Source organism: Pogona vitticeps, chromosome 4, assembly GCF_051106095.1.
Source record: "Pogona vitticeps strain Pit_001003342236 chromosome 4, PviZW2.1, whole genome shotgun sequence".
In the NCBI taxonomy this organism is placed as follows: Eukaryota; Metazoa; Chordata; class Lepidosauria; order Squamata; family Agamidae; genus Pogona; species Pogona vitticeps.
The window spans coordinates 185,101,616-185,341,030 of record NC_135786.1 but is presented as its reverse complement, the minus strand read 5'-3'; the positions used below and the strand labels follow the sequence as shown (position 1 = coordinate 185,341,030).

General features: G+C 39.8%; 1 protein-coding gene across 13 annotated transcripts; it reads right to left on the bottom strand.

Annotated features, from left to right (window-relative positions):
• Positions 1–877: 877 nt before the first annotated feature.
• GREB1L (GREB1 like retinoic acid receptor coactivator) lies at positions 878–192,059 on the bottom strand. Of its 13 annotated transcripts, none has more exons than XM_072998833.2 (35): positions 191,916–192,059; positions 165,465–165,511; positions 120,974–121,063; positions 105,141–105,312; positions 104,808–105,005; positions 92,407–92,583; positions 87,654–87,830; positions 85,610–85,732; positions 79,073–79,207; positions 77,532–77,669; positions 73,213–73,332; positions 67,597–67,734; positions 63,222–63,407; positions 59,015–59,341; positions 55,483–55,611; positions 53,934–54,068; positions 51,144–51,341; positions 49,045–49,225; positions 47,555–47,747; positions 45,565–45,701; positions 42,127–42,466; positions 38,835–38,950; positions 36,399–36,643; positions 33,784–34,343; positions 29,290–29,392; positions 27,685–27,840; positions 27,405–27,544; positions 25,693–25,854; positions 22,344–22,548; positions 19,585–19,750; positions 17,795–18,022; positions 16,153–16,294; positions 10,634–10,834; positions 8,588–8,726; positions 878–6,957 (listed from the first exon to the last, which is right to left on the bottom strand). In XM_072998833.2, the coding sequence occupies exons 4-35, from the start codon at positions 105,307–105,309 to the stop codon at positions 6,794–6,796; spliced, it is 5,928 nt and encodes a 1,975-aa protein (XP_072854934.2). In that variant the 5' UTR covers positions 105,310–105,312; positions 120,974–121,063; positions 165,465–165,511; positions 191,916–192,059; the 3' UTR covers positions 878–6,793. The 13 variants fall into 13 exon arrangements, with proteins under 13 accessions (XP_072854934.2, XP_072854939.2, XP_072854942.2 ...); XM_072998838.2 differs by having other exon boundaries at positions 105,153–105,312; XM_072998841.2 differs by lacking the exons at positions 79,073–79,207; positions 85,610–85,732.
• Between the last annotated feature and the right edge of the window lie 47,356 nt (positions 192,060–239,415).

The following is a 239,415-nucleotide window of genomic DNA, read 5'->3' as shown; positions in this document are numbered from 1 at the left end:
TTAATTTTTTTGCTATGTGAACTGTTAATCTAGCAATTTAACTCTTACCTTTAAACTTACGTGAAGATGATCTTGTAAGGAAGTTGGGTGGATAAGTAACTCAAAGACGGGCTTGCTCCTGAAACAGCTGTGGCAGTTGCTGTTTTCATTCGGTGCCTGCCATGGCAAGTGAAGTATACTTTTAGACTGAGGGAGGCCTATCTCTAAGACAAGGTGGGAACTTTCAGATCTTGTTTGACTTCAATTCTGATCACTCCTTATTATGGCTACGCTGGCTAGGCCTTATAGGAGTCACAGTTTAGCAATATTTGGGGGCTAATATATTCTCCATTCCTGATTCCTGATATTTTTACGCCTCAGTTCTGTAACCATGAGATAAGAAAACTGAAGTACAGAAGTTGCCACTTTTTAGTATTAGATTCTCCTATGTGAACGAAGTGGAAAAAAAGCATTAGATGGTGAAATCTAAGTCTCTTTTAATATAGTAATGAGTCTCTTTTAATGGAGTCTCTTTTATTATAGTAATGAAGATTATACTGTTTATTCTCCAGAATCATGCCACTGTTTTTGGACAACCAGTACTATGTAATAATAGGCCAGTGTCGTTAGAGGTTTTGAATCAGTAATCAATTGTGCTTTGTTGGCTAGCACTGTGGGACAGCATAGCGACTCTGTGCAACTAGCAACCAGATCAAACTGTAGAACAAACCACTTACCTTTAAAAAATTGAAAGTACAGTATATGCTGGTAGTTTAGAAGAAACACTTAGAACTGGGTTTAGTAATGGAGAAGGAAGCTTTAAAAAGTACTGCTGTTTCACCAAGCCTAGGTTCACTATAGAAATACTTTGCACAGTGTTAAAAAGAAGGACAGACTCTTTTATGGTAATACAACATTCACTGAATTTAATGAAAGAACATTATAAACATACTATAGCCACAAGAGCAGAGAACTTCAGTTCAAACAATAAAATTTGAGGTAGACTGACTAGTGAAGCTAAATTCACCAAGTTTTGGTTAAGAGAATTTACACCAAGGGCTGCTTCAAATCTGATGAGCTTCCTACATAAGGGGGTGTGGTAGGCAAGGAAATGAGCAGTGGCTAGGTCAACATATACAAAGGTTGAAAATGTTTGTCTAGTTACATATAAAAGTTGTAGCTCATTTCACATGTAACACAGTGGCTTAAATCTGATGCTGCACCATCACTGCAGTGCCAGCGTGATACAACTTTCTCCCCTACTTCTGCACCCTCAATTCCACCTGAAGGCTGGCTGGAGGGGGTTCCACAGCCTTGCAGAGCAGGTTCTTTGGGGCTGCACAGAGGCAGCTGTGAGGATGGGAGAAGTCGTTTCCCTTGGATTTGGGCTGTTGTTATCAGATGGTTAAGTTCCTCTTAACCAGAGTTACCAGTGTAGGAAATTGGTCAAATGTGAAGCAGTCCTGAGAAAGCAACATTTAATCCCTTTTCAGAGATTGCACAAAGCAACTGCATAAATTACAGAAATATCTGAGTGATTTATTCAGAATTACAAATTACATTCAGTATAACCTGTGACCTATCATCCATTTGTTTTAACAGGTCTACAGGTAAAGTAATGCTGGCCTATTGAATCCATTCATGTCACTCTTTTATTGGCAAGGTTGGTAACCAGAACAACAATGTGGTAGCCTTTGGTAATTTGTTCTTATCAGTCCCATAGATCATCACAAGAGCTTGTATTGTGGTACATGAAAATTTATGAGGACATTTTGAAAAGAGGTTTCAGCTCGCTGTGCTTTAGTGACATTGTTTTGAATAACCAGTTGTCCTTATCGAATAACAAGACAGTATTTAGGATCTTTTCACACAACCACACAAAACATTTTAGTCATAATGTGTCCAAGAATGATTTTTAAAAAGTTGTATTCCTTCACAAGCTTCCCAACAAGGAGTGCACTGTTAAATTTTTTAACAAAAACCATGTCTACAAAGTGGTACATCAAGTAAGGAAAAGTCTCAAGAAAAAAGTACATTTTTTTCTAAGTACTTTCTAAACAAAACAAAAAATCTTGTTACAGAATATATAGTGCTTGCTCAGGAACTTCAATATCTGGACACAAATTCTCCCACACACATGGCCCCAGATCCCCCCACTGTGTGAAAAGACCCTCAGTCTTCAAGTCTTAGATTACATATAATTTTGTACCTCTTTACCAAGGGTCTAAGTATGTAATTCTCAGCACCTGGTATTTTAAGAATTTAGTGCAAAATATCAAATATACAAAGAAAAGTTTGAAAACTTTATATTTGCAAAATTTGCAATAAAATGGCAACAATTTGGGAAACTCACAAATTAATGTTATGCAGGTATTAAACCAGAATGTTAAACACAGTGTTATCCCTAGACTATCTGTATTCATCATGCCAAATCATAATCTGCATAGTAAATATATCAGCTTTACAGTGTAGCTAATTGTAGCTTTTAAATGAGCATCTACCTCTGACATTTAAAGATGGAAATTGAAATGTAAGGCAGATTTTGTATGGGTACAAGCAATTCAAAATAATCTATATTGATTGTTTTCTTGAAATTTGCTACTAGTATGTAAAGCTATAATGAAACTAATAGGTTGGGAAGCTATTGTTATCTTTTTCCAACTTCCATCAATATATTATGTTTTCCATTATTTGTAAGCAGCTCTTTCCCAAGGTAAAAATGTTACATGAATTGACATTTTGTTCTAATGCCATTTTAGCAGATGCTTCTTAATTTTGTTGCAGGTACACGGTTTGTGTTTAAATCATAATACCCAATGCGTATTATTTTAATCATCTTCTAAAACAGGCTGTTCTTTTAAAATATTTTGTGACAGGAGAAAGTGTACAAATGTGTAAAAGAAGAACTATTAATGTAATAAGCTTTAAAAGTGAAATATGGTAGGAAAAAATCTGGTGATGAGCAGCAAAGGGGGAGTGAATTATACTATATCAGTGTTTACTGCAGTATGAAGATCAGATTGTACTAGACTTACACTCTCAGCATATTTCACAACATAAAGAACTGGTGCAAAACGTTCATTCTAAAACAATTCACTCCCTATTTAAAATCATTTGAACACGCCTCTCTAATTCAAATAAACAAAAAGCATGGTATGCTGTGCTTGCATGTGAAAGAGTTCTCCTGGGCTCAGTAGATGTTTGTTTCCCTCATTTCAGCCACTGAGATAAGCATATATGCAGGACGCTTGCTTGGGTGACTACTGCAGAGGAAGGAGGCTGTCACATACTTCACATTCTCCTTCTTTCTGCCATTCAAGTTTTCCCCCTGCAGCATTGATAGTTTGACATAACAGAGATGCCAGGTCACATAGTAATGTCTGAAGTGCTCACTGACCTTAGATTTATTTTTGCTCCTTCACGCTGCCAACAGATGTACTTTTGTTGGGTGCACAGAGCAAACTATACACAGAAGCAGATCATGGTTGGAGCAGAGATGTCTCCCTGCTATGACTGTAGGTGTTGACTGTATGTGTCCGTATATACACAAAACAAAACAAAAAAGATTTGTGGCACCTTCAGACTAAGAGATTTAATGTAACGTGAGCTTTTATGGATTATAATATTTACTTATTTATTTTATTTATAAAGCTTATAAACCATCTGATTTAGTGAAATCACTATTCGGGGAGGTTTACATAATCTAGACATACCATACAACCATAATCCATTTCTTCAGATCCATGGAGTGCAATATTTAGGCCACAAAATTATATATGACCAGGGCTAGCCAGGTCTGTAATTTCTTACTGGCATATAATGCTGTTAACAGTTATGTGCCTCTAGACATAAAGCCAATTTGAATATCACAGATTTTTCTGAGGTTATCTACTAGACTATTAGGTAAGATAGAAAGGTTACACTAAACTATACGTTCAGACCCCTGTGGAACACCATAAATTTGACGTCCCATTACAAGAATTGTTGGGCCTACCCCATTTCCCCGAAAATAAGACCTAACCTGAAAATAAGCCCTAGTGTGATTTTTCAAGATGCTCGTAATATAAGTCCTACCCCCAAAATAAGCCCTAGTTAAGTGAAACCCCGTCCTCCACCATTGTGAAGCAACCAGATGATGATGACATTACTGTATTTGAATAAATATAAATTGTTGTACATGAAGAAAATAAAACATCCCCTGAAAATAAGTCCTAATACGTTTTTGGAGCAAAAATTAATATAATCTTATTTTCGGGAAAACACGGTATTTAAGAAAGTTTTAAAGTATATATATGAATACTTTGTCTCATAATATAGAATCAGAATTTACATCTTTATTCCATAAGGATTCCATGGAAGTCCAATACATTTTAAATTAAAATTATCATTACAGAGCTTTTTTAAAAAAAACACTTTAACAAATCAAAAAAATCCAATTTAAAAGTTAATCTTTTTTAAATTTTTGAGATAAAATCCTTTTTTGTTTGAAAAGTTGAAGTGTTTTAGCATTTTCTGTATATTACCATTTCTGATGTCAGGTTTATGACCTTTTATTTTGTACAGAGAATGTCCTATCTGCTCTACGTAAAATGCAGAGGGGCACTGCTGGCTGTAAAGCAAAGTGTGTTGCTTATAAACCACCCCATAGTGCTTTAAGGCACTCTCTGGGCAGTTTACAATGAATTATGCAGGCTACACATTGCCCCCGCTTCACCCAGCAAGTTGGGTACTCAATTTATTGAGTTCAGATGAATCAAAGGTTGAGACAGCCTTCAGCTGGCTACATGAGATGTACAGTATTTCAAATCATGAGCAGAGTCTTGGCTGCAGTACTCCCGTTTAACCACAGCACCATAAGGCTCCTGATACATAACACATTAGAAACTGAATATGTAAATAGGCCCTATTTGCTGTGGGTGACATGGCTGGGGCCTAGGTTTATATCAGGCTCTTGTTCCTCTGTATCTATGTTGTGGGTGAATAATTTGTAAACTTGGGGAGGGGTGCTGTCTGTAGGCACAGACTTCCCACTGTAAGATTACAAGAGGAATGATACTGTGACCTAAGTATTATACTCCACATGTCTGTAGAAATGGGTGGTAATCCACAGAATATCACACTAAAATACATGTGCTAGTCTGTCATTTATCTAGAAGACTTCTGTTTGTTTGTTTGTTTCCATATGCATGCTAAAAGAGACTAACAAGGCTACCTTGTTGAAAGAAGCTATTAAGAGCCCACTCTGCACACAGATCCAGCCTAAGGCCAGAAGCCTTCTGAGAAAGACTGAGCACGTAAGGGCAAGTACACTATGGTTTGCACCCTCTGACGTGTGACTAACCTCACAGCCAGTGTAAGATTAGGTGTGTGGAGGCAATCTCCTGGACAGGATGCTTATGAGAGTGCCCCTCCTTTCAGCATTCCCTCAATAGGATTGTAGTCCTAAGTATTCACAATATACTGGCCAACATTTCCAAGTGTGTTTTAAGACCTTTATTTAAGAGAACACAGTTTCTGTTGTTGGTCCCAGCTCAGTTGAAAGTGATTTTTTAGCTTCTGGCTTGCTTCAGCCATAACTATGTCATGATGTATTGAACCCATTATTACTGTTTAATTGACTGTTTATTATTTGTGGAATTATATATCATAGAAAAATGAAGGTGGAAGGGGGAGTCTTAAGGCCATTGAGTCCAATCTCTGCTCAAAATATTCCAGGTAAAAGAATAAAACCAGCCTTCTTCCTCCCAAGGACTACAGAAAGTTCAAGCAAGTAAGATGACCATGGGAAAACAAAGGGGGAAGGGATGGACAGGAAGAGAGCTACAAGTTGCTTAGTCATTTTGAAATAATATCAGAGAGCGCTAAGGACAGAAGTAACTTTCATGTAGTTTTGTTGCACTGAGCAGACAATATGCACACACTTGGGCTGGCTGACCAGATGCTTTTCAAACTACAATCAAGGATGATCCATATTCAGAAACATGTTTCTGCATACAGCTTATCTTTCTGGATCCTCTTCCATACATAACTGCTGGGGTGAGGGGAGGGGAAAATTATGTCCTGTTGAGGTGATCTCCTCTGTCAATGTCTAAGGATCCCTGGATTCACACCAACAGGTACCCCGAAGAGTGGAATAACAGTTGTCAAACAAACTTGCATCTGCATACAATGCCTGCCATACATTCATTGGTTTGTTCAGGCTTATGTAGTAAACTTTTAAAATTTGTGGAAATTTTGCCAGAACTGTTCCAATACATATAAAATTACAAACCTTAAGCTAACACTGCACAGAAAGTGAACAAAGATTACTCTTTTAAACACAAATATCTATGTTACTTTGCAGTTTCAAACCCCTGAGTATACCGTACCAAAAGTACAGATATGAAGAGAAACAGACCGCGTTCCTCAACATATTATCTTCAAATGATTCCACGTTCTTTGTGTAAATCTTGTGTAACACTTTCAAGTTGTCAGAGGCTGAAAGTCAATTTAATTTCCCCTCTTTAGCGTAGCACAAAAGGGATTAAGTGAACACCTACTAAAATGCTGTTCTCCATATCCAGGGTCACAGCAGGGATGGCATTACCTTAGCTTCTGCAATGGTGACCCATGAAGAATTAACTTGAGTCAATACTCCTTCAGTCGCAGAACAGATAAGCATGTAGGGACTGAGCTAGAAATTTGGGATATCCTTTGCGTAGTGAACGCAGGTATTGGTTGCACTTTACTCCACAGTGATTGTACTTTAAATGAAAAGAAGGGGAAAAAACATGACCAGTCTTGCTAGTTCTTTTCCTTTCATATTTTCTCAAGCTTATATATGACGTCCGGTAAGAAAATACAGGGGCTTATCTTCACTACTGTTAGCAGTTTGAAATTCATCTCTCAGACGAAACTGCCACGCATCTTCCAGCTCTAAACGAACTATAGTTTGACGCAAGGAGCTCCTATCTTGGCAGATCACACAGAGAGTTGCACCTTGGGTTAAAAAATAAAATTCAGTTTATATTAATGTTCAACTTCCAGGTAATTTATTTTCTGAGATTTCTTTCTGCATTTTGGAAATATTACCAAATGTTTAGGAAAATAACTATTACTCCTATTTCAACTGAATATAACCTCTGGGTTTCTCCTGAATATAAAAACTGGATTTCTCCAGATTCACATTATTTTGTACGTAGCACTTCACATCTGAAAAGCTGCTGAGACCAGATTTCCATTACCATCCTTCAGAAAACAGTTTCCATGTTTTTTTTCCTTCTGTGGAAACCAGTCTATGCATACTGATGGGAGGAAGGGCACATCATATCAGAGGATGGCTCATGACAGACCGGGGATCTTTTGTTGTTAGGACCAGACATTCCCCCATGGCTAAACTGTTGGTGGCTGCATGCTGCAATCAGTGGGGCGACCCTTGTTTTCTGCCACTGCTTTGTCACTCTCTCGTTCTGAAACTGGGGCTTCCATGTTTGGTGTGTAAGGTAGAGCACCTCTTTCCTGGTAATCTCAAAAACATAGTAGGCTGCCAAAGATGAGTCAGATCACTGATAACAATATGAATTACTTAGATCTGTAGACCCGCAAGAGATCCCAGAGAACCCAAATCTGTCTATCATCAGAGGGTAAGACACAGTAAAGCCTGAACAATGTGCACTTGCTTTTCCAGCTGCAACCATAATGAAATTCCAAGCTTTAAATCGGGTGTCCAACCTTTCACCTTCCCTGGGCCACATTAGAAGATGAAAATTTGGTTTGGGCCGCATGGGGGGCCAGCCCTAGCCGTCCTCCGCAGCCCCGCTCCAAGCACGCTTACTGGCAGCTGTGATCTCAGACAGCAGAGGCTGCCAGCTTCGACTCTGGCGGCTTTATGGGGCCGGGAGGTGGTCCACCTATTGACAGGGACGGCGCAATGCAGTCACGCAGCCCCCCTGTCCCCTCCCCTCCCACTCTTTCCTTCCTTCCCACTCCCCCCACTCTACTGTTGTGACATGCCCCAGCCACATTCTGGCCACAATCGCCGGCAGTGTAACTTGAAACTTTGGAATTTCTTTAAAAATAAAAAATTGCACTGGGCTGCATTACAAGCTGACCTGGGCTGCATGCGGCCCTCGGGCTGCAGGTTGGACATGCCTGCTTTAAATAGTAATACAGCATGGAAAAAATATATTGTGTCAGCTCAAGGAAACAAAAAGGCAGTATTTTCCCTTGTGTTACGCATTCTATATTCCATACAGAAAGCCCCTCTTTAAATCATGCATTCAGAAAGTATGGGGCAATACAACACTTTATCCACCCTTATTTATAACTACACAACCTAGTTACTACCTTGTTATTAAGGAACATTTAACATACAGCCAAGAAAGAGATGGCTGTGCTTAAGATGTATAGGTGCTACTATCTGGATGGATCTGGTTTGCAAACCCTGTGCTACCAGCTTTAAGGTACCAGTTATCATGGCTTGCAGCTTGAAAGTGCCCTGAGGAAATAAGACGTGTAGGTCACCTTCCACAGCACTGTGACAGCTGCTTTTTAATGAAATGGTATTTTGTATATAGTGCCAATGCAAGCCTAACCTGCTGTACTAAGAAACCAACAGAAATTACATTACCTTTCAGGAACTTGAACTTCTTCAGAAAATCTGCTCCTACGAATGAGTCACAAAGATACAAGAGAAGTCCACTGAAAAGCACGCCTTCACAGTTGACATTAACAGAATGAGGCCGTGAACTGACATAGCAAAGAGCTACCTGAATCAGAAGAGAGGGCAAAAGTTATATACAGCCAAATATTTCTTGAAAAGTTTATGTTCTAAACTAAACAGACAGGTCATCACTACACCAGTGGTGGGAACTCCAAGCATTCTTCAAATCTCACTAGGAACGGAAACATTTCCTGAACAAACTGAAGTTATTGCCCCCGAAGTATAAAAAGTCAACTTAAGAAAAGCCACAGGAAAACTTCTTAAAGTTGTTATTTAATAACATGCAGGGAGGCACTGGAAAAAAATGAAATAAATGCATCATCATCATTACATTGAGAAAAATTATCTACACCTATTCAATCTTGTTTCAGATGTAGTTATGGCATAGAAATCACTGTCCTGGTGGATAATCTGTGTTAAGAGTATATCCCTCATAATTTTGTTAAGACTTCTAAGTGGCTTTCAGTACAGTATGGTATCCTTCAATGTCTATCTGGGATCAGACTGGGAGCTTAGGTTTTGCAAACCTTTACGCTTTCCTGGAAGGGCACTCTTAGAAAATATTAGAGAATTTCTGTTCACTGTCCCTGACTTTGGCCTGTGGGGTTCCTTAAGGTTCAGTCATCTCCCCTCTCCACCTTTTTAATGCATACATAACACCACAGGGAAAGGTTGTTCAGAGTTTTGCCTTTCAGTGGCATCAAATCACCCAATTCTACCTCTCTTTCCCATTTAGCTTGAAGGAGGCTAAACTAATATCTGATGTCAATAACAAAATGGATGAGGATGAGCAAACTGATGCATAACCCAGGGAAGACAGAGGTGATCCTGGTCAATCAGAAAAGAGATCAGGGAATAAAAAATCAGCCCTGAAAATGCAGATTTGCAACTTGGGTATTCTGATGGATTCATCCCTGTGCCCAGATGCCCAAGTGCCAGAGGTGGGCAGGAGGGGTTTTCACAGCTAAAGCTAGTGTTCCATTTGCACCTGTTCTTTAAGATGTCTGATCTATGAGTAAGCATGCCTTGCATCCTTCTTGGGTTACTGTCTCAGGCTGTACATGGGTCTGCCTTTGAAGAGTGGAAATGTCACTTGGTGCAAGACTCTGCAGCTAGGCTGTTAGTCACAGTCGTTTACAGGGAAGACATAACTCCCATTACATCACCTCCAATGGCTACTGGTCTGTTTCTGAACTCAGTTCAAAGTGTTAGTTAGGACCTATGAACCACTATACCGTTTGGGTCCAGGCCATCTGAAGGGCCTTGTATCCCCATATGAGCCTCCCCAGTTTAGGATTTTCGAAGACACATTCTCTTGATCCCATCACTTCACAGACACATTTTGTGGAGTTTCAAGAGGACCCTTCCATGGGAGCCTACTTCCTGTCCCTCCACCAACAGACAAAAGTCCTTCAGTCAAGTTTTTGCCTCCCAGCTGGACTTCAGAAGTTTTTAAACAGATGGTGCTGAGATTTCTTCCTTTAAACTTTTTTATATATTTATCTTGTCTTGCTGTTTTTGTTCTGAATTTGTTATAATTTTTCAATGTTAGATGTTTCAAAGAATTTTAAATATTTTCAATTATGCATGTTTCCTGCCCCCAACCCCCATTTTGTAAGTTGCCTTGGCTCTCTGAATTGTGTGAGATGTAATATATATATATATCTGTCTCTGTAATATATAAATAATTTTTGACTCTCAGTGAGCCCAAGGTGGTATTAACATACCTAAATAGCAAAATAAAAAAGAGTAGAGGAAGAACATTTATCAGTAGCTTTAATTTTAAGTTTCATGGGACCCCGCATACAACAATTAGAAATAGCATGTTGGTTCTATAGGATCGTAAACTAATACTAACACCTCAAACATTTTCCCCACCCCAGCCCAAGACACATGCAAGCATGCTTGCACACACAAACACTGATATTATTTGTAAGGCTTGTAGATACTTACCTGAGGTCCAATGTTCAGATAGCAGTCAACTGCCAAAATGGGGTTCTTGAAATTATGGATAGCCTTTGGGAATAGTTTGTATGTAGCATGTTGAAGGAACTTTTCTAAGAGAAACTGAGCAGGAGCTGCCAAGAGTGTATGCTCACTGTCTGGAGCACAGACATACTGAAGAGGCATTATTGGAGTCAAGGACTCTGATATCTATTAAGGAAAAAATGGTGTTTCAGCAAAATGAAGCATTCTGAGCGCCAAAAAACTATAGGATGCAATGAACACTACACCATCACCTTGAAATCCTGTGCACAATGGCAACAAGTAAGAAAAGCCAGAAAAGACTGCATAGCAACAGAAGCTATTTTAATTTTCTGCAATGCTCCAGACACCACTGCAGCTCTCCAGCACTATCAATGGGACACAGTAAAGATTTTAGTCTTATTTATCAGGCAGGTTTATTATTAAAGGTTTTTCTTTCTTCAGTTTTGTGTTCCATGACCATAGTGGAATGTGTAATGATTCAGAAATGTTGGCTGCCAGCAGTAACTTGCTAGGTGAATGGAGTGGAATACTGTATCATATATTTTTTTTCATACAGAAAGTTGGGCACAATATGATTTAAATTATGTTGTAAACAGGCTTGTTAGTATTTATTTTAAGGAGCAGAGGGCTGTGGGTTGGGGAGGTTCCATCAAGTTTTGCAAAGTTGCTATTCAATCCTTTTCTGACTTTCTACAAACATCTTTTATTTCTGTGCTCCTTTCGGTGGACTCCCAAATATCCCAGGGATTACTGCCATATTATTGATGAAAGAACACCTGCATTCCTTTGGGAAATGGTTTTACTCAAATAATCTGTACATCTATATAAGCTGCAGGTAGCTTTTGCCACCATTCAGATTTTTCTAGATCTTGTCAGGCATCAACATTACAGAACAGTTGCACCATCACATTATCTTTAAAAAAAAAAAACAATTTTTGCACCCAATTGTTTTCTTAAGTATTCCTTGTCCTTGTTCTGGAGCCACTTTGGTCCAGCACAAGGTTGGGGGGGGGGAGGTGGGAGGCTGCATATCTGAGCTTGCCTGATGGCATTTGCCTTCATCAATAGTATTAATATATCCCCACTCAATGGCGACTGGTGTTTCACAGGGAGAATGTAGCTGACTTTTTGCCTGTGACCCGTCTCCAGAAGAAACACTCTTGTGAGGCTTAAGGCCCATATTGAAATGCTGTGCATAAGCAGGTTGCTGTTCATTATTCACAGCCAGTTACTAAAACTGGTGACTCCTAACCTGGGGACAAGACACTGTTGGCGACCACCTGCTTTGGATCAGATGTTGCCAGTGGTTTTCTGTAAAGGTTTTCCTTCCTTTAGTCTTTGGGGATCCTTCTGCTACCCACAAGGCAGAGTCAGGGCAGCACATGGTTGATGACAATGCTTCCTCACCATGTCACAGTGCTTTCTTTGGCCTATTTTCTTCTTAACGGGCACAGTCCCACCACAGACTGCACTCCTGTACCCTGCTAGTACTGCTGTCTCAGCTGAAGACAGCTCAAGAATTCTATACATCATCACTGTTTCCCTATAAATCTCTGGGCTGTTCTGCTATCCACCACCCGCAAAACTAGCCAGTAGTTGAAGTTTAGTAGTAGTAGTATTTATTTATATTTATTTATTTAAAATATTTTACCCCATCTTTCTCCTTAAAAGGACCCAAGGTGGTGTACAACAATTAAAAGACAATACTGACAAGCTAAAAACAATTAGTATACAAATACTAAAAAAGAATTAAACAAGTATTACATTAAAAATGGTCAATGAAATCAATACTAGAATTATATTTAAAAACAAGAGTAAAACCAATCCATTAAAAAAAAAGACATTAGTCTATTACTAAAGCAGATACCCCTTCACGGATTGCTGCCTTGTTGCGGCGAAGGGGCTTGAGTAATTCAGAGAAACTATGGGCTATGCAGTGCAGGGACACCCAAGATGGACAGGTCATAGTTCTGGCTAAATGCGATCCACCTGGAGCAGGAAATGGCAAGCCACTCTAGTATCTTTGCCAAGAAAACGCCATGGACAGAAACAAAAGGCTAAAAGATATGGCACTGGTAGATGGGACCCTCAGGTCGGAAGGTGTCCAACATGCTACTGAGGAAGAGCGGAGGACAAGTAGCTCCAGAGCTAATGAAATGGTTGGGCTAAAGCCAAAAGGACGCTGAGCTGCGGATGTGCCTGAAAGTGAAAGGAAAGTCCGATGCTGAAAAGAAAAATAATGCATAGGGACCTGGAATGTAAGATCTATGAAGCTTGGTAAACTGGATGTGGTCAAACAGGAGATAGCAAGAATAAACACTGACATCCTGGGCATCAGTGAACTAAAATGGACAGGAATGGGCAAATTCAATTCAGATGATTATCATATCTACTATTGTGAGCAAGAATCTCGTAGAAGAAATGGAGTAGCCCTCATAGTCAACAAAGAGTTGGAAAAGCTGTACTGGGATACAATGTCAAAAATGACAGAATGATTTCAATAAGAATCCAAGGCAGAGATTTCAACATCACAGTCATCCACGTTTATGCACCAACCACCAATGCTGAAGAAGCTGAAATTGATCAATTCTATGAAGACTTACAACACCTTCTAGAACTGACACCACAGAAAGATGTTCTTCTCATTATAGGGGCCTGGAATGCTAAAGTAGGGAGTCAAGAGATAAAAGGAACAACAGGTAAGTTTGGCCTTGGAGTTCAAAACGAAGCAGGGCAAAGGCTAATAGAGTTTTGTCAAGAGAACAGCTGGTCATCACAAACACTCTTTTCCAACAACACAAGAGGCGACTCTATACATGGACATCACCAGATGGGTAATACAGAAATCAGATTGATTATATTCTCTGCAGCCAAAGATGGAGAAGCTCTATACAGTCAGCAAAAACAAGACCTGGAGCTGATTGTGGCTCTGATCATCAACTTCTTATAGCAAAACTCAAGCTTAAATTGAAGAAAGTAGGAAAAACCACAGGGCTAGTCAGGTATAATCTAAACCAAATGAATACAGAGTGGAAGTGAAGAACAGATTTAAGGAACTAGATTTGGTGGACAGAGTGCCTGAAGAACTATGGATGGAGGCTCGGAACATTGTACAGGAGGCAGCAACAAAAACCGTCCCAAAGAAGAGGAAATGCAAGAAAGCAAAGTGGCAGTTCAACGAGGCCTTACAAATAGCAGAAAAGAGAAGGGAAACAAAATGCAAGGGAGATAGGGAAAGTTACAGAAAATGGAATGCAGACTTCTAAAGAATAGCAAGGAGAGACAAGAGGGCCTTCTTAAATGAACAGTGCAAACAAATAAAGGAAAATAATAGAAAGGGAAAAACCAGATATCTGTTCAAGAAAATTTGAGATGTTAAAAGATGGACATAATAAGGATGTGCAAAGATGGACATGATAAGGGGGAAATGGTAGGGTACTAACAGAAGCAGAAGGCATCAAGAAGAGGTGGCAAAAATACGCACAGGAAATATACCAGAAAGATCAGGCTGTCCTGGACAACCCAGATAATGTGGTTGCTGACCTTGAGCAAGACATCCTGGAGAGTGAAGTGAAGTGGGCCTCAGAAAGCTTGTCTAACAACAAGGACAGTGGAAGTGATGGCATTCCAGTGGAGCTATTTAAAATCTTAAAAGATAACATAGTTATGGTGTTACACTCAATATGCCAGCAAGTTTGGAAAACTCAACAGTGGCCGGAGGATTGGAAAAGATCAGTCTACATCCCAGTCCCAAAGAAGGGCAGTGCCAAAGAATGTTCCAACTACCGTACAAGTGCATTCATTTCACACGCTAGCAAGGTTATGCTCAAAATCCTACAAAGTAGGCTTCAGCAGTATGTGGACCGAGAACTCCCAGAAGTACAAGCTGGATTTCGAAGGGGTAGAGGAACTAGAGACCAAACTGCTAACATGTGATGGATTATGGAGAAAGTCGGAGAGATCCAGAAAGACATCTACTTCTGCTTCATTGACTACACTAAAGCCTTTGACTGTGTGGACCACAGCAAACTATGGGAAGTTCTTAAAGAAATGGGAGTGCCTGACCGCCTTATCTTTCTCCTGAGAAATCTATATGTGGAACAGGAAGCAACAGTTAGAACTGGATATGGAACAACTGATTGGTTCAAAATTGGGAAAGGAGTACGATAAGGCTGTATATTGTCCCCCTGATTATTCAACTTATATGCAGAATACATCATGCAAAAGGCTGGACTGGATGAATCTCAAACCGGAATTAAGATTGCCGGAAGAAATATCAACAACCTCAGATATGCAGAGGATACTACTCTGAAAGTGGGGAATTAATCTCATAATGAAGGTGAAAGAGGAGAGTGCAAAAAATGGTCTGAAGCTCAACATCAAAAAAACTAAGATCATGGCTGCTGGTCCCATCACCTCCTGACAAATAGAAGGGGAAGATATGGAGGTAGTGACAGACTTTACTTTCCTGGGCTCCCTGATCACTGCAGATGGTGACAGAAGCCATGAAATTAAAAGACGTCTGCTTCTTGGCAGGAAAGTGATGACAAACCTAGACAGCATCTTAAAAAGCAGAGACATCACCTTGCTGACAAAGATCTGCATAGTCAAAGCTATGGTTTTTCCTGTCGTGATGTATGGAAGTGAGAGCTGGACCACAAAGAAGGGTGACTGCTGAAGAATTGATGCTTTTGAATTGTAGTGCTAGAGGAGACTCTTGAGAGTCCCCTGGACTGCAAGGAGAACAAACCTATCCATTTTGCAGGAAATCAACTCTGAGTGCTCACTGGAAGGACAGATCCTGAAGCTGAGGCTCCAATACTTTGACCATCTCATGAGAAGAGAAGACTCCCTGGAAAAGACCCTGATGTTGGGAAAATGTGAAGGCAAGAAGAGAAGGGGACGACAGAGGATGAGATGGTTGGACAGTGTCATCGAAGCTACCAACATGAATTTGACCCAGCTCCGGGAGGCAGTGGAAGACAGGAGGGCCTGGAGTGCTTTGATCCATGGGGTCATGAAGAGTCAGACACGACTTACCGACTAGAACAACAAAGGAGATATATTTACATACCATATTTATGTAAAAGTGTATGTATGTGTCTATATATGCTTGCATCTATCATTCTGTCAAAACTAACAGACAACTTCGCCACTAGCAGCCAAAATCTACATTTGTACCTAGATGTATAAAAAGTGTCTCGGTTTACTCAGAATTAAAATGACTGATTTTAGTTACTGTAATTCATTTTTTTACATTTTCCCCAAATTTCTTGAGCTTATTTTTAGAAGGCTCCTAGTTTCCAGAATAGTATCTCATATAGCAGTTAATTGAGCTCACTTTTACAAATCTTTTTCCTTCATCAGTGACATCACAAAGAAGAAAGGGAAAAAAAACCCAACATTGTTGGTGATGAAAATGAATATGTATATATGTTTAGTTTACTTGTTTGTTGTCAACACTGTTCAAAAATAGCACTCACCATGATTTTAGGCTTAATATCAAAGTCCTTTTGACCTCCAACCTGGATGTGTTTTTTCATGAGGCTGAAGTTGTTAAAGCAACAGATAAGCAGGCCACTACTGTTTGTTCTCAGGTTAAAATCTACATCTTCACAGAAATACCTAAATGATTAGACATAGATTCATATGTGTTTATTAAAGGCAATGATCTCTGCTGAGGCCATCAATATGTGAGCAGTGGCAGGATAGTGGGCAAGCATAGACCTTCCATTGCTCAGTTATGAATGGCCACAGCATGTCCTTATGTTAATTTCTCTTAAAAGTAACATTACAGATTCTGAGCTGCAGAGCTGAGTGAGAAACCCACACACACAGAGAAAGAGAGATTGAGAGAGAATAACTCAATGATGGGCATAATGGTAAGCTGCTCTCCCCAAATAACACACACACTTCTTTAAAGCCCTAAACCAGGGATCAGCAGCATGTAGTCGTCTAAAGGCCAGATGCACTCCCCTAAGTTTAGTACATTTTGTTGAGAAAAAAATGGCTCTGGTAGAATGGGCACCCAAAACAAGAGAAACACAGTAGTGTAATAAAAACAAAAACAAAAGAAAAGCCCATGCAATCAAAATAAATACATATTTCCCATAGTAACTCAGTTTTCTTAAGGTGCTTTATCAGTCTAACGGTATAAGTATTGCCCAAGTTTCAATTAATGCAAAATTCATTTATTGAAACAAATCCACAAGGAAGCCAAGAGGTCTTTCAAGGAAGTGTTCAGTTTACACAGCCCATTTCTTTTATGTGCAAGACTTAATGCCTTCAAAGTAGGTGGGACAACCATTGTCAAAGAAAAATTTACCAAGACCTGGCCAATACTCATTCTGATATAATGGGGGCAATTCTGCCATGTTTTCTGTGGAGGGGAGAGCAGCCCTCTTAGGCCCTCCACTTTTTAAAAGAAGAAATGAGGGGAAGGCTACTAAAAGATGCTGTGGAGCTTTTTTTCAATTTAAACAAGTACCTTCTGCTTTACAAACTGGGCACACAGGTGTAAAAAGAGAGGTGGAAAGATCACATGCTAGTTACAAAATTTTGCATGTACATTGTGTACACCCAATAAGATTCTGGCCATTTGTATCAATTCACTGTTTGAACTACTGAAGAGCAACAATCTCAAAACTAATTCTCCTGTCTTTTTAGTGCTTATTGGTTTATTAGTTAACCTCCTCCTTATTTAAAAAGGGACGTGGTGGCGCTGTGGGCTAAACCGCAGAAGCCTGTGCTGCAGGGTCAGAAGACCAAGCAGTCGTAAGATCGAATCCACGCAACGGAGTGAGCACCCGTCGCTTGTCCCAGCTCCCGCCAACCTAGCGGTTCGAAAGCATGCAAATGCAAGTAGATCAATAGGGACCACCTTGGTGGGAAGGTAACAGCGTTCCGTGTCTAAGTCGCACTGGCCATGTGACCACAGAAGATTGTCTTCAGACAAAACGCTGGCTCCATGGCTTGGAAACGGGGATGAGCACCGCCTCCTAGAGTCGAACACGACTGGACAAAAATTGTCAAGGGGAACCTTTACCTTTTTTTTCCTTATTTAAAAACTACTGATAGTTTATATCTCCACATTCAAAGCGATGGTAATGATTTGCATGAACCTACCTGTTTAGGTCATATTGCACATTTTGGGTCAGATCTATGTTGAGCATTATGAAGTCATGGATGTGGCACCTGGAAAAGGGGGTTTTGGGTGGTCTGGAATTTAGCCTACTGTTCCATTTCTGAATGCCCAAAATTGCATAATGGACAATTTTTGGTGTGGCTTCAATGTGCTGCAGAACAGTCTTCAGAGACACATTTTTACTGGTCGAACCTTGATCCATGGACTCGCTGCAAGAGACAAAAGGGTTTTATTGCACTACATCACACCAACACTCAAAAGTATGATGAAGAGACCTGACTGTACTGAGGCTTCTCCATGTACATAACATACATACTGAAAGCTAGGTGAGTAAGTGACAGGACTCCTAGAAAAGACTCCAGTTCCTAATGCTTTTTGAAAACTTGATTAGAAGGTGGATAAGTGTTATAATGGTATGGCGAGTGAAATCTTGGACTTGGATCAAAGAAATCCATGAGAAGGGGAAATTCCTCCTACTGTGAAAAATACTGTTCATCTCTTTGTTTATTTGTGGCCCCCGATAACCTTCTTTTGCTAAAAAAAACGGCTTGAGCTTTGCCAGTCAGACGAAGAAAGACCATAGCACCAGGCTTAAATGGCTAATTTTTTGAGAAGGTGCTCTTTGTAACAGCTTCCCTAAGCCATTTGGGGGCAGATCTTGGCAATAAATGGTTTTTATATAGCAGCTCTATATTTTTAATTTATTCAATTTATTTATTAAAAATATTTTTACCCTGCCTTTCTCCTCGAGAAAGAGATTTACAATAATAAGTAATATGAAAAAAGGAACAAACCCTTGCTCTTCCTCTCCCTGTCTGCTCTCTGAGATATAAGGCATACTCTCTCAGAGAACACACTACTCTCTAAGCAAGTGTTAATTTAAAAAAACCAAATTCTACTTAGTCAGAAGGGAAACAGCTAGCCAAAGTTGTGCCAAATCAACACTCTTCATGGACCAGAGAGAAGGAAACTGCTTAGACCTATCACCTCCCTGGTCTAATTTTGTGCACCAGATAGAGCAAGTTAGGATCTGATGCAACCCAACTCCCCCATTTAAGCTGCTTGTTAGTTTTGCTTGGCAGAGCCTTCTCTACTGGCAGATCTCTAAGATCAGCTGGCACACACAGGTTCTGCTTGTATCAGTGCATTTTTAGCTGTTGAAGGAAATTTCTGTTGGAAAGAATCCTGAATTTATTCCTCCCCTCCCCCATCTTTGCCTGTTTATATTAATTTATTTCACAAATAATGGCAATCATTTCACAAAATTATAGTTTGAAGCAAAATATTTTTGCAGCTTTTCAAACAGAAAAACATACTAGTGAACTCGATGGACTCATAAAATATTGTGTGTTGTAATTTTTAAACCATCATTAGTTTTTTAAGGAGAAAGAGACATGACAATTTTGATTTATGGCTGAATAGTACTGAATACATCTAAAATTATTCTTAACATGATTTTCCTTTTGTCTGGTTCATTATCAAGAACCAAACATATTAAAAGGGTGCAGAGCAGTATTTGAAATCAGTTTGCCAAAACAACAAATCAGTCTCCTTAATGCATTACCCAACTGAAGGAAGCTTCAGTTGGGGTAGTCAGGCTATGCCATGGTCTCTTCCCAATATCACGTGACAACTAGCCCTGACATCCACATGGAACATGTGGATGTAAGAATCCCCTTTAAGTCGATAACATGACAATGGATACTGCTGAATATTGATCCTGAACTCAGTGACAGGGCGCAGTCTCTGTATTTTTAAATATTAGGCTTACCTGGACTGTTCTTGAACACCATGACTGTTCCATAAAACACAAGAATCATCCATGACAACAATAAATGGCCAGACACATTGACGCTTGACTCCTAGTTCCTCCAGCCGATTTCTCTCCAGTTCTAAGTTATGATAAGAAAGCTCCTTAATAAGGAATCTGGCAGCACCTGAAAACAGACAGTGCAGAATTTTCTAGGTATGACTGAGAGAAAGAGAGTGAGACCTCTAAATATCACCAATTTTTTTAAATACAGTATAAATATTGACATCTAAAAGGCACGAATCAAATGGAAGTATTCTGCATGATAGAATCCAAAGAAATATAGATACCAAAGCGAGAATGACTTGTACTCTGGCAAGCTGTCCAATGAATATTGGCTGCAAAATCAATCATTTTGCTTAAACCACCCTTAGAAGCCGTTGTCCAACAGAAGTTCTTTAAAAAATTATTTAGAATCCTGTTTCTGAGCCCCTACCCATCATCATAATTACAGTGCATTAACCACACCTGGATTAGGGATGTGACCCTTATTGCTTCTTGTGCTTGAAGTCCCAGCAGTGAGCTTTGCAGGATGAGACTGGGAGACTTCCCTTCATCACATTCCTTATCTGGATATTCACAATGAGTAAAGCTTCCACTAGAGGTATCTCTTGAAATGGTTGAGTGGAAGCTTAGTTTCGCCTTCTTAGGTTGTGGTGCATGAACATTCAGCCCCAGCATTTGGAGCCACACTTTTACCTATTAGTTGGGCTCATTTCTTGCATTCTGTTAAAACTGATTTGGGTAGTTTCTTACTTTGGCTTTCAAAATACGAAAATAATTTAAACACTTGAAAGCGAGATGGAAATTGAAGAATCTGATTAAGATGTGTGTTCCTTTTGTGTGGGATTTGAGGTAAGAGTAAAAAAATCGGGTACCAGCTGACTCACAAACCAAAACCAAACTACGTACATGGTCTTTGGAAAGAAAACTCGGGTGTTAAAGTCAACTAACATTTTATAGCCCTGTTGAACTGGAGCTACTTTTATGTCTGAAATATTCTGTAAAGCTGAACATTAAAATATCTTATTTTTAGTGTAGTGGTTCATGAAAGAGTGATAAAATGAAATGATAAGATGAAAGAAGCCCAGATTTTCATTCTTAAATTCCTAAAATCCTGACAAATAGCACTTTGCACAATTTTTGATGAGACTAATAAGGCAAGGAACTAGTTAAATAATATATATTTTGAGTAAACTTAAACTTGATATATTTTACTGAATTTGCATATCCCCTTAGCCATGCTGTTTCTCAGCCTATACTACCTCACAGGGTTGTAGTTTGAAAATAAAAGTGCAGGAGAATAAAGAGCTATATGCACCACCTGTACGTCTTGTGAAAAAGTAGCATATAAATGTAAGAAAATTAACCAGTATTCTCAGAACCTCATGATATGTTGTACAGTATTTCCAAGTTCTATTTACTTTGTATTTTATTTACTATAAAATAGTAATAATAATTACATGCCGTCATGATGATTCAAACTACTGTAATGTCTATCCTTTCCAGGATATTGTAGGTATAAAGTAGTCAGAAGTGGTTTACCATTTCTTTGTTCTAGGGGTGCCTTTGGACTGTGCAGCTTTCCCAAAACCCATCTTTTAATAAACAAAACAGTTTTATAAATAGGACCGGAAGCACAGGTAGCGGTCAATACACTTTCTTATATTTAATATCACAAAACTGTAGGGTTTCAGAAAACTATACCTTTTTGCACTTATTTTTTCCCATTAATGAACTAAAGGACGGGTTAACCAGCCAACCAAGTAAAGACTGCAGTCCTATTTCCTACCAAGTTATTATAATCTTGTTATTAACTGCTGGGATGACCAACAGTCAGGCACAAAGCACCAGATGTGAACAAGTATTTACTGTATTGCAAATACCAAAATATTCAGAACATGAACAGCATACGCAACACAAACTATAATCAGAGATGTATATGTGAACTAACAGAGATAACACAGGTGAGAGGCATTAACCTTAGTGTACCGGAATGGGATGTTTTAGTCCTTTGAACCACATTTTGTTGCAGAATCCACACAGACGTAGACCTGCAATCTAGACATTCTAAGATACTGTCACCTAAAGAACAATGACCTGACTTTCAGCCCCATGCCATGAACAGGTTTCCCAAAAATACTGTATCTGTCCAGCCACCAAATCTTTTTGTCACTGGGATATTTTTTTTCCATCTGAACAGATGGAGCATATTAGGACAAAGACACACATCATACCTTTTTTCAATGAAGCATAATGGTGTGAAGCAAAAGAGATATAGTTTACTTATCAGCAGGTAGCCCACATTCTCGACAGGGGCAGGTATGTACTGGAATTCTCAGTGAATTCAAGAAATACAGGCAGAATGCATTAAACTAAAACTCTAGCTACAGCATTAATACTCAGTACATTGGAATTTCAATGTTGTCACAACATTCCCTAGAAGTTACTCCAGTCAATAAAAACAAACCAAAACAAAACTGGTGCATGAGGCTTAAAACACCACAAAGAGCCAAATTTACCACTATCTATGTCTCTAATCTGAATTTAGGACTTCATTAGTTTTCACTCTACATAATTCTGTTCATATGTCACCAACTGACTCAGCTTAACTAGGTTAATGCTAAACTTTCTTTATGCAAATGATTGTTCCTACCTTATACCCCTTCCTGACTTGGAAAAAGTAAAAGAGAAAATCTCTCTCCTGTTGCCTTACGTACCGACTCCAGCATTGTTGAACATGCCTGGCAAAACCAGCATGATATGGTTGGGCCAATATTTGCGATAAAGTGGCATTTCATATTCCTTGACCACGAGAAGATGAAGATGGTTGATGCCTTCCATAGCATGGTAAAGGTTCAAGAGGCCATGCTCATGGCGCCCACTTGACGGAGTAAAAATAGGACTCTTTACTGCATTCATATTCTGTGGGAAGGACAACCAAAATGATTATTTTCTATATACTGTATGTATATGTATATACAGTGGTGCCCCACTTGATGATTACGCCGCTCCACGACAAATCCGCTTTACTGATGTTTCAAAGGGCGATTTTCACTTCAAGACCATCGGTTCCTTGCTTCGGGAACCGATTCCTCGCATTACGACAATCTAAAAACAGCTGATTGTCGGGTTTCAAAATGGCCACCCGCTGTGCAAAATGGCTCCCCACTGTGTTTAGGACGGATTCCTCGCTTAACAGACACCGGAAAATGGCCACCCTATGGAGGATCTTCGCTGGACGATGAGGTATTTTGCCCATTAGAATGCATTAACTGGTTTTTAATGCATTCTTTTACTTTCACTTGACAACGATTTCGTTGTACAGCGATTTTGCTGGAACAGATTATCGTCGTCAAGTGAGACACCACTGTATCAGATATGTTATATAAACACACCATCCTTGTCTCTAGTTTGATATACTCTGCTATCCTGTAGGGCAGTGGTCTCCAACCTTGGGCCTCCAGATGTTCTTGGACTTCAACTCCCAGAAATCCTGGCCAGCAGAGGTGGTGGTGAAGGCTTCTGGGAGCTGTAGTCCAAGAACATCTGGAGGCCCAAGGTTGGGGACCACTGCTGTAGGGAACATGTATTTGTATACCACAGAGTGCTAAGGATTCTATCAAGTATTGGTTTCTTCACAATTCTCACCTTTTATCCCCTTCCCTTATAAATCATGATGGCATCAACTGACTCCTGTTTTGGAGGAAGTGCTGATGGGTCATTCATCAGGAACAAAAGACTATTAAGGCTGAATAAAATGTGTCTCCTTCCCCTAGCTTCAGAGGCTATAACGTTAGGGAAGGAGGTAATTCTGCTCCCATTTCAACTTATGTTCTGGTTTGCAACCAAGTAACTGTGTAGACCAGTGGTCCCCAACCTTGGGCCTCCAGATGTTCTTGGACTTCAACTCCCAGAAATCCTGGCCAGCAGAGGTGGTGGTGAAGGCTTCTGGGAGTTGTAACCCAAAAACATCTGGAGGCCCAAGATTGGGGACCACTGCTGTAGACTGAAGAAATCCATAGGAGCAGGTAAAAGAACAGCAGTTAACAGCTTTCGGAGTGCAGGCAGAGGAACATAATTAAATACAGTGGTGCCTCGCATTGCGATGTTAATTTGTTCCAGTGAAATCGCTGTAGAACGAAAACATTGTAAAGCGAAATTTAAAAGCCCATAGAAACACATTAAAACCTGTTTAATGCGTTCCGATGGGCTTAAAACTCACCGTCCAGCGAAGATCCTCCATAGGGCGGCCATTTTCGCTGCCTGTCTTGCAAGGAATCTGTCCCTAAACACAGCGGGGACCCATTTTATTTACCCGGTGGCCATTTTGAATGCGCCGATCAGCTGTTGGAAAATCATTGTTTTGCGAAGAATCGGTTCCCAAAGCAGGGAACCAATCATCGCAAAGTGAAATTCCCCCATAGGAAACATTGTTTTGCGATTGCAAAAGCAATCGCAAAAAGTTCATCGTAATGCGATTTCGTCGTTAAACGAAGCGATCGTAATGCAAGGCACCACTGTACAGCCTTTCATACCAATAGTTACCGAATTTCTGAGAATAGTCAGAAACAATAGCAAGAAGTTACCTGTCGCTGATGCCTTAAGCCAAGAATGTTATCTAAGGAATTGGTTCCATAATGGCTACAACAATCAAAAGTTCTGGGCTGTCTTTAAAACTATGACATATATTACAGCATGAAATTTCACGGGATACAGTTCACTCCATTAGTTGCATGAAGTGTTACCTTGAGTAATAGGCATACACATATTAAATAAAGATAGCTATGTTGATCCATCAAGAATAAAACAAAATCCAAAATCCACAGGCAAACTATATGAGGACCAATTACAATTGCACAACAGAGAAATTTTAGTTTTTCTGTTTTCATACTACTGTAGAAGTATAAATGTTTCTAATACAGTCGCTGACCTGTTGGGTTCATAAATAGTATATATACTGGGGTTTGTTCTATAATACATAATTTATGCTAGGGGTGGTATTGTAGGCAGTGAGGTTAAAAGGAATTGATGCCGACAGTCTTCTCAGTGACAATTACACTACTGACATTAGCCAATTGTTCTGAGTTCCACAGCATCCTCAACCATAATTCAGTTAAGGGTGGATTCAAAATGCCATTATATACATCCTCCTTATTAGTAACTTTCCAAACTTTGCTATTTTATTATTATTATTATTTATTGTATTTATACCCCACCTATCTAGTCATTTCGACCACTCTAGGCGGCTAGATGTATACTTTGATCTGTTTCAAGAAAGAAAAGTACAATTGTCCTATTTTAAGACAATGTTATTTTTTAGCAACTGGGGCATCTAGTTATATACCAATACCCATTTTGGGGGTTCTTGCTCATTGGGTTGTAGTTCAACTATTTGGATACACCAGTCAGTCAGTGGTTCAGTACAGGTATCGTACTAGATTATCCAGACCATGGTTTGAAAAAGTAGAATCACTGTAGATTTATCTCATCTTTTGCCCCTCAACTTTACCAGGCCTCCAAAGCATGGATTTCTTCTTCCCCTTCCTCTTTTGCACACCTATAATGTGTATTATTAGTCACAGTAAGCAAAAATATGGTGAGAAATGACCTGCAAACTGTGATTACAAGCTGCAATCACAGTTTCCAGAGTCTACATGTGTAAGATAGGAAGCACAGCGAACTGCTGTTGGAATAGTTTGTGAAAAAATATGCAACAAAAAGTCCTTACAGCGAGCAAAGATAGAACCATATGAGCACTTCCTGTAGCATATAGTAATCATTATAGTTCTAACCATATGGAGACACCAGCCAGCATCTTGCTGAGCTTTTGCTGAGTGGAAAGCCTTGCTTAGTATGCTAACACAGGATTGCACCCCTTGTATAGCACTGTCACTGCGCAACTAGAGGAGGGCAGGCTGCCAGCGATTTTCCAACATTAAAGGCTCCCTTCTGATCCTGAGGCTCCCAAAGGCTTCTCCAGAGCAAAAGGGATCCCTAGGGAGCTTGGCAACCTAAAGGGGAGGTTAGGAGATTTGAATTGATTTTTTTGAAACAGATGCCACTCACCTTATCAGACACAAGAGGAAGACGCATACTTTCCAAATGCTTGCCCTGCTTGCTGAAGACAAAATAGCTCTCTTTGGATTTCGGGATTATAAAATGAAGCTGAATTTCTTCTCCCAACATCGATGATGAGAATGTAAATGCATGTAGGGTGGAGTCAGGCATCTGCATACAAAGGAGAGAAAGAAACTGTGACCTTCTAAAGAGACCACATGCTAACATGAGCACACAGTATTTCTGCTTTTATAAGCCTGCTGAAAGGATATGGTGCCTGCATCCCATGGTTGAAATCCTATTCCCTTTTTACCTAGTGTGAGACAGAAGGCGAGAGGGATACCCCACTCGCTGGAGAGCTGTCCCTCCTCCACAATGAGGATAAGGAGTCAAGACCCCAGCCAGCACCAGAACCTACGGAGAGACTTCAGCAAGGGACAAAAACAGAGGAACTGAGTGAAGAGATACAGGAAATAACAATGGAGGAGATTCAGGAGGAAAAAGCGGGAGAGAAGAGGAAAAAGAGGGTGGATTTTGAGGCAGGAATAGGGAAGGTAAAAGGGAAGGAAAAGCAGTAGCCGCCAGGCTAGAAATGGGTGTGGATGAAGGAGCCCTGGACAGGATCATGGGATAGGCTAAAAGTGCCTAAGGAGGAGGCTGATTATAGAAGGAGAAGAGAGATTCCACCCAGACCCTCGTATTGGGGAAAAGCTGAGGCAAGAGAGTGGAGGAGAAGGCAGAGAGAGGAGAAAGAGAGAGAGTAGAGTGAGAAAGGAAAGAAAGACTAGAATGGAGAACAAGAGAGATAAGGAGGAAGAGTTGCAGGGAGGACCCTGGGAGAATCGAGACCCTGAGAGGCAAATCCTGTGGAATGATGACCAGGATGTCAAGAAGGTTCGAAGGTTGGAAGGTTCAACAGGGCAGACCCTAAGAGACTGAGTCCCTTCAGATTTACCAGGACCATTGAACACTAGTCCTGGAAATCCGTTCCTGTTCAAAGGTTGGAAACCCCTTCAAGACCCGTTGGCAGAAGGAGAAAAGCCTCAAGATTATATTATGGACACTTGTTTATTGTTAAATGCGCCAATAAATCTTTCACCTGTTTTGAAGGAACAAAAATCTGCTGATTTCTTTGAGTCAAACATGGAGCCAAAAGCTGAACCCTTACATCTAGAAGTAAGCCCCATACTACCAGTGGTGATTTTCAAAATTAAAGAATTCTCCCTCATCCTGCCGCCCTCAATGGCTTCCACAAGAGATCCCACGGGAGCCTCAGGACCTTTGGGGGAAATTGAAAGTTCTTTCTTTCTGAAAAATTTCCACAGCTGATTATGTTGTCAGCCTTATGTGCATAAGGCACAGAAGAGGATTTCAACCACTGGGACTTACTTTCAAGTAGATTTGCATAGATTATGATATTAGACTCATAGCATTACAGAACTAGAAGTAGCCGTGACAGATTAAATGATAGTATTCATCACTACACTGTTGGTTTTAATGTTGTGGCTGATCAGTGTATATTGATATTGTACCACTAACTGCTAGCATCCCCATAGAATCTGGGGTTTTGTGGTTTAATGAGAGCATTAAGATATTTTCTGCTAGAGATCTATCTATCTGAGAGATATCTAGCTCCTCTGGAATAATCACAGATTTCCCCCACCCACCCCCCAAAAATGCTAGTTAAATCTGTTAGGCACTGATATGGCCTCTATGCATACCGGTGCTGAAGGATTTATGTCCATATATTGATGGCACTGTTCACAGTGATGGAAAGTATTGTAAGCTGCATATTTTGTCAGCATCATAGACACAGTTTCCCGTTTTCTGGGTTCCTCAGCTTTGATGTCTTTGCTTGGTTCTACAATGGCAATGAAGGAAAGCAGACAAATAATGCCTTGTTGATTATTGAAATGACAATAGTAACGTGATAGTTCTGTTGCTTTCTATGGTATTTTGAAAACCCAGGAGGCAGAAACAGTAAAACTGGTTTTCACTTACCTTGCTTTATTTTTTGCAGTTGCTCAGTATAAATTGGGCTCATAAGGGTGTATTTAGGATCATGTACTCTGAGGTCAAAAATCATTTTACTGATGATTTCAACATCAGGCCACTGATCAGTGCTAGACTGGGCAATTTTGTTGTCCTCTGTATGACCTACAAAAGTAAAATTCATCAATTACTAATTAAATTCGAATTTAATCAGCATTTACTGTACAATTTATTTGTTGTTTTCTCTTATAAAAATTCATGCATAACTTTCAGTAATTTTTACAACTACACCAAATGAGAAATGATTTGCTTAAGACTACAGCCAAGATCCTATTCCACATTTGCATGTAATAAATTTCCATTCAAGAAGTTGTGCTGAATCACAACAGTGTACAATGGGCACTGCAAGGCTGAGATCCCCATTGTACAATCCCAGTTAAGAATGCTAGGAATTGCACTTGCGAACACTCGAAGAAAGGATATCTGCTGTGCAAATCTTTACATGCTTAAGAAACATTTGCTCAAATTCATTTTGAGATTAGTATCACAGGAAATAAAAAGTATAACCCCATGTGCAACAGGAATTGTATAGTAATGATACAATAGGATCCTGGTCTACAAGATTAGGACGAATAAAAATGAGAAATTATACATACATAATCATAATGATCATAGTAATTATTATTTATAAACTATTTATTTATAAACAATTATTATTAAGTCACTGTCTTATGTCTGTGTATGCCTGCTTGACGGATTACACAGCTTTCAATTGAGACTAAACAAATTCATGAAGAATGCAAAATTACACTTCAGTGACACTGTGGATTCTCTATTGTATCTGTACAGCAGATCTAAAGTGTTTTTATGAGAGCACTCTACTACAGTTCCAATTGATTGTGGCTGGTCACATTTAGTCCCAGAATAAAAGGTTTCCCTTGACATTTAGTCCAGTCGTGTCCAACTTTAGGGTGCAGAGCTCATCCCTGTTTCCAAGCCACAGAGCCAGTGTTTGTCCGAAGACAGTTTCTGTGGTCACGTGGCCAGCGTGACTAGACATGGAACACCATTACCTTCCCACCGAAGTGGTACCTATTTATCTACTGGCATTTTACATGCTTTCAAACTGCTAGGTTGAAAGGAGTAAAACAGGCTTACAAATTTACATTTCCAGACTACATTGAAAAAGCTTTTCCTTAAAAAGTTTTTCGTCTACCTAAAGGAATCATCTTTACAAATCCAGTTTCTAGCTGGATCAATACCTCCTGAGATTTTATTTTATTTTCAAAGATAAATAAAAAAATTAAAGACTTCAGACTTGGAGTTTCTGACAAATGAACTTCCCACTGGAACTGCCATACCCCTAAGCTCTACCAGACATTATAAAGCCCATAACAAAAATAAATTGTGCCTACTGCAGGTTCGAAAAAGGTACAGGAAGGCATGGGGAAAAACACTCATCCTCACAGCATTAACCTCTGGATGATGGGAAAAATACTGAAATTTTCAGCGACAAATTGGGAGCTAGCTTCCACAAGGGCAAATTCCCTATCTGGACATGCCCTTTGACAGAGAGAACTGACCCTTAGAAATGAGAACTGGTCCTTTACTTACCAATATTAATCTCTTCTTCATCATATACATCCACCTCCAACAATCTGATCAACATGCGAAAAAGAATTCGTAGGAACTGCAAATAAGAGCCAGTTTTCCCAACCTAAATTCAGACCAAAGGAGGGGGGGAAAAACCACACCCTTTCAGAAGCATAGTACATATTGCAATACAAAAAAAAAAAATTGTACCTGCTCTATAAGATCACTTACAAGTGGAGGAAGATAAAACTTCCATGTGAAGATTCTGTACTTTCATGGAAATGAGAGTAAGAACCACAACCTGCAAATTATGAAGAATGCCAATGGCCACCTACAAATCACCAGCACCATTCAAGATTCACTTGGGGGCTATCTCCCCTTCCCCCTGACTTGTGGTTCACACTAAAGGTATACAGAGCTGGGCTTCGTGCTACCACTCCCACATCTGAATGGGTCACAACTTCATTTTAAGCCATTAAGGTTTGCCTTTTTCACCCTCCTCACACGTGATTTCACTTTTCTTATTGGGAGGAGTTTAGAATAGCTGTCTACCGCTTGTCTTTTTCCTGTTTTCTCTGAGCTAGAAGTAGGGAAGTAATTCTCTTAGAGATAATCCTCACTGTGTTGTGTAATACACACCCATCGGACATAGCTGCCTATATTTCCTCATTTGCTGGAAGTGGTGTTTTTCACAGAGATCCAGAAATTCATAATAGCCGCCCCAAGTGGTAGAATATGCCAGATGGGTGGGATATAAATCAAATAAATCAAATGAATGAATGAATGAATGAATGAATGAATGAATGAATGAATGAATGAATGAATTACAGCCAGAGACGAGGATCGGGTTCAAATACCTCCAAAATAGAAAGTTAAGTCTGGTCTGTCAGCCCTTGTTCAGTCACAGACCAGGTAGGAGGCAACACCCTTCAGCTCATTTTAACACAGAAAATTCATTCACATCAACAGAAAACATTTGATTTTTCATTCAGTCATGTGAATAATTTTAATTTAAATCCGTTTCTCTTCCTTTTTAAATTCAAAGAAAGAATGATTCTCAAAAGAGAGGAAAAGAGAGAAAAACAATGCTTTGGTAAACATAAGTAAACACAAGGGGTGATCTCCATTCTTTGATTCCTTAAAGAGAAAAAAAAATCCCTCTGCTTGTGTAAGGGGGCTGGTCCATTAAGCAAAAGAAGCCTTCCTTCCTCCAAATACAGATCAACTGCATTCTGCCAGAAATTTGATGTGCTGATGCTTACATTTCCTTTCGGCTCAGTGATGTACTGTATGCACTAGAGACACAGTTTATTTATTTATTTATTTATTTATTTATTTATTTGATTTGATTTTTACCCCGCCCCTCTAGACAACGTCTACTTGGGGCGGCTTACATCAGTTAAAACAAGTTAAAAAACATATAAAATGCATTTATACTAATTAGTTCTAAACAAAAGGTTTCCAAGATGGTGGTATACAAAACAAAAGAAAGAAAGAAAGAAAGAAAGAAAGAAAGAAAGAAAGAAAGAAAGAAAGAAAGAAAGAAAGAAAGATAGAGAAAAAGATAGAGAAAAAGAAAAGGAAAATCACTTAATTGACTGGGGGGTAGGCCTGTTTAAACAACCAAGTTTTTAATTGGCTTTTGAAAACCCTCAGCGAGGGTGCCAGCTGGATTTCAGTGGGGAGTGTGTTCCACAGCCGAGGGGCGACCGCCGAGAACGCCCGGTTTCTAGTTTTCTCCTTCTGGGCCTCTCTCGGCGTCAGGCCCCTCAGCCGTCCCTGCTGGCTATGTCGGGTGATCTGGGTAGATCTGGGTGGGAGGAGGCGATCTGCCAAATATTAAGGTCCCAACAGAGAGTGAGGTGGCTAGAAGGGTTGTGCTAGTGTTTATTAGGAGCGGACGTTCAGGTACTGGAAGTGTACATTAATGTGCCTATATTTTGAGAGAACTGATATGTCGTTTAAATTCCCTTGCATTTTCAGAATATAGCTCCAACCACAAAACATTGTTTTAAATCAAAGGAATCTAAAGACATCAGTACACAGAAAAGAACATCATTCTTTACCAAACAAGCTAGTGTAAGAGAATGTTAAAAGGACTGCATAAGTAAACACACCAACAGCCAGCAATGTAACACCTCTGACTAATTGTACAAAGCAGACCAATCAGTTCTAGCTGAGCCTTAAAGGAAATCACATCTACTCACAAAGGAGAGGGGGCTGCCATTTCAGACTATCTCTTAAAGAGACAGGTCCTGCATACCTGAAGGTGTTATTCCTAAGTCTCTCCACCCCCACAGGGTGCTGATACATTCATTAAAGTTTTCCTCCAGGATTAGAAAAGTTCCATCAAAATACAAAAACAAAACAAAACCCTAATCTGATACAAAAAGGGAGATAAAAAATCCACAGTTTTCACCCCATAGCTGGCACTCTACATTGCCCACATGATTAAAAAGCACAGGAAAGAAAGCGGCAAGAATGAGAGGTAGAACTGCAGTAGCATTGAGCAACAGCAATATTTTTAAAAAGTTTCCAGAGATGGGAATGGATGAGGCACAATCTTTTTTTTTGGCACACTAGATTAGCAAGGCTTAGAGAGGCAAACGAGTGAAGACCAAGGCACTAGGGTTGCAGAGGAGAGAACTCAAATGGCAGCTATTTTTCCCACTGTCCTGCCTCCCTCACTGCTGCTGTAGCCAGCTCGAATGGCTTCTAATACAACGGAGGGAAAAAGTATAGATGGGGGGGGGGGGGGAGAGAGACTCTGGACTGATTGTGATGGACTTGTACATCATGTAATCAACAGAAAAGAATGTGAACTAGACCATCCCAGTCCCGGAGCACTTCCACATTATTTGTCAATGTAGCTGCACCCACTGTCTGGGCACCGGAGGCAGGATGAATATACTTAAAAACTTTGATCTGCTCTGTGTAGGGAATGCATAAAAGGCCAGGAACACACAGAATGCAGTGTTCTTTAATTCTCTGAAGAGGAGTTCCCAATGGCTTCAGAGCCCCTGTCTAGCCATTGGAAAGTGATGCTCTCCACCTAGGGTATGGGGCAATGAAACAGTTTTCCAATTTTGAGTGGACAGCTGGTGAAGGGTTGAAAGGGCCCCAGAAATGGGAGGAAGGTGTTAAAATCTTCCTCTGTTTTCAGTCATATCTGACTTTATATTTACAAATAAACACTTAACACGGATGTTATGGAGATGTTATTAAATCTTCATCAAGCTCTTCTTATTCAAAAAGAGGCAAAATTCTGTAGCACTACACTTGGACTTCCCACGACTGGAGCCTTGGAGAGAAATGGGTATCTGATGTCAACAAGCATGAAGATATGACTGCAGAACGCTGCTTTCAGCTGTCATGGTTCTCAGCAGCAATGCAAGTAATAACATTAATCCCACAGTATTTCACAAGATTGAAAATCCACTTTTGGGGGACTTGCAGCTCCTAGAATTCCATAGTACTGCCAGTAACCACAATTGCTATGGAGTTCTAGGATTTTAAAAATAATTTAAATAATAATAATTTCCTCAATCTCTGTGTATTTAATTGGCACCAAGTATGATGAATTGACAGCAAAATGTGGGCAGTGTGATCATTGCCAAAGTCTTTCCCACCCACACATGATTTTCAGAGTAGGACTAAAATCCAGCTGGCAGGTCACGGAGACCAAAGGAAGGAGATCAGAAAGGAAACCCACTTGGAGCTGTGCTTTTGCACCATATAAGTCACAACAGCAAGTTGGAATTTATGGGTTATAAAGTGGTCCCTGTATGTCTCCGTTTAGGACATGCATGATTCTCGACAATCTGGTTCTAAAAGACGGCTGCAGTCTTTATTTATTGTTCTTATTTGCAAGATAGCTTGCCTTTCTCCTGATAAGGGGACTCAAGGCAGCTCACACTATTAAAATAATAAAATTAACATAATTAAAACACAACAAATTACAGTGGTGCCCCGCATAGCGACGATAATCCGTGCAGCAAAAGTCGTCGTTATACGGATTCGTTGCTATGCGGATTTTAAAAGCCCATAGGAATGCATTGAAACCCCTTCAATGTGTTCCTATGGGCTTAAAACTTACCTTTTAAGCGAAAATCCTCCATACGGCAGCCATTTTGGGCACCCGGTAAGCGAGGAATCCGTCCCTGTTTTACCCGGCGGCCATTTTGGAAGTGCCGATCAGCTGGGGAAAAATCGTTATGCAATAATCGGTAAGCGAAACAGCTTACCGATCATCACAAAGCGATTTCCCCCATAGAAAACATTGTTATGTGATCGCAAAAGCGATCGCAAAAACATCGTCGTTATGCGGATTCATCGTTAAACGGGGCGCCCGTTATGCGAGGCACCACTGTATATATTAGAAGACAATTATAGTACTGATTAAAATACATTAAATGATTTAAAACTTTAGAAACAAACAAACAACTAAAAATGGTGTTCAGGGACTCAAGTTATGACAGTTTGTTAAAGCCATTATTTATTGACCATTCTTTTTACCTGTGGAGGTCCTGTCAGAAGCAATCGTCGTGGGTGAAAGCCTCTGGTACCACTAGCAGTTTCATTGTGGTTATTGTGGTCCGCATGGTGTAACCGTGCTGAAGTCCACTGCCTGTAGTACAATGACTGCTCTTCACTAGTCGTATCTTTATGCATCAAAGGCCTTAAAGAACTCACCCAAGACACATCGGCATGAGGCAAGAGAGAAGAAGAAGAGAAAGGCGGGTGCCCACTTTTCTGTGAGCCAAGGAGGCAATAGGCAGCTTTAGACAGGATCACAATTCGAGGTAAGGCCACATGCAAATTCTTGTGTTCTTTCACAGACTGGCTAGACCACTGGAATGTCTGGCTGACAGAAGGGGAGGCTGCTGACAATTTTGAAGTGGTACTGCTTGCTATCTGGTTGCCTAAAGAGTCACATTCTTGTTTCAAGTTCTCTGTAGCAGCAAAGCCTTCATCGACCGAGCTATTGGCCACATTTTGGAAATTTAGGGATGATGGCGGCTTCTGGGACTTGTCAGCGGTACTGGAAGAGCTCACACCATTTTCTGCTATGGAACCTGAATGCAAAGAACAGACACAAACTGAACAACTTTCAGCAAATTACCATACCAAATGGCACCATCCATTTTCTGGAATGAGGTTTTACACCACAAATGGATATTTGTCCATTCAATCCATGCTGTGAGCCTCTGATAGGTCCCCAGACCCGACACTTGAAAGATTTGAGAGCAAACAGATAGCTAGTCAAGACATTCCTCTCTAAAATGTTATTGACAAGCAGAATCTTAACATATAAAAAAGCGAAGTGTGCTGCTTATATAAAGCCCCATAGTGTGCAAAGCACTCTCTGGGCAGTTTAGAATTTAATTACCGTATGCAGGCTACACACTGCCTCACATCCCCAGTTCTCAATTCACTAATTCGCCTGCCTGCCCGCCCGCCCGCCCGGTTACCTGCCGCCGGCGCTGGAGCACAGCCCTCGCCCCCCCCCCAGCTGCCTCCACAGCTGCTCGGCAATCCACCATACCCAGCCAGCCCACGTGGAGCCCAGAAAGGCAGCGCCACCCGCCGAGCCAGGCAGGGGCGAGCAGCACCAGAGCACATCGATGGGAAGGTGAACGCCTGGACTGTGTGTGTTCAAAGTCCCTTTCGGGGACTCCAACTCCCACACTCCCCAGCCTTGAACTTATGACCCTTGGGGGAGGGGAGGCTGGCTCATTTGTTTTTGCCCAGCACCACTTTCCCCCTGCCTGTGCCAGAGCCTTGTTTGGGCATCCATATTAGCAAGGTTGCCTCTGAGCCTTTGTAGAGTGCAAGCGGCTGGTGGATCCTGCAGCCAGGCCGGGGTGGGTTTGGGTACAATTGGCTGTTTAAATAATGTTTTTTGGTATTTTGAAAAAAAAAGCCTCCATTGAATTTATTTTTATTTTTTAACATGACTGTTTCTTGGTCAGTTCACTAAGAGACATTTATTGGCAGCTATTGTAATAAAATTGTATTGATTGCAGGTTTAATCCAGAACAATTCAAAGGAAACATTCAATACGTTTTCCTCTGTCCTCTTTTTTATCTATGTCCTCCTTTTGGTACCCATGTATCTGGCAGCCCTACTCATGGCACAGTAATTACATGCAGTCACATACATCATTACATCTCTGTGCTTTAAAAAAAACCCTGCTCCTGAACATTCCCGTCCAGCATGCTCTTTTAACGGGCTGGTCAAGGTGCAAATTACATGACAGGATTTTGGTCTGAAGAACTTGAAAGAGAAAATGACAAGTTTCTTTAAAAAAGTAATATTTTGCTTTATAAGCGATCTGAAAGTGGCTTTCAAATATTTATTTCATCAGGAGTAAATAGGATACCACTACAGCTCTGAAACTGAGGCTCCAGTACTTTGGCCATCTTATGAGAAGGGAAGACTCCCTGGAAAAGACCCTGATGTTGGGAAAGTATGAAGGCAGGAGGAGAAGGGGATGACAGAGGATGGGATGGATGGACAGTGTTATCGAAGCTACCAACATGAATTTGACCAAACTCCAGGAGGCAGTGGAAGACAGGAGAGCCTGGCGTGCTCTGGTCCATGGGGTCACGAAGAGTCGGACATGACTTAACGACTAAACAACAACAGCTTTTTCAAGTTGCAGATACCAAATTTATCAAAATCATAACAAAAATATGCCAACAAATGTGGAAAAACAAAATGGCTCACAGTCTGGAAATATTCAGTTTATATTCCAGTCCCAGAGAATATAGATGCCAAAGATTGCTGTAATTACAGGGCCACTGCTTTTGTGAAGTCACCAAACCTCACTGCATACCTTCAATTTCAAGCTTGAAGTCAACAGTCAGGATCATTTTCTTACTTGCAGCAACTTTCTTTCCTTCTCCCCCTAATTCCCTCCACCCTCCAGCTCTATATTCCCATTCTCAATCTTTTCTTTTCTCTTCCACACCACATTAAAAACTGCATTGCCTCTTGGATTCCCAGTGGTTTAAAAGCTGACTCTTCAGCACCTCCTGAAAACTCAAAGTCTATGATGAACAGCGTGTGCTGACAAGGACAACACTGAAAATACAGAACAAAACAAAACAAAACAAAAACCAGTCAACCTGAAGTTCCGGTCACAGCACTGCTGTTACTCTGGGGTCTCTCCAAGTCAATCAACAGCTCCTCAGCATCGTTCTCACTGACGCCGGCCTTCTCTTGCTCCTTCCCACTAAGGTCAAGGGCCACAATAGGTCCTCGGATTGCTTCCTTTGAAACATAACAGCATGCCAGGCCTACTTCTTGTTCTAAGGCAGTGCGAGTTAAATAGCTTGAGTCTATTAGCCGAAGATCACAGTATTTCAAAGACCTGGAAGTCAATAAATAAAGATATTTTTTGGTGGAGAAAAACTGCACTATATTACTTATCTGTGCTGTTCTTACGAAGGTATAATGAGATGGTATAGGTCATTTTGTCTGAACCCGAAAGGGGACATCAATGGGTGTAAGAGGTAACCATGTGGATTTCTCTGTTTACTGGCAAATCTTATTCCCTTATGTTTCTCTCCTTCTAAATTTTATCTGGATTTCTGATCCCAGAATGCTGGGTCTTGTTTCCACAATGGCACTGAAACATTTCTAAGACATTATTATCTGTTTCTTGTTGCTTTTTTTTTAAACTTTGGGACTCTGTTCTGACCCCTTGCACATGTTCAGTTTTGCTACACTTCTCAGTACATGCCTTTTCTTTTTTTATCAGTGAGCTTTGGCACATGTGTGATTAAATCATGATGCAAAAAAAAATTACTGCTGTGATTACATCAGGACTCGCTCTTGTGTTATGGCTTAATGTGCATCATTAAATTAGGGCATAAAAGTGGATGCGGATGTGATTATACTGCCCTATTGAGACTGAGGCTGTGATTTATGTAGAAGGACCCTTTTTCCGAACCTGAGGAGGGGAGCCAGATATCTGATCAAAGGCTACCCTGTTAGCTTACTCTGTCTAATGTTCTAAGTCAGGCTAGAGAGGATGTCAAGTTCTGTTCATTTCTGCTTCGGTCCGATGAAGGAGAAACACTAGATAATGAATTCAAGCAATTTAGTGCAACCTTGCTGGAAGAGAGAATTTCTCCAGACATTATGATGTGTTTGTCTCAAGTCTGACTCTTTGGTCTCTTTCTGAATTTCAAGCAAGCATTTATTTTAGCACCACTGGCCTCACACTCTGTTATCAAACGAGGGGGGGAAATAAGTATATGCAATGCTAACAGGACCTATTTAGTCTTAAGCAATGGGTTACTTGGTCACCTTCTGTCACTGGAGGTGATTCAATCACTGTATACATCATCCAACATTCCTCTTCCTCTGATCCTGCCACCAAAGTAAGTGGTGCCTGGAAAGAGGGACGTTTCTGTGCTGGCACTCTTTTTATGCAATGCCTTCCTCAAAAGATGTGCCAAAACCCATTCTAGTGCCTGGCAAAGACATTCCTATTGTCAGGCTTTAAACAGCAACTACATGAGGGATTCACTGGCTTTTCTAAACTTTACATCCTTATACTCTGATTTGCTGATTTTATTTACTTTGTTCTACCGTGTTTCCCCGAAAATAAGACAGGGTCTTATATTAATTTTTGCTCAAAAATGCATTTCAGGGGATATTTTATTTTTTTCATGTACAACAATCTACATTTATTCAAATACACTCATGTCATCTTATTTTTAGGAAAACAGGGTAATATTTTATTTGCATGGTTCCACAGAATCATAATACTCTGCTATTTTCCTATAACACCTCTGCAATCAATCAGTTGAATTACTTTTCATATAGTTTTACAAATATATTTGTGTCTTTTTTTTCCAAACATGGGGCAGCATTATAAATGGGCCATTCCACATTAACTGATTGTCACTTAAAATAAGAACCTGGAAATTATCATAAATTTTAAGAAGTTTTAAAAACAATACTGGGACTGTGGATCACCTGCACTGACAAATACATCGGGATTAGCTCCACAATTAGTACAGGGTATTTTTCAGTGATCACACAATGCAAAGGCCAATGTGAATCAGCCCAGTCCTTTGTGCCTCCAATTCAGATTTCCCCACCACCACCAATGGAGGCGTCTACTTTTTTAAAACCAGAATGATTTCCCTGTATGATTGTTTGTTTTGTTCTACAAAAGAATGGGGTCATGACTCAGAATGGTGTGACTGTGACATATTAAGCTGAGATATGGTGTTTTGGAACAGTGGGAATACACACATCCATGATCTTTGTCCTAAAAAAAAAAACCTACTAAATTTGATGGTAGATCACCTTATCAGCACATTGATACATTAGTTTAGCACTAGATCACCCCAGCACAGAAAAAAAGATGAGGAAGAAGCAACAGGGACCACCAAGGGGGCAGTATCAAAGAATTGCAGGCTGTGGGTACATATCAAGCACTATTGGATTGAGGGCCAATGTAGACACTGGCACGGAAACAATCCAGGGTCTTCACGTGATGACCTAAACTGAATACAACTGTAGTTGCTCTCCAACTCTGATCATACCTGGGGAATGTTTCTCCTAACGGATCCTTGCCAGTTAGAACCACAATACAAGGCAGACCTTCCAAATCTTGGTAAGTATGAGGAAACCAATCCTCTCGCTCATCTCCTCTCCATGCCTGTGAGAAATGAACAACAAGAAAACTTGGAATAATTTTTTTTTCATTGTTATCTTACACACATTCTTTGTGCTAAAACTGTCATTCTTTAGGTACTCGAGTCATGTAATCTCTGAACACAGGGGGTTCTGTTTTTTTATTTCTCTCCCCTCTTCCTGCAGATTTGGCTCTCATGACACTCCAGGGCTATTCAATGGGAAGACATGCTTCCACTTGGAAGAATTACCTTTTAAGAAAGTGGAAGCATAGCAGCTCCTTACATTCATTGCACAGGTTACCTTGACAAAGAGGAAGTTACCCAATCTCTCCATCACTTTAAGTATCATTGTTGAAGAAGGAAGGTGTGAGGATATGTTTCACATAACCAAAGCCAAACTAAAATGGAAGGACTGCAACAACAGCTGAACAAAATTGTGTGAAAGCAAATAAGCAAGTGTTCTGTCATAAATTGGGGAGGACTGAGGCTATGCATGTGCCCTGCCCAACACATCCCCAATCCACTCACAAGCCACTCAAACCTTTGCTTACAAGTTATTTACAAGGTATTTTGTTGCTAAATGACAAGATGGCACCCTCATCCATTCCATGTATAGAAAATAGCTGGACTGACAAGCTAATATTACTTCAGCTCTAGCAACGGGAGAGTGGGCTGCAATATAGCTGAGGCATCAGGCTAAAATAGGTAGCTCAGGCCAAACTGTGTGGAAAAGGGAACAGGCAAGAATTCCAAGAACAATATGTAGGAGGCTACCACTTCTGCCCCCCTACCCAACATCCTACCTGATGTTAATGCTTCATTTTGTCTAATGATAGGGCTGGCCCTACTTTAGACTAAGCGAATCCTTAGATTTACCTGAGTAAAACTGTCTCACTTGAGCTGTAATCCTGTAATCCCACATATACGGTAGGGCAACCTATTGAGCTCAATGAAATTTCTTCTGAGTGGCTATCCACTGTTAATCGAAATAATGCTACCAAGGGATATCCAAAAGAAATTGCTTAGAAACCAGTCATTTACCTTCATAGAGGTCCCTTGGTGCCCTCTAAGAAGTGTGGCAGGCAATTTTGCCATGACCCAATGCCTCCAAGAATCTTGTGTTTCTTGCCACTAAAGGGCACAGGGGAGCTTCTTCTGTAAACAAGTTTGGGGGTGGAGGAGTGCAAGAGGAGAAGCAGCCCTCCAGGATTCCAGACCTCTGGAAGTTGCCTGCCCCTCTTGTAACACCCAACAAATTTTGCTAAGGCACAAAAGTTAAATTTCATCACTGTAGTAAAGAAGGGACTATATGCTGAAACCAGCTGAAGCAAAGAACAACCAGTGATACGGCCATTAAAACAAGAGATCTCAGCACACATATCAATAATAATGTCCTGTTTGGGGAATATTTAACTTAACAAAATCGAACATCGAACATCGAAATCAAAATCAAACATCGAAGAAGAAGCTTTCAGTGACAGTTTCCTTTCTTACTATTTACTCTTCTCCCTCAGACTGATTCATTCTCTCTCTCCCTACCCACTCCCTTATACAAATGCTATGTGTCATGAGTCATTTCTCCTTTCAGAAGAAGAGGACAGAAATCGAATACTTAAGAGCGGATCAGTGAGTCAATTTCAAGTTCTGCTTTTCATAAGTTTCTAGTGTAAAAAGATCTATGACTAATTCTTTTATCAGGACTGGGGGCAGAGTCACCTCTTCTGTTAGGAATCTATTTCCCTGCCTCACTGGGCCAGCCGCCTGTGTTCTGCACCTCAGCTGGAGTGGAAGCAAAACAAATGGGAACGTGCACTTGTAAACTCAAAACAGTTCTCTACACATCAGGAGATTGCAAATGTATATTATTATACTCAATGTACTCAGTTTGACTGCATTAAGAAAATTATAATAATACGAAAGGTATATATGGGCTCTGACATGATTTCAGGTACAACCTTCTATGTCGCTTGAGACTGAGATAAGGTAATAAATAGGGGGTTTGGCTTGGTAACTCATATAAACACTCAGTTGCAGTTTGTTACTCTTCAGGGACCCTGAAAGCACTTTTTTCACTGGTCATAAAGTATCAGTACTTTGTGGAACTGTTCCCATCCTTTCTATTTATTACATTATTTATGAACTCTGGTGTGATTCCTTGGTGCAGGACTTATTTTCAGCATACAGTGGACCCTCTACTTATGGAATTAATCCGTATTGGAATGGTGGCTGCAGGTCAAAAAGTCTGTAGGTCGAGGCTCCATTGACCTACAATGCACTGAAAACCGATTAATCCTGTAACCAGCCGTTTTTATACTGTTTTTGTTCCATTTTGTTTTTTTCTGGTCTGTAGGTCAATTCTCTGGCTGCAAGTTGAACCTAAATTTTGCAGCCAGAGAAGTCTGTAACTTGAAGAGTCTATAAGTCGAGTCGTCTGTAAGTCGAGGGTACTCTGTAATGCATCATGTTGCTATTCTTTCTGAATACACAACCTGTGTGAATGTTCTATTGTACTAAGAGGCTGATCAAACAGAAGGTTGCCTGAAATAATTACTATTGCACCTGTTCTTCCAAGAATACAAATTAGCATTTTACTCCCAGTAAAGACTAAAGTGTATGATCTCGAAAAATGGGTTTGCGACTTGATTTTTATACTTATTAGGTAATGCCCTAATTCTGTGGCTATAACTCCGCAAAGAAAAATCTCTGACTGGGTCAAAGTTAACAATCTTTCTCTTCCCACATTATTTCTTCATGGGTTCCAATAGTAAACTTTCACCTGCACAGTTGTGCAAGCTACACTGTGCAACATCTTTGGTGTTTTGCTATCTCAGTACACTTGCAAGACAATGCAGCAGCTCCCATCTCAAGGATGTTGGCACCTGTCACGTGTACGTGTGTACAAACAATGATCATTTCAGCAGGCAACATCTACTTCACTTAGTGCACTGCTACAAAAAAATCTTTTTGATTACTTTAACTAATGGACATAGTAATGATGTTGTATGAATTAATGAGGTCCAATTCTACATATTTCCTATGCTCATCCTCCATAAGAAGTGTAAGCTGGAGAATTACCATGCTTGCATGTAAACTCACACAATCTATGTAAACTGGCTCTCAGAATCCCTCAAAATGCTAGTAGATGTAGTTCAAAAAAGGAACCTTGTCAATAAGCACAAATAAACAGTATTCAACTAACCTTTAACCTCTTCACAAAGTGCTTGGCAACAGTAATTTCTGAAGCTGGGTTCCCCAAAATGATCTCAAAACGATACTGGAGGCCAAGTTTATCACGTGCTTCCTGCAACCTCTCTTTTGCCAGCATTGCCAGCTGCACAGAAGGAATCCTAATAACCAGCATGTGGCCACGGCCGTTTTTATCCTTGCCAGGTGCAGTGATGATATCATCCATAATACTGAGAGTCTCAGGTGTGCTGTGGTCTCTGAGTGAGGCCATAGTGGTAAGAGCCATCAGTGCTTCCAAATACTGCTGAATAAGGAGATAGCAGCGAATCACCATACTGTGCAGCCGAGGATACCTTGGAACGAAGACATTTCTGTTTCAGTCAGCGAAACCAGTACATGGTGATTTGAAATCAGGTCTACATAACAGGTATCACAGAAAGGAAAGAAGAATTTATGCTATATGTAGTCTGAAAATCCCACAAGTACAGAGCCATAACTAGGGTGAACAAACTAGGAATCTGACCCCAAAATTTGCTGTTGGAAGCATGCCAACAATTACCAAAAGTGCTAGTTATGGCCACACATATTGTTCAGTCTAAATAGGTAACAGAAGTATAGATAATAATTATATGCCACCAAGTCATTTTCAGCTTATGGTGATGCTTTCCAGAGTTTTCTAAGCATGGAGAAGTACTTTACCATTCCCTTCTTCTGGGGATATTCTGTGACTCTGTAGCTTGCCCAAGGCTACACAATCTGCCCCTTCTCCCAGGAGGCACAAGTGGGGAATCAAACTCCTGACTAGTGGTGATTCCATAGCCAGATACCTAGCTCAGTGACCTATCCATCTAGCCAGAAATGAAAATAGGATCTGTTAACTGTATCTAACAATACAATCCAGGTTTACTGACAACTAAGTCTGACTATGTTCAGCGGGACATATTCCTTACTGTTTACAGGATGTTAGGTTAAATCTGGCATGTACACTCCCGGAGAATAGGTACAGAGTAGAACAAAGGGATGTGGTGGTGCTGCAGGCTAAACCGCAGAAGCCTCTGCTGCAGGGTCAGAAGACCAGCAGTCATAAGTTCGAATCCACGCGACGGAATGAGCGCCCGTTGCTTTGTCCCAGCTCCTTGCCAACCTAGCCGTTCGAAAGCATGCAAATGCGAGTAGATAAATAGATACCACCTCGGTGGGAAGGTAAAACGGCATTCCCTAGTCACGCTGGCCACGTGACCACGGAAACTGTCTACGGACAAACGCTGGCTCTACGGCTTGAAAATGGGATGAGCACCTCCCCCTAGAGTCGGACACGACTGGACTAAAATGTCAAGGGGAACCTTTACATTTTACTAGAACAAAGTTTGCAGGATGCTCACAGAAGTATATGAAAGCTGAATTAGAGCAATCTTTTCCTTAATTAAGAGTGGCTGATTCAATAAAAGAAGGCATCGTGTTGAGTTTACAAGACCAGAGCAGAGCATTTTAGAGCTCACTAATTCAGTGTTATAAATTGGAAGCAACCTGATGGCATAGAACAAGAACAATAATTAAAACTATAATGTAAGCATTCTCTTGAGCAGCTGCCACCAAATTAACCAGAGGAATGTGAGAGACAACATAAAACACACCACTGTGAGTGGGAAGGAGAACCAGCATGTTATCACATCATTGTGTGTCAGCGTTAGCCTCCATAAGAACTGGCAGTTGGAATATACTTTCGCTCATTCAATGCAGAGTAATTGTGTGCAAACCAATCACTGTGAAAATTGCAGTTATCACATCCAATGTGAGTGTTTTAGCCAAGAATGTACTTCATAGAGTAGCATTTTGTTTAGAAATCTCGACAAATCTGAAACTTGCTAAATGTGTTTGCTCTTTTATGGTTTTCTGCTTTGCTATAAAGGGATGTTTTCATTTATTACTTGCTATGTTGAGGACAATCTCTAGGCCTGAAGATGTGGGCCATAAATGCATTTATCAACACATAGTTAAAAAATTTGCAGTGACTTTATTGTTCAGTATGAGCCAGGGCTCTAGAAGCAATTACCCTTTTGCCTGTCTCTGGCCTAGCTGTTATTTGCAAATGGGCACCTGGGCTGGACCTCTTAAGGCTGTAGACTGGGAAAGGGTCTCCTGTTGCTGAATGCTTCTCTATCCAAACTTTCCATTCATATAGAAAACTAAAAAGTAAAGAGCCAGGTTCCAGCTTGGCTTTCTCCCCATGAGATTAGATTTGTATCTTTTAGGGATAAGAACTTAAGAAAGGCCATAACAGATCAGACTAAAGGCCTGTCTAATCTAACATCATGTTGCCACAACAGCCATCCAGCTGCACAGGGGAATCCCATAAGCAGGACACAGATACAGTGGTACCTTCCTGTTCTTCCTCCCCTGCAACAGGCAGGAGATACAGTTCCAGCTTGGCTTTCTCCCCATGAGATTAGATTTGTATCTTTTAGGGATCAGAACTTAAGAAAGGCCATAACAGATCAGACTAAAGGCCTGTCTAATCTAACATCATGTTGCCACAACAGCCATCCAGCTGCACAGGGGAATCCCATAAGCAGGACACAGATACAGTGGTACCTTCCTGTTCTTCCTCCCCTGCAACAGGCAGGAGATACAGTCTTAAGAGAATACACAGCCATTATAACTAGTAGGCGACGTGGTGGCGCTGCGGGCTAAACCGCAGAAGCCTGTGCTGCAGGGTCAGAAGACCAGCAGTCGTAAGATCGAATCCACGCGACAGAGTGAGCTCCCGTCACTTGTCCCAGCTCCCGCCAACCTAGCGTTTCGAAAGCATGCAAATGCAAGTAGATAAATAGGGACCACCTCGGTGGGAAGGTAACAGCGTTCCATGTCTAAGTCGCACTGGCCATGTGACCACGGAAGATTGTCTTCAGACAAAACGCTGGCTCTATGGCTTGGAAACGGGGATGAGCACCGCCCCCTAGAGTCGAACACGACTGGACAAAAATTGTCAAGGGGAACCTTTACCTGTTTATAACTAGTAGGCACGGGTACACCCATCTCCCAAGGACCGTTTCAAAGAGGATTCAAAGACCTCTAGTCTGGGACCAGGTTATTTGTAAGGCCAGCTACATCCATATGAAACTGCTGGAGCTTCAGTATCTGTGTCAGAGGTGCTGCTTGTTATGCCACTTTTAAGAGCAGTTAAATTGGTGAGTGTTTAAGGCCTTTTGCTCCAGCCATCGCTGGAATATGGCCTCCAAGAAATTATCTGAAAGGGAATTCCAGCTTTCAGCTGCAACAGATTCCCCAGTGTTACAGTATACTGAGCATATACTATGGCACATGTAATGAGGAAAAAATCTTTAATACAAAAATATCATATTTGGAATTCCAGAGACCTTCCTGTGGCTTTCTAGCCATCCATACTCATGACCCTGACTAATGCTAAATACCCTGGTCCCCAAGGATTTACCTCTCTAAGAGTGTATTCACCATTTTTTCAAAGGTTTCGTCACATCTCAGAAGCGGGCTTGTGATTCCCCACTGCAGGGATTTGCTGTATTCATTCAGACCAAAATAGAATTTTTCATCTTGGCTTAGTTCTTCCTGCTTCAAACAGAGATATTAACAACAAATAATTATTTTATACTTATATCTGTATCTCAAACATTGGCATATTTTCCCCCTCTCCCTTTAAAATGAAGATCACTATACTGTATTATTGTATCTTATTAATGCTTTTTTCAACATTAATATTAAATACATTTGTTTAAACCACATTTTATTATCCTTAGATTCTATACCTGAGTCATCTTTTCTAGCAAGACTATCATGATTGCAGATAAAGTATTACATAATAATCTACTCCACCATTCCTATAGTAGGCAGGTGTACTACTACAATGTACTCTACATGTATAGCCACCTTTGGAGATAATCTAGAATTAATTCAAACTACTGGTGTGCTCACCTTTAAAATGCCATGCTTAGCTAATGATGAAGGTACCTGAACAACTATCATATACTGTACAACTTCATCCAGTGGAAATCTTCTCCAGGTGTCCCCATGGTTACAATTCAAGTGGTGACAACCAGGAAGAGAAATCTTACAGTGATTGCACCCAGTCTGAGTGACCTCCCCAAGGAGGCATGCCTATCATTCCACTTTGATATCATACCAGTGGTAAGAGGTAATATTCCTGAGATTTTGTTCACATTGCAAATTTTCAAAAATCTGCAGTTCTTGTAAGGTAGTGTGAGCTTTTATTGATTAGATTTTTTTACAGTTTTAGAAGAAAAGATTTACAGAACTGGAAAAATGGAAGGGATCCCATGGAGCATCAAGTCCATCTTCCAGCTAATGCAGGAGTCCACAGTTAAAACGTTTATCAGAGACAGCCATCCAACCTCTGTTTTAAGTTCACCAACATATTAGAGTCCACCAATTTCCAAAGTACGAGTCTGTTCCTCTATTAAGCAGCTCTTGCTGTGAGGAAGTTCTTCCTAACATTTAGTCAGAATCTGCTTTCTCATCATTAAGATCCACTGGCTCAGGTCCTACTCACTAGAGCAGGAACAAACATGCTTAATCCATCTTCTATGTGACAGATCTTCTTATATCTGAAGATCAGATAACCTTTCACTGTTTCCCAAGTTAATCATACCCAACCATCTCAACCAGTTCTCATACAGGTTGGTTTCTGGACACTTTGTCATGTTATTTGCATATGTTCAGCTTTATATTCTTCTTGAACAATGATGTCCAAAATGAGACACAGTATTCCCAATGGTACTATTAACTCTCTTTATCTGGACACTATTCTCTTGTTGATGCAACTTATAATTTCATTAGTTTTTCTTTCTTTCTTGGACACCGTACCAGTTTGTCAACTCACATTTAGCCTGTGATCTACTAATCCCCCTTGATTCTTTTTCCACATCCTGCTATCAAGCCAGGTGTCACTCATCCTATATTTTTGCATTTAATTTTTCCTCATAAAATCCTACCCTCTGAATCTTGCTGCCTGTCTATTCAATTCCTGGTTCTCTATCTGTTGAGGTCATCTTGTACGCTGATCCTGCCTTCTGAGGTATTAGCTATCCTTGTCACTTTGGCGTCACTTGCAGATCTGCTGAGCATTGCTCTGTTCCTTCACCTAACTCAATTATAAAACTAGACAAGTGAAAAGTACAGCACAAATTTCTGAGAATAAGTAAAGTTGGCACCATTATTGAACAATTTCTGAGCCTATTTACAGCAGAGGAAGCAACTGGCAGTTGCCAAGTTGTGTCCTGTACAGAACATGATATGGATCCTCCCCCTTCTGGGTCAGTATCTGAATTCATCTGTAAACTTAACTACATCAGCAGGAAAAAAAATTACATCTAGAGACAGAAAATGTTAAAACAAGCAGGTAAACACTTCTGACCACTGTATGGCATTTACAACACTCAGACTCTTACCATGTTGCCAAACTGTATCCAGTGCACCTCATTGGCAGAGCTGATTCTGGACTGCTGAGTTTGAAGAGTATAAGGGAAAGAACTCACTTGAAGGACAAGGAGATTGAAAGCTTCAAGAACCTCTCTGCAGTTTATCACTCTATCTGCAAGTCCGTTGCTGGGCTCTCCATGGGACACAGAGTTTGAGAAGCTACTACCAAAAAAGAGAAAACCTGCAGTTTTTCCTGGCCTTTTTTAATTTATATTTTCACATTCTCTAGATCAAAGTTGAAAGGATTAAAATAATAACTAAAGAAGTCACTTAGTTCACAAAGAAACAAGAAACAGAAAAACAGTGTGTAACTTCACAGATCAAGGAATGATGGCTTAATGTTCCCCATCCACCCTGCCTTAGGGAAAGCAGCAAAAGTAGTTTCCATCCGAACTCTGGTGTTGTTGCTCTTAGAAATTGTATGGAGAGTGTTTGTGTTGCTTTTAGCTATACTGTGCACTAGGCAATCACAGAATAACTGAGTTCGAAGGGGCTTATAAGGCCATCAAATCCAATCTCCTACTCAGTGCAGGGATCCAGATCAAAGTATATCTGACAAATGGCTGTTCAATTTTCTCTTGAACACCTCCAGCACTGGAGCGCTCACCACCTCCCAAGGTAATTGGTTCCATTGTCATACTGCTCTAACAATTAGGAATTTTTTCCTGATATCATTACTTCGTTTCCTAATTTTACAGAGTTTTCAAGTGTTTGAGAAGGCACTGCATAAAATAAAAATCAAAAGTGGAGGCTTCCATGTGGGGAAATTAAAGAATGTGCTCCATCAATTGGTTCATGTAACAACCTTGGTGCCCATCATCAGCATCCCAGAACTATCAGCTCTAGGATCCAGTATCTCAGTGCAGTCAGAAATGAAAAGGCATCAGACAAAGCAAATGAAACATACTATTTGAAATGAGCAGGCTGCTCATAGAAAACTCTAGTGAAGTGAAGAAAAAGAATGGTTATAAAAGTAAACCAATGGATCTAGCAAGTTGCTCATGATATGCAATATGGCATACAACTATGCAATATTTTGCAACCTTCACTCAGCATCTTTTTGGAGTATGTCATAAGAAAGCACTTGATTGTTTTCTAATACAAGTAGGAGTGACACCCTACCTGCATATCAATAGCAAATCTTTTTGTTTATGATCAAGATTTTTGGCAATATTAATGCCGTATCTCCAGAAATATTGGCCATGTGTTTATTACAAGAACCATGGAAATAAATACAAGCTACTGAAGATCTTTCTAAACATAAAACATGCAGATTTAGGAACACAAATGGACATTATAGCCACAGCTGCTCATTTTTTAACACAAGTAATTGTGTCTCTAAAACATGTCTGGCAAATATACTTCGTACTGTGATGCACTGACCAGAAAAAGACTTTTTATTCTTTATATAGTCATGAAGTATGTTTAAGGTTGTTTTACTTTACTTTAAAAGAATTACCTTGTGAAGTCCACATGGGCATTGTCATGTACCAACACAAAGAGTGTGTATGGATTCTGCTTCACCCGCCTCATGAAAACTTCAAATTTGGTTTGAATTTCATTGTCTAGCCGCACCACATATTTTTCAGCTTTCTGGTAAGCTGTTCCATTTTCTTCAAGGCCCAAGTCTACAAGAACACCTAAGGGAAGAAATGATGGGGCAGAGGCCTATTTTTATCCAAAAATAGGAAACACTAAGGGACTTTTTAAAAAAACAAAACAAAACAAATTGGTATATTCGCGAAGGCTTTCATGGCCGGGATCTAATGGTTGTTCTGGGTTTTTCGGGCTCTTTGACCATGTTCTGAAGGTTGTTCTTCCTAATGTTTCGCCAGTCTCTGTGGCCGGCATCTTCAGAGCACAGAGTGTTGTCCTCTGAAAATGCTGGCCACAGAGACTGGCGAAATGTTAGGAAGAACAACCTTCAGAACACGGCCGAAGAGCCCGAAAAACCCAGAACAACCAAAACAAATTAGATTAATAGCTGAGATCCTGTTGCTTAGTATAGTAAATTGCAACCAGAGTAGGGCCACAGAATCAACGGAGCTTCAGAGGAACGGGCTCATCAAATCCCCACATATTCAATGGCTGAATCCACTTGTCATTCACTATGCTAAGCAACAGGATTTTAACCAGAATATGATAGATTTAGAGAACTAAATGTTAGCTGAGCTATCAAGCTTGCTTAATTGGAGTCCCTCTCACGCTTTCTTTTTTGCTTTCTCCCAATTGTTTGTAAACACACACACACACACACACACACACACAAAAGGATATAGACCTTTCTTGCAACGCAATTTTTTTCTTTTCCTCACTGGCAACGATGGCAAGGAGATTTTGATAAGAAATCTTGCACTAGTAAGAATAATGTTTTGTCCAAATAGAATGGAATAAAATAAATAATTTTATAAACCCAGTTTGAGGAAAATTGCCTGAGTTCTGTGTAACCTTTCCTGGGTTTTGCACAGCACTGTTCTGGAAATTGTACAAATTACCCAACTTTGGAAAACCTCTTAATTAACATTTTGAAGTCCTAGTAGGGTTTTCTTCCATTTGGCATATTTTTTTAATAATCAGCTGTGCTTCCTGTGTATATATGTCTGGATTGTGTCTCAAAGCGAAAGGCCAAGAGTGATATTTGACAGAAATTATACAGGGATCTTGAGAGTGGAAAGAGACCTCTTTCACTTTCAGTTTTGGGATGAGGAATCTCACAGGGCTTTAAAATTTCTTTTGGAGGTGTCTGCTCTTGAGAGAGTTTAAATTGACAAGAATGAGCAATTTAGTGAGCATTCTTTTCATCTCTCATATACATCCTACATCCCAGTAGAGGAAAGGGCTGACAACAATGTGTGTTTGCACACACAATCTCCTCAGTTTTTTAATTCCAAAACATCTCATGATCAGCTTTAAAATGTGAAATCTCCAATCTCAAACCAACAGAAAAGGATTAAGTGGGATGTCCAGTAGTCAGAGCTTTCGTTTCCCATGAGTAGTATCCCAAACCTTCCCAGGAATAAGGTTGCTGAACAGTGAATAAATATTTAGCACTATTTATTTATTTATTTATTTATTTATTGGACTTATATACCGCCCCATAGCGCTACAAGCACTCTCCGGGCGGTTTACAATTTTTTAATTATACAGGCTACACATTGCCCCCCCAGCAAGCTGGGTACTCATTTTACCGACCTCGGAAGGATGGAAGGCTGAGTCAACCTTGAGCCGGCTACCTGGGATTTGAACCCCAGGTCATGAGCACAGTTTTATATAAAGACATAGAACCCATTTTGTTTTGGTGAAGAACTGAAACTAACTTGCCATATAGTTTTGATTTTTCTAAGACGGAAAATACACAACCCAAGTCTCATATTCATTTACATGAGTACAGTTGCAAATGATGTTAAATACTAAAATCTTCTGCATGTAGATTGGACCTTTGCTTGTTTAATAAATACAAAACTCCATTAATTCAATGGAAACATATATACATATCTTGCTGGATTTAATATATGCCTCCACCCCACTCCACCCCCACCCCACCAATCTGTTTCCTACCTGATTGTCGAATCCGTTGAAGGGTTTGTTGGACCAGCACTTCTGAACGGGGGACCACCACAATGAAATCTACTTTGCTGAAATGGCCCAGATCTAGGCTTTGGTTTCCACTGTCTGCTATGGCACACACTTGTGACAAGAGCTTTCTGGCAATTGTGAGCTGTGGCTGATAAATTTGGAAGGTTTCACTGTCCAAATCTATGAGAAAGAAGAGTCATAGTTCACAGACATTTGAGTGTGTGTGCCCACAACTCTTATACAATAAGGTTATGTCCATACAACTCACTGTTGACAATAACATTATTCCTGTTGAACAGGCAGAAGCCACGGAAAAGGATTTCAGCCATTCTAAGCCATTCTGGATCTAAAGATTGGGAAGAAGCCTTGTTTATGGAAGGTTTGTACAAATAAGGTGATTTTAACTTTAGGTCAAATTCACTGACTACAATGATGAGTGTCTATCATTTCTTAGGTTGAGGGTTAGATACTATTTGTCCGTCTTTGCTGAGTGTCATTCTATTAATTTTTCACTGAAGCATCTTCTCACTTTGGTTGACTTCTACTTGCTCTTCAAATTTTTTGTCTGCTTCTTGAAGATTAATCATGGATCAGCAAAAAAAAACAATTAATTTTTATTATGCCTAGAACATTTATATCACAGCATTGGAAAATGAAACACACACTGCCTGTTGGTTGTTGTGGGTTTTTCGGGCTCTTTGGCCGTGTTCTGAAGGTTGTTCTTCCTAACGTTTTCCCAGTCTCTGTGGCCGGCATCTTCAGAGGACAGCACTCTGTGCTCTGACCACAGAGACTGGCGAAACGTTAGGAAGAACAACCTTCAGAACAGAGCCAAAGAGCCCGAAAAACCCAGAACAACCATTAGATCCCGGCCGTGAAAGCCTTCACGAATACACACTTCCTGTTACTTGCAACTCTATCAGTATATGAATGTATGGCATAACGATGAAAACTTTGTACAGATTTTTTTTTTAGATTTTTACAAATTTATCAACTTATTAAAAACAGACACTCAAAGAAAATAAAATTTTAGGTTTAGAAATATATCTCTTGTATATTTCAAGAGGAGCCTCATGGCATGAGGATTAAACTGTTGTACTGCAGCCAAAACTACTCATGACCCAGGTTGAGTCTCAGTTAGTCAGCTCAAGGTTCACTCAGCCTTCCATCCTTTTGAGGTCAATAAACTGAGTTCCCAGCTTGATGAGGAGTGGGGGTGGGAGCAATGTGTACCCCGAATAATTAAATTATAAACCACCTAGATAGCGATTCCTTTAAACGCTATGGAGCAGTATATGAGCAGTACACTTTTCCTTTGTGTAAAAAGTACATTTGTATCTAAAATTAATTAGGATCAACGGAATTCAGTGTGTACAATGAAAGACAAAAAACAACTACTTTGAAAAAACAATTGATGAAAAAAACTTGTTCTGCTACACCAGGTCCCACACAAAGTTAAGGAGAGCTCCAGTTCTCCTTGTTTCTTATTTTCAGAGGGGAAATGATGTGTGGCAAAACAATAACCCACTCATCCCAACTGTAGTCCCAATCTATTCATGAGACTCATAGAGCTCCCTTTCGTTACAAAGAAAAGTAGCAGATCCCAATGCCATTTTAGCAAGCATGCTTAGTGTGACATAATTTGGTCCAACTGCAGCTATAATAATGGGTGGGGCACACTACCTGCAGGCCAAAAATGTAAGATAGACTCAAAATTTCCGTAAGGATTTTACTGAATTTAGGGCTGGAGTCTCACAGAAAGCAACCCTTCAAGGGTTTTTAAATATATATATATATATATAATGAAATGCATTACATTTTCAGATTGCTTTCCACAAAACCCACTACTTTCAAATATGGTTATTTTTTTCTACATTCAAGAATATGTTTTTCTGACTAAAGAAAGGTGTGACAATATAAGCCTTTATTCTAAAAATAGTGCTGGTGTATAATTTTGAAAATATTACTCTGTTCCTCCAGTATGTTTAAAGAGAAATTCATATATATGTAAGATTTTAAGCTTTTCCAGTTGTTGTCACACAGAACTACCACAGCTTTGACAGCAAAATTCTAAAAGTAATTGGGCTTTTCCCACCTCCCAAGTTCATAAGACATTTTTTCTGACGAGCAGCTTGGGAGTGGCGTATGCCTCACCCCCGCCCAAAGTTTCTGGTGGGTGCAACCCTACTCTGGCTATGAGTTCCATACAAAAAACAAGAAACAAACAAAAACCCTAAGATTATTATGAAGTACAGCCTCTTTTGGTTATATTATTTTGTAATCAGTAGCCTAGAATGCACTCATGTGCAAAACTTCTGATTTCTTCCATGTTTACACAATTTGTGATTTTGTAAACAACTTAAGGTGAAGAAAAACATTTATCAGCTTTACTCACTTTGACTCCATTGACAGAGTAAAATTTTCCTCAGCATCACTGAGCCCAATGCTTCCCTCAACCAGCAAATTCAGTGTAAACCTATCAGCCAGATTATGTAACTGTGGAACTACAGCAACACTAGTTGCAAAATACAGTCTCTCTTTATCACATTCTTGTATGAGGGGTGAGCAACATATACCTATCCAGAGGTTGCTGGATTACAGCTTTCATTGTCCCTCTTCACTGGCTATTCTGGCATAGCCTGATGGAAGTTGAAAAACACACACAGAAGGCCACAAGTGGACCATCCTGTCTTCTATTATGTGATTCCAAGGCATCAGCTAAAATGTGGCTTTTGACATAAACCAATTCGAATTGAGAGAGTCAACCCTTACCCAATTCCTGGGAGGAAACCATGGCAGCCGCTTCTTGAGATGACACACATTCATTAACATCTCCATTGAATGGGATTACAACATTATCTCCTCGTCTCTGCTGCATTGTCTCTAGCAACTTGTCCAATTCATCACCTAGTAAAGAATATACCTTTAGAATGTAAGTGCCTTTAGAACATATCCCTTTCAAAATTTAATGAGAAATATGAAAAAGGAAGACCACGCCATACTTAATCTCCATCCACTACAAAAACCAGCTCTGATAATTGAATGCTTAACATAAAGTTGACCAGAGAAGTCCTAACTGTTCCTTTTGTGCCAGAGGCTATAAATCCTTAAAGAGGTAAGAAAAAAGAAAAAAAAGTAGTGTTGCTTTCTTCTGCTCCTTCCTGGAGAGAGCTTCCACAAATGATTCTGGGCGACTGTTGGTTCCCCCACACCAGCAAGCTATCTTGCTATATTAAGAATATGTTTTTCTGACTAGTGTTAAGACATGAGCCTGTATCTTACCTTACAGGAGGTAAGATACAGGCTCATGTCTTAACACTAAGGATACTTCTTACATCCACAAGAAACTGCTGAAGGAGGTTATCCAAACGTATGGAATAATGTATTATAAGACTGCCAATATCACCTACCTCTATTTCCCCTTGTCATTGGATCTCTAATGGACTTGATGGGGATTTGCTGGTTGCTGAAGAAACATTTCAGCTTGCTTGTACTGTATGATTCTTCAACACAAGCTTCACAGAGAGCTGTCCAGAGTGCTACATTCTTTGAGTTGACCTTGACTGACCAGAACCTGACCTTTGCTTTGATTGATGTTGCCTTATCAAAATGTAAATTTGAACATGATTGATGTTGTCTTGATAGAACTTGTTTAGCAACTCCTGCTACAGCTAGAGCCTTGTATAGCTTGAGACTGCTGCCTGGGACTCAACATTCATTCAAGAGGCAAGTAAAGGCACTTTTATTGAGCTATTCAGGATATGCCTTGAAGGTGCTGTATTGTCATTTCTGCGCCTTTTCTTTTTTTATTATTATTCATAAACCATTCTATAATATTACATAATCTTTCAAGAAAACTGGTGATCTTTCTATACCACCTTGTGTCACAATGTGACATAGAAATGTAGTTAGTAAGCAAAACATCACATTACAGATTTTCTTCAGTCTAGAAAGAACCAATGATGGATATATATACCAAAATTGGAGGGGGAGCCCCCACTGCACAAAATAAGCACTGAGAGAACAAAAAAAGACATGATTTCAAGCAGAAGAGACAGAATACATTTCCTTCCTTACTCTTTCTGATGTTACCCCATCTACATCTGTATTGTACACAGAGCAAACTTGAGACAGTTTTCTGGTTTCTCAAAACCACAATTGATTTATCTTTCAAAAAATGCCTAGCAACGTATCTCAAGATAACATGAAAGCGGCTGTACATTTAGTCAGGAGGTCATTTGCTTGGTCTTTATTTTGATGTGTGAAAACAGTCAGATTTATATCTCAGAAGACTTTAAATCAGAATCTTATATTCACTTACCTAAAGATGTGTTTTTGAAATGTGATGCCAAGAAACTAACTTTCCCAGTAATAAGCTCATAACTGATCTCCTTTAAAAACTCACTGGTGGTAAGCATGCTCTCTGCCAATGCTCTCGACTGATACTGACCTAAAAAAAAAAGGATGAAGAAAAATCACAGGACATCATTCAATATAAAGATTTGTGTTTTGGCCCTGTTTTTTTTTTAAATAAGCTGAAGAGAGACCAAGTGAGGGGAATTTTAAAACATAACTTAAAATATAGTATTGCTTCTGATGTATAATCAGTTTACAGTATAAGTAATACAAGTTTTAGCTTGCAAGGTAGAGTTGCAATTGTGTGGTATTTGATGCAATAATTGTGTAGCCCCATGTTAGCTTACCCACAAATTATGCATTTATTTATAAATAAGTTCATTTTATGAAAAGATGTAAAATCCCTAGAAATGGGGGTAGCGAGCCAAGAAATTCATATATCATACTAAGATTAGAATCCTGTATATATTTGTTTGAAAAATGCTCCATAGAAATCAGTGGGGATTATGACATTTATAGAAGTGCATTTCTGAAAAAAAATTTAAACTTATATCCACAATGTAAGCACAGTAATACTGGTTGAAATATGTAGTCAGTTGAAAAAAAAGGTTGTGTTTGCTTTCTAACTTGTATGAACAGCAGGACCATGTAAGCAGGAAGAGTTCAAGAGTGTTGCGCGTCTCTTGTGAGAGAGTCTGCATACTTGCAAGGGCAGTACTGGAGGAGTTCTGCAAATGTAAGGTGGATGATAGGGCACTAGCCTCCAAAGGCTTTCCCAGGATGAATAGGATCACAAAGAAGCCTTGGGACATGGGGTCTAGGGATCAGAAACTTTTAATTATCAATGGAGGCTGTGGCCGATGTTGTAATCAATGAAGGACTTCAGCCAATAGGTTAAAACAGATTAATTATTCTGTGAGCAGGTCCTTTCGCATCATTTGCCTGCTATTCCTCAAAGCCAGGTTGACCTGTGAGTGTTCCTCTAGTTAAAAGAAGTCATGAAGAGCGAGGGGTGACATATGCTCCCAAAGGTCAGGGATCACAAGTAAACATGGAACAGTAACTGTATGAAGAGCTAAAAATTGCCTCCATTAAAACGTTTCTTCTTCAAAATACAGTGGGGTCTTGACTTGAGAACTTAATCCGCATTGGAAGGTGGTTCTCAAGTCAAAAAGTTCTCAGGTCAAATCTGCATTTCCCATAGGAATGCATTGAAAACCATTTGATCCGTATCTGCTCTTTTCCGTCCATAGAAACTAATGGGAAGCTGCTATTCTGCCTTCGACCACTAGAGGGGGATATTTTGTTTCTTTTTTTCTTAGGTCAAGAAAGGTTCAGGGAAGGCAGGGAAAATACAGTCCAGGCAGGACAGTACCAGGCAGTCCGAAGACTGTCTCCCAATCCACTCTCTAAACGCTGGGAGGAGTGAGGAAGCAGACAGGCACCCTTTTCACTGGCCAACAGTTAACTGAAAGTTCACATTTTGCCCTTTCCCTGCCTCCCACGTGGTTTTTTTTTCAGTTCTTAACTCAAATTTAAGTATGTAAGTCAAGTCAATATTTTCCTATGAGAGCGGTTCTTAAGTCAAAATGTTCTTAACTCGAGCCGTTCTTAAGTCAAGACCCCACTGTATACAAATTATTTCCCAAAACTGACATTTCTCATAAATTGGAAAATTATGAGATTTTGTGCCCCAAATTCCATTTTAAATAAAGGAATAAATTATAAACAAATAATTTTCATCTGCATCAGAGCCAAACTAAAGCCAAACAACCAATTTTGGTTTATTTTTCGTCTAGCATAAATTAAAAGAGAAATCTTCCACAGAACTGGACACAGCACTTAAGTTCTTGTATTCTGCCATCAGGCAACTTTCACACATACCCAGCACACAGACTGGCACGGTTCTGGCACAACTGGTGTGAAACAAACAAACAATACAAACAAAAATTAAACACCTTGCAGATGCTACCAAGAAATAGTAGTTACCACTAAGTGCCTACCATTCCCCACCATTATGTGCAAATGTTCTGAAGCAACAGTATGGCCAGGCTCGTGCTGAAAGTAGGGAATGGTGTCTGCTGGCTTGAAGCCACAAAGGTGAGCTCTGCTACTGGCAAGGGCAAGTTTCTCCCATAATTAAAGAGTCACCAGTGCACCTCTTGCTTTTTCCAGCTGTCAATGGGAGGAAAAATGGAGGGTCATTTTAACCCCTACCATGTTCTTGACCATCTTCAAGGTAGACATATTTCCTGGCTAATGTGAAACAGCCCAGGTAACACTGTTATGCAATGTCCCATTTTCCAAGATCATCAGAGAACGGGCTGTGTGCTTGCTCCCCAATGGTCGTGTGTCCAGAATTCCACCACACATTTCCACTGCAACTAAAATTATGTCAGGGAATTCTGTAGCATATTTAGTCCTTTGTTCAGGATGAACCACTGCCCAAAGAGATTATTAAAAGAGAATACCTCACAGAACCTCTGAGTGTCTTCTGGATAAGAAAAATTGGAAGACTTTATGGAATGCATGATATACAGTATTGGACAATTTCTTCTTGCAGAGAGAATATATTGTCCTAAATATATTGAGGTTGACAAAAACTGTTTAAAATGTGGCTCTAGTAAAGAACATTTATATGGACAAGAATATTGCATTGTACAAACAGTAAAGTCTTTGTCGTGTTCTACTAATAAGCTTCCACTCCACTCAATTGCCAAATGAGCTTTTATACCAGTTGTTTAAAAACTGATCCAGCAACTTTAGGAAAGGTGGGCTGATCCTAAACAGGAAATGCAAAGATAAACCCAAGGTGTATGTGTACAACCCTAGAGTCTGTGATTAAGATAAAGTTAAGATGTCACCCAAGATCACAGGAAAAATACAAAGAAATACAAATAGTTTAACCTTAATATTTGAAAGGAAATGCAAAAGGAGTACTGACATATAGATGTTTAATAAGTACTCTGTTGTTATTTGTGAATCCAGTGCTAATATTGTGACTGCATCTTATATCAAGACTAGAGATGGGGGTATTCGTATATGAATACGAATATCCCTGCACAGGTGGTATTAATGAGGGTCCAGCCCCATGGAGCCGGATGGATCACTCACCAATCCACCGTGGACGCGGATGGCGCAATTCTACGAATGGCTCCGCAGCACATGATCCACTCGCCACTCCTGGCAGGAGGTGTGAGGACAAGACTTGCTACAAGGTCAAAGAGTGGCGAGCAGATTGCACACTGTGGAGCCATTTGTAGAATCGTGTCTTCCACGTTTGCAGCAGATCGGTGAGTGGACCATCCGGACCCATAGGGCTGGACCCTCGTTAACGCCACCTGTGCAGGGATGTTGGTATTCATATACGAATACCCCCATCTCTAATCAAGACATCAAACAAGTCCATCCAATTTCACCTATGGAAGTTGGGCCAGTACAACTTATCAGCTTATTTATATTTGGTCTGTAACAGTCTACAGAGAAAAAGTACCCACCTAGAACCATGACACAGAACTCATTTCCTCTTATCTTCGATGTGCAGATGGTGACAACATAATCTGGCAGCCTCTGCGGGCACTTCATTTCACTCAGAGATCGCAGCGTTTCTGAAATGCCTTCAGCTAGAGAATTCTGAGTGATCACCACATGCACCATGTCCTGGGAGACGCTGGCAATTAATCTGGCAAGCCATGGGAGTTGAGCTGGCGACAAAGAGATGCACTGTGCGCTCATTTGTAAGGTCTGCTCTCTTAGAGCAAATTCCTGCATAGCCTTCAGCATGATCTGTTCAAATTCTTCCCTGAGAGGTATTTTATCAGGACCTGCAATTTTAGTAAAACAAAGACTAAATATGTCATCGAAAGCTTCTTCCCTCAGATCAACTTACTCTGTTACCAGGTAAGTGTATTGTCAAAATAATTACAAACTACAAGACTCAGGATATGGTGTTAGTTGCAGTGAATTTCCTTAGTTTAAAAGAAAGAAAAGAAACCACATATGTGTAGATCTGGCCACTAAAAGAGGAAAGAAACCTTTGGAGATAAGAACTGGCCAGAAGAGATTAGGCAGAAAGAAGATGGTAATGTGGGGATTAGAACATGTGGCTTGGTTTATTTATGAGAATGCAGTGGGAGCAGTTCCCTCTGCAAGCACCTTTTCACACTGTGATCCTGGCACTGCAACTAGCATGCTGGCCTTTGGACTAGTAAAGCCACTCCTTAAATATTTCACTTACAGTATTTTGGAAGCCCTATTAGAATTGCTATAACTTGTTTCCAACTTGATGACATATAACACACCACCGGATTTTATGCATGTACCAGATTTACCCAAAACTGCACTTTTGATACATACAACAGAGGGGTTTTACCCACTAACTTTATATCATATTGACTTTTTGTTGTTGTTGTTCTAATCTGTGGCGTTGCAAAAGACTTATGTAAAATTTCAGTTCACTTTAGACAAATCAAACAGTTAATTAGCTTCAGAGACGATTAATTTTGGCAATTGCCAGTTGCTGTTCCCAGAATATCACAGCAGGCATTTACTAGCAGGTTACGAGAAAAATTGTCAACTGCTAATACATTATGTTTAAATAACAAATAGCATGAAGATTTACTTCTTTCACAGAACATGGTGAGATTACCAAACATAGAAGCTATCTGCTTCCTGCGTTTTAAGAAACCTGAACACAAGTTTCAGCTCTGTCCTATTGATATCAGCAAGACTTAAAATTGCTTATCTTGGCTGGAGCATGTTCTGTTACATAGGAAATATCTTTCCTACAAGGGTTACTAAAACTCTTACTAGAACAAAGTATTATTTTGGCTGGGCTGCCAATGTGTGTTTTTCCCCATGCTGTTCCACCCAAATAGTTGCAGGAGGAGATAATATGAAGCTTCACACTGGGGAAAAAAAGGATAAGAGTCTGCCAAAAAAATCCATTATTGTATATGCAGAGTTTCTAACACTTATTGATAAAAACCATAAATATTGGTAGAGAGGAATAGAAGGTACCTAAACAGGACCAAGGACAACATTGGCTCTTAGATGCTGAAGAGCACAACAAGCTGGAGATGCAGCTGGTACAACACAAATAACATCAAAAACAGCAAGATCAGTCAATTCTTGTTGTGGAAACAGCTAACTAAGAGATTTTGCTCATGAAAACACTGAAAGGCAAAACACATATTATATACAAGGGCATGTTTAAAAAAAGCCTGAAGGTTTTTGTTTCTTTGCCTTTTAACTGAAAAGAAGCCCTAGGGGCTCCCATTTTGACCAGGTAGCACAGGTGGTGTTTAATTTGTCAACATAGTGAAGTGGCTGCCTTCTTAAGCCACTTCACAATATATGAAATTGACAGAGGAAGTTGCTGGACCAAAGAGGGCTGCTTGAAGTGATTTGCCATTTAGATGCAAGGATCACACCGAATGGCATATCGGGCCTCTACCTGACTTTATACAACCCTGTTTAGCCCGCCCAGGTCACTCTTAATGAGCTCATATAGATAAGCCCAAAGTGAGCTGATGAGAAAAAAAAAAAACACATTTACTCAACTTGTTAAACTTTGATCACAGAATATGACTTTTTTTTCACATTACAGTAAAACGCTGGTATAGAAAGAATCCCATAGGGACTAAAAGAAAATTTAAAAAATATAGGGTCAAAGCAATTCTAGAACAAGTGTTCTGACATTTATTTCCATACCACCACTGTTTTGGGCTAGTACAGTGGAGCCTCAGCTTATGAACATCCCTAAGTATGACCAATTTGAATTAAGACCAGCTCCGGCCGCAAAATTTTGCTTCTACTTGCAACCGGAGCTCCCACTTATGAACAGAAAAAAGGCAGGAAAAAAGGTGGGAAATTCAAATTTCTAACTGTAGGTGGTGATGAAGCGGCTTCTTTGTAGCTCTTTCACCCCAGCAGTTAGAGTGTGTGTGTCAGAGGAGGCTTGGGACCGCCTCCTTCTGTTTCTGAGTGTGCATGTGTTTGCAGGGAGGCTTCGGGCTACCTTGTAAGGTAAGGTGCTGTTTTCTGCTTTTTATAAACTGTTCCGGGTGTTTTTGCAGCATTGTTTTGAACTGGGGGTGGTGGTTATGTTTCTGTGCTGTGATGGGTCTTAGGGGATGTTTGTTTTTTGGTTCCCCCCCCCATTTGCGATGGGTCTTGGGGTTTTTGTTGCTTTTTGGAGTGTTTTTTCTTTGGGGGTTTACTTGTTTTTTTGGTTCCCACCCATTTCCAATAGATCTTGGGGGGGTTGGTTGTTTTTTTGGGGTTCCCCATTTCTGATGGGTCTTGGGGGGTCTCCGTGGCCCAGTCCTGCGAAGGCCATGGACCAGCAGCAGGCCATGAACCGGGGGTTGGGGACCCCTGGGCTAGGAGATCACATTTTCTCCATTCCAATGTTTGGTAATAGCACCTTGGTTTTAAACCTTTGCCCAAAAGATAAGACTGCAAAGTGCAAACCTGAGGGTTAGAGTAAAATCTCAAGTGAACTGAGAGAGCATGTTGCAGATGGTTGAAAACTCTCCAGCACACTCTTACAAGAAATATGGCAAAGGGGTTGTACAAAGTCTAAAACATTCACTGGAAAATAACTAAACCTACTAGCAGAAAAAAATAGCCTGTGATTAAAAAAGTGAAATCCTTAATAATTAAAAGGAATTGAGATCTTTGCCTCTGGAACTATGCAAATTAGCTAGCTTTGTATAGGATTGGTCTTCAGCACGTAAGCAGAGGATTCTTCTGAAGACTGATTTTACAAAGTCTGCCCCAGTCATTGTGATATTAATGTGCTTTCAGCTCCAATGGGCCTTCTGGAACATCTGTTTCTGACGTCTACTAAACTAACTTTGCCCCAGCTTTAGACTTTTGTGTGGAAACAGTAACCATTTTAATCAAAATCACTTTAATTTGGAGCACATTTCTTTCAACAAGGAGAATTTAAATAATATGGCTTTGCAACTCCAGGTGACATAAAATGTTTCCCAGGAAAGAAACTCTTTTAAGACATTTGGTGGAAATTCTTAGTCACTTCCAAATATGATCCTAAGTAATGAAAGCTAGTGGGGACAAGGTGGCCGTGGTGCATGTGGTCGTGAAACATTATCGCATGCTATTCAATTTACAACACAGTTCAAGAGCCTTTCAGGTCTCTAACATTAACCATTAATACTTTTTAAAAAATAGTTTAGCCATAATAAAGAGAGTTGTCTCTAATCACCAAGGAATGGTGGTGCTTTTCCAATGATAAGTGAAGCAACTACCAGGTAATCAGAGGTTCATTCTCATCCTAGTAGATATTTATTCTTCAAGGAGTAAGGAGTATGTGCTTCCCCGAGTGACTGTTTTCCTGTCTGTCAGCATTACTTTAGGGAGAAAAGGAAGTGCTATGATGTTACCTAGGACAGAAGAATGGCAAGAGGAACAGAACCACTGCCTTGACGAGGGTCTCTGTCACTGAAGATTAGATTGTAAAGGTAAAACTAGATCCCGAACTCAAAGGTGAGACAGTATCCCATAAATGCTGGTAACTGAGGGCAGAGTTATAGACATCTTGATATCCAGCATCAGGTACAGAAGATGACACGATTTACTACATAAAAATGAAGTCCAGAGGGCATAACATGAGCAAATAGCAGTGATTTGTAGAAAATACTATTTACATATTTTAAAAGCTATTCATCTTTGTCTTACCTAGACGGACAAGATATTGTATTGTTAAAATAACCATGTTCTCCACAGTTAGCAACTGACTTCCAGATAGTCCAAAATTATCCAAATCCTTGCTTTCCAGCTGAGGAATCTTGTAGCAGTTCAGCAGCAATGGACTTACTACAATGTCTCCAACGTTCCCATAGAAATAGGGTAAAGTGCCATAACCTTCAAAGAAAAACAATACAAATACTCATCAAACACCTGTGAATTTTTTTTGCAAACAGACATACATTCTAATCAATATTATTAGCCGGCATCCAACAGCTAATTTGCACCTGCATAAGCAAAATGCCATTAAGCCACTGTGGAAAATTGTCACTGATTAACAACATGCTGATAACATAATAGCATTTCAACATGTCAGTACATACCACCTTAAAAGTGAAATGGGAAGTTGCTTATAATCTGGTAGATGAAACTAGAGGGCAAACTCATATGGAAAAAGGCACTGAATGCTATTTGTTTTGACCTGAAAAGCAGTTTTGAGGAGGTGTAATTGTGAGTGATGGGGAAAAGACTCTTAAGCCTTTCTCAGCTATGTCTGTTTTCTGCTTGATGTAATTTGTTCCTCCATGGTTCCAGATTCAGAGATTTACCCCTTATCTCAAACTGGGGAGATGTTAGTTTGGTTCACATTTTGATACAAACTGAGACAGACAACAAACGGTTCAGATCATAACACATTGCAATCTATGATAGATATGCAGATTATATTTTATGATAGATAAATCAATCTATCCATTTATGATAGAGATACGGACAGGATGTGGTGATGGCATCTGGCCTAGATGTCTTGAAAAGGGGATTGGACAGATTTCTGGAGGAAAAGTCCATCACAGGTTACAAGCCATGATGGGGATGTATAATCTCCAGACTTAAAAGGAAGGTACCTCAAAATACCAGATGCAGGGGAAGGGTATCAGGAGACAGGTATCTAGTTCTCTCATGCGCTCCCAAAGGCATCTGGTGGGGCCACTGTGAGATACAGGAAGGTGGACTAGAAGGGCCCTTGGCCTGATCCAGCAGGGCTCGTCTTATGTTCTTATGAGTTACAAATTAAGTGGAATTCATATATTAGCCTGTTTGCTACAGAGACATTAGGAGAATGGTGAGAGACTTGGCTTACTGTCCGCAAACAGTCTATGATTGGGCAAAAGTCACGATTATATTTCATTGATTAATGGTGCACAGAATAACACTGGTACTAAATGTAAAGATATTATTTTAAAATTTCAAATAAATATTTGTAGACATACACACATATTCGTCATTCAGGGGTCAGAATATCTTGCTACTTTATTCATACCTCAACTTCAAACAAAAAATTACACTTGTTTTCAACGTAACAGCATTTTTTTAGACAGCAAGGAGGACTGTAGTGAGTGGCAGAGCACATGCTTTGCAGAGAGACAATAATCTGGCTATCAGAAAGCACTTTTCTGTGTTGCTACACAACACTTGGTTCCCTACTTTCTGGGTTTTAGGAAACGTGTAAAATCTGTATTATTTGAAGAGGCCTTCAGAAACATCCTACACCTTTGATATCCTAATGAATCCATGAACTACAGTGGGGTCTTGACTTGAGAACTTAATCCGTATTGGAAGGCGGTTCTCAACTCAAAAAGTTCTCAGGTCAAATCTGCATTTCCCATAGGAATGCATTGAAAACCATTTGATCCGTATCTGCTCTTTTCCGTCCATAGAAACTAATGGGAAGCTGCTATTCCGCCTTCGACCACTAGAGGGGGATATTTTGTTTCTTTTTTTCTTAGGTCAAGAAAGGTTCAGGGAAGGCAGGGAAAATACAGTCCAGGCAGTACAGTACCAGGCAGTCCGAAGACTGTCTCCCAATCCACTCTCTAAACGCTGAGAGGAGTGAGGAAGCAGACAGGCACCCTTTTCACTGGCCAACAGTCAACTGAAAGTTCAAATTTTGCACTTTCCCTGCCTCCCACGTGGTTTTTTTTCAGTTCTTAACTCAAATCTAAGTATGTAAGTCAAGTCAATATTTTCCTATGAGAGTGGTTCTTAAGTCAAAATGTTCTTAACTCGAGCCATTCTTAAGTCAAGACCCCACTGTAGATGTTGATTTTGATTCACTGTTGCCTCTGGGCTCATTTTTTTGGAGGGGGGGCTTGTAATTTTTTAAAATCTCATTACTTATGTCTTTATATGTTGGGGGGGGGTAGTTATGTGTTTTATTGCTGCTAGCCACCCAGAGTAGTACTTGGTCACTAGATGGGTTGGATAGACATGTGATTAAATAAATAAATAAATAAATAAATAAATAAATAAATAAATAAATAAATAAATAAATAAATAAATAAATAAATAAATAAATTTCTTTAAAGTGTGTTTGCTGTGAAAGATTTCGGAGTTCTTTACTGGTCATTATTTTAGACATGAGATGCTTCTGATAATTATACACCAGATGGAAACAGCATAGAGTTGAATTCAACGCTGAAATAGGAATAGCTAGAGAGCCTGTTAGGTTGTATCCACATCAATATTCTTCTTTTTCTAGTGCCTTTTGCACTCCCAGTATATTTCTATAGTTCTCCTTGCACGTCTGCACCAAGCATAACTAAGTCCACAGGAACAGCTTATAAACAGGTGTTGTAGTGTGTCAGTGTGGGCTTGGTCCATGAAACCATCACTAGCAAAAAACAAGCTTCTGGTCTGATTATTTATTTCAAAAGCAAACAGGGAGCCATGGAGCATGCCAACACCCCCACCTTCGACCTGTAGGAATTAAACTCACAAGAAGTGAGAACAAGATAATAATAAGGTTTTGCCTCTGAAAAAGCATTCATTCAAGCTTAAGAACAGTTCATGCCATTTCAAAGGTCAGATCTGCATGGGCAACAACTAAGCAGTGTTCCTCTGGACACATGGCCTGGAACTCTGCAAGGAAAGCTCGTAACAAGGTACAGTACTCCCTTAAGGTTTGGGATGCATACACCAGCTGTTCCTGGGACATATTACCAGGGCAAAAAACAGCTGATGTTGACATATTTTAAGGTGCTCCTTGACTGAAACCTCAAGTGAAAGACCAAGCATAAATCTGGACAGTTGCAACTCACAGCTGCAATTTAAAATACTGAAAATAAAGGCAATTAATGTTACCACTACTAGTTTACAATGACTTTAAGCAAATCATATTCAGATCATATTTAAACATATTTCTTTCTTTCTGCAGTGAGGAAGTGGTAAGTTGCAAGGCAGTAAGAGAGTTTTTTTACCTTCTTCACTCAAGAAATAATAACACAACAGATCCCAAGTCTAGCTATTAACTGTTTATGTTTACATTTAACACAATATCCCATGACATAGAGTTAAAAGATTATATTCAAGTATGCTTTAGCACCAGAAGGCTCACCACCAGTGATGGATCACTCACAGAAAACATGAATACAATGAAGTTGGGAGTAATTGAAATATGCATCAGGGACAGAGCTGTATATAATAACTAGGTGCTGTTGAGTTGATTCAGATGTATAGCAATCCCTTCCAAAATTTCCTAAGTACAGAATCCACAGAAGTGATTTACCATTCCCTTCTGAGGTACCTCTGGAACCATGTGGCTTACTGAGGGCTACAGAAGCTGGCTCTTCTCCCAGGAGGCACCACGGGGAATTGAACTATCAACCACTTGCTCTCACTGAGTCATCCAGCCAGGTGTGACAGAATGATTTCCAGTAATATAATCACAGCTCTCCAAGGTACTGAAGACACGAAAGTGCATTATCTTTCTGAAGACAAAATGGTTCCATTTCCTTGTTTGTTCTTTACCATTTAGCATATAAAGAATAGAGAGGGCAGAGTGAAATTAAATATAAAATATAAGATTTGTGTTGGCCAGTTCAAAGTTTTGAGCTCCCTGTTAAGACACAACGCTGCCTTCAAATTTCCCAAACTTTCACTTTTTAAAGCACAATTCTGGTGCCAAGGACAAACTTTTCCAACTGTGGATAAAAGCTTATTTCCTTTCATTCTTACTGAAGGACCAATATGACCTACACATGACCTCTTTTAGATTAGGCTTCAGCAAGAGATTCCTAATGATCAACATTCAGCAATTAATGTGAAATGTCCCCGAGATGCCTTTAGTAACACATTTTGATTGATTCACCCTTACATTCCAGCCACTCTTCACCACTCTGGGAACCATAAAGGAGCTGACTGAGAATCTGGAGTAAACAGCATTTTAAACCATCTACTAACCTTGTTTGAAGCATGTGAAAGACTAGTGCAAGGATTCAGGACTAATCAGCTGGGGTGAGGTGGGAGGAAGCACACTGCTAAACTAACACAGCATATTTGCAAACAGGTTTAATTCATATTACAAACTCACCAATCAGAATCACAGGTCTGATTCCTGAGTTATTCAACAGATTTTCAGGAACGATTACAGTCTCCCCTGCAGGGATGGGCTGAGGCTGTAAAATTCCAGTTAGCATCGATTGAGGAACTGGGACTGACAAAAGAGGCTCTATAAAAATACAGAAGAAGGGGAAAAAAACTCCTGTTACCAAAAGGCTCACACTGTGATTTGGCCCTACGAACAATGTAAATGAAAATAAACCCTCTCCCACTCCGGGTGATCATTAAACACAATAAAATTCAAAATATGCCTGCATTTCCTTTTGTCACTGTAATGAATTTAAAGAAACAACCAAATATTCTTGCTTAACTCCTCCCTGTAAAACAAATGACCTTTTAGAAAACAGCAATGCTATTGTTTGTAGCTGAGAGAGAAAGAGGAAATTAAAGAGAAAGGGTTACATATTGGCCTTCCTGCAAGGCCAGGTGTGAGGCAAGAGGTGTTCGGAAAGACCAGGGCACCTTTCAGTGCTACCTGCCAACACAAAGAAGAATGGAAGTACACACCAACCCGAGACCTGTGGTATGCAGATCAGAAAGCCAAACAGAGGTTGCCATTTCAAAGCCTCGTTGAATGTTGCTTCAAACTTCACATAGCTCTGAAGCTGCAAACATTACTCTAAGTGTTTGACACAAGGGAGCCAAAGCCTTTTCAGACCTCAATATAACCCAACTATATATAATCCTTATTTTGCATGTTAATTGCAAAGCTTCATTAATGATTTGTAGGAATTTGAAGAAACCCAGGAACAAAATAGAATTGTGAAGCTGCAGAAATCGTTTTTTCATATAGGTTTTTTTTAAAAAAATCACAATAAAAAGGAGATTTTATTTCATTTTGTTCAAAATGTTAGCTTCTTCCAGCCTCCAAGACAATGAAGGCTACAATCCAAAGTGAGCCAAGTGAAATACGAAAGTCACTTTGAGGCTGAAAGATGTTTTTCTATCTCCTTTACAAAGGAAAAATAAAATTATGAGCATTGGGTATGCCCATATAGAACATCTTTAGACATGCAGGTCTCAAAGTATAAATGCATTTTTATCTTCACAGGTATTTGCACTGTGTTCTAAACTTTAAATTTGTTTTAAGAGGCAGATGTTTTGCGATTTATAATAATTTCACATTATCATAAGGAAAACTTTCTATGAGGGCATGCATACAGATATACTGTACAAATACAAATACACTTTTTGGATCTGCTAAACTATGCATGCCTTTAACCAGTGCCATCTTAAAAGAAAACTTAAACCATCCCCGTACAAAGTGTCTAACATTTTCTGATGTTGGAAATATTAATGTAAAATTATCTATCTATCTATCTATCTATCTATCTATCTATCTATCTATCTATCTATCTATCTATCTATCTATCTATCTATCTATCTATCTATCTATCTATCTATCTATCTATCTATCTATCTATCTATCTATTTATTTTATATCCCACCTATCTGGTCGGTTAAGAGATTTCAGTTTGAAAGCATGCAAGGCAAGTGCTTTTTGCTGCCACACAAATCAGGAAAATTTGAACAAGGAAGCAAAGTCCACACAATATTAGGTGCCATGATACCAGATGAATAGTGAATAACTGCATTTGAATATGTCAGATAGGAAAATTCAGGAATACTGTACGAGAGGTTTTATGCAATGTTCCAAGTAGCACTGCAATCCTGTACATATGTGTCTCAGAGGAAGTCCCAATGCACTTAATGGGACTTATTTCTGAATAAAAAGTGTATAGGATTTGATTGTAACAAAGAACTTTTTGTGAAAGAGACTGCTGACATGAGGAAATGCACCACTATTAAGGCATTTAAGCTAAATAGTGTTTGATGTATGAAGGCATTTAGTTTTACCAACAGAATGAAAACCATTTATCATTACTATGCAGAGGTGAATTCATCTTTTTTAAACTCTAGATTGAGCCTGGGCATTTGATAAAGTACAGAAGTGGCAAAATAACATTTTTAATGCCCTGGAGTAAAAAGGATGCTGACATAGAGACAGCTAAATTACTGGTGGGATTGCTAACTTACCCAACTCTGTCACTACATTTGTGAGCACTTCTGAAAACATTTAAGAAAGGTTTCAGCACTTGTAGTACTACTAGCTATGACATGTCCTCTAAAGATGTCACAATAGCTGTGGTTCACAACCTTGGGTCCCCAGATGTTTGGATTACAACTTCCAGAAATCTTGGCCAGCACCGCTAGTGATGGATGCTTCTGGGAGTTTTAGTTCAAGAACATCTGGGGACCCAAGGTTGGGAACCAGTGCTCTACAGTATAGTGACTACTATGTTGGCAGATTCAGACTGATGAGATTCATATCCCATCCACCCCTTAACAAGCCAAGAGGACTGACATTTGGTCATTAAATAATAATGCCCAGCCTAACCTATGCCACAGGGCTCCTGTGAGTATAAAAGGCCAAGGAATGAAGGAGAACCATGCAGGCTGCCTTGAGGGGGGGGGGGATTCTTAGAGGGGATTCTGGGTTTAATTTTTGTTTTATATATTGTTTAATTGTATTGTTTATTTTATTTTATTTTTTATTTTAAGGTTATTTTACTTTATTTTTATTTTACTGTATGTTATTTTGGTTTGTTGTATCTATTTCATTTTTTCTTTTCACTTCATTGTTAATTGTCTTATGCACCCTTTTCTTGAATTATATGCGCTTTAAACTATTTAATTTGATTATTGTTAATTGTTTCACTTAATACTATTCTGTTATATATGTCTGGTACCTTTGGCTATACTTTCATATCACATTATTGCTCAACTGCATTAATTTGGTGTCTTCTCTGGGCTTTTTCCCTTGCTGTTTGTTATGGAGTGGAAGGCCTGCCCTCCCAGCGAGGAGCTATTGAACATCCGGGTGATTACGGGTAGAGGGAGATATGGCAGTGGCAGAGCCCCTACTGGTGTTAGAAGAACGGTGAACAGATGTTTGAAAGCTGTACACCATTCTGGGACTCTGACCAACCATCAGTATCGAGGTAGCCAGACCAGCCAACCCTCCACCCTAAAATTGTTGCTATTGAATACCATGTCTGTATCCAATAATTTCCAGATTATTTATGATCTTATTCTGAAAGAGGATGCAGACTTGGCGTGCATAACTGAAACCTGGATCAGTAGAGAAGGGGGTCCACCCCTGATCCTCACCTGTCCTCCCGGTTATGCTGTCCAGCACCAGGGTAGACTGGAGGGACAGGGGGAGTAGCCATTGTATATAAAAACACTCTGGAGGTTACTAGGCGCTCTGCGGTGATGAAGCTGGGTTTGGAGGCCCTCCATGTGTCAATAGGGGCCAGGGATGGTATTGGGATTTTGCTGGGTTACCAAGCTCCCCGCAACCCATCCATCTCCTTACCAGAGCTGGCGGACTTTGTCTCCACGGGCACTGTTGGAATCCCCGAGGCTTTTGGTCTTGGGTGATTTCAACATCCATGTGGAGGCTGTGACATCTAGTCCAGCTCTTAAGTTCTTGGAAACCATGGCTTCCTTGAACATGTCCCAACATGTTAACAGCCCCACCCATGTGGGTGGTCATATGCTTGACCTGGTTTTCTCCACCAACTGGAGTGAGTGTGGTCTGATGGTGACTGACCTTGTGTGGGCTCCCTTGCCATGGTTGGATCACCACCTAACAAAATGTAACCTCTCAGTGGCTCTCCCACCTCACAGGGAGCAACGACACACTTTAATAGTCCACCCGTGAAGGCTACTGGATCCTATAGGATTCCAGGATTCCATGAGAGGGATTCCGGTTGATATGGCTGGTGCTCCTGTCAAGGCTCTGGTAGAAGGCTGGTTTACAGTCACCACCAGGGCTGTAGACATGATCGCTCCTAAACGCCCTCTCCAATGCAGAGCTCAGCCTCTGTCCTGGTTTAATCAGAAACTACAAGCGATGAAGCAAACTAGGGGAAGGCAAGTGGAGACAGAGCCTGACAGATTATAATAGGGAAGCTGTCAGGGTTGTGACTAATCTTTACTTTGCTAAGATAAGGGCTGCTAGTTGAGCTCACTTTGCTGATCAGATAAGCGAGGCTTCAAATCAACATGAGGAACTTTTCCGTATAGTCCACGACCTATCTGCAATTGGTCTAAGTGATGGACCTCCTTCTAGTATCTCACCCGACAAATTTTCAGCATTTTTAAAATCTAAAGTGGAGGCCATCCGAGGATCGAGCAGAGAAGTCCAGCACTCCGCCTTGCCCAGTGACTCTTGATTTCTTTCAGCCTGTGACACCTAATATCGTGGACAAAGCACTAGACCACTGTCAGGCCACCACCTCATCTCTTGACCCTTGCCCGGCCTGGCTAATCAAAGCAGCCAGGCCCATAACAACTGATGACACTCAGCTCTACATCTCCTTTTTTCCAACCACAGTGGATGCTGTTCTGTTCCTTCAGGGCTGTTTGGAGTCTGTACTGCAATGGATGCAGGAAAATGGGCTGAGGCTGAACCCGGACAAGACAGAGGTCCTGAAGGTGGGTGGCCCCACCATCAGCGGTTTGGGAAACTCTCTCTCTTTTGGGGGGTGACTCTCACTGCAAAGAGTGAGGTTCACAGCTTGGGGATACATTGGGACCCGGCGCTCACCATGGAAACTTGGGTGGCATCAGTGGTCTGCTCTGCCTATTTCCATCTTTGGTGGATAGCCCAACTGCATCCCTATCTTGATGTTGGGGCACTCACCACTCTGGTCCACATGCTCATAATCTCAAGGTTAGACCACTGTAATGCACTCTGTCTAGGGCTACCTTTGAGATTGATGCGGAAGCTTCAAATGGTGCAGAACTGAGCGGCCAGACTCCTCAGTGGGGAGAGGAAACACCAATATATCACTCCCACGCTGGCCGCCTTGCATTGGCTGCCCATTCACATTCACGTTGATTTCAAAGTTTTAATGATTACATACAAAGCCCTAAACGATTTAGGACCTTGATACTTGGCGGAACGCCTCCTTCCACCTAGATCTACTTGTATCACTCGATCTAGCCAGGAGGGGCGACTGAGGAGCCTAATACCGAGGGAGGTCCGGAAAGAAAAAACTAGACACTGGGCCTTCTCGATAGTGGCTCCCTCTCTTTGGAACAAACTCCCCTCCGAGATCCGTTTGGCCCCCTCGCTGGGCATTTTCAAAAACCAACTTAAGACCTGGTTATTAAGACAGGCCTTCCCTCCGGGCACTACTTAATTTACTATTTTTCCCCTCCATCTTGAACTATTGTTAATTATCGCAAATCATTGTAAAATTGTTATTATATCAATTGTTTTTACTTTGTATGTTGTAGACAATGTCTAGATGGGTGGCATATAAGCTTAATAAATAAATAAATAAATAAATAAATAAATAAATAAATAAATAAATAAATAAATAAATAAATAAATAAATAAATAAATTGAGCTCCATGTGAGAAAAAATGTGGAGTATAAATATCTAACAAAGAAACAATAAATAATAAATAATAACAGAAGGTGGGATATAAATGTAACACATAAAAATAACACAACAGCCAGACAAAGTGAAGCAATAGCAAGAAATTGTGCTGGTTGAATACTGAATCTTGCCTGCTCTTGGAAGAGGCCGGATGGCAGGAACAGGCACAACTAAACCAGGAGGAGGGACTGGTGATCCAGGAGACCATCCCCGGTGTCGCTTCTTTGGTGGGCCAGAACTGGACATAGACGCTAGCGGAAATAAAATGAACACACAAAAGGGGAAAAATGAAAATACGAGAATTTGCTGCAACATGGCACAGTTGTCTGTTCATTTCATTTCATTTTTTTCTTCTAGTTTAGAGAGAAACCAGACAAATTTGCAACTGGATCTTAGTGTAAACCATTTGTCCAGTTACAGTGAGCTCTTGTGCTAGGTCCACTTTGTGTTCCTACAGGAGTGTATAAGACTTGCAATTAGAGAAAACTCATAACAAGTCTGAGGAAAAAAAAGACAGTTTCTTCATTGCTACATAAAGGACATGCTATCAGTGCAAATATTTTTACTCAGCTTATATAACCAGATCTTAAAGTGAAAGTGTATCTAACGCATATACCTACTGATGTTTATAGATAATTGCTTCTGTGTGGAATTCCACAAGAGCTTTGATGAGCACTGATAGTTCCCACACTTTTTTGAGTTTGATCTGAAGTCCCAACCATCTTGCATAACTAGTATACAAGGAGCCATCCAAGATACAGGTTAGTATTGAAGATTGTTTAAATAATTTGTATGGCATTTCAGGCCACAGTTCACAATAGGGAATTCTGAAGTGCCAAATAAGCTCTGTGAATCTTTGTTCCATGCTAACAAACAGTCCCCTTCATGGATTGCTGCCTTGTCATGACGAAGGGGCTTGAGTAACTCAGTGAAGCTATGGGCTATGCCGTGCAGGGCCACCCAAGACAAGACGGACAGGTCATAGTGGAGAGTTCCGACTAAACACAATCCACCTGGAGCAGGAACTGGCAAGCCACTCCAGTATCTTTGCCAAGAAAGCCCCATGAACAGAAACAAAAGGCTAAAAGATATGACGCTGATAGATGGGACCCTCAGGTCGGAAGGCGTCCAACATTCTACTGAGGAAGAGCGGAGGACAAGTACAGGTAGCTCCAGAGCTAATGAACTGGTTGGGCCAAAGCCGAAAGGACACTCAGCTGTGGACGTGCCTGGAAGTGAAAGGAAAGTCCGATGCTGCCAAGAAAAATACTACATAGGAACCTGGAATGTAAGATTTACGAACCTTGGTAAGCTGCAGGTGGTCAAACAGGAGATGGCAAGAATAAACATTGACATCCTGGGCATCAGTGAACTAAAATGGACAGGAATGGGCGAATTCAATTCAGATGAGTATCATATCTACTCTTGTGGGCAAGAAGCCCATAGAAAGAATGGAGTAGCCCTCATTGTCAACAAAAGAGTGGGAAAAGCTGTAATGGGATAAAATCTCAAAAATGATAGAATGATGTCAATACGAATCCAAGGCAGACCTTTCATCATCACAATAATCCAACTTTATGCACCAACCACCAGTGCTGAGGAGACTGAAATTGACCAATTCTATGAAGACTTACAACAACTTCTAAAACTGACACCAAAGAAAGATGTTCGTCTCATTCTAGGGGATTGGAATGCTAAAGTAAGGAGTCAAGAGATAAAAGGAACAACAGGAAAGCTTGTCCTTGGAGTTCAGAACGAAGCAGGGCAAAGGCTAATAGAGCTTTGTCAAGAGAACAAGCTGGTCATCACAAACACTCTTACAATAACATAAGAGGAGACTCTACACATGGAAATCACCAGATGGGCAATACTGTAATCAGATTGACTATATTCTCTGCAGCCAAAGATGGAGAAGCTCTATACAGTCAGCAAAAACAAGACCTGGAGCTGATTGTGGCTCTGATCATCAGCTTCTCATAGCAAAATTCAAGCTTAAACTGAAGAGCGTAGGGAAAACCACTGGGCTAGTCAGGTATAATCTAAACCAAATCCCTTATGAATACACAGTGGAAGTGAAGAACAGATTTAAGGAACTTGATTTGGTGAAGAGTGCATGAAGAACTTTGGATAGAGGCTCGTAACATTGCACAGGGGGCAGCAACAAAAAACATCCCAAAGAAATGGAAATGCAAGAAAGCAAAGTGGCTGTCCAATGAGGCCTTACAAATAGCAGAGAAGAGAATGGAAACAAAATGCAAGGGAGATAAGGAAAGTTACAGAAAATTGAATGCAGACTTCCAAAGAATAGCAAGGAGAGGCAAGAGGGCCTTCTTAAATGAACAATGCAAAGAAATAGAGGAAAATAATAGAAAAGGAAAAACCAGAGATCTGTTCAGGAAAATCGGAGATATTAAAGGAACATTTTGTGCAGAGAGGAACATGATAAAGGACAAAAATGGTAGGGACCTCACAGAAGCAGAAGACATCAAGAAGAGGTGGCAAGAATATACAGAGGAATTATATCAGAAAGATTTGGATATCCTGGACAACCCAGACAATGTAGCTGCTGACCTTGAGCCAGACATCCTGGAGAGTGAAGTGAAGTGGGCTTTAGAAATCATGGCTAACAACAAGGCCAGTGGAGGTGATGGCATCCCAGTGGAACTATTTAAAATCTTAAAAGATGACGCTGTTAAAGTGCTACATTCAATATGCCAGCAAGTTTGGAAAATGCAATAGTGGCCAGAGAACTGGAAAAGCTCAGTCTACATCCCAATCCCAAAAAAGGGCAATGCCAAAGAATGCTCCAACTACCGTACAATTGCACTCATTTCCCACGCTGGCAAGGTTATGCTCAAAATCCTCCAAGTTAGGCTTCAGCAGTATATGGACTGAGAACTCCCAGAAGTACAAGCTGGATTTCAAAGTGGCAGAGGAATTAGGGACCACATTGCTAATATGCGCTGGATTATGGAGAAAGCCAGAGAGTTCCAGAAAAACACCTACTTCTGCTTCATTGACTATGCAAAAGCCTTTGACTGTGTGGACCACAGCAAACTATGGCAAGTCCTTAAAGAAATGGGAGTGTCTGATCACCTTATCTACCTCCCGAGAAACCTATATGTGGGACGGGAAGCAACAGTTAGAACTGGATATGGAAACACTGACTTGTTCAAAATTTGGAAAGGAATACGACAAGGCTGTATATTGTCCCCCTGCTTATTTAACTTATATGCAGAATACATCATGCGAAATGCCAGACTGGAGGAATCCCAAGCCAGAATTAAGATTGCCGGAAGAAATATCAACAACCTCCGATATGCAGATGATAACACTCTGATGGCAGAAAGTAAGGAGGAATTAAGGAATCTTGTAATGAGGGTGAAAGAGGAGAGTGCAAAAAACGGTCTGAAGCTCAACATCAAAAACACTAAGATCATGGCCATTGGTCCCATCACCTCCTGACGAACAGAAGGGGGAAGATATGGAGTCAGTGACAGATTTCACTTTCTTGGGCTCCATGATCACTGCAGATGGTGACAGCAGCCTCGAAATTAAAGGACGCCTGCTTCTTGGGAGGAAAGCGATGACAAACCTCGATAGCATCTTAAAAAGCAGAGACCACCTTGCCAACAAAAGTCTGAATAGTCAAAGCTATGGTTTTCCCTGTAGCGATGTACGGAAGTGAGAGCTGGACCATAAAGAAAGCTGACCACCGAAGAATTGATGCTTTTGAATTGTGGTGCTCGAGGAGGCTCTTGAGTCCCCTGGACTGCGAAGAGAACAAACCTATCTATTCTAAAGGAAATCAACCCTGAGTGCTCACTGGAAGGACAGATCCTGAAGCTGAGGCTCCAATACTTTGGCCATCTCATGAGAAGAGAAGACTCCCTGGAAAAGCCCCTGATGTTGAGAAAGTGTGAAGGCAAGAGGAGAAGGGGATGACAGAGGATGAGATGGTTGGACAGTGTCATCGAAGCGACCAACATGAATTTAACCCAACTCCAGGAGGCAGTGGAAGACAGGAGGACCTGGCATGCTCTGGTCCATGGGGTCATGAAGAGTCAGACACGACTAAACGACTAAACAACAACAACAAATAGTACCTAATAGAAAGATACTGTCTTTTATTTCCTGTAGTATTAGATTATACAGTTTATAAGGGTATGACAAAAAGAATTACCAGGTTTTTCATATACAGACTGGGATACATGGCATGGATGCATGAATACACAGCATTACAAGCAGTGAAGTAAACAATACAGCTGATACACCACGCAATCTCATTTTCCCCGACATCATTGTTTTATAGTTCATCCCCATATGCTACAGTACTCTTATTTATTCAGAAACTCTACTGATTGGAAGATGTTGATGAATGGTGGAGTACTGAGACTCTGTTGAAACTTAATAGCGACAAACAGAGAGTGCTCTTTAGAATACACCTTACCTTGCTCTCCTGCTACACAGCTAGGCCCAGGAGACATTGAGTGAGGGATAGGGCGGGCAACTGTAGAGCTCAGCAGATTAGTCCTTCCTCCACTACTGTTTCCACTAGCAACGTCAGAGGCACGGAGAGACAGGGCAGCTGAGTGCAACAAAATATAAGCAGTTTTTAAGTGACTGTTGGGAAGTGAACAAGTAGACTGTGGAATAAAAAAAGGTTACGGTGAGATGTTACAGCAACGTATGTAAAAACTGAAATCCCATTCATCCAAACGTTGTAGAGAGATTCTCTTTTTCTACCCTAAGCTATAAAGTGGGAACAGATAAATAGAAACCATCAGAGAGAGCAGGAAGGAAATGGAGGAGAACCTTTCTCACTTTTTACTATGTGTGCAATTATCTGTCATGTGCAGTTGTTATTTCTTAATATTTAGGCAACAGGTTATTCACTATTGCACTATGTAGAAGACCCATTTCCATGAATAAGCAGTCTCTGACTTACGTAGCTACACTCCACGTTTCCCTGACAGGATGCTACCCTTTGGGTCTAATCCAGGACATTTTTTACTTTTAGTCTTTTCAATGCCCTCTCTTGAGACTTCCAAAGAATTCTATGGGGCAAAAGGGAACGCTACCAAGCCTTGGAACCCAAATGTGGGGAATAGAAAGCTTTTAATTGGTTTAAATTATTTCCAGCACCTGGATATGGTTTATGATGTCATAATTACACCAAAAGGATTTTGCCCATTATGTTCATGGGCATAGTACTCAGATATAAATTTGGATATATGAATCAATCTAGGTCCCCATAAGAATAGTTACTATATTATCTCTGGTTGTATCAGAGGATTTGGACAAGAGCAAGATTTGGTGGCTGGGGCAACTCTAATCTCTCAATCTCTCTCTGCTTGTTTGTTTGTTTGTTTGTTTATTCATTTTTATTTTTTTCCTGTTCAACATGAAATTCTAGTTTAATTTCAGAATAGGTTACATAGCACATTATATACAGAAATATTCACATGATGAAAATTAGAGACATTGTGGGGTAGTGGTGAAAATGTCATGTTACACCTTGGAAACAGGCAGGTTCAAATCCCCAAAAGCCATGAAATTCACTAGCTAGGATGACAGAGCTGTTGTGAAGATAAAATGGGAGTGGGGAGTGGAGGACAGAAGGTAACTGTTTACACTGTCTTGAGCTACTTGGAGAACTGGTAGGGTTGTGGGGTATAGATGAAATAAAATCATAATTCTCTCATTTAAACTAGCATGATTGTTTTTGAAATTATTGTTCAGGTAGATGAAATGCCTTAGAAATTTCTTGTGAGGAGCAATATTATATTGATCTCACAAAACATTTGCAGTTTCCTTTATTTACCTTTATTTTATTTTTCTAGAAGGAAAATTATACAGCAAATAAATTTTTGGTTTGAGATAATTAATGTCTACATTTACAACTCTGAGTAAATGCAAATTAACCATTTTTTCTCAGACACTCAAATAGGTTTCTACTGGCCCTTCTGAACTCCCGGGAAGACACATTACCTGTTGCAAATGTGTTTCCTACAAGTTGCACAGGCAAAGCCATTGGTTTCACTATGTTCTTATTCCGAGACAAATCTTGAATTCCACTTAAATAAACAGCAGAGGAAGATTGTGCTTGACTGAATACCGAGGAGTCTGTCAAAAAAATTGTTGTAACTAACTACTTGGCAAAATCTGCAATTGATCTTTGAATTTTCCTTTGGTACTACATACATTTCCCCCTTAAAAACAATTACAGATTCCATAACTATGTGAAATATTATCATGATGTTGCTTATGTATTTTCTACATTCATAGCATTCATGAACTTCGATACTGATTTTAAAATGGCTTAAATTCTAAAACAATTTAGTGATGAATATTATCATTTAATCTATCCAGGCTACTTCCAGACAGGGAGTTGCACAATGTCATGAATCGTGCAATGTCAAAATCTATACACGTATACTTAAAAGTAATGGCTGATAGTCGGTTCTGTGCCTCATGCACGTAAGGCTGACAACTTAATCTGTTGGGGAAATTTTTCAGAAAGAAACAATTTTCAATTCCCACAAAGGTCCTGAGGCTTCCATATGATCTATCTTGTCACGTAGAAGCCACTGAGGGCTGCAGAATGTGGGGAGGGGGTTCTTTGAGTCCTAAAAAACACCACTGGTAGGCAAACATCTAGGAAAACAGGTGTAGGATTTCAACCTAAACTTCTACATATAAGGTGCAGGCACAATATTCTTTCAGCAGATTTGTAAAACAGAAATAAACAGATCTTCCAATAGAATCATCATAATAAAATACATTAAAACCAAAATCAAAACTGATAGATTTCTGATACCCAGGTCCTACTTAATTGTAGCACACTCCATAAACCTAATAGTAATACAAATAGGTTCATCCCTAACAGACAGACAAAAAACTCGGAGTTGGGATGTCTTGCCCCAAATGAAGAAGGGGGGCAGATGTTGGCAGTTTTGGTAACAAAGGTGTGCACATGTATCTCTCTCTACTTTTGTATCATTGAATTTCTGTTGCCTTTCCAAACTCCACTTGACCAGAAACAACTGTTGGCTAGACAGTCCTAGTGAGGTCTGAATTCTGTCGTCACCCGGCATAAGCACAAAATGTTTTATTTGCTGCAATCAAAGGAGACAGATAAACAACAGATAAAACAAGTCCAAATCAGGAGAGTACACAAGATTTTAATTAGTGTTTGCTAGGCTAGCAGCTTAGGTCAGCCCAGTTATTTCACGAGACTGGAGAAAATGTACGTTCCATTAAGTGCATCATACCTCTTCAATGCCAGAACGGGCGGTGTTTTGTTTAGCTAGCTCTTACTGCTGCCAAGACCGTTAAAGGTTAGGGTATTCTTGTGTATTTGTGTAGCATACTAATTGTTGCCCCTAATAACTGCTGCTTCTTAGTGCCTTTCAACTGCTTAAGATCATCAAGCTCAGAATCTCTAATTTGGAACTGAGATAAGAGCAAAGACATCCTCATAGTTATACTGGGCTTTGAAAAAGCCTAGCGACCACAGCAATTTGCTACATCTGTAAGCATGCTGCTCATTCTCTGCATCTCCACAGTGAAAACTGAAGTAAAGGGATCGGGCTTGTCATTTTGGCACTGTTCCTTTAAGGCCGCGATGGAGAACCTATGGCATGCGTGCCACAGCTGGCACGCAGAGCCCTCTCTGCGGGCACGTGAGCCATAAGTCGCTGGATTGCTACCCCCAGCAACCAAACCTGAGGAGGAGGTTGCAGCCACAGTGCTAGCACCCCAAGAGGTAGTGGGCCAGGATCCAGAACAGCTGGCGGGGGATGGGCATGATTAGAGGCAGATCCAGAGTGGGGTCTAGAGGCACCTCTGTGCCCGGGATTCCCCCTTCCACTGCCGCTGCCACTTCTGCCACCACCCCCTGCCCGCTGGTTTGTTTGTTTGTTTTTTCCAGTTTGGGCACTCGGGGCCCAAAAAGGTTAACCATCACAGCTCTAAGGCAATGGTCCACGTCCCCAGGTATTCTTGGACTAAAACTCCTGGATGCCTTCATTGCTAGCTGTGCTGGCCAGAGTTTCTGGGTTAGTTGTAGTCCAAGAACACCTGGGAATCCAAAGTTGAGAACCACTGCTCTAAGCACTGAGAGAAATCTTGAAAAGAGGGCAAGTACAGGAAGGACTCCTAACCAAAGGACTTGCTCTGATTTCCCACAAAGCTTGAAAGGTGAAGCATCGGATCGGGGATAAGGCATAACATCCTAGAGGAGGAACAGCGTGTGGGTGAGCAATAGTTTTGGGTTGGTATCACTGATATAGTGTATGAATTCTGGCAATACCCCATACTGCTCAATTTGCTCATTTGTTTCAAGTTTTGTCTTTTGTGGTTTCTTTGGAGCCCCTTTTATCCTTCCAGTTCCTTCTGTGGCCAGATGCATTTCCAAGAAATTGCACCCTCAGGAATGTATACTTGTGGCTCAATGGGTGTCCTGCCTGCAACAGGTAAAATGAGACACATCCATTTTAATTATGAAAGCCCAGAATGCTCAGGTTAAGCGGGAATATTTGTTTGTTTGTTTGTTTATTTATTTCCCACAGGAAATGGTTTCCAGAAATTTGTTCATCTTGGCAACCTCCTCTGGACACATTTCATTTTGTTGATATCCTTCTTGAACTGAGATCCTCAGAAATGAACACAGTGTTCTACATGAGGTCTGAGCAAAGTTGAACAGCCTAAAATTATTTCTTTTGGTGACTGCATCAGAGTGTTGATTCATGTTTAGCCTGTTATCTACAAAGACCCCTAGATCCTTCTACACACACTACTGTCAGCATGCCATTTGCCAAGAGACCTGAAGGGCACCAAGTTGGCGAAAGCTGAACTAGAACCTATGGGATTCATACCTAGTCTGATAAATAAAGTAAGAGGGAGGTTACAGAGGTTTCTATGTCCTACATGGGAGCTTCCCTTTCTCTGTAATTAAAAGAAACAAAATATATTCTGAAAAATAATTAGATGAATAAATTATACAAATTAAGGCACTTTTTCTTACAATTTGCAAAATATGTCTGGCTTGTCTGACACAGAAAATCAATACAGAATTCATATGGTGCAGAATTTTGCTTTTCCTTAGCAGACTACATAGTCCTGGCTAATGTACCGAACGTATGTATACAGTATAAGGTTTCTTTAATCCAAAAGTTACATATAACATTAGATCAAGTTTCCCCTTTAAGTTGCTGATATCCCAACATGTCTAAAACTGGAAAATATGTTATTTATGGATAAATAAATCTGAAAAAGGGAAACAGCCCACGCTTGTTTTAGATCACACTAGTAAAAACAGCCAATGAGAAACAGCAGAAAGCAAAAGGAAGGTCATTACTAAACAGATTCACCACACGGTCTCACCACATGGAGAGAACTAAGAACCAGTAAAGTGAGGCAGTGGGTTTATGGGTCTGAGAAAAACGAAAGGGTTTGTCAGCCTTTGGAGAATGGACATTATAACTCTTACCACATTTGCCACAAGAATGATTGGGGTTCAAAATATTAAAGTCTTAAAGTATTAAATTGTTTTGGAATGTTTTGTTTGAAAGTATTTAAATTAGACACTCTTTAGGGCAATTTTATTGATTGTACATCATCCTGGCATATAGGACACATTAGAAATATTTGAATTAATTACATAATACCTAGAATTAATTCACTTGTGGGACTCTTAAAACACCGAGTCATAATATGGCAAACATCTATACCAAAGATGCGCAACCACCATAAGTGCCAAAAAGCAGCAGGTCAGGAACTGCATGCTGGCAGCCATTGTGGCTGGAGACCACAGCTGGCAGGGGCTTGGCTGACAGTGCACAAGGCCTGGGATCCCTTCATTTCTCACACTGTATTTTATTTTTATTTTATTTGAATACAAAGCTGTTTCTCACTCACTCACAAACATGCACAAATATGTATGCCCCCTCATTCACGGGCTCTCTCTCCTTCTCCCCCAATATCTGCACAGAAAGAGAGAGAGAGGGGCTCTCTCTTACTTTTTTACAGGTCAACCCTACTCCCCTTTAGCCCATCTTTCTCCACAGCGAGGCTAGTGAACCAGATTTTGTCCTCCTCTTGAAAAGAATGGAGCTGTTACTGAGAGGCTCTTCAAGTAGTCTCCAGCAGTGACATATGACTCATCCCTGCATCCTGGAGTCCTGCTCCAGTGGGAAAGTAGCCTCAAAGAAGAAGCAGATGTATCTTTTAGCTACCATATCTCCAAAGATAGTTTGTAAAGTAGGACTATTTCTACAAAAACAATAAAGAGTCTCCATGACACCTTGAAGAAGCAGAGTTAAATCCAAGTTTTAGGTCCAACTAGAATAGACCCACTTGTAAGTCAACAATGATGCAAGTTCCACTGATTCAATGAGCCTACTCTAATTTTAATTAACAGCTGTATTTTGCAAGTTTATTTGGGCAGAAGCTTTTACGGATTTTCTAATCCACAAAACTTTGTGCTATAATAGACCAGTTATTCTCTAAGTTGTTACATGGCTCTTTTTGTGTGTGTTTGTTGGTGGATTCTGATCTGAGCAGATGGCATGATAGCAGATAGCATATATCCCATCACTAACTTTCTAGGATTAAGAAGTTTTCTAAAATTGCACTTCGAATTAAAAACTACAGAACAATTAGTATATTTACTTGTGTGTGTTCCCAATTTATTTTAGGGGGAAAAGTGGCAGGCAGATGAGTTAAAGAATATAAATATAACATAACACATCCTCAAATTTGTCTCTGATTCCAATTTATTAGACAGAATTTGAACATGATGATGACACTGTGATAGCATCCAAAGCTTGCAATTTGAGGAGGATGTAAAAATGTTTTAGCAACTACGATCTGGCAAGTAAATAATGACAGGGAAGAGCAAACCAAAGGAAAACCAAGATAAGTTGATAAAGAAAAAGTAGAACACACAGGTAGATTTACTGACTTGGGAAATGTAACCTAAGACGTATGATTCCCACTGTTTCGAACTACGTCTAACCACAGAGAAACTACTAGTGGCTACAAAGAGATCAAGTAGCTTTTGGCACCCCAGAAAAGCACGTGTACTGACATTTGGCATTTGATATTTTTGCTTCTTGTTCTCTATTTAAAACAAGACAGGCAGTTACAATGCTATCCATTTTAATGTAAACAGTGGCCATTTTGACACAGACAGATATTGAGTTGTCTCAGAGAAGATGGATAACATTCTAAACTAGTATGTATTGGTGTGACAGCATAGCAGGTTTTCAAATGACACAGAAAGATGAAGAATGTTGTTATATTAAACAGAGCACAAACATGCACACACATACACACACATTTAATTTTATTTAGTCAATTGAATCACATTATGAGCTGCAGGGAATGTACTTTTCATCGCCCTTAATCCTGCTGCCAACTACGCATACTTATGTTGGGTGGGAAAAATTTGATCCCAGAACTTCTGGTAGATGGACATATATGATTCCTTAGTCTACAGTCTCAACAGTTAAAGCAGTATTACATTAGTTGTGTGTATCTTGGTTCCCTTGAAAAATCAATGGCAATTTATATGAATGCAGACATTTATTTAGCAACAATAATACAAATACAATAATATTTTCCTGAATTGGCCTTTCGTCATTGTTGTTTAGTCGTTTAGTCGTGTCTGACTCTTCGTGACCCCATGGACCAGAGCACGCCAGGCCCTCCTGTCTTCCACTGCCTGAACTGGCCTTTAGGTAATGTCCAAATTATAATCAAGAATCTACTAAGTGCTGCTGTACAGCCTTGGCCCTTTGGGGGCATTCTCACTATTCATGATTACAATGGCTAGAAAGGAAAACAGGATTTACTTACTAGGCCTTCCTCAACCTCTGAACACCAATCAACCCTAATGCCACATATTGCAGGGCAAATTCTGAAGCTGGGAGCTTGACCTATGTTTGTATGCCGGCCATACAGGATTTTGTGTTATGCAGAGAGCCTACACACAAAAAAGTATCCATTTCAGACTTTTCTCTTGCCACATGGATTGGGCCAGCAAACACAAGGCAACAAATGCTCCAATCCTAGAAGTGCAGCTCAACCTTCTTCTGAGGGAAGAAGGCCTCAACTCACACATATATCCAAAATATCTGTTGTGGATCTTGTTCACAAACAACACTTAATTTATTTAGTAATTAATATAATGCTAGACCATGTCTAGCTAGGTTATCTCTTTGGCTGTCAGCATTCCTTCCACATATGAAGCAGAGTCATTTTCCAGAATCCTGTAGGTGTTTGTTTAAGGTTTACATAACTTGTTGAAGTCAACTGTGGCTAATTGATGGAGTGGTGGGATCAGTCTTGGATGCTTATCTGCTCACATGCCTGATTGTGCAACTGAGAGACCCCCTTGGGGTGGAAAAAATTCAGCACAATTAGCCACAGCAAGTTTTGTGAACATTATGCAAACCCTGATAGGATTCCAGCCACTATTGCATAAATCTCACCTCTAGGACACAATTAACTCTCAAGGCCTACCTGTCTGGGTGAACACTGGCTTGTATCCATTAGCTGTTCCACTCTCAGGGGTCATGGATGGAGAAGCTGAAGAACTAGGTTTAGCAGAATGGCTAGCAGTAGAAGATTGCCTGCTTCTACATTCTGCAAGTGAAGTAGCTACAGTACATATGAAGGCAGCCAGACTTGACAGTGAGACAATTTAGCATTGACAAATGTTAATTAATCACATTTCCAAAAGCTCAAAAGCACATCCATTTTAAGACTGTATATTAAACAACAAAACTCATTCAACAACGACAATCTTAGACTTTTGTCAAATGAAGTTTCTTTTCAGTTAAGAAATCCTCTATACTTGCAATAAATATGAACCTGCTTTGCTAGGGAAAAATTAAAGAGTGACTTCACACAAAAGAGCTTACTGGAAAATATAATTAATGCAAAAGCAGGAAAGGAAGGAGCACGGCAAGAGCTGCAAGGGCTCTTGCGCAACCTCAGTATTATACACAGTAAAACACTTCACACATTGTACTAAGGAACTACACAGGCACAGCTGCACTATACAAGGTTTTGCACAAGTCACATGTGGACACCAATGGAGAGGATAAGGACATGGCAACACTAAGTACTATCACATCCACAGGTCATGAACATGCTAGCTAGATAATGCCTTTTATGAACTTCAAAACAGACAGTGGTTTTAACTTTTAATCTCCTCCATTAGGAAAACCAAACAGCAGGAGCAACATAAAAATGATTTCTTAGCAAAAGGCAGCATAAATATCCAAACACCAATTGTCGCATATTCTTAAAACACAACATTTGGCCTCAGGCTCTCTTGATCTTTGTATTAAATTTTACCAAACTTTTCATTTCCATTGTTTTTACAGATCTCTTCCTGTCTCTTTAGTAAGGGGGAACATGTACTTGAGTGTTGACTGGAGGAAATCTAAGCTGTAGTTAACCATAAACAACAATTGAATGGTTTGGAACTAACCCTTCCCCGACCTCTCGAGTAACCTTAGCTCATCTGGCTGTTGTCAGGTTGAGGGAATAAACCGTGTGTGGTGGTGCCTTCAGCTCCTTTGTTGGAAGAGTGAGATTAAAGTGTAATGTATTAAATGTTTTCAAATAGGCAGGTTTTGGTGTTTATTTTGTTTATTACAAAGCTCTGCTATTTTGAAATAAGTTGTAAATCCTACCTGAGCCGGAAGTTCTAATATCTATTTAATACAGTGGTGCCTTGCATAACGAGCGCACCGTTTAACGATGAATCCGCATAGCGATGCGGATTTTGTGATCGCTAATGCGATCGCATACCGATGTTTGAATAGGGCAAAAATCGCTTTGCGATGATTGGTAAGCGTTTTGCTTACCGATCTTCGCATTGCGATGTTGGGGGAACAGCTGATCGGTGGTTCCAAAATGGCCGTTGGAACACCCAAAATGGCCGCGTGCAGCGTTTTCGCGCCCTGCCCTCGCTTACCGAGGGCGCGAAAATGGCGGCCGAATGGGGAAACTTCGCTCAACGGTGAGTTTGGGCCCCGTTGGGCTTTTCCGTTCCATTTAGCAATGTTTCCCCATAGCGAAGGTTAATCCGGAACGGATTAACCTCGCTATGCGGGGCACCATTGTACATCCATTCACTATATGCTCATCAACTCTTCTATGTTTCTAGTAGCTCTTCACTGATATGGGTGAGCATACAGTTCATACAGGGACACCAAGCTTCTAAGTAAAGCTTTTAGGCGTATAACTAAAATGTAAAGTGTGGATCTAATAAGTAAGATTCTGAATGTGTGCTGTCACTTGTTATGCTTCTTAGTGGAACAAGATCAGCTGCAATTCTTATTTAGCATAGACTTCGCAGCAAATCTTGCTTTGCTGTCATGTGATGAGTAGAATGGTCCTTCAATTAACTAAACACAGATCTTTAAAACTATATGCCATGTCTTGCTGTCATCAGAAGACTCCCCGTCTTGTAAAAAGCTACTTGAAAACATGCATTTACTATTTAACCAAGTCAAATTTAACATTCTCTAATACTTAACAGGATACTTGTTACCTTTCCAGCATATAAGGGGTCCCTTTGTCAGCACACCTTGAGAGCTTCTTACTAGGTAGTACTTTAAGTGCTTCTGCTTCTTTGGCTGAGTGGTGAGTTTCAGGTTAATGTGGTTGGAAAATTCAGTGAAATATCGAAATCCTCTTTCTCCACAGCCTACACAATTTCCAGAAAAGCCTAAGAGTGAGGAAAATAACAAATTATTCTTTCCTGACTAAGCTTTGAAACAAACCATTTAACTTCTGTTAAATGTTCTTCTCTTACAATTTATGTTCTAGTCACCTCTGTGGCACATACTGTACTAACATATGCTCAATTACACAAGGATATCCTGAAATACAATGGGTCTGAGACATAAAACATCACTATTACTCAAGTATCACTTACTTTCATTCCACTAGTTCCTGTAATTGCTGACCCACAGATGAAATATAAATCTCAGTCTAGACTTCTGATTAAACTCACATTTGTAACATCTCCCATTTTAGGAAACCAACAGGCCCATAGAACACAGACCAGAACACAGATGCTGGTGGGTTTCCATCAATGTAATGCAACGCTCAACAAAGAAAAAGTTCTCCATTCCTGTTCCAGAATGGAATTCAAAGAGGATAAATGGTCAAAATTGAAAATGTTACTAAAATGTTAGGAAAAATCAATATAAAGATGCTCAAGACATCTTTCATCATCATTCTTTTCTAGGACTAGAATGAATGCAAGGATTATATATCTCCCCCAAACTTGCATGTTTTTTAGTCCTCAGTTAATACTGCTTCTGTTTTCCTTCATTTTCAGAGCTTTTTTTCTTATTAAACCTTTTATATGGGAAAAGAATTTGAAGTTGTCAGAAGAAATGACAGAAAGGAAGACAAAAATATTCTCTGTCCAACAGAATTCCCTCATGTAAAAAAAAATCTATGTCATCACAGAGGTTTTTCCTCTTACAGGAGTTTCACATAGAGCATAAATAAATAAATATTTGAGACAAAGCACTTAGTACTGAAACAAACGTTGAAAGCTCATCACTCTAAAGAGTACTGTAATCTCTTCCGAACATAAAAGACCTTGGAAGAAAGGTCATAAGGTCAAACTAGTTTTGCAAGGTGGCTAAATTACATCTTTAATTGGGCTTCACTGGATACAGCTAAAGCTATATGTTTTCTTTGATCCACTTAGTCCCATTTCCCACTGATTTCCAAAGCATGATGACAGACAACATCTGAAAGACAGTAGGCATGGTGCAACTAAGCCATATCCTACCCATCTCCCTTAATGTTTATAGTCTCTAGTTAGGTAATTTGTTAAGCATAAAGATACCTACAGCAAATGGCAGTTGTTGTTTGAACACTGAAATGTTACCTCCCCCCCTTCTCCCCCACCCGACCAGTGGCCATGCTGGAATTCTGGAAGTTGTAATCTGAAAAAGTAACTATTCCAAACTGCAGTTTTAGTTGTCTAATCAATAGGTCACATTTATTTTCATAATGCTAGCAGAGACAAAGCTACATACAATGATAATGATTTGCTTATTTATTTATTTTATTAGATTTTTATCCCACCCTTCTAGACTATGTGTACTCAGAGTGGCTCACAATAAAATTATTCATAAAACAATTAAAAACATGAATTAAATCGACAATGTTAATATCAAGATGGAAAATAGAACAAAAGATCAAGTAAAAGTAAGAGTTAAGTCTTGACAGGACGGAAGGCCTGCCTAAAGAGCCAAGTCTAATGACAAGTGTATTCAACAAAGCTCTTATTTTAAGAATAGTTTTTTAGACTTTCAATAATATTATCTATTTGTTTGAAGTGGAAGAAAACAATCTGTTCCTGCAAGAGTCAAATTTTTGTAGCAGAATGTATCAGCCCACACAGTTTCAATGTTTTAAAAACTATTTAACATATTGTTGCACTGCATTGTTAAAAATACTGGCACCACATACTGCTTTAAGTACTGTACGTTAAGTTGAAAGGCTAGAAGTGACATTATGCCAAAGAACCCTTCCCAGTTTACCGCATAAACATTGTGTCTCCTGAAAGGAATCTTACAGAAACCTTTAAATAGAAGTTGTTGAAACTAGATAGTAAAATTACAACCAGTTCATTAAACAGATATTTGGTTTAGAGAGTGTTTTTAACATATAAAGCAAGTCTTACAGAAAAGGAAGCTTGCAAATAAAATTATTACAGAAAAAGACTACTTTAAAGAATTTATATACAGACAGCAACCAAGCTTTGCTTTGTACTCAGTTGAAGATATCAGTACAAACTGATATCTATCTGTAAATAGAGTTCTTACTAGGTAAGAATTGTGACCGAATTTCATGCTGAATAGTAATGATCTAACATATCACAAGCAAATTCCTTATATTCATGAAATGGTCCATTTATTGTTTCCCCTCCCATACCCTCACTAAATTAGTATGCTTAATCACCCAAGTTACCCCAAATTTCTAAATACCATTCACTGGCAGGTTTAGGGTAATGTTTTCCTATATTATACTGATGAGAAATTGTACTGAAGTTGACAGGTGGATCAATGTACCATTCCCTGAATCCCAAGAAGAGAACATCTGGCCCCAGGCCTAATTTAGCCCATGGGAGGACACTTCTCATCTTCCGAAAACCAAACCAGACAGTGGCCATGGAGGTACGGTTGGAATGCGACTCTTATTTCTGATCTCTGATTAAAGGTAAGAGTGGGATTCCACTGCACTCATCTTGCTTCATATCCAAACCAACCATCGTATGATCAAGGAAAGCTGATGTTCTGTAAATATTACCTTTGTAATATAATGTAGAACTTAAAATATGAATTATTAGTCCATAAAGTAAGAAACCCAAATGTTCGGATACAAAAAAAATAGGATTTATTTACTCTCTTTCATCCTTGCTTTCAAGCCTTTGAGACTTTTGACCACAGTTTCTGTTACAAAAACTAGATGTTGATTTTTTTTTCTAATGACAAATGGGTTTATAAAGCTTCTAAAACCCCACTGGCCAGGCATAAGAAGGCAGCAGATCGTTCAGTCCTGCTATTCATCTTTCAAATATTTACATTTATATAAGGAACCTTCGGCATCATTAACTGGCAGACTCACAAAGTCAGTGAGGGTATCAAAATAGGTAATAAATTCTGAAAACACATTGCTTTTATGTTCTTTCTCAAAACTTGTGATGTGAAATGTCTTATAGGAACAGCCAGCACTTGACTATGAAGCAAGCCAAGGCACTGGATGGATGGAATGTGGGGTGGTGAAGATTCAGAGCCAGCCTTAGATAACCTAATAAAGGGGGATTTGGAACTTGTATGTGGAACTTGTCCCTTTGCGTGTTCTAACCAATCTAAAAATAGTAGGTAGAAAACAGCAGTGGAATTCAGGAGACCAACAGAGCAGCAGTATTTTCTTTTCTCCTTAGGGGCTCTGAAAGGTCTCTCAAGTATTCAGGAGAAGTACTATACAGTTTTTTGGGGATCTCTGTTGCCTGTCAAAAGTACCATCTGCCAGCAGGATGGCATGTTTCTGACATGACCATGTAAGGAAAGAAAACTCCACCTTTTACATTGCAAACACAACTGCTGTTTACACATCTATATATCTCAGAGAAGGGAGACAGAGAACAGGCAGATTCTCTAAAATTTATATTTTCTGGAAAGGAATTCCCAGAATCTTTCAGCCGGCATCACCATGCTGATCATGGGCTTCTGTGAATTGAAGTCTAAAAAAAGAAAACTTCTCCAATCTCTGAGCATTCATGTATTAACAGTGCAAGAGTTAAAAGGGCGCTGGAACTAGTTTATAAAATTATTACATGTCAATTAAAGACATGGCTTAATCTTCATGGCTGTATTAAAATCTATGCATACACCAAAGGGAGGCAGCCTTTGAGCATCTAGGGGCTACTTTAACATCTTGCCTTTTTTTTCTCCCAGAAGATTTCATATATTTGCTACTTTAAAAATATTATTACTTTTTTTTAAACTTTCATTAGATTTTTTACCCCGCCCCCCTAGACAAAGTCTACTCGGGGCGGCTTACATATGTGATTAAAAACTATGAGAGAGGATGTTCAGACCCAAATAATCCTCTTTTACAAATAGGAAGTAATGGGTGTTTTGTCCCCCTCCAATTGTTGGAGGAGTCTGGGAGTCACACAGGGCCCCTTGGTGGTTATGTATCACACCGATGGCCCACACTCTGCTCATCCCCAGTGTATAAAGCATAAAAATATAAAGCATAAAGATACAGCTTAAGGAGCTTCAGCAGTTGAAGTTGACTATTTCTGGAAAGGAACTTGCAGCAATTAGACTGTTAAATGAAAAAAAAACTAATAATACCTATAAGACCTCAGCTTATGTGCACATTCTGCTAATGGTTACAGCGCTGTAACCATAACTAAAGGGTATGATTTACGAGGTCTATTCCAGCTTGGACAATATTACCAAATATTGGTTTTGCTTAAGAGTAGACAATAAAAAATAAAGAGCTTTTAAATGAATTTAAACATATTCCAGTGAATAATCCAGGCACTCAGTTGGCTTTGCATAATATTTATCCAAGCACTGTACCAGAGATTTGAAAATTAACTCTTTATTTTTACCCTAATTCCCCCACACATACACATCTATATCTATGCTGGCTGGGAGAGTCTTGAGAATTGTAGTTCAAAAAGGAACTTTTCCAAGCTCTGCTTCAAACATTGTAAACTGCTCACGGTACAAGGGAAGAATTCAAGAAAATCCATTTACCTAAAAGTGCATTTTTTCCATGGTCATCTGGCAAAAACCTCTTGTCAACAGCACAGACTAGAATGTGCTCAGGAAGATTTGGAGACTTGGCTCCCACCAACAGGAAGCCTGCTGGGATATCAATCTGTTCCATACACAGCGATACTAACCGCAAATCTTTGCCTGCTTGACAAAAACCTGAAAAAAATAATGAAACATATGAAACATCTATGAGTGATTTACTATGAGTGATTTACTGTTCCTTGTTCTTCTTAGAACTCAGGAGAATACTGGTCATCAACCTAGGCCTACTATTTTTTTTCTCTTCCCTCATAAAACAATTGCCTGTACTAGTTCAATGTTTTATCAATCCCGGAAGCACACATAGACAAAAGGCACAAGGCAAATTGGTAATATATAAAACAATGTAATGTAGTATAGTACACACACACACACACACACACACAAGCTATCCGTTTGTGTGATGTTCTGCTACAATGAAAGACATCAGCAGAAATCAGTACATCTTTTACTGTACACATGAAACAATTTTATTTTAATCTATTTTTACAATGAACCTGTGAAAATAATCTCACAGCGATGGCAGAAACAGAGCAGTGCAAATAGGAAGAGTATCGTATTTTTCGCACCATAAGACGCACTTTCCCCCCACAAAACAGGGGGGGTGGAAAGTCTGTGCGTCTTATGGAGCGAAGAAAACATATTTTCCTGTTTTCTTCTCCTAAAAAAATGGTGCGTCTTATGGAAAGGTGTGTCTTATGGAGTGAAAAATACGGTATTTGCTCTTCTTTTTTTCCCTTCCTCTAACTGGCCTATATTTTTCTTTGTCTTGATCCACATAAAACCATATTTAGACCTTTGGATTCCAAAGCATGGACACAAAGCAGAGACGGGCACCTAACCACACCACAACCAACCCCAGGTTTGGCTGAATGCAGTTACGATGGTCTGCACAACTGGGAAACCAAGTTGTGCAGAATGCCCGCTAGTGTAGACAATGGTAATCACATTCAGCCAAAGAGTCATGGCTCTAATTAGTCCTTCCCCATCACCATGAGGAGATAATTGGGGATGGGGAGCAGGGCCAAAGAAGATGTCCCGAACTCCTCTCTAAGCTTTGGAATTTGAACACCTGAGCAAAGCATAAGAAAAAAATGCACAACAAAGCAATCTTCCACATTGCTATAACTAGGAACAGCTCATGAAGGGAAAAAGGAGGAGAATGACAGAGCCCAAATCAGGGAGAAGACTTTGCAGCTCTAAACATGCGCAACCTATGGATTTGACTATACATGTAAATATAAATACAGATATAAATAAAGGATTATGGCCACAAAATACAAAAGCTGTAACCACAGGAACAAATCAAAGTGTGTTGAGCTTAGATCTTTATCAGGACAGATCCTTAAACCATGCCTCTTCAGAAGTGCTGGGGATAAGGCTTCCACTATTCTAACCAGCGTGCCAATTAACACTTCTCCATTTCTCTTTCAGCCAGCCCTTTCCTCTACAAAGGCCTTGTAGTGGTCCAGGCACTAGAGTAGCTGTGTCAGGTTTTGTGTTTAATAGTAACAATTGCAGGGCCCCTTCCAGTTCTGCTGTTCTAAGATGATGATGACGACGATGACATCACCAGCCGAGCCACGTGAGGTAGTAGCCTCACTGTGGATTTCCCATCAGAAGCACATATGCATAGTTAAGGGTCCATATCTGTAAATGAACATGCAGCAGGACCCCTGTATCTGTGGGATCAGTATCTGCAATTTCATTTAGCCACGATTTAAAAATATTTGTTAAAAATCCAGAAAAACTATTTTCGCAGTATTAACAGAACCAGCCATTAGAGGGAACCAGAGACTGTGCTATGAATACTTAGTAGTTAAGACTACATAGCATGGGCTCTGGAGTCCTCTAGTGGCCAGTTGTGCTGACGTATGTGAAAAAAAATATGCTTTTTTTCTTTTTGCCATGCTATATATATAGCATGGGGATTGTTTCCAAGCCCCCCATGGATACTAAAACCCGCAAATAATATACATCCATTGTGGGCTTGGAAACAATCCCCAGTGGATATGGGGGTCCTACTGTATATTGTAGTGACTACAGTGGACCCTTGACTTACAGACGGCTCGACTTACAGACTTTTCGAGTTACAGACTCCTCTGGCTGCAAAATTTAGATTCGACTTGCAGCCGGAGAATCGACTTACAGACCAGAAAAAACCCAAAATGGAACAAAAATAGAATAAAAACCGCCGGTTATGGGAGTAATCGGTTTTCAATGCATTGTAGGTCAATGGAGTTTCGACCTACAGACTTTTCGACTTGCAGACACCATTCCAATACGGATTAATTCCGTAAGTAGAGGGTCCACTGTATAAGGATGAGATATTGCATTTCAAAATTTACTTCCATTGTGTGGGCCTATTTGCATCCCACACTTTAAAGAATTATGTGGGAAGGAAACTAGGCCCATGTCCAACTCTAAATCCTAACTGGAAGGGAAGATAGAACAAGATTAAGTACTGGAGATGCATGATATGGCTGGGGAAGAGAGAGCTCATCCAGTCTCTTTGGGATCAGACCATGGAATGTCAGTGGGATTCTCTCCTTTTTTTAGTGGAAAAGGGGAGCAAAGAGAAGGGTTTATTTTACATACCTCAGATTATGCAAAGAATCATGTCAGTCTGGGTGCCCTGTGCATCTGAACATGGGGCACCCACTTTCCTGATCATGGCTGTGCTAATTATTAATACGTTCCAATCATTAATGTTCAGATCTCATGATCTTTGTGTCTGGGGCAGGAAGTCCTGTTAGCTTTTGCTGAATTCTAAAAATTCTCTTGAGGAATCAAGAAAGCATTTAGGCTTCTATCCAGTCCCAGCAAATTGCACATCACTTTGACAGGTGACAGTAGGCATGAATTCTCCTATCCCTCAATAGATGTAGATCCAGAGGGAAACTTTTATCTGGCATAAAGGAAGTTTCTTTACACAAGTGTGGCCTCCTCTGTTCCTTTCTGGAGAGAGACCAAAAAGAGAGGAGAGCAAGAGCTGCAGAGAAAAAGAGGGAAATGAACCCCTTTCTTTTCCTTCTCCAGAAGAGCCTGGTTACCCAATATTTGGCAAAAGAGTTAGTGAAAGAGTGGAGGTTTGTAGGCTTTTTTCCAAAACTAGCAACTGCAATTTTTTTTCTCAATTGTTTATTTTCTGCAAAGTGGAGATGCCACTACTGATACCTGCAAGTCATCTTGCAAAGACCGTTTTCCTTCCAGAGGAAGAAATCAAGGCTCCTACTGTGCAGACACCTACTTGTTGTTAGTATTTATTGTTTCATGTTTTTTTATGACTTGTGCATTGCCATGAAGAAGTTTTTGATGGGCCAGAGACATTTACATCTAAAATATAACAAAATATGAAGAGAGACACACATATGTAAATACTGAGCAAATTATCTGACTCATGCATTGTGGGGCTAACTTGGGCACAGCAGTTAGCACCAGGGGTCTACAAGGAACCAGGTCGCTGCCACAGGCACCTAGAGATCAGGGAAGTAATGCTACAACTTGATACAGAAACAGCATGAAGGTCTCAACTGCTACCATCCTTATTCCACAAGATTGTGGTGAGGCATTATTAACTCTTTCAAGGTCAACATTATGCAGAAGGCATTACGAAAGCAATCTGGCCTGTGGGGATAATATAGTATTTAACATGAACTGTCTAAGCCTGTGTATAAAAAGCTGAAGATCTGAAAATCAGGGTAGCTGTCTATACACTGCTGCTCCCCCAAAGAAATAATTAAATAATCTACAGATAATGCAATAGAATATTTCACCACAGTGAAGAAGACCGTACCTGAGGACCTGTGTGTTTACAGCATGCTACCTACAGTGGAACCTCGACTTACGAATGTCCCTACCTACGAACATTTCGACCTATGAACCACTCTGTTTGCAAAATTTTGCTTCAACTTGCGAACAGAGCTTTGACTTACGAACACAAAAAGGCAGGGGGAAAGGGCGGGAAATTTGAATTTACTGTACTAATTGTTGGTGGCAAAGAGGCTGCTTCTTTGTAGCTCTTTTGCCCAGTGATTGCCCAGCACCGGGAGGCTTGAGCTGGCCGGGTTTCTTCGGCCACTCGCCCCCAGCCACAGAGGAGACAGTGATCGCCCAGCACTGGGAGGCTTGAGCTGGCCAGGTTTCTTCGGCTGCTCACCTCCCAGCCCGCCTCCTGCTTGCTCCTCGCCGCCCTCCGCTGTTTGAATTTCCCACCATCGGCCCACAGAGGGTGGCGCAGAGCAAGTGGAAGGCGAGCTGGGAGGTGAGCGGCCGAAGAAACCCGGCCAGGCTCAAGCCTCCCAGCAGCAGCAGTCACAGCAGCAGTGGAAGCCTGGGAGGCTGAGGACACTTTGGACGGGTAAGGTGCTCCTTTTTACTTTTAAAAAAGTTGTTCTGGATGGTTTTTAGAAGGTGGGTTTGGCCTGGTGGGGTTATGTTTCTGTGCTGTTGTTTTGTTTTGTTTTCGATTATTATAATTTTTTTTTGCAGACCCAGCGTGGGACTTGCTCTGTTTATTTTTATTTTTATTTTTGGTAGGTTTTTTTTTGAAATGTTGGAATGGATTAATGCCATTCCCATGCATTTCAATGAGAAATGGTGCTTCGAATTACGAACATTTCGACTTACGAACACCATTCCAATACAGATTAAGTTCGTAAATCAAGGTACCACTGTATTAATGGACAACTTCTTAACTCAGCTCTCCCTTCTCATGGGATCTTTAAAGAGGACTTAAGCCGCTTCAAATAGAGAAAAACTGAACACAGATAGCCTATTGAAAACACCCAGTCAATCGGGAGTATTACTTAATTTACTTCATCTCTAGTGCCTATTGTTCATTAGGTGCTTGCATGAATAGCCACACATACACCTGTCCATATTTTATTACATACTTAGGACATGCAAATTACATGTTCATCAACAATGTAAACTATAATGATGCAAGACTGTAGAAATGTATTCAATTTTAAGGGAAAGCAGACTCAAACATATATATTTTGGCATTTAAAAATTAATATTATTTCATCATTTTCAGTCATGAAGGACTTTGAAAAAATTATTATTAAGAATAAAACTATCTGCGATATATAATTATATAATATATATCCACAACAACAATAAAATATTACTGTCATTTTTACCAATGTGAATGGTAATATCTGAAATGTAAACAGAGAGGGTAAGTAGATTTACCACATCTTGCTGCTTTATTCATCTCCAAAATATATTCACTACTTTATAGTCAAAACAAATTGGCCAAATGAAAAACTCAGGATTTAGAAATGTTCTCAGTACTCTGGACATATTTACTGAAATTATCACAGCATTTTTCAATATATTTGAATGAATTACAAAAAGAAAGCAAAAAGAACACTGGTGCTTCAAAGACAAATCAATTTGTTTTAGTACAAGCATTGGTTGATATAATCCACTCCGTTGCGGTCTGGTTTTTATACATAAAAAGAGATGAACACAAATTTTTAGAATGGATCGCTTTTGTAACGGGATCATTGTTTTTTAGATAAGGGTGGGAAACTTTTGAAGAAAAGAAGCAAAAGTAAAAGTAATAATGTTCAATTGAAATGCTATTTGTTTATTTGAACTGTTTCTACTCTACTTCTTAGCCCCCCCCAAAAAAAACCACCCCAAAATATATTCTTATCTTTAATTTGCAATCTTTATCTCATTTCTTTTTCCATAGCTGAAGCTTAAAGTCTGGTCTTTGGACTTCCCTGTAAAGTTAGGGAATATCAAAAGCACAGCATTCAATTAGATCCTTAAGAGTTAAATATTGAACTATTCCAAGCTAGGCAGCCTAGTCATTCTAGCTGACTTTAGCAATTAGCTGTTATTGTTTCAATGCAGAGCAAAGTGTTATTTTCCCAATGAACACACAGAGTGTATTTTTACTTCCACTATTGTCTCAGTTAAAACAGTTAAGTGTTTGGGACTGGGATTTGGTGTTAGCTCAAAGAGAAATAATTAAGGAATGCAAATCTACTCAGAAGAAAAAAAATATCTTCCATTTGCTTCCAAAGAAATGCAAACAGTGTTCCCAGGAGCCATTCATTAGACTCATTCCTGGTGCCTTTGGCCCTGCAAATCATTATTAGAGGTTTAAGTGCATGCTGGTTTTCCAAAGTGAATCAACATATCCTGAAGCTTGCACAAAAGTGATCTCAAAATTATATCAAAACCCTTATTCAGAGGGCAACACTTTATTAGTAATAGCAACTTCATCAAGGCAAGCCAAAATATCACACACAAAAATATCATTTCAAATATTATTTATAGCTTGGCTGTGGATTCTTTTCCCTCATGCAAAGATCTGCTTGTAATCTCACATTTTTGTATTCAGAGGTTTGCAAAGGAAAGCAAAACACAGAAATATTTTTCAGACTTAAATCTTTGCTTAATAGCTTCCTTTTAACTGGCCTTTGACAAAATACATAGATACAAGTTATAAAAGTAGAATTCTCCTCCTCAAATGCAACGAATATCAGTAGTTTCGCCTACTGGCTCCAATTTGGAGAAAGTCATGTTTACCACCATCTGATATTTACTATACTGAGGAATCCTCTCAGTCTCATCTCCTGTTCATCATGACCTACAGATTCCTGTGGTACTTATGTGCTGTTTTAGGCTAACATCCCCAGAGCCCAACCTGGACTAGACAAATTTGCTGATTCTAATTCAAGTTTTAGAGTTTTGAATCAGACTTCAATGGAATTAACTGTATATATAGTAGCCACATTAGATATATATTACCCTTTGTACACTTTAAGTGACTCCTAGCAAATATGGAAAGTAAAGATTTATAACTTGCATCTCGGCAATATTATATTATATTATATTATATTATATTATATTATATTATATTATATTATATTATATCCATCATCAACAGCCACGCTCTCTAGTACTCAAAGTTCTTGCATTGTCCCACTTAGTTCACAATGACCTGAAATACAAATATTCTTACAACTGTTCATGGAGTGAAGTAGTTTGTTTGTTTGTTTGGTTTTTATAGTGCCCATCTGTTTGCCAAGACCACTCTTTTTAGTATTAAAAGTAGTGTTTTTAATACTATTGATCACTTGTTTCAAGGGGTCAAATGTCTTTTACTGATCTTTGATTCACTGGAAAACTACTTTCCATTCAACCACACAGCTCAATTTGCTAATTTCTTAAATATTACCAAAACAAATACAGAAGATTTTAAGGTTCAGTGGAATGTTATTTTAAAAAATTATGGATCCCACAAATAAAAGTGCTATAGGAAATAAAACTGAACATTAGAGTGGCATTTTTAATTTACCTGGGATGTGCAAAGTGTTGAAAGAACAAACAGCTCTTCTGTCTTACTAAGAAACATAAGGATTTTTGAAGCAAACCAATTCCATTTGTATTCCATAACCATCTCTCATTACATAAAACATGGATGGCTAAAAAGAAAGAGTTTGGCCAACACAGCTGTGAAAACACAAACAAAAGTACTGATGCTGTGTAAAGCAAAGATTGTCTTTTGGTCCCTCCTTCACTCTTCTCTTCTGAGTAGCAACAATTAACATCTCCTCTGTGGGGTACAGACCTGGCATTGTGCTGCTTTAAGATAAGGAATCTGCATAAGAAATTGCCTACCACAATTTACATAAGAATTGCTGTTCCCAGTCAGTTCCACTTGGATCTTCACAGTAAATGATCAGGTATTAAGTATCTGACTATCTAATTGCCTCTGAGAATAAGGTTTGATCTCTCACAGTGCAGAAAAAAATGGACAGTTTACAACCAAACAACAAGACTAGCCTTCTTTGTTTTCCCCAAATTTCCTGAATGTGCTTTTAAACACACCACTGATGACTAGAAGAGCTATGAGAAACTAAAGGAAGGCATGGAGTTTGTTCTTTAAAAAAAAAAAAACAACAACTAGCATTTGCCCACACTTAGTGGCCAAACTGACTTGCACTGAAACAATCCTGGAAAGCCAAAAAATAAAACAGGAATACAAGGTGGCAATAGTCATTCAATATGCCTTTCTCTAGTAACATAAAGAACCTTCAATATATCCCATTAAAGCCTGTCTCTCAAATAATTTTCTAATTTTAATATTAATTTTGGCTGGAAAAAAATTCCAACAGCAGCCTACATGGAAGAATAAACTTCACCACCAGTTCATAATGAAGCAGTCATGAGTTCTAGTACTCTTCACCCATAATGCTGAGGAGCAGGAAAACAGGTCACTTTTAATTTGAGGAACACTTGTGGTACACCTAAGGTTGGGAGATGGGAAGGCAAAGGCTAACTAGTTCAACTACTGCTGATAAAAGCCTTCAGGAAGAGTATTGGGCTTCATCCAACTCTGGATTTCTGCTCACACAAGAGCAAAATCCAGCCAGGGCAGGAGAGGCTAAACCTGCTCCCCAGGAGAAGCCCTTGACCACCTCAAAAGCCAGTTTCAGAGGGATAGGAATCTATTCAGTAGCAGACAGCTACTAAAACTGTTAAAAAAGGGAAAATGAGAAAGCTCTGACCTGCGCAAGCTTCGTGCTATATATAACCCATTATTTTTGATGTATTACTTATCAACGATTATTATAATCACTTTGTTTAATTATGAATCAAATGCTTACAGTCTATTACCTGCTAAAACAGACATTCAAATTATTACTTCCTTTTGAATGGTTCTTATCTTAATTTCAGGACACAATATAAGATTAATAAGAAAGGGAAGACCAGTAAAAGGTATATATGGGGCATTTCAAACATATTGAACTCATTTGAGGCTGTAGCCCCCCTACTCTTGAGGCAGCCAAGCTGCTGAAGCTCAGCAGATTGGACTTTGTTCAGTGAATGGCAGACTGCTTTGGAACCCCATACGGTACTATCTTGAGTTCTGTAAAAGAACTCTGAGGCATGTCTACATAAAACAAGAGTGGCAGTCGTGATCAAACCCGAAGAATGCTTTGAAACATACTTCTTGGTTTAAATTCTAATGATGTAGATGTGAAAGAGAAGAATTCACTGAGTGTATTAGGCAGAGGTGTACAACCTACAATTTACACCCAGCTTCCTGAGGCCTAACCACTGACCTTCAAAGCTGACTACTGTGGCCAAATTCCCATTTCCCCAAAGCATGCAGGATCATTGCTTCCATACCACAAATGGAGGCACAGAAGCAACAATCCAGATCACAGTCACTGGGGAGACACTGAGATTTTAAAAGCTTTGCTCCTTATTAGGCTAAAGATAAATCCTGCCTTGAGCTACTATAGAGCAGTGGTTCTTAACCTTTGTTACTCAGGTGTTTTTGAACTGCAACTCCCAGAAACCTCAGCCAGCAGAGCTGATGGTGAAGGCTTCTGGGAGTTGCAATCCAAGAATATCTGAGTAACAAAGGTTAAGAAGCAGTGCTATAGAGCAGTGGTCCCCAACGTTGGGCCTCCAGATGTTCTTGGACTACAACTCCCAGAAGCCTTCAGCACTACCTCTGCTGGCCAGGATTTCTGGGAGTTGAAGTCCAAGAACATCTGGAGGACCAAGGTTGATGATCACTGCTATAGAGGATGTATACACAGCCAAAACATAAAAAGTCCTACCCAGGAGAGACCCAAGTATCACTGAAGCTGATCACAATGTAAAAAGAAACCACTGTCCTCCTGAAGAGACTGCCCCAAATATTCACTAATATTAATGGATCTGACCTCTGTTAATACAGTATCTCTTCTGTCCTTTCACTGCCTGTTCTTTTTTTAATTTCGAAAACAAAAATAAATACAAAAATACAAAATACTTACTAATACAACCTAATCACAGTGCTCCCCCATATCCACAGGACCCTTTGGAACAATACTTTTAATACGAACTTCGTTTCCAAAATTGTATTGATTGTTGTTTAGAGGCTTTCCCCTTTCCTTTCACTAATACAAATTCAACAAATCTACCCCAAATAGCATAAAAATATTTGAACTTATTTCCCCTCTTTTCATCTTAAGTTCAGTAGTCAATTTATCATTTAATGCAATATGCCATACTTCATTATAACAATCTTCTAATTGAATATCATTTTTATCTTTCCAGAATCTAGCTATTAATATTCTAGCACTTCTCATAAAATTTGAAATCAATTCATTGACATCAAAGAATGATATGTTATTTTTATGGAATTGATCTCAGTATTAACTATCTTTGGAATTAAATCTTGAGATGTGAATATAAAATCTATTCTGGAGTAACTACTATATACTGCTAAAAATATCTTCTTTCATCACCTTTCATTATCCACCAAATATCCTTCAAATGATTATTTTTACCTTCTTGCTCAATATTGTGTTTCTTTGAAGAACATCATTCCGGTCATTAAAAGCTTTACAACGATCAAAAACAGCTGATCGTCGGGTTTTCAAAATGGCCACCGGGTGCTTAAAATGGCTCCCCGCTGTGCTTAGGGATGGATTCCTCGCTATACAGGCAGCGAAAATGGCCACCGTATGGAGGATCTTTGCTGGACTGTGAGTTTTTACCCCATTGGAATGCACTGAATGGGTTTCAATGCGTTTCAATGGGGTTTTTAATTTCACTTTATGATGTTTTCGCTTAACGGCGATTTTCCTGGAACGGATTATCGTCGTTAAGCGAGGCACCACTGTATTTTACCCCTAACAACCCTCTGAACATTTATCTTTTTTCCCACCCCACCATATTCCCCTGCCATAACTACTAGCGAGGGCACAGGGTGGGGGGGACACCACCACCGTCCGGCGGAAGTGCAACCAGAACCTCCCCTCTGCTCTTTTGATTAAATTTTCGCATTTCTTCTTAATATTTGATAACACTGAAGCCCCCTTCAAGGGGGCTTCAAGGGGGCTGCCTGTTCTTTCTTATTTATAAAAGATCTTTGAAGCAGAAATGGCCATGGCTGCGGAAGCTCTGAAATATACTGTGTTTTTTTCTACGTGTTATTGGAATTTTTCACTGCCTTATGCTTCCAAGAAGACAAGCCAGTTTGTAATTCAAGGAATATGTTTAAACATTTATGCCTTTTGTTTTAAAGATCTGTCTAAACTTTTGCCAGAGGAGCGCACTAGACAGAAGGCACACAATGTTTTTTTCTCCTTCAAGATATATACTTGAATGGTTCAGTTCAACTCACAAGCGAACTTTCACATCTTGAAGCAACTGTCTAAAACATTTGGAAGAAATATTTATTTGTAAAATAAATGTATAAACACATTGCTTTGCTTTTTCTGTGCTGCTAAAAGAGTGAAAACAATTTCTAAAAACTTTAAGGATTGGTACAAATTTTATATTCTGAAAATATGACCATGAAATATATTATTAGTCAAAATGAAGGGAGAAAAGTGAATTACAGTATATCTATCTTCCTATTCAGCCATAAATACTTTGTAAAATGCTCTCCAGGAATACAGTGGGGTCTTGACTTGAGAACTTAATCCGTATTGGAAGGCGGTTCTCAAGTCAAAAAGTCTGTAAGTCAAGTCTCCATTGACCTACAGTGCATGGAAAACCGATTAATCCCGTAACAGGCCGTTTTTGTTCCATTTTGGTTTTTTTCTGGTCTGTAAGTCAATTCTCAGGCTGCAAGTCAAACCTAAATTTTGCAGCCAGAGAAGTCTGTAACTCAAAAAGTCTGTAAGTCAAGCCGTCTGTAAGTCAAGGGTCCACTGTACAACCATTTGAGCTGTTTGCTGTATGGCTTATTTCCCAAATTTGAATTACAGGAACAATCAGACCATGATCTTACATGCATTTTGCACAAAAGGAAATTTACTAAGACTGAATTTGCAGCTATAGTACTACTGAGTGTGAGGTGATTATTATTATTATTATTATTATTATTATTATTATTATTATTATTATTATTATTATTATTATTATTATTATTATTATTATTATTATTATTATTATTATTATTATTATTATTATTACTATTACTATTATTACTATTATTATTATTATTATTACATTTATACCCCGCCTATCTGGCCCACCGGACCACTCTGTTAATATTACAAAGAGTCTTGTGGTTTCTTGAAAAGTAGCAAAATTACAGTATTATCTAAGCCCTCACTTATCTGGCAGCACACCTCGCTGAAAACAGTGAGGCTTACCCCTGAGTAGATATACAATATATAGGACTGCACTGTTGACTATTACAGCTCCGTAAGGGTTTGATGTTTTTGCTATAACTGACTAACAAGGCTATTCTACTGGCTACATTAACATTGTCACAACCATATGTATATTTTAGTTTCTTTTTTACCCACAGCTTTCATGAAAGGTATAATAATTTAATAAAGTTAAGGAAAGCTTAAACCAACCATCAGTAGTGCAAGACCCTTCTGGGGCAGGTTTTTGTGCGTATGGGATTGGTGGACTATTGGAATCAGACATATCTTCCTCATCATCATCTTCATCCATTTCATTCATTGTTTGGCTACTGGAAAAATCCAAGCTTCCATTCTGTGTGTAACGATGCATCAGTTCTTTGTCTAAATCTTCTACTTTTGGTTTCACATCTAAAGTACATTATGAGAAGACAACATACCCACATGTAAGTGTTAGTGGAAACAGAAAACTGTATTCCCCCCACCCCCATGAAAGCTATACAACAGTTTTTCTAACATAAAAAGGATGATTAAACTATGCCATACTTGCGTGGTTACCTTCCGGCGAAATAGGTGGCTGATCAGGGTCAAGATAGAGCTGGGAGAAAATAGGCCTAGGAACAACTGTATTGCATCTTAGAGAGGCCTCAATTGAGTTGTGAAGGGCTTCTTCAAAACGGGCAGATTTCAGTTGCCCTGCATATGAATTCCCCATGGTCTAAGAAAACAAATGTAAAGAGATTAAGGGTTAAATACGTAGGTACACATCCCTTCGCTATGAGACACAAGCTGTGAGGAATGAACAAGCAACTTTGCATACCACACACATGAAGCATAAAAATACCAGTAATGGCAAAGAAAACCATAAAAATCATGTCTTGGAAAAGCACAGTTTGTCCTTGCTTTGATTTAAGCTTGTTGGGCTGCTTTTATATTAATGGAATTCTTCACTGTCATTGCAGAAGTGCTTTAATATAACTGTTTTTATATTTCTGTCCCTTTAAAAAGTTTTTAAAAATTAAAAGACTATTTCCAATTCAGGTTCTACAAAGGAAGCATTTAACACTGACAAAGGCACTGCTTATAGAAATGAAAAATCGAAGTTAAGTAAGGAAAACACCATATATTTGGGGAGCTTTCCTTTTTTTTATTGCTCATCTTTACTACTTCATGGGAATTTGATAGAAACTCGTGTTTTGACTGGACTGGATGCACACTAAATCCAAAGTGCCACAGAAATGACAGTGAAATAGAGATTAAACAGATGTTATGTCTAGAGAAGTATAAACCATGAGGTCTCACTCAAATAGAGATGGGATATTCGTATTTGTATCACTGGGGATACAAATATGAATATTAATACTACAAGTGCCTGAGGAAACTGGACTCTCCCCACAGAACTGGCCAGGCCACTTACCACACACTGTACACTGACATCGTTTGCATGGAGCCAATTGCGGAAATAGCCGGTGATTCCCCACATAGCCAACCACTCTGATGAGGAGGCGGAATGATGAGTCTCCCCACTTAGCTGCTGAGCGGTCGGCTATGCAGGAAGGTGGGGAAGCACCGGCTTGGCTACTTCCGCAACTGGCACAACACAAACAACAACAGTTGCGCACGCTGCACAGCGAGCAGTAAATGGACCTGCCAGTTCTGGGGGGAGAGTCCGTTTTCTCCAGGTACCTATGGTGCCAATATTTGTATTCCTATTTCATGTCCAGGGATACAAATTTGAATATCCCACATGTCCACTTAAAGTTTCCCAGTTACTATCTCTATTCTCTTTTTAGCTCTTGGCTCTTTTCCTCAGAAACAAACCAGACAGCAGTCAATAGGAGAAAACGGCAAACAGGAAGCTGCATTATAGCAAATGTGGCCATTGGTCTCTTTCGCTCAATATTGTCCAATATGACCACAAGCAATTTTGCATAGGTTCAGACAAAAATCGTTCCAAGCCCAACTTGGTTGATACCAACAGGGATGGACAGAGTTTGGAAATTTTTGGACTATAGCTCCCATGCTGACTAGGGGATTCTTGGAGCTGTAGTCTGAAAAAGTACCATTTCTGAGCTGGGTGAGAACATGTGCAGAGCATTCAGAAACAGAAGGCTGTCCTTCCATAAAGAGAAGGTGACAGAGCAGCAGGGTTGGATCACGGTCTGAGTATACACTGTATAAACATGTACTTCGCTTTTAACTCTCTTAAATCTAAGATAAGTTAAACAATGAAATATGATTTTGCTCAGGGCTCCTGATCACTCTCCAATAGCCTTTTCCACACTCCCCAGAGAGCCAATCTTCAGGAATCTTGGGTGTCCTCTAGGCTGAAGTACTTGGCTAAAATGGTAGGATGACCTTAAAAGCCACTGGAGATATAGCACATCCTTTCATGCCTTGCCAGCGTTATAAACAGCACCATCTTGTCTTGACTACTTGAGTTAGGATTTAGCTTAAGAGCACCAGTTCAACCATAACCTGCTCTTGTCTTAGCTCTTATCTACCTGACCATCATTTACCTTTGTCAAAATCAGATTCGACTGGAATCTGTTCCACAACCAGGCCTGATAAAAACACACAAAGAATTGTCAGCACACTCTGCTGATACCCAGCATTTTGCACCCCTGAAGAATAAAAACTACAGTGGTGCCTCGCATAGCGACGTTAATCTGTGCAGCAAAAATTGCTGCTAAGCGATTTCGTCGCTGTGCGATTTTAAAAAGCCCATAGAAACGCATTAAAACCTGTTTAATGTGTTCCTATGGGCTTAAAACTCACCTTAAAGCGAAGATCCTCCATACGGTGGCCATTTTTGCTGACTCTTATGCGAGGAATCGGCGCGAAAACACAGCAGGTGGCCATTTTTTACCCGGTGGCCATTTTGGAACTGCCGATCAGCTGTTTAAAAATCATCGCTTTGTGATGATCAGTAAGCGAAACAGGGAATCGATCATCGCAAAGCGATAAAATCACTTAGGAAACATCGCAATGCGATCGCTTTTGCGATCGCAAAAAGTTAAGCGCTATGCGGTTTCGTCGCTAAACGGAGCGCCTGTTAAAGTGAGGCACCACTGTAGTTAATTAATTATATATACAGAGTTTTATTTGACAGTAGCCTAAAGGATATATTTCAAAGTCAGTTTCACAAAACAAATAACATTGAATAGGTAAAAAGAAAAAAACAGCCCTTTCCTATGTGGCAAGATTGCCGAATGATGAAAAAGCTTAAAGAAACTGGAAAAATGCACTGAACCCAAATATGGAGAGACAAAGTCTTGGGGTGCTGAGAATTAATTACACTTGGAAAATGGCCCAGCACATTCTGGCCCAAGCAATCTGTGGCTTTCTTCGGAGGCAGTAATTAAGCAAAGTATAATAAAGATCTTTTTCTGTCTGGTTTCCAGTTCCACTAAACTACCGTTGAACTGCAATTAAGATAGTCTTTTTCTCTCTCTCTGACTGACTAGATAGACACGAAACATCACTTAATAGGTGGTTAATTTTCATTTTATTTATGTGCTTCAGTACAGCTTTTAATTAACTGGCCAAAACCCTACTGTATGCATAAGGGGGATTTGTACAAGTGGTTTTCACAATATTCAGACTATCTATCAGATATCCAGCTGCGTAACTGAGTGCACAACCTGGGTGTGTCTGAGGGCATAACAACCAGCCATAATGGTCATGCAAAGCAGTTACAGTATGTGACTGCAGCTATGACTGCGGCTGCTGTGTTTTAATATTAAAACTTTGTGGGATCCTACCTGTATCCATTAATTAATCTTCTTAAGAGCTGCCTTGAAACCAAGTTTTATAGCAAAGATTATTATAAACTAAACTCAAATAAATATTTTTAAATTGATTTAAGCTTACAACAACAACAACAACAACAACAACAACAACTGTGTGCTATCAAGTCAATTCTGACTCAGGGTGACCCTTTCCAGGGTTTTCTAAGTAGAGAGTACACAAAAGTGGCTTGCCATTCCCTTCTTCCGGAGGTGCCCTGGGACTGTGCAGCTTGCCTAAGGCCACACAGGCTGGCTCTTTTAATCCTAAACAAATATCTGTGGAAGTATATACCACTAAACTCACTGAGTTGAAAACTAAATGATTGAAACTAAATGATTACTCTGCACATTAGACATAAAGACCTGTTCACATGTTATACTCACACACTGAGTGAACACAGGGAGATGTCTGATTGGACCAGTGTTCTCAGTCCTGCTCTTTTACATGTGTCCACTAAAACATATGTGGCATTAACAGGGGAACAACTGTGGCAGTACCAAATCAAAAAGGTAAACATCCCCAAAGAAAGAGCCAAAGATAAAGGATATGTATCATATTTCATGTTCATAATGGGCTCATCTCCATTTTTTTTTAACCTACAAAAACTGAACTTTTTCTACATGAAGATGCCAGAGATTATACACGGGTCTTTCTTTTCTACCATTAACCCATGGTCCTGCCCCTGCCTCATAGCCCTGTTGACTTGACTCAAGTGATTTCCCAAAGGTTCACAGTACAACCCATCCAAGTTATAGGGGAGTACATAAAGTAGATACTTGGTTCCTTTCTGGATAGGTTATTTCTTTTCATTGTGAATTTGAACTCTAAATGATTATGTATGATATTGTTCTAGACAGTCTGTATTTTTTTTATCATCTGCACTTTGGACTTTTGGCTGAAAGTCAAAACTGTGTTAGGGAGAGTGACTTTTAAAGAAATGAAATATGGCAACAGTTTTTTTACTCTTGATATCCAACTGAGAGTGTAAAATTTAAGTTATGATATTTTTTAAAATAATGCTATTTGTTATTTTATTTAAAACAATATTGCAAAAGTTGAAGACGAAGACAACAATTAACTAAATCTTTTAGTTGCATAACACTCACAGTAACACAAGTATCAGATATTTTTCTTCTGATTTTGCCTTTCATTCTTAGCTCTTTCATTCTTAAATTCTGTCTAAACCACTCATTTTTACCATAGAACCAATGGCTATGAAAAAGTCACAGATGTGAAATATGAGCATTAAATAAATATTAAAGTGTTATACTATGTAATAAAAAACTGACATAATTATTTTAAAAAGAGTTTATTTGTCCTTTTTACTAGGATATATTTTTCTTCACTATTTCAGAGTAAAAACATTTAACTTGAACTTGTAATATAAAATTAAGTACAGTATATGATTTTGAGCATATTTGTTTTGAAATTAATCTTCAGGAGCTGAGTTGTCCAAAAAGATGTCAAAGGAGGACATAAATCGCTTTATATGATGTAGGTAGTCAAGATCTATTGAACAGGATAAACTCATAAGGAATCTGAAAGGGGAAAACAATCTCTTAGATTAGCATGCTAACTAACAAGCTACTTACAAAAAGCTGCACCATATGTCACTCTTTGCATCAAGTCAGTTAATACAACACCTTCCTGACAATGTAAGCTTCTATATTACACAGATTCCCCTTTTATTTTAATTCTATTTTACAAAAACACTACCGTTTCTCCAAAAATAAGACCTAACCTGAAAATAAGCCTGTTTTTTTCAGGATGCTCGTAATATAAGCACCACCCCAAAAATAAGCTCCAGTTAAGTGAAACCCGACCCTCCACCATTGTGCAGCAACCAGAAGATGACATGACCGTGTTTGGATAAATGTAGGTTGTTGTACATGAAAAAAATAAAATAAAACATCCCCTGATAATAAGCTCTAATGCTTTTTGGAGCAAAAATTAATATAAGACCCTGTCTTATTTTTGGGGGAACACAGTAGTTCTCATTGATTTTCAAAAACCTGTGTTGACTGTTCAACTAAGTTAACCTGCGAATTCTGTCTTCCAAAACTATACAGTTGGTCTTTTAAACATTTAGGAATACTAGGACTGAACAGGCCTCTCTAAATACAGTAACTATTAATTCAAAATTTAATTAGACGGTTTGTGAAGTTCAGTAGAAATCCACAACGGTTCACTAAAAATGTTTTAATTTTGATACAGCAGATCCATCATTCAGATTTGTAATGGAATGTTTTTTAACTTTTAAACTAAGAGACAGTGACTGAAAGTGACAAAATCCTGTTGATTCATGTACCAAATTGCATTAGAGTAGCCACATGGGAAATTTAGTGAATCAGTACCACCTTTTTCCATTCATTGAAATGGATGTACTCTGTGACTTTCTAAGCTAGAGCAACACACAGTTAGAGTAAGCCCAGTTGAATCAATGGAACTATCAAAGGGGTCAACTCAACAAATCTCCATTGATTCAATGGACCTACTTTAATGTGGCAACAGGATGCTGACAGATCCTACAGTAAGTGCGGTTTCACATCCAAAAGGATGTAGTTTTCATATGTCCACACAATGATAGCTTTGCATGACAACATTCATTAAAAAGAAAGAAATGAAATATGCTAATTTTCATACTGGAGGTTAGAAATGTTACTATTTTTATTAGCTGAGAGATTCTGGGAGCTGTTGTTCAAAAGTGGTGATGTGTCCAAGCCCTGGTCTATACTACTCAGGAGTGGATGAAAACAAAAAACACCAGCAGACCCCTTGCGTTCTTCTACTGCATGAGCATCTTGATATGCTTGGAAATAAGAATATATGTACAAGATGCAAGTTAACCATACCAAGAGCATTTTCTGTACTAGACACAACAGAAATTTCTAGAATAGTGAATTAGAATCTATTTACAGCTCCTATAATTTAAATGCAAAAAGGAAAACAATTCAAGAATATTAAAGTTGAATTTCCCCAGCAAAGGCTCTGCCAGTATAAGTCTCAACAATTCATCACTTAAAAGGCTGAGACCTGTTGAATTAACCTGGAATTTATATGTAATTTCATCAAATTAGAAATATACTGATTAAAAAAGTCACAAATACAGAAAGTCAAAAAGAGCTGAATACTGACACATTTACTCTTTAGTAAATTGTTGTCATGAATCACTCCCATCAAGTTCCAGTCCAACGGTTAAGAGACATCCAGAAGGTTTCATGAAGCAGTCCACAAACAATAGCAATCAGTAATAACAGTTGCTTCCTGCACTGATTTAGCACAGGAGCCAAACCTATGTGGGGCTGTGGTGATTAGCCATCATGTTCAGCTGCACTCCCTAGCTGATTCCCTTCAACACTTACAGCCTGATCTCAGCTAAGCCCTCAACTGAACCACCACACTACCTCAGGTCCAAAGATAGTCTCTCCTTGAACTCCCCCCCCCCTTTTAAGGACTCCTGGGCCCAGTTTGTGGCACCTTTTTCTGTAGACGTAAGCTCCACCTCATCTCCACTTGCTGCAGTCTGTGTTTCTCCTTCCGCTACAGCTGAGCTGGCAAGGGAGGGTCAATTTCAGAGTCAGAACCCAGGTTCAGTGCAGGCAGTCTTCTATCCCCCTGAGTCCACCATGGCCTGCGCCTTAATAACTGCTTGTCCATGAACTGAGAGGATAATTGGCCCTATCAGATGTTGGGAGACAGTGGCCTGAGTGTGCTGGACACCACAGAACGGAATCTTCCTTCGTCCGTTGGGTCCACCAAGGTTGAGGGGCGGCTTTTTCCCATGTTCATCTGGGCTGGCCTTTTAGCTGAACAGGTATGCACGAAATGCCTATGCTGTCCACAATACAAACACAGCCCCAACTGCTGCTGCTGCTTTCCTTCTAGCAACAGGCAAGGATGAGCCCCACCCAGCTGCATGGGTTCCTCAGAGGGGAGAGGGCTGACAACATTAGGCACTCCCTGAAGCAATGGTTTGGGGGTAGGCACCTCCTGGCCTGTTCTAGACCTAAAGTGGCTCCTTGTGGACTCCAAGCTGCCCTCAATCCTAAGACAGAGATGAATACGTTTTTGCAGTGTTGAGAGGCCTGTCCACATAGGCCAAAGTATCCAAGATTTCCTTCGAAAGACCTTCCTGGAAGTGATTCAAGAAGGCTGCCTCATTCCACACCAGGTCCTGCTGGAGCACGCAAAAGTCTGTTATATATCCTCCCAGGGGCCTCTCAACCTGTTGCAGCCTACGAATTTTGCGGTTAACATTAGTAGCACATACTAAATCCTCCAACATGTCCTTTAGGCTCCTGATAAAGTCTTGTAGGTTATTCAGTACCGGGCTATTCTCAAGAAGCAAATCAGTGACCCATTTGGCTGCCTGGCCTGTCAAACTGATAAGAAATCCAACTTTCATGTTTTCATCAGGAAAACCATCTGCTCTCAGTCTCATACAAAGCTGGCTTTGAGCCAAAAACACTGGTAGTTATTCTACCAAGCCATTAAATTTATCTGGTGTAGCTATGGGACATTTTGATTTCACCACTGGGGCTGGAGCTGCAGCCCCCATTTGCAACTGCTGTACAGCTGCAGCCAGCTGATTTATCTGTCCTTCTACCTGTAAATTTGCTTGAGTTAATTGCTCCGTAATGAAACAACTCACTGTTTTCCTTTTGCAAGGCAGGAAGCAAGCTGTCCTGAATCACTCCCGTTCAAGGTCCAGTCCGATGGTCAAGAGACATCCAGAAGGTTTCACAAAGCAGTCCACAAACAATAGCAACCAAAAACAAAAACTGCTTCCTGCACTGATTTAGCACAGGAGCCAAACCTATATGGGGCTGTGGTGATTAGTCATTGCTTTCAGCTCCCTGGCTGATTCCCTTCAGGACTTACAGCCTGGTCTCAGCTACACCCTCAGCTGAACCACCACACTTGTCTCCTACTCAGATTCCTTTAAAAACACACACACACACACACACACTTTTACCATTTATGAAAAACATATCTATTATATATAACACCCACATGGGCCTACTATAAATAATAACACCTGCTTTGCTATTCCAGTCAAATTAAAGCCCCATTAATTATTAGAATTAATGGGACATTAATTCAACTGGAATGGCTATACATGAAGTATATTCGTTGCATTAAGTTGTTTTTGTTTATAATCCATTGCAAGCAACACAGTGTCAATAGAGAGGAACCAGATCAGGTCAATGGCTATTTTTCATCACCTTCTCTCTTCTTCCTCCCTCCTTCGTGAAATGAAATACTGGCAAGCAGCCCAGTCCTAAGAAAGGCTGTTTCAACAAATAAACATGTAGAATAGGGTGTATAATTTGATACCAATTTAGCACCACAAGCATGCAAGCCGGCACAAATGTTTAGGATTTGTTCTACACGCCGCCATCAACATCTAATCTAGTTTACCACTTTGTATAGGTCACATCTTCACAGTATCTCCTCCGTGTCTAGCCGCTTACATCAGCACTGGCTAGCCACCACAAATCATCCAACCAGGTGGAGAGTTTCTGTGTCAACAACAGATCTGGTTTTGATCTAGAAGTTTTATCAAGGACCTAAAGGAACTGTTGCAAGACAGCCTAAATACTAAGAACAATGCCCTGGAGCAGTTGTTACAAGCAGTGAAAAAATGAGGCATAATGTACAGAGTAATACTAAAGTTTAGTATTTGCCATAAAAATTGGTTATGGATATTATATTATTTAGCATTAAGAAAGCATTATGGAATGCCACAGGAGGTATTGTTTTCAAAACAGTAAAATGAAAATAATTGGTGTAGTTAGTTTATTGAAAATGGTAGAGTCCTAATAGCAAAGTACCCTCTAACTTCCAGCTCCGCTGGGCGTGGCTTCGCCTTGCATGCACAAGTGACTCCGCCCCCAGGAGGCAGGGGTCCATCACGACCAGAACCTAACGTGATTGCTCTGCGGAGGGGGAAGACGGTTGCGCAGAGGCAAGAAGAGGTGTGTACATGTGTGCGCATGCCCAGCTTAGAGGCAAACTTGCTTACTAGACCATTGTTTCACAAGCTTGGGTAATGTCATTGTTCTTGGACTGCAGCTCCCAGAAGCCTTCACCACCAGCTGTGCTGGCTGGGATGTCTGGGAGTTGCAATCCAAGAACACCTGGGTTATCCAAGGCTAGGAACACTGTAATAGACCATTTACTGATAACTGCTCCCCAATTTGTTTACTGGGAAAATGCACTTCTGCTTTTTATTATATGTAACAAATGCCAGGATCCTAATAGGATTTTACTCAGGAGTAAGTGAAATCACGTAAGTTGTAGTGGCAACTGCAACTAATAAATGAGGTGCCAGTGGTATGTCTGGCATCTTATTGCTTAGCTGCAATGCACCACTGTAATTTAATGCAATCACACTTACTCCAGAATAAAATCCCAACAAAATTCTGACCATAGGATATGCAATATATAATATATTGGCTTACTGTCTGAATCTTTGAAGCAACACACATATAGCCAGAAAACAATTCAAGCAAAATAACTGGCTTACCATCAGTGAGCAGATGAGCAAATAACATCTTTAGGACTAAAAGCATAGCTCTAATAGGAAGTATCAGTTATAATACTGTGAACTACTACATAACTTCACAGTAAGGTTAAGGTTGTCCTGCCTAGTAACTGTACAGAAATATAGCAACTCATTAGAGCCCAGTACAACTTACAAATAATACTACAGTATATAATGTATTTTTCGGTCCATAAGACACACTTTTCCCCCAAAAAAAGTCAGGGGGGGGAAGTGTATGCATCTTATGGAGTGAAATGGCCACCTTCAGGGACCTCTGAAGCTTCCCAAGCCTCAAAAGTGGCAATTTCACCCACTCTGGCCCTGCGGGGGGGGGGGCAGGGTGAGCCTCCAAAGGGTCCTAGGGTGTGTTCCAGGACCCTTTGGAGGCTCACCCTGCCCCCTCGCGGGGCCAAAGGGAACAAAATTGCCACTTTCAGGGACTCTTCTGAAGCTTCCCAAGCCTCAAGAGTCTGAAGGTGGCAATTTTGCCCCCCCTGGCCCTGCGGGGGGGGGGGCAGGCTGAGCCTCCAAAGGGTCCTAGGGTGTGTTCCCGGACCCTTTGGAGGCTCACCCAGCCACCCCGGGGTCGGGGGGAATCGCCACCTTCAGGGACTCTTTTGATTTGCCCCCTCCTCTGGCCCCCGGTGGGGCTGGGTGAGCCTCCAAAGGGTCTTAGGGTGTCTTCCATAAGACTGACCTCTCCATAAGACTCACCAAATTTTTAGAAGAAAAGAGGAAAAAAATAATCTGGGAATTTCGGCCTGCTGGGCCAACAGTGGTGAGGGTGGGGGAAGCCTCCAAAGGTCCAAGAGTGCCTTCCAGGACCCTTCCAATCTTAATTCCAGGACCCTGGAAGGCAGTCTCGGACCCTTTGGAGGCTTCCCCCACCCTCACCCCTGCTCTCCCAGCAGGCAAAAATTCCCAGATTATTTTTTTCCTGTTTTCTTCTCCTAAACATTTGGTGCGTTTTATGGAGAGGTGTGTCTTATGGAGCGAAAAATACGGTAGCTATATGAGTCTAATGACCAACTGCTTTAAAGTCATCCCTATATATTATGCACCCTTCCTTGCAACACATCTTTATTGTAAACACTGAAGCATGGACTTCTGATCATCTAGATTTCCATCAGGCAACAAGATCTGATTCAAATGTGGAATGAGATCACCCTCATAAAATCAAATTCACCTACTTGATTGTAAAAGTTTGCTTCTTTTGCTTTCCTTCAGGTTCAACAATGATAAGTATTTGTTGCATGTGTCTCTATTAAACGCAGCTTACACCTATTTTAAACCTCATAACACATTTGTTGTATAACTCCATTTATGAAACTCTTAGGGACTTATTCTCACTAGCCAGGATGGCTGGCTGACCCAATACTAAGTCAGCTGAGGCAGTGTTGAAGCCAAACCTTTCCCAGATTAGGGATGCTGTAATTTATTTAGGACTGTCCGGATCCTGGCCTCACTTTGTGCTTGCATAGTGGCTGAGAGTATACGGACCTTTTTCGGCAAGGTGATGTCTCTGCTTTTTAAGATGCTGTTGAGGTTTGTTATCGTTTTCTTCCCCAGAAGCAGGTGTCTTTTAATTTTGTGGCTGCTGTCTCCATCTGCAGTGATCATGGAGCCCAAGAATCTGACACTGCCTCGATATCTTCTTCTATTTGCCAGGAGGTGATGGAACCAGTGGCCACGATGTTAGTTTTTTTGATGTTGAGCTTCAGACCATTATTTGTGCTCTCCTCTTTCACACTCATTAAGAGGTTCTTTAATTCCTCCTTACTTTCTGCCATCAGAGTGGTATCATCTGCATATCGGAGGTTGTTGATATTTCTTCCGGCAATCTTAATTCCAATTTGGGATTCATCCAGTCCAACCTTTCACATGATGTATTCTGCATATAAGTTAAATAAACTGGGGGACAATATACAGCCTTGTCGTACTCCTTTCCCAATTTTGAACCAATCTGTTGTTCCATATCCAGTTCTAACTTTTGCTTCCTTTTCCATGTATAGGTTTCTCAGGAGATAGAGAAGGTGGTCAGGCACTCCCATTTCTTTTAGAACTTGCCATAGTTTGTTGTGGTCCACACAGTCAAAGGTTTTGCATAGTCAATGAAGCAGAAGTAGATGTTTTTCTGGAACTCTCTGGCTTTCTCCATTATCCTGCCTTATTAGTCAGTCATAAACATCTAACCCACAAATCAGATTTCAGCATGTATTATAAATGAGAATGTCTGCTTTGCATGTTAAATCCTTGCTGTAATTTAGCACATATTGACCACATATATGGTATTCGCACAATCCTGCCTTACTGTTGTGAATTGTAGCAAAGTCCGAAAGACTGAGACTCCACTGCCATTGCCAAAGGGTTGTGGCTACCATCATCTCCATGGACTGGCAGTTGCCCTGGCAACTGATCTAGCACTGTGATTAATGAATGATCATTAAACAGAAGGCCTGATTCTGATTATAGACAAAGGACACTAGGCTGAATGGGCCAATAACCTGATCTGATATAAAACTAGACATTTGTTTAAGGGAAAGGACTTTTTAACATTTCTGAACAAAGGATAATGGCTTGTTGTTGCTGCTGAGTCATTAAGTCATGTCTAACTCTTCGTGACCCCATGGAGCAGAGCACTCCAGGCCCTCCTGTCTTCCACTGCCTGCCAGAGTTTGGTCAAATTCATGTTGGCAGCTTCGATGACACTGTCCAACCATCTCGATAATGGCTTAATCCTCCCTAAACCCCCCTCTTTTTTCCTATCTAAACACAGAGTGTTCCCTCCCTCTTCTCCCCCCCTCTAACTCTAACATGTTCAACAGTTTTAAATGGAAGAACAAAGCATTTAGTGACTAAGCAGCAATACTCTGAGGAAATCACACATTATTTTCCTTTTCTACATGTACTCCAATAAAGCACAGTCCAGTCCGAGTGGAGAATGCTTAAGTCCCTTTTATGTCAGGGAGGAAAGGCAACCCTTGTCTCAACTCCCATCAGTTGACTGTCAAGTGCTGAAACTGGGCAGAAGAGCGTCCTGAATCTTATTAGGAAGGCTGAAGGGCGGGGGTGCAGGGAAGCATGTGAAAACAGCTTGGAAAGGAAGAGTAAGTGCTTAGTGAGTCTTTTCTGTAATTGTGCTTTCCAGTCGTTCATTGACTACCAACACTAAAAACATTTGGTAAGAATTATCCTTTCATTTAAACAAAAGGAATTATCCTTTAATTTAAGCATTCCTTAGATAAATCAGCACCTTTTTTTGCCACCATGCTCATAAAACCTTTCCACAATACAGATTCCAAAAGAACACTTTAAGGTTTTAGGATGCCACTTCTTTTACTAAGTAACAAAATACACCCCATGGTGTCTCCCTGACCTGACTCAGCTGTCCTCTGACCTTTCGAATTGTTGTAACCTAACTTCAGGGGCCACAGAACTGTGCCTTCCATATCAAAAAGGCTAATGTTGCTTCCTCCTAGCACCTGGTGAAACAAAATGCAAGGAGCTCCCCCCCCACACACACTCTAACTTCTACACTGCGCCAGATGTTTCCATCTAAAATCTCCCTGAAAGCTGATTCGGTGCCTGTGTGGCAACCAAAAAGCAACAATTAGGACCTGAAGGATGGCAATGACCCTCTTGTTCTATCGGGCCTGAATGCTCTGTTGGGCCCCTAACCCAAAGGATACAACAGGTCATAAAAGCGGAATAGATCTTTTGCCTCCTGGAAATACTGGGGTATTTAAATACAACATGAAACAAAGGGAGGCCAATGTTCCTTATAAAGTAAGTCAAACCTTTTTAACTGACCCGTAACAACGAAAAGGGGAAGGGGTCACTTCCCACCTCCAGCCTTACAGGTTATTTGCTCTGCTCTTACTGAAATCATGCACATGCCACACTTTCCCTTTCAGCTTCTTATACTGGAGTTTCCATAAATGATTACATATTTAATAGTCTGACAAGAAAGTACAAAGCTATTGTGTTTTCATTAATGGACAGAAATTAACCACATCAGACTGTTTGTAACAAAGTACCTGAACATCTGAACGGATGTCGCTAGAGGCCTGCCCCATCATGCAGTCTCACCCACACAAGTCTTCCAGGATTTACCTTCTACTCAGAGCATGGAAACGTAGTTTTTTTTTTTAACTACAGCTCCAACACTGCCCTGTCTAGCGTGGTCACTGATTACGCTGGCTGGGAGATGCTAGGACTAAAATAGTGGTTCCCTAAACTCTGCCTTCCCTAAGATTTGAAAAAAAAATTGAAGCTCAATCATTCTTTGTCTAAATAATACTTTTGTTTTCAAATGGCAAACTACCCATTTACAGCTTTCAAATGCAACAATAAACTGTGATGCTTTATTTAAAACAAAAACTCTTAACTTCTAAAGGAGTATCCTCCAATATCTTAACAGACTAGATATGGTTGAATAACTGAAATTCAATCTAGGCAAGATCAAAGAGCTCTTGTTTGAAAGGCCTCCTGGACCAGCCTTTTCTAGATGCTCCATTTGAAAGGAGAGGTTCTTCCATCTTAGATCTAACATGGCAATCAGTTTCTCAGGTGGTACCAGCGACTAGGAATGTTTTTGCCCGCCTTTGATTGGTGCAACAATGGTGTCCAATTTGGAGGTAAAAAAAGACCTGCCCATAACCTCACAGGATTTGGCTATAGCAAGACTAAACTAATGCAGTGTGACCTCCATAGGGCCTCCTCTAAATACAGTCTGGAAATTGAAGACAGGGTAGAAGATGGCGGCTAAAGTGTTGACCACGTCTTACTAGAGCCTCTGCCTCTTCCAGCAGATTAACTGCAAACCTCTGGGTGTTGTTCTGAGTTCCGGTTTTCAACTTTAAATTGCTTAAAATTCACACACCCAACATACACACACCCTGTGTGAATCTGCCTGCACACTGACATTATTCTTACAGGGTCCCATCTAAGGCATAGTTATCAGGAACGCATCATATTGAGAAATAATTTTTAGTTGTGGCATCAATTGGTGTTATTTCAGAAGTTTTCTAATATTTTAGGGGTGTAATATTCCCCTCTGCTGAAATCATTTTACTTAGGCAGAACTAATTTTTTTTTCTGCTGGCCTCTTCTTCTGTGATAATTTATTGCTGTCACTTATTTTTAATGTATAATTTTTATTGCTTTTAAATGCTTTGAAATGTTTTTTAAATATGGAAATATTAACTTTTCTGAAATTGTTAAGTTATGGGATGGAATACAAATATTATAAATGAATGAATGAATGAATGAATGAATGAATGAATGAATGAATAATGTTCTCAGTAATGAAATGAATGAATGAATGATTGAATAATGCTTCTAATAATGCAATTAATAATATTAAGATAAACAGTGCCTAAAACAAATGGATACTACAGATACTGTTTATACCTAACCTTGGCATTATGCATGCCTATAAATAAACAGGATTCATTTTAATTGTCATTTGTCTAGCAGTCTTGAAACATTAAATAAAAATATGCAACATATACCTCCCACAAAAAACAGCTTTTCTTTTAGTTAATTTAATACTGTTTCAAGAAGTGCTAAATCCAATGATTAATCCCAAATAGAGGAGCTCTCCTGAATTAATGGCACTCTTTAAGTCAACAGTTATCGGTATGTAAGCCCCATTGATTCAGTTAGTCTGCTCTAGCTGGAACTAACAACTAGGTCTGTACCAAAGGGTTCTGTTGATTCCACCCACCCCTCTCCACATTCAAAGCTTGCAACGGTTTGTAAGAACAATTAACACTCTCATCCAGTGATGAGCTGTGCCATATGAAATGACTATGAATGGAAAGTGACTTTATAAGGTTATAAAATGTATACACATATCACGGACTGATGGCAATGGTAATTTCTGATACCTACGAGAGACAAAACATGTGTAACTGATATAAAAAATTCAGTTCAGCAGAAAACGTCTGAGGAAAACTATCAGAGAATGACACAAAATACCTGTTATGATAAATGCGTAATCACGCTTGCTGCATTTTGAATAGATAAAGAACACTACCTTCTCGTATTTTCAGCCTTTTTTAAATGCAGTCATGATTGTTCGAAGTTATTCTGCCATTTGATCCAGATTGCTGAAAGCTTTAAAGATCTGCAAAATAATAAAGTGGTTAAAAATAACTGAGGAGGATGTAGTAATCATTATAGAGAGCAACACATCTCTAAAGCCTCACCAAAACTCCATATAACAGAACCACTTAGGGGCTTCTCGAAACTTCATTTGTGATAATAATACATCCAAGCTGCAGTCCTATCCACACTTCAAGTGACCACACTGTACTGAATAGGACTTACTGTTGAGTAAACAGGCATAAGTTTATAATGCAGAGTTCCTTGTGGCTATCAGATGGGTGCTCCTTTGTTTCACTCTAGACTAACACAGGGAGCAGTTTTATCCAAAAGCCCCAAATCTAAGGGTAATAGAATATATATCTGTCAAATTCCCCACAAAGATCAAAATGTTTTATTCTCCATATTTGCCATGCAGTGTTTGAACAAGAGTGACACTGATATTCACAAGTGTAATAGTAATAATAATAGTTTGAGAGCTAAAAACAGCTTTCTAATAGGTCTTTATAAATTTGGCATTTACTTGTGACTATTAATTTTATTTTAAAAATTCAGTTTATTAAGAAAACTAAAATGTTATGCTGCTAGCGTATCTGGATCCAGGTACATATTAGGAAATGTAAAATATTCAAATTTATAAAGACTTAAGTTTTAGTACATCCAAGAAATATGTCAGACAGTACACCTGCATATGTAGATCAGATTTGAAATATAATAGTTTTGTTGCAGTGTTATTTACAATGAAAAAGTTGTCACTAAATTAAATAATTCCACAAAAAACATCCAAGATCAAAGAGCATCTGCTTGAAAGGCCTCCTGGTAAAGACCTGAAACAGTTGTGACATTGTATTATTTAATCACATTGCGGGGAACTCTGGATTTTATTTGGGGAGAGGCAGACCCTAAAACAGTTAGCAAACATGACAAGAACTGTGCCTGAGAATGAAACTTTTAGTATAATGAACAAATATATCAGTTCTTTTTACAATGCCTGAAATTCAATGGTAACTCACAACTAGATTTGGCCCATTGAATCAATGGAACTTATGGCGGAGTTGACTCACCAAATCCCTCCTGATTCAATGAGTATACTCCAGTTGCAACTTACTACTGGATTTTCATCGCTGTCTGCTTTCATAAACTATATTGCTGTAGTTCCAGGAGTAACTCATCTGTGGTGTCCATATTTGCCTTAAATGGGAAGGAATCAAACAGCCATTCATGTAGTTACTTAAAAATGACTACATGGGTGGTTTCAACCACATGGAGAAGCAATTTTCTGTTCAAGAATAGAGTGTGCCAAGTTTACCAAGCTGTCTGAGGGCCTGGAACAGCATGGGAAAGCCTTGCTTACTTTGCGGTCAGACTCCACATAACTAGCTTTAATGTGGCCTGAGCCACTGAAGTTTAGTGACTAAACAAAGGAGTCTATCACCCCACACAGTAAGTGGCCATGTAATTCTGCTGCCCCTTCCATACCACCCCCTTCAGATTTGTGACATTTGAGTATGTCTAAATTGAGCATTACACAGCCATAATCTCCAAGACCCAACCACATTCCCTCCTACAGGAAGCTTTTGTCTTTTGAAGTATTTGCTGGCACCGGAACATGACCTTGAAATGGCAGCTCCATTAATCCAAGTTTTAACTGTTTTCTGGATGGTTTTCCTTTCCCTCACAAACTGTATCCTATAAACAGAAAGCTTTAAATTGCAGGCATCCCATTTATAACCATGCCAACACTGAGGAACTGGAATGAGAAGACTGATCTCTGACTATTTCCCATCACTTCATGGAATTCTTGCCTCTCAAAGCAGGAGAGATGTCCATCATGGTAACAAAGAATCGAGCCTGTCAGGGATGAACCCTGCCAAACTTCCTTTATTCTTCCAATTTGAATCTCTCTCTGTCTCTCAGCCGTATCACTACCAAATTTTTATCAAACTCTAAAGATTTTAATCGTTATTATTTTTGAAACTTCACAATCTATTCCAACAGCACCAAGGCTGAAATTGCCGTTTTGGAGGCCACGTGCTGAACATTTCACCTGCTAGTAATGACATCTTTGTATTTTCTTCTAATTACGCTCAAAGCTAAGACCTTTGGCCCTGGGCCACAGACCTCTATTCAGGCTGCACACATTCTCTTAAGCACCCTGATCCTTTGTTGTCATTCTCAGTCTTTCATCTATTATTTACATCCATTCAGGAGGGAGCTACTCTACCATTTGTGAACCTCTAAAGCTTATAATCATCTTAATTTCTTTGCCTTTCCACTCCTGATTCACAGCAAGCAAATTGATAAAATCATTTTTCAAGCCAACAGTTTGACTTCTGACAAGTTTCTAAAGCTTGGGAGCCCTCTTGAAAGTGTTTACTGAGGGGAGGGGGAGAGTGAGGGAGAATACTTTGCTCTTGGTAGAAAACTTGGCAGCTTTAAAAAAAATCGTTTTCATTCATTAAGAGAAGTCAAACACAATTAGCTGAACTAAGAAAAGGTGAAGTTACATTTTGCTTTGAAACAATGGAAAATGAGTTAAAGATGTTTACAACTTAAAGGCTTTGATTTCTGCCGAATTAATGAGCTAATGACATAATCAGATACAATTCTGTTAAACTAAACAGCATGCAATCAAATACATTTTTTTAAAATGGAAAAAGAAAACCATGCTCCAATTTTGCAATCAGAGAGCTGCATAAAATTGGCTTATTTACACTCATTTTCAACAGGCTCTGTAATACATCTCAAATATACATCCTACTCACAGAACACAAAATCTAAAATTACGTACTCTAGCAATAGTACCAAAAATTATCCCCCAGATGCAGACAAAATCACAATTGTTCTTTGCAAGGCTGACAGTTCCAGTGACAACAAAATGCAATTTTTTTAAAAAAAGGACAAACTTCTTTTTTTTTTTTTACCATCACGCCAGACAATCAGATCTGATTTTTATATCCACAAAGAAATTTAGAGATTCAAACAGGACAGTGTATGGTTCATCCTGGTGATTTCTTCTTGTACTGCCTGCCTTTCTAACACAATGTCCTGGTTGTTGTCTGCCTCCTCTGAAAGCTTCCAGCCTCCTCATCTTTCCTTATTTTCACCATTTGCTTCCACTAGCAACTCACTTGAGACTCATCCATCTTACAATTCCTCAAGTGACAGATGCTCTTAGAAAATGACCATTCTGCTGAGTGAACAAAAGATAACATCACCTCTAGGAACTCAATAGAGAAATACGACAGCAGCCTTAACACAGTTTCTTTCTGAAGGCTGCTGTAAACCTCTCACAAGTGAAAAAAGAAAACAAATGCAAAACAGTGTAATTTTTTACAACAAAAATCAAGGCAGAAAGCAGAATGTTGAAAAACACATCCTAGTAAAGTGAATCAGGATTGTCTCATTTTAAAAACAAGTCTGTTCCACAGCAATTATTCTTACAGAGTAATAGAATCAAGGACAATAAGTTCTATTTAGGGATACTTCACAGGAACAGAAAGTACATTGGTCTAAATGCAATTAATATTGGGTTGGATCCAAATTTATTCATACTTAGAGCTATCCCACTGAATTTATGTCTACTTTTATTAAATCATGTCCAATCCTATTTATGCTATACTTTCCAACATCCCATTTTTCATACTGCAAATTAAACTTGTATCATTCAAAAACTAAACTGAGTAGTGGAGACCAAACCTACATTTAAAAAGGCAGTTTCAAAAACTGTGATAGAGTTTCATTTCTTTTTGTAAACTCTAGATATTCTAATATTACACACAGCACCTTACAACACAGGGTGACAAAAACCTCATTTTGAACTGAAGAGGTTTCGTAATACAGGAGGTAGCAGTAATATGTACAATTACAGAAACTAGGATACCATAACCTTTAAATATAATTTTCTCCTGATTAAGAATTAACTACATCCACATCATAGTTTGCCTGACTTGGAACTGATTTGAGTTCTGTATACACTTGAGTACAATAGTAGTTTGTTTTTCAAACACTGGAAGTTACAATTGCAAATTCAGACCTTGCATGTTCATTTTGGCTTTTATTTGTTTTGCTGATAGGTTAAATGTAATTAGTTATTACACAAGGTAGAACCTGGACAGTTAAAAAAATACAGGAGGGGAAAAATGAGAAGGATGCTGTGGTGAGCAATAAATCACTTTTGTAACAAAGGAAGGTCATATTAACATCCCCCAGCAACAAACTAATGAGATATCACATATGGAAAGAGTCAGTTCTCTCCACCGAATGGGAAGCTGTGGACTCAAAACGTCTCCCTCCTTTTTTTTTTCTGGAACAGATTTTTTTTAGTTGTTCATAATGACAAAATCTGCTTTTATACAAAGATGCAAAACAACCTTTGCTACAAAAGAGGAATATTTATTTCTCAGAACAAAGCAAAAGAAATATTGTTGCTCTGAATGAAAGGGCAAATCAATTCATCCAAGTGTTAGTATCAATTGTACATTTGCACAGGTCCAACAAGCATTTCGTCATCATAACGTATCCAGTGAAGTTCATGAATTGTCTATACATTTGAAAATAACAGTCCTGACCAAGTAGCAATTTACTGGCCTTGTCCAGACATAAAACTCAAACTGTTGTCTGAATGCTCAGATATTGTCAGACTGTAACTCTCAGGACTCCTGGCCATGATGGCTGGAGCTTTTGGGAACCCTGAGTCCACCTTTCTGATATGGAGACTTTGGGAACTACTGCTCACCCAAGGTTTAACATACAGGCAGAAGCTGTAACAACATCTTGGGCAAGTGGTTCTCAACCTTGGATCCCCAGATGTTCTTGAACAAAAATTCCCAGAAGCCTTAATCAGTAGTTGTGCTGGCCAGGATTTCTGGGAGATGTAATCCAAAAACATCTGGAGACCCAAGGTAGGGAACCACTGCCTTGGGCTAATTCATCTCTTCTCCAAAACAGCTGTGAGAGTCTGCAGGTTTTCACATCTGGCTTATATTAACTGCAGGTTGCTGTGATTGTGATGTCTAAAGGTAAGTAAATAAACTAGGGCTCCTCTTGTTCACTTAAAAAAGCCAATTGCAAACCAAAGCTTATGAAGCTGGTTAGTTTAAACAAACTGTAGTTTGGGTTCAGATGTATTTCTAAGCTATGCTTTATTCATTCAAATAAAAGTGAGTTTTTAACATCTTCCTTGAAACTGTGCCAGAGGAAAAGAGAGAAGGCAATTAATTGGCAGCCTATGGCTTGCTGTTGTTAATTCTTACAGCAGATAACCCACTACTGTAACACTATGAACATTTAATATTGCATCCAAATGCAACCAAACTTTTCAATATCACTTGCAGAGAAACTCTGATTTCCCTTCTTCCATATGGTTGAAGTGCATCAGTTGGGGGTTGACACAGATTTGGAGTGCATGAAATCATAACAAAATACAAGAATTCTTTCAGCAAAGATGAAAAAAATTCATTTCAGAAAGACCAGCAGATAGTTGGGTTTAAATATGATCTGCTAAGCACCATTAATGGAGCTTGTTCTGTTTATGCCAGTAAAACAGATTAGTAAATTCTGTCTTCTTACCAATCAGATTTTTTTTCAGTCCTCTTTCCAAATCTTCCTATACAGCACAAATATATGTTTATACTTCGGAAGAACTATAGGGACTGATGTTAGAAATATAAACAAAGCCTTAGGTTGATTGATTTACTCCAGCAACAGAAGTCTTTAAAAGAGTAAGCAGTCACTTGACAAATAATTTGATGTGATTGGTTGTGAGTGCAAAGCAAAGCAATCCTAAGTGTGTTTACTCAGATGTACATCCTGCTGGTTTGACTCAATTGTACCTTCTGCTTTCAGGTAGTGACAGCAGAGATGGGAAGTAAATTTTTAGACAACAGCTGCTAGAATATTCCAGCCATGCCTTTCTGGGACCTGTAGTCTAAAAAAGTAACTTTCCAAGCTTTGATACCTAGCTAGAGAGTACATAGGCTTGTCAAAGATCCATCATTATCTTTTCCAATGGTAGAAACCCTTCAGGTTATTCCATGTGATAGAGTCTGAGTGATAAACAATAATATCAGTAGTGATTCATCTAGGTTATGCCTCCTTCTCCAGGGGTAGATGAAGCAGACTTGAACGCACAGCAGAATTTATCATACAAGAGAATCTCTCTGTCAATCAGAATAAGGGATACCCTGAAAAGAAGAAACAATACTTTTGACCAAATATGCAAGCTTGGTGAGATGATTTTAAGAAATACTTAAAATGTATATGTAGTCTTACGCACCTTATATGAAAGCAAGTTCCTGTGGTGACATGGGTGTGAATCTCATGTGAGTATGAGCAGGCTGAATGTTTTAGAATACATACGGGCCGAAATCCAATTGCTTGTCCCAACAAGAGTAGATCAATGGGATCAATTGCTGAATGTAAGTCAGCATTGCTTAATCAATTGCTGAATGGTAATTATGTAAATCCCATTGATTTGGGGACAGTACTCCGGTTGGGAACTGCAATTGGATTTAGGCCACACTGCTCAGTTATATTTTCATTTTTTTTCTACGAATAGTTGCACCAACTAAAATGTCTCTTTCCAACCCACATATGCAGATGCTATAACCCAAAGACCAGGGGTCTCTGAAGTACTCACAGGCCAAGCAAAGGCTGCCTCATTCTCTCCAATATCAAGGAACACTCTTTAGAAGCAGCGTATTTATGACCAATTCTATGAGAGTGAAGAGGATGACTTAGGCCATGCCTGTGCCTTTGAGACTCTGAATCAAGATGAACATTTGCCACAATTCACTTAACTTGTAGGAAGGATAAATACAGGAACTTTCCTCAGTATCACAGAAATATAAACAATTTTACACTTGATATCCTTCAGTTATACCTCAGAATTCTGTTGTTGATAACATTGTATTACATTTGCCACAGGATATGTGAATATATTTAAAGAAAAGATGGATACTGAACAATTTCCACTGTGACACTGAAGTACACAGAAAGGGTGGTCCGACATATTTCTTTCTAATACAGCAAGCTTTTATCTCCATAAGCTGCTGACACTGGAGCATGACCTTGAAATGACAACTCCATGAAGCCATCTCTTGTTTTGTACATTAAAAAAAACACACCTCATTAAATTAAATATTTTTAAACACAATAGGATCAATATGAATGCAAGAAAAAGTACACCCCTGGCAAGCTCTTATTGCATGATTGATCAAAAACAAACAAAAAAAAAAAAAAACCCAACAGCTTTCCAGATCACAACTAGTGCCAAAAAAAAATCTGCCGAGAAAAAAAAATCCATCAAAATGAAACTCTTAAACCCTTCACGAACTTATTTGCACTTCAAAAACTCCTTAAGACCCTTCAGCTAAACCCCAGGGTTTAAAACACTGCAAAAATACAAGAGGGGGTGGCTGTCATTTATCTTCCTTTTGGCCTGGTCAGAGCTGTAAAGTCTGCCAACTCTTTTTTTTAAAAAGTCATAGTTTGACCCATTTTGTTTTAAAGAAAACTACCAGACTCAGTTCTTGCACAATCTGCCCCTTTAAATTAATTTATAATTAAGAGCTCTTTGTAAACTGAAATACTGCCAACTAGCTAGTAAAACCCACAAAATTATAACTGCGAAATATGTGGGTGTCCATAAACATGTAAGAGGTACATATAACAGAGGTTGCCATGTCCTATACATTAAATGAAATCCACAATTAAAAGCTGTTTCTATAGGGAAATGTTCGTCTGCAACTGAAATCCACAAAATTACAATTATGAAATCTCTCTTTCTCTCTCGCACACTCTCTGTCATTTATACAGAATATATTAACAGAGGCTTGCCAGATCCTTAATATTCTATTATTCCCACTGTATAATTTAGAAATATGTTAGTTTAAATTAATTTATATATAAGAACAACATGTTGTACACCACTGCCTCTCATAGCCTATGTACAGAAAGCATTTTAAACTTCTGCAGTTTTAAGACTCATAGATTAATCCAAGGAAAATGGGCTTTTCATGGGTCACAGGGACCTTCTTAAGCTGTTATCAGGGCACTATGACTCTATTTATATATTCTACTCTCTTCCATCCTGATACATCCTGTAACTGGATTTATCACAGTGCTTTTTTAGGGCAAAACATATATAGCCATGTCTGTTTGAACAAAATATAGCTCTAGTGAATAATTATGCTGCCAGTAAGTTTCTGGACAGTCAAATAACAGAGGCTTATAAATCTCTATTCATATTGATCAGTCCCTCTTTGACCAATTGAACTTACTCCTGGATAAGAGTGCACAGAATTGCAAACTCATTATATGACCCAACCAACCCACAGGCTTGAAATAGAAATCAATGCATTGTTAAAAAGTGCAAGTACTTTAGGTATGGTAAGAAGAGAAACCTGAGGTCTAATTTTGCCCATTATGTTCCCTGAATGTTCTGAATGGCTGTTCTCTAACCTTCTGCCTTTTCTTTGGATAAACCAAAGGGAAAAAAGCAATTAAAGGATGTCTTCTAAAAATTATCCTAAACCTGGACTGCCAAATTCATATTATTTTAAAATGATAACACTCCATAACTTATGTCATTTCAGAAAGCCACAACCTACAAACACTTATAATTCAGAAGGCAGGTTGCATGTCCCCATTGTATAAAATATCTGGCTTTCTTATTAAACAAAGCAATCCTAAATCTCTATGTAGAAACATGAAGATATGTGCTCTAAAAATTACCTGCAATTTAGTGCTACAGAATATTCACTAAGTTCACTGGAAGAAGATCAAGGTGTAGATATAATTAATAAATACACCTGTTATACAAACATATTCCAAGAGCCTTTGAAGAAAATAACGAGTCCGTACCCTACAATACAGTTTACTTGCACATATGCTACATTCTGAAGTTCATCTATGGCACTAGTTTCTGGAGAACATGTCCATGAAGAATTTCAAAAGGGAGCACAAAACTGCAAGATGTAGCAGTCATCCTGCATGGGATAGTTGTTTTCTTTCTGCTATTTACTTGAAATAAAAGCCCCCCCCCCATCTATTTTGTTGGATTCAAAGATGGTCAGTTGGATCCAAGAAGCTTCCAGGGTCTGCATTTGGTCATTTGTGGTCATCCTCACTTTGACCTATTTTAGGTGTAGGGAAGTGAGGGACTTTCAATTCCAGTTTTGATTAAAAAATATCCCATGGACCTAAAACAGGCTGGGAGAATGTGAAAATGACCAATAAGTCACACTTTGTCCACTAGACAGGAATGGTTGGGAGGGATGGGAGTGTTCGTATTTCCACTTGGTTTGGGTTCTTATATTTATCAGAGCTGCTTGCACTGTTCATAGACTTGGACTGAGAATGTCTTGAAATTGCATGAGTACAGGCAACGTGTAAAAAAGTGGATGCTGTGCCCAGATATGTGTAAATTCCATCAATTCCTTACAGGTTGCATTTTCCCAACTACTTTGGGTAGAAGACAGTATTCCTCTCTTCAGTCGCATCTCATAATTATTATCCAATGCAATTTCCCTGCATCATGGCCCCTACAAATTCTTCCATAATACTGCACACAAATATACAGTATTGTTAACATTTCCTAAAAGTAACTAAAAAAATAAGAAGCTGTTTTGGGTAGCTGTTACACATATTGCTGTGACACAATGAACCCTCAACCACTCCACAAAATCCATTTGTTGTTCAGCAGTCTCCAGACCACCCTCTGGCAAAGCACCCAAAGTACAAGGAACTTAATCCATTGATCCAGTGCCACTGACTAAAAATCACTGTTTTCTATGGTCACTAATGTGTTCTAAATATTTAAATTTAGTTTTAATTCAACCAGAGTGTGGAGAAATCCACATATAGCATTTCCATTTTTTTTCAAAATGAAGGCAGAAAACAAAAAGACTCCAACCCCACCCACAATCACCCTAGGGATTCACTAGCAACTAGGGTGGGCAGGCCCTAATCTAATTCCCTAATAAAAGCTTGTGACAACCTGCAGAGACCGGAGTGCAAATCACATTAGTGGGAGACACCAGATGACCAAAGAAAGTGCTCAAGGCCTGGTAAAACTGGTAAACAAAAGGCAACATTCCACATAAATACCAAGCTAGAGTCAGCATCCTGTGATGCCTGGATCTGATAATGCAGAAACAGATTAGAGGCTGCCGACAAAAGAATAAAATAAAGAACAAAAGGGTCATTTTGACACATCAAGAAAGGATCTTAATTAAGCCAACGTACATTCACTTGGCCGTTACAAAAACTATTCCTACGCAGCTTTGTTGGGGGGGGGCAATGAAACCGTGATGATGACCCATAGACTAGACAAGCTACTGAAGGTGACACTTTCTCTACTACATCTAATCTACCAGGCAAATTGGTCCTTTTCTCTGGGAAACATTTGTGACATTTTAAAGACCTATAATGAGTTTAAGGTTTGTTGACCAACATGTTGAAAATTATTGTCTAACTTTAATGGATCAGTTTGGTAAGGAGATACTTCACATCACTAAAAAGAAAACTGGTTTCTTCTCATGCACCAATTTGTTATGTAAATTAAGTTTCCCTTCAGTACACCAAGAACAAAACGTAAACCTATCAGTGCAGTGAAATCAAACATGCTTAACTGTGCCATAATTAAGTTGTAATCCTAGATGTACTTGTGTGTATGTGTTCTGTGTTGTCAAGTTGGAACCAACTTATAGTGACCCTAATAGGGCTTTCACAGTAAATTAGATATTTAAAGAGTGATTTCACCAATTCCACTTCTGCAGTGAGTTTCCATGGCCAAGTGGGGATTCAAACCCTGTTCTCCAGAGTCATTGTCCATCACTTTACACCTTACACAATATTAGGTGTGTAGCATTGTAGGGAAGCTGCTTGCCCGTATCGTACTGAAGAGGCTCCAGGTGCTTGCAGACAGAGTCTATCCAGAATCACAGTGTGGATTTCGAGCTAATAGATCCACCACTGAAATGGTATTCTCCCTCATACAGTTGCAGGAGAAATGCAGGGAACAACAACAACCCACTCTTTGTAGCCTTCATAGATCTCACAAAGGCCTTCCCAAGATTGGATGTCCACCTCGACTCCTTAACATCATCAGGACTTTTCATGAGGGAATGAAAGGCACTGTAGTTTTTGATGGCTCAACATCAGATCCCTTTGTCATGCGAAGTGGAGTGAAACAGGGCTGTGTCCTCGCACCAACCCTGTTTGGGATCTTTTTTGCTGTCATGCTGAATCACACATTTGGAACTGCAACAGAAGGTGTCTATCACTGGACTAGATCAGACAGAAAGCTCTTTAATCTCTCTAGATTGAGAGCGAAGACCAAAATCCATCTGAAATGCATGCGGGACTTCCTCTTCACCGATGATGCAGCCAGTGTCACCCACTCTGTTGAAGACCTCCAACAACTCATGAATCATTTTAGCAAGGCCTGCCAAGACTTTGGACTGACAATCAGCCTGAAGAAAACACAAGTCATGGGCCAAGACGTGGACTCACCTCCCTCTATTACCGTCTCCGCACAAGAATTGGAGGTTGTTCATGACTTTGTGTACTTTGGCTCAACAATCTCTGACACTCCCTCCCTAGATGTCGAGCTGGATAAACGCATTGGCAAAGCAGCTACCATGTAGAGAGTATGGCTCAATAAGAAGCTGATGACATATACCAAGATCCAGGTCTATAGATCCTGTGTCCTGAGCACACTCCTGTACTGCAGTGAGTCCTGGACCCTTTGTGCATGACAGGAGAGGAAGCTGAACACCTTCCATATACGTTGCCTCCAACGCATTTTTGATATCACCTGGCAGGACAAAGTTCCAAATAGAGTAGTCCTGGAACAAGCTGGAATTTTTAGCATGTATGCATTACTGAAACAGCGTCGTCTACATTGGCTTGGGCATGTCGTGAGAATGGCTGATGGTTGGATTCCAAAAGATCTCCTGTATGGAAATTAGTGCAGGGAAATCACCCCAGAGGGAGACCACAACTGTGATACAAGGACATCTGCAAGCAAGATCTGAAGGCCTTAGGAATGGACCTCAACAGATGGGGAACCCTGACATTTGAGCGTTCAGCCTGGAGGCAGGCGGTGCATCACGGCCTCTCCCAATTTGAAGAGACCCTTGTCCAGCAGGCCGAGGCAAAGAGGCAGTCACGAAGCAACAAAATCAGGGAACTGGACAGAGGACAGATTGCATTTGTCTTCAGTGTGGATGGGATTGTCACTCTCGAATTGGCCTTCTCAGCCACACTAGATGCTGTTCCAGGTCCTCCATACAGAGCACATTACCATAGTCTTTCAAGACTGTAGGATGCCTAAATAACTAACATTAGTGTACTCACCTGAGAGTAAATCCCCCTGAAAATGTTGGCACTTCGAGTTATTATGCCTAAAATTGCACAGTGAAAGAAGTATTCAAGCAATCTCATTTGTCAGCTATGAACATCAGTTTAGTTAGACAGCAGCACAAGAAATTTTCAGTATCTTTTAGATGTCTGATACTTTGTCAAAATTAATAGCAATAGCAGCAGAGTCTAATCTGGAAAAGTCTGTTACACGTGAATTTCGTTCTGCAAGTGGGTATAACAGAACTTCTGAGTTTACCAGCCTTTACTCTACCACAACTCAGTATAATTCAAAATCCTTTGAACAAAAAGCACAGGTAGTATCTCTGCATGGTATCTCCACTGTAGGATTTGCTATAACAACTCCCAACACCTGAAAAAGAATGACTTGACTTTCCCAAACAGGACCCTGTGCAATGCAACATGCATATACATGAACCATAGCCTTGCCCCAGTCTCTTAAGTGTGATGACATCTGCAGAAGTCATAACAGTGATGTGATGTATTTTGCTAAAACTCTCTACTAGCCACATGGCTAAGCTTTGAGAGATCACCCCATCAGGCACTTGAAGGTGCACTTGTTGGGCTATCTAAAAATGCACGAGACTCCTAGATATCAAATAGTCACGTGTGTCTCCTGATTGTACAGTACAGATATACCAGCACTGACAGGGTAGTTTTAATTATTTTACCATGTCAGTTACCTGAAAATTCTCAGACACACACTAAAAGTGTAAAATCTATAGAAATACAAAATCCCGTGATATTTTTTAAAAATAATAGAAACTGTTCTTTCATTTGTTCATTTGTCTCTTCTCTCTAGTTTCACTTGGGAGATTCTGAGGAGCAACCCAAACTTATTTCCATACCTGGCAGAGCCTAGTTTTAATGTCTGCAGTCTGCTCCTACCTTTGATTTTAAGAGTGAGACCAGAGGCCGACTCTGTGGTTTCAGCATAAGCTCTTTCTCCTCTTCCCTTCTATTTTGGATTTCGTTTAACATCTTACTTACTCAACAGTTCTGTAGAAGTCAGAAGCTCTCACAATATGCCCTGACTTGTGATCTGGTTTAATGAAAAATATTACCCTAACTTGTTTATTTATTTGTCTTACATGTCACCATTCTCCCAGAACTGGAATTTTATGTCAAGATTATTTATAATAGAATGTATAATCCTATATTCCACCTCTTGACATACTGTCCATTGTTTTGATTTCTGCAGAACCTAGAATGTCTCATTCTGTTTGACTAAAAAAAAGGAGGGCTTTAACTTTGACGGTACATCCTGTCTACTCTGGAAAAATTTCCTCAGAGTTCTATCCAGCTTACTTACAGAACTTTGAATATAAGACTGAAGTGTCCATCCTAGAATTGTTTACCTGGAAGTAAACCCTACTAAACACAACAGGATTTATTTCTAAGTCAGCATACATAAGCTTGCTCTTTATTTTCTTAATAAGGAATCCACACCTTTAAAGATGGTATACTTGTATAGGTTCCCAGTCTCTTAAATGAATTGTAGACAAACATTTTTTAAAGGCAGGAAAGTTCTCTGTCCATTTGATTGACTCTTCTCACTATAGAACTATTACGGAAAAATGAGCATATGTTCAAAATTGTTGTTTAATCATAGTACATTACAGCTAGAATTGTTGCTTAATCACAGCATGCTACAAATACACTTTTTAAAAAAACCTCTTCTCAGTAACATAGTTCAAGGTTTCTTAATACAGACAACACAACAGTACTTTGTCTCAACACAGACAGAACTGCTACAGCTCAGCTCAGCCAAACTTTTAGGACAGCTTCCCCCCAACCTGCTGCCCTTCATGTATTTTAATCTTAAATTCCCATTAGCCCCAACCAGCTCAGGCAAGAAGTCAGGAATTGTGGAACCTAGCAAACGTAAGTCATTTCAAGGCTTGAAACCGAAGCCACACCAAAGTTGGGAGATGCAATCACATGATGGTATTCAAAAGATTCCTGAGATGCCATAGATAAAACATTGAGGCTTTGTGAGACTGTTCTTACACCAGCACCAACCCCTTCATCTGGTAACTGCCAAGACAATGCAAGAGTTCAGACAATGCAGGAATACAAATCAATGGATACTACCAAACCTTGCAGCAAGAATGCCAGGTAGTTGTCTAAATTTATCTTAAATGAATGCTCCAACTCTGGAGGCATTCAAGAGAAATTTTGACAACCACCTGGCAGATATTCTTTGATTTGTATTCCTGCACTGAGCAGGAGCTTGGACTTGATGGCCTTATAGACCCCTTCCAACTGCATGATTCTATGAGAGTTCATCTTACTTATTTTGAGCTCAAAGGAAGTCAAAGCAAATGTTCCTCCACCACCATCATCATTTTATAGGCTACCTTTCTCCTGATTAAAGGGGGGGGGTCATTAACCTAAATCCAATGCTTCCTGGGAAATAGAAGGGGAAGATATGGAGGCAGTGACAGATTTTATTTTCTTGGGCTCCATGATCACTGCAGATGGAGACAGCAGCCACGAAATTAAAAGATCCCTGCTTCTTGGGAGGAAAGCAATGACAAACCTTGACAGCATCTTAAAAAGCAGAGACCTCACCTTGCCAACAAAAGTCCAAATAGTCAAAGCTATGGTTTTTCCTGTAGTGATGTATGGAAGTGAGAGCTGGACCATAAAGAAAGCTGACTGCCGAAGAACTGATGCCTTTGAATTGTGGTGCTGACGGAGACTCTTGAGAGTCCCCTGGACTGCAAGGAGAACAAACCTATCAATTCTAAAGGAAATCAAACCTGAGTGCTCACTGGAAGGACAGATCCTGAAGCTGAGGCTCCAGTACTTTGGCCATCTCATGAGAAGAGAGGACTCCTTGGAAAAGACCTTGATGTTGGGAAAGTGTGAAGGCAAGAGGAGAATGACAGAGGATGAGATGGTTGGACAGTGTCATCAAAGCAACCAACATGAATTTGACACAACTCAAGGAGGCAGTGGTAGATAGGAGGGCCTGGCGTGGGGGTCACGAAGAGTCGGACATGACTACACACACAATGCTACCAAATCTTGCAGCAAGAATTATTTATACGGAGAACTGAAGAAGAATACCGTATTTTTTGCACCATAAGACACACTTTTTTCCCCTACAAAAGGTGGGTAGAAAGTCTGTGCGTCTTATGGTGCGAAGGTGGTGACTTCGCCCCCACTGGCCCCATGGGGGGGAGCGTCGCAAGGGTCCGAGGGAGCCTTCCAGGACCCTTGCAATGCTCCCCCACCCCCCCACGGGGCCAGCGCAGGCGAAATAGCCAGCTTCCTGGTGGGGGAAACGTTGCAAGGGTCCTGGAAGCTCACTCAGACCCTTGCGACGCTCCTCCCACCAGCAAAATCGCCAGGTTCTGGGAGTGTGTGGAGGCTTGGGGAGCCTCCAAACACTCCCAGAAGCTGGCGATTTTACCCCCCCTGGCCCCGTGGGGGGGTGAAGGTAGCGTGGCAAGGGTCCAAGGGAGCCTCCCAGGACCCTTGCCAGGCTGCCCCCACCTCCCCACGGGGCCAGCCCTGGCGAAATCGCCAGGTTCTGGGAGTGTTTGGAGGTTTGGGGAGCCTCCAAACACTCCCAGAAGCTGGCGATTTTACCCCCCCTGGCCCCGTGGGGGGGGTGGGGGTAGCGTGGCAAGGGTCCAAGGGAGCCTCCCAGGACCCTTGCCAGGCTGCCCCCACCTCCCCACGGGGCCAGCCCTGGCGAAATCGCCAGGTTCTGGGAGTGTTTGGAGGCTCCCCAAGCCTCCAAACACTCCCAGAAGCTGGCGATTTTACCCCCCCTGGCCCCGTGGGGGGGGTGGGGGTAGCATGGCAAGGGTCCAAGGGAGCCTCCCAGGACTCTTGCCAGGCTGTCCCCACCTCCCCACGGGGCCAGCCCTGGCGAAATCGCCAGGTTCTGGGAGTGTTTGGAGGCTCCCCAAGCCTCCAAACACTCCCAGAAGCTGGCGATTTTACCCCCCCTGGCCCCATGGGGGGGGTAGCGTGGCAAGGGTCCAAGGGAGCCTCCCAGGACCCTTGCCAGGCTGCCCCCACCCCCCCACGGGGCCAGCCCTGGCGAAATCGCCAGCTCCCAGGACCTTTTGAGAGGCTGGAAAGCTTCTCAAAAGGTCCTGGAAGGTCGCTATTTCGCCCATGCTGGCCCCTTGGGGGGTGGGAGTAGCGTGGCAAGGGTCTGGAAGGCCCCCTCAGACTCTTGCCACGCTACCCCCCCCACAGGGCCAGCGCAGGTGAAATCGCCAGCTCCCAGGACCTTTTGAGAGGCTGGAAAGCTTCTCAAAAGGTCCTGGAAGGTCGCTATTTCGCCCATGCTGGCCCCGTGGGTGGGAGTAGCGTGGCAAGGGTCTGGAAGGCCCCCTCGGACCCTTGCCACGCTACCCCCACCCCCCCACGGGTCCAGGGGGGCAAAATCGCCACCTTCTGGGGCTCTTTTGAAGCTTCCCAAGCCTTAAAAGAGCCCAGAAGGTGGCGATTTTGCCCCCTCTGACCCTCGGGGGGGGCAGGGTGATTCTCTAAAGGGTCCTGGAACACACTCTAGGACCCTTTGGAGGCTCACCCTGCCCCCCCACCAGGTTAGAGGGGGCGAAATTGCCACCTTCTGGGGCTCTTCTGAAGCTTTCCAAACCTCAAAAGAGCCCCAGAAGGTGGTGATTTTGCCCCCTCTGGCATTCAGGGGGTCTGGGTGAGCCTCCAAAGGGTCCTAGGTTGTGTTCCATAAGACAGACCTCTCCATAAGGCTCACCAATTTTTAGGAGAAGAAAACAGATTTTTTTCCTGTTTTCTTCTCCTAAAAATTTGGTGCCTCCTATGGAGAGGTGCGTCTTATGGAGCGAAAAATACGGTAATTCTCACCTAATAACACAGGAAACAGGAATGTATCTTTAACTCAAGGAGAATACTATATAGCCAAGCTTGTAGTCTGCTTTAATTTCACAACCATGAATGGCTCTCAGATGCGGCTACATTTCCTCAGACTAGAAATCTGTCATCACAATCACTGAAACATTGCTACTATTCAGAGTACAATAATACATTAACTTCTCAGACTGTTGGCCTGCCTGGGTCTCTACGTTGCTGCATACTTTTTCTAGGGCATAATTAAAGGAGGGCAAACTAAGATCCACCATAGACTCCGCAAGCATGGTTTGTGCAACATACTGTATAAAAACCTAAAACAAGGGAAACACCTTTATTAAACTGCTAAAATTACCAAAACAAGTAAGATTTAAAGTCCTACAGTTCTCTCTGACAGACTGGTGAGGTGAGCCTAGTATTCAAAGGGACAGACGCACAAAGACCAGTATCCATATTGAACTTCTGCTGATCAGAAAGTTCCAGCAGTGTAGTAATTCAAGACTGTGCTGTTTGCACATGTGTTGTGGTTGCACAGGCGAAAGACATGAGTTTTCTCATTACTCGTGCATTGATAACACATGCACAAATGGAACAATCCTGCAGAACATTCTGCTTAGCATCAGCTCAGCAGGATGCTGGCTAACACACTTAGAATCACCAACCATACGATAATAAAGCAGAGTTCTAGCTTATATTTTTAGAGTTAAATCTCAGAAATTATTTACTTCAAGCTATAGAATAAGTTACCTTACAGATCTACAATTTCATCAGTGTGGATAGTCTGTTCATTGGTGCAGATCGCAATTATTTCATGCTGTCTTTGTGTTTAGATTTTCAGTGGTCAATTTGTCCCCCGATGGCCAGCCAGATTAGGCAAAGAAAAAAAAATTACAAACAAAGGCAATATATAAAAAGTATCTGGAAAATGGCTGAAAGTTTAAATGTTATGTTGGCCTAGTCTCTAGCAACTCTGTTTAGAACTTGGAAAATTTAAAAAAAAATACTACACAGCTAATTGTTGAGATAGGAGGGGGAATTCTGGGAACTGTAGTCTAAAAATGTGCCCTTTCTAAGCTCTGACTTACGAATGTGAGAACTGGCAGCAGTCAAAGCCAGGTGTGGTTCTGAACAGCAACTCTGCTGCACAACTGTATGGCGATCCTGAAAGAATGCCTTTCCACATTAGGCTGCACTGGGCAGTTATTGGGAGGGAGAAAGTCGAAGTCCTGTACATTGGTTGCTTTACTAAGACTTGGCTGCTTTTGTCCTTGCCTTTTCAGGGTGAGACAGCAGGTGATTGTTATGCTTGCTATATCCAGCCAATGTTTACTGCCTCACTAGACTTGGACAGCTGGCCCTGACCCTAGCTGTTGACACAGTAAAAGCAGCCAGTGGGCTGCAGACAGCTGGCACTCAGGAATTATAGGAGGTCTAGCAAGGAAAGAAAGCCTGAGCAAGTGCTATCCCAGATGCCTCAAACTTGATTTATGAAAGAGCGCTACCTCCTGAGTCAATTACTGCTGATCTTTTCCTGTGCCTCACCGTGGTTTCCCAATCACCCATTGTGCAAACATGGCCTATCATGCCCACTTTGACACACAAATGTTTTAATTATGATACTTAGTTTTAAGGTATTCTTCAGGAGTCCTGTTCAAAGGTTGTTAGCGACTGAAAGCTAAATAAGGTCTCTTTTAAAATGGAATTGTTCGATTGATTTTAATCAGACTTTCACAAATTACGTTGTGACAAATGCAAGCTAAGAGTCCCAGATATTTTGTTTACTGATTCCAGATAAATTGATAGGATGCTTGGTTCCTATGTAGTCTAAGACTCCCAGATCACTAGAAATGAGTTTAATGAAACATACTCCAGTCTCCTGAAGTAGGCCACGATATACAATCCCATTTTGTTATTTCATTTCATTTCATTTTTTTTAACCAAGATTTCAACATTAGTTAGAAATCAGGAATTCTATGCACAGGTATCCAAAAATACAAAAAAGTCTGAAATAGAACTCTTTTTCTAAGGTAGTCTAAATTCAGTATATTGGTCATCCTTCTGTGAATGCAAGGACTTCTGGCGTTTGGATCCACAACAGCCATTCTGCTGCTGGCACAGGGGACAGGGAATCCTTACCATTTCCCTCCTCCCCCTGCACTGTCTAGTTCTGCTCCTCTAAGGAAATGCTCTGGGGGTTGGAGGAGGAGGCTCTGCAAAGGAAGTAGGGAACTTTTTCCCAGTTTGGGAACGCAAGCCCAAAAAGGTTCGCCAACACTGTACTAGTGGGACCATAAAATGGCTAGCTCTAAAGATTGTCATCCAGACTAGATTGTCATGCCCCAGCCTTGCATTAAATCTGTTTCTGACAGCATCAAGAAAGTTTTAATGATGGTGGAAGAAGTTGATGAAATTAGTAAAATCTTTAATTCCTGAAGCCATATGTCACGCCTCCAACCCCCTTTTTTCATGCCTCTTGGCTAGTGCAGTTTTCCTATTGTTTCTTTCTCAATCTGTTTTTTGCACCTAGTCTTTCCAGCAAGGAAACTCGTTAACGCAAACAAAAAACTCATTTTTTGGCACTGTTTGGGGAAGTGAGGCAAAATGCAGAATTGTCCAGGTATTGACCTCTGTGAGTACATTACTCTTCCCCTTCAAGAGACATACATGCACAAAGCTAGCACTATTCATTATTGCACTCTATTTCACAGCAATGTGGGAAAATGCCAGCATACTACCAATTACATTTCCACCACAGTTAGTTTAACCTTTGAAACATAGCAGTCAATGGATGGACCACTAAGTGAGGTCAGCACAACCTTGTCTACACTTTTTCTTTGCTCAGAAAGCAGCAGTATGTTCAGAATCCCTATGAATTCAAAAGGTACCCCATATATCACAGACAATAGTCATTTTTGCTGTAAGACACAGCACAGAGTCATCTTCGCAAGACACAGAGCCTGGGGAACTCTGCACTTCAACTCCAAGCGCACACACATAGAGACTAAAAAAGGGGACTTTGTCCAACTCTGAAAGGATGCGTACATGGTAGGGTTCTGTCCCATTTTAAATGGACAATCTAATACTCACTGAGACTCAGACACAGTTTATTGAAATGACACACTTCCATCTTTATTTTTAAAAAATCAGATGATTTTCTTCAGCCATGATTTTCAGAGAGAAAAATCTTGGTACGGGGCAGACATCCTTGCTTATATAATTCTAGAGTACCGCAGATTTGGCACAGTATTCAGGGTAATTGCACCTCAGTTCCATCAGTTGACTAAGTCCAAGAACATAAATACACACAATTTTTATTGACTTGTTATTTATTACAGTTCTATAAATTGTCATGTCCTTCAATACACACATATATACATGCAATATACAATAAAATTATAAATTCATAGAAAATACAACAACCACCAAAAATAAGATATGACAGTTTGTGCCTTAATTCATTCAGCCTGCTATACATCATGGAAGGAGATTTCTCTGCTCCACTCCACACCCAAAATATAAAGATTGGAGACAAGCCCCACTTCCCACTGCCATTCCTGCAACCCCGTACCTCGATTTTTCAATTAACAAAGATGTAACTACATTACAGTTGTAGCTTAACTCCCTTTGTGATGCTTTTTGTTAATTTTATAGTTACAAGGAAGTAACTAGTGGTGAAAGAGGAATCGGTAAGGTAAGGTTCCCGTTGACAATTGTCAATCATGTCCGACTCTAGGGGTCGGTGCTCATCCCCATTTCCAAGCCACAGAATCAGTGTTTGTCTGTAGACAGTTTCTGTGGTCACAAGACCAGCGTGACTAGACATGGAACGCCGTTGCCTTCCCACCGTAGTGGTACCTATTTATCTACTCGCATTTTTAACATGCTTTTGAACTGCTAGGTTGGCAGGAGCTGGGACAAACGACGGGAGCTCACTCTGTTGTGTGGATTTGAACCGCTGGTCTTTCAATCTTGCAACCCAGGGACTTTTGCAGTTTAACCCTCAGCACCACCACATCCTTTAATGCCCTTAATGGACACTGAGGTAGTTAATGAGGTAGATGAGACAAAAGAGTAATTTGTACCAAGACCTTGAAACAGTCAGGATTTTAAACAAACTAACAAACAAAAGGTAACCATGTTAGTGAGTTACACAATGTATAAAAAAGCACAAACAAATAAAAATCAAAAGTGCTATAGCACATTTAACGCTGTATTTATTACATTTTTATCCTACCATTCCAATAAAATATTGCACTCAAGGCAGCTAACAGCCAGAATTTTAATCAATCAAATGATCAGAATACTCAAACGTATTCCAATCCTAACAATAACACAACTGAAAAGGCTACTTTGACATTTGTTGTTTTCCAACCCTTCCTTAAAGGAGTGAGAGTGGGAACAAAGTGAAACTCTTAGGAGAGTGTGTTCCACAACTTGCTTACAACATAGGAGAAAACCTATCCTACATGCCCCCAAGCCTGTACAGGTGTGGAGATTCTCAGGAGGGCTTCTCTGAAAGCATTAACTAGACAGGTTCATAATGAGGTAGATGGTTCCTTAAACAGACAAGCCCTAAGCCGTTTAGGGCTTTAAAATTTAAAACCAAGACTCTAAACTGGCTGCAGAAAGAAACTTGCAACCCAGCGCATGTCTTTCCATTTCTGGGTAATACAATTACATGTACCATGCACTAGTCAGTACCTCAGCTGCCACTTGTTTTACTAACTGATTCAAGGACACACCAGGTAAAGACACCGTAGTGTGACAGTCAAGATGCAATGTGAAGTGATTGCTACCAAGTTAGATATCACGACACATACTCAAATCTAAAAGTGAACCACTCACTCTACCAGCTCTGCCTGCAGGTTCAAGCATCCACGGCTTCTGAAACACAGTGAGAGGGTTCTACGTTCATCACAAAAGTCTATTTTTAAAGTTTGACGACTAATTGTCTTATGCAACTTAAAACCAGAAGGGCAAAAGGCACTATCCGCGTTCACAGTGCTACACAGAATGACAAACACTCATCTGGCCACTTAGACCAGCACTTATTCTGACTAGCTGCAAGTCTACAGGGTTTCAGGTATTGGTCTTCCACATCCACAAAGGGGAAATGCCAGGGATTCAAATTAAAGCCCTCCATCTGCAACACTTACGCTCATCCACTGCATTCTGGCCCTTCTCTGAACTTTTGCACAATTTTGCGGGCTTGAGGACTCAAAGGACCACATTCATTTGCCTTTCCTCAACCCCAGGTTTCAGAGCTTGTGACAGAAAATAGCGTATTGTTAGAAACTTACTTTACAGCAGAATATGGGAGGGGGAAGGAAAGGAAGCATCCAGCAGAAGATCATGTAGGTGCTCACTAGAGTTTCCCAGAATTGTAGTTCCAAAATGTATTGTTTCCAATACATTTGAAATATTTCCAAATATTTCCAAATGTTCACATTAAAGTCCTAGTAAAGGGAATATGGAAAAATCAACTGATCCTCATTTACAAATGTTGAAAGGGGGGAACATAGTACCATTTATCTTACTCCTCTTAATTGTAATTGTGTATACAGGGGTTGTGGTGGAATGAAATTGCTAAAGAAATAAACATTTATGCATACTTAAAATTTGCTGTTTTCAAAGGCCATTAATTCTGCAAGTACATTTTAGTAACCATTTTTAGACTTCTCAACAGCACAAAATGAACTTGCTTTAAAACAATGAGACCTGTAGAACTAGAGTGCAAAGAGAAAGATCCCAAATAGCATGCAACAACAACAGTGTAAGATTAAATAACGGTATCAAGGTCTCCTTTGTATGTTTCTGAAGGGTTTACACTGAATACATGTTGTTGAGTGTTCCCATTAAGTGGGAAATGTGCACTTGGAAACAGACGCAACGTTCTTGGGATGAACAGTGCAGGGAGTACCTTCACGCTCTTCACAACTGGCAGGAGGTGAGCATGAAGTCAGCTCAACACAAACAATTTCTTGTCATTTTCTGAAAAGGACTGGCAGTTCAGCTATTCCGTTATTTTTGATAACAAAAATGTTCAAATAACTAGTACATTCAAAATATAAAACTATGAAGCCTAGGATTGCTACATACTCTTGATCTTTCTTTTTTTTCAATACCTGGACTAGTTACAAACTACTTACTTACTTTATTCCAGATTATACAGTAGAATGCTACCCGGCTAAAGTCAAGCTTTTTCCATTACTGATTTTGCTTGCTGCCTCTTTTTTTCAATCCCAGCTTGAAGACTCATATGGACAACCCTGATGCAATATTTTACAAGGGTATCCTTCCAATATTATGGAGTCACACCCACCCTCCTTAAAGAGTACTGTTAATACTTTCTTCTTCTCGGTACTATGAAGACTCAAGGCCCGAGCTATACCTTGAGCAGCCAGTGTTAAAAAGTGCTTCTTGGAACCAGGTTCAAAGTTTAAAAAACCTTTGAAAAAATCCTTGATTGATCCAAACAATTTGATTGATACAGAGTTTTGGAAACTGAGTTTTGGACTTACAAGAAGAATAAAATCTAATGGCAGGTTGAAGCTGTTCACAACCATGCAGTGATAGGATGATGTTCTGAGACCCAGAACACCGTTCAAGCACTATGTAGTTATGGATAGCTTTGAAATAACTTTACAGCCATTATTCCCAACAGTACCTTTCCAGCAAGGTAACAAAGTCAGATCTTCTAAATCTTTGCAAACTCTGCCCTTTCAAAGATCAGAAGGATGACATACTGGTTCATCAAAGTGGAGGAAATGCTGTTATGCAGCATGAGCACAATTACTCTTTGGCACCCTTAACAAAGAAGTTCATTGAGGAAAGAGTCTTCTGATTTCCTCTCAGGATAGGAGACTGTTTTGATCCATCATTCCCACTTCCTGTCCTCCTCTTGGCAACTATCAACATCAGCAGATCTGCCTATCAGCTGTGACAGCAGGAGGGGAAGGCCTAAATGATCGATGAGGCATCAGTCCTCTTCTATTGCTATTTAAGTGTAAGGCTCTATTGTTAGAAACTTACTTTACAGCAGTTAAACAAATATAATAGTTGCCAAATCAACCATTGTGCTCCCAGGGTCAGGCTAAAAGCACTGAGAGGAGGTTAGCTAATCACACAAAGTCAGATCTTAAATCCAGTTGAGGTTTATTGACAGGGTACTTTGAGCCCATCCATGTTAGGAGAGGATTATACATTTATTTAAGTGTTGCAGTGTAAATGCAGACATACATTTTATATAGATAACTAGTTATTATAAATTTTCACTTGAACACCAAACCTTATATCTTATCACTTTTCAAAACCCCTACCCAAATAAAACAGCACTCTACCACAATGTTCCCTCTAACTGTACAGGTACTCAGTACTGCACCAGGCACATGCAGCCAAGGCAGTGTTTATGCCCATTTGCTTCCAACCCCACATGCACAGGGCAGAATCCCCATGCAGCACTCCGGAAAATTAGAGTAAATGTTGCTTCACCATTTGGTTAACTGATAATCTAATGTACACCATCCTGTGATGTATCACTCCTTTCTCCATCCAATGTACTCTGGCCTGAAGAATGTCACCTTTTTCTATCTTCCTTGTGCTAACTAATACTGATATGAAGCCACAAGAGAAACAGTCCATGGATTCAGAATACTGTGCAACTGGTATGTTGACAACATTTGGCAAATTTCCTTTCTACCTCTAGAGCGGCAAGTGAGGTTCTGAACTAATGTAGGAAATCAGTTATATATTAGATGGTAATTAATAAACTAAAGTTTAATCCAAACAAGAAAAGGAACGATTGACTTCAGCTCAACTTATAGAAATATACACTCTAATATGGTTGGCTTTGAAAAATGTTCGGAAGTTTCAGTGGCCTCAAACAGCAGTTTTCAGAGCATGTAAGATAAGCATTCAATGTGCTTTTTAGAGCTAAATGGTATGACATCAGGGAATCTCCAGGGCTGCCCACTCAATCAGGTGGTCATCTGAGATCCAAACCCATACTCCCACTGGGTCTAAGAAGTGTCAGGTGGAACAGATCCTTCTAAAAGAAGCCCCACAGAATGTCACTTTTAAAATGGAATCCATTCTCGCTTGCTCTGAGAACGTCAAGAAAAGAGATACAAGATCTGCAATTACTGATTGCCATTTCCTACTGTTATTAGCTTTGTATTACTGCTGGGCTATCCTGCTAACTTTTAATACTGTATTATTTGCCCTGGCCACTGTTAAATATTCTGCAGATTAGCCTTCTTCCAGAATTAAAAAAGGCAGACCAAAGAAACTTGAAAATTAATGGATGGAAAGGTGGGAAATAAACATTTTTAAGTTAAATTTTATTTATTGGACATTTGATGGATGGACAGATGGCTTCCATGAAGCACACACAGAAGCATAAGCAACATAAGTGAGATATAAATCTTTATTCTTTTGTACATGTATAAGCAAGAAAACAGAAACATGTTACATTTGTTCCTCCTTTCTGAACCAAACCATTGATACTCAGAGAAGAACTGAGGCTGCATGTACATAATATTCCCAAACAGCAGAGGGGAGAAAGGGTTGCATTTCAGTTCTCAGTGACCTGTTTCCACACAAGGCTAGACTGGAGTCTTTGGAGAGCATACCAGCACACCAGGAACAGCAATGAAAGGTTATAGCAGCCTAGATATTCTTTTGTTGAGGCTGCCAAGAAAAGCACCCCCACGTAAGATAAGAGAACTGTCTGAACTTTTCAAGTTTATCTGTACCACTGTAACCTTGACTGTTTAGTTTTGGACTTGCATCATGAAAATATTTGCTCACTCTGTTTGCTGGTGAATGTTCTCGAGGTTACACTTCTCCAAGAACTGAAAAGGCAAACTAAAAAACCCCAGCATAAATGCCAGATGAACCAGGCTGCCTATACCACCTATTCCCCACTGAAATGCTCTGCGTTCTTAGGCAGAGCATCCCTGTGAAAATCAGGACTGCAGGTGGGTAATCTTATATGGCCACTGGAGGCCTTCAAGACTTTTCTCTTGCACAAGGTATTGTACAAGAACCTGGAGTCTTGTACTACTCTTTCATGCATGGGTGGCATGCCTTGAATTGTGTCACTACACACTCCATGCATAGTTGTGTCAAGTTTACTCTAAGAATTATGACTGGAATGACACTAAGAACTGCACTATTCCTGGCATGATAGGAAAGGCCACTCAGCCTATCCTTCATTTCCAACCACCAATATTTTAAGTTAGTTATGAAATAATTTTCCAGGAATAAGGACACTTGACAATGACTGAATTAAATCATCAAAAGCTAGAATCTTATTGTTGTTTTAGTAAGGTGAACATAATTTGCCACTGTTAATTGCAGCTAGCTGAGGTGGTGTCCAGGTTCATCTTGGTTGTGACCAGGCTTCAAAATGTGAAATTCAGAATGTATAGAAAGCTAAAATAATTAAGCAGGGCATAGAAAAAGCACCCCTGGAAATGTACATTGTGCTTTAAAAATGAGGTTTGAAAATCAGTTCACTAAAAGTCATTGCAAAACAATTAGCTCCAGTCAAGCCTGGGAGCAAGTTCACTGTACAATAACATTGCCTTTCATACCTGACAATAATTAGCAGTCGAATGTGAGATAAACAAATGATTAAAAAGCTGTGAGTGTAAATACAGGAGAGAATTGAAAGTGTATGGGAATAAATAGAATGGCAATGTGTTGACATGACACATGGTGTTTACAGATGTAATCTGTACAGGTCTGTGATTTGCTCTTCCTTAGTTTCACAGCTCCTCTAATTAACACCCATTGAAATTCACAGGCTCCGTAACAGTCAAAATAATAATGCCATCATGGTGGCAGTTTTCCAGATTCTTACCTATAAGTGTTTTTATTTACAGGAATTATAAGAGCAATAGAAATGTTTATTATAAATTTTCTGACTGTATATTCAAGATTCTGTTGGTTGCAGATCCTACAAAAGTCAGTTGTTTACTGTTTGAAGGGAAATATATACAGGAAGAGAGAAATACAGGAAGGTAGGACACATAAAGTAACACAAACAAGCCAAGGCAACGCAACACAGCACATCACACACTGGATACCAATAACACAGACATCAAATATTTTATCTTTACCAGATGGGATTGGAAGTTTCTAAGAACCTTTCACATTTTGAGCATTTTTTGCAGAAATAATGCTTTAAAAATGGAAGTAGCTTTTGTGTAAAATTCTTTGGTTTTGCACAAAGGCTCTTGTGGCTTGTGTAAAACAGAACATGTGTAAATTCATTAGACCATAACTTCAAAATGTCTATCCTACCAAGCACTAATGGCATATAACCCCACACTCCCTTTCTATTCAGATGCCAAATCATATGATTTAGTATATCATACTAGCCATACAATATCTACATACACAAATTCTTGTTCAAACTCCACAGAAATCATGGGAAACTGTGGGGTAGAATCCACACAGCACAAAGGCATGCAAATTCCATACATGAAATAGCTCTGTTTATCTCCAGACATCTTCCTACATCTCATATATATATTAATGGTAAGTGCAGAATTTGCTACAGCAACTAAGGCCAATCTTCAAATATTATCACTATCACAGTAGACATTTAGAAGTAATGTCCAGTAAAATGGCTAGCAAACTGCCAGAAAGAGGAAACAAAATGGCTGGATTCAAGACACAAACCAGTATCTGCCTAATTTGGATTATACTGTATTCAGAATTAGGAATGAGAGGCAGCAAGCAAGTAAAGAGTTAAATATCTTCCTCTCAGAAATAAACAGTGCCCCTCCCCAGCTCTCAGAAGAATGGTGGCAGGGCTTTGAAGATTGCTAGAGGTACACTTAGTTCTGTTCTCACTTGAAGAAGAAAAAAGCAATAAAGCACTGCCCTATCTGCAGTTTGAATCAAGGCCACTGAAGTTCACAGCTATTCCACACTGCTGGTTTACACTGAAAGTGTGACTGTTCATATCTTAAAGAAAAAGTATTATCAGCCCACAAGAATTCCAGGCCAACCACAGCAATTCTTCAAAAGAAATTACAGACTCCACTTTCACTATACATTGTCACTATACTATACTATCAACTCTCAGGCATTTGCAGCCTCCAAAACACTTCACACAGGAGAAACACTCTTTTGGAGTGAAGAAATCTCAGATACTCTTTCAACAACAGAGAGCCTTACCTTAAAGGGTAGTCTATTCAGGAGCTATACAGCCTCACATATACCATTACTTTTTTCTCTAAGTTGTTTCCTATTTCTTGTTAACAGATTAGCATCACTTCAAGAATGTACAAGATCATTTCCTTATGTCTGTTCAGGTAGTCAGACAAATATGGAGTATAAAAGAAAGCTCAATATCATTCACCCGTATGATATTGGGGGCCAGTAAGAGTCACTTTAGCAATCTAAATGCCACCTTATGAGAAGTCATATTTCATGACTCACTTGATTGCTACGTTCATTTAATTAATGTCCTTCATCTAAGGGGAGGGTTTCTATAACATGTCATATTTTTTCCTGAAACCTATGTTTAAACTTATGGGTGGATTTGAACATGTTTATGAGTAACCTGGTGAGAAAGGCCAAGAGAAAATGTGAAATCATCAAAATTCTCCCCCTATATGACACATGCATTGCTTTTCCCCAAAAGAATTGAAAGTAAGAGTAACATAACTTCATCAGAATAATTAACACATGGTGTGCTAAGGAAAAATAATGTACTCTGAGTAAGTAACTAAATAATTAAAAGCTCCTACAAAAACAACTAAACTGTGGTGAAGGTAACTCTGTCTCTGCATGCCTTTTCCCATCAATTTAGGTGGTACATCCACAAACATCCCAAGAACTGAAGGGTTAGGGTATGTTCAGGTGTGTGTTCCATTTTAAAATACATTAGAGGGAAAAGAACACCATGCTTTAATTATTGGAGGTTTAGGTAACATGTCTCTGTCTCAAACGAGATAAAAACATAGGCATCTCCATTTTGACAAATGCAAGAAGTGTGCTGGAAACAAACAAATTGAAAAATAAATATGCAACATTTGCCCTATTAAGATGTACTTTGTAAGCCTTTGTCCCCTTAACAGGATTTTCTCCTCTACAATATAATGTTGGTTCAAACAAAGGCTCGTTGAGGCTCCGCAATTACTGCCAACACTGAAGTTTGGATCTGTCTCCCAACTAACATTATATGAAAAGCTGAGACAGCAAGTACAGTAGCTGCCTGCCTGAAGCTGAAACCCATTATCCACCTACCTGGAAGGAAGCTGCACCAAATGGATATATTTCTGGATAGATGCACGCAAGACAACCTTTCCAGGAAATGAATTGATGTGAACCTCTCCTTCAAATGTCTTGAAGGGAACTGGTTTCACCTACGTGAGTTTAGCAACCCAACCTGTTCCTCAACCTGGCATGACTTTCAACGTGGAAGGTGAGGTTAGAAAGCACAGGGTGCCAACGCAATCAAGGCTCTCAACTAGTGCTAAAAGAAAGTCGGACCCATGACCAGAGTTCTTTTTATAACATGGGATGCCCTTGGAGGACATGAATGGATGGAGGGGAAGCAGTTTTTACTGATTCTCACAGCCCCTCACCAAATTAGTTTTGAAGAAGCCTCAAAACTGGAGGATGAGATGTTGTGAATTGCAGAAGCAGACAATCAGCAATCATCATCTCTTCCCTCCCACTTATAGAGACTTGAGCTGAATAGAAAAGAGTGAACAGAAGGGACTTCCTCAAGCCAAGCCAGGAAATATTTCTGAAAAGTGTATCTACACAAATAGCTTTCCAATATTCACCTTTGCATATTTATACAGCGGGGTCTTGAGTTACGAACGGCCCGAGGTACGAACTTTTTGAGTTACGTACTTCTCTGTCCTCAAAAATCCATTTTGACTTGCGGACAGAGAATTGAGGTACGAACCCAAAAGTTTAAAAAAAAAAGCGGGAAAGCACCTGGAGCCGGGTGGCGGCGGCGCGGCGAGAGGCAGCGGCGCTGCTCCTGATCCGGGATTGGGGCACCTCGGGGCTTTCCGGCCACCAGAATTCCAGCCCGGCCGGGGCCTCTGCCTGTCCTGGGTGGGCCCCGCTGAGCCGAGCTCCGGTGGCAAAAGGCAGCGGCAAGGCCAGCAGAGGAGCCTCCCAGCGCCCCGGTGAGCCCGCGTGGGAGGGTGGGAGCGAGTTCGCAGGGATGGCACTGGCGCTGGGAGGGCTCCACGCCGGGGAACAAGGCGGGCGTGGGCGGTGGGTGATGGGAACAGGGGCTGGGGAAGGAGAGCGAGGAGGGCGAGTGCGGCGCGGTTGGGTGGGCGATGGCTGCCTGAATGAAGGGAAGCCGGCTGGGGCTGTAAACGGAGGCCGGGCGGGGAGGGAGGGAGCGCCGCGGGGGCCGGCTGCCTGTTCTACCTTCCTGGGCTGGGGCTGTAAACGGAGGCCGGGCGGGGAGGGAGGGAGCGCCGCGGGGAGCCTTGATGGCCGGGCACCGTGTGCCGCTGCTGCTCCCATCTCCACCCGGCCCATTCCCCCGGAGCTCGGAGGAAATGGCTGGGCTGCCTGTTTCGCCTTCCTGGGATTAGAAAATATCCCCCTCTAGTGGCAGAAGGCGGAACAGCAGCTTCCCATTACTTTCTATGGACGGTACAGAGCAGATACGGATTACAATGGTTTTCAATGCATTCCTATGTGAATGCAGATTTTGACCTACGAACGTTTTGACTTGCGAACCACCTTCCAATACGGATTAAGTTTGCAAGTCAAGACCCCACTGTATTATACTTACATAGATGCAGAAATACAATATCATGATAGTTCACATGTTGTGTCAACCAGTTATTCTTCTTCAGTGCATGCTCTTCTCACCATCACAGATATTTACAAAAGTTCTTATCGTCAAGGGCTACATCCAGCACTGCTCAAGTGTGGATTTCAAGGAGTAAGTTTCAATCAAATACCTACAGACTGAAATGATCGATAGGCATTTTTATTCAGATTCACTTTGGTAGTGAAAGCTGATTCAACTGTTTCCAGGAGATTTCTCTCTTTCATGTTCCAATCTAATCATTTACTGCTTGTGTTCTCGAAGGCTTTCACGGCTGGGATCTGATGGTTGTTGTGGGTTTTTTGGGCTCTTTGGCCGTGTTCTGAAGGTTGTTCTTCCTGACGTTTCGCCAGTCTCTACGGTCTCTGTGGCCTCTGAGTTCCTATTCCAGTCCTCTGAAGATGCTGGCCACAGAGACTGGTGAAATGTCAGGAAGAACAACCTTCAGAACATGGCCAAAACCCCACAACAACCATTTACTGCTTGCTTTTCCATTATTGCTTATAGCGATTAATACTCTTCCTAACACAGCACATTTTTAAGACACAGAAGAACACAACAACACCCCAATGTGAGACTGCTCAAAATTTTACTCTGCTCTATACCATGATGTAGTAATTTTTAAGAGGTAGGTATGTTAGTCTGTGCTAGCATATCAAGCAAAAAAGAAAAGAAAAAGAAAAAATAATAGAAAAAAAACATTGTGGCACTTTAAAGACTAACTGCTACATAGCCTGGGATTAATTTAGCCATTCATCATTGTCACTGTTCACAGAACAATGCCATTAAACCATCCAGTGGTTTGTATGCTATTTCCTTACTATATACCAGTGCCACCTCACAATCCACAATAATGATTAGAGATACTCATTACTATATTGTTCCTGCTCCTTATCTATAGCCTGGGATTAATTTAGCCACCCACCATTGTCATTGTTCCTGAGAGGAGAACTGAGTATCAACAAGGGTTTTAAAAGTCATTGCCAGGTCAGCAACTTGTGCCCAAACACAATCTTTGATTTGGGGCCATGTATAAATATAAAAATATTTGCCACATAGTTCCCCACTCTTATGTCTGAGGACTTGTCCATGAAACCCTACTTTAAAATGGAGCAGTTAGTCTTTAAGGTTGCACAACATTTTTGTCTTAATTTTTTCCTTTTGATTTTGCCTGATACACCTTGATGCAGGAATCACTCCAAAAGTGGGCAAAATGACCTTGACTGCTGGGAGTGTTAAGGAAGTAAGAGCAGGACTGTTCTCCCCACAACTAATCTAAACCACAACTAATTGGGCTTTTTGCCACACTGCAAGCTGCTCCTTACCCCTTTATAATATGTGTAGACCAAATACAGGTGTTCAGAGTGGCAATCGTAGTAATCAGGGTCCTACCAAATACTGGGAGGGTGATTTCTTAACCTGTACACCAGTGGTTCCCAACCTTGTATAACCCAGGTATTCTTGGACTGCAAATCCCAGAAGCCCCAGCCAACACAGCTAGTGGTAAAGGCTTCTGGGAACTGCAGTCCAAGAACACCTGGGTTGCCCAAGGTTGGGAACCATTGCTCTAGACAATCCCTCTGTTATGTTAGCCTGGCACCAAACTACCACTGCATCCTGCTTTCTTTGCATGCATCTAGAAAGTCACTACACTTCCCTGCCACTCTCCTATGCAGCTGCTACCACACAGTTACAATGACATGGAGAAAACAAAGTAGAGGGGCTCCCATGCCAATCCACTGCAGAGCATCTTCAGAGAAGCAACCTTATGTGGACTAAGTATGTCCAACATGGTATGCTCCTGGTTTCAGTCATTTCTTACACGGTTTGAAAATACTGATTCTTCAGATTACACCTCCCAAGAATCCCAATGGCCATGCTGGCTGATTCCGATGAACACTATCACTCAAGTGTGGCAGCTGAAAAAAGCTGGGTAAATATATGAATCACACTGGGTAAGATTTGTTTTCCCATCCAGCTGCATGCTTAGGACACAAATGCTGGATGCACAACACTTAAATCTCATTTAGCACTATGTGCACAAGTCAAAATGCAAAGACTTGATTACCCATAGGGTCCCTTCCAGCTCTGCAGTTCTAAGATTATGATGATTATGGTGACATAGACTCAAAAGTCCTTTTCCTTTCCCCCCCTTTTTTTCCTCCCTCATGATCAACAGGAAAAGTACCGTAAGCCTGTGTGACATTCTACTTTAGCACATTCTTAGTCTATCCTGGCATCTGAGACACAAATTTGGATCCATTGTGGAAAGAATGCAAGAACCCAATGGCTGGCAGAGACCCCTTCCTTCTTACAGATACAGTGCTAAAATTACAGTATAGCTTTCTGTCCTATGTGAATGCTGCCTATTGTGGAGATATATATTTTTGTGTCTCAGCTGGCCTATTGCCTCAAGGAAAAATGCATGCAGAATCAGAGTCCATGAATTTTCCAAAGAACACAAGAACTTTATAGATGTGAAGGCCTAAAGGATTTGCTCATGTATTCTTTACCATAGGGGGGGATTAAAGCTAAGGAATCTTTTAAGTACATTACAATTAAACAGGAAATAGCAAAGTCATAATCAGTAACCTTAGCTCTTTTTGAAGTTCAAAGAAGTTGAATGATAGCCTACTGAGTTAAAACAATATCACACCTTTACAGAGGAGTGACTGATGACAGAAAAATCATTAAACTGCCATACTGTTGTACAGTGAAAATTCAGAAACAAATTAAACTTTATGACTAGAATAAAGTAGCCATAATTCATTTTAGATGCATCTCACTTCTGGAAATGTATCCATTGTAACAGTGACATCAAAGGAGCATCTTAGAAGTGAAAACATTTGTGTCATCTTCCTTCGTCAGAAGCCAACTGTTAAGGTATTTTAAACTCACCAGTGTGTTAGTATGAACAACATTCTGCCGAGCAATGTCACAGAGCATTAAAAAGATTTTTTTGGGGGGGGGGGGAAGAATTAATGAAGCATCAAGAAGAAGGCTTTATGAAAAAATAGAGGTGATGGGCCAACAAATTGCAAACACAAAGATGTGTCTTGCTGTTTGGTTTTATGGTTTGCTTACTATATAATGTCAGAGAAACAATAAGTACACTTTCACAATATTAAAGAAAGATACAAGAACTATTGCTATGTAATGAACAGCTACACAATTACTTACAAATAATGTTAACAATATGTTTCACCTAGCAGTACAAACTGCAGTGAATTTGCAGAAACAAGAGAACTGGAGATCTTAAAAATATTTACTATGTAGTTTAAAAATTTAGTAAAAAAAATCATTTTATGAAATCTGTTTGAAACCACAGACGAAATTAATAACGGATGAAATCCTATTTTGTAGCTATGTATACTTAACTTGACATTACTGTACACCCACAGTAGCTACAATAGTACCCACACAAAACTGCTACCCACAAAGCTCTTCCACTGGCACACTGCTCAATCAATCATGACAGGAACCACATGACCAGCTATGTAATTGAACTGCACAATCTGCATGGCTTGTGTGCAACAATCAGCAAAGTTATGTTTTTGTAACTTTACATTACACAATGACTAACTCAATTCTGGCCACTGCATTTCAGAATCTTCATATTTCAGTTCCAGACCCGAATTCCTGAATTGTTAAAATAAAGTTGTCATTTCACACAGAGAATGAGACAAGCAGATCAAATGTCATTATTTTAAGTGCCTTCTATTTATCTCTTCTTCCATCCGTGGTCTAAGATGGCTACTGACAGTGGAGCAAAGGTCTTCCAAATAAAAGAATAGGAGAAAATCAAGGACAGTGTGGGCTGATGACAGGTATGAAAAGAAAACTAAGATGTAAAGAAGATAAATTTATTGCTTACCCTGCTATAGAAAAGAAAGTAACTTCACAGCCTACAGAAATTATGTGAACTTCAAAATCAACTCCATGTTTATCTCCATTTCTTCTGCTCACTTCTTCTTGGGCAAAAGGATGGGAAATCAATGAGGAAGCATCATTCAAAGTGACCCATTTATCCTGCACCCAAAAGAGTAAGTGCCCCATAAACTGCAGTGATCCGTTTCCAATTAGCAGCACACAACAGAAGGCAACATCATCTGCATTAACAATTTTTACAGCCGCTATACATAAAAAAGGAAAGTAGAGGAAATTACTTATTTCTTTTACTGCTATAAAACATCTTAAAAGCAAGACTTCAACAAAGCACTTTGACTATTTGGTGCATACACAAGAAAAACTGTTTTCTCTCTCTTTTACTTTAACATCTTAAAATGAAGACTTTAACACAGAGACTTTAAGTTTAGCCCCAGTGTAAAAGATAAACACCACCATGCATTTTAAAAAAGGCTGAGTTTGCAGCAACAATAATAAAAGAAAAAAAGACTTAAGAGGAAAATGTGTACAGAAAAACTCCGAAAGCTCACAAAGAATAAACCTTCAGAGTTCATCTTGCTCATGGAACACCAGAACACATTACACAGAAATCATACTGGCTTGTGTAATTTTTCTAATCCAAGAAGAAGAAAGCCTAGGACTTTAGCCCTGTTGTGTAATATATTCTGGTGTATATGGAGGAGAAAGGGGCATATAGGGGAAGAACTAGACAACACCCACAGATTTAACTCTCTGATGAGGAGCAGAATAGCATGAGATAGATGAGTGGCAGGAAAGAATTCAGGCAAGCTTTGCTCACAGAACAGCTCTGAGGCATTACATTAAAAGATTGCAGATTTGTGGCCATTGTCTGGCAGCTTCATTACAAGCATTTTAAAAATCTGTCACAGAACAATGTACTGGTGAGGGCTAGAGAACAATGTTCACTAGCTCGAGGCTAAGGCTCTTCATAGCATCAGTACATGAGCAAATGGCTACATACCAAGTCAGACCACTAGTCTACCTGACTCAATATTGCCTGCTCCATCCGCTGACCACCCAAGTGCCTTCCGAATTTTTGGGACTTCAGCTCCCACTGTCTCTGATCATGCTGGCCAGGCTTTGAAGAGCTCTAATCCAAAACATCTGGAAGGCCCACAAGTGCCTGGTCATGGAGACAGAAGAGACTGAACTTGTGACCCTTTCCAAACTATGTGCTCTACCATCATTGCACAGCCTGTCCCCCTGGTACTCTCCTGAAACCTCCCTTACATGGAACTATTCAAAGATGGTACTGGCTCCTGAAATGCGAGATGTGTTGCCAGGCTTTCAACCTTATTCTGTCAACCAAGCATGAGCAGCAAACTCTTCTCTGTCCATGTGGCCAAGGAAATGTTGAACAAAGACGAAAAAGGAATCTACAAACCCTCTTGTTTTCCATTAAATTAAGTCCTCATTACTGCATGGAAATATGTGTTGTTACTGTTGCTGCTGTTTTCCAGACTGAACCCAGCTTCCTTGCCTGAATGGATAAAGATCCTCCCTCAATGTATACATCTTCGACGATTTCTCTGGAGTCAAGGTCCCAGTAGATCTGAAGGTACCTAGTCTCTCATGGTCTGCCCCGTTGAGCCTTCCAACAAGGGCACGGTCTCATCGTCCCAGTCATCATTCCATAGGATCCGTCTCTCAGGGTCTCGGTTCTCCCAAGGTCCTCCCTGTAATTCCATCTCCTCATCTTCCTTACTCTCCATTCTAATCTTTCTCTCCTTTCTCTCTCAACTCTCTCTTTCTCCTCTCTCACTCTCTTGCCTTGGCTTCTCCCCAATAAGGTGGTCTAAGTGGAATTTCCTTTCTCCTTCTATAATCCGCATTCTCCTTGGGTATTCTCAACTTCTCCCATAATCCTGTCCAGGGATCCTCCATCCACACCCATTCCCAACCAGGCAGTAACTATTCCTCTCTTCTTTTTACCTCCCTCGTTCCTGTCTCAAACTCCACCCTCTTTTTCCTTTCCTTTCCCGCCTTTTCCTCCTGAACCTCACCCATCGTCACTTTCTGTATCTCTTCTGTCAGCTCCTCTATTTCTGTCTCTGGCTGAGGTTTCAGTATTGGCTCCGGTGCGGGCTTGGGTCTCACTTCCTTTTTCTTACTGTTGAGGAGGGATGGCTCTCTGGTGAGTGGAGTATCCCTCTCGCCTTCTGTCTCACAAACAGTTACACAGAAATCTTTAAGAAAGCTTAGTCATTGTATTGGTGACTGGTACCTTCTAGGGTTGTGCTATATGTTTTTTTTTTTTTTTTTTTTGGACTTAAACTCTCAAAATTCTCCAAGAATTTCCCAGGCAGACCCTGGAGAATTTCAGCCCAAAAACCCATACCTGCACATGCCTTCACTTTAGTAATCTATACAAGGTCAGCACCTCAGAGGCTGTATAGGATTCTACGCTCTTTTCCTTCTCTAATGCTTCCTGGGAGGAAGCTGCTACAGTGCTTCCCGGGCATAGTAGTCTTGCTGCCCTTTAAGCTGTATAAAAATGCCTCCCCAAGAGCTATCATGCTAAGACAGCACTGCAGGTCGAAGCAAGACCAATGTTATACAGCCTCAAAGGCCTCGACCTTGTGGGTGAAATGAAGGTGCCTGCAGATATGGGTATGTGGGCTGTAATTCCCAGAGTTCTGTCTGAGGAATTCTAGGAGAATTCTAGTAATTGAAGTAAAAGGGGAAAAAGAAAAGAATGGCAGCATCTTAGCAACTTCTGGGTTACATAAAAAGTAAAACTGTGTACAGAATTTATCCACAAGCACTGAATTTATCCCTCAAGATGCAATGGGTCAGCTGGATATGGAGCTTGGAAATGTTACTCCTTTTCTTTTCTTTTCTTTTCTTTTCTTTTCTTTTTTCTTTATTATAACTCCCAGAATCCCCTAACCAGAATGTACAATGAACATAGCGACTGGGGGACTCTGGGTGATACAGTCCAAAAAATTAACATTTCCCTGTTCTCACTAGATGCCAGCATATTTAATACAAATCAGTAAGACTACCTGTCAGATTCTTCAACCATGGACCATATGCTTATTTGTTCTTGCAATTCACATGTCCTTAGTAATCCACAAGAACACTGTACATGGTGGCAATAATCCGAGTAAACAGAAGGGGACTCAAGCTACTTAAAGGAGGAGTGGGCAGATATCAGACTTCAGTGATGTAATCTGTTTTTTCTCCCACAAGTCCAAGGTCCACCATGCAATGCAAATGTGAACTAGTAGCACAGATGAGCAGATCACTTAATGTGTTCATATACAACAGGGTGCCTATGGGCACATATTCAGCCCAGGAATTTGTGGCTAGTACTGTAACCAAGCCCATGAGATTTTTTCATACACAAACCCATTTCTAATTTCCCCTCTAGTGTTCCTTTCCAGCAACCTATCATAAATTGTTTACTCATTCTTTAAAAGCTTGCATTTATCACTGAGGACACTCCAAAACAATGTAAAACAACAACAGCAATGTTCCTTAAGAACAATAAAAATACCATTTTAAAAACAGTGTTGATGTTAGAAGTCAAAAACAACTGTGAAATCCAGCTGTAAAATGGCTTCTAGACCCTAAAGGCAATAGAAACAAATAATACAATCTTGACTACCTGCCAAAAGCTTATCATGGACAAAGCCAGCCAAACATCCCTTGGGAAGGTGCATTACAATCAAGTTGTCTTGCTTACTCACCAACCTAATTGGCATACATAATACGGGCGCCACCAAATATCTCAAATTCCATACAGGCTCACACAAGAGGAAGTAGTCTTCCAGGGACTCTGGCCCCAAGCAGTTTACAGCTCCTTAGGTCAAAACCAGAACTCTGAATTGAGCTTGGGAGCAAATCAGAGCCAGTACAGTTTGTTTAAGACTAATAATATGCAACCTCTTAAGTAGATACTAGACAACAGTCTTGTTGCTGCATTTTCTACAATCTGTAGTTTCCAAACTCATTTCAAGGGCAACTCCATATTACTCACACTTAAGTGTTTGAAAATTAGGAGTCAGAACATGTTAATGGTCCACTGCACATCTCTGAGAGAGCTGCCAGTATCTGTAGGTCCATGTGTCTGTGACTGAGAGGATGACAGACTCTTTATATTACATCAAATTCACATCACTGTTCAAAACACATTTGCCTGGAGCAAATGACAATGACAATTAAACTCGCACATCAGATTATGAAAATTCAAACTTGTTTATTACAGGGTCCCACCCCCCACCTCAAAATACTATATTTCCTTTATCTGTTCCACACAGTGGTCTCCCATACCTTCCATAGGACTCCTCTATACAAGAAGGATATTATGGCTTTGTTGATCACAGAAAATGCAGCAAGGAACACTAACTGCCAGAAGCAAATTTTTTCAAGTGTATTGAATAATTCGAGGGCGCAACTTCAAAGCACACCAAGAAGCTACCAGAGTATTTCATTTAGAGGTGGTGACCCTGCCGAGTGCCCTCTCTTCCTTTGCATATCACCATATATTTTCCTTGTTTATAAGCCATACATGGGCAGCTCCTACGCACTTGTCTCGTTTTCATAATTTATTTCAAGCTACCTGTCCCAAAAAGTTGATCAACTCACAGTTCTTTGACATCTCATTGTCTTTCCAGAATTAGCAAAACACTCAACTGAAGAGGGCTAAGGAAAAGTAGCAATTCCGTAGCATCAACATTGAGATTACCTAGCACAGAACTTGAGACGTTAGTACATGAAGTGGAATCTTGCCTATGAATGCTAACACCACAATAAATGTATTGTGGTGTTACCTTTGAAATATATTAGAACTGTCATTGTTTTTTCAGCTCTACATGATACCACTCATGAAAGAAAGAAAAAAATAACAAGGAAGCATAAGATAGGAATAGCCCATCGTCCCTAATAATTTACTACAAACTCAGTGAATAGTTTAGGGACAATGGAAAACCACTGAGCAATCCCAAATGAGATTAACAAGAAAGATATTGCAATATCTTTGAATGCTGCATTTCATCCTTTCCCAGAATAAAAGAAAAGCTGAACTATGCAAGGTCCATTCCAAAACAAGGTCTATGCACAGATTTAATTTGGTCTATTTTTCTTAACGCATGTTTATGCTCATTTAGAGGTGGCAGGGCTTAGTCTTCTTATCAACAGGAAAGCTGACCTTGATAATGAGTTTTGATGGCCACTATTTGATTTTCTTTAAAAGTCCCAGATGTTCCATGTGGGATGTTACAGGGAATGGCTATTCTTGTAGTGGTTATGAGTTTATTTTCTTAGAATGCCCCATGTGTTATTCAAGAGTATTCTGCAAGGAAAAGGGAATTACCAATGGAAAGTTTACATCCCAAAATGATATAATGCCTAGAACATTTTGAGTAAGGAAAACTAGGAACTGCCACCCAAATTAATCTGCTACCAAAAGTGGTTCCAAAAATATATAGAGAAGTAATGTTGCAGAGAAGAAGAAGAAGAAAACACACACACACATGCCCTTCAGTTAGAAGTTTGCAAACAAGGAATTTCATTGAACATCAGGATGTTTATGAGATTATTCTAAAAGTGTGAAGTAGGTGGGGAGACATACACATAAAATATACAGAAAGCTACTGTCAGTCAGAGAAATAATCCCAGTTTGTCCCAGAAATATGTGGATAAGCATAACCAAGTTAGGATAGGATCTCCATATAATTCTTCTTCTTAAGAACCCCTAGTGTACAGGTGCACTAAATATACACATGTGAAATATATAAAGAAAAGACTAGAATCAGTACATTTTTATCCATGGGAAGGTTTGGAATGTTTACAGGAAAGTCCTTCATTTGGATGGAGGGGATACTTAGTGCAAACCTCAAGATTCAACTCCAGTAATAAGCTGAACATACATACACATTTGCCTCAGAAAATATTCCCATTAGCAGAGCCCAGTACACAGACATTAGGCCCAAATCAGGAGAAAGGGCCATTAACTGTGATGGTTAAGCATTGTCTTAGAGCCCGCCTCCCATCAATTCATGTCAAAATGAGACTTAATCCTCCTATCCCCTCAAATTGACTATTAAGGGTAGAGATTTCCACTGCACCTTTCACAAGATGACCACACATCCATTCATTTTATTTTAAACATACATTAATATATTTCTCCTTTGAACAGCAAACATTACTTCTTTGTTTCCATAAACTGGGAATTACACTGCATATTGGGAGAAAACTGAAGAAAGACATTTTGAGCATACATGATACTTTCTGAAAGTAAAATAAAATGAAAAGAACAGTTCTGTACCTGCTATCTACAAAAAGAGTCTTGTGGACTGCAGTCTACTTAATCAAACATACTGGCCTGTGAAAGCGTATCCCAAATGTTATAATGTAGTCTTTAATAAGCCACAAGACTCTTTCATTGTTCCTACTGCAACAGAATCATATAGCAACTCCTTGAATTTTCTGCCAGTAAACAGAACATTAAAGAATTGGGTCCAATCAGATTGCCAGCACCAAAAGTATTTGCTCTTCCAACAGTGGTGAACATCAAGAATTTCAACTTATGAAAGAGATGTCAGATATGATACTGAGGATCTAGTTTAAATGGCAGCTCATGTATTTCACATGAGAAAATAAGGCTATTCCCAACTGCTAGATCCTTCTAAGAATACTGTACGAAAAAGATCAGAAGATAAAAATGTAATGGGTCTAGAGATGCCTCTTGAGTAAATGCCAGCAAAAAAGATCATGAAAGCAAAGACATTACTTAGGGAGCCAGATGATACCAGAAGAGCCATTAGAATTCCACACAAATCCCACTTCTGGCCACTGCAGAAATACCGCCTTCTTTCCAAAGAGATGTGAATCTTTATATCAAGAACCTTCATGTGTCTGAATTGCCTGCTGCTACAAACCATCTCAGATGGAATATGAGCAAATGTATTTGTAGCAAAACAATAGAGAATTGTTTGTACCAGACCTTTAGAAGCACTGGGAAGACTGTGATCTTTCCTGATGCCCTGCCCCTTCCTCTTCTAACACCTGAGGCTGGGACGCCTCCCATCATTTAATAAAATATTTATGAGCCATCCTCAAGATCAGAAACAGCATCTAAACATAAAAATCGCTACATTCCTTCATAATTTGGCGTATAAAAGGCAACTGCTAAGCACTAACCATCTTCAGGCCATCAAGGCAGAAAATGAGATCTTAATGTATGTTTAGACAATGACAAGTTCACAAATTAAACCTAGGTTCACAAATTAAACCTAGCATTTTAAATTCTACACAGAAGGCTGAAGGAGGTTAGTGAATATAGTAGTCCACTGACATAACAATGCTGTCAAAACCCCACTTTCATACAATTGTAGTCCCACTTTCCCTTTATAGGCCTGGCCTCAGTTTATACCCCCTCACTACAGAAGCTGTAACATGTAATATCTTATCAAGTGAAAATTCCAATCTCAAAAAGTTCTCAGGGGACATATTCCACAATTGGACAGGGCTGGAGGCAGATCCAAAATAAAATTCTTGCTCATTTAAAGCTTCCTCAGAAGGAAGCATTATAAGTCTATGCATATCTACTGTGATAGAAAGAGAACTCATTAATTCATTTTCAGCTAGCACATGAAATACCAAGCCTCCCTTGCTGGAATCCACCCTCTACAGCTCTACTGGAAAGTATGTGGGACAAGGAGTAAATACAACAAGATGAAGTAAGGAGAACTACCTGAAGGGGTTGAACCAGTGACCTTATGCATACCATGTACCTGCCCACTTGCATCTGATTGGAAATCCAAACCATTACCTGAAGGCAAATACTGTAACCCTCAATGGATCAGGGTATCTGATCTTTGCATGCAGCAATCTGTTGGCTGGATGATATACTCAGTACACAGAAATAAGTAAATCCTCCTCACACACATACCTCAATGTTTAGTTGCAATACTTTTATAATATTAGTGGTATTGAATTATGATCCATAGACTGTAAGGACTGTCTATGTATACAAAAAAAAATCACCTGTTATCATTATTATTATAGCTGTTGTAACAACGACAGTAGTTCCTATGCAATTAAAACTGTTCACCCCAAATTTTATCCCTAAATATATTGATTTTAGACAGAATGATACTGTTTCTATTTCCTAATGTAATGCTATACAGTATCTATGAAGACATGGTGAATTTTATTTTAATTTATTTAAAATTACTTAATCAAACATACCCACCCTGCAACCTGCAATTCTCTGCAAGCATATAAAGGGATTAAATTGTTAGCTAACACAGAATATTGCAACATAAGCATTTAAAATGTAATACTTCTCCACACTGATTGCTTCCAGTAAGAATTTAAAAAAAAGCAAGATGAAAAAGAGATAATGTGAAAATGTAGCATGGTTGATAAAAGGGAACATGCCCGTTTCATTATGGTTATTTCCATCTTATTCCATTTTTTTCTGTTTGAGTCCTCAGTTCAAAAGGCAATATACAAATTGCCCTAATTTGAAAATAGCAACAATAAGTGTAGGAAATACTTAACAGTGAACATATATAAAACCTCTAAAAACCAGTTACCTTAGTAACCATGAGAACGTAGAATAAAAATGCACAGACAGAACACCATTTCAGATTCTGCAGGGTTGAGTCTGAAATACAGTCAGTTTCATGAGCTTTTTGTTTTTCTCAGCAGGTCCTTGAGCTTTGAAAGCAAGCCTGAGTGACAGCTAAAAAACAACATTCTAACCCTATTCTTGATTACCTACACCAAGTAGAACTGCTTTCTCTAACATGAACTTCCAAGGGAAACCACAATGTGCAAACCCATGGGTTAAACTCACAAATGCAAAATCATAATCAATAATATAACAAAGTGCTCCTAATGGAACAAACAAAATGACATCCCTTCCTGCTCCACCGCCAGTCAGAAAACTGGAGGTGGAGCAAAGACTTTTTTGCTCTCTTCTGACAACTCTTATTATCTCTTATTATCAGTCAATAATTTTTTTTTAAATGAAGCCTTGTCACATCCCGAAGCAATTATGTTTTATCACCATTTTAGAAACTCAGAAGTAGAGGCTCAGATAGGTTTGGGGGGCTTTACAACGTCAGTAGGAGAAATTTGTAAACCAACCTTGGAAAAGTTACTTTTTGAACCCCTACTGGCTGTGGAAATCAGAGCATTGTAGTCCCAAAAAGTAACGTTTCCAAGGTCTGTGTAGCTTGTTGTTGTTTAGTCATTGTGTCTGACTCTTCGTGACCGCATGGACCAGAGCACACCAAACCCTCCTATCTTCCACTGCCTCCTGGAGTTTGGTCAAAATCATTTTGGTAGCTTCAGTGACACTGTCCAACCATCTCATCCTCTGTCGTCCCTTTCTCCTCTTGCCTTCACATCTCTGTAGCTACTTAGTGGTTATTTTTCATGCAACAATTTCAAATAAAGTGTTACATACCAGAAGTCATGAGACAACACATCTTGCAACTTCCACGTTTAAGACACCTTTAAAATAAAAGAAAAAGTTACTTCAGAACAACATCTTCTTAGGTATGGATGTATCTCATGCAATTACAAGCAAAAAATATTATACAGCATTTTTGAAACTTCACCACATGTCAGGGATATATGTTTCACAAAGATCTCTATTTTTGCCTCCAAATATAACTATTGCAAAGAAATGTAAGAGTAACCATGTGCTGTCAAGTCAGTTCTGACTTCTGACACTTTCGAAAGATTTCTCAGATGCAGAGTACTTAGAAATCGTTTACCATTACCCTCTTCTGGGGGGCATCCTGGGACTGTACAGCTTGCCCAAGGCTACACAGGGTGGCTCTTCCCCTAGAAGGCATAGTAGGGAATCGAACTCTCAGCCTCTAGCTCTGCAGCCAGATGCCTAAACCACTGAGCTATCCAGACAGCTGCAAATTAATGTGGACATGTATTAGCTACTTTTATATTCTGTTTCTGGCATACAACTTATTTGTTTTTGTTTGTTTTTTTAAGATCCATAAATATTGCTGTAACTACATAAGGAACCAACCAACTGATTGAATTCTGTTTCTTCTTGGAGCAAAATCCTCTTGGGGATCGCAGAAGATAACATTTCCAGAGATATAGGAATTCTGCAGAACCTTCAGCTTGTAACTGTGCAAGCCATAGATCAACCTCTTACAAGAAATAGGCCTTTCTCATGGACAAACCGGTAGAAAATATCCACTTACACCAAAAGCAAAAGAGAAAGCACATGCAAAATGCAACATTACGTGTGCAAGTAAAAATAAACACATCACAGGATTTTGTTCTTAGTGTCTTATCAATGGAGTAGCATAAAAAGCAGGTATGATGCTTGTAGCAACTAGATGTGACATTAAAGTCTGGAAGTCCAATACTGTTCTCTTCTTGGTTAGTAAAAAAACACAGAAAATTACTATGAGAAAACAGAACATTACCAAATTAATAAATCTGGAGCTATTGCCAATGCTAGATGTTGGCCGCACTGCTGCCCCTGACCTGGAGTACCACTGAAAACAGTTCCAAATGACTGGGGAAACCTTTGGAACTGAACTCAGGCAACTTCACAGAATACGGGGCAGGATGAAAAAGAAAGTTAACCATCACATTTGATTTAGCTCTCCATTAGCATACAAGCATGACAAAGATTTAAAATGTCCAAAATATTTACATTATTGAAATAATTGTTTTGGTGAGTTAGAGATAACACAACATTCTTACTTTCTCCTTAAAACATAAATGTTATGACTAGAGACTGGGGCATTTGTATTTTTATATGAATACAAAAATCTCCCCACAGGTCGAAATAACGCCCATGGGGCCGGACTGTCCACTCACCATTCCGCCACTGACACCAGCTCGATGGAGCTGGTCCGCAATGGATTAGTCACTCCTGGCAGAAGCCGGGATGACAAGCCTCTCTATTTCCACCTGTGGGGGGATATTCGTATACAAATACCCCCATGTCCAGTTATGTCATTTTAAGATCATGTATAGTTTATCGTGTTTGATAGATGCAGAACATCACAATTCTGTACTGTCTATGGATCAGCTAAAATATGGGAAGCAGAAAAAATTATGCCTATGAAGAACTGTGTGCCCTGTCCAACATATACACAATGCCAAAGAATGTGCAGATGTGAAGAAAAGTTCTGTTCTAGCAGAGACCCCTCAATTGCTTACTTGATGATTCCTCAGATGGCTCCATCTCTGAAGCTAAGGTGGTCTGGATGCAGCCATTGCTTCACAGACATTGCTATGAAATTACCGGAGTAAGAGCGGTGACCTGAAAAGTCTATGCCTGGTATTATCATTTGTTGTCTTGGCTGATGGGAGTTGCAGTCAAAACATTTAGAAAATCAAAGATTCCCTACTTCTGGACTACGCAGTAACTGATAGCTTAAGTTAGCATAAGGGCAAACGAACTTCCACAGTCATTTCAATACCGCTTATCTAAATTGTGCACTTAGCGCATTAACTGTTCCCCAAGACCAAAGCCATTCACATGCAGGAGCTATTTGTATTCATGCAAACTTGGTAGAATTTAAAATCAAGACCTCAGATCTGTAAATAAAGCCTTTTGCAGTTTGGCTGCCTTTTTAAAAATGTGTTTGTGGATAAATGACCCACTTCTTTTCTTCTTCTTCTTCTTGCTCTTCTACTGGGGGCTTAATATCATGGCCATTCGGTCTTTGGCTCTTAGATATAAATAATAATGTTGTGTCACATCCAAATCAGACTCATAAATTATTCAACCAGTTCTCCATCTTTCTAAATTTCTTTTCCTCTTTATTTTACTCTAAATGATGAGTTGCAACATGCACCTACCTTCCCTTTCTCATTATATGACTGAAGTTTTGTAGGTATTTTGCATTTTATGTGTTTTATCATTTCTTGCATTTTACTCATTCACCTTACTACTTCATCACCCTCCCAATCCAAGAAATTATTGACATCCTGTGATAAATCTACATTTCAAATGCTTCTGTCTTTTTTACAGTTGCCTATGTTAACATTAAAAATTTCACCCCGTACAGTATAACTGAGATAATGCATTAAACAAGTAACCATCTATTAATGAGTACACTGAATTTTTAAAATGAAACACTGATTATGTTTAACGTGTTCCAGTTTTTATTCTTCTTGAAACATGCATATTAAAATGACAAAGTGACTTTTTCTAAAAGGGTTACCAATGGTTCTCTTTTTCTTTAAAAAAAAAACACCACAACAGAACTAAAATACAATCACACTTGTTCCATTAGAAGTATTATCTCCTGTAATTCTGAAGTGTTTGTTTATTACTATCAGTGGTGTTAGAATACAGCAACCTAGTGTGAGCTACTGAGGTGGGGGGCATGAAGGGAGATACCACCAGTGTTATTTGGGAATGTATATGGGCCCTAAAGAGAACCAATTGTTTGAGACAGACAAAAGCCAATTGAATAGGAAGCCAAGCAACTCAAGACAGATGGTCACTGATTCAGGTTTCACCCCCTCCCCTCAACAAAAATAAGCTTAAGAGGCATTTTCTGTTACTAAGCAACAAGCCAAAGAAGGCATAAGTCTTTTACTGCATGTTATTTCCCCTGCTTCTTTTTGATTTCATCTAAGAAAACAATGTCTTTTTCTCAAATAGTGAGTTTTACAAGAAGGACTTCACTCAGCTAAGAATGTCCTTAACAAAAGCTGGTTTTTTAAATGTTTAAACCACCAGAGCAAAGGAACTAAAGTTGCTAGCCTAAAAATATGTGTATTCCAGGCTTGGAACACTTAACTGAATAATTAAAGTCATATTCTCTAGATTTATTACAAGCATGGGGCTAGAATCTATTTTTATTTTTTTCTTATTTTTCATCAAAGAAAGCAACAACTACAATACACTGCTCATTTGCCATATACGAGAATGCCTGGATTCACACATGCCTGTAACATATAAAAAGTTCAAGTCCACCACCACCCCTTACACCCCTTATATTCTTCAGTGGTTTGACTCCAGCTCAAACTCAATTGCACACTGTCACTGGAAAAAAAAGAAGAAAAGGAAGGCCCTCAGCAATACAAAGCAACAAATATATGGCTTGTTTTTGGTTCACAAAAACTGTCATGGCATTTCTGCACACAAAACTAGAACTTCCTCCCCTACAAATGTGTCAGTAGGAATGTTGCTAGCCTAAGGTAATATATATATATATATATACACAGATGTAAATTAACACAGAAACTCAGTCTATGACAGTGAAATACACCAAAAGACTTTGAAACTGCAGGTAGCTAAGAGAGTACAACAGAACCATGTGAGATTATAAGACACAGTAATTAAGAGAAGTCAAGTTAACAAAGACTTCTTGCTGACTGAACACCTCTGAGAGAAAGATCAGGCCATTCTCTCATGCCTCTTACTAAAATTCTGTCAACTGTATTTGTGCTTGAGCTCCAAGACATGAAAAGGGAGATTAGTATTTCTTTGCAGCCTACACATTTCAATTTATTTCAAGATAAACCAAATGGTTCCAAAATCTCTGCAAGCTACTAGAATTTCCTGTTTAGAAATGATACCAACATAAACTTCCTAAACTAAAAACTGGTACTGAGAGAGAGAGAGAAAATGGAGGATGAGACTAGAACAGGGAAGAAGGGAAGAAAGGAGTGTTGTTGTTTTAACCCTTCGGCTCAATGCAGATTAGGATCAAGAAAGAAAAAAACAGGTTTTCTTGACCCTGTTTTATACAAGTAGGTAACCAAAGATGTAGCTACAAAGAGACATGGTTAAAATTAGCCACTTAACTGAGCTGCAATAAAAAAAGATTTACAGTTGTGGTCATTACCCAAAAAATGTGATAGAAAGATACTGGGCTCTCCGCACAGTAGCTAATAATCTGTAGGCCCCTTCATATGCCACTTACATTCTTAAGCTTTTTTCACAAGGGATGACAGAAGTTTTTGCATGACCTGTTTTGCCCATTTGAACTCTGTATGGACATTCGCTGCATGCAACAGGGTAGGTGTTTGTGTGGACGTGTTTTAATAGCCACCTTTTGCTTTCCAGTTCACATTAGCAACATTTGCACATTCCAGACTAAAAGGTGTCAAGATCACTAGACAAAGAGAAAATGAACCCTAGAATACAAAACATATGGTCAAATAAAAAAAGGAGAGAAAGGAAAGCAGTGTCAGCATGTGGTCTGAAAACACCTCGCCTGTTTGCCAACTATCGGTGCCACACCTTACATAGTCCTTTTTCAGACTGGCTTTCCCTGAGTGACTGGCTGCCTGAAAGGTTGTTTTTTTAAAAAATCAATTGTTGCACCTTATTGTGTTTTGGTGCTGCTTATGTGTTTTGTGTGGGATTTGAGCCTTTTTTCGTTTTTTGTATGTTCACTGTTGTTAACTTTAATATTGTCTTTTAATGATGTAAGCTACCTAGGGTCCTTTTAAGGAGAAAGGAAAGGTAACAATATTTTAAATAAATAAAATAAATGTATAAAACTTTGGAAATACTGTATAAACAAACGTTTTCTCTCTAGTTGAGGACTTTTGTTTTGTTTGTTTGCTGGTTATTACTCTGCACTTACTGTATTTTGTTACATGCTTATGTGATCCATGATTCTACATTTGCTTTCTGTGATTTTAAATATTTGTAATCTGCAGTTTTAAGTGTGCTTTGATGTAGATCGTTGTCCTCGGCTCCTGTAATAAAGGGCTGAAAATAATTCCGCCTTCTCCCTGCTATCGCTACTAATAAAAATAATACTAACAATGAGAACAGCAGCAATAAGTTGCGTTTACAAATGGTTTCCCAGGCATCTGCCAAAAACTGCCTGATTGGGCTCCTCAGCACCATACTTCGTGAACTATAATTTCTGATAGTACATGAGGGGTTTTGCTCATGTACTGTACCATCAAACATTCCAAGAGTTTGCTAACAAAGAAGGCCCAAATCTGGAATACATAACAGTGGGAAGCAAATAACAGCTACTAATACTAAACTCAACCTAAAGCCTTGGCTTAGAGCTCCGCCGCCATACACTTAAGCATCATCCGAAAAGAAAAACAATGTGACCAGGAGAATAGGGCACACCCTTCCACTGCAATGCCACTGCCACTTAAAGAATGATGGAGTTCCTGTTTTGTTTTAATGGAAGATTTAAGGACGGGAAATGCACACAGACATTCCCCTACACATACTAGTCCATGCTAGGAGTGGGGAGAAAGAAACCAATTCAAGCATTTCCTTAATATTTGGGAAAGAATCATACTTCAGCACATAGTTTTTAAAAAGCAATGTGTAGAGCAATTCTCATCTATGATTTCATCTACAACTGAGATGTAGTCTCCAGCATTGCTATATGAGACCTGTGGTTTCTTTCGGCCTCTGGTGAGCCCTAAGAAAGAACCTCTCCCCCCCCCCCCCCCGCAAGGTTAATGCAGATGGCTGTTCCTACTGTCTTTGTCTGAAAAGAAGAGGGCTCTCCAGCTGATCTCCCTCCCAGTGATTTTGCCAGAGGTCATGTGTGGATACTTGCTATCAGTCGCTCACTCAAAGTCCCATTTTCCAACTTGCAGGATTTTGCTGGATTGCAGATCCCCAAAGCTTGAAATGCCTGGCCACCTTTTTGGACTTCCATGCTTTTTCTTCCTTTCTCAGTTGTTCACTCCCTAGCTTGGTGAAGGGGTCCATGGAACTTGAGAAACAGCATATTTTTCACATGAATGCTGAGCCTAATGAAAATACTATTCATATGTGGAGAATAATGAAGATTATGATGATGATTATCTTCATCATGATGACATTTGCATCTCAGCTTTTCTCCAGGTACCTCCAGACACCATTCACAGCACTCCTCATAAGGGCCTTCCCTGCTCAAGGGTCAGGCATAAAGCTGCCCCCCTCCTTTCTATTAAAACATCCAGACAAATGTTGGGGGAGGGTGGAGTGACTATCCAGGTTATCCAAGGTTATCCAGTGAAACTGGCAGCTGAGTGGACATCTAAACCAGTTCTGGCATTACACTAACTTTTTTTTTGCTTCATAGCAATGCACTGTTTGAAATACACAATGCTATTAACCTTCATAAAACACCACATGTTCTCCATGCCTCTGTACAGATATTGAAAAGCAACAACACCACCCAGTCCCTACAGCAGGAAAGGGCAACTTCTAGAGGTGCACACATGACACCTCAGAAGGATGACCTGTGCCCTTCCCGCCCATCAAACACTTCTCATTCACAGTTTAAAAAAACTCAACTAAAATGTCCTCTCATGCTCACCACTAGTAACATATGTATGTATGTGTTTTAAAGTTCCATGAGTGCAGTAGGTAGGAGTGGTCGAGTCCAAAAAAATGCATGCAGCCCTTCAGCTGACTTTGCCATCCCTCCCTAACAGGGACAATATAAAAGGAAAAAGGGAAGAGGAAAGAACTGGAAAATAAGCAAATTTAGGCACAACTTTTTCATAAAAAGAAGACAGGGAGAATGATGAGATGGAACAGCTACTGAGGCGAGGAGACAACTTTAGAAGATAAGCCAAAGGTCAGAAGCATGCCCACTGAGTAGGCTGTTTTTTCTCATGTCCAGTATTTTTTCTCATGCAGACACATATTAACAACATGGATGGGAAGACAGTTTACATTGGGCACCATGAAGAGAACGGCAGCTGTTTCGACAATCCAAAGCATAGCACATTTCCCATAGTGGGTTCTTCTTAGATCTGGTTAATTATACTGCCTTAAGACCAAGAGCTGCCTTGGAAGAAACATTAATTAATTAACATTAACATTAATTAATCAATTACACATTAATTGCCCACTCAAACCAACTTAAAGGATAAACCCAGCCTTATCCACCAAAGGAAAATTGTTGCACATTGGTAAAAAAGATTTCCAAATATGATTTGCAGCGTTGTTGTGAGCACTTTTGAGAGCATTGTTGTGCTCTCTGGGCTTATAAAACCAACAAGATATATGTCTAGATACACACCTAACAGATTTACTCCAGGCTCAGAAGGAAGTCTGGAAGGGAGGGGTTGCATAATCCAAAGGATACCGCCTTATCCTAGCCAGAATGAAGTTTACCATTGAGTTAGTAAAGTATACTTTGTGTATATTGGCTAGCCTTCATCAGAAATTATTAACCAAGGCCACTCTTTCATGAGTTGACAGCTATTAATGGACCACTATGCTTCCACACAGCATACAGTCTGCATGATAAAACTCCATACATACTTTCACTAACAGTCAGAACAATGTACTTGGCTGGGCTAGCGCAACCAACATATTAAGCATCTCAGAATGACAATTTACTGGGAATTACTAAGTAGGCTTCCAAGCCTCATATCATCTTACAATTCTGTTCCTCAACACTATGCTCACTAAGCATATAGTCATCAACCAACACAGACTTGTGGCAGTTGTTCAAACTGCAACTCATGGGGGGGGGTGTCTTAAATTAAAGTCTTTAAAAAAAAACATGGTTGGTATAACCCTTATTTCAGAGATATTTTACAGTGAAAAGGTAACCCAACCACTGGTTAACTCTTTCCACAGGTTTAGAAACCTATGCATCACTCGGGAAAAGCAATCACATACAGTATTAAAAACTACTGCATGAGAAGACCCATTATGAATACATCAAATTTCATAAGTATCATATATTTTTTGTATTCTATCTTTCTGCAGTACTTCAAGATTGCTGTCAGCTTTATGAAGACACCTACCAACAAAGCAATAAAAACTGATCAAGCACTGCTGACACAAAAGTAATACTTATACCAACAACAACAAAAAAGAAGACAAGTTCAACGTGCACTAAACAGGGCTGAAAACATATATTTAAACAAAGCAACAGACTCTTCACTTCTTACTGAAAAGCAAAAATGGGAACAGACCAGCTACGTAAATTTCCAAAGAGTTCCAAAGAAAGGTACTGGCATGGAGAAGGCCCTCCACACACTGCTTCTCAGCTGGATGGGGCAGGAAGCTGCTGATTACAGTAGGTGGGAAAGTTTGTAAGGAAAGAGGAGATATTGTGGATACAATGAATACACTGAAAGAGCATTGGGGAGTGTCTCTTTTCCTGAGCCCACTGTAATTTGTCATGGGGCTGAAGTGGGTGGTAAGTGGGGCTGAAGATCCAGATGGACCAGACTGCCCCTCTACTCCCCTACTCCTCCACTCCCTGTCTTACTTCCTTTACTTTTTCCTTCCTACCTAGCAGGCTGCTAGGCATAGGACACATGCTTTTTGCCCTAGCTATGCATACTGATTTAGGACTCTGAAGGCTATAATGAGCATTTTTTAACTGAACTCAGACACAGAACTCTACATTGGTTAGGTCCATAGAAATATACAATACAAACTATGACTAAGAATTTGTGCTGTATTGTAGCACAGTTCCATAAATTCTAAGAAATGAAAGGGTGAAGCTATTCAAACCAAGACAGATATGCAAACTTCAGGTGTACACACACAAAAATCTTAGCTACCGAATGATGGTGATTGCTACAACTCTTTTCTTCCCTCCTGATTCCTGACCAGTACAATAGGTTTATTATTCCAACCTATCAAGTCCACATTCTTACCTAGGCACCTGGTAACTGTCTTGTTTTCTATGCATCATATGACAATTCATAAGGAAATCCAGAACGCTACATTTATTCCCATACTAACCACCCAGATCACCAAGGTGTCTTCTTGTTTCAACTGAAAGACAGTTGGTACCTGACTGACGCTTGACCTTTCAGGCTTGCTCTGTCAGCTTCATCTCTCTTTACTTCGCCCCTGCCCTGCACAGAAAGAGAACGTTCTGCCAGTCTCATAAAATATTTTATTACATTTCGTCTCAGTGCCTGGAGAAATCATATTGACCTCCCACCTCTTTTGCCAAGTTCCTCGTTTTAATTTGGTTTTTCTTTTTGCAGACTTCTAGGTCTGGATAAGATTCACATCCTATCTGGCCTTTTAAAGTTTGATCATACCATGAAAGCAAAGCAAAACACTGCACTGCCATCAATGCAAAAAGACAAAAACAAAACAAAACTTGGCCTTAACTGAAAGGACATGCGATGTTTGTCAATGAAACATCTTTCAGTTCTGTGGATAAAAGGCTCTAGCATTTGAGAGCTCCAAGAAGTCTCCTAGAAGATGTACAGACTTTCAAGCAGGATTCCATCAAGTTCTGCAAATATTAACAGCTTCTCTTGTCAGGTATGTTGGACAAAACAAACAAACAAACAAAACAAAACAAAGGAGACAAAGACGTTGTGGCACCTTAAAGACTAAATGCCATATTTTAATGTGAGCTTTCGTGGACAAGTCTCACTTCTTCAGACCTTTCTTGTCGAGTAGTTCAGGATCCCCTTCATTATTATTAATTAACCTATAGAATTAATGCATAGGTTGCTTCTACTTTTTATATTATTAAATTAAAATTATAATGACTTCTTGCAGATGTTCCTGAACCAGGAAAAAATGCTGAAAACAACAGAACTAAGTAATGGAAAGCTTTTGCACTGAGGGAGATTTAGTTGAGTGATTTGCCTGCTTCTGAAGATGCTCCTCTTTAGATATGGCTAAAAGGAGTCTATGTATGCTGGTGGCCTGCTTGAATATATTGAGCAGCTTTAGAAGTGCCCAGTTTAGATGGATTTTTCTGAATGCAACCCGTTCAGTTTTTAAAGCATGGTTCAGGATAGTGACCCCATTTTTTAACCTTCTGTGCTCCCAAACAGCACTGAGGGAAGTGTTACCTTTGCTCAATTTTCAGGACCTCTCATCAGCTTTCAAAATAACTAACCACTATATCCTTCCAGGCAGCCCAAAGTGGACTGAAGCATAAGGCACGGCTCCTATCTACTGTACTGGGGCAGGAACATGCCACTTGTGAATGGCTGCCCTCCTCTAAACTCAACAATGCCTCCAGTGTTCTTCAACATCTAGATACCACCATGGAAAAGATTATTTTATCATTTCAGTCATGGAGGGGCAACCCATGACCCACAGGCTGCATGTGGCTCACCAAAATGGTTTTGAACCCTGCCATTTGCCAAAACCTGGCAGCAAATTGATGACAGCCACTAAAGCCAACTATGGGTTTTCTGTGGTTTGCCACCAAAAGTTAGCAGTTTGGAAAACTCCGTTAAAACAAGCATTTCCTACCCAGTTTAATGGTTTGTTGGTTTTTCCTCCTGGCTGGCTGATGAAATCTGGTATTGTCATTTGCTTTCCTATTTTAACACCACAGCAGGGAAGGTAGTCCACAGTGTGTCTTGGGGATGAAATTTGCTCGTGAGTCTACTGACATTAACTACTCCCAAATCATGGTGCTGGAGTGGACTCTTCAGAGTCCTCTGGTCTGCAAGAAGAACAAACCTACCTATTCTGAAGGAAATCAACCCTGAGGGCTCACTGGAAGGACAGATCCTGAAGCTGAGGCTTCAATACTTTGGCCATCTCATGAGAAGAGAAGACTCCCTGAAAAAGACCCTGGTGTTGGCAAAGTCTGAAGGCAAGAGGAGAAGGGGACAACAGAGGACGAGATGGTTGGACAGTGTCATCGAAGCAGCCAATATGAATTTGACCATACTCTGGGAGGCAGTGGAAGGCAGGAGGGCCTGGCGTGCTCTGGTCCATAGGGTCACTAAACAACAACAACAACAACTCCCAAATTTAATGCTGGTCATCATCAACATGTTAACAACGCCACCTGTTTTTCATTTTCATCAAATCCTGAAGCAGCAGTGCTGTCCATACATTTATGGCTAAACAAGGGCTAACACTTCAGCAGTATGAGACAGCAGTGAGATTGGTGAGCCAACAGAATTTACCTCTCCTAGATGGAAGTATGTATGTATGTATGTATGTATGTATGTATGTATGTATGTATGTATGTATGTATGTATGTATGTATGTATGTATGTATGTATGTATGTATGTATGTATGTATGTATGTATTTATTTATTTATTTATTTATTTATTTATTTATTTATTTATTTATTTATTTATTTATTTTTCTCTGTGTTTCTCTTTAAAGGACCCACAACAGCTTACAGTACTAAAAACAAAGGGTATTAAAAGCTGAAAAAATAAGTTATTAAGTTACACTCCCTCTGAAGGATAAAGTGCATAGCCCAAAGCTTCTGCTGGAGATGGCTTCCCTATAGGATTCCCAGTTGGCCAATCCATACCTTTCACCAATTTAGATTAGTGAGTTAGCTGATTATTCTTGTTTTCACCAACGGAGATCTTACTTCAATTATCCATTATTTTGGCCCCTTAGAAGTCCTCTCTGGCTGGTTGCCTATGAAAATGGCCCAGCTGCTGGTAGTTCACACTGATGCTGCCCACCTCAACAGGAAGCTATGAGTCCTTTTCTGTTCCAAATGTGTAGCTGCTGTTGCCTTTTCTAAAGTCTTGGGATAATTCAGGTCATTCATATCTAACCCTCATCCGCTCAGATGGGACATTTCAGTCTTCCAGAGTCATATTTTGTTGTAGAACTAGACCTGCAAGATAACAATTTTACAACGTTGTGAACAACTGAGTCAGAAACAATGTCCCTGAGCTTCAGCCACTTGCCACGTGCAGTTTTTTGGACTTGTTTTGTGGAGGAAAAAAATCATGGGGACAAAACGCATCTGCCCACAATTTACTGTCCTTTGCATTTGGGCCCCCACTTTTTTTGTCCCAGTCAATTTAATATATTGGGACAAAAATGTCCCGTGCCATTTTGGGGGCAAGCCATGAGGCCAAGAAGTGGTCAGAAGATTGTCCCCCATGGGAGGAAGGGCAGAATTTTCAGTGGGTTCAGTGGGAAATACAAAACCAATGAAATTTACCCTAAACCTCTTTCACTGACTTCCTTTGAGGTCAGAAAATCTTAGAACTCCTTCAACGCAAGATTTAAAAAACAAAAATCCATTAAACCTCCTTTACATTCTATAGCAGACAGAAAAAATTTGGCCCTCCAGATTTTTTTTGGCCTACAACCCCCATGAGTCCTATCTAGCGTGACTAAAAGTAAGGGGTTCTTGGAATTGAAGCCCAAGACACATATGGAAGGACATATGGAAGCCCCTATCCTGATCTGGGGCTTTTGTCCACTCTGACAGTTCCCTTGTCTATTTCCATCTCTGCTCCTTGAGCTACATATAAGGGGGAAGTGCTCCATGCTGTTGTTTTTCACAGAGGTCTTCAAGGTCACACCATCTTTGTCAGAGAGGTCATTCCCTGCAGTTTGGCCACTTATCTCTCACTGTTTCAGCAGCTAATCGAACCTTGCCTCTTCTGGAAGGCTGTTCATATCAACTGAACATGATCTGATTTGATTGAAAGCTATTATATATTTCTAAGGAAATTTTAAAGGTTGGCTCTCAAATATTCTTGTGACTTCCATAAGGATTGCAAGTTGCTTTTCACTTGGTAGACTTACTGCTTTCAACAGAAAAAATGCTGATAGACATGCTATAGAAATGAACGAAACAATCTTGCAGTTGAAAACGCACTTTGCAAACCCATCAATACGTCTTAGACACCTTCATGTGATTTCTACAGCAGCAGCTTACTTATCCCTGCCATGTGCACTAACTTGATTTATGTGTAACAAATATTGTGGCAGGGGAAGGATTAAGATGTTTCTATATATTCTCCCCTCAAATCTCATCACTGGATCATTTTACTTTCCTTCATTTGCTCTTTTCTTATGTCCTTAACAGCAGGAGGCAGCTTGCCACCCACCTATCTCAGTGCCATACAGTGTAATCTAATTCTCCTGATAAGCAGCTGTTCTGTTTTCTAACATTATAAAGAGTTACTCAGAATTCAGCATTTTCACTGAGAAATTATGACGGCCAATCTCAGAACTGAGGAAAGAGGGAAAGACAGTTAACGAAGGCTGCAATCTTATGGATATTTACTTAGAAATAAGTGCCATTCTAGTTAAAGGGATTTGTTTCTATGAAAGACAGCTTATGATCAGCTAACTCATATTTCAGATATACTGGGATACTACTGTATAGCTCTTCCTAGCTCACAGTAAATAGCTAAGAATTAACTCTGTCAAGAACCAAGAACAGGCTGATACTTTGTATTGTTGTGTTTGTTGTTTTAAACTGACAGCAACTGCTTCAAGATTTGTGCAGTTGAGAAGCAGTACAAAAATGATTCTAACAATAACTCCAAAGGGAGACAGCATGGATCACATAGGATACTTCTCACCACCTCCATAGTTTATCAGCTAGGTTGATTCAAAGATAAAATCTAATATTTAAGGAAGTGTTACCTATGTATCAGAACCCCTCCTCTCGGAACTCAAACCATAATCAAAAGCAGATAATAGAAAGAACCGTTCTACCCTAGAAATATTTCCAGCAGTCCAGCTCATGCTGACATAATGGAGACAACAAAAACAAGACAGACTTTTTATACAATACCCATTAGCCCCGACCAGTATAGCCAATGGTGGCCGATGATGAGGGCTGCAATACAACATCTGCAGGGCTTGTATGTTGGTTGGAAATAGGCTCTGGGTGCAAGGGATTATTACATGGACTATTTTTCTTATGACTTGAAGAGTGGCCATCCTGTATAGAGAGTCTTCATTAAACTGGCAAGTGCTACTGGCACTGACTGGTTGTAGCAGGACAGCCCTTCACACTTCAGAGGTTGAAGCTATTATCCACGCGGGGAACTATAACGCCTAATTTAATTTCAAGGCTTGGAAACAGTTACATCTTTGGCTACAACTCCAAGAATCTCCCAGCCAGAGGATTAGAAGTGACCAGGGATGGAGATCCTGACCAAGCTAATTGAGGAATTCTAGTTTTAGTTTTTTTAAAAAAACTTTCCAAGAACGGAAACATAATTGTATTGGCCTACAGACTGGCTCTTTTGTGGCAGTTTCTATTAGCACAGTTGTCAGGAACATTCCCAATTATTTTACCAAGTATTTTAAAGTTTAAAAAAAGTACAATTTAAATTATCTTTTGAACACCAGCCCCTCTATGTTTATTCTGCTTTCAAGGTCAGGCAGAATTCAGTACAATCCTGTGTTGATACAGCTGCTGAGCATGGCAGAGAAGTTGTCAGTGCATCTATACCACATAGTCACAACAGTAGGACACCACTATTTTTCATGGCTTGATTTACAGGATCCAAGCATCTGTAATCTGGCAAGGGACTCAGAATTGTCTGAATTCAGAATTCATAGGTATGTAGGTACACTTCTTAGCAGAGAACTATTAAGTGCCTCTACAAATTACAAGATTCTACAGGATGGGGCTTTGTCAGTAAAGGTTGTATCAAACTCCTGTAACTGTGTAGTGTAGATACCCTCCATAAAGGCAGAAGAACTCCACTGCCACAAGGTTTACCTGTTTCCATAGAGAAGCACCCAAACGTTAAGATCCGAAGCTAAGCTCCACTGGATGAGAGGCAAGTGAACAGAGAGACATGAAGACAACGCTACAGCTCTGGAACACCTTCACACAGGACATTAATTTAATTTAATTTAATTTAATTTAATTTAATTGCATCTTCAAATCCTCATTGTCTCTTCAGTTCTGACTTACGATGACTCTTTTCAGTGTTTTCTAGTTAAGAGTACTCAGAAGTGGGTTCCCACTCCCTTCTTCTAGGGGCATCCTGGGACTGTGCAGCTTGCCTAAGGCCTCACAAAATGGCTCTTCTTGGAGGCACAGTGGGGGACTCAAACTCCCAGCATCTGGTTCCGCAGCCAGATGCCTAACTCACTGAGCTATCCAGCCAGTGAACAGAGAGACATGAGACAGAGAGAGACACCTCCCAAGGCATTTTTGGTCTGGTAGTTTCTTGGGAGAGACCCTGTATGGAGCATAACAGACAGAGAGACCACCAGATGCATAATGCCTTGCCGTTTCCATAGTACTTGGCCCCATTCAACCATTTCCTCTATCTTCATTATATCTGCAAGAAGCCAGTATTTCTCAGCTGAAAGTGATTACAGATATCTGAAAGACTGTGCTTTTTTGTTTCCTTTACTAGAGCCTCCAGAAGTTTGACTGGGAGAATTTCTGCAGACTTCTAGAGGCTGTAGTCCATTAATTTTGAAAACTGCATGCCTAATGTCACTTTCTGTTGAGGAAAACAGCTGTCTCACAGCTGCTTTATCTTTTTACCTATTACCTTCATATTTTCAGCACCTGCTTTCTTACTGTTGTTTGGCATCAGCACCCAGGCTGGTCTAAATCAGTGGTTCTTAACCTTTGTTACTTGGATGTTTTTGAACTGCAACTCCCAGAAACCCCAGCCAGCATAGCTGATGGTGAAGGCTTCTGGGAGTTGCAGTCCAAAAACATCTGAGTAACAAAGGTTAGGAACCAGTGATCTAAATGACACTGGGTTTATGATTACAGATTCATGAGCAGCTGGTTTGCAAGACTGTTCTTGAGGAAGAAGACAAGAATAATCCTCAGGACAGGAGATTATAAGACTCTTGTGCTTATTTGGCTCTCTTCGGGTCCAGAAAGGAAAGAATAAATGGGTCCCCTACCTGCAAATGGTTCTTGTCCTCTCCCTCACAAACACTGCCCTCCCCTGAAGGTTTAGGGTTAATGAAGAATAAGAAATAGGAAAGAATATATTAAGACACAAACAGACAGAAGATCTCTGTTAGCTACCCTGCTCCTGGTGCTACCACTGACATGTCAGGTGGCATCAGGAGCATTGATGGAGGCTTTTTAGTGGCATGGACCCAATGACGATACACTCTCCAGGGACACTCAATTGGCATAGACTCTGATTACTGTCAGATGGACAACACCTAGCACTATCCATCAAAAAGCAACACAGATAATTTTAATGGATTCTATATATAATTAGTTGTAATTCTGGCCCACCTTCCATGGTGGCATACGGAGTTCTCTTTCCCACTTTATCTTCATAGCAGTCTCTGAGAAATATCCATCTGAGAAAGAGCAAACTGGCCAGGATCACCCAAGGAAACCCATGACTCATCTGAGACTAGAATCTGAATCTCCTGTATCCCAGTCTAAAATGTTCCCAAACGTTTTCAACTCATAGCTCCCTTGACTTACTGGCCACTGGCTGTGGCTCCCCCACAGGGTGGAGAAGGGGGGAAGCCCAGCTTCGGAAGCACTTCTGAGGATTCTGCGGTGCTCCTGGCTGGGTTTGGCAGTGACCCAGCCCATCATGGCACTCAAGTTTGGGAACCACTACACTGTTTGTTAGCTACTTTGGAAGCTTTCTCTAAATAAAACATTTGAATCATTTTACCAGAAAACCTAGACAAAGGAAAAACATCATTCCATTATCATCTTCAGTTCTGAGAGCAAAATAGAGAGATAACATCAAAAGTCTTGATTATGCTTCAGTTGAGTTTGTGGGAAGATAATTGGATATGAATAGCAACTGGAAGCTACCTCTGAAAAGACGGGCTCATGAGCTTTCGTGTAACAAAGAGGTTTCTTTGCTGTATTTCATTTATTTTAAAGTATACCAACTCTGGTGGTGGCTTTCTTCAAAATTTGCTAAATCTAAATTGTTCCCTACTAAATCTATTTATATGCAGAATATTCTACTGATTTCAGTTAGCCTGTGGGGGGGGGGGAAGAGATTTCTTTTTGACCATGTTGTGTAGATCAAACAGATTTCAGGCTCAAATAGTCCAGCAGAAACTAAAGGAGTTCCAAAGCTCAAGGCTGAAAATGCTCAGCCAATCAGTTCTCTAAGAGCACCATATGCTAATAGGAAAGCTTTGGTTGTCCTTAACATACAAGGGAAAGAAGAAGAAAAAGTTGCCAAGAGTCACAATCAATCACAGGGAACTTGTGGAGGAAAGCAGAGACCAAATTCCTGAATCACACTCAGAAACCAATGTTCCGCTCTTCAAAGAACTGGTAGAATGTGTTCTTGGTCACAAGCCGTGCCAAGTAGTGTAGATAGACAGATGGATTTTGCTCTAAGACACAAAACGTTCTCTTCAAAATGTATCCAGCTAGAATAACCAGCTATCAAAATGATTTTTGCAGCAGCTTTCCTGCTGTCAATTCCAAGGGTGGGGACAATAGTGGATCCATTCAGTGTGAAAAGCTGGGGCCAAACAGAATAGACCTAAGAATGCACATGAAAGGAATAAAGCACTGCCGAGCACCTTCACGTAGGGCTCTCACAAATGGACCACATGCAGCTAAAAAGTAAGCCCATTTCAAAGATGGAAAGCTGCCTTCTATTACTCCCATGCCTTTTAATGATACACCTACAAGCAGCACCTGCAGCAAGATGTGGCAATATTTCCTGAGACAGGTATCTACCTTTTCAGAGTTCCCAGCAGCCAGCCAAACCATTCCCTTCTTAGCTCACTATTCCACACTCTTTGTATTTTTCATTTTTTTTTTAATTTTGCCTTTTCCAGCTGACACTCAACATTCTGTAACTACTGAATATGCTCGGTGCTCCTTAGGTTTTTATCTGTGTCCCTGTCACATACACCCACTGAAGTTTTGCATGGCATTAAGTTACATAGATCTTTGTCAAAATTGCCCCCATCTGAAGTATGAACCAAAGCCGCCACCTCTGCATGTCCCTGGACTGTTCCCATCCTGACTTCCCAGACTTATTCACAGACAAAGAAATAGGACCTCCACCTGAAGAAAGCGCTGGGAGGCTTTGTTCTGCCAATACCACCAGTATTCAGCAGGATATAGAGCAAGGAGCCACTGGATGTGAAGAAGCTACATTTCTGAGGTGCTGGCAAATAAACTAGGAGAAAATGGAGGCAGTAAGGGCCACAATCCCTGTCTTTCTGACAAGGCAAAGACACAAGGCATAAAAGGAAATCAGCCACCCTAAACAAAAGAAGTTTTTAAAGGCAGAGAACCATGGAAAAGAAAACTAAGGGAGCATAAGACTATCAAATCCAAACTGAAGAGAGTTCCTGAAACATTAAGATAGGGATGAATAATTTTTGAGAGCTCAGGAGTCATTTTTGCCCCTTCTCCCCAAAACGGGGACACCTCCAAGACTGATGGTGTGATCGTCTATTTAAATGTGATTTCAGCTCCTACCTCACCTGTGTTAAACTACAAAAGCCCCCACGCCCTTTTTAGAAACCAGAAACCTCTGGATGGAATGTTCCAGGAGTTGTAGTCCAATATACAGAACATATGCAATACATTTCATTAATGTTTCTTCTGCTTACATTTATAGAAATGCAATGTAATCTGAACATGTCACTCAATCCATATTCAAACACCTAAATTCATGTACAGTGGGGTCTTGACTTGAGAACTTAATCCGTATCGGAAGGCGGTTCTCAAGTCAAAAGTCTGTAAGTCAAGTCTCCATTGACCTACAGGGCATTGAAAACCGATTAATTGCGTAACAGGCCGTTTTTGTTCCATTTTGGTTTTTTTCTGGTCTGTAAGTCAAATCTCAGTCTGCGAGTCAAACCTGAATTTTGCGGCCAGAGAAGTCTGTAACTCAAAAAGTCTGTAAGTCAAGCCGTCTGTAAGTCAAGGGTCCACTGTACATAGCTGTCTGACTTTTTCCCCTCAGTTCAGGTTTCATTTGCTCAAAGTTTTTAGATTACCCTCCTCCCGAACAGCACATTCTCCATATTCTCAGATAAAATGCATTTTATAATTTCTTCTGTTCTGTTGGGCTGGCAAACAGTTCCAAGAACACCTAATGCAACAAAAATCAAAATGCAAACCATTTACTCCAAATGCCTGCATTAAACCCTTTTGTCTCACTGACTTCCATGCTATGATGACCAATGTTCCCTCTCAGCTGTGTGCATGCGCAGAGCTCCGCTGGGGCTGTGCACTAGCAGCCACTTCTCTCCCCCACTTGGTTCCCATTTCGGCTGGAGTCCTGCACCCCATGCGCATACGGGACGAGGCCCCTGCACAGCAAGGCCGAAAATTAGAGGGAACGTTTGGGGTGAGATTCCCACACAACCAGGGCCAAAAATTAGAGGGGACATAGGGGACGTTGGTGATGTCCCAATGACGTCCAGGCAGAACTGATTTATGTAACCTGATATCATCCGATAGGATATCAGAAGAAAGACTTATGAACTGTTCACCTATGAACTGTTCACCTACCCTTTAAGATTGCAGTTGTCCATCAAGTTACTGTACTGTACTTCTTATCCAGTCAAGTACAAAACCCCAGTGTCAGTGACACAGAATAACAGTTCATCATACAGTACATGCATAAGCAAAACCTAATTCATTCTAATTTTATAATTTAGTTTCACTTAGAGATTGACAATGTTACTATTCAGGACTATAACGTGATTCACAAAACCTCCAACCAGCATGACCACTGACCCTTCTGGCTGGGGAATTCTGCAAACTGTAGTCCAAAAAACTAACTTTGCTAAGCTCTGTTTTTATTACTACATCTAGTTCATTTCCTGGAGCCTGCATTTTAATGCAAATAAACATATATAATGGTATTTATTATCCTGAGAGCCTTAGGGTGTATCCAGACAGTCTGGTTTGCCCTTAAAAGGTTCTTATTTTCAAGTATGATTTAATTTATCTCTCACGTGAGTGATCTTTCCCTTCACACTAGAGACACTGATAAGGGTTCCCAAAGATCTTTAGATCACAAGCAGGTTTACTTGGTATACTCATTTTTAAGTTCACCTAGTCTCTAAGCATGTGGTTGAGAGCATATTCTACTGAATTCCAAGAAACTACTAACAACTGTTTATAACTGGGAGTATTAAGCAACAATCCACCATTTGTATCCTAGCTTTCAGGTATGCCTCAAGGGTGCTAATAAAATCACATAATGCTAAGTCCAATGTTAGTTTTACCTAGAGTAGCTCCACCAAAATGAATGAGACTTGTTAACCACAACTAACTCAATTTCAATAAATCTACCTTAGGTTGTTTTCAATGGGTCTACTTCATTTCAGCGTGTCTACTGTATGTAGGACTGTGGAACTTGCAAGGGTCCCACTGGACAGGATGATGAGTTGCCCACCTTGACAAGGCAGGAGGCTACCTTCCACACCCACAACTCCCTTGTGGATTGGGGTGACAATGGCAAGGAGGCAGGAGATGTCCTCAAGGCCACAGGTGTAGCCATGGCAGGACTCTTACTTAAGGAGGAGTAGGAACCGGTAGAGGAGGAATGCTTGGTGGATGCTGTGGAGTGGGAGGCTTGTGAGGTGCAGATGGTGCAGCCAACCAGGTCCTGGTCTACGGAGAGTTGGGAGGTGATCCACCAGGGCAAGCCCAACATGAGGGACTGAGTGGACTTACTAGTACCCTGAGGAGGCAATCCGAGTATGCCAGGATGAGGCACAACAACAGGAAACTCACCAAGGGGAAAACTAAAGATGGGCCTGGCAATGCCAGAGGAAATGCCAAGGGCAACCAGTCCCATCCAAGTCCCAGCACCCAACCTAGCCAGAGGGAGGCACTCAGTGCAGCACCACCATGCCTTCCACCCCCACAGCCACGGCTAGGTCATCCAGGTTCACCTGGACTTTGGAAGGTCTTCTCCCGGGAGCTACCAGTTCTATGGTCAGGGCAATGCCACTGGTGGAACTAGTGGCCTGGCTGGAGGGGAGTATAATCACACACCTACAGGGGCAGCTAACTGCCTGTATCCAGCACCCTGTTGTGACCCTCCTTGCCTAGCCCACCTGCATGGAACCCTCAAACTGGTCGATGGGAAAGGACTATAATCTTCCCCATGAAGACCATTAGTTGCCAAACTGCTAAAGACCCGGAGCGGCATTAACTCTCTGGTGCCAGCTGGCACTAGTTCAGTGGGGGCCCATTGGCCTGTTAAGTTTGTGTTGTACTCAATAAAGAGCCTAGTTCTTCAGCAACTTATCATATTGTGATGGAGGGGGGACTCGAAGGCTGCTCTTTATTTTATTTATTTATTTATTATTCGATTTCTACCCCACCCCTCTAGACAGAGTCTACTTGGGGCAGCTTATAAAGAAGAATAAAACATTATAAAATACAATCAAATAAAATAATCAAGTATCTATAAATCAATCACATAATTAAATCTGCAGATCAGAAGATCAAGATGGGAGAAAGCTAAAGAAAAAAGAAAATCAGGTGTTGACTGGAGGGAAGGCCTACCTGAAGAGCCAGGTCTTTAAATGCTCTCAAGGACTAACAGTGAATTGAACCCATAAAAATGAAAGAAGGAAAGCTATTTCAGGAAAAAAAACACAAGTAAAACCACAGCTAAAATTGAAGTCAATGAGGTGACATTGGAAGGGAAAGATTTCCATCAGGTGGACTTTCCAAGTGGCCACTCCCACCTTCTGGCACTCCTTACTCAAAGAGGCTAGACGGCTGCCCCTTGTTATCCTCTGTGTCGCAGGCAAATATCTTTTATTCATGTGGATTTTTGGCAAACAACCTATTGAGGAGGACCAGTTTTTTACTTTTTTTAATAGTTATGTTTCATTATGTGTTTAATTAATTTGGCCATACTCCCTGGAGAACAAAAAGAGGTAACAGTACGAATAATATGAATAAAATAATAAGATAACCAATGTGCAGTAATTATTAAAACATTAAGACTGGGATATGGGAGATCCAAATTCAAGCCCCCACTCAGCCGTGAAACTCACTGACTGGCCCTGAGTCAGTCACATTCTCTGAGCCTGGCATGCCTCATAAAGGTTGCTGTAAAGATTAAGGTGGGTTGTAGCTAACCATACGCATTGCCTTGCACTCACTAGGGAAAAGGTGATATGTACTGTAAATGTAATCAATACAGCTCAAACTAACAGGAGAGAATGCCTAGCAAGGAGTGTGTTGCTTTTCTATGATGATGGTGATTGTGATGATGATGAAGATACCTCCAAATGCCAGATGCAGGGGAGGGGTATAAGGGGACAGCTATCTACAGTATTTGTCTCGTGCACTCCCAGAGGCATCTGGTGGGGCCGCTGTGAGATACAGGAAGCTGGACTAGAAGGGCCCTTGGCCTGATCCAGCAGGGCTCTTCTTATGTTCTTATGATGATGACAGGCTGCCAAGTCAATTCTGACTTAAACAATCCTTTTCAAAATGATTTACTATTCCCTTATTCCGGGGTGCATCCTGGGACTGTGCAGCTTGCCCAAGATCACACAGGCTGTCTCTTCTGGGATGTACAGTGGGGAAGTGAACTCCCAGCCTCCGCCTCCACAGCTAGATATCTCACACACTGAGGTATCTATCAGCAGCCTAAATGCTAAAGACTGAATAGGTATCTGAAGAAGTGCTGTCCAGATCATCAGGTAAACTGCCCATGATGGTCTGACAGCTAGCTAGACCTATCAGGTGTCAAAGGTAGAGCATTCAGCTTGGTTCTCCACCAATCAGGAGGCTAACAGTCTCAAACAGTGTAAAATATATCTGACCATGACAAAGGAATTGCTACAAGTCCCCACACACATAATCATCACCTAGTGCAGGAAACATACACGGAGTGTGTTTGTTGTCTGCCACATCTGACAGTCTGGATGAGCCAGTGGGATGTATTGGCTAAGTCTTCAACTGGGATATAGACGTTCTAGTCCCTACTCAGCCATGATGCTCACTGGATGACCTTGCACCCATCAGTGGCTCACTCTGGCCTACCTAACAGAGTTGTGAGAATAAAATGGGGAGAAGGACAGCATGTACACAATCTTGAATTCATTGAAAGGTAGGATAGGAATGTAACAAATAATCAAGGTAGGATAGGAATGTAACAAATACATAATCAAATAGATTGATACATCCTGTGCCATGAATACATACATGGCGGCCATAAGGTCTTCTCAGAAATGTGTCAGTGTGGTTACTGATATCCCACAAAACCAATATCTTAGGGATCCCTTTCCTCTAGACCAAGTGGTTCTTAACCTTTGTTACTTGGATGCTTTTGTACTGCAACTCCCAAAAACCCCAGTCAGGACAGCTAGTGGTGAAGGCTTCTGGGAGTTGCAGTCCAAAGCTCCTGAGTAATCCAAGGTTAAGAACCAGTGCTCTAGACCAGTGGTCTCTAACCTTGGGCCTCCAGATGTTCTTGGACTACATCTCCCAGAAGCCTTCACCACCACCTCTGCTGGCCAGGATTTCTGGGAGTTGAAGTCCAAGAACATCTGGAAGCCCAAGGTTGGGGACCACTGCTCTAGATTATCTCTATCACCTCAGATAAGGATACAGTTTGGGACAATGAAAAAAGTTGATACCTCTCATATCAACAGACCTGGTCTCCATAACACATGCCTGGCCTAGACTATCTCATTCAGATTGGATGACAGCTGCATAGATGGCAATTGTTTTCAAACATCCTGATCAGCCATTCAATAACACTCAATCAGATGGTTTGCTAACAAGATAACAGGCACTCCCCCTTCCTTCTCCTCAAATCTACTCATTATTCACTGAAGCACAAATCTGCCTGTAAAAAAATCAAAACAAGAACAAAAAACACCTTCAAGGTGTTTTAAAAAGCAGATTTAAAAAAAAAGATTGCAAATTTCAGCTATTTAAAAAGAATAGCAAACATTTGCATCCATTCATATTGATGCAGTGACCTTGGTGGCATTGATCATTGATGATGAGAATGATGGATGTAATAATATAAACTAGTGATTTTTCTTTCTCAGTGAGTTTTATGGAGTTGATTATTTCTCGGTTGCCTTACCTTGTCTCTACTTTTGGGGAGTAGGTTTTAAGGATTCTTGGTTGCCAGGAAAAAAAAATAGAGGAGGAAACGTGAAAGAGGCTTTAGCTTTCTTGTAAACTAAAAGGACAGGTACACAAAGAAAATAAAAACAAAAGAGGCACCCTCCTTGAAAAGAACCTGAAACAAACTACAAAAAATTTCACCATCCACATCCCTAAAATTAGAAAACTCACACAAACATAGGCAGAAGCAGGCAAACAAGCACTCCCATATACAAAGGATTTATGCCTTAAGCAATGAGGTAGGTAGGAATGAGATGGTTGGATGGAGCCTAAGGTAGGGCTGAACTTGCCCTAATCATGGATGAGCCACCGCCACTTAGAGCACTGGTTCTTAACCTTGGGTTACTCAGGAGTTTTGGACTGCAACTCCCAGAAGCCTTCACCAACTGTGCTGGCTGGGGTTTCTGGGAGTTGCAGTTCAAAAACATCCGAGTAACAAAGGTTAAGAACCACTGACTTAGAGCACAATCCAATGCACAGTTACTTGGAAGCAAGTCTCATTGTGAAAAGTGGGCCCTACTCCCAGACACGACCATACTAACTTTGCATCCATTTTTTTCTCTCTCGTCAGTAAATCAAGTTAAAAAGCTGCAGAGCCAAGATTAAAAAGTAGCTCTCTTCTACCTTTTACACTTGGAAGCTCCCCTAAACCAAGTAGAACTTACTTCCAAGTAAAAAAATCTGTAAGCTTTTTCAGTTGAAAGCATTCTCAGGGCAGTACTCTTAACCTTGCAATCCTGTTCTAGAGCCATATGCAAGCAAAGGGGCAACCCTACTGGGGACACACACTTAATCAGAGTCAGGCCCAGCACTTGACTTCTCAAAAGTTCTTCTGAACTTTGAAGAGCTCCTTTATGAGCCAAGCTGTGGAAAGACTGTCCTGCAGGCACACTGATTTCAGTAGGATTTGTGGAATGGGAATGTGTGTGTGTGTCTCTCTGAGCCACCTCCTTGTGGGTAGGGACATTCTAGAAATGTTCAGGAGCCATTCCTTAGAGCCGAAGAAACACTACTTCCTAACAATTAGCCTCCAAAGAACAGGGCTTGGATACTTTTAAAAACATCTTCACAGTGACATCAGGTTTTCATCAGTTTTAAAACCCAACAGTAAGTGTCAGGAAGAATCTAGTTCGGTAAAATAAACACAGCCTCCTTCACGTGTTCCTAAGGATGCATATCTGCCGCGGGGGGGGGGGGAAGAACCCCTTGATATTGTGAATACCACCCCCACCCCTTCAGGAACAAACCAAAATTCAAAGCACTTTAACAGCAGGGGGGCGCTCTCAAGAATCTTTTCTGCGGACTCCTTTTATTTATCTTTTTTTTTTTCCGCCCCTTTATCTCGCCTCAGAGGGAAGCGCCTGTCATCCCCAACTGTCATCACAGCTGCGCCTCCACAAATGATCCCCAAACGTTGATTTCCCCGCAACACAGCAATCTCTCCAGAGCGCAGTCGGGCAAGTACATCCAAAGAAACGCCAGCCGGTTCACCCGTGGTTTTTCCATACACTTCCTCCCGAAAAGAAACGGGGCTTAAGACATCAGCCCGCGATCTGGCGCTGACAGGGCTAAGGGCCGGGGGGGGGGGCTCTCCAGGAAGCCTCCTACGGGCAGAGGGGGTCGGCCTAACAAGTTTTTGTGCGCGCGTTTTGGGAGCAGCCCGGGGTTCCAGGCCAGGCGAGGCGAGGCGAAGCCAGACTGGGCAAGGCAGTCTTCGGCTGTTCGTGAATCTGACACCCGCACGCCGCTTCCTTCGGAGGGAAACCAAGGCTAGGGTCAGGCCAAGATCTCCTGGTTAGATGCCTCCCCTCCACCCTACTTTTGCAATATCCTTTCTCTCCAACTGAGTTAGAGCTCGACCTCCCTCCTTCCCTCTCTGTCCGCACCAGCACGGGACCCCACGAATAATGCAGTCGGACCGAGACCAGCGACGTCTCCTGGGAATGACCAAGCGCAACCCCGATCCTCTTCGAGGGTTCCTGCCTGAAAACAGAGCCGGCCTGAGGGCAAGCCTCGAAACCCACCTCCCCCGACGCCCCCCCTCCCCGCGCGCGCTTCCCTTCCCCGCTACCGCTCCTGCCCTACCATCGCCCGCTTGTGAAGTGTCTTCCTCTCCCCGCCACGACCTCCGGGCCGAGCAAGGCAAGCGAAGGCCGCGCTGCAGCCCAAAAGCCGGCTCCTTACCGTGCAAAAGGAGTTGAGGCGCTCTCGCCCCCTGGCCGGAGCCTTCCTCTGCCCGGGCGGCAGCCGCCCGCGCCCGCGCCCTCCCCCTGCGCTGAAGGCACAGCTGCTCCGCGAAACTCCGCAGGCGAGCGCCGCTCCTTCCCCTGCGCGCCGTTCGGGTTTCTGGGGCTGGAGGAGGAGGAGGAGGAGGAGGAGCGGTGGCCGAGGCGAGGGGTGGAGACCGAGAGATTGGCTGCCCGGGGGCCGCCCCCTTCGCGCTGACCACGGGGCGAGGGGGGGGGGCCGCGAGGCGAGCGAGCGAGCAAGTAGGGGCTTCGGAAGCGCACGTTCTCGTCGATTCGGATTAACTGCTGCGCTCTCTGCTTTGGGGAAAGGGGGACCCTGCGTTTAAAGGGAGCGAAGACAGCGGTTCGTCTGCCCGTGCACTCTCTTCTAAGACCGTGACGGAGTGTAACGGGGCGAGTAAACAATTACTTTCGTGGGAGTAGTTCAACAGGCTTCCCGTGGCCTCAGTCGGATTTAGTGGCCATTAAGACCGCACCGGTTGGCAGCCTTTCATGAAGTCTCAGATTGGGGGGGTGCGGGGGAATCACCAGCCCCAGATTGCGCAGCCCCCCCCCCGTTCCCCGCCTCCGGTCTGGTCACGAGCTGCCAGGGAAGGTTAGTCAGACTCCAGGCGCGCGCGAGGTGGGTTCACAAAAGTGCAACCTTGTACTCTGGAATATGTTATCGCTCCAAGACCCAGTCCTGATAATTGCAATTTAGGTTCGAATATCTACTTCGACCTTAGCCATGCTTGACCTGATGGTGAATTTGATGTTGTAAATAAAGACCTTTCGAGAACGAGATTTGTTTGTTTTGCTTCCCTCTCAGGAATGTCAGGCGATTGGGGAGAGAATAGTTCCTGTGTGCCAGCAGGGAATGTGAGCTCAGGCATGTTTCCTCGGGAGCAAGGGAGCTCCTCTCGCACTTATGTGATTTCCGCGCCTGAGTAGGAATTCCAGAGGCGGACCCCCCCGCCACCACCACTTCTATGTTATATCAAGCTGCAGAGAGCTTGGGGCTTTTGAGACACGAAGAAACAAATCGAAGGAGACTCCAGAAGGGAGTGCTTTTGAGATTTAGAAACAACAGAAATAAAGAATGCACAGTTCGTTGCTCTCCAAAATCAGCAGCTACCTGGTGCAGCCACCTGTTTTGTTCTGCGTAACAGTAGAGTTAGCTCTACTTCCACCGAGCTGTGGAGTTTTTACTCCTAATGAGCGTTATTAATATCGCCACCCCTGGGAGGCCAAAATCGGTGCCAGGATTGTTGCGTGGGATCTGTGAGTGAGGGGAGGGGAGAGTGGGAGAGAAGAGGTTTGATGGGAAAGGAGAGGTAGGGGCTCATTTGAAGTTGAAAAAGAAAAGGGAAGAATGTGAGAGCTGGGCATTTGGTCAGTTGGACCACCCACCTCATCTCCATCCCTCCCCCTGCTCGTCCTTCAGAAAGGGAATGCCTGCAGCCTTGGAGATTGAGATATCAAGAGCTTAACCAGCAGCAATCTCTTGCCTTGTTTCTCTCCTTGGGCCTGACAGCTACATCCTTAGCCCTTTCTTGTGACAGAGCTACATCTTTGCTGGCCTTCACGTGGGAGGTGCGGGGGGGGGGGGAGGTACAGAGACAAAGTCAGAAAATCTTCAGATAGCTGAGGCTTATCCATTCTGTCCTCGAAGTTCAGGTGCCACTGTGAACAACAGATAGGGTTATGACAAGCTTCTGAAGGATATTTGGCGGAAACTCTTTTTTATTTTCCACTGGCAAGGAAAATGTTGTATAATCCCAATTTATTTTGACATTTTTCCTTCTCAGAAAACTGACCACTTATTGCAAAACTAACAGCTGTGGAGGTATTCCGTGTAGGCAAGTGGAGCTGCTGGCTGTTCTCTGAGGCACGTATGCAGCTTCTTATAACACAAAAGAGAAACATGATGAAACAGATACATAAGGAATTTACTCCCATCACTTACTCGGCTGAGCTTGGCCCCACTTGAGTCTAATTGGCCTACTCTAGTTGTGACTTACTTTAGTGCAATAAGTCACAACTAGAATAAGCCCACTTGAATCAATAGAACTTGTGGAGTTGTCTCATTAACTCCCCACTAATCAGTGAGCCTACCCCAGGGCAACGTACTCTGCTGAACAACAGGATTGCAGCCAATGCTTCTGAGGTGACATGAAATAATAGAATTGTACTCCAATGATCGATTGGTGCCGGCTTAGTTGATATTAACAGTACTTTCTGTGTTTATATTTCTGTTCTGATATGCCTAATACATGTGAGGAAATGATATTTTGACAATGGATTTGCACTGAAGGAAGGACAAGGAAGTATTGTAGTTTAAGTCTTCCTTCCGGAATGCTTAGTGTGTGGAGCTTTGGGAGCACCTACAAGCATTGATTTGGGTTCCTGCATTGAGCGGGGGGGGGGGGCTGGACTTGATGGCCTTATAGCCCCCTTCAGCTCTATGATTCTGTGAACAGTGTGGTACAGTAGATTGAGTGATGGATTAGGGCTCAGGAGACCTGAGTTTAAATCCCAGCTCAGCCATGAAAATTCACATGTACGTGTGTAACTGGTAAAACCACTCCTTAAATGACTCACTTACTTTGAAAACATATCAGAGACCCTATGAGTCAGATGTGACTTGATGGCTCATAGCAACAGCAACCACCATCCACTCCAGGAGAACCAGAGAGATCTCTGACACCGTTCTTAATGAGAAACTAGTAGAAGGCTTCAAATACTAGCCAAATATTCTCTAAATCAGGAGTCTCAAACTCATTTTACCTGGGGGCCGCTGGAGACAGAGTCCGGGTGAGGCTGGGCCACATCAGATTTTTCCGCCAAGTGGAGCAAGAGCCCAAGGAAGCCGCCAAAGAGTTTCCTTAAACCGGCTGGGGCTCCAAGGAGGAGGAAGCACCTCTACGTGCTGAGGTGGCCACTGGCCGAGCGGGTGCTGAGAGAGAAAGAGAGCCAGAGGCCCTGGAAGAGGTGGCGGTGGCAGCTGCTGTTGAAAGTGGTCTTTGAGGACAGGTTGGGAGCAAGCTTCACTCTCAGGCATCGCACGGCGGTGGCTCGGGCGCTCGGGGAAAAGGGTTGGCAGTGTGCCTCATTCGCTGGCTCTCCCCCAAGACAGCGCCTCTTGCACTCTCCATCTGGAACTGCAGCCTGCCAGCCTGACTCTTGACAGCAGAGGACGCATAGGCGCTTTGGGGGGGCAGGCAAGGCGGGGGCCACAAACTATCATCTGGCGGGCCACAAATGGTCCCTAGGCCGCATGTTTGAGACCCCTGCTCTAAATTGTTTGGGTGGAAGGATTAACCAGCAAATTTGGTATGTTCAGCTCCATCAGTGTTGCTTCAGACTGGTCCCTATAACTGTAGAAGAGATCTGGACATCCTATTACAGTATGTAGTATAGAAATTAATATATACACCGCAGGACATATTTTTGCATAGATGTATTTGTAAGTGTAGTTTGTTAAATTAATTTGAAGTTTTCCCTTACGATAATGAGCTTGTTTGCAACTCCCATAGCTAAACTAGACTCTCTTGGGCTCTGTTCTAATACAGTATAGCTGTTTCTCACAACGCCCCACATGCACACCTCCTGGCCAGCTCCTCTGACTCTAGGCTTCTTTCCTCAAGCAGCAACTGAGAGGAAGAGCAGTCCATATGCTCAACTCAGTTTCAAAGGCAAGGACCAGGTATGAACTGAGACTGGGAGAAAGGATGGAGATTCATTGTGTTTAAGCTAGAAGTGCTCCTGGGATAACCTTACTTAAATACTGTTTTCCCAGCCAGTGAGAAAGACAGCTATCCACCACTCTATACAATCATGCCATATTACTTTGAAGAGAAATAAGACACAAACCAAGCTAAAATATCTTGGTTTTCATTAAAAAAAAACTCCACTGGTATAGAGCACATTTCATCACATGAGCATTGCGGCACAGAAAATGTGTAAGTTTTGCACAGAACATGCCATATGTTGTGGTTCTTCAACAACTTCAGCAGTGTTTCCACAGAGTTTGCCCTATGAGCAAAGTTTGAGGAGTAGCCAAAATAAATGACAAGAGGAGGGGAAGTATCCGTATCGCTGCTTCACTGATGAAAGATTGAGCTATAGATGTTAGCAGACTTTGCTGAAGGTCAAAAAAACAGAGAGCTTCTGAATTTTGTTCTAGTGTCATGATCATGTCTATTTTTGAAAGGTATTGTGTCTGAGATGGCTAAAATAGGAAATTCTGACAAGTATACACTTAACAAAACTGCAGTATCCATCAAGTTCTTTGGTTTCAGAATCCTAGACCACGACTACACAGAAAAGAAAGAGACTCAGGAGATAAGGCTCTCAGTGAGATGAAAGCTGAGAGAAGGTTTCTTACAAGGTGTGTTGACATTCTTTCTTTATCTCTCCTCCCACTGACTCACTCTCCCAGCAAGCCTAAGTTGTGTAACTGACACACAATTTCTGTTGATAGTTTACTTCCACTATACAACTGCTCTGTGGAGTTCATTTTTAAAGGCTAGACAAAATATTGCTTCTTTATTATGAGGGAAATGCAATTGCTGCATGGACATTTTTGCTTTTCCGTAAAGGTTTGGTGTCATACATGTGTGCACAAACATCTTCACACATTTGTGATCACGCACTTGAAGATCCTGACTCAGATATGCATAGAGACGTATCTTATACACCAAAAGAAAAATCAATGTGTTTCTGGACAGATATGGGGTGGCATGAATTGTAAAATATTGTAACCTAGTCCTGAAGGGGAGGGTGGCACTGGGTGGAGGGAAAATGTAAAGGGTGATATTGTACAATAATAGTGAATTGAACGACTGTACAGTATTGTATTTAAGTCAGAATATGTATTGTCTTTTTTTCTGTTTGTTAAACAAAAAAAGAAGTACTGTACTGTATCTTATGCCCTCCCTTTACATGGAAATGTAAGAATATATGGAGCAACCACAATTACTGTGTGATGGGTAGAGCTAGTTGTAAGTATCATAACAAGAACATCTATTTCTCTATGGTCAAGAGAGACAGTTGTGCCATTCAAGGAGAGAGAAGTGCAACAGAGTGTTGATTACTCCCGAACTGTTGCCCAATTCAAACAGCCTGAGTGCCCTTGAGAACAGACCTCCTGAATAACAAGTCAGTGAATGGAAAACAGCAGCTACTGGAGTCTGAGTCTCTGTGTATGCACTTTTATCATGGAGATATGGTTGGATGAGACAAAAGAGAATTGAAACTCTAACCTGGGCCCTCTTGGGGGACAGGGAGATACTAGTAAGTCATGATTCCATCTTCCTGAGCAGGTGCCGCGTTCCACCATCTTGCATTTTTTGTGCATCTATCTGAAGGTGGATCTGTGCAACTGGGATTGTATTGGTGTACTGCCCATCCCTAAAGCCCATTAGCCTTTCTTCTTGAGTCTCCAGGGTGGTCTGAGGAGTGGTGCTGAAGTCCCCTTAGCTTAGTGTGCTGAGGAAGTCCAATACCCATACTGAGGCTGCTCAGTTGGGAGTAGCTCAGAACTTCATGGCCTCTATTGCAACCTTGGGTCTATGTCAAGTGGGTTTCCTTTCTTTTTTCTTTGAACTTCTTTTTTTTTCCTTGACAGAAGGGCAAGATATGAGATATAAATAAACATAAACACAGAAGCTGCCACAGCTACTGTTCCAAGTATTTATCCATGTTACCTTTTCAGACTCCAGAATCTCAGGCAAAGAGGCCTTTCACACTACCAGTTGCTACCTGATCCTCTTAACCGGTGCTGCTGGTGACTGAGCCTGGGAACTGCTGTGTGCAATCCAGTGATGACTGGGATTTGTTATGATTGGTTAGATGGAAAGCACCACACCTGATGGTGGTTGGAGCCAGGAGTGATGGACAGCCTTAGTACCAAAATGAGTATTTGTTTGCCCATGTACGTACAGGCATTTGCACGCAGTATGACATATGTCTCTCACTCTCTCATGCACACACACACACACACACACACACACACAGAGGCACACACAAACAGAGGGATATAGGAAGCAAGATTTTACATCCATGCTGGAAGAGACAGTGATTTGTTGACTATGAGTTGGCCGAGCCTGTGGTAGGCACCTCATGTGCCCTAATAGACCATCCACCATTGGTTCAAGTGTGTGTTAAACATGGGACATCTTGAAGATAATGGAAAATGATGGGAGAAGAGGAGGATGTGGAGGTAATTATTCATGCACACTCTGGTACACCAAGTAGAGTTCTATTTTGCAAGCAGGCAGCATGGCTCCTCGGGATGTCTTTTGAAAAGTTTATCATAAGGCAGGCTGAGTATTTTGCATGATGCACATAAACAATGTTGAACTTTGAGCATGGCTGGCAACATGATTTCTAGGATGCCTTCAAACCACAATTTCCCAATTCAGGCATAATAAAAAATGTGTTTTTTAAAACAGGGAAACATTGTCATAGTCAGGCATATGAAGAGGGCAAGGCAGGAGCTCCACAATTTCCTCCCAGTCTGATAAACCACTGCAAACCAGACTGAGATCATTACATCTGAACTGGACCATTGCCACAATCACCATAGAACTAAAATAGATGGTGGTAGACAAGGACAAATCAGTCTTGACACATCTCCTCTGAAGGTTGTACATCCAATCCTCACATGGCTTGGAGTTTTTAAACAGGCTCATAAAAGTTGAAATACTGAAAGATAATAAGAGTACTTTTCCACCACAACAAGGATTAGGCAAACTTCCTTCAGCTTGATGACCAAATCGAGTTACAAATAAGTTCTTTGTAACTACTTTTCAATCATGCATGGGTCTAAAAGCAAAACTGTAGAAATGAAAATAATGGCATATTTTAAAATGAGACCCTTATAATCAGTATTCATGTCTTAGGAAAAGCATGTGAGTATTTTTTTGGGGGGGGTACAAATGTTAAAGAAAACACCATAAAACACTGGGTTTGGTGTCTGTGTGTGGCCCTCTGCAGAACCCCAGATAGATGGATAGGGACCACAACACGGCCAGATTTGGCCTTGTTTTATACCATCTGTTACCAAACTAAAATAGAAAATGCTTTCATAAATCAAACACACTAAAGATCGCTTTACCTGCTGCGATTGAAATAGGCATTTTAACAGCAGCCTCCCTTAACTCAAGGTCAACATGCTGAAAAAGGAAATCTGCTCTACAAGGACATCCCTAGAGAATATAAATCACACACTTGGGAGAAATAATGCTGTGTTTATGAGAACTACAAACGTCCATTCACAGAGCAAAAACCCCAGACTTTTTATGGCAACTATACATTGTCCTGCTTTATTTTTTAAGGATGGGGAGGGAAGCTTTTTTTAAAAAACAGAGTGAATGTAAGACGTAGGGAGCAACTTCATTGACAAATAATACAGGCAATGCTCAGGGACTGGAACCGTCTGATTCACAGTATTTTCCATTGACTTCTTGATATAAAAGCCCCCCCTCCACACTTTTTTCTTCCAGTGCTGAGGTTTCTGCTTTTTTAGAATCAAAGAGGTGATCACTTGAGTCAACGTAGAGGGGTTTGTAGATGTTCTATTTGAAACCATTCCAGACAGCTACAGCAGCAGTAAGAGAGAGAGGGCAGTGGGGGAAATGGCTGCCTTTTGAATGCTTTCCTCCTGATAACTGGTGCCTGGGTCGGGTTTCCTCTTTCCTTCCTGTTCTGTCCCCCACTTTACTACTCTAGCATTAGGACAGCTAGGTAATCAAACAGGGGAGTTAAAAAAGCAAGGAATTAGCAGAGAGAGAGGAAGCCGTTATTAGTCAGTCTTGTCTCAAGCTTGTTAAAGCAGCTGTACTCCAGCTATCCAGATTTGCAGGAGCCATGGTTAGATCAGAGCTGCCTTAACAAGCTGGAAACAAGGCTGACTGAAAACTTCCTCCTCCTCCTCCTCCTCTCTCTCTCTCTCTTTCTCTCTCTCTCTCTCTCTCAAATATTCAATTCCCCCTTTGGCTACCTAGCTGTCCTTACGGTAGTCAGCAAGCATTTAAAAGAAAAAAAAGGAAGAGAAAGCAGACCCAGACACTAGGTGGGGGGACAGGAGGATTCAAACAAGGTGGATTTTCCATTTTCTCCCTCCACTCTTTCGACAACTGTGTGGTTGACTAAAGTGAATTAACCCAGGGAAATGTGACTTCCCAGGTACAGTTTCACAGCAGATCCCTTTGTATTTTTCCTGGTATGTCCTCATACCCTTACACTGATGTAATAGAGAGGGGTTTGGTCTCCCAGGCACACGTTCTTAGGCCATATAGAGATTTTGCCTACAGCAAGAACTTCAGGATGTTACCTTTTTAAAGTACATGGTAAGCAATCATACTTGTTATGGGTTTCTGGGAAATGTAGCCCAAAAAAGTTTTCCAAAGCTCTACTTAAGGCTGACGTGAAAACTCTGTGGAGCTGGATTAACATTATAATGTTTAACATCTGCACAAAAGCCATAGACTGAACATTAAACTTTAAACAAAGTTTAAGGAACGTTGTGGCTTCTTTGTGGCCTGTGTGTATCTGATGCCAAACCACACTGAAGCTGGAAAGGTTGTGAGAGAGAACCCATGAACTTTGTGCAAGCAGCTCCTAAACATATAAAAGAAAGATCACTTTGTATAAACTGTGAAGAGTTTGCCTATGGTTCCGCACTGTTTGCATTTGAACTGCTTCCTGAAGAAGGGTCTGCTGATCATTACTTTCTGAGTTAAAAAATATTTTGCAAAGTCACGCAACTATCATTAAAATAGCCATGGATGGCCTTATTCTCTGTGAACATCTGGAGTCACGAATGGATCCTGCTCATGCTTGGACCTCTCCCTTAACCTATAGGACAAGAAAATTCTTCTCACCTTGATCAGCTCCAATCCCTGCCTGGAAACAGCACCATAATTTGAGATATGAGGTCACATCAGCAAGAAAATGGCATGTACCTAAAGGACGTTTGGTGGTCTCGATGCACATTAAGAATTGTTTGAAGGTAATAATAATTTATGTAAATCGTCACCTCCCAGTTTGAGCGATTGCAGGATTGCTCGGAAAAATTCTTCTTATACACTCGGCCTTTCAGAATGCAGGAGCTGCCAAAGTCAGTGGCCATCCTGACTGAGAGGTTCTGACACCTATAGTTCACAAAGCTCCAGGTCCCATAGCTCTATCCCTACTCAGCCTCTGAAAGAGAAAGCATTCTGCCTCCTCTTAAGAGTTATGAGTAGGCCCCAAAAATTAGAGGTCTGCAGATTTGTGTTTTTTGAACTACAACTCCCATAATTCCCAAGGCGTCACCAATCTGCACATCTCTACCAGAAACTGAAGATGCCCTATTTTCACATTGCTACTTTTGCTTTGCTAATGCTGAGAAATTATAGTTAATCATGTTTTTATTTTAAAATTACAGTGCAAGACAGCTTGTGCTTATGGGCTTCTCTTAATCAGTGAAAGCACTGATCAACTATTTTGGGTGATTCTGAGGGTGGTCTGGTGGTGCTAGGCCAAAACATTCCTAAGGTGAAATAAAACATGGAAACCCCTCCCATCTGATCCCAATGGGCTCAGCTTGAGGCTGATTCAGACTTTCATCCTTCCAAGGCTGGTAAATTGAGTACCAAGCTTTTCTGGGGGAGCAATGTGTACCTTGCATAACTAATTTTTAAACTGCCCAGAGAGAGCTTTAAGCTTTAGAGGGCAGTATATAAGTAGCACACTTTTTTACATGTGCATTGACAGTATAAACAGCTGACCCATGTCTGTGTTCTCTTCAGTTCTCTGAGAATACCGTCACTGTGGTTGAAATTCAGTAGTGGGTCACAACTAGAGTGGATCCATTAAATCAACGGAGATTTAGTGTGGGGGTATTTGTTTGTTTTTTAACTGTAGAAATTGGAGTCCAAAAAGCACTTTTCCCAAACTCTGAGGGAAGGGTGCATCTCTCCCAGCCACCTGCTTCATCATCAGAATTGATACCACAAACTTGAAGAGAGAAAAAGAGAAGTTGTCCGTAGACAGACAAACAGAGTTGGAATCTGTGAGTATGGAGCATAACTGTGAACTAGATGGGAGAAATGTGGAAACTGGAATTGTTAGATCACACCAAGAGTCAGGACATATAGAAAAACTTGTGGTGAATGCTTTGCTAATTATGACTGCGTATGATTTTAGTTACCTTCTGATAATCTTCAGTAAGTATAGGAACTGGTTCCAGAAATTCTGATTTATTTTATTTATTTATTTTTAGCATTAACAAGATAGGATATATTCAATACTCGTACAATCCCAAGAAAATTTCTGAAAAGGTGGTCCATGTCCTACCAATTCTTTCATATGATATTTCAGACTGAACTCTATTCTATGACAGGATGGATCATGCAAAATACTCCTCTCTCAGGAGGAATAGCCAAACTGGAGTTCTTGCTGTGGTTGTTGTTTACAGATCGACAGGGTAAAACAGTGTGTCTATTCAACACACACCTTTTCCTCCGAGCAGCCAAGATCTGTCAGTAATATTTTGCTGAACGCTCCATCAGTTAGTTGGATGCTTAATGCTTCCACAAAAAAATATTGGCCTAAATCCAGTTGCAAGTTCCAACAAGAGCAGAGCCACTGGATCAATGGGATTTACATAAATGTTGACCTAACATTCGGCAACAAGTTTGCTGGAGCCACTCAAGTGCCATTAGCACTTCCAGGCCTTTTCCGTTGAATTCTTAAGAGCTTTGGAATCAATCTCTCCAGGCCTAAGAAGTACATAAGCTCCACCAAGAGGCTTGGTGCTGTCCTTTCACAGCATGCCCTTGCTCTCCATCAACATTTGGTAACAACATTCCTGCTCTTCTATTCAGTTTTTAGTTCCAGTTTTCTGAATTTTCCTTTATACTATATACAATCTGATTTTTAAACATCACTTTGCATTTTTAAAAAGTAGTATAAAATGTGCTAATTAGAAAAAGAAAACCCTAACCAAATTACTGTTTTCATCTCTTATAATTCTCTGTAGTTCAGAATATTATAACTGCTGCCAAGGACAAAACTCAGCAGGAATGACCACATTCCAAATTCAAGAAAAATGCAGAGTAATGCTGGCAGACTACCCAGCATGGGGGGCAAACAAGTTTGTATACTGCTCAAGATGCCATACCCAAGGCTGCCAGAAATGGTCATGGGATTCCTGCACTCTGATATAGCTTTCCTAAATCTATTACCTGGCCAAAAATCACCTATTGTCAGGATATAAAACCACTTTTTATATTTGAAAGGACGACTCCACACTGGCCCACGGCCCCACACAGATACACACTCTGCTCAGAACATCCAGTAAGCTCTGAGTACTTCAGTACCTCCTATATTGTTAAAGGAATTAATTGGACTATTTAATTTGAATGTGAACCTCCAATAATGTTTCATATACATTGGTTGTAAAGACGTTTCAGAGATGAGCAGAACAAAGAATCTGAATGTTACATTAAATGTTCTCCATGGAAAATTCCTTAGACTCCCTGTACACTATTTCTTGCAGAAATCAGTTCAGTGAAAATGCATGGATACCATAGGGCTTTTTAATAGGGGGAAAAAATGAACTAGTTCAGCTAGATACTAGCAATATAATATGGATGAAGCATTTACGAGGTATATATTGTGTGGTTGTGTGCTGTTATGGCTTCCTTTTGAATGATAGCTTAATTTTGTTTTCAAAACATCTTTGATATTCATTAGAGGTACACAGATTCTTATTTCTGAACTTCCCAGAATTCTACTGGCAGCAGAGCCCCTGGGGTGATAGTTCTCAAACACAAATCTGGACACCTCTAATATTCACAAATATCCATACACTATTTGATTATATCCCTTTGATAGGCAGTTTTACAGATGGACAACATAAATTCAGTCTGTCATACTTGCAAAGGAACTAATGCTTTAAAGACAAATATCATCTACTATCCAGTTGTCTGATGGCATACTGCTTTATCGACTTCTGAATGTCCTACAGTCATTGTTTCCATCTGGACAATCTTTTGGACGCAAGGCGTGTACTCCACTCTCCAAAGAACCATTGATTCCATATTCATGTTACATGTACACTTGGGACCTTATATCTCATGAAATTCTTTCTAAGGATGCTCTTGCTGAATGGGATAGCTGACAGATAGCAAGGAGAGGCCAAGCATGTACTTATAACTATGAAAAATAAGAACAAGGCAAACAAGGCAAAAATTGGTTTCCAGATTTAAGGGTTTTATTCATTTTCAATTTGGAATTTATTGTCATTTTCCAACTTCAGATGTTCACTTTAAAAATCCATGCTTTTAAAAATAATTATCAAAACCACTAACAGATAACTCCTGCTGGATGCCCAGAAGAAGACAAAAAACCTCCAGGATCTCTAGCCAATCTTCCCTGGAGGAAAATTCCTTCTTGACCCCAAAAATGGCGATCGGCGCTACCCTGGGCATGGAAGCAGGAGCCAGAGCCTTCCAATCCACTGGCATTTTCTTAGGCACAATCACTCATTCCTCATTATTACCAACATCAAACATTCAGCCCTATCACCAGCATCTGACCTAATAATTCCAATCTCTATGTATATATTGTGTGGTTCCTCTAGATTCTAAAGTAAATCCTCTAGATTTTACTCCGTATGCAGCATAACAGTATGGCTCACTCCATATTGTTGGGGAAATGAACATAATTCTTTCTAGAATATGATCAATAGCCACAAAATTCTCAGATCAACAGGTATGAGCAGATGCTCACCCTTTAATGCATCAAGCTTCTCCTCCCTGTTCAAGTGTCAATTCAATTTTCTTATGTAAGCTTTGTGACAGAAAGCTTATTATCTTTTGATTCCTCACTCTTGCAGCTATGATTGGTTCTGTAACATTTTAGCAATTGTCAGACAAATCTCTGCTAGATTCTTTCCCCAGAATACGCAACAAGAGTAGTGCTAATCCACATCATTTAATTACACTGATGTCTGGAAGCAGGGGTGTTGAAGGATTAGAACAGGGGGACCTCAACTCAAATTTTTAGGGAGGAGGTATCCCTCTGACCCAATCATAAGTCACTCTCAATTTTTCAGTTTTAAAAACCATACTAATTTTTTTCAATAGCTTATCAAAACCTCTAGCGGATAACTCCTGCGGGATGCCCAGAAGAAGGCAAAAAAACTCCAGGATCTCTAGCCAATCTGCCCTGGAGGAAAATTCCTTCTTGACCCCAAAATGGGGATCAGTGCTACCCTGGGCATGGAAGCAGGAGCCAGAGCTTTCCAACCTACTGCCATTTTTCTCAGGCACAATCACTCATTCCTCATTATTACTAATATTGAACAATCAACCCTACTATCAGCAAATGAGAGTTCTCCAATTCCGGACAGTCCTTGTTTACAGAAAAAGTTCAGTTCTTTCCAGTCAACATGCCATGAGGGACAACAGCACAATATCTTCCATATTTCCTTATGAGTTGGTGACTAGCTAAAAAACAAAGGCTGTTTGTGGCTGCTCCTGTACTCCCACCCCACTTTTTAAAAAAAAAAACAAATTTCATTACTTGGCTGCATCATTTCATAGTTCTGTGAGGATCTCCGGCTTTTGTTTTCATATTTTGGATTTAGAAAAATCTCTAAAGACATAAATTATGTTCTGTCTTCCAGGTTCACATCATCACTATCGACGGATATAGCCTCATCAATAAATTATTTTTGATGACCCACTGAGTGGAGACCCAATGAAAACATATACTGCATGAATAGAATAGGACAAAAAGTTATTCTGCAATCTGACAAATCCATACAGAATAAAAAAATTACTTGCCTGTGACTGGCTGAAACTGATCTAGGTTTCAAGGGATCAACCGTGAACAAACTCACCAATTAACTATGTGTGAGAACTCATTCAGTGGAGACCCAGTAAAGAAAAAATAACTCATGAAGAGCACAACAACATATTTTGAAAGCTGACAAATTCATACAGAAGAAAAAACAATCTTTCAATCAGAAAAATACAAACAGAGAAAAAGCTTACTTCTTGTGAATAACTTTGAAAATCATCCACTGCTTGGAGGGTTCAACGGTGGAAAACCTAATGAATAAATTATTAGTGGGAACGGATTTGGTGGAGATCCAGTGCTATCAGACAAATACATAAAGGATACATGCTTACTTGCCTGTGATGGTCTTTGAAAAGGATCCGCTGCTTGAAGGATTCAGTTGTGAACTACCTCATCAAATAAGTATTTCTGAGAACACATTGAGTAGGCATCAAGTGCAAAAACATGATACATGCATATAAACAGAGGAGAATGTAGTTTTCAATCTGAGAAACACAAAGAGAGAAAAAGATTGCTTCCTGTGACTATCTTTGAAAATGATCCACTGCTTGGAGGGTTCAACTGTGGAAAAAGTAATGAATAAATTATTAGTGGGAACCAATTTGGTGGTGATCCAGAGGTATCAGATGAACACATTAAGGATATATGCTTACTTGCCTGTGATGGTCTTAGAAAATGACCCGCTTCTTGAAGGAATCAGTTGTGAACTACCTCTTCAAATAAGTATTTGTGAGAACACATTGAGTAGACATCAAGTACAATAACATGATAAATGAATACAAACGACGGACAATGCAATTTTATAATCTGAGAAACACAAAGAGAGAAAAAGCTTACTTCTTGTGACTGTCTTTCAACATGATCCATTGCTTGGAGGATTCAACTGTGGAAAACGTAATGAATAAATTATTAGTGGAAATTGATATGGTGGAGATCCAGTGCAATCAGACGAATATATAAAGGATAAATATTACCTGCCCATGATAGTCTTTGAAAATGATCCACTGCTTGAAGGATTCAGTTGTGAACGACCGGAGCAAATAAGTACTTGTGAGAATGTACTGTATTGAGTAGGCATCAAGTGCAAGAACAGGATACATGAATACAAAGAGCGGAGAATGCAGTTTTGCAATCTGACAAATACAAACAGAGAAAAAGCTTACTTCCTGTGACTGTTTTTGAAAATGATCCTCTGCATGGAGGGTTCAACTGTGGAAAACGTAATCAATAAATTATTAGTGGGAACCGATTTCGTAGTGATCCAGTACACTCAGACAAATACATAAAGGATAAATATTTACTTGCCTGTGATGGTCTTTGAAAAGGATACGCTGCTTGAAGGATTCAGTGGTGAACTACCTCATCAAATATTTGTGAGAACACATTGAGTAGACCTCAAGTACAATGACATAATATATGAATATAAACAGAGAATGCAATTTTACAATCTGAGAAACACAAGAGAGGAAACGCTTACTTCCTGTGACTGTCTTTGAAAATGATCCACTGCTTGGAGGGTTCAACTGTCGAAAATGCAATGAATAAATTATTAGTGGAAATCGATTTGGTGGAGATCCAGTGCTATCAGACAAATACATAAAGGATAAATGTTTACTTGCCTGTGATGGTCTTTGAAAAGGATCCGCTGCTTGAAGGATTCAGTTGTGAACTACCTGAGCAAATAAGTATTTGTGAGAACGTATTGTGTAGGCATCAAGTGCAACAACATGATACATGAATATGAACCGAAAAGAATGCAGTTTTCAATCTGAGAAATGCAAAAAGAGAAAAAACTTACTTGCTATGACTTTCCTTGAAAATGATCCATTGCTTGGAGGGTTCAACTGTGGAAAACTTAATGAATAAATTATTAGTGGGAACTGATTTGGTGGAGATCCAGTACAATCACATGAATACAAAAAGGATAAATGCTTACTTGCCTGTGATGGTCTTTGAAAAGGATCCCCTGCTTGAAGGATTCAGTTGTGAACTACCTGAGCAAATAAGTATTTGTGAGAACGTATTGAGTAGGCATCAACTGCAACAACATGATACATGAATATAAACAGAGGAGAATGCAGTTTTCAATCTGAGAAATGCAAACAGAGAAAAAACTTACTTCCTGTGACTTTCTTTGAAAATGATCCATTGCTTGGAGGTTTCAACTGTGGAAAACCTAATAAATAAATTATTAGTGTGAACTGATTTGGTGGTGATACAGTGCTATCAGACAAATACATAAAGGATAAATGCTTACTTGCCTGTGATGTTCTTTGAAAAGGATCCGCTGTTTGAAGGATTCAGTTGTGAACTACCTCATCAATTAAGTATTGGTGAGAACACATTGAGTAGGCATCAAGTGCAAAAACATGATACATGCATATAAACAGAGGAGAATGCAATTTTACAATCTGAGAAACACAAAGAGAGAAAAAGCTTACTTCCTCTGACTGTCTTTGAAAATGATCCACTGCTTGGAGGGTTCAACTGTGGAAAATGGAATGAATAAATTATTACTGGAAATCGATTTGGTGGAGATCCAGTACAATCAGATGAATACATAAAGGATAAATGCTTACTTGCCTGTGATGGTCTTTGAAAAGGATCCGCTGCTTGAAGGATTCAGTAGGGAACTACCTGAGCAAATAAGTATTTCTGAGAACTTATTGAGTAGGCATCAAGTGCAACAACAGGATACATGAATATAAACAGAGAAGAATGCAGTTTTCAATCTGAGAAATTTAAAAAGAGAAAAAGCTTACTTCCAGTGACTTTCTTTGAAAATCATCCATTGCTTGGAGGGTTCAACTGTGAAAAACCTAATGAATAAATTATTAGTGGGAAACGATTTGGTGGTGATCCACTGCTATCAGACAAATCCATAAACAATAAATGCTTACTTGCCTGTGATGGTCTTTGAAAAGGATCCGCTGTTTGAAGGATTCAGTTGTGAACTACCTCATCAATTAAGTATTTGTGAGAACACATTGAGTAGACATCAAATACAATGACATGATACATGAATATAAACAGAGGAGAATGCAATTTTACAATCTGAGAAACACAAAGAGAGAAAAAGCTTACTTCCTGTGACTGTCTTTGAAACTGATCCACTGCTTGGAGGGTCCAACTGTGGAAAACGCAAAGAATAAATTATTAGTGGAAATCGATTTGGTGGAGATCCAGTACAATCAGATGAATACATAAAGAATAAATGCTTACTTGCCTGAGATAGTCTTTGAAAAGGATCCGCTGCTTGAAGGATTGAGTTGGGAACTACCTGAGCAAATAATTATTTCTGAGAACTTATTGAGTAGGCATCAAGTGCAAGAACATGATACATGAATATAAATCGAGAAGAATGCAGTTTTCCATCTGAGAAATGCAAAAAGAGAAAAAACTTACTTGCTGTGACTCTCTTTGAAAATGATCCATTGCTTGGAGGGTTCAAATGTGGAAAACCTAATGAATAAATTATTAGTGTGAACTAATTTGGTGGTGATCCAGTGCTCTGAGACAAATATATAAAGGATAAATGCTTACTTGCCTGTGATGGTCTTTGAAAAGGATCGGCTGTTTGAAGGTTTCAGTTGTGAACTACCTCGTAAATTAAGTATTTGTGAGAACACATTGAGTAGACCTCAAGTACAATGACATGATACATGAATATAAACAGAGGAGAATGCAATTTTACAATCTGAGAAACACAAAGAGAGAAAAAGCTTACTTCCTGTGACTGTCTTTGAAAATGATCCACTGCTTGGAGGGTCCAACTGTGGAAAACGCAAAGAATAAATTATTAGTGGAAATCGATTTGGTGGAGATCCAGTACAATCAGATGAATACATAAAGGATAAATGCTTACTTGCCTGTGATGGTCTTTGAAAAGGATCCGCTACTTGAAGGATTCAGTTGTGAACTACCTCATCAATTAAGTATTTGTGAGAACACATTGAGTAGACATCAAATACAATGACAGGATACATGAATATAAACAGAGGAGAATGCATTTTTCAATCTGAGAAATACAAACAGATAAAAAACATACCTCTTGTGACTTTCTTTGAAAATGATCCATTGCTTGGAGAGTTCAACTGTGGAAAACCTAATGAATAAATTATTAGTGTGAAGTGATTTGGTTGTGATCCAGTGCTATCAGACAAATACATGAAGGATAAATGCTTACTTGCCTGTGATGGTCTTTGAAAAGGATCCGCTGCTTGAAGGATTCAGTTGTGAACGACCTGAGCAAATAAGTATTTGTGAGAACGTATTGAGTAGGCATCAAGTGCAAGAACAGGATACATGAATATAAACAGAGGAGAATGAAGTTTTCAATCTGAGAAATGCAAACAGAGAAAATATTTACTTCCTGTGACTCTCTTTCAAAATGATCCATTGCTTGGAGGGTTCAACTGTGGAAAAACTAATGAATAAATTATTAGTGTGAAGTGATTTGGTGGTGATCAAGTGCTATCAGAAAAATACATGAAGGAAAAATGCTTCCTTGCCTGTGATGTTCTTTGAAAAGGATCCGCTGCTTGAAGGATTCAGTTGTGAACTACCTGAGCAAATAAGTATTTGTGAGAACGTATTGTGTAGGCATCAAGTGCAACAACATGATACATGAATATAAACCGAGAAGAATGCAGTTTTCCATCTGAGAAATGCAAAAAGAGAAAAAACTTACTTGCTGTGACTTTCTTTGAAAATGATCCATTGCTCGGAGGTTTCAACTGTGGAAAACCTAATAAATAAATTATTAGTGGGAACTGATTTGGTGATGATCCAGTGCTATCAGACAAATACATAAAGGATAAATGCTTACTTGCCTGTGATGTTCTTTGAAAAGGATCCGCTGCTTGAAGGATTCAGTTGTGAACTACCTCATCAAATAAGTATTTGTGAGAACAGATTGAGTAGACATCAAGTACAATACCATGATACATGAATATAAACAGAGGAGAATGCAATTTTACAATCTGAGAAACACAAGAGAGAAAAAGCTTACTTCCAGTGACTTTCTTTGAAAATCATCCATTGCTTGGAGGGTTCAACTGTGAAAAACCTAATGAAAAAAATTATTAGTGGGAAACGATTTGGTGGTGATCCAGTGCTATCAGACAAATCCATAAACAATAAATGCTTACTTGCCTGTGATGGTCTTTGAAAAGGATCCGCTGTTTGAAGGATTCAGTTGTGAACTACCTCATCAATTAAGTGTTTGTGAGAACACATTGAGTAGACATCAAATACAATGACATGATACATGAATATAAACAGAGGAGAATGCAATTTTACAATCTGAGAAACACAAAGAGAGAAAAAGCTTACTTCCTGTGACTGTCTTTGAAACTGATCCACTGCTTGGAGGGTTCAACTGTGGAAAACGCAAAGAATAAATTATTAGTGGAAATCGATTTGGTGGAGATCCAGTACAATCAGATGAATACATAAAGAATAAATGCTTACTTGCCTGAGATAGTCTTTGAAAAGGATCCGCAGATTGAAGGATTCAGTTGTGAACTACCTGAGCAAATAAGTATTTGTGAGAACGTATTGAGTAGGCATCAAGTGCAACAACATGATACATGAATAGAAACAGAGGAGAATGCAGTTTTCAATCTGAGAAATGCAAACAGAGAAAAAACTTAATTCCTGTGACTTTCTTTCAAAATGTTCCATTGCTTGGAGGTTTCAACTGTGGAAAACCTAATAAATAAATTATTACTGGGAACTGATTTGGTGGTGATCCAGTGCTATCAGACAAATACATAAAGGATAAATGCTTACTTGCCTGTGATGTTCTTTAAAAAGGATCCGCTACTTCAAGGATTCAGTTGTGAACTACCTCGTCAATTAAGTATTTGTGAGAACAGATTGAGTAGACATCAAATAAAATGACACGATACATGAATATAAACCGAGGAGAATGCAAGTTTACAATCTGAGAAACACAAAGAGAGAAAAACCTACTTCCAGTGACTGTCTTTGAAAATGATCCACTGCTTGGAGGGTTCAACTCTGGAAAAAGCAATGAATACATTATTAGTGGAAATCGATTTGGTGGAGATCCAGTACAATCAGATGAATATATAAAGGATAAATGCTTACTTGCCTGTGACGGTCTTTGAAAAGGATCCGCTGCTTGAAGGATTCAGTAGGGAACTACCTGAGTAAATAATTATTTCTGAGAACGTATTGAGTAGGCATCAAGTGCAAGAACATGATACATGAATATAAACAGAGAAGAATGCAGTTTTCAATCTGAGAAATGCAAACAGAGAAAAAACTTACTTCCTGTGACTTTCTTTGAAAATGATACATTGCTTGGAGGGTTCAACTGTGGAAAACACAATGAATAAATTATTAGTGGAAATCGATTTGTTGAAGATCCAGTACAATCAGATGAAAACATAAAGGATAAATGCTTACTTGCCTGTGATGGTCTTTGAAAAGGATCCGCTGCTTCAAGGATTCAGTTGTTAACTACCTCATCAAATAAGTATTTGTGAGAACACATTGAGTAGACATCAAATACAATAACATGATAAATGAATATAAACAGAGGAGAATGCAATTTAAGAATATGAGAAACACAAAGAGAGAAAAATCTTACTTCATGTGACTGTCTTTGAAAATGATCCACTGCTTGGAGGGTTCAACTGTGGAAAATGGAATGAATAAATTATTAGTGGAAATCGATTTGGTGGAGATCCAGTACAATCAGATGAATACATAAAGGATAAATGCTTACTTGCCTGTGATGGTCTTTGAAAAGGATCCGCTGCTTGAAGGATTCAGTTGGGAACTACCTGAGCAAATAAGTATTTGTGAGAACGTATTGTGTAGGCATCAAGTGCAACAACATGATACATGAATATAAACCGAGAAGAATGCAGTTTTCCATCTGAGAAATGCAAAAAGAGAAAAAACTTACTTGCTGTGACTTTCTTTGAAAATGATCCATTGCTTGGAGGGTTCAATTGTGGAAAACCTAATGAATAAATTATTAGTGTGAACTGATTTGGTGGTGATCCAGTGCTATCAGACAAATACATAAAGGATAAATGCTTACTTGCCGGTGATGGTCTTTGAAAAGGATCCGCTGTTTGAAGGATTCAGTTGTGAACTACCTCATTAATTAAGTATTTGTGGGAACACATTGAGTAGACATCAAGTACAATGACATGATACATGGATATAAACAGAGATGAATGCAATTTTACAATCTGAGAAACACAAAGAGAGAAAAAGCTTACTTCTTGTGACTGTCTTTGAAAATGATCCACTGCTTGGAGGGTTCAACTGTGGAAAACACAAAGAATAAATTATTAGTGGAAATCGATTTGGTGGAGATCGAGTACAATCAGATGAATACATAAAGGATAAATGCTTACTTGCCTGTGATGGTCTTTCAAAAGGATCCGCTGCTTGAAGGATTCAGTTGTGAACGACCTGAGCAAATAAGTATTTGTGAGAATGTATTGAGTAGGCATCAAGTGCAAGAACAGGATACATGAATATAAACCGAGAAGAATGCAGTTTTCAATCTGAGAAATGCAAACAGAGAAAAAACTTACTTCCTGTGACTTTCTTTCAAAATGTTCCATTGCTTGGAGGTTTCAACTGTGGAAAACCTAATAAATAAATTATTACTGGGAACTGATTTGGTGGTGATCCAGTGCTATCAGACAAATACATAAAGGATAAATGCTTACTTGCCTGTGATGTTCTTTGAAAAGGATCCGCTGCTTGAAGGATTCAGTTGTGAACTACCTCATCAATTAAGTATTTGTGAGAACAGATTGAGTAGACATCAAATAAAATGACACGATACATGAATATAAACCGAGGAGAATGCAAGTTTACAATCTGAGAAACACAAAGAGAGAAAAACCTACTTCCAGTGACTGTCTTTGAAAATGATCCACTGCTTGGAGGGTTCAACTCTGGAAAACGCAATGAATAAATTATTAGTGGAAATCGATTTGGTGGAGATCCAGTACAATCAGATGAATATATAAAGGATAAATGCTTACTTGCCTGTGACGGTCTTTGAAAAGGATCCGCTGCTTGAAGGATTCAGTAGGGAACTACCTGAGTAAATAATTATTTCTGAGAACTTATTGAGTAGGCATCAAGTGCAAGAACATGATACATGAATATAAACAGAGAAGAATGCAGTTTTCAATCTGAGAAATGCAAACAGATAAAAAACTTACTTCCTTTGACTTTCTTTGAAAGTCATCTATTGCTTGAAGGGTTCAACTGTGGAAAACACAATGAATAAATTATTAGTGGAAATCGATTTGTTGAAGATCCAGTACAATCAGATGAAAACATAAAGGATAAATGCTTACTTGCCTGTGATGGTCTTTGAAAAGGATCCGATGCTTCAAGGATTCAGTTGTTAACTACCTCATCAAATAAGTATTTGTGAGAACACATTGAGTAGACATCAAATACAATAACATGATAAATGAATATAAACAGAGGAGAATGCAATTTAAGAATATGAGAAACACAAAGAGAGAAAAATCTTACTTCATGTGACTGTCTTTGAAAATGATCCACTGCTTGGAGGGTTCAACTGTGGAAAATGGAATGAATAAATTATTAGTGGAAATCGATTTGGTGGAGATCCAGTACAATCAGATGAATACATAAAGGATAAATGCTTACTTGCCTGTGATGGTCTTTGAAAAGGATCCGCTGCTTGAAGGATTCAGTTGGGAACTACCTGAGCAAATAAGTATTTGTGAGAACGTATTGTGTAGGCATCAAGTGCAACAACATGATACATGAATATAAACCGAGAAGAATGCAGTTGTCCATCTGAGAAATGCAAAAAGAGAAAAAACTTACTTGCTGTGACTTTCTTTGAAAATGATCCATTGCTTGGAGGGTTAAATTGTGGAAAACCTAATGAATAAATTATTAGTGTGAACTGATTTGGTGGTGATCCAGTGCTATCAGACAAATACATAAAGGATAAATGCTTACTTGCCGGTGATGGTCTTTGAAAAGGATCCGCTGTTTGAAGGATTCAGTTGTGAACTACCTCATCAATTAAGTATTTGTGAGAACACATTGAGCAGACATCAAATACAATGACATGATACATGAATATAAACAGAGGAGAATGCAATTTTACAATCTGAGAAACACAAAGAGAGAAAAAGCTTACTTCCTGTGACTTTCTTTGAAAATGATCCACTGCTTGGAGGGTTCAACTGTGGAAAACGCAAAGAATAAATTATTAGTGGAAATCGATTTGGTGGAGATCCAGTACAATCAGATGAATACATAAAGGATAAATGCTTACTTGCCTGTGATGGTCTTTGAAAAGGATCCGCTGCTTGAAGGATTCAGTTGTGAACTACCTGAGCAAATCAGTATTTGTGAGAACGTATTGTATAGGCATCAAGTGCAACAACATGATACATGAATATAAACCGAGAAGAATGCAGTTTTCAATCTGAGAAATGCAAAAAGAGAAAAAACTTACTTGCTGTGACTTTCCTTGAAAAATGATCCATTGCTTGGAGGGTTCAATTGTGGAAAACCTAATGAATAAATTATTAGTGTGAACTGATTTGGTGGTGACCCAGTGCTATCAGACAAATACATAAAGGATAAATACTTACTTGCCTGTGATGGTCTTTGAAAAGGATCCGCTGCTTGAATGATTCAGTTGTGAACTACCTCATCAATTAAGTATTTGTGAGAACACATTGAGTAGACATCAAATACAATGACATGATACATGAATATAAACAGAGGAGAATGCAATTTTACAATGTGAGAAACACAAAGAGAGAAAAAGCTTACTTCCTGTGACTGTCTTTGAAAATGATCCACTGCTTGGAGGGTTCAACTGTGGAAAACGGAATGAATACATTATTAGTGGAAATCGATTTGGTGGAGATCCAGTACAATCAGATGAATACATAAAGGATAAATGCTTACTTGCCTGTGATGGTCTTTGAAAAGGATCCGCTGCTTGAAGGATTCAGTTGTGAACTACCTGAGCAAATAAGTATTTGTGAGAACGTATTGAGTAGGCATCAAGTGCAACAACATGATACATGAATATAAACCGAGAAGAATGCAGTTTTCAATCTGAGAAATGCAAACAGAGAAAAAGCTTACTTCCTGTGAGTTTTTTTGAAAATGATCCGTTGCTTGGAGGTTTCAACTGTGGAAAACCTAATAAATAAATTATTAGTGGAAACTGATTTGGTGGTGATCCAGTGCTATCAGACAAATAGATGAAGGATAAATGCTTACTTGCCTGTGATGTTCTTTGAAAAGGATCCGCTGCTTCAAGGATTCAGTTGTGAACTACCTCATCAAATAAGTATTTGTGAGAACAGATTGAGTAGACATCAAATACAATGACACGATACATGAATATAAACAGAGGAGAATGCAATTTTAAAATCTGAGAAACAGAAAGAGAGAAAAAGCTTACTTCCAGTGACTGTCTTTGAAAATGATCCACTGCTTGGAGCGTTCAACTGTGGAAAACGCAATGAATACATTATTAGTGGAAATCGATTTGGTGGAGATCCAGTACAATCAGATGAATACATAAAGGATAAATACTTACTTGCCTGTGATGGTCTTTGAAAAGGATCCGCTGCTTGAAGGGTTCAGTTGTGAACGACCTGAGCAAATCAGTATTTGTGAGAACGTATTGTGTAGGCATCAAGTGGAACAACATGATACATGAATATAAACCGAGAAGAATGCAGTTTTCAATCTGAGAAATGCAAAAAGAGAAAAAACTTACTTGCTGTGACTTTCTTTGAAAATGATCCATTGCTTGGAGGGTTCAATTGTGGAAAACCTAATGAATAAATTATTAGTGTGAACTAATTTGGTGGTGATCCAGTGCTATCAGACAAATATATAAAGGATAAATGCTTACTTGCCTGTGATGGTCTTTGAAAAGGATCCGCTGTTTGAAGGATTCAGTTGTGAACTACCTCATCAATTAAGTATTTGTGAGAACACATTGAGCAGACATCAAATACAATGATATGATACATGAATATAAACAGAGGAGAATGCAATTTTACAATCTGAGAAAGACAAAGAGAGAAAAAGCTTACTTCCTGTGACTGTCTTTGAAAATGATCCACTGCTTGGAGGGTTCAACTGTGGAAAACGAAAGAATAAATTATTAGTGGAAATCGATTTGGTGGAGATCCAGTACAATCAGATGAATACATAAAGGATAAATGCTTACTTGCCTGTGATAGTCTTTGAAAAGGATCCGCTGCTTGAAGGATTCAGTTGTGAACTACCTGAGCAAATAAGTATTTGTGAGAACGTATTGTGTAGGCATCAAGTGCAACAACATGATACATGAATATAAACCGAGAAGAATGCAGTTTTCAATCTGAGAAATGCAAACAGAGAAAAAACTTACTTCCTGTGACTTTCTTTCAAAATGTTCCATTGCTTGGAGGTTTCAACTGTGGAAAACCTAATAAATAAATTATTACTGGGAACTGATTTGGTGGTGATCCAGTGCTATCAGACAAATACATAAAGGATAAATGCTTACTTGCCTGTGATGTTCTTTGAAAAGGATCCGCAGCTTGAAGGATTCAGTTGTGAACGACCTGAGCAAATAAGTATTTCTGGGTACTTATTGAGTAGGCATCAAGTGCAACAACAGGATACATGAATATAAACCGAGAAGAATGCAGTTTTCAATCTGAGAAATGCAAACAGAGAAAAAACTTACTTCCTGTGACATTCTTTGAAAATGATCCATTGCTTGGAGGGTTCAACTGTGGAAAACACAATGATTAAATTATTAGTGGAAATCGATTTGTTGAAGATCCAGTACAATCAGATGAAAACATAAAAGATAAATGCTTACGTGCCTGTGATGGTCTTTGAAAAGGATCCGCTGCTTAAAGGATTCAGTTGTGAACTACCTCATCAAATAAGTATTTGTGAGAACAGATTGAGTAGACATCAAATAAAATGACACGATACATGAATATAAACCGAGGAGAATGCAAGTTTACAATCTGAGAAACACAAAGAGAGAAAAACCTACTTCCAGTGACTGTCTTTGAAAATGATCCACTGCTTGGAGGGTTCAACTCTGGAAAACGCAATGAATACATTATTAGTGGAAATCGATTTGGTGGAGATCCAGTACAATCAGATGAATATATAAAGGATAAATGCTTACTTGCTTGTGACGGTCTTTGAAAAGGATCCGCTGCTTGAAGGATTCAGTAGGGAACTACCTGAGTAAATAATTATTTCTGAGAACTTACTGAGTAGGCATCAAGTGCAAGAACATAATACATGAATATAAACAGAGAAGAATGCAGTTTTCAATCTGAGAAATGCAAACAGATAAAAAACTTACTTCCTTTGACTTTCTTTGAAAGTCATCTATTGCTTGAAGGGTTCAACTGTGGAAAACGAAAGAATAAATTATTAGTGGAAATCGATTTGGTGGAGATCCAGTACAATCAGATGAATATATAAAGGATAAATGCTTACTTGCCTGTGACGGTCTTTGAAAAGGATCCGCTGCTTGAAGGATTCAGTAGGGAACTACCTGAGTAAATAATTATTTCTGAGAACTTATTGAGTAGGCATCAAGTGCAAGAACATGATACATGAATATAAACAGAGAAGAATGCAGTTTTCAATCTGAGAAATGCAAACAGATAAAAAACTTACTTCCTTTGACTTTCTTTGAAAGTCATCTATTGCTTGAAGGGTTCAACTGTGGAAAACACAATGAATAAATTATTAGTGGAAATCGATTTGTTGAAGATCCAGTACAATCAGATGAAAACATAAAGGATAAATGCTTACTTGCCTGTGATGTTCTTTGAAAAGGATCCGCTGTTTGAAGGATTCAGTTGTGAACTACCTCATCAATTAAGTATTGGTGAGAACACATTGAGTAGGCATCAAGTGCAAAAACATGATACATGCATATAAACAGAGGAGAATGCAATTTTACAATCTGAGAAACACAAAGAGAGAAAAAGCTTACTTCCTCTGACTGTCTTTGAAAATGATCCACTGCTTGGAGGGTTCAACTGTGGAAAATGGAATGAATAAATTATTAGTGGAAATCGATTTGGTGGAGATCCAGTACAATCAGATGAATACATAAAGGATAAATGCTTACTTGCCTGTGATGGTCTTTGAAAAGGATCCGCTGCTTGAAGGATTCAGTTGTGAACTACCTGAGCAAATAAGTATTTGTGAGAACGTATTGTGTAGGCATCAAGTGCAACAACATGATATATGAATATAAACCGAGAAGAATGCAGTTGTCCATCTGAGAAATGCAAAAAGAGAAAAAACTTACTTGCTGTGACTTTCTTTGAAAATGATCCATTGCTTGGAGGGTTCAATTGTGGAAAACCTAATGAATAAATTATTAGTGTGAACTAATTTGGTGGTGATCCAGTGCTATCAGACAAATATATAAAGGATAAATGCTTACTTGCCTGTGATGGTCTTTGAAAAGGATCCGCTGTTTGAAGGATTCAGTTGTGAACTACCTCATCAATTAAGTATTTGTGAGAACACATTGAGCAGACATCAAATACAATGATATGATACATGAATATAAACAGAGGAGAATGCAATTTTACAATCTGAGAAAGACAAAGAGAGAAAAAGCTTACTTCCTGTGACTGTCTTTGAAAATGATCCACTGCTTGGAGGGTTCAACTGTGGAAAACGAAAGAATAAATTATTAGTGGAAATCGATTTGGTGGAGATCCAGTACAATCAGATGAATACATAAAGGATAAATGCTTACTTGCCTGTGATAGTCTTTGAAAAGGATCCGCTGCTTGAAGGATTCAGTTGTGAACTACCTGAGCAAATAAGTATTTGTGAGAACGTATTGTGTAGGCATCAAGTGCAACAACATGATACATGAATATAAACCGAGAAGAATGCAGTTTTCAATCTGAGAAATGCAAACAGAGAAAAAACTTACTTCCTGTGACTTTCTTTCAAAATGTTCCATTGCTTGGAGGTTTCAACTGTGGAAAACCTAATAAATAAATTATTACTGGGAACTGATTTGGTGGTGATCCAGTGCTATCAGACAAATACATAAAGGATAAATGCTTACTTGCCTGTGATGTTCTTTGAAAAGGATCCGCTGCTTGAAGGATTCAGTTGTGAACGACCTGAGCAAATAAGTATTTCTGGGTACTTATTGAGTAGGCATCAAGTGCAACAACAGGATACATGAATATAAACCGAGAAGAATGCAGTTTTCAATCTGAGAAATGCAAACAGAGAAAAAACTTACTTCCTGTGACATTCTTTGAAAATGATCCATTGCTTGGAGGGTTCAACTGTGGAAAACACAATGATTAAATTATTAGTGGAAATCGATTTGTTGAAGATCCAGTACAATCAGATGAAAACATAAAAGATAAATGCTTACGTGCCTGTGATGGTCTTTGAAAAGGATCCGCTGCTTAAAGGATTCAGTTGTGAACTACCTCATCAAATAAGTATTTGTGAGAACAGATTGAGTAGACATCAAATAAAATGACACGATACATGAATATAAACCGAGGAGAATGCAAGTTTACAATCTGAGAAACACAAAGAGAGAAAAACCTACTTCCAGTGACTGTCTTTGAAAATGATCCACTGCTTGGAGGGTTCAACTCTGGAAAACGCAATGAATACATTATTAGTGGAAATCGATTTGGTGGAGATCCAGTACAATCAGATGAATATATAAAGGATAAATGCTTACTTGCTTGTGACGGTCTTTGAAAAGGATCCGCTGCTTGAAGGATTCAGTAGGGAACTACCTGAGTAAATAATTATTTCTGAGAACTTACTGAGTAGGCATCAAGTGCAAGAACATAATACATGAATATAAACAGAGAAGAATGCAGTTTTCAATCTGAGAAATGCAAACAGATAAAAAACTTACTTCCTTTGACTTTCTTTGAAAGTCATCTATTGCTTGAAGGGTTCAACTGTGGAAAACGAAAGAATAAATTATTAGTGGAAATCGATTTGGTGGAGATCCAGTACAATCAGATGAATATATAAAGGATAAATGCTTACTTGCCTGTGACGGTCTTTGAAAAGGATCCGCTGCTTGAAGGATTCAGTAGGGAACTACCTGAGTAAATAATTATTTCTGAGAACTTATTGAGTAGGCATCAAGTGCAAGAACATGATACATGAATATAAACAGAGAAGAATGCAGTTTTCAATCTGAGAAATGCAAACAGATAAAAAACTTACTTCCTTTGACTTTCTTTGAAAGTCATCTATTGCTTGAAGGGTTCAACTGTGGAAAACACAATGAATAAATTATTAGTGGAAATCGATTTGTTGAAGATCCAGTACAATCAGATGAAAACATAAAGGATAAATGCTTACTTGCCTGTGATGTTCTTTGAAAAGGATCCGTTGTTTGAAGGATTCAGTTGTGAACTACCTCATCAATTAAGTATTGGTGAGAACACATTGAGTAGGCATCAAGTGCAAAAACATGATACATGCATATAAACAGAGGAGAATGCAATTTTACAATCTGAGAAACACAAAGAGAGAAAAAGCTTACTTCCTCTGACTGTCTTTGAAAATGATCCACTGCTTGGAGGGTTCAACTGTGGAAAATGGAATGAATAAATTATTAGTGGAAATCGATTTGGTGGAGATCCAGTACAATCAGATGAATACATAAAGGATAAATGCTTACTTGCCTGTGATGGTCTTTGAAAAGGATCCGCTGCTTGAAGGATTCAGTTGTGAACTACCTGAGCAAATAAGTATTTGTGAGAACGTATTGTGTAGGCATCAAGTGCAACAACATGATACATGAATATAAACCGAGAAGAATGCAGTTGTCCATCTGAGAAATGCAAAAAGAGAAAAAACTTACTTGCTGTGACTTTCTTTGAAAATGATCCATTGCTTGGAGGGTTCAATTGTGGAAAACCTAATGAATAAATTATTAGTGTGAACTGATTTGGTGGTGATCCAGTGCTATCAGACAAATACATAAAGGATAAATGCTTACTTGCCTGTGATGGTCTTTCAAAAGGATCCGCTGTTTGAAGGATTCAGTTGTGAACTACCTCATCAATTAAGTATTTGTGAGAACACATTGAGCAGACATCAAATACAATGACATGATACATGAATATAAACAGAGGAGAATGCAATTTTACAATCTGAGAAACACAAAGGGAGAAAAAGCTTACTTCCTGTGACTGTCTTTGAAAATGATCCACTGCTTGGAGGGTTCAACTGTGGAAAACGCAAAGAATAAATTATTAGTGGAAATCGATTTGGTGGAGATCCAGTACAATCAGATGAATACATAAAGGATAAATGCTTACTTGCCTGTGATGGTCTTTGAAAAGGATCCGCTGCTTGAAGGATTCAGTTGTGAACTACCTGAGCAAATCAGTATTTGTGAGAACGTATTGTATAGGCATCAAGTGCAACAACATGATACATGAATATAAACCAAGAAGAATGCAGTTTTCAATCTGAGAAATGCAAAAAGAGAAAAAACTTACTTGCTGTGACTTTCCTTGAAAAATGATCCATTGCTTGGAGGGTTCAATTGTGGAAAACCTAATGAATAAATTATAAGTGTGAACTGATTTGGTGGTGACCCAGTGCTATCAGACAAATACATAAAGGATAAATACTTACTTGCCTGTGATGGTCTTTGAAAAGGATCCGCTGCTTGAATGATTCAGTTGTGAACTACCTCATCAATTAAGTATTTGTGAGAACACATTGAGTAGACATCAAATACAATGACATGATACATGAATATAAACAGAGGAGAATGCAATTTTACAATGTGAGAAACACAAAGGGAGAAAAAGCTTACTTCTTGTGACTGTCTTTGAAAATGATCCACTGCTTGGAGGGTTCAACTGTGGAAAACGGAATGAATACATTATTAGTGGAAATCGATTTGGTGGAGATCCAGTACAATCAGATGAATACATAAAGGATAAATGCTTACTTGCCTGTGATGGTCTTTGAAAAGGATCCGCTGCTTGAAGGATTCAGTTGTGAACTACCTGAGCAAATAAGTATTTGTGAGAACGTATTGAGTAGGCATCAAGTGCAACAACATGATACATGAATATAAACCGAGAAGAATGCAGTTTTCAATCTGAGAAATGCAAACAGAGAAAAAGCTTACTTCCTGTGAGTTTTTTTGAAAATGATCCGTTGCTTGGAGGTTTCAACTGTGGAAAACCTAATAAATAAATTATTAGTGGAAACTGATTTGGTGGTGATCCAGTGCTATCAGACAAATAGATGAAGGATAAATGCTTACTTGCCTGTGATGTTCTTTGAAAAGGATCCGCTGCTTCAAGGATTCAGTTGTGAACTACCTCATCAAATAAGTATTTGTGAGAACAGATTGAGTAGACATCAAATACAATGACACGATACATGAATATAAACAGAGGAGAATGCAATTTTACAATCTGAGAAACACAAAGAGAGAAAAAGCTTACTTCCAGTGACTGTCTTTGAAAATGATCCACTGCTTGGAGGGTTCAACTGTGGAAAACGCAATGAATACATTATTAGTGGAAATCGATTTGGTGGAGATCCAGTACAATCAGAGGAATACATAAAGGATAAATACTTACTTGCCTGTGATGGTCTTTGAAAAGGATCCGCTGCTTGAAGGATTCAGTTGTGAACGACCTGAGCAAATAAGTATTTGTGAGAACGTATTGTGTAGGCATCAAGTGCAACAACATGATACGTGAATATAAACCGAGAAGAATGCAGTTTTCAATCTGAGAAATGCAAAAAGAGAAAAAACTTACTTGCTGTGACTTTCTTTGAAAATGATCCATTGCTTGGAGGGTTCAATTGTGGAAAACCTAATGAAGAAATTATTAGTGTGAACTAATTTGGTGGTGATCCAGTGCTATCAGACAAATATATAAAGCATAAATTCTTACTTGCCTGTGATGGTCTTTGAAAAGGATCCGCTGTTTGAAGGATTCAGTTGTGAACTACCTCATCAATTAAGTATATGTGAGAACACATTGAGCAGACATCAAATACAATGATATGATACATGAATATAAACAGAGGAGAATGCAATTTTACAATCTGAGAAACACAAAGAGAGAAAAAGCTTACTTCCTGTGACTGTCTTTGAAAATGATCCACTGCTTGGAGGGTTCAACTGTGGAAAACGAAAGAATAAATTATTAGTGGAAATCGATTTGGTGGAGATCCAGTACAATCAGATGAATACAGAAAGGATAAATGCTTACTTGCCTGTGATGGTCTTTGAAAAGGATCCGCTGCTTGAAGGATTCAGTTGTGAACGACCTGAGCAAATAAGTATTTGTGAGAACGTATTGTGTAGGCATCAAGTGCAACAACATGATACATGAATATAAACCGAAAAGAATGCAGTTTTCAGTCTGAGAAATGCAAAAAGAGAGAAAACTTACTTGCTGTGACTTTCTTTGAAAATGATCCATTGCTTGGAGGGTTCAATTGTGGAAAACCTAATGAATAAATTATTAGTGTGAACTAATTTGGTGGTGATCCAGTGCTATCAGACAAATATATAAAGGATAAATGCTTACTTGCCTGTGATGGTCTTTGAAAAGGATCAGCTGTTTGAAGGATTCAGTTGTGAACTACCTCATCAATTAAGTATTTGTGAGAACACATTGAGCAGACATCAAATACAATGATATGATACATGAATATAAACAGAGGAGAATGCAATTTTACAATCTGAGAAACACAAAGAGAGAAAAAGCTTACTTCCTGTGACTGTCTTTGAAAATGATCCACTGCTTGGAGGGTTCAACTGTGGAAAACGGAATGAATACATTATTAGTGGAAATCGATTTGGTGGAGATCCAGTACAATCAGATGAATACATAAAGGATAAATGCTTACTTGCCTGTGATGGTCTTTGAAAAGGATCCGCTGCTTGAAGGATTCAGTTGTGAACTACCTGAGCAAATAAGTATTTGTGAGAACGTATTGAGTAGGTATCAAGTGCAACAACATGATACATGAATATAAACCGAGAAGAATGCAGTTTTCAATCTGAGAAATGCAAACAGAGAAAAAACTTACTTCCTGTGACTTTCTTTCAAAATGTTCCATTGCTTGGAGGTTTCAACTGTGGAAAACCTAATAAATAAATTATTAGTGGGAACTGATTTGGTGATGATCCAGTGCTATCAGACAAATACATAAAGGATAAATGCTTACTTGCCTGTGATGTTCTTTGAAAAGGATCCGCTGCTTGAAGGATTCAGTTGTGAACGACCTGAGCAAATAAGTATTTCTGGGTACTTATTGAGTAGGCATCAAGTGCAACAACAGGATACATGAATATAAACCGAGAAGAATGCAGTTTTCAATCTGAGAAATGCAAACAGAGAAAAAACTTACTTCCTGTGACATTCTTTGAAAATGATCCATTGCTTGGAGGGTTCAACTGTGGAAAACACAATGATTAAATTATTAGTGGAAATCGATTTGTTGAAGATCCAGTACAATCAGATGAAAACATAAAAGATAAATGCTTACGTGCCTGTGATGGTCTTTGAAAAGGATCCGCTGCTTAAAGGATTCAGTTGTGAACTACCTCATCAAATAAGTATTTGTGAGAACAGATTGAGTAGACATCAAATAAAATGACACGATACATGAATATAAACCGAGGAGAATGCAAGTTTACAATCTGAGAAACACAAAGAGAGAAAAACCTACTTCCAGTGACTGTCTTTGAAAATGATCCACTGCTTGGAGGGTTCAACTCTGGAAAACGCAATGAATACATTATTAGTGGAAATCGATTTGGTGGAGATCCAGTACAATCAGATGAATATATAAAGGATAAATGCTTACTTGCTTGTGACGGTCTTTGAAAAGGATCCGCTGCTTCAAGGATTCAGTTTTTATCTACCTGATCAAATAAGTATTTGTGAGAACACATTGAGTAGACATCAAATACAATAACATGATGAATGAATATAAACAGAGCAGAATGCAATTTAAGAATATGAGAAACACAAAGAGAGAAAAATCTTACTTCATGTGACTGTCTTTGAAAATGATCCACTGCTTGGAGGGTTCAACTGTGGAAAATGGAATGAATAAATTATTAGTGGAAATCGATTTGGTGGAGATCCAGTACAATCAGATGAATACATAAAGGATAAATGCTTACTTGCCTGTGATGGTCTTTGAAAAGGATCCGCTGCTTGAAGGATTCAGTTGTGAACTACCTGAGCAAATAAGTATTTGTGAGAACGTATTGTGTAGGCATCAAGTGCAACAACATGATACATGAATATAAACCGAGAAGAATGCAGTTGTCCATCTGAGAAATGCAAAAAGAGAAAAAACTTACTTGCTGTGACTTTCTTTGAAAATGATCCATTGCTTGGAGGGTTAAATTGTGGAATACCTAATGAATAAATTATTAGTGTGAACTGATTTGGTGGTGATCCAGTGCTATCAGACAAATACATAAAGGATAAATGCTTACTTGCCTGTGATGGTCTTTCAAAAGGATCAGCTGTTTGAAGGATTCAGTTGTGAACTACCTCATCAATTAAGTATTTGTGAGAACACATTGAGCAGACATCAAATACAATGATATGATACATGAATATAAACAGAGGAGAATGCAATTTTACAATCTGAGAAACACAAAGAGAGAAAAAGCTTACTTCCTGTGACTGTCTTTGAAAATGATCCACTGCTTGGAGGGTTCAACTGTGGAAAACGGAATGAATACATTATTAGTGGAAATCGATTTGGTGGAGATCCAGTACAATCAGATGAATACATAAAGGATAAATGCTTACTTGCCTGTGATGGTCTTTGAAAAGGATCCGCTGCTTGAAGGATTCAGTTGTGAACTACCTGAGCAAATAAGTATTTGTGAGAACGTATTGAGTAGGCATCAAGTGCAACAACATGATACATGGATATAAACCGAGAAGAATGCAGTTTTCAATCTGAGAAATGCAAACAGAGAAAAAACTTACTTCCTGTGACTTTCTTTCAAAATGTTCCATTGCTTGGAGGTTTCAACTGTGGAAAACCTAATAAATAAATTATTAGTGGGAACTGATTTGGTGATGATCCAGTGCTATCAGACAAATACATAAAGGATAAATGCTTACTTGCCTGTGATGTTCTTTGAAAAGGATCCGCTGCTTGAAGGATTCAGTTGTGAACGACCTGAGCAAATAAGTATTTCTGGGTACTTATTGAGTAGGCATCAAGTGCAACAACAGGATACATGAATATAAACCGAGAAGAATGCAGTTTTCAATCTGAGAAATGCAAACAGAGAAAAAACTTACTTCCTGTGACATTCTTTGAAAATGATCCATTGCTTGGAGGGTTCAACTGTGGAAAACACAATGATTAAATTATTAGTGGAAATCGATTTGTTGAAGATCCAGTACAATCAGATGAAAACATAAAAGATAAATGCTTACGTGCCTGTGATGGTCTTTGAAAAGGATCCGCTGCTTAAAGGATTCAGTTGTGAACTACCTCATCAAATAAGTATTTGTGAGAACAGATTGAGTAGACATCAAATAAAATGACACGATACATGAATATAAACCGAGGAGAATGCAAGTTTACAATCTGAGAAACACAAAGAGAGAAAAACCTACTTCCAGTGACTGTCTTTGAAAATGATCCACTGCTTGGAGGGTTCAACTCTGGAAAACGCAATGAATACATTATTAGTGGAAATCGATTTGGTGGAGATCCAGTACAATCAGATGAATATATAAAGGATAAATGCTTACTTGCTTGTGACGGTCTTTGAAAAGGATCCGCTGCTTCAAGGATTCAGTTGTTATCTACCTGATCAAATAAGTATTTGTGAGAACACATTGAGTAGACATCAAATACAATAACATGATGAATGAATATAAACAGAGCAGAATGCAATTTAAGAATATGAGAAACACAAAGAGAGAAAAATCTTACTTCATGTGACTGTCTTTGAAAATGATCCACTGCTTGGAGGGTTCAACTGTGGAAAATGGAATGAATAAATTATTAGTGGAAATCGATTTGGTGGAGATCCAGTACAATCAGATGAATACATAAAGGATAAATGCTTACTTGCCTGTGATGGTCTTTGAAAAGGATCCGCTGCTTGAAGGATTCAGTTGTGAACTACCTGAGCAAATAAGTATTTGTGAGAACGTATTGTGTAGGCATCAAGTGCAACAACATGATACATGAATATAAACCGAGAAGAATGCAGTTGTCCATCTGAGAAATGCAAAAAGAGAAAAAACTTACTTGCTGTGACTTTCTTTGAAAATGATCCATTGCTTGGAGGGTTAAATTGTGGAATACCTAATGAATAAATTATTAGTGTGAACTGATTTGGTGGTGATCCAGTGCTATCAGACAAATACATAAAGGATAAATGCTTACTTGCCTGTGATGGTCTTTCAAAAGGATCCCCTGTTTGAAGGATTCAGTTGTGAACTACCTCATCAATTAAGTATTTGTGAGAACACATTGAGCAGACATCAAATACAATGACATGATACATGAATATAAACAGAGGAGAATGCAATTTTACAATCTGAGAAACACAAAGGGAGAAAAAGCTTACTTCCTGTGACTGTCTTTGAAAATGATCCACTGCTTGGAGGGTTCAACTGTGGAAAACGCAAAGAATAAATTATTAGTGGAAATCGATTTGGTGGAGATCCAGTACAATCAGATGAATACATAAAGGATAAATGCTTACTTGCCTGTGATGGTCTTTGAAAAGGATCCGCTGCTTGAAGGATTCAGTTGTGAACTACCTGAGCAAATCAGTATTTGTGAGAACGTATTGTATAGGCATCAAGTGCAACAACATGATACATGAATATAAACCAAGAAGAATGCAGTTTTCAATCTGAGAAATGCAAAAAGAGAAAAAACTTACTTGCTGTGACTTTCCTTGAAAAATGATCCATTGCTTGGAGGGTTCAATTGTGGAAAACCTAATGAATAAATTATAAGTGTGAACTGATTTGGTGGTGACCCAGTGCTATCAGACAAATACATAAAGGATAAATACTTACTTGCCTGTGATGGTCTTTGAAAAGGATCCGCTGCTTGAATGATTCAGTTGTGAACTACCTCATCAATTAAGTATTTGTGAGAACACATTGAGTAGACATCAAATACAATGACATGATACATGAATATAAACAGAGGAGAATGCAATTTTACAATGTGAGAAACACAAAGAGAGAAAAAGCTTACTTCCTGTGACTGTCTTTGAAAATGATCCACTGCTTGGAGGGTTCAACTGTGGAAAACGGAATGAATACATTATTAGTGGAAATCGATTTGGTGGAGATCCAGTACAATCAGATGAATACATAAAGGATAAATGCTTACTTGCCTGTGATGGTCTTTGAAAAGGATCCGCTGCTTGAAGGATTCAGTTGTGAACTACCTGAGCAAATAAGTATTTGTGAGAACGTATTGAGTAGGCATCAAGTGCAACAACATGATACATGAATATAAACCGAGAAGAATGCAGTTTTCAATCTGAGAAATGCAAACAGAGAAAAAGCTTACTTCCTGTGAGTTTTTTTGAAAATTATCCGTTGCTTGGAGGTTTCAACTGTGGAAAACCTAATAAACAAATTATTAGTGGAAACTGATTTGGTGGTGATCCAGTGCTATCAGACAAATAGATGAAGGATAAATGCTTACTTGCCTGTGATGTTCTTTGAAAAGGATCCGCTGCTTCAAGGATTCAGTTGTGAACTACCTCATCAAATAAGTATTTGTGAGAACAGATTGAGTAGACATCAAATACAATGACACGATACATGAATATAAACAGAGGAGAATGCAATTTTACAATTTGAGAAACACAAAGAGAGAAAAAGCTTACTTCCAGTGACTGTCTTTGAAAATGATCCACTGCTTGGAGGGTTCAACTGTGGAAAACGCAATGAATACATTATTAGTGGAAATCGATTTGGTGGAGATCCAGTACAATCAGAGGAATACATAAAGGATAAATACTTACTTGCCTGTGATGGTCTTTGAAAAGGATCCGCTGCTTGAAGGATTCAGTTGTGAACGACCTGAGCAAATAAGTATTTGTGAGAACGTATTGTGTAGGCATCAAGTGCAACAACATGATACGTGAATATAAACCGAGAAGAATGCAGTTTTCAATCTGAGAAATGCAAAAAGAGAAAAAACTTACTTGCTGTGACTTTCTTTGAAAATGATCCATTGCTTGGAGGGTTCAATTGTGGAAAACCTAATGAAGAAATTATTAGTGTGAACTAATTTGGTGGTGATCCAGTGCTATCAGACAAATATATAAAGCATAAATTCTTACTTGCCTGTGATGGTCTTTGAAAAGGATCCGCTGTTTGAAGGATTCAGTTGTTAACTACCTCATCAATTAAGTATATGTGAGAACACATTGAGCAGACATCAAATACAATGATATGATACATGAATATAAACAGAGGAGAATGCAATTTTACAATCTGAGAAACACAAAGAGAGAAAAAGCTTACTTCCTGTGACTGTCTTTGAAAATGATCCACTGCTTGGAGGGTTCAACTGTGGAAAACGGAATGAATACATTATTAGTGGAAATCGATTTGGTGGAGATCCAGTACAATCAGATGAATACATAAAGGATAAATGCTTACTTGCCTGTGATGGTCTTTGAAAAGGATCCGCTGCTTGAAGGATTCAGTTGTGAACTACCTGAGCAAATAAGTATTTGTGAGAACGTATTGAGTAGGCATCAAGTGCAACAACATGATACATGAATATAAACCGAGAAGAATGCAGTTTTCAATCTGAGAAATGCAAACAGAGAAAAAAATTACTTCCTGTGACTTTCTTTCAAAATGTTCCATTGCTTGGAGGTTTCAACTGTGGAAAACCTAATAAATAAATTATTAGTGGGAACTGATTTGGTGATGATCCAGTGCTATCAGACAAATACATAAAGGATAAATGCTTACTTGCCTGTGATGTTCTTTGAAAAGGATCCGCTGCTTGAAGGATTCAGTTGTGAACGACCTGAGCAAATAAGTATTTCTGGGTACTTATTGAGTAGGCATCAAGTGCAACAACAGGATACATGAATATAAACCGAGAAGAATGCAGTTTTCAATCTGAGAAATGCAAACAGAGAAAAAACTTACTTCCTGTGACATTCTTTGAAAATGATCCATTGCTTGGAGGGTTCAACTGTGGAAAACACAATGATTAAATTATTAGTGGAAATCGATTTGTTGAAGATCCAGTACAATCAGATGAAAACATAAAAGATAAATGCTTACGTGCCTGTGATGGTCTTTGAAAAGGATCCGCTGCTTAAAGGATTCAGTTGTGAACTACCTCATCAAATAAGTATTTGTGAGAACAGATTGAGTAGACATCAAATAAAATGACACGATACATGAATATAAACCGAGGAGAATGCAAGTTTACAATCTGAGAAACACAAAGAGAGAAAAACCTACTTCCAGTGACTGTCTTTGAAAATGATCCACTGCTTGGAGGGTTCAACTCTGGAAAACGCAATGAATACATTATTAGTGGAAATCGATTTGGTGGAGATCCAGTACAATCAGATGAATATATAAAGGATAAATGCTTACTTGCTTGTGACGGTCTTTGAAAAGGATCCGCTGCTTCAAGGATTCAGTTGTTATCTACCTGATCAAATAAGTATTTGTGAGAACACATTGAGTAGACATCAAATACAATAACATGATGAATGAATATAAACAGAGCAGAATGCAATTTAAGAATATGAGAAACACAAAGAGAGAAAAATCTTACTTCATGTGACTGTCTTTGAAAATGATCCACTGCTTGGAGGGTTCAACTGTGGAAAATGGAATGAATAAATTATTAGTGGAAATCGATTTGGTGGAGATCCAGTACAATCAGATGAATACATAAAGGATAAATGCTTACTTGCCTGTGATGGTCTTTGAAAAGGATCCGCTGCTTGAAGGATTCAGTTGTGAACTACCTGAGCAAATAAGTATTTGTGAGAACGTATTGTGTAGGCATCAAGTGCAACAACATGATACATGAATATAAACCGAGAAGAATGCAGTTGTCCATCTGAGAAATGCAAAAAGAGAAAAAACTTACTTGCTGTGACTTTCTTTGAAAATGATCCATTGCTTGGAGGGTTAAATTGTGGAATACCTAATGAATAAATTATTAGTGTGAACTGATTTGGTGGTGATCCAGTGCTATCAGACAAATACATAAAGGATAAATGCTTACTTGCCTGTGATGGTCTTTCAAAAGGATCAGCTGTTTGAAGGATTCAGTTGTGAACTACCTCATCAATTAAGTATTTGTGAGAACAGATTGAGCAGACATCAAATACAATGATATGATACATGAATATAAACAGAGGAGAATGCAATTTTACAATCTGAGAAACACAAAGAGAGAAAAAGCTTACTTCCTGTGACTGTCTTTGAAAATGATCCACTGCTTGGAGGGTTCAACTGTGGAAAACGGAATGAATACATTATTAGTGGAAATCGATTTGGTGGAGATCCAGTACAATCAGATGAATACATAAAGGATAAATGCTTACTTGCCTGTGATGGTCTTTGAAAAGGATCCGCTGCTTGAAGGATTCAGTTGTGAACTACCTGAGCAAATAAGTATTTGTGAGAACGTATTGAGTAGGCATCAAGTGCAACAACATGATACATGAATATAAACCGAGAAGAATGCAGTTTTCAATCTGAGAAATGCAAACAGAGAAAAAACTTACTTCCTGTGACTTTCTTTCAAAATGTTCCATTGCTTGGAGGTTTCAACTGTGGAAAACCTAATAAATAAATTATTAGTGGGAACTGATTTGGTGATGATCCAGTGCTATCAGACAAATACATAAAGGATAAATGCTTACTTGCCTGTGATGTTCTTTGAAAAGGATCCGCTGCTTGAAGGATTCAGTTGTGAACGACCTGAGCAAATAAGTATTTCTGGGTACTTATTGAGTAGGCATCAAGTGCAACAACAGGATACATGAATATAAACCGAGAAGAATGCAGTTTTCAATCTGAGAAATGCAAACAGAGAAAAAACTTACTTCCTGTGACATTCTTTGAAAATGATCCATTGCTTGGAGGGTTCAACTGTGGAAAACACAATGATTAAATTATTAGTGGAAATCGATTTGTTGAAGATCCAGTACAATCAGATGAAAACATAAAAGATAAATGCTTACGTGCCTGTGATGGTCTTTGAAAAGGATCCGCTGCTTAAAGGATTCAGTTGTGAACTACCTCATCAAATAAGTATTTGTGAGAACAGATTGAGTAGACATCAAATAAAATGACACGATACATGAATATAAACCGAGGAGAATGCAAGTTTACAATCTGAGAAACACAAAGAGAGAAAAACCTACTTCCAGTGACTGTCTTTGAAAATGATCCACTGCTTGGAGGGTTCAACTCTGGAAAACGCAATGAATACATTATTAGTGGAAATCGATTTGGTGGAGATCCAGTACAATCAGATGAATATATAAAGGATAAATGCTTACTTGCTTGTGACGGTCTTTGAAAAGGATCCGCTGCTTCAAGGATTCAGTTGTTATCTACCTGATCAAATAAGTATTTGTGAGAACACATTGAGTAGACATCAAATACAATAACATGATGAATGAATATAAACAGAGCAGAATGCAATTTAAGAATATGAGAAACACAAAGAGAGAAAAATCTTACTTCATGTGACTGTCTTTGAAAATGATCCACTGCTTGGAGGGTTCAACTGTGGAAAATGGAATGAATAAATTATTAGTGGAAATCGATTTGGTGGAGATCCAGTACAATCAGATGAATACATAAAGGATAAATGCTTACTTGCCTGTGATGGTCTTTGAAAAGGATCCGCTGCTTGAAGGATTCAGTTGTGAACTACCTGAGCAAATAAGTATTTGTGAGAACGTATTGTGTAGGCATCAAGTGCAACAACATGATACATGAATATAAACCGAGAAGAATGCAGTTGTCCATCTGAGAAATGCAAAAAGAGAAAAAACTTACTTGCTGTGACTTTCTTTGAAAATGATCCATTGCTTGGAGGGTTAAATTGTGGAATACCTAATGAATAAATTATTAGTGTGAACTGATTTGGTGGTGATCCAGTGCTATCAGACAAATACATAAAGGATAAATGCTTACTTGCCTGTGATGGTCTTTCAAAAGGATCCCCTGTTTGAAGGATTCAGTTGTGAACTACCTCATCAATTAAGTATTTGTGAGAACACATTGAGCAGACATCAAATACAATGACATGATACATGAATATAAACAGAGGAGAATGCAATTTTACAATCTGAGAAACACAAAGGGAGAAAAAGCTTACTTCCTGTGACTGTCTTTGAAAATGATCCACTGCTTGGAGGGTTCAACTGTGGAAAACGCAAAGAATAAATTATTAGTGGAAATCGATTTGGTGGAGATCCAGTACAATCAGATGAATACATAAAGGATAAATGCTTACTTGCCTGTGATGGTCTTTGAAAAGGATCCGCTGCTTGAAGGATTCAGTTGTGAACTACCTGAGCAAATCAGTATTTGTGAGAACGTATTGTATAGGCATCAAGTGCAACAACATGATACATGAATATAAACCAAGAAGAATGCAGTTTTCAATCTGAGAAATGCAAAAAGAGAAAAAACTTACTTGCTGTGACTTTCCTTGAAAAATGATCCATTGCTTGGAGGGTTCAATTGTGGAAAACCTAATGAATAAATTATAAGTGTGAACTGATTTGGTGGTGACCCAGTGCTATCAGACAAATACATAAAGGATAAATACTTACTTGCCTGTGATGGTCTTTGAAAAGGATCCGCTGCTTGAATGATTCAGTTGTGAACTACCTCATCAATTAAGTATTTGTGAGAACACATTGAGTAGACATCAAATACAATGACATGATACATGAATATAAACAGAGGAGAATGCAATTTTACAATGTGAGAAACACAAAGAGAGAAAAAGCTTACTTCCTGTGACTGTCTTTGAAAATGATCCACTGCTTGGAGGGTTCAACTGTGGAAAACGGAATGAATACATTATTAGTGGAAATCGATTTGGTGGAGATCCAGTACAATCAGATGAATACATAAAGGATAAATGCTTACTTGCCTGTGATGGTCTTTGAAAAGGATCCGCTGCTTGAAGGATTCAGTTGTGAACTACCTGAGCAAATAAGTATTTGTGAGAACGTATTGAGTAGGCATCAAGTGCAACAACATGATACATGAATATAAACCGAGAAGAATGCAGTTTTCAATCTGAGAAATGCAAACAGAGAAAAAGCTTACTTACTGTGAGTTTTTTTGAAAATGATCCGTTGCTTGGAGGTTTCAACTGTGGAAAACCTAATAAATAAATTATTAGTGGAAACTGATTTGGTGGTGATCCAGTGCTATCAGACAAATAGATGAAGGATAAATGCTTACTTGCCTGTGATGTTCTTTGAAAAGGATCCGCTGCTTCAAGGATTCAGTTGTGAACTACCTCATCAAATAAGTATTTGTGAGAACAGATTGAGTAGACATCAAATACAATGACACGATACATGAATATAAACAGAGGAGAATGCAATTTTACAATCTGAGAAACACAAAGAGAGAAAAAGCTTACTTCCAGTGACTGTCTTTGAAAATGATCCACTGCTTGGAGGGTTCAACTGTGGAAAACGCAATGAATACATTATTAGTGGAAATCGATTTGGTGGAGATCCAGTACAATCAGAGGAATACATAAAGGATAAATACTTACTTGCCTGTGATGGTCTTTGAAAAGGATCCGCTGCTTGAAGGATTCAGTTGTGAACGACCTGAGCAAATAAGTATTTGTGAGAACGTATTGTGTAGGCATCAAGTGCAACAACATGATACGTGAATATAAACCGAGAAGAATGCAGTTTTCAATCTGAGAAATGCAAAAAGAGAAAAAACTTACTTGCTGTGACTTTCTTTGAAAATGATCCATTGCTTGGAGGGTTCAATTGTGGAAAACCTAATGAAGAAATTATTAGTGTGAACTAATTTGGTGGTGATCCAGTGCTATCAGACAAATATATAAAGCATAAATTCTTACTTGCCTGTGATGGTCTTTGAAAAGGATCCGCTGTTTGAAGGATTCAGTTGTGAACTACCTCATCAATTAAGTATATGTGAGAACACATTGAGCAGACATCAAATACAATGATATGATACATGAATATAAACAGAGGAGAATGCAATTTTACAATCTGAGAAACACAAAGAGAGAAAAAGCTTACTACCTGTGACTGTCTTTGAAAATGATCCACTGCTTGGAGGGTTCAACTGTGGAAAACGAAAGAATAAATTATTAGTGGAAATCGATTTGGTGGAGATCCAGTACAATCAGATGAATACAGAAAGGATAAATGCTTACTTGCCTGTGATGGTCTTTGAAAAGGATCCGCTGCTTGAAGGATTCAGTTGTGAACGACCTGAGCAAATAAGTATTTGTGAGAACGTATTGTGTAGGCATCAAGTGCAACAACATGATACATGAATATAAACCGAGAAGAATGCAGTTTTCAGTCTGAGAAATGCAAAAAGAGAGAAAACTTACTTGCTGTGACTTTCTTTGAAAATGATCCATTGCTTGGAGGGTTCAATTGTGGAAAACCTAATGAATAAATTATTAGTGTGAACTAATTTGGTGGTGATCCAGTGCTATCAGACAAATATATAAAGGATAAATGCTTACTTGCCTGTGATGGTCTTTGAAAAGGATCAGCTGTTTGAAGGATTCAGTTGTGAACTACCTCATCAATTAAGTATTTGTGAGAACACATTGAGCAGACATCAAATACAATGATATGATACATGAATATAAACAGAGGAGAATGCAATTTTACAATCTGAGAAACACAAAGAGAGAAAAAGCTTACTTCCTGTGACTGTCTTTGAAAATGATCCACTGCTTGGAGGGTTCAACTGTGGAAAACGGAATGAATACATTATTAGTGGAAATCGATTTGGTGGAGATCCAGTACAATCAGATGAATACATAAAGGATAAATGCTTACTTGCCTGTGATGGTCTTTGAAAAGGATCCGCTGCTTGAAGGATTCAGTTGTGAACTACCTGAGCAAATAAGTATTTGTGAGAACGTATTGAGTAGGCATCAAGTGCAACAACATGATACATGAATATAAACCGAGAAGAATGCAGTTTTCAATCTGAGAAATGCAAACAGAGAAAAAGCTTACTTCCTGTGAGTTTTTTTGAAAATGATCCGTTGCTTGGAGGTTTCAACTGTGCAAAACCTAATAAATAAATTATTAGTGGAAACTGATTTGGTGGTGATCCAGTGCTATCAGACAAATAGATGAAGGATAAATGCTTACTTGCCTGTGATGTTCTTTGAAAAGGATCCGCTGCTTCAAGGATTCAGTTGTGAACTACCTCATCAAATAAGTATTTGTGAGAACAGATTGAGTAGACATCAAATACAATGACACGATACATGAATATAAACAGAGGAGAATGCAATTTTACAATCTGAGAAACACAAAGAGAGAAAAAGCTTACTTCCAGTGACTGTCTTTGAAAATGATCCACTGCTTGGAGGGTTCAACTGTGGAAAACGCAATGAATACATTATTAGTGGAAATCGATTTGGTGGAGATCCAGTACAATCAGAGGAATACATAAAGGATAAATACTTACTTGCCTGTGATGGTCTTTGAAAAGGATCCGCTGCTTGAAGGATTCAGTTGTGAACGACCTGAGCAAATAAGTATTTGTGAGAACGTATTGTGTAGGCATCAAGTGCAACAACATGATACATGAATATAAACCGAGAAGAATGCAGTTTTCAATCTGAGAAATGCAAAAAGAGAAAAAACTTACTTGCTGTGACTTTCTTTGAAAATGATCCATTGCTTGGAGGGTTCAATTGTGGAAAACCTAATGAATAAATTATTAGTGTGAACTAATTTGGTGGTGATCCAGTGCTATCAGACAAATATATGAAGGATAAATGCTTACTTGCCTGTGATGGTGTTTGAAAAGGATCCGCTGTTTGAAGGATTCAGTTGTGAACTACCTCATCAATTAAGTATTTGTGAGAACACATTGAGCAGACATCAAATACAATGATATGATACATGAATATAAACAGAGGAGAATGCAATTTTACAATCTGAGAAACACAAAGAGAGAAAAAGCTTACTTCCTGTGACTGTCTTTGAAAATGATCCACTGCTTGGAGGGTTCAACTGTGGAAAACGAAAGAATAAATTATTAGTGGAAATCGATTTGGTGGAGATCCAGTACAATCAGATGAATACAGAAAGGATAAATGCTTACTTGCCTGTGATGGTCTTTGAAAAGGATCCGCTGCTTGAAGGATTCAGTTGTGAACTACCTGAGCAAATAAGTATTTGTGAGAACGTATTGTGTAGGCATCAAGTGCAACAACATGATACATGAATATAAACCGAGAAGAATGCAGTTTTCAATCTGAGAAATGCAAAAAGAGAAAAAACTTACTTGCTGTGACTTTCTTTGAAAATGATCCATTGCTTGGAGGGTTCAATTGTGGAAAACCTAATGAATAAATTATTAGTGTGAACTAATTTGGTGGTGATCCAGTGCTATCAGACAAATATATAAAGGATAAATGCTTACTTGCCTGCGATGGTCTTTGAAAAGGATCAGCTGTTTGAAGGATTCAGTTGTGAACTACCTCATCAATTAAGTATTTGTGAGAACACATTGAGCAGACATCAAATACAATGATATGATACATGAATATAAACAGAGGAGAATGCAATTTTACAATCTGAGAAACAAAAAGAGAGAAAAAGCTTACTTCCTGTGACTGTCTTTGAAAATGATCCACTGCTTGGAGGGTTCAACTGTGGAAAACGAAAGAGTAAATTATTAGTGGAAATCGATTTGGTGGAGATCCAGTACAATCAGATGAATACATAAAGGATAAATGCTTACTTGCCTGTGATGGTCTTTGAAAAGGATCCGCTGCTTGAAGGATTAAGTTGTGAACTACCTGAGCAAATAAGTATTTGTGAGAACGTATTGAGTAGGCATCAAGTGCAACAACATGATACATGAATATAAACCGAGAAGAATGCAGTTTTCAATCTGAGAAATGCAAACAGAGAAAAAACTTACTTCCTGTGAGTTTCTTTGAAAATGATCCATTGCTTGGAGGGTTCAACTGTGGAAAACCTAATGAATAAATTATTAGTGTGAACTATTTTGGTGGTGATCCAGTGCTATCAGAAATAGATGAAGGATAAATACTTACTTGCCTGTGATGGTCTTTGAAAAGGATCCGCTGCTTGAAGGATTCAGTTGTGAACGACCTGAGCAAATAAGTATTTGTGAGAACGTATTGTGTAGGCATCAAGTGCAACAACATGATACGTGAATATAAACCGAGAAGAATGCAGTTTTCAATCTGAGAAATGCAAAAAGAGA

Excerpts from the sequence above, each read along its gene's own strand:
- GREB1L (XM_078392602.1), bottom strand. The coding sequence starts at position 111,563 with ATGGGAGTGATTCATGACAACAATTTACTAAAGAGTAAATGT. Across the intron at positions 27,841-29,289 it reads TGAAGAAGAGATTAATATTG|GTCATACAGAGGACAACAAA; the intron begins GTAAGTAAAGGA and ends TTACTTTTGTAG. Across the intron at positions 27,545-27,684 it reads ACTGCAAAAAATAAAGCAAG|AACCAAGCAAAGACATCAAA; the intron begins GTAAGTGAAAAC and ends TTGCCATTGTAG.